We start from the raw sequence: 284929 nt of genomic DNA, 5'->3' as shown, positions 1-284929 counted from the left end.
GTGTAATACATTGTTGTTATACATATTTTAATCGATGTAATAAATTTCTGCCCAATGAATCCATTGTATCCTATGTAGCTTAATGAGGTAGATTATTGTCATGTGGTCTGGCAGTACGAAGTTCTAATCCAGTAAGATGTGAATTTTTTGGAGACTTAAATCGCATAGCTGGACATACACACAACACACAAATTTTGAGATTTATATAGATAATCCTCAAATCACAATGTAAATATGTTTGCTAATGCTCCTAATAAATTTAATCAGATTTGAAATTTTTAAAAATTTTCAAGTCTCATCAAATATATTAGTCATGCTTATTAATAAGTTTGAAGGTTTATACAACTCTTTTGTTCTATTGGTTTAGGACTAGGTGTGGGCCAGGATACGAGTGACGGCGAAGAAAAGAGTCTAAATGCTTCTGAAGTAGCTGAGATCCTAATCAATGGATTATGTTTTGGAGATGGAATACAGGCTTTTAAAAAAGCTTACGCAAAAGGACAACTCCAATCCTACTTTGGAGACTATTTCGAAATAGTAAAAATTCTTATGAACCAGTCCATGAATGATAAAGTTTCAAATGGGATAAACGAAACATTAGATATGCTTGTCAAGTGGTTTTTGGATGAGTACCTACCAGCAAAAAGTGATCCACAGAGTACAAAGGATACACTAACGAAGTTATTAACTCCTAAAACTTCATTGGGCGGTTTACTCACCTTACTAATGCTAAAAGAACACGCCGAGCTCTGTCTCAGCGCATTTATCATTGCCGCAGCAATGTACATCACACTTATACAAGAAATGTGCCTCATAGATCCAGACAACTGCAACCCAGCGGATTCCGAATATAGTCAGATCATATCATTAGAATGTGAGTCATTTGCACACCATATTAGGCAGTCTTACAATAGTATTATGGAAACTAGGATTAGGCATGTTACACCAGTGACTGAAGAACAAAGTAAAACAGAGCGACAAAAATTTAAAATAAATTGGAGCGATAATTTTATTGCCTATGAACGAGAGGAGATATCACGGCGCACTGGTACTGGCTGGACCAATGGAGATCCAAAGATGCTGAGAGAATACATGAGAAAAGATCGTGAAAAATATTTGCGGGCTCTTCCCAATGATGCGCAAGAGGATCTGTGTCATCCTTTCCTAGCAATCGGAGCATTTAAGCGATGTCAAAAGTATCCATTGCCGTGTAAAACCATGCTGCCTACAACGAGGATAACAATCCAGCAACAAGTACTAAGCTCTAGGTTGAGTTCTAACAGCAAAGCACGTTTACCTGAAGAAGGCTCAGAACTTTCTCAGCAGAAGTTGCAAAAGGACTTGAAATCTCTAGCCATTTCAAAACGTAAAACATCAAAGTTACGGACAGTTTTAAACAAAAATAATATTGCAATTGTGAGAAAAAAAACAGCTGTTAAACTTGAGTTGCCTGTACTAGGATCCAGCAAGGATTTCATAATGACACATCAAAAGGCTGCAAGAAAATCACAATCTAACTCTTCGCAACTATCTGACTCCACCGAGCCATCACAATCTCAAACCTCGTCACAAACAGAAGCGCTGCCAAGTGAATCCTCTCCAACTACAGGTTCAGCAACACAACCTACTCCTTTTGGTAAGCAGGCTACCTTGATAATTACAAACAGCGCATTCGAAAAAGCAGAAGCAGAAAAGGCAGCTTTAGAAGAGATTGAGGGAAAACGGCAAGAGACTTCAGCTGATGACATAAGCAAATATGAAAATAATGAGATTTTAGCCATTGCCAGCCGGTTATTGAGTCGAGCCCTTATTGCTATGCGAGAAAAAGAAGCGGCCAAGCAGTTGTCAAATACTGCCGAAGTTGAAGATACAGATTTTCACTGTGACTCCTCTACGATTCTGTCCGAGCCAGTGGACAATTTAGAATCTGATCTAGAAACTGATATAGAGCCTCATCTAGACCCTCATTTAGAGCCTCATCTAGAGCCTCATCTAGAGCCTCATCTAGAGCCTCAGCTAGAGCCTCATCTAGAGCCTCATTTAGAGCCTGATCGAGAATATATTCCTTGTACCCATCCTCAAGCTGATGTACAACTAGATCTGACACTCGAGCCAGAAAATGAGCCAACATTGGATCAGGTACTCAGCCTCGAACTTGATTCACATCTCAACCTGAAGCCTGATCAAAAACCTTATTTAGAATCGAATGAAGCATTCACCACAGAAGCTTATCCGGAATGTGATATAGATATCAGTTTAAAATTGGATTCAAAATCTTATCTGGAACCTAATGAAGAATTTGGTATAGAATTTGATCTAAAGTTAGATTCAAATTCAGATCTAAAACCAGATCCAGAACTAGGAAAAGAATCTGATCTAAACTTGGGTTCAAAAACTGATGTAGAAGGCGATTCAGAGTCCAATCCAAAGCCTACTCCAGAATCTAATCCAAAGCCTGATTCAGAGTCCAATCCAAAGCTTGCACTAGAATCTAATCCAAAGCCTGCTCTAGAATCTAATCTAAAGCCTGATCCAGAGTCTAATCTAAAGCCGGATCCAGAATCAGACTTGGAACCTGGTTTAGAATGTGATTCAGAATTTAGCTATCAACCTGCACTCAAGGATGAGCTCGAGTCAAAGTCAACAGATACAAAGCTGGAAAGCACTCAATCAAAAGAAGCCTATTCAAACACTAGTAGCAAAAAGCGCAGACGACGGAAAAGAAAGCGTTGAAAAAATTTTACCACAAAATTTTAGTGAACTGAAAAGATTTTATATCAAATGTTAGTTGAAGTTAAACTTTTAAATTTAATGCCCTATTGATGTATTACCTGCTTATATTTTATTATATAACCTGCCTCTCATCTTAAAATACACTATTCCTTAATAGCTGAATGTATATAAATGTTACAATGACAGCTCATTATTTGCCAGAAACTCTGCATACATGTATTAACTAAATGTAATTATACATGTGCTCAACTTTACATCACAAAGTTTCTATTGCTTAGACAACATTGAAATGTTGTTGGAAATTTCATGAAATTCTGATAGCATGTTGAAGTGGCCGCATGCACAATTTTCACCTTGCACAAAACTTTTAACCAAAACTGATACATTGCTCTATAAGAACCTCATACATGCGGCTGGTTGTGCTGTGAAGCAATCATTGATAAATATGTAAAAATAATTATGGCAGAGCAAAAAAATCTACTCGAAGCCTAAAAATGACTCACAAATTTTTTGCAGATTTATCACAAATTTTCGGCATTTCTCTATCATTTGCGATTGTTTTTTGTTTGAGGTGATCTGATTACCAGGATGTTTCAAGAACAAAATCACAATTATTGATTGAAAGTGCAAATATGACGTCTATAATTGCAGAGACCAAAAGACTAAAGGAGCGTAATGCTACAACTCGAACACAATAGCCTATATCAACTTTGACAATGATAGTCTCTAGTGACGTCATTTCGCACGAATTATGCTTCTGCCGTTTTCATCACAATCAAGTTTTATCGGTTCTAATCTTGAAACATAGTGACAATCAAATCACCTCAAACATCAAAAATAATCTCAAATGATAAAAAACATAAATACTTTCTGATAAAATCTTTTAAAGTTTTGTGTGAGTTCATCTTTAAAATTCCAAAGAACAGGTTTAATTTAGGGTTTACTGAACCAAATTTGAAGCATCCTTAATTTAGTTTAAAATCTGCCTTTCTTTAGATCCGAAATTTTGCTGTTTTTGATTGTGTGCAAATGTACAAGCCATTCCCATTCCACCACTCAATTTCTTTTTCTCCAAATTCACTAAAGTATTTGCTAGCCTTTTGAGGTATTCAATTATAGTTAGATTAGCATTAGGAAAATGTGGTCAAAGTCTGACCTCAGTTTTCAAACTTAATTCATTAAGATTTTGAAAGGATTGTTTTCCCATGACAAAAATATGCATCATTTTTATTTGCTGTAAACCTAAAAAAACTGGTATGTATAACTTTTTATTGGAATTGGTAATCAAAATGATGTTTTCGTTACATGTCAAAAATAAAATAAATGAAAAAACAGAACTCAGGAATTATTGTTGAGCAAACATGTTTTGAAAGTCGGTAATCTATTAGTAATGTTGAAGAACTCAGAACTGAAGGTTGTGGTAACAGGAGGTTAATATAAAATCTCAAAATTCACAAAAGATTTCAAAATCTTTGCTTGTAAAAGATCGGAGACATCTGAAGACAAGAAAGACTGTATTCTTCAGTAGTTGTTATACCTCAACCATATTACTGTATATGTATAGATATATGTATGTATATCTATACATATATATTTGTTAAAGTTTGTGTATCTGTCCGTCCGTGTCTGTGTATGTCCAGCTATGGAATTTAAAATTCCGCATTATTATGGATTTGAACTAACGGAGATTTCAACCACATGTATTGAATCTACCCACTCTACCACTGAGCTATACAAGGCGTATTGATCACTATCATATACGGTATAGCGTATGCACATGCTAAATGACGTATTATTTGAAACTATGAATTCTATTAACTCTATGAAACACAATGCTTTTTCGTGTTTTCTTGAACTTCTTTTTTCGATTTTTCGTAAGGTTCAATTGCTATATCCGCGGTCAAGGCCAATTCTTTTCACGCGGACAATTGTATTATCTCCATAGGAAGAACCTCGACATTCCATTTTTGTTGCGTCACACAAAGACAGTACGATATCTCATTTTTACATTTGTACCAGTATTGAGAGGTACCAGTATCGTCATATTCAAAGTTTTGTTAGATAGCTTCTCGCGGAACAGTAACCTTTTTCTATACACACACACACTTTTATGCAAAAATTTTTATTATTAATTCAACATATTCAGATATTTTTATTTTGTTTTCTCATTTCGTATTAAATGTATCAGACTCACTAGCTCAAGCAAAAATAACAATACGCTTGTATACTTAGACTTATTTGTTATGGCCTTTCTAGGTTCAATGAGTGCGTGTTTACTAGACATGTACTGGTAGCTGTTTCTGTTAGCAGGGGGCTGAATAAACTCTTTTCTCTCAGAGCTTTATGGCTTCCCGGCTTGCCACCACTTTTGGTGAATTGTGTTTGCTGCATCTTTTCTTCTAGATGAGTCGATCATCGACAAGCTGTTTGCTGAGGGCCTTTGGTTATCTTGGGCTTCTTTTAGTTTTCTCTTGTCTTGGCTCCTTTCTCTGCACCTTCCCTCTGCGCTTGCCTCGCTGTCTGACTGTTGCCAGTTTCTCCTTAGCTGGCTCTTTAGATCCCCTTTTTCATTGGTTTTGACCTTCTGTTATAATTGACCTTGAGACATTGTCAAATGTGACCCCGGCCGTCAGAATGTACAATCGTGCGGTAATTGCATTGTTCGCAATAGCACTCTAAGCGTGCTTTACGCTATTAGATGACTCACCGTGACTATTTTAGTAAACAGTGGTTTATAGTGCATTCAACCCTGCTCTTTCACGTGGTCTTGTTTATTTTTGTGTCTGACCAATCATAAAGCCAGAATTGCCATTTAACTATACCCATATCGGTGGTTGCTATGGAATTTTTCATAACCCAAGATCATAAATATAGGCTCTAACTGCGGGTGCACACGTTTATGTGGCTATTTCCGGTTTTAATGCTTCAGGCTAGAACAAAATAAAACCATCGCAAAAATTACGGCTAGTTGATGCTAGATGAGTATTTCTACTTAGAATCTGAGTCAGCTGCCTCAGATCATAGCGAAAGCGATGATGAAGATTGTGATAATAGGGCAACCTTAGAAATACAGCTGCTTACGCAATATGTGGCTGCTAAAGATAATGCGAATGAATTAAATCAAATTACAGAGAATAACGATCAGCCTATCACTGCTGATAGCATTCCCATTCTAGCTGTTGACATCAAACTACTAAGTGGGTGCAAATGTAGAGAATTATGCGCTAGTTTTATGTCATCTAAACAATTAAGCCTCATTAGAACTGTGTATCAAGGATTACCGAAGGAAACATTGGATACGGTTGTGTTGGGACAAATTGCCACTAGCATAACAAAGAAACCCCTCTAATGCGCTACAATAAATCTCTGCAGCGTACTTGTGCTACACTGCGTGAGTGTTAAACTACATAAAAAGAGCTCTAGATTAAATGGTCACTTGATGAGTTGGGTTGATATTTCCGCATCCTGATGCCCTCTGTTGTCACTTTTCGTTGACCTTACCACGACCTTCTGTAAAGGTGGACAATTCTGAATACACTTCCAACTCTTTGCTAAGTTGTTGGACTGTCATTATATGCAGTCACAGCACTATAGCTTGATGAGATGTGCCCAGTTTGATGCATACCTTTTTAACGAATATATCAAGGAAGGTGAGTTTTTAGCCACATATATTGTTAACCTTTTCTATGACCTTTGGGAGGTCAACCGTCAATCGAATTGAAATAAAAATGCAACAATCATGTTTTTCAGGGTTTTATTGTAGAGAATGCCAGGTTTCATCAATATGGGTTGAGATTAAGTGGTTGGTTGCTATGGCATTTTGATTTGTAAACAAATACCATGATTTACAGTTCATGAATTAGCAACTTTGTCCTGCTTAAACTCAAAACAACAGTTTTAGTTCATCACGAGACTTTCTCTAGTAAATCTTGCATAACCTGGGCATAAATAACCCAATTTAAAAAATTTAAAATGCATTAAAATCCTCAGACTTTGCTGATTTTAAATCTTTACATAACTCAAAAATGTGGTTTTAGCACGATTGTACATTCTGACTGCCTGGGTCACAAATGTCATTGGTCGGTTGTGTTTTACTTGCGGTTTTTGCATCATAATATCTATGTCACAATCACTGCGGGTAAGCTAACATTCCTTACTGATGCTGGAATCCCATGACGAAAAGCGAGAAATATTATAACTCTGGTAACAAATTGTACAAAACTGGCCATAACTTAAAAACTATTAGTAGTTTTTAAGTTATGGCCAGTATTAATAGCATTGTGAAATTAATTTTGCAGTAATCCTTATCCTAAGACGTTATAGCTAGCTAACTTATATAAAGCAAGAAAAATCTTATCATTGTATGCCATTCTTTTCACAGCCAATTCGTCAATCTTTTCACCTAAAATACAACATCTGATTTCATGAACAGTTATGCTGTATTTTTCTACTGCTATACAGTACAACATTGTCTAGAATAAAATGATGTTAAGAGCTATATTTAAATATACTAAATAAAGTGTTGCAAATATTTGTCTCGCTAATGACTGGTTGCTGATATATGGTGTATGCTGACTGTTACAACTCGTCAACAAATCGTGAATCTGGCTGGCTCCTGCAATACTGGTGATGTACCTCTGCGTGTGTCTGACACTCTGTAGACACTCTGTAGACACTCTGTAGACACTCTGTAGACACTCTGTAGACACTCTGTAGACACTCTGTAGACACTCTGTAGACACTCTGTAGACACTCTGTAGACACTCTGTAGACACTCTGTAGACACTCTGTAGACACTCTGTAGACACTCTGTAGACACTCTGTAGAGTTGTTGGCTTTCATCTGTTAGTATTTGCTTTAGCCAGTAAATATTTTTCATATGAAGGGGTGTTGATCAATAATAATCATTATGTAGTTGGAATTTTATACTGTTTTCTATTCATACGTTCTTCATTTCAGTGGTCAAACAACTCCCAATCCAACTGATATCCCATATACTCACATCGCATCAGCTGTGATGGTTGGACAACTTCCATGCTTGATATTTCAAGCAGCATAGCAATTGCCCTAGGTTTTCATGTTTGCTTGTTAAAGATGTGGTTGCGTCAAAAATGTCGATTTAATGAAATTTAGACCATTAAAAGGCTAAAACATCAGCTACGATTTGATGTCATTTTTGTCTTTGTAGACTAACCCTGTCTAGAGATACACGCATTTGAATGAGGCCATCTTTTCAAAAGCTCAGATTCCCGCGGGTGCTTCATTCATGACATAACGAGTGGTACATCTGAAAAAAGTCCATGAGCGATAAATACAAGATCACTTCATTAGCCAATCATCAGCACGAAATTTTTATATAGGTCGTAATAAATGTTATCACTAGTAAAACGTGTTGTTTGTGATTTCAAAGTTAGGGATTTTACTCTATTATTAAATCGCATCGGCATCGATATTTAATAAATTAATTAACATCGTTACTTTAATGAATTTCTCGATCGACACGCTTTATTGACAAACAGCAGAATTGTGAAAATGCTTCCAGTGACTGCGAAGGTGACTCTGAGTTTTATGAGCATCAGGTGGTTAAAATTTGGAACTGACAGCTTATAGTTAGAGCTGACAGGCGTCAGCAGCGTTATGCTACAGAGGAAAGTAGGAGAATGGAAGTAAATTTATCTTTTACTTTGAGTCTCCTATAGATATACTGTTGTGTTTACATTTAGATTATCTTTCCCTGTTTGAGGCTATAATGTAATTTCCTGTGCACGCGTGCGAGATACTGATGCACAGTGAGTTATTGACGGCTTTTTTTAATCCATAGCATCTAGCAATACAATGGCTTAGATTGATGAATATACTAAAGGTAATATTTTTGGTACTCATGAATACATTTACTAATTAATAAAATTATAAATTTTTGCTGTCACCAATCATTTTATAATTTTTTATCGTTTCACCTAGCTATATTTGCTTCAAACTTTCTTTGGCAGTTTTAGCTAGTAAATTATATTTATTATTAGACTTTTAATAAAAGCTTTATGCCGAAATGAAAATTTTTTTGCTTGTAAAAATTATATAATAAAATTATATTGTTGAAAATGATGCAAAACATGATTTGCAGAACATTGAATACATCATAGCCCGTTGACATCTGTGCTGAAATCTTGTCTGATAAATGGATTTATGAAGTGTAATCAGAGCTGTATCGACAGGTACTCTTGCATAGCTCGACCCTTCGTTTAGTACTTGAATCAACTAATCAAATGTGATCAGTGAATTTTTTCTACAAATTGATATCAATAATGACTCGATAACGTCGAGTATACAATGCCCATGACTTTTAGGGATGCAGTTGGTTTTACCACATATTCTTTTCAAAGATACAGCTTGCTTATTTTACTTAGTAACTAGTTTCCGGTGTGGTAGCGACGGAACTGTGCCAATACAAAGACCTTATTCTACATAGTTTGATTGACATAATTACCGTAGACCGGCAGCATTGGTAGTCGGTACTAAGATGTTTACACAGCATTTAGAGGAAGCTAATATGACCAAGTTTTAATTTCTCTTATTTAAAGCGTTTGAGACATTGATAATAATGTATCTGTAGCTGGTTTAAAAATTTTATTTTAGCCAACATGAGCAAATACAAGATAAAATATATGCCAATAGAGCCGCATAGGACTAGACTTTTATCGCAATAGCCGATGTGAATGCGAGAGATAGGGACAGGTTATATCACGCATTACATCATTTTTGGCAAGTCTGGGCATGTTTTTTTTGCCTGAGTGTCTGTACCGTGATCAACTTTTTTCGATTTTAATCTTCAAATATCTTGACAATTAGATCGCTTAACACAACAATCAACATATCAACTGATAGACCAAAAAATACTTTCTTTTAAAATCAACTCAAATTTGACGCAACCACATCTTTAATGTATGCAGTGCTTGCTGCAATGTTTTGCAGCAGTTGTGGTATTACATGATCCCACAAATTATTATTTCTTTTGACATATCGGTTATCTATCGGTTCAAACCCTGACAGTTGCTTTATTATTTTTAAATTTATTTGACCTGCACAAAACATTCTTCTCCTGGTATGAAGTTTAAAAGTTACAGTTATTTGACAAAGTTTGAAAACCTTAACAATTGTTTTTATTTTCCTCTTCATTTACTTCAATTACACAAAACAATTTTTTCATGATATGTAGTTTGAAAGTTAGAATGGCAAATGTTGTTATATGTTCAATACAAATACATGTAAATGTTGTTATATGTTAAATACAAATAAATTTTTTGTCCAAAGACTTTCATTACCTGAGCAATGCTGAGTAGTACAGCTAGTATATATATACATATATACTGTATATACATATACATACAAATATATATATCAACCGGAACCAATCTGGAAAAAAGATAAATAACCTTTACCTATTCCAGCACTCTGGATGATTAGGGATTCAGAGATTACTCCTACAAGTGATTTTGCCTACAGAAGATCACGCTTACAAGAGAGTTTTCCTACAAGAGATTGTGCCTACAGGAAATTACGTTTACAAGCCAAGAGACTATGCCGACTATCTAGGATATTACGCCTACTTTAATTCTGTATGCACGAAATAATGAATAGCATAATGAATGTATGTTTTGCACGTGTGTTGATGTATTGTATATATAAATACATTAATTTATATCAAGTCCTTTTATCACACACATATCAAATCCTTGCAAATATATAAATTTAGTTTGAGTAGATTATTGGAAACCATAGTGATTCAACAGATTTGCAGCAAAGCATAAACTGTTTTTGAAGTTCAAACCCCAATTTTATCGAATCATAATGTAAAAAACAGGTGTATGTATTTTTAAAGTTGTTAGTCTTGTACATACAGACACATGTTAATAATTTAGTATTTATATGTACTAACCGAATGCCCGGCATTTCACGGGTATTAAAAATCAGCTTATAATCTGTGACACGTAATGGAGTTGCCTGCCACTTGCCATTAGCCTGGCACAATGCCAATGGCTAATTTGAGTATGCTACTATCTATGTTGCTAAACTTACTAATAAGAGCTGTGGGAGCAAGCTTTAGTGTTATGCGTATCTTAACCAACATAACGACTCATAAGGTCTAATGAATAGCGTAGCTTAATTGGTAAGATAATCGCCTGGGAAATGGGAGGTTGGAGATCAAACCCAGCACAAAGCGAATATTTCATTCCTAAATTGGAATGACTATAGCTGGACAAACAGGCGGACATTGAGATATATATAGATTAAGATTATGATCAGCCTATCACAAAAAGTGATAAATTGTTGGTCAATATATCATGGCATAACTTTGGCATAACCACCTGATATTTTTCAAGTAGTTCTATGGGAGTGTCGAAAATCTAGGTGCCGAGGGAACTGATGTGCCAGTATGATGGCAAAGCTGCCTTACACAGAGCTTTGCACATGCGTGCACATGAAACAAAACTGAAACAAGAGTAGCAGAGGATGCCGATGGTGAGGACAATGACTAAGAACACAACATATTGAACAAATCGTTAGGCTATGCAATATTTGGAAATATCCCAGCTCCTTTTGTAAGACTGTTGATATTAGTTGCTAATAATACTACTAATAATACTACTAATAATACTACTAATAATACTACTAATAACACTGCTAATAATGCTGCTAATAATACTACTAATAATACTACTAATAATACTACTAATAATACTGCTAATAATACTACTAATAATACTACTAATAATACTACTAATAATACTACTAATAATACTACTAATAATACTACTAATAATACTACTAATATTACTACTAATAATACTACTAATAATACTACTAATAATACTACTAATAACACTACTAATAATACTACTAATAGTACTACTAATAACACTACTAATAACACTACTAATAATACTGCTAATAATACTACTAATAATACTACTAATAATACTACTAATAATACTACTAATATTACTACTAATATTACTACTAATAATACTACTAATAATACTACTAATAATACTACTAATAATACTACTAATAATACTACTAATATTACTACTAATAATACTACTAATAATACTACTAATAATACTACTAATAATACTACTAATAATACTACTAATAGTACTACTAATAACACTACTAATAACACTACTAATAATACTGCTAATAATACTACTAATAATACTACTAATAATACTACTAATAATACTACTAATAATACTACTAATATTACTACTAATAATACTACTAATAATACTACTAATAATACTACTAATAATACTACTAATAATACTACTAATAATACTGCTAATAGTGCTGCTAATAATAATGCTAATAATAATGCTAATAATAATGCTAATTGTAATCACTATGTTCACTAATTATTTTGTCTAATTACATACAAATGTACATATACGTATATACATGTATATAGTTTACATGTGCATGTAACAATCATAGGATATGGAATGTTCGAAAATAGATAGAAGATGAATTTTGATTTCACCACTGACATCTTAAATCACTGCAAAATAATTATGATAAAAAGTTGCAAACCTGATGCTTCTATGGAAGGAATCTTATTCACAGGGGAGAAAAATCCTAAAACATCATTTTTATTAAATTTCTTGTAGAAGTGGGAGTGGCAGCTGCGGCAACTTTTCAGTTTTGAATTCTCCATATCCAAATTAGTCTAAATCACGGCAGAAATTGCCACTGAAAAGGGGTGCCACGGAATATCATTTCTAGAGCTCTTTTGCCTGCTCGGCCCACAGGCTATAATTCTTTCCATGGACAATCCATCATGTCTAGTATCTTTTCACTCAACATACTAAAGTCTCCTACTTGTTGCTTGAAAAAACTTGAAAGCATCAGATTTTGAGTTGCGGTGTTATTGATAAATCATGGACCTATAGGGAGGATGCAATAAGGTTGATAAATCATGGACCTATAGGGAGGATGCAATAAGGTTGATAAATCATGGACCTATAGGGAGGATGCAATAAGGTTGATAAATCATGGACTTATAGGGAGGATGCAATAAGGTTGTTAGTAAATTTCCTTTAGCAGTTAAGTGTGATAGAGTGAGTCCCAGGCGGTCACCCATCCAAGTACTAACCAGGCTCGACGTTGCTTAGCTTCAGAGATTGGACGAGACCTGGCATTTTCAACGTGATAGATGTGAGTGTCAAAGATGGTGGTATTTACATAAATGCGTTAAATCCATATCTGTTAAAGAATACCACAAAGCTACAGAAAGAGGACAGCTTGATTTTCAGTGTGAAAAGTGTTTTAACCTATTTCAGGTAAAAAAGAAGATGTTATCTACTAGAATACATGTGAGTTTGCAGTGTATGTTTTAATTGTAAATACCAATAATTAGAAGCTGTGATATCTATCAAACTGGTTGTTTGTGGAAAGGTTCGCCTGTTAATTCTGTTACAATTACTATAAATGTTTGAAATCAATAATGTTGTTTAGGTGATAAAAGCACACACTTCTAGGTGCATAGTTATATTTCTATTTCATTAATGACAATTAATCAAAATAGAAAAAACTCCATTTACCATGCGAAACATGATGCTCATCATAAAATATTGGCCAGCAAAATCAGTTTAGCTGAGAATATGAATTACAGATTTTATTATGTGTCAATCAACTTTTGTTTTTTTATCAATATCACTAATTAGTTTATATTTAAATGACATGTATGTACATAATAATAATTATAAAGTTCAAATATACAATGAGGTTTAAATGTCTACTTATCTTCGTTTTAAACTACTGTCAGACTCATGGTTTTGCATTCCTCAGGCTGTGCTACCATAACACAAGCTCCAGGAACTTGTTGAGCTCATTCTTTCAAGGCAATTTAGTGTAATTTTCAAATCTATGTAATTGTCATATATATATATGTACATATATATATATATATATATATATATATATATATATATATATATATTTATATATATATATTTATATATATATATATATATATATATATATATATATATATATATATATATATATATATATATATATATATATATATATAGTTGGATACTTGAGTGCCTCAGTATGTACAATGTTCACCCTGCTCTTGTGGCATTCATCAAGATGTCAATGACCAAATGGAAGACGGAACTGGAGGCTAATGGCAAAAAGCTGGCGAGTGTACAAATTAAGCGAGGCATCTATCAAGGTGACTCCTTATCACCGCTGCTCGTCTGCATATGCCTAAACCCTCTAAGCAATATGCTGGAGGAGACTCAATATGGGTACCAGTTTAAGAGTGGCACCAAGATAAACCACCTCTTCTACATGGATGACATCAAGCTGTACGCTAACAAAGAAAGGGACATTGATTCGCTCATACACCTCACTCAGGTATACAGCAAGGACATCGGAATGACCTTCGGTATTGAGAAATGTGGAAGGCTAATTCTTAAGAAAGGCCATTCTATGCTCACAGATGGCCTAAGAATGCCAAATGGTACCATCAAAGATATAGAGGAAGGGTACAAGTACTTGGGGATTATGCAAAGCAACATCAACCACGAAGCCGAGGTACGTCACAAAGCCATTTCCGAATACAAGAAACGCCTTCGGCAGGTCTTACGGAGCCAGCTCAATGCCAAGAACCAAATCATGGCAATAAATACCTACGCACTGCCAGTAATAAGATATCCAGCAGGCATAATAAGGTGGACTGAGGAAGCCATCAAAGAAACAGATATAGCAACTCGTAAACTGCTGACCATGCATGGAGCACTCCACCCAAAATCTGATACTATTAGATTGTATCTTGATAGGAAAGATGGCGGTAGGGGACTCAAAAGTGTACAGCAGACAGTGAAAGAGGAGGAGCGAAGCATCAAAGCATATGCAGCCTCCATGGCCATCTCAGATAAGTTGCTAGCTGAATTTCAATCGGCTGCTCTCACAACGGACCTATGCCCTGATGATGAGGAAATTGACTGGCATACGAAACCTCTTCATGGTGCTTACCACCAACAAATATCTAAAGTTGGCGATCTTCACCAGACATATATGTGGCTGAACAAAGGAAACCTAACGACCAATACAGAGTCGCTAATCATGGCAGCCCAGGAGCAAGTGCTCCCAACAAGGCAACTCCAAACGAAAATCTATCACACTAGAGACGATCCTAGATGCAGACTGTGCAAAGATGCACCTGAGACCATCCAACACATCATCAGTGGATGCAGACAGCTAGCAGGGAACGCATACACTGAGCGGCATAATCATGTCGCAGGTATTGTGTATAGAAGTCTATGTGATGAGTATGGCCTTAATAAACCACAACACTGGTGGGAAGCTCCTGGTAAGGTCAATGAAAATGACCGCGCTAAGATCCTCTGGGACTTCTACATCCAAACTGACAAGCATGTCCTAGCAAACCAACCAGATATAGTGGTGGTAGACAAGGAGAACAAGAGGGCTACTATAATAGATATAGCAGTACCCAATGACTACAATATAGCCAGCAAAGAAAAAGAAAAGGTAGAAAAATATCTCCCTCTTGGAGAAGAAATTGAAAAATGCTGGAATGTAAGAACAACCGTAATCCCAGTAGTGATTGGGGCACTGGGCGCAATAACACCGGCGCATAAAATGTGGCTTGCCCAAATACCAACAACAATCAACTCAGGTGAGTTGCAGAAAAGTGCGCTATTGGGAACAGCTAAGATCTTGAGACGAGTGCTCAAACTCCCAGGTCTCTGGTAGGAGACCCGAGTTAGAGCAGAATTTACCACCCATACGGGGTATCCGGGGTGAGGAAACAATTTTTTTTTTTTTTATATATATATATATATATATATATATATGTATATATATATATATCTGGTGCCAGCACATTGACTTTCTTAAAGTCTGTGAGACAACCTGGTTGTTTCATGGCAGGAAGTCAACTCTCATTGGTAATGGGATTTGTGTCCCTTGCCTAAGCTCTGAGCTGCACTGATGAGGCTTCAATAGCCGAAACAGTACTGTCTGTAGCATGAGTATATATATATATATATATATATATTTATATATACAGCATTACATATGCTACGACTGCATTAACGTTGCTATGGCTAGTGGATATCAGTTCTTGGCTCCTAAGCCATTGGCAGAAGTAGATTTGCCAGCAGAATGGGAGGCTTACAAAAAAGACTTTACACATTTTTTGGCAGCTATTGACAAGGATAAAGCTGATGAAAAAGTCAAGATAGCACTGTTATTGCGAACTATTGGTGAAAGAGGCAAAGACATCTACAAAACATTCACGTATGCAACAGGCAAAAGTAAGAACGTATTTGCTGATGTACTGGAAAATTCTGACAGCTTTTGCAAGCCAAGGCGTAGTCTGTTTAACTCAAGAGACCATTTTCTCAACTGCAAGCAAAATCATGCTACTATAGATGAATATCTGATTGAGTTGAGGAAAAGAGCACGCCATTGTGAGTTTGGTGAGCGGACCGAAATGTTAATATTACACACTCTGGTATACTAAGCTTAGACGATGCTAACATTGTTGCGAAAATTAGGCAGATGGAGAAAGTTGAATTGGACAATGTTGTAGAAATGTTTAGGCGTTTGGAAGAAGCAGTTAAATGTGAAAATAGTAATGAAAGTGTCTCAATAGATGCAGTTAGTGAGTACAGTGCGTACGCACGGTAGAACAGTGCGTACCGTTGAGTCGGTCAATCTAGAAAACAACAGTCAAGTAAATGCTCTAGGTGTGGAAGCCAAACCAAACATCCACTTGATGTGTGTCCATCAAAATGGCAGATCTGTAGCAACTGCCACAAGTTCAATCATTTTGAGAAATGTTGCTTTTCACCAAAGTCTATTGCTCGTAGCCAATGTGACTCTTTGTTTGTTGAGTGTGTGAATAGTTCTCAACCTAACCCAGCAGACTGGACTACGGACATTGAGATCAATAATACAACAGTTTCAATGCTGCTAGATACAGGAGCAGAGTGCAATACACTTCCGGTACAAATAGTAAGCCAGATGAACCTGCCAGTGCAACTTTGCAGCACTACTTTATATTCCTACTCTGGTGATCAACTTGTGCCATTAGGACAGGTTACAGCTAACAATCATCTTAAGGATTACTCAGATGTATTTGATGGACTAGGCTGTATTGAGGCTGAGAATTCTATAAAAATAAATACTATCTACACTCCTGTTGTACACGCTCCAAGAGTGATACCTGAACCAGTTCAAGATAAAGTTATAGAAGAGCTTAGACAAATCGAATCACAGGGTATCATTGTCAAAGTAACTGAGCCAACTGACTGGGTCAATAGCTTAGTGCTGGTCAAGAAACCTGATGGTAGCATTAGGATTTGTATTGACCCAACAAACGTAAACAAAGCTGTAAAGCCGCACATTACCCATTGCCTACCATAGATTCCATTACTGCTAGGATGCCTGATGCTAAAATTTTTAGCGTATTAGCTGCTTATAAAGGGTTTTGGCAATTGAAACTAGACAAGCCTAGTAGCTTGTTGACCACTTTTAACGGCTCATTGGGTAGATTTGCATTTACAAGGTTACCTTTTGGTCCTTTTGGTCCTGAACTGTTTCAGGCTGCGATGGAGAGGCTACTCGAAAGTCTGGATGGTGCGGCAGTGATCATGAATAACATACTGATATATGCCGAGACTCTTGAAGAAAACATTAAGAGACTTAAAGGTTGACTTGCAACAAAATTCACATTACAGTTATTTTGGTATCTAAGGATTTGCTATGTCTTACTCTGTTGTGTTGTAAGTTCAAAATATGTAGAAATGTGATTACAAGCGCCTAAAAGCTAAAAAATGAACAGTTAATCGCGGCCATCACAAGACCGCCGTAGATTAGAATCTCTTTCCAAAATGGCTAAAATGGGAGGTAGTTGTCCAATATGGCTTCTGTTTACACTTTCACGCAACCTCATTCCTCGAAATATTTTCACAAATATATTTTGCGCATTCAATAAAACCATGTCTATTGTTCTTACACGGCTGTTTCATCGTCATTGTAATGCTGTCACTTTCAGCACTGATATCTTATAACCTACCGTAAAAATTCATTTAATTATTTAACCTTAGCTCGAAGGAGTACATATCATTGTCTGATAAACATGACGAGCCTGTTGGTCACCTGTGATAATTGAAAAATGCTGCAGAAATTATTCGCGAAGTATGGGCCACATGATCAGATTACGACTAGACGATTAGACCAAGCTGAAACAAAACTGTAGTAGTGAGCATCTATATTTGATACAGGGGTCTTCAGTAAAACTTGAAGTGTTTGTCATAAACTAGTGCTACGAGAAGTTTTATATTGAGCCTTTTATTGGCCTTTGAATTCACGTGATAACATCACATGTCAAAACAATAACCAAATGTAATGACTACGTAAAAGAAATAAACTGATTCCGATCTACATCAGTTTCATGATGGCGGTGATTAACTGTTTGCTTTTGAGCTTTTAAGAGCTTTTAATCACATTTCCACATATTTTGCACCTACAACACATCAGAGTAAGACATAGTGAATCTTTTGATACCAAATAACTGTAATGTGAATTTTGTTGCAAGTCAACCTTTAAGTTGGTGCTAGAACGATGCAGACAACATGGGTTGGAGCTAAACAAACAGAAGTCCCAGATTGCTGTATCTCAAGTGAAGTATACTGAACGTATTATTTCAGCTAACAGAGTAAAACCCGATTCGTGCAATGTTTCTGTCATACACAATCTGGAACCTCCAACAGACAAGAAAGAAGTGCAGAGAATAATAGGTATGGTTAACTATCTCACAAAGTTTGTGCCAAATCTTTGCGAGCATTTAGGTGAGCGGCGAATGATGACTGAGAAAGTCTCTGGCTTTATTTGGACACAACAGCAGGATAAGAACTTCAGAAAAATCAAGGATGCAATTTCCTCAACGCCTTTTTTGAAGTACTACGATGTCACAATTCCTGTTCTCATTACAGTTGACTTTAAAAAGTCAACTATTGGGGCAGCAATCCTTCAAGACGGAAGACCAGTGGCATATGCCTCCAAAGCTCTTAAAAGCACAGAAAAAGGTTGGTTTCAGATAGAGAAAGAATTGTGAGCTGCTGTGTTTAGAGCAGAAAACTTTCCCAGATACATTTATGGAGAACACTTTACTGTTGAAACTTACCACAAGCCTCTTAGCAACATTTTAGGCAAACCGATTGACAAGATATCTCCCAGGTTACTCAACCTAATTTGGAGATTGATGCCATATGACGCTACTCTAACATACAAGTGGGGTGAAAAACTAAATACTGCCGATACACTGAGCAGAGCTACATACAGAAAGAGTGAGCAGTTATTAGGTGAGGAAATTTTAAGTCTGAACTGCCTTCCTGTTCTACACTCTACAGAAAAACAGCAAGCTGAGCTTAGAAAAGCTACCTCTAGCGATAGTCAACTTTAAAAACTATGCAGGGTGATTAGTGTTGGTTGGCCTGATAGTAGAAAAGAACTGGATGAGGAAATAGAAAATAGTTCCCATGAAATAGTTTCTAATTTTATTTTGCTTGTGGCTGCTTGCGTAGCGATATTATTCATACTAGTACGTTTGACAGTTCCATGCACTGTAAGAGATTGTCATGAGTAATCGGTATGTGTATAATTATCGGAGAAGCACTAGAGTGGTGGAGTAGTGTAATGGTTAGTGAGCTGGTCAGTAAAACCAAAGTTCTTGGTTCAATTCTTGTGTGAGGTAGTTTTTTATTAAAGTTGTTACTGTGACTTAGGATGGACAGACAAACACTGCTCCTATTATAGCAAAATATCTTGAATAGTGCTACAAACCATATTAAAAGTTCATGTGATGGTTTGTGTGTACCAATATTTTCAAGATTCAAAATGAGTTTCGGCTGAAAAAATTTCTGATCCATTTGAATCGTTTGCTGAAACCTGACAGACTCTCAAGTGTCAGCTAGAGGACTTACAGCAAATTTGCTGATTATCATATCTAGTTGTCTTTCATATTTCTAAATTGGCTAGCTCGGGTTAGTTATAGAACAACTCGTACTCTGGCAGTCCAGTGTACCATGTGAGATCATCAAGTATGCTGATGAGCACAGAGAACAACTATCTGCACCGTTATTCAGAATTGGTGGGAGAAGGTTGATTGGTGAGCGCGTTAGAGTGTTGGTCTACCAAACTGAATTTTAAGAGATCGAATTTCATATAGTGCAGTCTTTTTTAACCTCCTACGATGGCTTTGGACAAACGGATGAACACAGCTATTATAGCAAAGATTGAAGATTTTTTTCATGTGAAACTTGTAATATCTATTAATTGCTTAAACAGTTCTTCTTCGTCACAAAGGACAAATTTTTATAAAATATCAAAACAAGAATAAGCTCATTGTCTAAAGCTTTGTTAATATTAGCAACACAATTTATCCAATTTATGTAAACTTGCCACCTTGCCGATTAGGCTCACTAACAACAGACACGCATTATAGCTTATGCTTGCCTGCAAGTCAGTTCGTAATTTTATCGGAAATGTTAACAATTCATTTTGTGTAAATATTAATCTACATTACATAAAAGAAACATTGAATTGAAGAAGTTGAGCTTTTGAAATATTTTCAATGAATTATTCATTTAGCACTTTATAGCCTGAACTCGTGATAATTTGGGGAAATGTGTTTCCACCTGATCTCACGCCCGAGTAAACTCAGATTTGTAGATTTATTCATTTTTTATACTTTCAGTTAACATAGGATTACGAGATTTCTGTTGCTAAGTTTAGTATATATCAACAGTATGATTCCAAATTTTCAAATTTATTGGATGGTTAGTTCTCGGAATAACGCTCAAATGCCAAAGACACTTCGAACCGACAGAGAAATAAAAACGGGCTAAGATCAGAACACTAGTTTTATAATGTTTACCAATTAAAATTTTTAGTAATGAAGGTAAAAATAGGCGAAAATAAAATGCTTTTTTTTCCTCAGCAACAAGAGCTTTACACTAAGACCATTTGTTTTTTATTCATAAAAAATATACACATTCTATCAGGTTCGGTGTATGCCAGCTATTATGTTTCTTCAGTTACGTCTACAACATCACTTCTTTGAAAGAGTGAAAATGAATCCGTTTAATATGTTTGATTTTTGTTTTGTTTTCTTCATTGAGTTTTACAAGCTTATAAAGCATCTAAATGATATTCAGTTGAAAAGGACTTGTGCTAGTCTAAGTGCTTTCATAGTCGACCGAAAATTGTAAATACAGTCTAGGATCAGGGAGTTTACTTATTTATACAAGGTTAGGCTTCAAATTGTTAAACAAAAGTAATGCAACAGAACGTAAAAAAATGATCAGCTCTAAAGATATGACCTTGAGGGATTTGGTGTGATTAAAATGCAACAGATCAGACTTGCATTAAGCCAAGCAAGGCCTGAGATTTTTTAACTTTAAGCCATATATAGCTGAATGTGGGAGTTTAAAAAGGCTGGTTCTCCGGAACCCGATAAGGTTTTAAAAACTAAGTATTTTTACCAACCTGGTGAAAGGCATGAAGCATACATGCGTGAAGTTTGGATAAAAATGTGGAAACGTTTGTGTTTACGTGGGCTAATGTACAGATACACGCCCGCATACAGCAACAATGTTGGCGTTATTAATAAAGATCAGAGGCCCAAAAGAATAGGTACTATAATTAATTTAATAATTCTGCTGCTAATATTTATGGAAATCATAAAAATCTACATACCGGATGATTCAATCACATGCTATGTTTGTAAAAAAAATTAAAATTGTGTTAGCTAATGTCACAAAGTAAAGTTAATTTAATAAAACAATGATTTTGGCACACAATTGCTGTTTCTATCGTGACAACAGCCACCACTGTATACCTAGCTTGTACATAGAAACAGCTGTTAATGTGGTGCATCAAACTGTTTTTAACTTGACATAAAACAATAAAATACTATTTAATAATGTTAACCTGTTTAGACTTTTATACAACAATTAGAAATTCAATATTTAAGATTGATTTTAATATATTTTGTATTTTTTCGAGACAGAAAAGACAATGTAAGTTTACTTTTTGCTATGCAGAAGTTAAATTTTAAAGTTGGGAACAGCATTTAAACCAAGTTTTTAGTTACAAGTAAAATAGATCCTGAGTTGATTTACTGTTTGCAATTGGCTGGAGCTGTCAAGCTTGTATGGAAGATGAACTTACACGAAACTTTTAGTAGGTTTTTTCAGAAAGTATCGGCATTTCTTTATCAGTTGCAATTGTTGTTTATGTTTTAGATGATCTGACTGCCAGGATGTTTCAAGATTAAAATCGACAAAACTTGATTGCGGTTAAAATGCTCTGAGGAAGTATGAATGCAAAATGACATCACGAGTTGTTATCATTGCTATAGTTGATATCAGGTATTGCATTCAATTTGCAGCATTACCGTATCTCTATTCTGTCACTCTCTTTGCAACTATTATGGGCGTCATATCTGCCACTTTCGTTTTAATTTTTTAAACTGCACTAACTTTGTATTGCTCCAGGTTAAACCTATATATTCACAATAAACTAATGATTTGTTTTAGTCCTTTTGCAGTTAGATAGTATTTTACTGACCCTCCAAACCAGAAAAAAGTATTATGCAGACACCATTCTGTTGTCAAATAAAAAATTTATCTTTTATTTTTAAATTTGCACGTGCATTTTATTAAAAGGTCAGATCATAGGTTGATTATTATTTTATTCTGTTCACTGATTTGATTTTTGCATAAAAATTTTTAGAATAAATTATATGTTTATAAAATCCACATACAAATACATATGTTAACGGTATAAGCAATTATAGTAGGTGTGCTACTCTAGGAGTTGTCATCTCTGTGGATAAATGAACATGAAAGATAATCAAGCTCGCTATTTGCAGTTGGCTGAAGATATAAGCCCCTTTTTCAATTGCTTCAATGCTACATTGTTCACTTACATGTGAGCAAGGAGTTGTCATGCTATTGCGGTAAGTGCAGATAATTATACTATCACTACAATGTCATCATTTTTCATTTACTCAACAGGATTGACAGACCAGCTCCAACAGCTCTTTGCAAATTTGGGTCGTTGACTATGACTGGGGCTCACAACAAACCAGTGCAAGCGCTTTCTAGCATCTTTCTGCTCAGGTAAGAGTTGAAGCATTTTTCTTTTTTGTAACATGTTGAGGTTTCTACTCTAAACCGTTTACTGAAAAGTATATATGTAAAAGCAAGCGTGAGATACTAATAAATGTAGATGAAACCTTCAAGACGGTTACTGAGGAAGAGTACTAATGTCTAATACTATAATTGCAAATAAGTCAACTCTGGGAAGCTTAACCTCGGGGATATCTGTTACATGTTGAATACGTTAATATTCTGCAGTTACACAAGTTACTGGCAGTTCTATTCAACACATGTAACAAAACAAGATAGATATAGGAGAATATTGCTAGCTAATAAAATTCATATACAGAATGCATCATGTCCGAACTTTACAATCAGCGTTAATATACTGTATACAAAAAATATATAAGATATATATGATAAGAAAGACATGTGAACTCTATTATCTCATAAATTAGACCAAAAACTCAATACTCGAGTTTATAGTCATGATCATGGATATGGTCATGAAGCATGACCATGACTAATTTAGCTCAGAAGGATGGGTGTCCAACCAAACCTATTAGTCTTTTACCAAAATCGTATGTTGCTCTTTTTGTCTGACGCTGCTACAAGGTGTCAAAAACTGATGAAAAAAAATTAGAATGCTTTTATAAATGGTGTTTTAAAGTTATCTTACCTGATAGGATCTAAATTTCCTTAATGCTGAGGAGCTAAATGTGTTCTTAGATATTTGCTGTCTAAAATACTCGAATTATATCTCCAGTCTGCCTGACCATTCATTACATTCCTGCTTCCCAAAAAACCACTAGACTTCATACCAGACACCAACAACTTGTCAATTTACATTATAGAACAACGTTGTGTGAAAAGAGCTTAATAAAGTTCTACAGAAACATTATTAAGTGAGTTAAACACATTTTGAAAGTTGATAACCTAATAGTATTGTAGAAAAGTCAGGATGGTGAATTGTAGTTTGTAGTAACAGAAAGTTCATAAACTAAAACATACGATGGTGGATGTAGTCTGTTGGTGTCACAGAATAAAAAACAAGGTTTGTCATGTCTGAAAGGATAAATATAAATATTCGGGGCATAGTTTAAACACAGGATTTGGAAATCTGTAGCACAACTGCAAAAAAAACAAGTTTTGAATAAGGCAAGGTTTTCAAAGATTTCGTGATCTGGTGGATAGAAGTGTGGTAAGCTGGAATACGTGATTGGTAGTACACAAGTCTTAGTATAGATTTATTTAGTGTGGTTGTTTATTGTTTTTTGGTAATGTCAAAGAGGTTTACTTAACCTGCAGCATTATGCAATGCAGTGAACCGAAAGATAACAATACTGGTGTTTGCAAAATGTCAATACGAGGAGTGTGAGAATGATTAATAGCTATCATGGCTTGACAATAATATATCAAACATGTTAAAGTTTACCTCCTTTGAGTTCAGAGGTCGGTTGTTGATTTTAAACTTTTACATTACTTAAAAGGTTGCTTTTGTCAAATTTCCTTGCGCTACATAGCTCGAGAATAAAGACAACCAGCCTTTTTGTCTCCTACATCAATAAAAAAGCAAGCCACAGCAATATTGAAAGATTTACCCAAACCAGTCTATCCAACCTCGTCACTTTCATTATCATAATTTATGCTAACAACTGTTTGCTTCTAAAGTCTTGTAAATGAAATATTCGTGTATCCCCACATCATGGAGCGTTTTACTCTATATATCCCAGTAAACCAACACTTCTGTCATAGAATGTCATTAAAGCTAATTATTTTTAGTGTGTTGATGGATCATTTTAAAAAGCTGAAGTTTAATCTCATAATTACATAAGTAGCTGCAACTAGTTATCATATATCAAAATCATTTAGAGTCAGAAGTTTGAAACGCAAAGGCAGGTTTGTTCAAGGAAGTTAACACAGTTCATTTTTTTGACAAATGACAGGCCGCTGACGGTTTAAAACTATTTCTTAAACTTATCATATGAGATGATTTTTAAACTTTGAAAATTTGTAAACATAAGGTAGATAAGCAGTATTTAAACTAAAGTTAAGCATCAAGGTTTAAAAGTTATCTCTTTCACATTTCAAAATTTATTTAAATCGAGATTCCTCCACCTGCTAACAGTGTGTAAACAGGCATTAAAGCTTTAGAGCAATAGTTAATTAAGCAATTAATAGGGTTAGGCTTAATCGCATTAGGCATTTAATTAGGCATTAAAGCAATTAGGCAATTAATGTCAATTAATTGGGCAATTTAGGCAATTGGCTTTGGCAATTGGCAATTGGCAATTGCCTAAATTAATGCCAATTAATTTAGGCAATTAATTAGAGCTCAAGAGGCTCTAATTAATTGCCTAAATTAATTAGAGCATAAATAGGCATGTTTAGGCATTAAAGCCAAATGCCTAAACATGCAATTAGGTATTAGTGCAAAAGAGTTGATGAGTTGGTCTTGCCCTTAAAGTAATCTTATTTCAATTTAGCCCGTGATTGTATACATTTATTCTTGCAGTAATTACTACTATGTATATCATGGATAACAAATAAAATAAAACAGTGAAACAATAAGCTGTAAATAAGTTATAAGTAATAAGCCGATCTTGGTGCGCTAAGCTCTCCAATATAATTAATTCTATTACTATTTATAGTCAAATAAATTAAAAGACCTTTCAGCAATCTCATTTTTGTATTTAAAGTTCAGCCTGCTAACGGTGAGTCAAGAGATGAGCATTTTGCATGTCACGATTAGTATTGATTTAGGGCAGCATCAGTTTAAGATTTTATAAAATGATAAACAATTATAACTTGCAATGAAATAAAAAAAAGATATTTGACTGAGTTTATAAGGTATTTGATATCAACTTAAAACTCATTTAAGTTTTAAACTGGATTCAAATTTGAATTTTAAATTGGCACTATCAATAACATGATATATGCTAGTTTAATTGAATGCTACTAAATATATTTTACAACTGTATCATACAGTGGTATATTTATACATAACATAGCCAGAAGGTTTATAATCAGATACACTTTGTATGCTATTATGTAACAAGGTTTTCATACTGAGCCAAAACTTTTGAAAGCCACAAACCAAATGATAGCAAATGCTGTTGAGAGTCCAAAGCATTCGCATATTAATTTTAGAGAAGTTGTTGAGCTAGTATAAAGTATAAGCTAGATCTAATGGCTTATTGATTTTATTAAATTTTTGTTATGTTGCCAGTTTTATCTCCAAAAAATGATGATAGTATATTTAATGGAGTATACCGTGAAACCTCTATTTGAACACCACCTCTATTTGACCGCCAACCTGAGAGAAGGGTTGAAAAAATAGAGCGCCACTCTCTAATTGAACACCACTTCTATTTGGCCACCACTTTGACAATCTTTGATCTTTACAAACTCATAATACCAACTGATCAATAAAAAAGTGTCCACAAAATCTTATTAATAAGGAATCGTTTATACCAATAACAGTTAATTCTTTCGTTGTCCAACTCTAGAGCTTTTCTTTTTTTTCATTAAAATTTTGAAAGCATCATCATAGAAATAATTAATAACTGTTTCAGGTTAATAGTAGTTCCTTGTTTAACCAGGTCTTGATACATGTACTTCAAAGTACATGCATATAAAAACGGTTTACAGTTATGGTGGTAAATGAACGACAAGTTTCAAGGTCAAGGTGGTATTTAGCGAGCTAAACTTTACTTATTGTGTTTGTGCTAAGTGCCACGTGTAGATGTATATTGCTCTGCCAAAATTGTTTAGACTCTAATATTGCTTAGTTTAGCAGTGTAGAAAAAGAGACATTGTGGAAGATATTGGACAACCACAAAAAGTTCGTTCTATCGAAAGCAACAGTCAGAACACAGCTATTCGAGCAGACGATGCAAATATTTTTTCATTTTATAAACGTTAACATTAATTTTGTTTCTGCAGGTAATATAGGTATGGCTCGTTTATGTCAGTTGTTTATGAATATACGTATATGTTTTTAAGATTTGATTAATTATCATAATATAACTTATAAATTCGCCGATTTATAGCGTATTATTTAATTAATAATATCTTTGGGTTATCTTAATACGGTTTACAATAAATCAACGCTCATCACTCCTCTTCTATTGCACATAAAAAGCCGGTTCTGGCAGTAAACTGTAGCAAACATATTACTAAGTGCAATGAGCTCTTATTCAACATTGCTAAATATAAATACCAAATAAAAATATGTCTTCAAACTTTGAATGAAATAAAAATTGAAAGCTTCAACAAATTGCAAAGCAGGACACAGGCTATAATATTGTCGCAGGTTAATTGCAAGCAATAGATATCAACTGATAGGCATATTTAGCGGTTTCTAGATGCATGTTTATTAGGTGATCTTTGACAAATTGAAGTTATATTAGCAGATTTATTGCATCCAAAAGGTTTAATATCGCTCTTCTGACAAAAAGAGGGCAAAATATAGGTGACATAAGCGTCACCCGATAAAGGGCGTAATTTATCTTCCCAAAATTCTGACACGCCTTTTAAAAACTACAACGCTAGCCTCTATTGGAGTGCCATCTCTAATTGACTAAGGAGAAACCCTTGAAAAATAGAGTGCCATGGCATTCAATTAGAGGTTTTACGGTAATTACTCATGACATTCTATATCATTTCTATTGAGAGGATTAAAAACATTTTTCAAATGTTAACCCACACTCTTGATTGTCACAAAAGCTTCAAAGCTTCAATAGCCGTTTTCAATCTTCTCTTTTCAATCTTTTCATTTAACCTTTTGTTATCTTGTTTGGCAATGTGCAAGGGATACAGTGAAATGTGGAAAACTGGAGCTATGGTTTTTATATATATACATGTATTATGTGTACATATATATTATATATACATATATCATATATATATTATATACATAATATATATAATATATATGCTTTATTGGCAATTATTTTATTTCAAAAATATGTTTTTTAAATTATGCTATACAAAAATCATAAAACAAAAAGAAATGCTAGACAAAAACAAAAATATATGCATATATATTAATAGCATATAGGCTATATATATGCTTTATTGACAATAATTTTATTTCAACCAAACGCTTTCAAAATTATGTCATACAAGAATCATAAAACAACAAGAAATGTTATTGTTTTATTAACTTATTCTAACTGAAATCACTAATTTAATCTAACACTTAACACAGCGATCATAGAAAACTAGATCTGGTCTTGCTACGGCTACTATTGTTTATGGTTGTAGACAACTAACTAGTGGTCTACAGTCAGCCACTTTAGTCTCAACTAGTCTACAGTCAGCCCCTTTAGTCTCAACTAGTCTACAGTCAGCCACTTTCACTTAAGATCTAATAGGGTTTAGTTTTAGATAGAGTCAAAAACTAGACATATACCTGCCACATGATACTCCATGATGTATAGGACTGATATACTTGTTAAATTACTTGTTATATTACTCACAGATTGCTCTAGTTTAAAAACTTTGTAATAATCTAAATTTTAGTCTGGAACATACAAGAATTTGAGTAGATGCATAATAAATGCAGAATAAATAAAATGAAATTATTTGGACTGCCTCATTTCTTATCTGTGTCATGCAAAATCATTTACTCCTTTTTCAGTTCTACTCGTGTTGTTCTAGGTTAAGATGAAGGACAGAAATCAAACAAAGAGAAAGAGGAGGTGTATACAAATCCATTTTCAGCTTCCAAAATCGCCGAAACTATGCTGGGAAGACTATGTCTGGGAGAAGGAATTTACATTTTTGAAAGAGCCTTTGGAGTGGAGAATGTCCAATCCCCAACTATTTTGGCCGCTATCTCCCGACTGTCGAAGCTTTTGTAAATCAATCTATGGTTCTTTGTTGTGTGGAGGTAGTGAATGAAGCATTTAGTGAACTTTCTGGGTGATTTTTGAAGACGTAGATTCCAGCAAAATTTGAGAAAGATGTCACCATGTAAGGGCTACATGATTTGTTGGCCACGAGAGCTATGACAGATCTTTACTGTTGTCTTATCTTATTAAGAAATAAAACCCCTGAGCTCTGCTTGGGTGCGTTCATTATCGCTGCAACTATGTACTCAATTTTCATACAAGAGCTTATTTTCGCCGACCCTGCAGTTTCAAATATACAAAATTCACAGTATGTTACTAATATAAAAGGTGAGTGTGAGCAGTTTCGAATTCATATTAATAAGTGCTATCAACGAATTCTCAGTGCAAGGACCGGCTTCATAACAGATGTGAAGAAAGTCATTTATGATAGAGAAGAAACAATGCCTGATGGCAGAGTATCTTTGGAGAGTGTGACTGCATCATTTCAAGATAAGTTTAGTGATTATGCAGAAAGAGAGACTACATATCTATATAAAGGAGCCTGGACCAATGGCAACCCTAAAAGTATCTTAGACATCGTTAAACGAAGGAGGCAAACGCATATTCGTAAATTTGCCCCTGAAATAAGACGAAATTTTTGCCGTCCGCACATGGCTTTAGGAGCCTTTAAGCTGATATCAAACTGTTCAATCCCACCAACAATGGAAACAAAACTTTTAGTAATACCTTCGGAGACACCAAACAAGTTAAAAGAAATAAAGGAAACAGCTCAAAGCAGTAAGGAGACGGTACGAGGTTGCCCTTAGCTCTAATGCGAACGACAGACTAGGTTTAACTAAAGAGGTGATAGAGGAAGTTTTGAGACAGCACGAAGAGTTGTTACTTAGCTTGGAGGCAATGCAGGCATCGAAGATGACAAAGAGCAAAGAAAGATTATCAAGAAGAAATACAAGAAGAAGATCATTATCAGACAGCAAAGTTCCAGCTTCCGACTGTGAAGCAAATGAACAAACCGTCACAATTTCTTCTCCAGCTCTCAGACTACAAAGTATCTTACTATCTCAACTAATCTACTTCTTACCTCTTTTACAAAAGATCACCAACCAAGTTCGAGACTATTGCCGAATCAGAACATAATGAAGATACAAACAGTTCTATCGAAAGTGAAGACGCAGCCGGTGATGTGCCGCAAAATGAGCAACGAAAGAAAAAAAAATCTTCAAGAAAAAATGTACAGCGTGATCCCAGAGCTTGGGTGAAGGAAGTTGTGAACGCTACCAGAGAGAAACTAGAAGATAAGAAAGCACAAAGAGAGCAACAATCCCAAGATGTTAAGACACCCGAAACTAAACTTTAACAAGAAACAGACGGAGTGGTGAACTTCTGTTCCACACCATTGAGTAAGATGGATCTCAAGCTACTCGCTGGTTGTTTGTGCCTTGCTAAAGTTTATAAACTAAATTTAGCTAAGACCCCACATTCAATGAACTTGAAGTTTAGTTGACATGAAGATCCATTTTTAAGTACTTCCAATATGGTGATTGCTTCTATTTTTAAACTCGCTGATTTTAGCCCTAGTTATTGATGTGAATTGTTTAAACGGAACACCTGCTAGCAGTATACTGCATACAGCTTTTTGGCTCCAACTATCATTTATGCGTAGCATTTAAAATAATGATCTATATTCTTCATAATGTAAATTTTTGCTTTTAAAATGCTTTGTTTTTTCTTGAATACAATGAAATTTTATCAGAAACTCCGCATTGTGTGCATATCACCTTCATCAAACTGCAAAATGCCATATAATGCTGAAATGAATAACAGTGCTTTTTGGTGTCAATGTGCTTGCTGCAGTAACATAATTATAACAAAAAGTAATGCGATAAGTGTTAAATATTAACAAAATTTTACTAATTGCTTCTTTGTCCATAAAATAGCAAGCGTTGATAAAAACCAAAATTTTATGAAAACGGTATACATAGGTGCTCACGCTATAGCTAAACAAAATATTTGTTAGATAGTTATTTGCTAACAGCGATTTAGATGTGTAAATGTATTTTTTTGTACATGAGCATTTACCGTAACATTCAAACCGGCAAGTTGTCTGATTCAATTTGGTGTCAAATAGCTCTAAATTAAGGCCGTTAGTTTGAAAAAATGTTATACAATTTCCACACAACGGCTATCACACTAGCCTGTGTAGTCATGTTCGACTGTCACAGCAATTTAGATAATCTACAATTATATTATATTGCTTTATTGGCAATAATTTCATTTCAAAGATAAATGTTTTTCCAAATTTTGCGATACAAAAACCATAAAATTAAATAAATTATTTTTTGATAAAAATTAAAGATGGCATATTTTTCTAATATGTTATAAGACGCTCACCTGGTTATGTCATATCTTAACTTGGCTTACTAGTCTATTTTAAAGATTGTTTATGACATGCCAAACACAAATGACCAGATATGCTAGAATCAACCTCACAAGGCTTGTGAAGTTGCCTTCACCCAGGATAGGGTAAAGACAACTTCACAAGCATGTAGTTTGTTGTTTACAAACTGGTATTCAGTTGAAATAAGTGGAACCATACAAAGTTGAAGCTCTGATTGGTGGTTGACTAAAGCAACATTATAATTAAAGCATATCGGTCAAAATGTAACTATTATTACTGCATTTCTAACACACTTGCTGGGTTTTTGTTTGAAAGCCTTTTCATCTTGAAAACTGACGACTCTCAATTTATCTAAAACTCAGCTGCAATGCTTTTGAAGCTCATCTGCTACTAATCTGACATTCGTGTGTCACTCATTTCTCCCTCATCTGTCAGTCACTAGACATTCATCTGTCACTCATCTGTCACTAATCTCTCATTCGTCTAACATCAATTTTTTTCTAAACTGACATCCACCTAATCAACTGATACCCATCGGTCACGTATAAAATGTATCCACTCAGCAAGCGCATGATACTTGGCTGCAATTTATTTAAAATTGATTGCCAACCCACCTGACGCCTGTTCACAACTCTTCTAACATGTATGTAGCTCAGGCAGCTTCAATAGCGGCTTGTTTTGTTCAGAAACAAACTGGAAACTCACTAGCAAGCAGGCTAATACACTCACACAAGTAGTCGTGAAGATTGAGGTAGAACAGAAAGACATTGACCTTAGTAAGAATTTCTCCTTGTTAGTGATGAAAGTTTGGATTATACGGTATAATCTAACTACTTTAAGGAGCCTATGTGAACTTGGGTATCTACACAAAAGAAATACTTCTGTCACAGATTCTAAGCTTAGCTGTGTACGTCTAGTACATGTGGATGTAGATATAGTTTTATGAATATTCACCTTTGCTTTTGTTTCTAATAATTGTCTTGTATGTTGCTAGCAGTTTTGTGTTGTTTATGAACATATAACACAGTTTGCTGTGACTACTGCATGGTTTATTTAATTATGCTTTATATAAGACTACATAACATTTCTCATTGATTTGGAATGCACATGTCTATTCAGAAATTTTCTAAAATTTTTGATTTTGTCTATAAGCAGACAGTGTTCTGCCGTAAAATCAATCCTATTTCAGAAGTTATCTAATCAACTTACTTGATATTTTGCTCAGACACTGCATATAAATCAATTGAGTTATATTTCGACAATAGATCAATATTGCTTATAATATCAGCCTGGTGAAATTCTGTTTGCTAAAAAGGTTGACATGTTGGTGACATGACTTACATAGATAGCTAGATGAATAAATAAATAGGTAGACAGATAAATATTAACTTTATTTAAACTCATCAATCCCGTTTAAAGCAAATTAGACCACAAAAGAAACAGAACAGAAAATAGTAAAGTGATTTATGAGTATTGAAAGAAGAAGATATTTTTGCATAAATCTGTTCTATAATATTAAGAGACAAGGTGCTGGTGCTTGGTATAAGATAAAGCGGCCTTTTTAAGCTTTAAAATTTACTGTTAATGTTTACACCTACCGTTCTTGAAGTAAGATTTGAAACTGCTAATTTCTCCCACAGCCAACTGATGTTAGTTAAAACTGAAACCTACCTCAAACCTGTTAATTCTTGTATTGCCTCTAGTATGTCTTTCTTTCAATTTGTTAAGTAATACAAAACTTCTAAAGTATTTCAAAAATAAAGTGGCACTTCATATTTAAGCTTTCTAGTTAACTTTGACAGCCTTATTTTTCAAAATGCAGCATTGAACCAGAAGAGCAAATGTAGGTACCATTGAACCAGTAGAGAGAATGGAGGTGATGTTTGTCACTCGTGTATCTACCTGAGTTATAGTCTGAACGTCATTACAATTTGTATATATCAAGTAGATACAAAAATACAATATATATAAATTTTATGTCAAAAACAAGATTTGTTTATATATAATTTGTATATAAATGTATTTGTAATACCTATAGTTATAGCGTATTTTGCCTATTTGTCAGATACATCCACTAAGTATATCTTTTGTGGTTATCTTAAAGAATTGTTGTATCTTGTCACTGAATAATCTGAAAAATTAAGAGATGATAATTCTTGAATTTTAAACATAATTGCGGAAAGCTGTTGAATTTATCCCATGATTTGACTAAAGCGTAAGTACATAATTACCCTGAAAGCTCACCTGGTTGGCGAGGCTTTCAAAGGGTTAGCGTCTGAAGGAGTGAGCTGGTATCACATTTATGACAAACAATGGCTGGTAAGTTGTTCTACGTATATCTAACCATGAGATATTATCGCCCTAAACTGAAATTTATATTGAGACAGCTTGATTTTCTCTGATGTAGTACTCAAATATGTATTGCTAAACATATTTTTGTAACTAATCTTAGGTGATGGATGAGTTACTTCAAAGCTGACAATTAGTGTTGATCAATATTATATATACTGCATTTTTTGAAATAACAACAATTTAAACAATAGCCAAATTTGTTCAAGTTTTGATTTGAGTATTTTTCAAATTAATTCAAATATATAAAAACTAGTCACAATAAGTCAATGAACTATACCTTAAAGGGTTCCTTTCCTTGTTTTGAGCGTAAAATTCAGTTATTGCTCGGCTTGCGCCAGACACTCAAGTGTATGTCAAGTCTGTCAAACCTGTTTATCTTCCTTATCGGTATTGGTAGTTGAGAAGTTGCAATGATTGACTGGTTGATAAATAAAGAGTTGGCACAAACAAAATTACTCAAATCTGTTGTGTTCAAAAAACTTCAATGTATGACCAAAACAAAATTATGGAATGTAAAGCTTAAGCTCACTATATTAGTAGAAAATACATTTAGACTTTTAAAATAATATAATTTTTTCTGATAGCATGTGTATTGAGTTTAATTAGATTTGGAGTTAGATGTATTTTGACTCCTTTAATCAATTGTGGTAGAAACTTCAGTGAATTTTTGTCATTGGATTTTTCTTTAATATTCAACTAGTTGTATGCCGGCATTACAAGAGTAAAAAGACAGTTTATAACCGATGGCAAGTAATATAGTTGCCATTGGCTAATTTGAGTAATCTATTATATTCCTAAACTTAGTAATAAGAGCCGTGAGAGCAAGCCTTAGCGATGTTGTGTGTAATACATTGTTGTTATACATATTTTAATCGATGTAATAAATTTCTGCCCAATGAATCCATTGTTTCCTGTGTAGCTTAATGAGGTAGATTATTGTCATGTGGTCTGGCAGTACGAAGTTCTAATCCAGTAAGATGTGAATTTTTTGGAGACTTAAATCGCATAGCTGGACATACACACAACACACAAATTTTGAGATTTATATAGATAATCCTCAAATCACAATGTAAATATGTTTGCTAATGCTCCTAATAAATTTAATCAGATTTGAAATTTTTAAAAATTTTCAAGTCTCATCAAATATATTAGTCATGCTTATTAATAAGTTTGAAGGTTTATACAACTCTTTTGTTCTATTGGTTTAGGACTAGATGTGGGCCAGGATATGAGTGACGGCGAAGAAAAGAGTCTAAATGCTTCTGAAGTAGCTGAGATCCTAATCAATGGATTATGTTTTGGAGATGGAATACAGGCTTTTAAAAAAGCTTACGCAAAAGGACAACTCCAATCCTACTTTGGAGACTATTTCGAAATAGTAAAAATTCTTATGAACCAGTCCATGAATGATAAAGTTTCAAATGGGATAAACGAAACATTAGATCTGCTTGTCAAGTGGTTTTTGGATGAGTACCTACCAGCAAAAAGTGATCCACAGAGTACAAAGGCTACACTAACGAAGTTATTAACTCCTAAAACTTCATTGGGCGGTTTACTCACCTTACTAATGCTAAAAGAACACGCCGAGCTCTGTCTCAGTGCATTTATCATTGCTGCAGCAATGTACATCACACTTATACAAGAAATGTGCCTCATAGATCCAGACAACTGCAACCCAGCGGATTCCGAATATAGTCAGATCATATCATTAGAATGTGAGTCATTTGCACACCATATTAGGCAGTCTTACAATAGTATTATGGAAACTAGGATTAGGCATGTTACACCAGTGACTGAAGAACAAAGTAAAACAGAGCGACAAAAATTTAAAATAAATTGGAGCGATAATTTTATTGCCTATGAACGAGAGGAGATATCACGGCGCACTGGTACTGACTGGACCAATGGAGATCCAAAGATGCTGAGAGAATACATGAGAAAAGATCGTGAAAAATATTTGCGTGCTCTTCCCAATGATGCGCAAGAGGATCTGTGTCATCCTTTTCTAGCAATCGGAGCGTTTAAGCGATGTCAAAAGTATCCATTGCCGTGTAAAACCATGCTGCCTACAACGAGGATAACAATCCAGCAACAAGTACTAAGCTCTAGGTTGAGTTCTAACAGCAAAGCACGTTTACCTGAAGAAGGCTCAGAACTTCCTCAGCAGAAGTTGCAAAAGGACTTGAAATCTCTAGCCATTTCAAAACGTAAAACATCAAAGTTACGGACAGTCTTGAACAAAAATAATATTGCAATTGTGAGAAAAAAAACCGCTGTTAAACTTGAGTTGCCTGTTCTAGGATCCAGCAAGGATTTCATAATGACACATCAAAAGGCTGCAAGAAAATCACAATCTAACTCTTCGCAACTATCTGACTCCACCGAGCCATCACAATCTCAAACCTCGTCACAAACAGAAGCGCTGCCAAGTGAATCCTCTCCAACTACAGGTTCAGCAACACAACCTACTCCTTTTGGTAAGCAGGCTACCTTGATAATTACAAACAGCGCATTCGAAAAAGCAGAAGCAGAAAAGGCAGCTTTAGAAGAGATTGAGGGAAAACGGCAAGAGACTTCAGCTGATGACATAAGCAAATATGAAAATAATGAGATTTTAGCCATTGCCAGCCGGTTATTGAGTCGAGCCCTTATTGCTATGCGAGAAAAAGAAGCGGCCAAGCAGTTGTCAAATACTGCCGAAGTTGAAGATACAGATTTTCACTGTGACTCCTCTACGATTCTGTCCGAGCCAGTGGACAATTTGGAATCTGATCTAGAAACTGATATAGAGCCTCATCTAGACCCTCATTTAGAGCCTCATCTAGAGCCTCATCTAGAGCCTCATCTAGAGCCTCAGCTAGAGCCTCATCTAGAGCCTCATTTAGAGCCTGATCGAGAATATATTCCTTGTATCCATCCTCAAGCTGATGTACAACTAGATCTGACACTCGAGCCAGAAAATGAGCCAACATTGGATCAGGTACTCAGCCTCGAACTTGATTCACATCTCAACCTGAAGCCTGATCAAAAACCTTATTTAGAATCGAATGAAGCATTCACCACAGAAGCTTATCCGGAATGTGATATAGATATCAGTTTAAAATTGGATTCAAAATCTTATCTGGAACCTAATGAAGAATTTGGTATAGAATTTGATCTAAAGTTAGATTCAAATTCAGATCTAAAACCAGATCCAGAACTAGGAAAAAAATCTGATCTAAACTTGGGTTCAAAAACTGATGTAGAAGGCGATTCAGAGTCCAATCCAAAGCCTACTCCAGAATCTAATCCAAAGCCTGATTCAGAGTCCAATCCAAAGCTTGCACTAGAATCTAATCCAAAGCCTGCTCTAGAATCTAATCTAAAGCCTGATCCAGAGTCTAATCTAAAGCCGGATCCAGAATCAGACTTGGAACCTGGTCTAGAATGTGATTCAGATTTTAGCTATCAACCTGCACTCAAGGATGAGCTCGAGTCAAAGTCAACAGATACAAAGCTGGAAAGCACTAAATCAAAAGAAGCCTATTCAAACACTAGTAGCAAAAAGCGCAGACGACGGAGAAGAAAGCGTTGAAAAAATTTTACCACAAAATTTTAGTGAACTGAAAAGATTTTATATCAAATGTTAGTTGAAGTTAAACTTTTAAATTTAATGCCCTATTGATGTATTACCTGCTTATATTTTATTATATAACCTGCCTCTCATCTTAAAATACACTATTCCTTAATAGCTGAATGTATATAAATGTTACATTGACAGCTCATTATTTGCCAGAAACTATGCATACATGTATTAACTAAATGTAATTATACATGTGCTCAACTTTACATCACAAAGTTTCTATTGCTTAGACAACATTGAAATGTTGTTGGAAATTTCATGAAATTCTGATAGCATGTTGAAGTGGCCGCATGCACAATTTTCACCTTGCACAAAACTTTTAACCAAAACTGATACATTGCTCTATAAGAACCTCATACATGCGGCTGGTTGTGCTGTGAAGCAATCATTAATAAATATGTAAAAATAATTATGGCAGAGCAAAAAAATCTACTCGAAGCCTAAAAATGACTCACAAATTTTTTGCAGATTTATCACAAATTTTCGGCATTTCTTTATCATTTGCGATTGTTTTTTGTTTGAGGTGATCTGATTACCAGGATGTTTCAAGAACAAAATCACAATTATTGATTGAAAGTGCAAATATGACGTCTATAATTGCAGAGACCAAAAGACTAAAGGAGCGTAATGCTACAACTCGAACACAATAGCCTATATCAACTTTGACAATGATAGTCTCTAGTGACGTCATTTCGCACGAATTATGCTTCTGCCGTTTTCATCACAATTAAGTTTTATCGGTTCTAATCTTGAAACATAGTGACAATCAAATCACCTCAAACATCAAAAATAATCTCAAATGATAAAAAACATAAATACTTTCTGATAAAATCTTTTAAAGTTTTGTGTGAGTTCATCTTTAAAATTCCAAAGAACATGTTTAATTTAGGGTTTACTGAACCAAATTTGAAGCATCCTTAATTTAGTTTAAAATCTGCCTTTCTTTAGATCCGAAATTTTGCTGTTTTTGATTGTGTGCAAATGTACAAGCCATTCCCATTCCACCACTCAATTTCTTTTTCTCCAAATTCACTAAAGTATTTGCTAGCCTTTTGAGGTATTCAATTATAGTTAGATTAGCATTAGGAAAATGTGGTCAAAGTCTGACCTCAGTTTTCAAACTTAATTCATTAAGATTTTGAAAGGATTGTTTTCCCATGACAAAAATATGCATCATTTTTATTTGCTGTAAACCTAAAAAAACTGGTATGTATAACTTTTTATTGGAATTGGTAATCAAAATGATGTTTTCGTTACATGTCAAAAATAAAATAAATGAAAAAACAGAACTCAGGAATTATTGTTGAGCAAACATGTTTTGAAAGTCGGTAATCTATTAGTAATGTTGAAGAACTCAGAACTGAAGGTTGTGGTAACAGGAGGTTAATATAAAATCTCAAAATTCACAAAAGATTTCAAAATCTTTGCTTGTAAAAGATCGGAGACATCTGAAGACAAGAAAGACTGTATTCTTCAGTAGTTGTTATACCTCAACCATATTAATGTATATGTATAGATATATGTATGTATATCTATACATATATATTTGTTAAAGTTTGTGTATCTGTCCGTCCGTGTCTGTGTATGTCCAGCTATGGAATTTAAAATTCCGCATTATTATGGATTTGAACTAACGGAGATTTCAACCACATGTATTGAATCTACCCGCTCTACCACTGATCTATACAAGGCGTATTGATCACCATCATATACGGTATAGCGTATGCACATGCTAAATGATGTATTATTTGAAACTATGAATTCTATTAACACTATGAAACACAATGCTTTTTCGTGTTTTCTTGAACTTCTTTTTTCGATTTTTCGTAAGTTTAATTGCTATATCCGCGGTCAAGGCCAATTCTTTTCACGCGGACAATTGTATTATCTCCATAGGAAGAACCTCGACATTCCATTTTTGTTGCGTCACACAAAGACAGTACGATATCTCATTTTTACATTTGTACCAGTATTGAGAGGTACCAGTATCATCATATTCAAAGTTTTGATAGATAGCTTCTCGTGGAACAGTAACCTTTTTCTATACACACACACTTTTATGCAAGAATTTTTATTATTAATTCAACATATTTAGATATTTTTATTTTGTTTTCTCATTTCGTATTAAATGTATCATTACCGAATCATCTTTTATTGCAATTGTAGCAACACAGACTTAGTTTAGCTATTACTTGCTAATTATTTCACATCTACATTTATTTATATTTAAACCTTTTTTGTAGTTAAAACATAGGAGAAATGTTTTGTTATAATAACTATTTGATATTTAAATAATAATATATTTGACTATTTAGTTTTGTAATGATAATAATATTATTATGAAATGTATTGTTTTTGTGTGGCTTTTCGAGGGAAATACTACAACGGTTCTATGGTTCTATGTGTAATGGTTAGCTTGTGAGTCTTGAGTTCAATTTCTCCCAAGACAAATTTCGACCATAGACAAAGTGGCACTTCTGCCCCACAAAAATCAAATAGTCACTATAAAGCGAAATTCAGCCAATGGCACTATTAGAATTGTCCTTGAAATTGTTTTGACAGTATTGCACTGTTGCCAATAATGAGCCCAAGTATCACTGCTCACAACAAGTAGTGTTAGGATTGCAGGTCTGCAACTGTGTGCAGGTAATTATCTTATATTTGACAATAACACACCAGTGGTTTGTTTCCAGGTGTCGGTGAGCTCTATTTCTTTCAAAAGGTCAAAATAATGATTATTCTATCAAGACTCACTAGCCCAAGCAAAAATAACAATACGCTTGTATACTTAGACTTATTTGTTATGGCCTTTCTAGGTTCAATGAGTGCGTGTCTACTAGACATGTACTGGTAGCTGTTTCTGTTAGCAGGGGGCTGAATAAACTCTTTTCTCTCAGAGCTTTATGGCTTCCCGGCTTGCCACCACTTTGGGTGCATTGTGTTTGCTGCATCTTTTCTTCTAGATGAGTCGATCATCGACAAGCTGTTTGCTGAGGGCCTTTGGTTATCTTGGGCTTCTTTTAGTCTTCTCTTGTCTTGGCTCCTTTCTCTGCACCTTCCCTCTGCGCTTGCCTCGCTGTCTGGCTGTTGCCAGTTTCTCCTTAGCTGGCTCTTTAGATCCCCTTTTTCATTGGTTTTGACCTTCTGTTATAATTGACCTTGAGACATTGTCAAATGTCATTGGTCGGTTGTGTTTTACTTGCGGTTTTTGCATCATAATATCTATGTCACAATCACTGCGGGTAAGCTAACATTCCTTACTGATGCTGGAATCCCATGACGAAAAGCGAGAAATATTATAACTCTGGTAACAAATTGTACAAAACTGGCCATAACTTAAAAACTATTAGTAGTAGCATTGTGAAATTAATTTTGCAGTAATCCTTCTCCTAAGACGTTACTAGCTAGCTAACTTATATAAAGCAAGAAAAATCTTATCATTGTATGCCATTCTTTTCACAGCCAATTCGTCAATCTTTTCACCTAAAATACAACATCTGATTTCATGAACAGTTATGCTGTATTTTTCTACTGCTATACAGTACAACATTGTCTAGAATAAAATGATGTTAAGAGCTATATTTAAATATACTAAATAAAGTGTTGCAAATATTTGTCTCGCTAATGACTGGTTGCTGATATATGGTGTATGCTGGCTGTTACAACTCGTCAACAAATCGTGAATCTGGCTGGCTCCTGCAATACTGGTGATGTACCTCTGCGTGTGTCTGACACTCTGTAGACACTCTGTAGACACTCTGTAGACACTCTGTAGACACTCTGTAGACACTCTGTAGACACTCTGTAGACACTCTGTAGACACTCTGTAGACACTCTGTAGACACTCTGTAGACACTCTGTAGACACTCTGTAGACACTCTGTAGACACTCTGTAGACACTCTGTAGACACTCTGTAGACACTCTGTAGACACTCTGTAGACACTCTGTAGACACTCTGTAGACACTCTGTAGACACTCTGTAGACACTCTGTAGACACTCTGTAGACACTCTGTAGACACTCTGTAGACACTCTGTAGAGTTGTTGGCTTTCATCTGTTAGTATTTGCTTTAGCCAGTAAATATTTTTCATATGAAGGGGTGTTGATCAATAATAATCATTATGTAGTTGGAATTTTATACTGTTTTCTATTCATACGTTCTTCATTTCAGTGGTCAAACAACTCCCAATCCAACTGATATCCCATATACTCACATCGCATCAGCTGTGATGGTTGGACAACTCCCATGCTTAATATTTCCAGCAGCATAGCAATTGCTCTAGGTTTTCATGTTTGCTTGTTAAAGATGTGGTTGCGTCAAAAATGTCAATTTAATGAAATTAAGACCATTGAAAGGCTAAAACATCAGCTACGATTTGATGTCATTTTTGTCTTTGTAGACTAACCCTGTCTAGAGATACACGCATTTGAATGAGGCCATCTTTTCAAAAGCTCAGATTCCCGCGGGTGCTTCATTCATGACATAACGAGTGGTACATCTGAAAAAAGTCCATGAGCGATAAATACAAGATCACTTCATTAGCCAATCATCAGCACGAAATTTTTATATAGGTCGTAATAAATGTTATCACTAGTAAAACGTGTTGTTTGTGATTTCAAAGTTAGGGATTTTACTCTATTATTAAATCGCATCGGCATCGATATTTAATAAATTAATTAACATCGTTACTTTAATGAATTTCTCGATCGACACGCTTTATTGACAAACAGCAGAATTGTGAAAATGCTTCCAGTGACTGCGAAGGTGACTCTGAGTTTTATGAGCATCAGGTGGTTAAAATTTGGAACTGACAGCTTATAGTTAGAGCTGACAGGCGTCAGCAGCGTTATGCTACAGAGGAAAGTAGGAGAATGGAAGTAAATTTATCTTTTACTTTGAGTCTCCTATAGATATACTGTTGTGTTTACATTTAGATTATCTTTCCCTGTTTGAGGCTATAATGTAATTTCCTGTGCACGCGTGCGAGATACTGATGCACAGTGAGTTATTGACGGCTTTTTTTAATCCATAGCATCTAGCAATACAATGGTTTAGATTGATGAATATACTAAAGGTAATATTTTTGGTACTCATGAATACATTTACTAATTAATAAAATTATAAATTTTTGCTGTCACCAATCATTTTATAATTTTTTATCGTTTCACCTAGCTATATTTGCTTCAAACTTTCTTTGGCAGTTTTAGCTAGTAAATTATATTTATTATTAGACTTTTAATAAAAGCTTTATGCCGAAATGAAAATTTTTTTGCTTGTAAAAATTATATAATAAAATTATATTGTTGAAAATGATGCAAAACATGATTTGCAGAACATTGAATACATCATAGCCCGTTGACATCTGTGCTGAAATCTTGTCTGATAAATGGATTTATGAAGTGTAATCAGAGCTGTATCGACAGGTACTCTTGCATAGCTCGACCCTTCGTTTAGTACTTGAATCAACTAATCAAATGTGATCAGTGAATTTTTTCTACAAATTGATATCAATAATGACTCGATAACGTCGAGTATACAATGCCCATGACTTTTAGGGATGCAGTTGGTTTTACCACATATTCTTTTCAAAGATACAGCTTGCTTATTTTACTTAGTAACTAGTTTCCGGTGTGGTAGCGACGGAACTGTGCCAATACAAAGACCTTATTCTACATAGTTTGATTGACATAATTACCGTAGACCGGCAGCATTGGTAGTCGGTACTAAGATGTTTACACAGCATTTAGAGGAAGCTAATATGACCAAGTTTTAATTTCTCTTATTTAAAGCGTTTGAGACATTGATAATAATGTATCTGTAGCTGGTTTAAAAATTTTATTTTAGCCAACATGAGCAAATACAAGATAAAATATATGCCAATAGAGCCGCATAGGACTAGACTTTTATCGCAATAGCCGATGTGAATGCGAGAGATAGGGACAGGTTATATCACGCATTACATCATTTTTGGCAAGTCTGGGCATGTTTTTTTTGCCTGAGTGTCTGTACCGTGATCAACTTTTTTCGATTTTAATCTTCAAATATCTTGACAATTAGATCGCTTAACACAACAATCAACATATCAACTGATAGACCAAAAAATACTTTCTTTTAAAATCAACTCAAATTTGACGCAACCACATCTTTAATGTATGCAGTGCTTGCTGCAATGTTTTGCAGCAGTTGTGGTATTACATGATCCCACAAATTATTATTTCTTTTGACATATCGGTTATCTATCGGTTCAAACCCTGACAGTTGTTTTATTATTTTTAAATTTATTTGACCTGCACAAAACATTCTTCTCATGGTATGAAGTTTAAAAGTTACAGTTATTTGACAAAGTTTGAAAACCTTAACAATTGTTTTTATTTTCCTCTTCATTTACTTCAATTACACAAAACAATTTTTTCATGATATGTAGTTTGAAAGTTAGAATGGCAAATGTTGTTATATGTTCAATACAAATACATGTAAATGTTGTTATATGTTAAATACAAATAAATTTTTTGTCCAAAGACTTTCATTACCTGAGCAATGCTGAGTAGTACAGCTAGTATATATATACATATATACTGTATATACATATACATACAAATATATATATCAACCGGAACCAATCTGGAAAAAAGATAAATAACCTTTACCTATTCCAGCACTCTGGATGATTAGGGATTCAGAGATTACTCCTACAAGTGATTTTGCCTACAGAAGATCACGCCTACAAGAGAGTTTTCCTACAAAAGATTGTGCCTACAGGAAATTACGTTTACAAGCCAAGAGACTATGCCGACTATCTAGGATATTACGCCTACTTTAATTCTGTATGCACGAAATAATGAATAGCATAATGAATGTATGTTTTGCACGTGTGTTGATGTATTGTATATATAAATACATTAATTTATATCAAGTCCTTTTATCACACACATATCAAATCCTTGCAAATATATAAATTTAGTTTGAGTAGATTATTGGAAACCATAGTGATTCAACAGATTTGCAGCAAAGCATAAACTGTTTTTGAAGTTCAAACCCCAATTTTATCGAATCATAATGTAAAAAACAGGTGTATGTATTTTTAAAGTTGTTAGTCTTGTACATACAGACACATGTTAATAATTTAGTATTTATATGTACTAACCGAATGCCCGGCATTTCACGGGTATTAAAAATCAGCTTATAATCTGTGACACGTAATGGAGTTGCCTGCCACTTGCCATTAGCCTGGCACAATGCCAATGGCTAATTTGAGTATGCTACTATCTATGTTGCTAAACTTACTAATAATAGCCATGAGAGCAAGTTTAGTGTTATGCGTATCTTAACCAACATAACGACTCATAAGGTCTAATGAATAGCGTAGCTTAATTGGTAAGATAATCGCCTGGGAAATGGGAGGTTGGAGATCAAACCCAGCACAAAGCGAATATTTCATTCCTAAATTGGAATGACTATAGCTGGACAGACAGGCGGACATTGAGATATATATAGATTAAGATTATGATCAGCCTATCACAAAAAGTGATAAATTGTTGGTCAATATATCATGGCATAACTTTGGCATAACCACCTGATATTTTTCAAGTAGTTCTATGGGAGTGTCGAAAATCTAGGTGCCGAGGGAACTGATGTGCCAGTATGATGGCAAAGCTGCCTTACACAGAGCTTTGCACATGCGTGCACATGAAACAAAACTGAAACAAGAGTAGCAGAGGATGCCGATGGTGAGGACAATGACTAAGAACACAACATATTGAACAAATCGTTAGGCTATGCAATATTTGGAAATATCCCAGCTCCTTTTGTAAGACTGTTGATATTAGTTGCTAATAATACTACTAATAATACTACTAATAATACTACTAATAATACTACTAATAACACTGCTAATAATGCTGCTAATAATACTACTAATAATACTACTAATAATACTACTAATAATACTGCTAATAATACTACTAATAATACTACTAATAATACTACTAATAATACTACTAATAATACTACTAATAATACTACTAATAATACTACTAATATTACTACTAATAATACTACTAATAATACTACTAATAATACTACTAATAACACTACTAATAATACTACTAATAGTACTACTAATAACACTACTAATAACACTACTAATAATACTGCTAATAATACTACTAATAATACTACTAATAATACTACTAATAATACTACTAATATTACTACTAATATTACTACTAATAATACTACTAATAATACTACTAATAATACTACTAATAATACTACTAATAATACTACTAATATTACTACTAATATTACTACTAATAATACTACTAATAATACTACTAATAATACTACTAATAATACTACTAATAATACTACTAATATTACTACTAATAATACTACTAATAATACTACTAATAATACTACTAATAATACTACTAATAATACTACTAATAGTACTACTAATAACACTACTAATAACACTACTAATAATACTGCTAATAATACTACTAATAATACTACTAATAATACTACTAATAATACTACTAATAATACTACTAATATTACTACTAATAATACTACTAATAATACTACTAATAATACTACTAATAATACTACTAATAATACTACTAATAATACTGCTAATAGTGCTGCTAATAATAATGCTAATAATAATGCTAATAATAATGCTAATAGTAATCACTATGTTCACTAATTATTTTGTCTAATTACATACAAATGTACATATACGTATATACATGTATATAGTTTACATGTGCATGTAACAATCATAGGATATGGAATGTTCGAAAATAGATAGAAGATGAATTTTGATTTCACCACTGACATCTTAAATCACTGCAAAATAATTATGATAAAAAGTTGCAAACCTGATGCTTCTATGGAAGGAATCTTATTCACAGGGGAGAAAAATCCTAAAACATCATTTTTATTAAATTTCTTGTAGAAGTGGGAGTGGCAGCTGCGGCAACTTTTCAGTTTTGAATTCTCCATATCCAAATTAGTCTAAATCACGGCAGAAATTGCCACTGAAAAGGGGTGCCACGGAATATCATTTCTAGAGCTCTTTTGCCTGCTCGGCCCACAGGCTATAATTCTTTCCATGGACAATCCATCATGTCTAGTATCTTTTCACTCAACATACTAAAGTCTCCTACTTGTTGCTTGAAAAAACTTGAAAGCATCAGATTTTGAGTTGCGGTGTTATTGATAAATCATGGACCTATAGGGAGGATGCAATAAGGTTGATAAATCATGGACCTATAGGGAGGATGCAATAAGGTTGATAAATCATGGACCTATAGGGAGGATGCAATAAGGTTGATAAATCATGGACTTATAGGGAGGATGCAATAAGGTTGTTAGTAAATTTCCTTTAGCAGTTAAGTGTGATAGAGTGAGTCCCAGGCGGTCACCCATCCAAGTACTAACCAGGCTCGACGTTGCTTAGCTTCAGAGATTGGACGAGACCTGGCGTTTTCAATGTGATAGATGTGAGTGCCAAAGATGGTGGTATTTACATAAATGCGTTAAATCCGTATCTGTTAAAGAATACCACAAAGCTACAGAAAGAGGACAGCTTGATTTTCAGTGTGAAAAGTGCCTTAACCTATTTTAGGTAAGAAAGAAGATGTTATCTACTAGAATACATGTGAGTTTGCAGTGTATGTTTTAATTGTAAATACCAATAATTAGAAGCTGTGATATCTATCAAACTGGTTGTTGGTGGAAAGGTTCGCCTGTTAATTCTGTTACAATTACTATAAATGTTTGAAATCAATAATGTTGTTTAGGTGATAAGAGCGCACACTTCTAGGTGCATAGTTTTATTTCTATTTCATTAATGACAATTAATCAAAATAGAAAAAACTTCATTTACCATTCGAAACATGATGCTCATCATAAAATATTAGCCAGCCAAATCAGTTTAGCTGAGAATATGAATTACAGATTTTATTATGTGTCAATCAACTTTTGTTTTTTATCAATATCACTAATTAGTTTATATTTAAATGACATGTATGTACATAATAATAATTATAAAGTTCAAATATACAATGAGGTTTAAATGTCTACTTATCTTTGTTTTAAGCTACTGTCAGCTTCATGGTTTCGCATTCCTCAGGCTGTACTACCATAACACAAGCTCCAGGAACTTGTTGAGCCCATTCTTTCAAGGCAATTTAGTGTAATTTTCAGATCTATGTAATTTTCATATATATATATATATACATATATATATATATATATATATATATATATATATTTATATATTTATATATATATATTTATATATATAAAATTGAAAAAAAAAGTTGTTTCCTCACCCCGGATACCCCGTATGGGTGGTAAATTCTGCTCTAACTCGGGTCTCCTACCAGAGACCTGGGAGTTTGAGCACTCGCCTCAAGATCTTAGCTGTTCCCAATAGCGCACTTTTCTGCACCTCACCTGAGTTGATTGTTGTTGGTATTTGGGCAAGCCACATTTTATGCACCGGTGTTATTGCGCCCAGTGCCTCAATGACTACTGGGATTACAGTTGTTCTTACATTCCAGCATTTTCCAATTTCTTCTCCAAGAGGGAGATATTTCTCTACCTTTTCTTTTTCTTTGCTGGCTATATTGTAGTCATTGGGTACTGCTATATCTGTTATAGTAGCCCTCTTGTTCTCCTTGTCTACCACCACTATATCTGGTTGGTTTGCTAGGACAAGCTTGTCAGTTTGGATGTAGAAGTCCCAGAGGATCTTAGCGCGGTCATTTTCATTCACCTTACCAGGAGCTTCCCACCAGTGTTGTGGTTTATTAAGGCCATACTCATCACATAGACTTCTATACACAATACCTGCGACATGATTATGCCGCTCCGTGTATGCGTTTCTTGCTAGCAGCTTGCATCCACTGATGATGTGTTGGATGGTCTCAGGGGCATCTTTGCACAGTCTGCATCTAGGATCGTCTCTAGTGTGATAGATTTTCGTTTGGAGTTGCCTTGTTGAGAGCACTTGCTCCTGGGCTGCCATGATTAGCGACTCTGTATTGGCCGTTAGGTTTCCTTTGTTCAGCCACATATATGTCTGGTGAAGATCGCCAACCTTAGATATTTGTTGGTGGTAAGCACCATGAAGAGGTTTCGTGTGTCTGTCAATTTTCTCATCATCAGAGCGTAGGTCCGTTGTAAGAGCAGCCGATTGAAATTCAGCTAGCAACTTATCTGCGATGGCCATGGAGGCTGCATATGCTTTGATGCTTTGCTCCTTCTCTTTCACTGCCTGCTGTATACTTTTGAGTCCCCTACCGCCATCTTTCCTATCAAGATACAATCTAGTAGTATCAGATTTTGGGTGGAGTGCTCCATGCATGGTCAGCAGTTTACGAGTTGCTATATCTGTTTCCTTGATGGCTTCCTCAGTCCAATTTATTATGCCTGCTGGATATCTTATTACTGGCAGTGCGTAGGTATTTATTGCCATGACTTGGTTCTTGGCATTGAGCTGGCTCCGTAAGACCTGCCGAAGGCGTTTCTTGTATTCGGTAATGGCTTTGTGACGTACCTCGGCTTCGTGGTTGATGTTGTTTTGCATAATCCCCAAGTACTTGTACCCTTCTTCTATATCTTTGATGGTACCATTTGGCATTCTTAGGCCATCTGTGAGCATAGAATGGCCTTTCTTAAGAATTAGCCTTCCACATTGCTCAATACCGAAGGTCATTCCGATGTCCTTGCTGTATACCTGAGTGAGGTGTATTAGCGAATCAATGTCCCTTTCTTTGTTAGCGTACAGCTTGATGTCATCCATGTAGAAGAGGTGGTTTATTTTGGTGCCACTCTTAAACTGGTACCCATATTGAGTCTCCTCCAGCATATTGCTTAGAGGGTTTAGGCATATGCAGAAAAGCAGCGGTGATAAGGAGTCACCTTGATAGATTCCTCGCTTAATTTTTACACTCGCCAGCTTTTTGCCATTAGCCTCCAGTTCCGTCTTCCATTTGGTCATTGACATCTTGATGAATGCCACAAGAGCAGGGTGAACATTGTACATACTGAGGCACTCAAGTATCCAACTATGGGGAATTGAGTCATAGGCCTTTTTGTAGTCAATCCAAGCCATGGCAAGATTGGTTTGCCTTCTCCTGCTGTCTTGACAGACCGTCCGATCCACCAGTAGCTGATGTTTAGCTCCTCGGGTGTTGCGCCCAATTCCTTTCTGAGCACTGGTCATATAGTGACTCATGTGCTCTTCCAGTTGGTCTGCAACTATTCCTGAGAGCAGTTTCCAAGTGGTGGGCAAGCACGTTATTGGTCGATAGTTTTTGGGAATCGGCCCCTGCTTTGGATCTTTTATCAGAAGTACAGTTCGTCCTTTGGTCAGCCATTCTGGATGGTCACCTTGTTCTATTAGGCATTTTATCTGCTTAGCCATTCTAGTGTGAAGTGATGTCAATTTCTTTAACCAGAAGGCTTGAATCATGTCATGGCCAGGTGCTGCCCAGTTCTTCATACGCTGCACTCTGCACTTGATGTCCTCTTTGCTGATGGTGAGTCCTTGCTGAGCCACAGTGTGTTGATGGTTCTCTTTAAGCCTCTTCAGCCAGTTTGCAGTGGTGTTATGAGTAGTCTCTTTCTCCCAGATGTCCTTCCAGAACTTTGAAGTGCTAGATCGGGAAGGCTCAGACATTGGCCTCTGCAGTTCACCTTTGAACTGGGAATACACTCTAGATGGATTATTGATGAACAGTTTGTTCATTCTCTTGTCATCCCGCTCTTTGGTGTACCGCTTCAGTCGTGCCGAGAGTGCTACTAGCTGCTGTTTGGCAGATTCTAGAGCTTCTATTGTGGCTTCCCTTTTTGGACGCTCCAAACTGTGATTAGATCTCTCACTGAGCCTACTAACTTTCTTGCGCAAGTCCTTGATCTTATTTTGTAGCCTCAGCTGCCAGGATGGAATGGCTTGAAGCCTTGTTGGCATTGGCTTAATATCCATCTCCTCCAAGATGACGGTTGCTGTACTGTAGATTAAGGCATTAGTCTCACTGATTGATCCAGTTGAGATCGACTCCAGTGCCATGTTAATGTCTTCTAACAGCTTCTTAGGTATGGCCTTGCTAACTCTTCGTAGTGGTACCCTGCTTCCATAATCATTAGCAGCTGACATCTTGTTGATGATATTTTTCGCAAGCTCTCTCACCCTTGGGTCAAGGTCCAAGTGCATGTCTTCTTCAACCCGTGAGTCAACACATGATCGTGTATGCGTGACAGTGTGTGTTGATATGCACTCCTTGTTGGTTGAGGTTACTTGGGTGAACTGTTCCCTAATTTCATCTACCTCAAGTTCCGATATGAGGTGCCGCTTGATTATGTTGCTCCTCTGAGCTACAAGTTGCTTAGCGGTTAGTGGCAATTCAGGGCGCATGTTTATCCACAGTTGCCGCATCCTTCCCATATAGCCCCACTTTTGAGGTTTACTCATAAAGTAACACTGCATGAGGTCCGTGTTATCAGTCCGAGTCCATTTCATCCGTGTTGAACCAGTAGCCCATTTTTCACTGCCTTGTCCTGGTTCAGCTACAGGCAGCGCGGACCTTGTTTGACCGGGCAACGCCCGAGCCGGCATGGGTTTGGTTATTGCACTCATCATAGAGGTTGTAGACGTTATACAAGCAAGGGCCTTGTCCAAGGACCACCAGAAAAGTGCAGTTGTTGGGGTTTGAACCGAGGACCTAATGATCACGGTCCCGATACCTTACCAACTGCGCTATCTGTCCTGTATATATATATATATATATATATATATATATGTTGGGATGTAAGAACAACTGTAATCCTGGTAGTCATTGAGGCACTGGGCGCAATAACCAACAAATACCAACAGCAATCAACTCAGGTGAGTTGCAGAAAAGTGCGCTATTGGGAACAGCTAAGATCTTGAGGCGAGTGCTCAAACTCCCAGGTCTCTGGTAGAAGACCCGAGTTAGAACAGAAATTACCACCCATACAGGTTAACCGGGGTGAAGAAACAAATTTTATATATATATATGATGTATATATGGAACATATGCTACGACTGCATTAACGTTGCTATGGCTAGTGGATATCAGTTCTTGGCTCCTAAGCCATTGGCAGAAGTAGATTTGCCAGCAGAATGGGAGGCTTGCAAAAAAGACTTTACACATTTTTTGGCAGCTATTGACAAGGATAAAGCTGATGACAAAGTCAAGATAGCACTGTTATTGCGGACTATTGGTGAGAGAGGCAAAGACATCTACAAAACACTCACGTATGCAACTGGCAAAAGTAAGAACGTATTTGTTGATGTACTGGAGAATTTTGACAGCTTTTGCAAGCCAAGGCGTAGTCTGTTTAACTCAAGAGACCATTTTCTCAACTGCAAGTAAAATCATGCTACTATAGATGAATATCTGACTGAGTTGAGGAAAAGAGCACGCCATTGTGAGTTTGGTGAGCTGACAGAAACGTTGATATTACACACTCTGGTATACTAAGCTTAGACGATGCTAACATCGTTGCGAAAATTAGGTAGATGGAGAAAGTTGAATTGGACAATGTTGTAGAAATGTTTAGGCGTTTGGAAGAAGCAGTTAAATGTGAAAATAGTAACGAAAGTGTCTCAATAGATGCAGTTAGTGCGTACCGTGCGTACCCGCGGTAGAACAGTGCGTACCGTTGAGTCGGTCAATCTAGAAAACACCAGTCAAGTAAATGCTCTAGGTGTGGAAGCCAAACCAAACATCCACTTGATGTGTGTCCAGCAAAAGGGCAGATCTGTAGCGACTGCCACAAGTTCAATCATTTTGAGAAATTTTGCTTTTCACCAAAGTCTATTGCTCGTAGCCAATGTGACTCTTTGTTTGTTGAGTGTGTGAATAGTTCTCAACCTAACCCAGCAGACTGGACTACGGACATTGAAATCAATAACACAGCAGTTTCAATGCTGCTAGATACAGGAGCAGAGTGCAATACACTTCCGGTACAAATAGTAAGCCAGATGAACCTGCCTGTGCAACTTTGCAGCACCACTTTATATTCCTACTCTGGTGATCAACTTGTGCCATCAGGACAGGTTACAGCTACCGCTAGAATAAATGACAAAAGCTTACTTCTGAAGTTTATGGTTGTGCCAGAAGGTAGAAGAGCTGTTTTAGGTGGTGAAACATGTGTTAATTTAGGACTGTTGGCTAAACTCAACCAGATATGCTCTACTACAAGTAAAACGGACAGTAACAATCATCTTAAGGATTACTCAGATGTATTTGATGGACTAGGCTGTATTGAGGCTAAGCATTCTATAAAAATAAATACTATCTACACTCCTGTTGTACACGCTCCAAGAGTGATACCCGAACCAGTTCAAGATAAAGTTATAGAAGAGCTTAGACAAATCGAATCACAGGGTATCATTGTCAAAGTAACTGAGCCAACTGACTGGGTCAATAGCTTAGTGCTGGTCAAGAAACCTGATGGTAGCATTAGGATTTGTATTGACCCAACAAACGTAAACAAAGCTGTAAAGTGGCACATTACCCGTTGCCTACCATAGATTCCATTACTGCTAGGATGCCTGATGCTAAAATTTTTAGCGTATTAGCTGCTTATAAAGGGTTTTGGCAATTGAAACTAGATAAGCCTAGTAGCTTGTTGAAAACTTTTAACGGCCCATTGGGTAGATTTGCATTTACAAGGTTACCTTTTGGTCCTTTTGGTCTTGAACTGTTTCATGCTGCGATGGAGAGGCTACTCGAAAGTCTGGATAGTGCGGCAGTGATCATGAATGACATACTGATATATGCCGAGACTCTTGAAAAACACATTAAGAGACTTAAAGGTTGACTTGCAACAAAATTCACATTACAGTTATTTTGGTATCTAAAGATTTTCTATGTCTTACTCTGCTGTGTTGTAGGTGCAAAATATGTAGAAATGTGATTACAAGCCCCTAAAAGCTAAAAGACGAACAGTTAATCGCGGCCATCACAAGACCGCCATAGATCAGAATCTCTTTCCAAAATGGCTCAAATGGGAGGTAGTTGTACAATATGGCTTCTGTTTACACTTTCACGCAACCTCATTCCTCGAAATATTTTCACAAATATATTTTGCGCATTCAATAAAACCATGTCTATTGTTCGTACACAGCTGTTTCATCGCCATTGTAATGCTGTCACTTTCAGCACTGATATCTTATAACCTACCGTAAAAATTCATTTAATTATTTAACCTTAGCTCGAAGGAGTACATATCATTGTCTGATAAACATGACGAGCCTGTTGGTCACCTGTGATAATTGAAAAATGCTGCAGAAATTATTCGCGAAGTATGGGCCACATGATCAGATTACGACCAGACGATTAGACCAAGCTGAAACAAAACTGTAGTAGTGAGCATCTATATTTGATACAGGGGTCTTCGGTAAAACCTGAAGTGTTTGTCATAAACTAGTGCTACGAGAAGTTTTATATTGAGTCTTTTATTGGCCTTTGAATTCACGTGATAACATCACATGTCAAAACAATAACCAAATGTAATGACTACGTAAAAGAAATAAACTGATTCCGATCTACGTCAGTTTCATGATGGCGGCGATTAACTGTTCGCTTTTGAGCTTTTAAGAGCTTGTAATCACATTTCCACATATTTTGCACCTACAACACATCAGAGTAAGACATAGCGAATCTTTTGGTACCAAATAACTGTAATGTGAATTTTGTTGCAAGTCAACCTTTAAGTTGGTGCTAGAACGATGCAGACAACATGGGTTGGAGCTAAACAAACAGAAGTCCCAGATTGCTGTATCTCAAGTGAAGTATATTGGACGTAATATTTCAGCTAACAGAGTAAAACCCGATTCGTGCAATGTTTCTGTCAGACACAATCTGGAACCTCCAACAGACAAGAAAGAAGTGCAGAGAATAATAGGTATGGTTAACTATCTCACAAAGTTTGTGCCAAATCTTTGCGAGCATTTAGGTGAGCTGCGAATGATGACTGAGAAAGTCTCTGGCTTTATTTGGACACAACAGCAGGATAAGAACTTCAGAAAAATCAAGGATGCAGTTTCCTCAACGCCTGTTTTGAAGTACTACGATGTCACAATTCCTGTTCTCATTACAGTTGACTCTAAAAAGTCAACTATTGGGGCAGCAATCCTTCAAGACGGAAGACCAGTGGCATATGCCTCCAAAGCTCTTAAAAGCACAGAAAAAGGTTGGTTTCAGATAGAGAAAAAATTGTGAGCTGCTGTGTTTAGAGCAGAAAACTTTCACAGATACATTTATGGAGAACACTTTACCGTTGAAACTTACCACAAGCCTCTTAGCAACATCTTAGGCAAACCGATTGACAAGATACCTCCCAGGTTACTCAACCTAATTTGGAGATTGATGCCATATGACGCTACTCTAACATACAAGTGGGGTGAAAAACTAAATATTGCCGATACACTGAGCAGAGCTACATACAGAAAGAGTGAGCAGTTATTAGGTGAGGAAATTTTAAGTCTGACCTGCCTTCTTGTTCTACACTCTACAGAAAAACAGCAAGCTGAGCTTAGAAAAGCTACCTTTAGCGATAGTCAACTTTGAAAACTATGCAGGGTGATTAGTGCTGGTTGGCCTGATAGTAGAAAAGAACTGGATGAGGAAATAGGAAATAGTTCCCATGAAATAGTTTCTAATTTTATTTTGCTTGTGGCTGCTTGCATAGCGATATTATTCATACTAGTACGTTTGACAGTTCCATGCACTGTGAGAGATTGTCATGAGTAATCGGCATGTGTATAATTATCGGAGAAGCACTGGTGGTGGAGTAGTGTAATGGTTAGTGAGCTGGTCAGTAAAACCAAAGTTCTTGGTTCAATTCTTGTGTGAGGTAGTTTTTTATTAAAGTTGTTACTGTGACTTAGGATGGACAGACAAACACTGCTCCTATTATAGTAAAATATCTTGAATAGTGCTACAAACTATATTAAAAGTTCATGTGATGGTTTGTGTGTACCAATATTTTAATGATTCAAAATGAGTTTAGGCTGAAAAAATTTCTGATCCATTTGAATCGTTTGCTGAAACCTGACAGACTCTCAAGTGTCAGCTAGAGGACTTACAGCAAATTTGCTGATTATCATATCTAGTTTTCTTTCATATTTCTAAATTGGCTAGCTCGGGTCAGTTATAGAACAACTCGTACTCTGGCAGTCCAGTGTACCATGTGAGATCATCAAGTGTGCTGAACGAGCACAGAGGACAGCTATCTGCACAGTTATTCAGAATTGGTGGGAGAAGGTTGATTGGTGATTGCGTTGGAGTGTTGGTCTACCAAGCTAAATTTTAAGAGATCAAATTTCATATAGTGCAGTCTTTTTTAACCTCCTACGATGGCTTTAGACAAACGGATGAACACGGCTATTATAGCAAAGATTGAAGATTTTTTTCATGTAAAACTTGTAATATCTATTAATTGCTTAAACAGTTCTTCTTCGTCACAAAGGACAAATTTTATAAAATATCAAAACAAGAATAAGCTCATTGTCTAAAGCTTTGTTAATATTAGCAACACAATTTATCCAATCTATGTAAACTTGCCACCTTGCCGATTAGGCTCACTAACAACAAACACGCATTATAGCTTATGCTTGCCTGCAAATCAGTTCGTAATTTTATCGGAAATGTTAACAATTCATTTTGTGTAAATATTAATCTACATTAGATAAAAAAACATTGAATTGAAGAAGTTGAGCTTTTGAAATATTTTCAATAAATTATTCACTTAGCACTTTATAGCCTGAACTCGTGATAATTTGGGGAAATGTGTTTCCACCTGATCTCACACCCGAGTAAACTCAGATTTGTAGATTTATTCATTTTTTATACTTTCAGTTAACATAGGATTACGAGATTTTTGTTGCTAAGTTTGGTATATATTAGCAGTATGATTCCAAATTTTCAAATTTATTGGATGATTAGTTCTCGGAATAACGCTCAAATGCCAAAGACACTTCGAACCAACAGAGAAATGAAAACGGGCTAAGATCAGAACACTAGCTTTCTAATGTTTACCAATAAAAATTTTTAGTAATGAAGATAAAAATAGGCAAAAATAAAATGCTTTTTTTCCTCAGCAACAAGAGCTTTACACTAAAACCATTTGTTTTTTATTCATAAAAAATATACACATTCTATCAGGTTCGGTGTATGCCAGCTATTATGTTTCTTCAGTTACGTCTACAACATCACTTCTTTGAAAGAGTGAAAATGAATCCGTTTAATATATTTGATTTTTGTTTTGTTTTCTTCATTGAGTTTTACAAGCTTATAAAGCATCTAAATGATATTTAGTTGAAAAGGACTTGTGCTAGTCTAAGTGCTTTCATAGTCAATCGAAAATTGTAAATACAGTCTAGGATCAGGGAGTTTACTTATTTATACAAGGTTAGGCTTCAAATTGTTAAACAAAAGTAATGCAACAGAACGTAAAGAAATGATCAGCTCTAAAGATATGACTTTGAGGGATTTGGTGTGATTAAAATGCAATAGATCAGACTTGCATTAAGCCAAGCAAGGCCTGAGATTTTTTCACTTTAAGCCATATATAGCTGAATGCGAGAGTTTAAAAAGCTGGCCCTCTGGAACCTGATAAGGTTTTGAAAACTAAGTATTTTTACCAACCTGATGAAAGGCACGGAGCATACATGTGTGAAATTTGGATAAAAATGTGGAAACGCTTGTGTTTACGTGGGCTAATGTACAGATACACGCCCGCATACAGCAACAATGTTAGCGTTATTAATAAAGATCAGAGGCCCAAAAGAATAGGTACCATAATTAGTTTAATAATTCTGCTGCTAATATTTATGGAAATCATAAAAATCTACATACTGGATGATTCAATCACATGCTATGTTTGTAAAAAAAAATTTAAAATTGTGTTAGCTAATGTCACAAAGTAAAGTTAATTTAATAAAACAATGATTTGGGCACACGATTGCTGTTTCTACCGGTACAACGGCCACCACTGTATACCTAGCTTGTACATAGAAACAGCTGTTAATGTGGTGCATCAAACTGTTTTTAACTTGACATAAAACAATAAAATACTATTTAATAATGTTAACCCGTTTAGACTTTTTTACAACAATTAGAAATTCAATATTTAAGATTGATTTTAATATATTTTGTATTTTTTCGAGACAAAAAAGACAATGTAAGTTTACTTTTTGCTATGCAGAAGTTAATTTTTAAAGTTGGAAACAGCATTTAAACCAAGTTTTTAGTTACAAGTAAAACAGATCTTGAGTTGATTTACTGTTTGGAGTTGGCTGGAGCTGTCAAGCTTGTATGGAAGATGAGCTTGCACAAAACTTTTAGTAGGTTTTTCAGAAAGTATCGGCATTTTTTTATTAGTTGCAATTGTTGTTTATGTTTGAGATGATCTGACTGCCAGGATGTTTCAAGATTAAAATCGACAAAACTTGATTGCGGGTAAAATGCTCGGAAGAAGTATGAGTGCAAAATGACATCATGGGTTGTTATCATTGCTATAGTTGATATCAGTTAGTGCATTCGATTTGCAGCATCACGTGTCTCTATTCTGTCACTCTCTTTGCAACTATTATGGGCGTCATATCTGCCACTTTCGTTTTAATTTTTTAAACTGCACTAACTTTGTATTGCTTCAGGTTAAACCTATATATTCACAATAAACTAATGATTTGTTTTAGTCCTTTTTCAGTTAGATAGTATTTTACTGACCCTCCAAAAAAGAAAAAAGTATTATGCAGACACCATTCTGTTATGTCAAATAAAAAATTTATCTTTTATTTTTAAATTTGCACGTGCATTTTATTAAAAGGTCAGATCATAGGTTGATTATTATTTTATTCTGTTCACTGATTTGATTTTTGCATAAAAATGTTTAGAATATATGTTTATAAAATCCACATACAAATACATACACTGTATGTTAACGGTATAAGCAATTATAGTAGGTGTGCTACTCTAGGAGTTGTCATCTCTGTGGATAAATGAACATGGGAGATAATCAAGCTCACTATTTGCAGTTGGCTGAAGATATAAGCCCCCTTTTCAATTGCTTCCATATTTTTCCGAAAGCAACCAACGTCAACTGCATGCTACATTGTTCACTTACACGTGAGCAAGGAGTTGTCATGCTATTGCGGCAAGTGCAGATAATTATACTATCACTACAATGTCATCATTTTCCATTTACTCAACAGGATTGACAGACCAGCTCCAACAACTCTTTGCAAATTTGGGTTGTTGACTATGACTGGGGCTCACAACAAACCAGTGCAAGCGCTTTCTAGCATCTTTCTGCTCAGGTAAGAGTTGAAGCATTTTTCTTTTTTTTTTTGTAACATTTTGAGGTTTCTACTCTAAACCGTTTACTGAAAAGTATATATGTAAAAGCAAGCGTGAGATACTAATAAATGTAGATGAAACCTTCAAGACGGTTACAGAGGAAGATTACTAATGTCTGATACTATAATTGCAAATAAGTCAACTCTGGGAAGCTTAACCTCGGGGATATCTGTTACATGTTGAATACGTTAATATTCTGCAGTTACACAAGTTACTGGCAGTTCTATTCAACACATGTAACAAAACAAAATAGATATGGGAGAATATTACTAGCTACTAAAAATCATATACAGAATGCATCATGTCCGAACTTTACAATCAGCGTTAATATACTGTATACAAAAAATATATAAGATATATATGATAAAAAGACATGTGAACTCTATTATCTCATAAATTAGACCAAAAACTCAATACTCGAGTTTATAGTCATGATCATGGATATGGTCATGAAGCATGACCATGACTAATTTAGCTCAGAAGGATGGGTGTCCAACCAAACCTATCACTCTTTTACCAAAATCGTATGTTGCTCTTTTTGTCTGACGCTGCTACAAGGTGTCAAAAACTGATGAAACAAAATTAGAATGCTTTTATAAATTGTGTTTTAAAGTTATCTTACCTGATAGGATCTAAATTTCCTTAATGCTGAGGAGCTAAATGTGTTCTTAGATATTTGCTGTCTAAAATACTCGAATTATATCTCCAGTCTGCCTGACCATTCATTACATTCCTGCTTCCCAATAAACCACAAGACTTCATACCAGACACCAACAACTTGTCAATTTACATTATAGAACAACGTTGTGTAAAAAGAGCTTAATAAAGTTCCACACAAACGTTATTAAGTGAGTTAAACACATTTTGAAAGTTGATAACCTAATAGTATTGTGGAAAAGTCAGGATGGTGAATTGTAGTTTGTAGTAACAGAAAGTTCATAAACTAAAACATACGATGGTGGATGTAGTCTGTTAGTGTCACAGAATAAAAAACAAGGTTTGTCATGCCTGAAAGGATAAATATAAATATTCGGGGCATAGTTTAAACACAGGATTTGGAAATCTGTAGCACAACTGCAAAAAAAACAAGTTTTGAATAAGGCAAGGTTTTCAAAGATTTCGTGATCTGGTGGATAGAAGTGTGGTAAGCTGGAATACGTGATTGATAGTACACAAGTCTTAGTATAGATTTATTTAGTGTGGTTGTTTATTGTTTTTTGGTAATGTCAAAGAGGTTTACTTAACCTGCAGCATTATGCAATGCAGTGAACCGAAAGACAACAATACTGGTGTTTGCAAAATGTCAATGCGAGGAGTGTGAGAATGATTAATAGCTATCATGGCTTGACAATGATATATCAAACATGTTAAAGTTTACCTCCTTTGAGTTCAGAGGTCGGTTGTTGATTTTAAACTTTTACATTACTTAGAAGGTTGCTTTTGTCAAATTTCCTTGCGCTACATAGCTCGAGAATAAAGACAGCCAGCCTTTTTTGTCTCCTACATCAATAAAAAAGCAAGCCACAGCAATATTGAAAGATTTACACAAACCAGTCTATCCAACCTCGTCACTTTCATTATCATAATTTATGCTAACAACTGTTTGCTTCTAAAGTCTTGTAAACGAAATATTCGTGTATCCCCACATCATGGAGCGTTTTACTCTATATATCCCAATAAACCAACACTTCTGTCATAGAATGTCATTAAAGCTAATTATTTTTAGTGTATTGATGGATCATTTTAAAAAGCTGAAGTTTAATCTCATAATTACATAAAGTAGCTGCAACCAGTTATCACATATCAAAATCATTTAGAGTCAGAAGTTTAAAACGCAAAGGCAGGTTTGTTCAAGGAAGTTAACACAGTTCATTTCTTTTGACAAATGACAGGCTGCTGACGGTTTAAAACTATTTCTTAAACTTATCATATGAGATGATTTTTAAACTTTAAAAATTTGTAAACATAAGGTAGATAAGCAGTCTTTAAACTAAAGTTAAGCATCAAGGTTTAAAAGTTATCTCTTTCACATTTCAAAATTTATTTAAATCGAGATTCCTCCACCTGCTAACAGTGTGTAAACAGGCATTCAAGCTTTAGATCAAAAGTTAATTAAGCAATTAATAGGGTTAGGCTTAATTGCATTAGGCATTAAAGCAATTAGGCAATTAATGTCAATTAATTGGGCAATTTAGGCAATTGGCTTTGGCAATTGGCAATTGGCAATTGCCTAAATTAATGTCAATTAATTTAGGCAATTAATTAGAGCTTAAGAGGCTCTAATTGCCTAAATTAATTAGAGCATAAATAGGCATGTTTAGGCATTAAAGCCAAATCCCTAAACATGCAATTAGGTATTAATGCAAAAGAGTTGATGAGTTGGTCTTGCCCTTAAAGTAATCTTATTTCAACTTAGCCTGTGATTGTATACATTTATTCTTGCAGTAAATACTACTATATATATCATGGATAACAAATAAAATAAAACAGTAAAACAATAAGCTGTAAATAAGTTATTAGTAATAAGCCGATCTTGGTGCGCTAAAAGCTCTCCAATATAATTAATTCTATTACTATTTATAGTCAAATAAATTAAAAGACCTTTCAGCAATCTCATTTTTGTATTTAAAGTTCAGCCTGCTAACGGTGAGTCAAGAGATGAGCATTTTGCAGGTCACAATTAGTATTGATTTAGGGCAGCATCAGTTTTAAGATTTTATAAAATGATAAACAATTATAACTTGCAATAAAATAAAAAAAATATATTTGACTGAGTTTATAAGGTATTTGATATCAACTTGAAACTCATTTAAGTTTTAAACTGGATTCAAATTTGAATTTTAAATTGGCACTATCAATAACATGACATATGCTAGTTTAATTGAATGCTACTAAATATATTTTACAACTGTATCATACAGTGGTATATTTATACATAACATAGCCAGAAGGTTTATAATCAGATAAACTTGGTATGCTATTATGTAACAAGGTTTTCATACTGAGCCAAAACTTTTGAAAGCCACAAACCAAATGATAGCAAATGTTGTTGAGAGTCCAAAGCATTCGCATATTAATTTCAGAGAAGTTGTTGAGCTAGTATAAAGTATAAGCTAGATCTAATGGCTTATTGATTTTATTAAATTTTTATTATGTTGCCAGTTTTATCTCCAAAAAATGATGATAGTATATTTAATGGAGTATACCGTGAAACCTCTATTTGAACACCACCTCTATTTGACCGCCACCCTGAGAGAAGGGTTGAAAAAATAGAGCGCCACTCTCTAATTGAACGCCACTTCTATTTGGCCGCCACTTTGACAATCTTTGATCTTTACAAACTCATAATACCAACTGATCAATAAAAAAGTGTCCACAAAATCTTATTAATAAGGAATCGTTTATACCAATAACAATTAATTCTTTCATTGTCCAACTCTAGAGCTTTTCTTTTTTTTCATTAAAATTTTGAAAGCATCACCATAGAAATAATTAATAACTGTTTCAGGTTAATAGTAGTTCCTTGTTTAACCAGGTCTTGATACATGTACTTCAAAGTACATGCATATAAAAACGGTTTACAGTTATGGTGGTAAATGAACGACTAGTTTCAAGGTCAAGGTTGTATTTAGCGAGCTAAACTTTACTTATTGTGTTTGTGCTAAGTGCCACGTGTAGATGTATATTGCTCTGCCAAAATTGTTTGGACTCTAATATTGCCTAGTTTAGCAGTGTAGAAGTGTTCGTTCTATCGAAAGCAACAGCCAGAACACAGCTATTCGAGCAGACGATGCAAATATTTTTTCATTTTAAAAACGTTAACATTAATATTGTTTCTGCAGGTAATATAGGTATGGCTCGTTTATGTCAGTTGTTTATGAATATACGTATATGTTTTTAAGATTTGATTGATTATCATAATATAACTTATAAATTTGCCGACTTATAGCGTATTATTTAATTAATAATATCTTTGGGTTATCTTAATACGGTTTACAATAAATCAACGCTCATCACTCCTCTTCTATTGCACATAAAAAGCCGGTTCTGGCAGTAAACTGTAGCAAACATATTACTAAGTGCAATGAGCTTTTATTCAACATTGCTAAATATAAATACCAAATAAAAATATGTCTTCAAACTTTGAATGAAATAAAAGTTGAAAGCTTCAACAAATTGCAAAGCAGGACACAGGCTATAATATCGTCGCAGGTTAATTGCAAGCAATAGATATCAACTGGTAAAGATATTTTTCAGCTTCCCAATGCATATTTATATAAAGATCTTTGACAAGTTAGAGGTGAGTTAGCAGATATATACCATCCAAAAGGGTTAATGTCGCTTTTCTGACAAAAAAGAGGGCAAAATATAAGTGACATAATCGTCACCAGATAAAGGGCGAAATTTATCTTCCCAAAATTCTGACGCGCCATTTGAAAACTACAACGCTAGCCTCTATTGGAGTGCCATCTCTAATTGACCGCCACTAAAGAGAAACCCTTGAAAAATAGAGTGCCATGGCATTCAATTAGAGGTTTTACGGTAATTACTCATGACAATCTATATCATTTCTATTGAAAGGATTGAAAATATTTTTCAAATGTTAACCCACACTCTTGATTGTCACAAAAGCTTCAAAGCTTCAATAGCCGTTTTCAATCTTCTCTTTTCAATCTTTTCATTTAACCTTTTGTTATCTTGTTTGGCAATGTGCAAGGAATACAGTGAAATGTGAAAAACTGGAGCTATGGTTTTTATATATATACATGTATTATGTATATATATATATTATATATACATATATCATATATATATATTATATACATAATATATATAATATATATGCTTTATTGGCAATTATTTTATTTCAAAAATATGTTTTTTAAATTATGCTACACAAAAATCATAAAACAAAAAGAAATGCTAGACAAAAACAAAAATATATGCATATATATTACTAGCATATAAGCTATATATATGCTTTATTGACAATAATTTTATTTCAACCAAATGCTTTCCAAATTATGTCATACAAGAATCATAAAACAACAAGAAATGTTATTGTTTTATTAACTTATTCTAACTGAAATCACTAATTTAATCTAACACTTAACACAGCGATCATAGAAAACTAGATCTGGTCTTGCTACGGCTACTATTGTTTATGGTTGTAGACAACTAACTAGTGGTCTACAGTCAGCCACTTTAGTCTCAACTAGTCTACAGTCAGCCCCTTTAGTCTCAACTAGTCTACAGTCAGCCACTTTCACTTAAGATCTAATAGTGTATAGTTTTAGATAGAGTCAAAAACTAGACATATACCTGCCACATGATACTCCATGATGTATAGGACTGATATACTTATTAAATTACTTGTATTATATTACTCACAGATTGCTCTAGTTTAAAAACTTTGTAATAATCTAAATTTTAGTCTGGAACATACAAGAATTTGAGTAGATGCATAATAAAAGCAGAATAAATAAAATGAAATTATTTGGACTGCCTCATTTCTTTATCTGTGTCATGCAAAATCATTTACTCCGTTTTCAGCTCTATTCGTGTTGTTCTAAGTTTAGATGAAGGACAGAAATCAAACAAAGAGAAGGTATATGTAAATCCTCTTTCAGCTTCCAAAATCGCCGAAACTATGCTGGGAAGACTTTGTCTGGGAGAAGGAATTTACATTTTTGAAAGAGCCTTTGGAGTGGAGAAGGTCCAATCCCCAACTATTTTGGCCGCTATCTCCCGACTGTCGAAGCTGTTTTAAATCAATCTATAGTTCTTTGTTGTGTGGAGGTAGTGAATGAAGCATTTAGTAAACTTTCTGAGTGATTTTTGAAGACGTAGATTCCAGCAAAATTTGAGAAAGATGTCACTAAAATAAGGCTACATGATTTGCTGGCCTCGAGAGCTATGACAGATCTTTACTGTTGTCTTATCTTATTAAGAAATAAAACCCCTGAGCTCTGCTTGGGTGCGTTCATTATCGCTGCAACTATGTACTCAATTTTCATACAAGAGTTTATTTTCGCCGACCCTGCAGTTTCAAATATACAAAATTCACAGTATGTTAATAATATAAAAGTTGAGTGTGAGCAGTTTCGAACTCATATTAATAAGTGTTATCAACAAATTCTCAGTGCAAGGACCGGCTTCGTAACAGATGTGAAGAAAGTCATTTATGATAGAGAAGAAACAATGCCTGATGGCAGAGTATCTTTGGAGAGTGTGACTGCATCATTTCAAGATAAGTTTAGTGATTATGCAGAAAGAGAGACTACATATCTATATAAAGGAACCTGGACCAATGGCGACCCTGAAAGTATCTTAGACATCGTTAAACGAAGGAGGCAAACGCATAATCGTAAATTCGCCCCTGAAATAAGACGAAATTTTTGCCGTCCGCACATGGCTTTAGGAGCCTTTAAGCTGATATCAGACTGTTCAATCCTACCAACAATGGAAACAAAACTTTTAGTAATACTTTCGGAGACACCAGACAAGTTGAAAGAACTAAAGGAAAAGCTCAAAGCAGTAAGGAGACGGTACGAGGTTGCCCTTAGCTCTAATGCGAACGACAGACTAGGTTTAACTAAAGAGGTGATAGAGGAAGTTTTGAGCCAGCACGAAGAGTTGTTACTTAGCTTGGAGGCAATGCAGGCAGCGGAGATGACAAAGAGCAAAGAAAGATTATCAAGAAGAAATACAAGAAGAAGATCATTATCAGACAGCAAAGTGCCAGCCTCCGACTGTGAAGCAAATGAACAAACCGTCACAATTTCTTCTCCAGCTCTCAGACTACAAAGTATCTTACTATCTCAACTAATCTACTTCTTACCTCTTTTACAAAAGATCACCAACCAAGTTCGAGACTATTGCCGAATCAGAACATAATGAAGATACAAACAGTTCTATCGAAAGTGAAGACGCAGCCGGTGATATGCCGCAAATGAGCAACGAAAGAAAAAAAAATCTTCAAGAAAAAATGTACAGCGTGATCCCAGAGCTTGGGTGAAGGAAGTTGTGAACGCTACCAGAGAGAAACTAGAAGATGAGAAAGCACAAAGAGAGCAACAATCCCAAGATGTTAAGACACCCGAAACTAAACTTTAACAAGAAACAGACGGAGTGGTGAACTTCTGTTCCACACCATTGAGTAAGATGGATCTCAAGCTACTCGCTGGTTGTTTGTGCCTTGCTAAAGTTTATCAACTAAATTTAGCTAAGACCCCACATTCAATGAACTTGAAGTTTAGTTGACATGAAGATCCATTTTTAAGTACTTCCAATATGGTGATTGCTTCTATTTTAAACTCGCTGATTTTAGCCCTAGTTATTGATGTGAATTGTTTAAACGGAACACCTGCTAGCAGTATACTGCATACAGCTTTTTGGCTCCAACTATCATTTATGCGTAGCATTTACAATAATTATTTATATTCTTTATAATGTAAATTTTCACTTTTAAAATGCTTTGTTTTTTCTTGAATACAATGAAATTTTATCAGAAACTCCGCATTGAGTGCATATCACCTTCATCAAACTGCAAAATGCCATATAATGCTGAAATGAATAACAGTGCTTTTTGGTGTCAATGTGCTTGCTGCAGTAACATATTTATAACAAAAAGTAATGCGATAAGTGTAAAATATTAACAAAATTTTACTAATTGCTTCTTTGTCCATAAAATAGCAAGCGTTGATAAAAACCAAAATTTTATGAAAATGGTATACATAGGTGCTCACGCTATAGCTAAACAAAATATTTGTTAGATAGTTATTTGCTAACAGCGATTTAGATGTGTAAATGTGTTTTTTTTGTACATGAGCATTTACCGTAACATTCAAACCGGCAAGTTGTCTGATTCAATTTGGTGTCAAATAGCTCTAAATTAAGGCCGTTAGTTTGAAAAAATGTTTTACAATTTCCACACAACGGCTATCACACTAGCCTGTGTAGTCATGTTCGACTGTCACAGCAATTTAGATAATCTACAATTATATTATACTGCTTTATTGGCAATAATTTCATTTCAAAGATAAATGTTTTTCCAAATTTTGCGATACAAAAACTATAAAATTAAATAAACTATTTTTTGATAAAAATTAAAGATGGCATATCTTTCTAATATGTTATAAGACGCTTACCTTGTTATGTCATATCTTAACTTGGCTTACTAGTCTATTTTAAAGATTGTTTATGACATGCCAAACACAAATGACCAGATATGCTAGAATCAACCTCACAAGGCTTGTGAAGTTGCCTTCACCCAGGATAGGGTAAAGACAACTTCACAAGCATTTAGTTTGTTGTTTACAAACTGGTATTCAGTTGAAATAAGTGGAACCATACAAAGTTGAAGCTCTGATTGGTGGTTGGCTAAAGCAACACTATAACTAAAGCATATCGGTTAAAATGTAACTATTATTACTGCATTTCTAACACACTTGCTGGGTTTTTGTTTGAAAGCCTTTTCGTCTTGAAAACTGTCGACTCTCAATTTATCTAAAACTCAGCTGCAATGCTTTTGAAGCTCATCAGCTGCTAATCTGACATTCGTGTGTCACTCATTTCTCCCTCATCTGTCAGTCACTAGACATTCGTCTGTCACTCATCTGTCACTAATCTCTCATTCGTCTAGCATCAATTTTTGTCTAAACTGACATCCACCTAATTAACAGATACCCATCGGTCACGTATAAAATGTATCCACTCAGCAAGCGCATGATACTTGGCTGCAATTTTTTTAAAATTGATTGCCAACCCACCTGACGCCTGTTCACAACTCTTCTAACATGTATGTAGCTCAGGCAGCTTCACTAGCGGCTTGTTTGGTTCAGAAACAAACTGGAAACTCACTAGCAAGCAGGCTAATACACTCACACAAGTAGTCGTGAAGATTGAGGTAGAACAGAAAGACATTGACCTTAGTAAGAATTTCTCCTTGTTAGTGATGAAATTTTGGATTATACAGTATAATCTAACAACTTTAAGGAGCCTATGTGAACTTGGGTATCTACACAAAAGAAATATTTCTGTCACAGATTCTAAGCTTAGCTGTGTACGTCTAGTACATGTGGATGTAGATATAGTTTTATGAATATTCACCTTTGCTTTTGTTTCTAATTATTGTCTTGTATGTTGCTAGCAGTTTTGTGTTGTTTATGAACATATAACACAGTTTGCTGTGACTACTGCATGGTTTATTTGATTATGCTTTATATAAGACTACATAACATTTCTCATTGATATGGAATGCACATGTCTATTCAAAAATTTTTTTAAATTTTTGATTTTGTCTATAAGCAGACAGTGTTCTGTCGTAAAATCAATCCTATTTCAAAAGTTATCTAATCAACTTACTTGATATTTTGCTCAGACACTGCATATAAATCAATTGAGTTATATTTCAACAATAGATCAATATTGTTTATAATATCAGCCTGGTGAAATTCTGTTTGCTAAAAAGGTTGACATGCTGGTGACATGACTTACATAGATAGCTAGATAGATAAATAAATAGGTAGACAGATAAATATTAACTTTATTTAAACTCATCAATCCCGTTTAAAGCAAATTAGACCACAAAAGAAACAGAACAGAAAATAGTAAAGTGATTTATGAGTATTGAAAGAAGAAGATATTTTTGCATAAATCTGTTCTATAATATTAACAGACAAGGTGCTGGTGCTTGGTATAAGGTAAAGCGGTTTCTTTAAGCTTTAAAATTTACTGTTAATGTTTACACCTACCGTTCTTGAAGTAAGATTTGAAACTGCTAATTTCTCCCACAGCCAACTGATGTTAGTTAAAACTGAAACCTACCTCAAACCTGTTAATTCTTGTATTGCCTCTAGTATGTCTTTCAATTTGTTAAGTAATACAAAATTTCTAAAGTATTTCAAAAATAAAGTGGCACTTCATATTTAAGCTTTCTAGTTAACTTTGACAGCCTTATTTTTCAAAATGCAGCATTGAACCAGAAGAGCAAATGTAGGTACCATTGAACCAGTAGAGAGAATGGAGGTGATGTTTGTCACTCGTGTATCTACCTGATCTATAGTCTGAGCGTCATTACAATTTGTATATATCAAGTAGATACAAAAATCCAATATATATAAATTTTATGTCAAAAATAAGATTTTTTTATATATAAATTTGTATATAAATGTATTTGTAATACCTATAGTTATAGCATATTTTGCCTACTTGTCAGATACATCCACTAAGTATATCTTTTGTGGTTATCTTAAAGAATTGTTGTATCTTGTCACTGAATAATCTAAAAAATCAAGAGATGATAATTCTTGAATTTTAAACATAATTGCGGATGGCTGTTGAATTTATCCCATGATTTGACTAAAGTGTAAGCACATAATTACCCTGAAAGCTTACCTGGTTGGCGAGGCTTTCAAAGGGTTAGCGTCTGAAGGAGTGAGCTGGTATCACATTTATGACAAACAATGGCTGGTAAGTTGTTCTTTGTATATCTAACCATGAGATATTATCGCCCTAAACTGGGATTTATATTGAGACAGCCTGATTTTCTCTGATGTACGTAGTACTCAAATATTGCTAAACATATTTGTGTAACTAATCTTAGGTGATGGATGAGTTACTTCAAAGCTGACAATTAGTGTTGATCCCTATCATATATACTGCATTTTTTGAAATAACAACAATTTAAACAATAGCCAAATTTGTTCAAGTTTTGATTTGAGTATTTTTCAAATTAATTCAAATATATCAAAACTAGTCACAATAAGTGTACGTCAAGTCTGTCAAGCCTGTTTATCTTATTTATTAGTTGAGATAGTTGAGAGGTTGCAATGATTGGCTGGTTGATAAATAAAGAGTTGGCACAAACAAAATTACTCAAATCTGTTGTGTTCAAAAAACTTCAATGTATGACCAAAACAAAATTATGGAATGTAAAGCTTAAGCTCATTATATTAGTAGAAAATACATTTAGACTTTTAAAATAATATAATTTTTTTCTGATAGCATGTGTATTGAGTTTAGTTAGATTTGGAGTTAGATGTATTTTGACTCCTTTAATCAATTGTGGTAGAAACTTCAGTGAATTCTTGTCATTGGTTTTTTCTTTATTATTCAACTAGCTGTATGCTGGCATTACAAGAGTAAAAAGACAGTTTATAACCAATGGCAAGTAATATAGTTGTCATTGGCTAATTTGAGTAATCTGTTATATTCCTAAACTTAGTAATAAGAGCCGTGAGAGCAAGCCTTAGTGATGTTGTGTGTAATACATTGTTGTTATACATATTTTAATCGATGTAATAAATATCTGCCCAACGAATCCATTGTATCCAGTGTAGCTTAATGAGGTAGATTATTGTCATGTGATCTGGCAGTATGAAGTTCTAATCCAGTAAGATGTGAATTTTTTGGACACTTAAATCGCATAGCTGGACATACACACAACACACAGATTTTGAGATTTATATAGATAATCCTCAAATCACAATGTAAATATGTTTGATCAGTGTAGCGTGAGAAAAAATGCTCCTAATAAATTTAATCAGATTTGAAATTTTTAAAAATTTTCAAGTCTCATCAAATATATTAGTCATGCTTATTAATAAGTTTGAAGGTTTATACAACTCTTTTGTTTTATTGGTTTAGGACTAGATGTGGGCCAGGATACGAGTGACGGCGAAGAAAAGAGTCTAAATGCTTCTGATGTAGCTGAGATCCTAATCAATGGATTATGTTTTGGAGATGGAATACAGGCTTTTAAAAAAGCTTACGCAAAAGGACAACTCCAATCCTACTTTGGAGACTATTTCGAAATAGTAAAAATTCTTATGAACCAGTCCATGAGTGATAGAGTTTCAAATGGGATAAACGAAACATTAGATATGCTTGTCAAGTGGTTTTTGGATGAGTACCTACCAGCAAAAAGTGATCCACAGAGTACAAAGGCTACACTAACGAAGTTATTAACTCCTAAAACTTCATTGGGCGGTTTACTCACCTTACTAATGCTAAAAGAACACGCCGAGCTCTGTCTCAGTGCATTTATCATTGCTGCAGCAATATACATCACACTTTTGCAAGAGATGTGCCTCATAGATCCAGACAACTGCAACCCAGCGGATTCCGAATATAGTCAGATCATATCATTAGAATGTGAGTCATTTGCACACCATATTAGGCAGTCTTACAATAGTATTATGAAAACTAGGATTAGCCATGTTACACCAGTGACTGAAGAACAAGGTGAAACAGAGCGACATAAAATAAAAATAACTTGGAGCGATCAGTTTATTGCCTACGAACGCGAGGAGATATCACGGCGCACTGGTACTGACTGGACAAATGGAGATCCAAAAATGCTGAGAGAATACATGAGAAAAGATCGTGAAAAATATTTGCGTGCTTTTCCCAATGATGTGCAAGAGGATCTGTGCCATCCTTTTCTAGCAATCGGAGCGTTTAAGCGATGTCAAAAGTATCCATTGCCGTGTAAAGCCATGCTGCCTACAACGAGGATACCAAAACAGCAACAAGTACTAAGCTCTAGGTTGAGTTCTAACAGCAAAGCACGTTTACCTGAAGAAGGCTCAGAACTTCCTCAGCAGAAGTTGCAAAAGGACTTGAAATCTCTAGCCATTTCAAAACGTAAAACATCAAAGTTACGGACAGTCTTGAACAAAAATAATATTGCAATTGTGAGAAAAAAAACAGCTGTTAAACTTGAGTTGCCTGTTTTAGGATCCAGCAAGGATTTCATAATGACACATCAAAAGGCTGCAAGAAAATCACAATCTAACTCTTCGCAACTATCTGACTCCACCGAGCCATCACAATCTCAAACCTTGTCACAAACAGAAGTGCTGCCAAGTGAATCCTCTCCAACTATAGAACCAGCAACACAGCCTGCTCCTTCTGGTAAGCAGCCTACCTTGATAATTACAAACAGCGCATTCAAAAAAGCAGAAGCAGAAAAGGCAGCTTTAGAGGAGAGTGAGGGAAAACAGCAAGAGACGTCAGCTGATGACATAAGCAAATATGGAAATAATGAGATTTTAGCCATTGCCAGCCGGTTATTGAGTCAAGCCCTTATTGTTATGCGAGAAAAAGAAGCGGCCAAGCAGTTGTCAAATACTGCAGAAGTTGAAGATACAGATTTTCACTCTGACTCCTCTACCATTCCGTCGGAGCCGGTGGACAATTTAGATTCTGATCTAGAAACTGATATAGAGTCTGGTCTAGAGCCTCATCTAGAGCCTCATCTAGAGCCTCATCTAGAGCCTCATCTGGAGCCTCATTTGGAGCCTCATTTGGAGCCTCATTTGGAGCCTCATCTGGAGCCTCATCTGGAGCCTCATTTAGAGCCTCATTTAGAGCCTCATTTAGAGCCTCATTTAGAGCCTCATTTAGAGCCTCATTTAGAGCCTCATTTAGAGCCTCATTTAGAGCCTCATTTAGAGCCTCATTTAGAGCCTGATCGAGAATATATTTCTTGTACCCATCCTCAAGCTGATGTACAACTAGATCTGGCACTCGAGCCAAAAAATGAGCCAACATTGGATCAGGTACTCAGCCTCGAACTTGATTCACATCTCAACCTGAAGCCTGATCAAAAACCTTATTTAGAATCTAATGAAGCATTCAACACAAAAGCTTATCCGGAATGTGATATAGATATCAGTTCAAAATTAAATTCAAAATCTTATCTGGAACCTAATGAAGAATTTGGTATAGAATTTGATTTAAAGTTAGATTCAAATTCAGATCTAGAACCAGATCCAGAACTAGGGAAAGAATCTGATCTAAACTTGGGTTCAAAAACTGATGTAGAAGGTGATTCAGAGTCCAATCCAAAGCCTACTCCAGAATCTAATCCAAAGCCTGATTCAGAGTCCAATTCAAAGCTTGCACTAGAATCTAATCCAAAGCCTGCTCTAGAATCTAATCTAAAGCCTGATCCAGAGTCTAATCTAAAGCCAGATCCAGAATCAGACTTGGAACCTGGTCTAGAATGTGATTCAGAATTTAGCTATCAACCTGCACTCAAGGATGAGCTCGAGTCAAAGTCAACAGATACAAAGCTGGAAAGCACTCAACCAAAAGAAGCCAATTCAAACACTAGTAGCAAAAAGCGCAGACGACGGAGAAAAAGGCGTTGAAAAAATTTTACCACAAAATTTTAGTGAGCTGAAAAGATTTTATATCAAATGTTAGTTGAAGTTAAACTTTTAAATTTAATGCCCTATTGATGTATTACCTGCTTATCTTTTATTATATATCCTGCCTCTCATCTTAAAATACACTATTCCTTAATAGCTTCATGTATATACATGTTACATTGACAGCTCATTGTTTGCCAGAAACTCTGCATACATGTATTAACTACATGTAGTTATACATGTGCTCAACTTTACATCACAAAGTTTCTATTGCTTAGACAACATTAAAATGTTGTTGGAAATTTCGTGAAATTCTGATAACATGTTGAAGTGGCCGCATGCACAATTTTCACCTTGCACAAAACTTTTAACCAAAACTGATGCATTGCTCAATAAGAACCTCTTACGTGTGGCTGGTTGTGCTGTGAAGCAATCATTGATAAATATTTAAAAATATGGCAGAGCAAAAAAATCTACTCGAAGCTTAAAAATGACTCACAAATCTTTTGCAGATTTTATCACAAATTATCGGTATTTCTTTATCATTTGCAATTGTTTTTTGTTTGAGGTGATCTGATTACCAGGATGTTTTAAGAACAAAATCACAATTATTAATTGAAAGTGCAAATATGGCGTCTATAATTGCGGAGACCAGAAGACTAGAGGCGCGTAATGCTACAACTCGAGCACAATAGCCTATATCAACTTTGACAATGATAGTCTTTAGTGACGTCATTTCGCACGATTTATTCTTCTGCCATTTTCATCACAATCAAGTTTTATCGATTTCAATCTTGAAACATAGTGGCAATCAAATCACCTCAAACATCGAAAATAATCTCAAATGATAAAAAACATAAATACTTTCTGATAAAACCTTTTAAAGTTTTGTGTGAGTTCATCTTTAAAATGTCAAATAACAGGCTTAATTTCTGGTGTACTGAATTTGGTTTAAATTCTGCTTTTCTTCAGATCCGAAATATTGCTGTTCCTAATATTGTGTAAATGTACAGGCCATACCCATTACACAACTCTCAATTTCTTTTCTCCATATTCACTCAAGTATTTGCTAGCCTTAAGTGTGATAGAGTGAGTCCCAGGCGGTCACCCATCCAAGTACTAACCAGGCTCGACGTTGCTTAGCTTCAGAGATCAGACGAGACCTGGCGTTTTCAACATGATAGTCAAAGATGGTGGTATTTACATAAATGCGTTAAATCCATATCTGTTAAAGAATACCACAAAGCTACAGAAAGAGGACAGCTTGATTTTCAGTGTGAAAAGTGCTTTAACCTATTTCAGGTAAGAAAGAAGATGTTATCTACTAGAATACATGTGAGTTTGCAGTGTATGTTTTAATTGTAAATACCAATAATTAGAAGCTGTGATATCTATCAAACTGGTTGTTTGTGGAAAGGTTCGCGTGTTAATTCTGTTACAATTACTATAAATGTTTGAAATCAATAATGTTGTTTAGGTGATAACAGTGCGCACTTCTAGGTGCATAGTTTTATTTCTATTTCATTAATTACAATTAATCAAAATAGAAAAAACTCCATTTACCATTCGAATCATGATGCTCATCATAAAATATTGGCCAGCAAAATCAGTTTAGCTGAGCATATGAATTACAGATTTTATTATGTGTAATCAACTTTTGTTTTTTTATCAATATCACTAATTAGTTTATATTTAAATGACATGTATGTACATAATAATAATTATAAAGTTCAAATATACAATGAGGTTTAAATGTCTACTTATCTTTGTTTTAAACTTCTGTCAGCTTCATGGTTTTGCATTCCTCAGGCTGTACTACCATAACCCTAGCCTGTCTCGACAAGCTGTTGTTTTTGTGTAGTTGTCCCCCGTCGAGCGGCGAGCAACAACAGCTTGTCACAAGACGTACTGCACCTGATGCATCAGCTGCACTTATAAGGAGTTGTTCTCTTCCGTCTACGCGGCTTGGCTGCGATGTTATTCCGGTCGCTCCATTGGTAATCATAACGGATTTCACGCAAAAATTTATGTAGAAAAATTTAATTTAATTAAGATAAAAACGTTTAACTGGCGAACCCTCTCTGCAGTAAACTTTATTAGAATTTGAGAACTTAGGCAATAACAGCGACTAAACATGTCGTTATTTGTGCACTCAGTCAGTTTTATTTCTATTTTTGGGACGAGTATAACTGGAGTGGCTCAGAACCTGGTCACTTGACGGGGGAATTTTCTGTTTTTGTCACGTCTTGCACATGCCCAGTTGCATTTAATCATGTATCATGATTAATATTAGACACTGGCCACAATGCTATATTCTATCACAGCAATATTGCAATAACCCACTACTAATAACCCAATACTGTTAAGAAATATAAGATATTATGCAAAAATGTGCATAAATAGTTGCAGAATCTTGCATAAGATTATTGTACACAGAGAGGTATTTGGAAAATGTATAGAAAAATAGAGAAATGTATAAAAAAATATAAATTTCGAAAAAATTGGTAAGATTTGGCATGAGATATTAAATATTAGACAAAAACAGAAAATTCCCCGTCACGTGACCAGGTTCTGAGCCACTCCAGTTATACTCGTCCCTATTTTTGTATCAGTCAGTTTTATTTGTCCTTATGGATTTTATTTAGAGTTTATTTTATTCTTAAGTTCTACTAAAGTTTATCACAGAAACTGATTTTTGGTTAAACGTTGTAATCTTGTTTTTTTTCTACATAAATTTTTGCGTGAAATCCATTATGATTACCAATGGAGCGACCGACATAACATCGCGGCCAAGCCGCGTAGACGGAAGAGAACAACTCCCTATAAGTGCAGCTGATGCATCAGGTGCAGTACGTCTTGTGACAAGCTGTTGTTGCTCGCCGCTCGACGGGGGTACAACTACGCAAAACAACAGCTTGTCAAGACAGGCTACCATAACACAAGCTCCAGGAACTTGTTGAGCCCATTCGTTCAAGGCAATTTAGTATAATTTTCAGATCTATGTAATTGTCATATATACATACATGTATGTATACATGTATATATATACATGTATATATATATATATATATATATATATATATATATATATATATATATATATATATATATATATATATATATATGGAACATATGCTACGACTGCATTAACGTTGCTATGGCTAGTGGATATCAGTTCTTGGCTCCTAAGCCATTGGCAGAAGTAGATTTGCCAGCAGAATGGGAGGCTTACAAAAAAGACTTTACACATTTGTTGGCAGCTATTGACAAGGATAAAGCTGATGACAAAGTCAAGATAGCACTGTTATTGCGGACTATTGGTGAGAGACGCAAAGACATCTACAAAACATTCACGTATGCAACTGGCAAAAGTAAAAACGTGTTTGCTGATGTACTGGAGAATTTTGACAGCTTTTGCAAGCCAAGGCGTAGTCTGTTTAACTCAAGAGACCATTTTCTCAACTGCAAGCAAAATCATGCTACTATAGATGAATATCTGACTGAGTTGAGGAAAAGAGCACTCCATTGTGAGTTTGGTGAGCGGACCGAAACGTTGATATTACACACTCTGGTATACTAAGCTTAGACGATGCTAACATCATTGCGAAAATTAGGCAGATGGGGAAAGTTGAATTGGACAATGTTGTAGAAATGTTTAGGCGTTTGGAAGAAGCAGTTAAATGTGAAAATAGTAATGAAAGTGTCTCAATAGATGCAGTTAGTGCGTACCGTGTGTACGCACGGTAGAACAGTGCGTACCGTTGAGTCGGTCAATCTAGAAAACACCAGTCAAGTAAATGCTCTAGGTGTGGAAGCCAAACCAAACATCCACTTGATGTGTGTCCAGCAAAAGGACAGATCTGTAGCAACTGATACAAGTTCAATCATTTTGAGAAATGCTGCTTTTCACCAAAGTCTATTGCTTGTAGCCAATGTGACTCTTTGTTTGTTGAGTGTGTGAATAGCTCTCAACCTAACCCAGCAGACTGGACTACGGATATTGAGATCAATAACACAACAGTTTCAATGCTGCTAGATACAGGAGCAGAGTGCAATACACTTCCGGTACAAATAGTAAGCCATATGAACCTGCCAGTGCAACTTTGCAGCACCACTTTATATTCCTACTCTGGTGATCACCTTGTGCCATCAGGACAGGTTACAGCTACCGCTAGAATAAATGACAAAAGCTTACTTCTGAAGTTTATGGTTGTGCCAGAAGGTAGAAGAACTGTTTTAGGTGGTGAAACATGTGTTAATCTAGGACTGTTGGCTAAACTCAACCAAATATGCTCTACTACAAGTAAAACGGACAGTAACAATCATCTTGAGGATTACTCAGATGTATTTGATGGACTAGGCTGTATTGAGGCTGAGTATTCTATAAAAATAAATACTATCTACACTCCTGTTGTACACGCTCCAAGAGTGATACCCGAACCAGTTCAAGATAAAGTTATAGAAGAGCTTAGACAAATCGAATCACAGGGTATCATTGTCAAAGTAACTGAGCCAACTGACTGGGTCAATAGCTTAGTGCTGGTCAAGAAACTTGATGGTAGCATTAGGATTTGTATTGACCCAACAAATGTAAACAAAGCTGTAAAGCCGCACATTACCCGTTGCCTACCATAGATTCCATTACTGCTAGGATGCCTGATGCTAAAATTTTTAGCGTATTAGCTGCTTATAAAGGGTTTTGGCAATTGAAACTAGACAAGCCTAGTAGCTTGTTGAAAACTTTTAACTGCCCATTGGGTAGATTTGCATTTACAAAGTTACCTTTTGGTCCTTTTGGTCCTGAACTGTTTCATGCTGCGATGGAGAGGCTACTCGAAAGTCTGGATAGTGCGGCAGTGATCATGAATGACATACTGATATATGCCGAGACTCTTGAAAAACACATTAAGAGACTTAAAGGTTGACTTGCAACAAAATTCACATTACAGTTATTTTGGTATCTAAAGATTTTCTATGTCTTACTCTGCTGTGTTGTAGGTGCAAAATATGTAGAAATGTGATTACAAGCCCCTAAAAGCTAAAAAACGAACAGTTAATCGCGGCCATCACAAGACCGCCATAGATTAGAATCTCTTTCCAAAATGGCTCAAATGGGAGGTAGTTGTACAATATGGCTTCTGTTTACACTTTCACGCAACCTCAGTCCTCGAAATATTTTCACAAATATATTTTGCGCATTCAATAAAACCATGTCTATTGTTCTTACACAGCTGTTTCATCGCCATTGTAATGCTGTCACTTTCAGCACTGATATCTTATAACCTACCGTAAAAATTCATTTAATTATTTAACCTTAGCTCGAAGGAGTACATATCATTGTCTGATAAACATGACGAGCCTGTTGGTCACCTGTGATAATTGAAAAATGCTGCAGAAATTATTCGCGAAGTATGGGCCACATGATCAGATTACGACTAGACGATTAGACCAAGCTGAAACAAAACTGTAGTAGTGAGCATCTATATTTGATACAGGGGTCTTCAGTAAAACCTGAAGTGTTTGTCATAAACTAGTGCTACGAGAAGTTTTATATTGAGCCTTTTATTGGCCTTTGAATTCACGTGATAACATCACATGTCAAAACAATAACCAAATGTAATGACTACGTAAAAGAAATAAACTGATTCCGATCTACGTCAGTTTCATGATGGCGGCGATTAACTGTTCGCTTTTGAGCTTTTAAGAGCTTGTAATCACATTTCCACATATTTTGCACCTACAACACATCAGAGTAAGACATAGTGAATCTTTTGGTACCAAATAACTGTAATGTGAATTTTGTTGCAAGTCAACCTTTAAGTTGGTGCCAGAACCATGCAGACAACATGGGTTGGAGCTAAACAAACAGAAGTCCCAGATTGCTGTATCTCAAGTGAAGTATATTGGACGTAATATTTCAGCTAACAGAGTAAAACCCGATTCGTGCAATGTTTCTGTCATACATAATCTGGAACCTCCAACAGACAAGAAAGAAGTGCAGAGAATAATAGGTATGGTTAACTATCTCACAAAGTTTGTGCCAAATCTTTGCGAGCATTTAGGTGAGCTGCGAATGATGACTGAGAAAGTCTCTGGCTTTATTTGGACTCAACAGCAGGATAAGAACTTCAGAAAAATCAAGGATGCAATTTCCTCAACGCCTGTTTTGAAGTACTACGATGTCACAATTCCTGTTCTCATTACAGTTGACTCTAAAAAGTCAACTATTGGGGCAGCAATCCTTCAAGACGGAAGACCAGTGGCATATGCCTCCAAAGCTCTTAAAAGCACAGAAAAAGGTTGGTTTCAGATAGAGAAAAAATTGTGAGCTGCTGTGTTTAGAGCAGAAAACTTTCACAGATACATTTATGGAGAACACTTTACCGTTGAAACTTACCACAAGCCTCTTAGCAACATCTTAGGCAAACCGATTGACAAGATACCTCCCAGGTTACTCAACCTAATTTGGAGATTGATGCCATATGACGCTACTCTAACATACAAGCGGGGTGAAAAACTAAATACTGCCGATACACTGAGCAGAGCTACATACAGAAAGAGTGAGCAGTTATTAGGTGAGGAAATTTTAAGTCTGACCTGCCTTCTTGTTCTACACTCTACAGAAAAACAGCAAGCTGAGCTTAGAAAAGCTACCTTTAGCGATAGTCAACTTTGAAAACTATGCAGGGTGATTAGTGCTGGTTGGCCTGATAGTAGAAAAGAACTGGATGAGGAAATAGGAAATAGTTCCCATGAAATAGTTTCTAATTTTATTTTGCTTGTGGCTGCTTGCGTAGCGATATTATTCATACTAGTACGTTTGACAGTTTCATGCACTGTGAGAGATTGTCATGAGTAATCGGTATGTGTATAATTATCGGAGAAGCACTAGTGGTGGAGTAGTGTAATGGTTAGTGAGCTGGTCAGTAAAACCAAAGTTCTTGGTTCAATTCTTGTGTGAGGTAGTTTTTTATTAAAGTTGTTACTGTGACTTAGGATGGACAGACAAACACTGCTCCTATTATAGTAAAATATCTTGAATAGTGCTACAAACTATATTAAAAGTTTATGTGATGGTTTGTGTGTACCAATATTTTCATGATTCAAAATGAGTTTAGGCTGAAAAAATTTCTGATCTATTTGAATCGTTTGCTGAAACCTGACAGACTCTCAAGTGTCAGCTAGAGGACTTACAGCAAATTTGCTGATTATCATATCTAGTTGTCTTTCATATTTCTAAATTGGCTAGCTCGGGTCAGTTATAGAACAACTCGTACTCTGGCAGTCCAGTGTACCATGTGAGATCATCAAGTGTGCTGAACGAGCACAGAGGACAGCTATCTGCACAGTTATTCAGAATTGGTGGGAGAAGGTTGATTGGTGAATGCATTAGAGTGTTGGTCTACCAAGCTAAATTTTAAGAGATCAAATTTCATATAGTGCAGTCTTTTTTAACCTCCTACGATGGCTTTAGACAAACGGATGAACACGGCTATTATAGCAAAGATTGAAGATTTTTTTCATGTAAAACTTGTAATATCTATTAATTGCTTAAACAGTTCTTCTTCGTCACAAAGGACAAATTTTATAAAATATCAAAACAAGAATAAGCTCATTGTCTAAAGCTTTGTTAATATTAGCAACACAATTTATCCAATCTATGTAAACTTGCCACCTTGCCGATTAGGCTCACTAACAACAGACACGCATTATAGCTTATGCTTGCCTGCAAATCAGTTCGTAATTTTATCGGAAATGTTAACAATTCATTTTGTGTACATGTTAATCTACATTACATAAAAGAAACATTGAATTGAAGAAGTTGAGCTTTTGAAATATTTTCAATGAATTATTCGTTTAGCACTTTATAGCCTGAACTCGTGATAATTTGGGGAAATGTGTTTCCACCTGATCTCACGCCCGAGTAAACTCAGATTTGTAGATTTATTCATTTTTTATACTTTCAGTTAACATAAGATTACGAGATTTTTGTTGCTAAATTTGGTATATATTAACAGTATGATTCCAAATTTTCAAATTTATTGGATGATTAGTTTTCGGAATAACGCTCAAATGCCAAAGACACTTCGAACCGACAGAGAAATGAAAACTGGCTAAGATCAGAACACTAGCTTTTTAATGTTTACCAATAAAAATTTTTAGTAATGAAGATAAAAATAGGCAAAAATAAAATGCTTTTTTTCCTCAGCAACAAGAGCTTTACACTAAAACCATTTGTTTTTTATTCATAAAAAATATACACATTCTATCAGGTTCGGTGTATGCCAGCTATTATGTTTCTTCAGTTACGTCTACAACATCACTTCTTTGAAAGAGTGAAAATGAATCCGTTTAATATATTTGATTTTTGTTTTGTTTTCTTCATTGAGTTTTACAAGCTTATAAAGCATCTAAATGATATTTAGTTGAAAAGGACTTGTGCTAGTCTAAGTGCTTTCATAGTCAATCGAAAATTGTAAATACAGTCTAGGATCAGGGAGTTTACTTATTTATACAAGGTTAGGCTTCAAATTGTTAAACAAAAGTAATGCAACAGAACGTAAAGAAATGATCAGCTCTAAAGATATGACTTTGAGGGATTTGGTGTGATTAAAATGCAATAGATCAGACTTGCATTAAGCCAAGCAAGGCCTGAGATTTTTTCACTTTAAGCGATATATAGCTGAATGTGGGAGTTTAAAAAGGCTGGTTCTCCGGAACCCGATAAGGTTTTAAAAACTAAGTATTTTTACCAACCTGGTGAAAGGCACCAAGCATACATGTGTGAAGTTTGGATAAAAATGTGGAAACGCTTGTGTTTACGTGGGCTAATGTACAGATACACGCCCGCATACAGCAACAATGTTGGCGTTATTAATAAAGATCAGAGGCCCAAAAAAATAGGTACTATAATTAATTTAATAATTCTGCTGCTAATATTTATGAAAATCATAAAAATCTACATACTGGATGATTCAATCACATGCTATGTTTGTAAAAAAAAATTAAAATTGTGTTAGCTAATGCCACAAATTGAAGTTAATTTAATAAAACAATGATTTGGGCACACGATTGCTATTTTTACCGTGACAACAGCCATCACTGTATACCTAGCTTGTACATAGAAACAGCTGTTAATGCGGTGCATCAAACTGTTTTTAACTTGACATAAAACAATAAAATACTATTTAATAATGTTAACCCGTTTAGACTTTTTTACAACAATTAGAAATTCAATATTTAAGATTGATTTTAATACATTTTGTATTTTTTCGAGACAGAAAAGACAATGTAAGTTTACTTCTTGCTATGCAGAAGTTAATTTTTAAAGTTGGAAACAGCATTTAAACCAAGTTTTTAGTTACAAGTAAAACAGATCTTGAGTTGATTTACTGTTTGCAATTGGCTGGAGCTGTCAAGCTTGTATGGAAGATAAACAGATCTTGAGTTGATTTACTGTTTGCAATTGGCTGGAGCTGTCAAGCTTGTATGGAAGATGAGCTTGCACAAAACTTTTAGTAGGTTTTTCAGAAAGTATCGGCATTTTTTTATTAGTTGCAATTGTTGTTTATGTTTGAGATGATCTGACTGCCAGGATGTTTCAAGATTAAAATCAACAAAACTTGATTGCGGGTAAAATGCTCGGAAGAAGTATGAGTGCAAAATGACATCACGAGTTGTTATCATTGCTATAGTTGATATCAGGTATTGCATTCAACTTGCAGCATCACGTGTCTCTATTCTGTCACTCTCTTTGCAACTATTATGGGCGTCATATCTGCCACTTTCGTTTTAATTTTTTAAACTGCACTAACTTTGTACTGCTCCAGGTTAAACCTATATATTCACAATAAACTAATGATTTGTTTTAGTCCTTTTGCAGTTAGATAGTATTTTACTGACCCTCCAAAAAAGAAAAAAGTATTATGCAGACACCATTCTGTTATGTCAAATAAAAAATTTATCTTTTATTTTAAATTTGCACGTGCATTTTATTAAAAGGTCAGATCATAGGTTGATTATTATTTTATTCTGTTCACTAATTTGATTTTTGCATAAAAATGTTTAGAATATATGTTTATAAAATCCACATACAAATACATACACTGTATGTTAACGGTATAAGCAATTATAGTAGGTGTGCTACTCTAGGAGTTGTCATCTCTGTGGATAAATGAACATGGGAGATAATCAAGCTCACTATTTGCAGTTGGCTGAAGATATAAGCCCCCTTTTCAATTGCTTCCATATTTTTCCGAAAGCAACCAACGTCAACTGCATGCTACATTGTTCACTTACACGTGAGCAAGGAGTTGTCATGCTATTGCGGCAAGTGCAGATAATTATACTATCACTACAATGTCATCATTTTCCATTTACTCAACAGGATTGACAGACCAGCTCCAACAACTCTTTGCAAATTTGGGTTGTTGACTATGACTGGGGCTCACAACAAACCAGTGCAAGCGCTTTCTAGCATCTTTCTGCTCAGGTAAGAGTTGAAGCATTTTTCTTTTTTTGTAACATGTTGAGGTTTCTACTCTAAACCGTTTACTAAAAAGTATGTATGTAAAAGCAAGCGTGAGATACTAATAAATGTAGATGAAACCTTCAAGACGGTTACAGAGGAAGAGTACTAATGTCTGATGCTATAATTGCAAATAAGTCAACTCTGGGAAGCTTAACCTCGGGGATATATGTTACATGTTGAATACGTTAATCTTCTGCAGTTACACAAGTTACTGGCAGTTCTATTCAACACATGTAACAAAACAAGATAGATATAGGAGAATATTGCTAGCTACAAAAATTCATATACAGAATGCATCATGTCCGAACTTTACAATCAGCGTTAATATACAGTATACAAAAAATATATAAGATATATATGTTATATAAGATATATATGATAAGAAAGCCATGTGAACTCTATTATCTCATAAATTAGACCAAAAACTCAATACTCGAGTTTATAGTCATGATCATGGATATGGTCATGAAGCATGACCATGACTAATTTAGCTCAGAAGGATGGGTGTCCAACCAAACCTATCACTCTTTTACCAAAATCGTATGTTGCTCTTTTTGTCTGACGCTGCTACAAGGTGTCAAAAACTGATGAAACAAAATTAGAATGCTTTTATAAATTGTGTTTTAAAGTTATCTTACCTGATAGAATCTAAATTTCCTTAATGCTGAGGAGCTAAATGTGTTCTTAGATATTTGCTGTCTAAAATACTCGAATTATATCTCCAGTCTGCCTGACCATTCATTACATTCCTGCTTCCCAAAAAACCACTAGACTTCATACCAGACACAACAACTTACCAATTTATATTATAGAACCGAGTTATACAAAAAGAGATATTTTAAAATTAAAAAATTAAAAATTAAAATGCTTTTAAAAACTATCCTACCAGAAGTTTGAAACGCAAAGGCAGGTTTGTTCAAGGAAGTTAACACAGTTCATTTCTTTTGACAAATGACAGGCTGCTGACGGTTTAAAACTATTTCTTAAACTTATCATATGAGATGATTTTTAAACTTTAAAAATTTGTAAACATAAGGTAGATAAGCAGTCTTTAAACTAAAGTTAAGCATCAAGGTTTAAAAGTTATCTCTTTCACATTTCAAAATTTATTTAAATCGAGATTCCTCCACCTGCTAACAGTGTGTAAACAGGCATTCAAGCTTTAGAGCAAAAGTTAATAAAGCAATTAATAGGGTTAGGCTTAATTGCATTAGGCATTAAAGCAATTAGGCAATTAATGTCAATTAATTGGGCAATTTAGGCAATTGGCTTTGGCAATTGGCAATTGGCAACTGCCTAAATTAATGCCAATTAATTTAGGCAATTAATTAGAGCTTAAGAGGCTCTAATTGCCTAAATTAATTAGAGCATAAATAGGCATGTTTAGGCATTAAAGCCAAATGCCTAAACATGCAATTAGGTATTAGTGCAAAAGAGTTGATGAGTTGGTCTTGCCCTTAAAGTAATCTTATTTCAACTTAGCCTGTGATTGTATACATTTATTCTTGCAGTAATTACTGCTATATTTATCATGGATAACAAATAAAATAAAACAGTAAAACAATAAGCTGTAAATAAGTTATAAGTAATAAGCCGATCTTGGTGCGCTAAGCTCTCCAATATAATTAATTCTATTACTATTTATAGTCAAATAAATTAAAAGACCTTTCAGCAATCTCATTTTTGTATTTAAAGTTCAGCCTGCTAACGGTGAGTCAAGAGATGAGCATTTTGCATGTCTCGATTAGTATTGATTTAGGGCAGCATCAGTTTTAAGATTTTATAAAATGATAAACAATTATAAATTGCAATGAAATAAAAACAAGATATTTGACTGAGTTTATAAGGTATTTGATATCAACTTGAAACTCATTTAAGTTTTAAACTGGATTCAAATTTGAATTTTAAATTGGCACTATCAATAACATGACATATGCTAGTTTAATTGAATGCTACTAAATATATTTTACAACTGTATCATACAGTGGTATATTTATACATAACATAGCCAGAAGGTTTATAATCAGATACACTTTGTATGCTATTATGTAACAAGGTTTTCATACTGAGCCAAAACTTTTGAAAGCCACAAACCAAATGATAGCAAATGCTGTTGAGAGTCCAAAGCATTCGCATATTAATTTTAGAGAAGTTGTTGAGCTAGTATAAAGTATAAGCTAGATCTAATGGCTTATTGATTTTATTAAATTTTTGTTATGTTGCCAGTTTTATCTCCAAAAAATGATGATAGTATATTTAATGGAGTATACCGTGAAACCTCTATTTGAACACCACCTCTATTTGACCGCCACCCTGAGAGAAGGGTTGAAAAAATAGAGCGCCACTCTCTAATTGAACGCCACCTCTATTTGGCCACCACTTTGACAATCTTTGATCTTTACAAACTCATAATACCAACTGATCAATAAAAAAGTGTCCACAAAATCTTATTAATAAGGAATCGTTTATACCAATAACAATTAATTCTTTCGTTGTCCAACTCTAGAGCTTTTCTTTTTTTTCATTAAAATTTTGAAAGCATCACCATAGAAATAATTAATAACTGTTTCAGGTTAATAGTAGTTCCTTGTTTAACCAGGTCTTGATACATGTACTTCAAAGTAGATGCATATAAAAACGGTTTACAGTTATGGTGGTAAATGAACGACTAGTTTCAAGGTCAAGGTTGTATTTAGCGAGCTAAACTTTACTTATTGTGTTTGTGCTAAGTGCCACGTGTAGATGTATATTGCTCTGCCAAAATTGTTTGGACTCTAATATTGCCTAGTTTAGCAGTGTAGAAGTGTTCATTCTATCGAAAGCAACAGCCAGAACACAGCTATTCGAGCAGACGATGCAAATATTTTTTCATTTTAAAAACGTTAACATTAATATTGTTTCTGCAGGTAATATAGGTATGGCTCGTTTATGTCAGTTGTTTATGAATATACGTATATGTTTTTAAGATTTGATTGATTATCATAATATAACTTATAAATTTGCCGACTTATAGCGTATTATTTAATTAATAATATCTTTGGGTTATCTTAATACGGTTTACAATAAATCAACGCTCATCACTCCTCTTCTATTGCACATAAAAAGCCGGTTCTGGCAGTAAACTGTAGCAAACATATTACTAAGTGCAATGAGCTCTTATTCAACATTGCTAAATATAAATACCAAATAAAAATATGTCTTCAAACTTTGAATGAAATAAAAATTGAAAGCTTCAACAAATTGCAAAGCAGGACACAGGCTATAATATCGTCGCAGGTTAATTGCAAGCAATAGATATCAACTGGTAAAGATATTTTTCAGCTTCCCAATGCATATTTATATAAAGATCTTTGACAAGTTAGAGGTGAGTTAGCAGATATATACCATCCAAAAGGGTTAATGTCGCTTTTCTGACAAAAAAGAGGGCAAAATATAGGTGACATAATCGTCACCCGATAAAGGGCGAAATTTATCTTCCCAAAATTCTGACGCGCCATTTGAAAACTACAACGCTAGCCTCTATTGGAGTGCCATCTCTAATTGACCGCCACTAAAGAGAAACCCTTGAAAAATAGAGTGCCATGGCATTCAATTAGAGGTTTTACGGTAATTACTCATGACAATCTATATCATTTCTATTGAAAGGATTGAAAATATTTTTCAAATGTTAACCCACACTCTTGATTGTCACAAAAGCTTCAAAGCTTCAATAGCCGTTTTCAATCTTCTCTTTTCAATCTTTTCATTTAACCTTTTGTTATCTTGTTTGGCAATGTGCAAGGGATACAGTGAAATGTGAAAAACTGGAGCTATGGTTTTTATATATATACATGTATTATGTATACATATATATTATATATACATATATCATATATACATATATCATATATATATATTATATATATAATATATATGCTTTATTGGCAATTATTTTATTTCAAAAATATGTTTTTTAAATTATGCTATACAAAAATCATAAAACAAAAAGAAATGCTAGACAAAAACAAAAATATATGCATATATATTACTAGCATATAGGCTATATATATGCTTTATTGACAATAATTTTATTTCAACCAAATGCTTTCCAAATTATGTCATACAAGAATCATGAAACAACAAGAAATGTTATTGTTTTATTAACTTATTCTAACTGAAATCACTAATTTAATCTAACACTTATTAATATTAATATACTCACTATAATAATATTACTCACAGATTGCTCTAGTTTAAAAACTTTGTAATAATCTAAATTTTAGTCTGGAACATACAAGAATTTGAGTAGATGCATAATAAATGCAGAATAAATAAAATGAAATTATTTGGACTGCCTCATTTCTTTATCTGTGTCATGCAAAATCATTCACTCCGTTTTCAGCTCTATTCGTGTTGTTCTAGGTTTAGATGAAGGACAGAAATCAAACAAAGAGAAAGAGGAGGTATATACAAATCCATTTTCAGCTTCCAAAATCGCCGAAACTATGCTGGGAAGACTTTGTCTGGGAGAAGGAATTTACATTTTTGAAAGATCCTTTGGAGTGGAGAAGGTCCAATCCCCAACTATTTTGGCCGCTATCTCCCGACTGTCGAAGCTGTTTTAAATCAATCTATAGTTCTTTGTTGTGTGGAGGTAGTGAATGAAGCATTTAGTGAACTTTCTGGGTGATTTTTGAAGGCGTAGATTCCAGCAAAATTTGAGAAAGATGTCACCAAAATAAGGCTGCATGATTTGCTGGCCACGAGAGCTATGACAGATCTTTACTGTTGCCTTATCTTATTAAGAAATAAAACCCCTGAGCTCTGCTTGGGTGCGTTCATTATCGCTGCAACTATGTACTCAATTTTCATACAAGAGCTTATTTTCGCCGACCCTGCAGTTTCAAATATACAAAATTCGCAGTATGTTAATAATATAAAAGTTGAGTGTAAGCAGTTTCGAATTCATATTAATAAGTGTTATCAACGAACTCTCAGTGCAAGGACCGGTTTCGTAACAGATGTGAAGGAAATCATTGTTGATGGAGAAGAAACAATGCCTGATGGCAGAGTATCTTTGGAGAGTGTGACTGCATCATTTCAAGATAAGTTTAGTGATTATGCAGAAAGAGAGACTACATATCTATATAAAGGAACCTGGACCAATGGTGACCCTAAAAGTATCTTATACATCGTTAAACGAAGGAGGCAAACGCATATTCGTAAATTTGCCCCTGAAATAAACGAAATTTTTGCCGTCCGCACATGGCTTTAGGAGCCTTTAAGCTGGTAGCGGATCGTCCAATCCCACCAACAATGGAAACAAAACTTTTAGTAATACCTTCTGAGACACCAGACAAGTTGAAAGAAATAAAGGAAAAGCTCAAAGCAGTAAGGAGACGGTACGAGGTTGCTCTTAACTCTAATGCAAACGACAGACTAGATTTAACTAAAGAGGTGATAGAGGAAGTTTTGAGACAGCACGAAGAGTTGTTACTTAGCTTGGAGGCAATGTAGGCAGCGGAGATGACAAAGAGCAAAGAAAGATTATCAAGAAGAAATACAAGAAGAAGATCATTATCAGACAGCAAAGTGCCAGTCTCCGACTGTGAAGCAAATGAACAAACCGTCACAATTTCTTCTCCAGCTCTCAGACTACAAAGTATCTTACTATCTCAACTAATCTACTTCTTACCTCTTTTACAAAAGATCACCAACCAAGTTCGAGACTATTGCCGAATCAGAACATAATGAAGATACAAACAGTTCTATCGAAAGTGAAGACGCAGCCGGTGATATGCCGCAAAATGAGCAACGAAAGAAAAACAAATCTTCAAGAAAAAATGTACAGCGTGATCCCAGAGCTTGGGTGAAGGAAGTTGTGAACGCTACCAGAGAGAAACTAGAAGATGAGAAAGCACAAAGAGAGCAACAATCCCAAGATGTTAAGATACCCGAAACTAAACTTTAACAAGAAACAGACGGAGTGGTGAACTTCTGTTCCACACCATTGAGTAAGATGGATCTCAAGCTACTCGCTGGTTGTTTGTGCTTTGCTAAAGTTTATCAACTAAATTTAGCTAAGACCCCACATTCAATGTACTTGAAGTTTAGTTGACATGAAGATCCATTTTTAAGTACTTCCAATATGGTGATTGCTTCTATTTTAAACTCGCTGATTTTAGCCCTAGTTATTGATGTGAATTGTTTAAACGGAACACCTGCTAGCAGTACACTGCATACAGCTTTTTGGCTCCAACTATCATTTATGCGTAGCATTTACAATAATTATCTATATTCTTTATAATGTAAATTTTCGCTTTTAAAATGCTTTGTTTTTTCTTGAATACAATGAAATTTTATCAGAAACTCTGCATTGTGTGCATATTACCTTCATCAAACTGCAAAATGCCATATAATGCTGAAATGAATAACAGTGCTTTTTGGTGTCAATGTGCTTGCTGCAGTAACATAATTATAACAAAAAGTAATGCGATAAGTGTAAAATATTAACAAAATTTTACAAATTGCTTCTTTGTCCATAAAATAGCAAGCGTTGATAAAAACCAAAATTTTATGAAAACGGTATACATAGGTGCTCACGCTATAGCTAAACAAAATATTTGTTAGATAGTTATTTGCTAACATCGATTTAGATGTGTAAATGTGTTTTTTTTTGTACATGAGCATTTACCGTAACATTCAAACCGGCAAGTTGTCTGATTCAATTTGGTGTCAAATAGCTCTAAATTAAGGCCGTTAGTTTAAAAAAATGTTTTACAATTTCCACACAACGGCTATCGCACTAGCCTGTGTAGTCATGTTCGACTGTCACAGCAATTTAGATAATCTACAATTATATTATACTGCTTTATTGGCAATAATTTCATTTCAAAGATAAATGTTTTTCCAAATTATGCGATACAAGAACCATAAAATTAAATAAATTATTTTTTGATAAAAATTAAAGATGGCATATTTTTCTAATATGTTATAAGACGCTCACCTGGTTATGTCATATCTTAACTTGGCTTACTAGTCTATTTTAAAGATTGTTTATGACATGCCAAACACAAATGACCAGATATGCTAGAATCAACCTCACAAGGCTTGTGAAGTTGCCTTCACCCAGGATAGGGTAAAGACAACTTCACAAGCATTTAGTTTGTTGTTTACAAACTGGTATTCAGTTGAAATAAGTGGACCATACAAAGTTGAAGCTCTGATTGGTGGTTGACTAAAGCAACATTATAACTAAAGCATATCGGTCAAAATGTAATTATTATTACTGCATTTCTAACACACTTGCTGGGTTTTTGTTTGAAAGCCTTTTCGTCTTGAAAACTGTCGGCTCTCAATTTATCTAAAACTCAGCTGCAATGCTTTTGAAGCTCACCTGCTACTAATCTGACATTCGTGTGTCACTCATTTCTCCCTCATCTGTCAGTCACTAGACATTCGTCTGTCACTCATCTGTCACTAATCTCTCATTCGTCTAGCATCAATTTTTTTCTAAACTGACATCCACCTAATCAACAGATACCCATCGGTCACGTATAAAATGTATCCACTCAGCAAGCGCATGATACTTGGCTGCAATTTATTTAAAATTGATTGCCAACCCACCTGACGCCTGTTCACAACTCTTCTAACATGTATGTAGCTCAGGCAGCTTCACTAGCGGCTTGTTTGGTTCAGAAACAAACTGGAAACTCACTAGCAAGCAGGCTAATACACTCACACAAGTAGTCGTGAAGATTGAGGTAGAACAGAAAGACATTGATCTTAGTAAGAATTTCTCCTTGTTAATGATGAAAGTTTGGATTATACAGTATAATCTAACAACTTTAAGGAGCCTATGTGAACTTGGGTATCTACACAAAAGAAATGTTTCTGACACAGATTCTAAGCTTAGCTGTGTACGTCTAGTACATGTGGATGTAGATATAGTTTTATGAATATTCACCTTTGCTTTTGTTTCTAATAATTGTCTTGTATGTTGCTAGCAGTTTTGTGTTGTTTATGAACATATAACACAGTTTGCTGTGACTACTGCATGGTTTATTTGATTATGCTTTATATAAGACTACATAACATTTCTCATTGATATGGAATGCACATGTCTATTCAGAAATTTTTTTTAATTTTTGATTTTGTCTATAAGCAGACAGTGTTCTGTCGTAAAATCAATCCTATTTCAGAAGTTATCTAATCAACTTACTTGATATTTTGCTCAGACACTGCATATAAATCAATTGAGTTATATTTCGACAATAGATCAATATTGCTTATAATATCAGCCTGGTGAAATTCTGTTTGCTAAAAAGGTTGACATGCTGGTGACATGACTTACATAGATAGCTAGATGAATAAATAAATAGGTAGACAGATAAATATTAACTTTATTTAAACTCATCAATCCCGTTTAAAGCAAATTAGACCACAAAAGAAACAGAACAGAAAATAGTAAAGTGGTTTATGAGTATTGAAAGAAGAAGATATTTTTGCATAAATCTGTTCTATAATATTAACAGACAAGGTGCTGGTGCTTGGTATAAGGTAAAGCGGTTTCTTTAAGCTTTAAAATTTACTGTTAATGTTTACACCTACCGTTCTTGAAGTAAGATTTGAAACTGCTAATTTCTTCTACAGCCAACTGATGTTAGTTAAAACTGAAACCTACCTCAAACCTGTTAATTCTTGTATTGCCTCTAGTATGTCTTTCAATTTGTTAAGTAATACAAAATTTCTAAAGTATTTCAAAAATAAAGTGGCACTTCATATTTAAGCTTTCTAGTTAACTTTGACAGTATTATTTTTCAAAATGCAGCATTGAACCAGAAGAGCAAATGTAGGTACCATTGAACCAGTAGAGAGAATGAAGGTGATGTTTGTCACTCGTGTATCTACCTGAGTTATAGTCTGAACGTCATTACAATTTGTATATATCAAGTAGATACAAAAATACAATATATATAAATTTTATGTCAAAAATAAGAATTGTTTATATATAATTTTGTATATAATAGTATTTGTAATACCTATAGTTATAGCGTATTTTGCCTACTTGTCAGATACATCCACTAAGTATATCTTTTGTGGTTATCTTAAAGAATTGTTGTATCTTGTCACTGAATAATCTAAAAAATCAAGAGATGATAATTCTTGAATTTTAAACATAATTGCGGATGGCTGTTGAATTTATCCCATGATTTGACTAAAGTGTAAGTACATAATTACCCTGAAAGCTTACCTGGTTGGCGAGGCTTTCAAAGGGTTAGCGTCTGAAGGAGTGAGCTGGTATCACATTTATGACAAACAATGGCTGGTAAGTTGTTCTTTGTATATCTAACCATGAGATATTATCGCCCTAAACTGGGATTTATATTGAGACAGCCTGATTTTCTCTGATGTACGTAGTACTCAAATATTGCTAAACATATTTGTATAACTAATCTTAGGTGATGGATGAGTTACTTCAAAGCTGACAATTAGTGTTGATCCCTATCATATATACTGCATTTTTTGAAATAACAACAATTTAAACAATAGCCAAATTTGTTCAAGTTTTGATTTGAGTATTTTTCCAATTAATTCAAATATATCAAAACTAGTCAGAATAAGTGTACGTCAAGTCTGTCAAGCCTGTTTATCTTCTTTATTAGTTGAGGTAGTTGAGAGGTTGCAATGATTGGCTGGTTGATAAATAAAGAGTTGGCACAAACAAAATTACTCAAATCTGTTGTGTTCAAAAAACTTCAATGTATGACCAAAACAAAATTATGGAATGTAAAGCTTAAGCTCATGATATTAGTAGAAAGTACATCTAGACTTTTAAAATAATATAATTTTTTTCTGATAGCATGTGTATTGAGTTTAGTTAGATTTGGAGTTAGATGTATTTTGACTCCTTTAATCAATTGTGGTAGAAACTTCAGTGAATTCTTGTCATTGGTTTTTTCTTTATTATTCAACTAGTTGTATGCCGGCATTACAAGAGTAAAAAGACAGTTTATAACCGATGGCAAGTAATATAGTTGTCATTGGCTAATTTGAGTAATCTGTTATATTCCTAAACTTAGTAATAAGAGCCGTGAGAGCAAGCCTTAGTGATGTTGTGTGTAATACATTGTTGTTATACATATTTTAATCGATGTGATAAATATCTGCCCAACGAATCCATTGTATCTAGTGTAGCTTAATGAGGTAGATTATTGTCATGTGATCTGGCATACGAAGTTCTAATCCAGTAAGATGTGAATTTTTTGGACACTTAAATCGCATAGCTGGACATACACACAACACACAGATTTTGAGATTTATATAGATAATCCTCAAATCACAATGTAAATATGTTTGATCAGTGTAGCGTGAGAAAAAATGCTCCTAATAAATTTAATCAGATTTGAAATTTTTAAAAATTTTCAAGTCTCATCAAATATATTAGTCATGCTTATTAATAAGTTTGAAGGTTTATACAACTCTTTTGTTCTATTGGTTTAGGACTAGATGTGGGCCAGGATACGAGTGACGGCAAAGAAAAGAGTCTAAATGCTTCTGATGTAGCTGAGATCCTAATCAATGGATTATGTTTTGGAGATGGAATACAGGCTTTTAAAAAAGCTTACGCAAAAGGACAACTCCAATCCTACTTTGGAGACTATTTCGAAATAGTAAAAATTCTTATGAACCAGTCCATGAGTGATAGAGTTTCAAATGGGATAAACGAAACATTAGATATGCTTGTCAAGTGGTTTTTGGATGAGTACCTACCAGCAAAAAGTGATCCACAGAGTACAAAGGCTACACTAACGAAGTTATTAACTCCTAAAACTTCATTGGGCGGTTTACTCACCTTACTAATGCTAAAAGAACACGCCGAGCTCTGTCTCAGTGCATTTATCATTGCTGCAGCAATGTACATCACACTTTTGCAAGAAATGTGCCTCATAGATCCAGACAACTGCAACCCAGCGGATTCCAAATATAGTCAGATCATATCATTAGAATGTGAGTCATTTGCACACCATATTAGACAGTCTTACAATAGTATTATGAAAACTAGGATTAGCCATGTTACACCAGTGACTGAAGAACAAGGTGAAACAGAGCGACATAAAATTAAAATAACTTGGAGCGATCAGTTTATTGCCTATGAACGCGAAGAGATATCACGGCGCACTGGTACTGACTGGACAAATGGAGATCCAAAAATGCTGAGAGAATACATGAGAAAAGATCGTGAAAAATATTTGCGTGCTTTTTCCAATGATGTGCAAGAGGATCTGTGCCATCCTTTTCTAGCAATCGGAGCGTTTAAGCGATGTCAAAAGTATCCATTGCCGTGTAAAGCCATGCTGCCTACAACGAGGATACCAAAACAGCAACAAGTACTAAGCTCAAGGTTGAGTTCTAACAGCAAAGCACGTTTACCTGAAGAAGGCTCAGAACTTCCTCAGCAGAAGTTGCAAAAGGACTTGAAATCTCTAGCCATTTCAAAACATAAAACATCAAAGTTACGGACAGTCTTGAACAAAAATAATATTGCAATTGTGAGAAAAAAAACAGCTGTTAAACTTGAGTTGCCTGTTCTAGGATCCAGCAAGGATTTCATAATGACACATCAAAAGGCTGCAAGAAAATCACAATCTAACTCTTCGCAACTATCTGACTCTACCGAGCCATCACAATCTCAAACCTTGTCACAAACAGAAGTGCTGCCAAGTGAATCCTCTCCAACTACAGAACCAGCAACACAGCCTGCTTCTTCTGGTAAGCAGCCTACCTTGATAATTACAAACAGCGCATTCAAAAAAGCAGAAGCAGAAAAGGCAGCTTTAGAAGAGAGTGAGGGAAAACAGCAAGAGACGTCAGCTGATGACATAAGCAAATATGGAAATAATGAGATTTTAGCCATTGCCAGCCGGTTATTGAGTCAAGCCCTTATTGTTATGCGAGAAAAAGAAGCGGTCAAGCAGTTGTCAAATACTGCAGAAGTTGAAGATACAGATTTTCACTCTGACTCCTCTACCATTCCGTCGGAGCCGGTGGACAATTTAGAATCTGATCTAAAAACTGATATAGAGTCTGGTCTAGAGCCTCATCTAGAGCCTCATCTAGAGCCTCATCTAGAGCCTCATCTAGAGCCTCATCTAGAGCCTCATCTAGAGCCTCATCTGGAGCCTCATTTGGAGCCTCATTTAGAGCCTCATTTGGAGCCTCATTTAGAGCCTCATTTGGAGCCTCATCTGGAGCCTCATCTGGAGCCTCATCTGGAGCCTCATCTAGAGCCTCATCTAGAGCCTCATCTAGAGCCTCATCTAGAGCCTCATTTAGAGCCTCATTTAGAGCCTCATTTAGAGCCTCATTTAGAGCCTCATTTAGAGCCTCATTTACAGCCTCATTTAGAGCCTCATCTAGACCCTCATTTAGAGCCTGATCGAGAATATATTTCTTGTACCCATCCTCAAGCTGATGTACAAGTAGATCTGACACTTGAGCCAGAAAATGAGCCAACATTGGATCAGGTACTCAGCCTCGAACTTGATTCACATCTCAACCTGAAGCCTGATCAAAAACCTTATTTAGAATCTAATGAAGCATTCAACACAAAAGCTTATCCGGAATGTGATATAGATATCAGTTTAAAATTAGATTCAAAATCTTATCTGGAACCTAATGAAGAATTTGGTATAGAATTTGATTTAAAGTTAGATTCAAATTCAGATCTAGAACAAGATCCAGAACTAGGAAAAGAATCTGATCTAAACTTGGGTTCAAAAACTGATGTAGAAGGCGATTCAGAGTCCAATCCAAAGCCTACTCCAGAATCTAATCCAAAGCCTGATTCAGAGTCCAATTCAAAGCTTGCACTAGAATCTAATCCAAAGCCTGCTCTAGAATCTAATCTAAAGCCTGATCCAGAGTCTAATCTAAAGCCAGATCCAGAATCAGACTTGGAACCTGGTCTAGAATGTGATTCAGAATTTAGCTATCAACCTGCACTCAAGGATGAGCTCGAGTCAAAGTCAACAGATACAAAGCTGGAAAGCACTCAACCAAAAGAAGCCAATTCAAACACTAGTAGCAAAAAGCGCAGACGACGGAGAAAAAGGCGTTGAAAAAATTTTACCACAAAATTTTAGTGAACTGAAAAGATTTTATATCAAATGTTAGTTGAGGTGAAACTTTTAAATTTAATGCCCTATTTATGTATTACCTGCTTATCTTTTATTATATATCCTGCCTCTCATCTTAAAATACACTATTCCTTAATAGCTTCATGTATATAAATGTTACATTGACAGCTCATTATTTGCCAGAAACTCTGCATACATGTATTAACTACATGTAGTTATACATGTGCTCAACTTTACATCACAAAGTTTCTATTGCTTAGACAACATTAAAATGTTGTTGGAAATTTCGTGAAATTCTGATAACATGTTGAAGTGGCCGCATGCACAATTTTCACCTTTCACAAAACTTTTAACCAAAACTGATACATTGCTCTATAAGAACCTCTTACGTGTGACTGGTTGTGCTGTGAAGCAATCATTGATAAATATGTAAAAATATGGCAGAGCAAAAAAATCTACTCGAAGCCTAAAAATGACTCACAAATTTTTTGCAGATTTTATCACAAATTATCGGTATTTCTCTATCATTTGCGATTGTTTTTTGTTTGAGGTGATCTGATTACCAGGATGTTTTAAGAACAAAATCACAATTATTAATTGAAAGTGCAAATATGGCGTCTATAATTGCGGAGACCAAAAGACTAGAGGCGCGTAATGCTACAACTCGAGCACAATAGCCTATATCAACTTTGACAATGATAGTCTCTAGTGACGTCATTTCGCACGATTTATTCTTCTGCCATTTTCATCACAATCAAGTTTTATCGATTTCAATCTTGAAACATAGTGGCAATCAAATCACCTCAAACATCGAAAATAATCTCAAATGATAAAAAACATAAATACTTTCTAATAAAACCTTTTAAAGTTTTGTGTGAGTTCATCTTTAAAATGTCAAATAACAGGCTTAATTCCTGGTGTACTGAATTTGGTTTAAATTCTGCTTTTCTTCAGATCCGAAATATTGCTGTTCTTAATATTGTGTAAATGTACAGGCCATACCCATTACACAACTCTCAATTTCTTTTCTCCATATTCACTCAAGTATTTGCTAGCCTTAAGTGTGATAGAGTGAGTCCCAGGCGGTCACCCATCCAAGTACTAACCAGGCTCGACGTTGCTTAGCTTCAGAGATCAGACGAGACCTGGCGTTTTCAACGTGATAGTCAAAGATGGTGGTATTTACATAAATGCGTTAAATCCATATCTGTTAAAGAATACCACAAAGCTACAGAAAGAGGACAGCTTGATTTTCAGTGTGAAAAGTGATTCAATCTATTTCAGGTAAGAAAGAAGATGTTATCTACTAGAATACATGTGAGTTTGCAGTGTATGTTTTAATTGTAAATACCAATAATTAGAAGCTGTGATATCTATCAAACTGGTTGTTTGTGGAAAGGTTCGCCTGTTAATTCTGTTACAATTACTATAAATGTTTGAAATCAATAATGTTGTTTAGGTGATAACAGCGCACACTTCTAGGTGCATAGTTTTATTTCTATTTCATTAATTACAATTAATCAAAATAGAAAAAACTCCATTTACCATTCGAAACATGATGCTCATCATAAAATATTGGCCAGCAAAATCAGTTTAGCTGAGCATATGAATTACAGATTTTATTATGTGTAATCAACTTTTGTTTTTTTATCAATATCACTAATTAGTTTATATTTAAATGACATGTATGTACATAATAATAATTATAAAGTTCAAATATACAATGAGGTTTAAATGTCTACTTATCTTTGTTTTAAACTTCTGTCAGCTTCATGGTTTTGCATTCTTCAGGCTGTACTACCATAACCCTAGCCTGTCTCGACAAGCTGTTGTTTTTGCGTAGTTGTCCCCCGTCGAGCGGCGAGCAACAACAGCTTGTCACAAGACGTACTGCACCTGATGCATCAGCTGCACTTATAGGGAGTTGTTCTCTTCCGTCTACGCGGCTTGGCCGCGATGTTATTCCGGTCGCTCCATTGGTAATCATAACGGATTTCACGCAAAAATTTATGTAGAAAAATTAAGATAAGAACGTTTAACTGGCGAACCCTCTCTGCAGTAAACTATATTAGAATTTGAGAACTTAGGCAACAACAGCGACTAAACATGTCGTTATTTGTGCACTCAGTCAGTTTTATTTCTATTTTTGGGACGAGTATAACTGGAGTGGCTCAGAACCTGGTCACTTGACGGGGGAATTTTCTGTTTTTGTCACATGTCTTGCACATGCCCAGTTGCATTTAATCGTGTATCATGATTAATATTAGACACTGGCTACAATGCTATATTCTATCACAGCAATATTGCAATAACCCACTACTAATAACCCAATACCGTTAAGAAATATAAGATAAGATATTATGCAAAAATGTGCATAAATAGTTGCAGAATCTTGCATAAGATTATTGTACACAGAGAGGTATTTGGAAAATGTATATAAACATAGAGAAATGTATAAAAAAATATAAATCTCGAAAAAAATGGTAAGATTTGGCATGAGATATTAAATATTAGACAAAAACAGAAAATTCCCCGTCACGTGACCAGGTTCTGAGCCACTCCAGTTATACTCGTCCCTATTTTTGTATCAGTCAGTTTTATTTGTCCTTATGGATTTTATTTTGAGTTTATTTTATTCTTAAGTTCTACTAAAGTTCATCACAGAAACTGATTTTTGGTTAAACGTTGTAATCTTGTTTTTTTTCTACATAAATTTTTGCGTGAAATCCGTCATGATTACCAATGGAGCGACCGACATAACATCGCGGCCAAGCCGCGTAGACGGAAGAGAACAACTCCCTATAAGTGCAGCTGATGCATCAGGTGCAGTACGTCTTGTGACAAGCTGTTGTTGCTCGCCGCTCGACGGGGGTACAACTACGCAAAACAACAGCTTGTCAAGACAGGCTACCATAACACAAGCTCCAGGAACTTGTTGAGCCCATTCGTTCAAGGCAATTTAGTGTAATTTTCAGATCTATGTAATTGTCATATATACATACATGTATGTATACATGTATATATATATATATATATATATATATATATATATATATATATATATATATATATATATATATATATATATATATATATATATATGGAACATATGCTACGACTGCATTAACGTTGCTATGGCTAGTGGATATCAGTTCTTGGCTCCTAAGCCATTGGCAGAAGTAGATTTGCCAGCAGAATGGGAGGCTTGCAAAAAAGACTTTACACATTTGTTGGCAGCTATTGACAAGGATAAAGCTGATGACAAAGTCAAGATAGCACTGTTATTGCGGACTATTGGTGAGAGACGCAAAGACATCTACAAAACATTCACGTATGCAACTGGCAAAAGTAAAAACGTATTTGCTGATGTACTGGAGAATTTTGACAGCTTTTGCAAGCCAAGGCGTAGTCTGTTTAACTCAAGAGACCATTTTCTCAACTGCAAGCAAAATCATGCTACTATAGATGAATATCTGACTGAGTTGAAGAAAAGAGCACGCCATTGTGAGTTTGGTGAGCGGACCGAAACGTTGATATTACACACTCTGGTATACTAAGCTTAGACGATGCTAACATCGTTGCGAAAATTAGGCAGATGGAGAAAGTTGAATTGGACAATGTTGTAGAAATGTTTAGGCGTTTGGAAGAAGCAGTTAAATGTGAAAATAGTAATGAAAGTGTCTCAATAGATGCAGTTAGTGCGTACCGTGCGTACGCACGGTAGAACAGTGCGTACCGTTGAGTCGGTCAATCTAGAAAACACCAGTCAAGTAAATGCTCTAGGTGTGGAAGCCAAACCAAACATCCACTTGATGTGTGTCCAGCAAAAGGACAGATCTGTAGCAACTGATACAAGTTCAATCATTTTGAGAAATGCTGCTTTTCACCAAAGTCTATTGCTTGTAGCCAATGTGACTCTTTGTTTGTTGAGTGTGTGAATAGTTCTCAACCTAACCCAACAGACTGGACTACGGACATTGAGATCAATAACACAACAGTTTCAATGCTGCTAGATACAGGAGCAGAGGGCAATACACTTCCGGTACAAATAGTAAGCCAGATGAACCTACCAGTGCAACTTTGCAGCACCACTTTATATTCCTACTCTGGTGATCACCTTGTGCCATCAGGACAGGTTACAGCTACCGCTAGAATAAATGACAAAAGCTTACTTCTGAAGTTTATGGTTGTGCCAGAAGGTAGAAGAGCTGTTTTAGGTGGTGAAACATGTGTTAATCTAGGACTGTTGGCTAAACTCAACCAAATATACTCTACTACAAGTAAAACGGACAGTAACAATCATCTTAAGGATTACTCAGATGTATTTGATGGACTAGGCTGTATTGAGGCTGAGTATTCTATAAAAATAAATACTATCTACACTCCTGTTGTACACGCTCCAAGAGTGATACCCGAACCAGTTCAAGATAAAGTTATAGAAGAGCTTAGACAAATCGAATCACAGAGTATCATTGTCAAAGTAACTGAGCCAACTGACTGGGTCAATAGCTTAGTGCTGGTCAAGAAACCTGATGGTAGCATTAGGATTTGTATTGACCCAACAATCGTAAACAAAGCTGTAAAGCCGCACATTACCCATTGCCTACCATAGATTCCATTACTGCTAGGATGCCTGATGCTAAAATTTTTAGCGTATTAGCTGCTTATAAAGAGTTTTGGCAATTGAAACTAGACAAGCCTAGTAGCTTTTTGACAACTTTTAACGGCCCATTGGGTAGATTTGCATTCACAAGGTTACCTTTTGGTCCTGAACTGTTTCAGGCTGCGATAGAGAGGCTACTCGAAAGTCTGGATGGTGCGGCAGTGATCATGAATAGCATACTGATATATGCCGAGACTCTTGAAGAACACATTAAGAGACTTAAAGGTTGACTCGCAACAAAATTCACATTACAGTTATTTTGGTATCTAAAGATTTGCTATGTCTTACTCTGCCGTTTTGTAGGTTCAAAATATGTAGAAATGTGATTACAAGCCCCTAAAAACTCAAAAACGAACAGTTAATCGCGGCCATCACAAGACCGCTGTAGATTAGAATCTCTTTCCAAAATGGCTCAAATGGGAGGTAGTTGTACAATATGGCTTCTGTTTACACTTTCACGCAACCTCATTCCTCGAAATATTTTCACAAATATATTTTGCACATTCAATAAAACCATGTCTATTGTTCTTATACGGCTGTTTCATCGTCATTGTAATGCTGTCACTTTCAGCACTGATATCTTATAACCTACCGTAAAAATTCATTTAATTATTTAACCTTAGCTCGAAGGAGTACATATCATTGTCTGATAAACATGACGAGCCTGTTGGTCACCTGTGATAATTGAAAAATGCTGCAGAAATTATTCGCGAAGTATGGGCCACATGATCAGATTACGACTAGACGATTAGACCAAGCTGAAACAAAACTGTAGTAGTGAGCATCTATATTTGATACAGGGGTCTTCGGTAAAACCTGAAGTGTTTGTCATAAACTAGTGCTACGAGAAGTTTTATATTGAGCCTTTTATTGGCCTTTGAATTCACGTGATAACATCACATGTCAAAACAATAACCAAATGTAATGACTACGTAAAAGAAATAAACTGATTCCGATCTACGTCAGTTTCATGATGGCGGCGATTAACTGTTCGCTTTTGAGCTTTTAAGAGCTTGTAATCACATTTCCACATATTTTGCACCTACAACACATCAGAGTAAGACATAGTGAATCTTTTGGTACCAAATAACTGTAATGTGAATTTTGTTGCAAGTCAACCTTTAAGTTGGTGCTAGAACGATGCAGACAACATGGGTTGGAGCTAAACAAACAGAAGTCCCAGATTGCTGTATCTCAAGTGAAGTATATTGGACGTAATATTTCAGCTAACAGAGTAAAACCCGATTCGTGCAATGTTTCTGTCATACACAATCTGGAACCTCCAACAGACAAGAAAGAAGTGCAGAGAATAATAGGTATGGTTAACTATCTCACAAAGTTTGTGCCAAATCTTTGCGAGCATTTAGGTGAGCTGCGAATGATGACTGAGAAAGTCTCTGGCTTTATTTGGACTCAACAGCAGGATAAGAACTTCAGAAAAATCAAGGATGCAATTTCCTCAACGCCTGTTTTGAAGTACTACGATGTCACAATTCCTGTTCTCATTACAGCTGACTCTAAAAAGTCAACTATTGGGGCAGCAATCCTTCAAGACGGAAGACCAGTGGCATATGCCTCCAAAGCTCTTAAAAGCACAGAAAAAGATTGGTTTCAGATAGAGAAAGAAATGTGAGCTGCTGTGTTTAGAGCAGAAAACTTTCACAGATACATTTATGGAGAAAACTTTACTGTTGAAACTTACCACAATCCTCTTAGCAACATCTTAGGCAAACCGATTGACAAGATACCTCCCAGGTTACTCAACCTAATTTGGAGATTGATGCCATATGACGCTACTCTAAAAGTAACATACAAGTGGGGTGAAAAACTATATATTGCCGATACACTGAGCAGAGCTACATACAGAAAGAGTGAGCAGTTATTAGGTGAGGAAATTTTAAGTCTGAACTGCCTTCCTGTTCTACACTCTACAGAAAAACAGCAAGCTGAGCTTAGAAAAGCTACCTCTAGCGATAGTCAACTTTAAAAACTACACAGGGTGATTAGTGCTGGTTGGCCTGATAGTAGAAAAGAACTGGATGAGGATGTGAGACCATATTGGTGTGTACAACATTCTCTTACAGAATATGATGGTTTGGTATTCAAAGATCAACACATTGTTGTACCTAGAACTCTGAGGAAACACATGTTGCAAGTGATACACCAGCCTTACCTTGGTCAGACATTGTGCATCAAGAAAGCCAAGGATTTTGTGCACTTGTCAGAGATGTCAGCAGAAATTATAGATACTGTACAATCCTGTGATAAATGTAGTCAGTATCAGCGAAATAAAAAAAGAGACACTACAGCCTGTGGAAACACCAGAATTGCCGTGGGAGACTGTAGGAATAGACTTACTTCAACACAAAAATCAACATTTTCTCATAGTTGAGGACTATTACAGTGGATTTATTGAGTACTGGAAGCTGAACAATACAACTAGTTCGACTGTAACAGCTCGTGTCAAGTCAATCTTTGCTAGACAAGGGATATCTCTCAAAGTGGTTAGTGACAATGGGCCTCAGTTATCTAGCGGCATGTTTAAAGACTTCTTGTCTGCATGGCAATTTGAACCTCGTACCTAAAGTCCCCAGTATGCTCAATCAAATGGGCTAGCAGAATGTGCAGTAGGAATCCTCAACGGTCTGCTAGCCAAGTCAAATGACCCTTATCTGGCACTGATTCATTATCGAAACACGTCTAGAAGAGAGGGAATACCATCACCAGCAATGAGACTGCTTGGTAGAAGAACAAGAACACTTCTGCCTTCCCCAGAGGTAGCAAGGAAAACAAGTCAACATTAACCAGGCACATATGTTGGTCTCCAAGCAGCAAAGAGCTTAAAGGTCTTAAAGGTGCTCGAGACCTCACACCTTTAAGACCTGGAGACCATGTAAGGATACAAAACACTGCTAGCAATTTGTGGCTACTAGCAATGGTTCTAAAGAGAACTGGGTGAAGTTATGTGGTGAAAGATGTGGACACAGATGCTAGATATTGAAGAAACCGTAGACAGATTAGAAAGGACTTTGATATCAGAACACATATATCTATGGATATTCCCAATGAACTAGAAGAGTCTCAGCCAAGCACAGCACACGTAAATGGTGGAGATATCGGACATAACAGTGACACTGTACCCGCTTGTTCAAATCCAAACACTGCTGCCACACCAGCTCAACCAGCCAGGTTAGAACCTGTCCATCGCGGTTTGATGGTTATGTTATGTATTAATTTAGGGTACACCAGTGATTGACTTTTCATGTTGTGAAATCTGATGTTAAATGTAGTGCTTCATCTAGAATGTGTTTTTGTTCTTTTGTAGAAAGAGAGATGTGTTGAAGTTGTCTACACTATGTACTCTGGTTTTAGTTAGCTAACGTTTGTAATACCTATACTTTCGGTTTCCGGTTTTGGCATGCGGCCAATCGGCTTTCAATCTAAATAAAAGTTTACTCAACGATAGCGCTCATATACATATCTGCCAACTATCATGCATTGGGCGTGAGACTCATGCAATCACTCCTAAGAAAAAATGAAAATGCGTGAGAAATGCGCGAGATTTTTGCCCCAATTTCCACAATTTTATATATACTACCATTGATACATCAATTGCTCCAAAACCAAATCTCACGCATTGCCCCACTCTTGGGTTGGCATGTCTGCTCATATATTGTTTGTTAAATACATACCCCACAACATTGTTCAAGACAGACATGGCCATTGGCGTAAGATATATTTTATTACTTAGCTTTTACTACTTATTGTTACTTTGCTTTATTTTAGAATTTTGCTATCTTTGTATTAGGTTTTGGTTCATGAGAATAAAGAATATTTTTATTGCTACATTCACATCTCAGAACTAGCATAGTTAGACTTGCACTAAAGATCTGAGTCAAGTCCTATAAATTGAACTCTCAACTCTTGACAACTATAACAAAACAAGGCGGCTTGCCTTTGAGACTAATCATAAAAGCATAGTCTGGATAGAACGGGACATCGTAGTTACTAATCAATGATGTTAGTGCGGTGTTGGTGCTTAGGTGTCGATGTTAGTGCGAGTGTGTGAATTCCTTAAATACCACACATAACAGTAGCATACCTTAATTTTACAATTTCATAATTGTAAGTGGCATTGATTAAAATTTCATTATTTTGAAGAAAATACGCTACAGAAGCAAAAACATTTAATTAGCAGACTTGTAAAAGCAAACTTATAAAAGCAAACTTATAAAAGCAAAGTTATAAAAGCAAAGTTATAAAAGCAAAGTTATATTTCAATTAGAGTTTCAAAGACAAACACAGAAATGCCCCACTGACTATTACTCATGCTATCAGCATAAAAGCAAAACACCAGTCAATACAATTTGAAGCCTCTATGACTTTTTCTACTGAATCATTGTAACGCTAATGCACCTCAGTTGCTTAATTTAGAAAGTCATTTTTATTGTCTTAGGACAACTGTGTAAAATTGTATATGGAACAAACTCCGAGTAAATTGATGATGAGAATTTGAACAAGCATTTCCTTTACTGTGGGACAAACACAAATGTGCTACTTTATTGTCAACATTAATTATTGTGACATTTAATTGTTTTGCTGAGAACATTTCTCTCAAGTTGCTGGGTTTTTATACATGTACTTGTAGAATGCTTGGTGTTGCACGGGAATTAAAACTCAGCTTATAAACAGTGACAGGTAATGTAGTTGCTTGCCACTTGCCATTAGACTGGCACATTGCCAATAACTAATTTGAATAAGCTAGTTGGTAAACTTATTAGTAAACTTACTAATAAGAGCGGTAGGATATGTGTATTTCCACCCACATAGCCACATATATCGACCAAACATCAATCTCGAGTAGCCTAATTGGTAAAATATTTGCCTGAGGAGCTGCACGTTCTGAGATCAAGTCCAGCATAAAACGGATATTTCATTCTTAAATTTTAATAGCTATAGATGGACAAACCGAAACACACACAAACTTTGAGATATATATATATATACATGTATATAGATATATACATTTTATACAGATGCATAACCATTGACTGTACCTCAGCATTATATGAAAACAAACAGCATAAAGTTACAGCCAAACGTATAAGTGACCAGCTTATAAAAATGGGTGATAACCAATTCATTTTAAAATGCATTGGTTTGGTTAGTGATTAGACCATTCATTTGAATTCTTAGTTATGACAGTTGAAATGTTTTTTTGCCATAATTTTTAAAGGGATAGACCGTCAGCACTTCTCAAATTTTCTCATCCTTATCATTTATTTTGAAGCTGTACTGCACAACATTATCGACTTTGTAATTCAACTCTCCATGCACAAAGTGAATGTCTGCTCTTTTGCATTTTGTCAACAAAAAAAACAATAATGATTTACTTGGTACACAAGAGAATGATCGTAATTGAACAGTGTTGCGAACACGTAGAGGTATGTCGCCAAGTCATCTTAGTACTCACATACATGTATTATATGTATGATTGCTAGAGTGCTCTTTCTTCATCGTTAAAGGAATGAATCCTTTAACGATCCTTCATAGTTAAAGGATAGTTAATCTATCTTCCAGATAGATTAAATTCGTATCGTGTATTTGGGCAGATGCGCCTTCAAAAGTATGCGCTAACAGAGTTGTCAAACCTACTTAGATTCTTTAATATATTACTTGCAAACATTTCACTGGAAAACTCGTGATTGTTAAAACAATACTTTTGATTTGTTGTGAGTGTATATCATAATTTTTTACATTGTATTGTTAAAGATATATCAATGAATAAAGTGAAACGCGAGGCAAGCCAATTCTTATAGACTGAGCAGTTTTGCCTTGAACACCATATACAGAGAAAGCTATAACAATTATGCATAATATAGAATATGCACTGCTGCAATACTTAAGACAACGGCAGCTTTTACAGCGCTGCAAATTGACAAGCACCAAAGCATAAATACTAAAATCGAAAGCTGATAACTCCAATTAGGAATAGTTAAAATGACTCGGTTTGTTTTAAGCATTGGCATAAAATACCAGAATGACAAAATATTGTAAATAACTTCCAAAATTTACAATCATATATGTGAATGGAATTGCCCTATTGCGCACATGCCATGATTACTGGCCAGTAGTTACAAGCTTGATGCAATTGTGACTGTAGCAACCACTTACACTACAGTAGCAGTCACTACTTGTGGCAATAGTAGTTAAGCACAACATAATAAAATATTTTGAATTCGCAAATGAATAAGAATAAAAGTAAAAAAAACCTTTTTGTCATGAATAAAAATAGTCAGCTAACAAAAGCAAAATCCTGCAGCTGATTTGATCAAGCATTGCAAGTAAACTGACACAATCAGAAATACTCCAGGTTTTATACTGAAGAAGGTTTAGGGTTCCACAGATTGTCCAAGCTAAGCGAGTAGTCTTTGGTCTCACTCATCAGCACTACAACAGAGGATAGAAATGCTAAGCCTTTCAATCATCGACAATTTCATTTGAAGATGGTTTGAACTAGTGCTGGGCATGGGTACGAAAACTCGTTGGACTCGCGGGTTTACCTTCTCTCGAGTATCAGGTAATAGAAATTGCGAGTATTTCGATCTTGCGGGTTCGGGTTTTGGTACACGGATGCGTCGAATAGAGTGGATAAAAACTCGGTCTATTGCGCCCTGCTCTCTAAACACTGTTTAATAACCTGTTAACCCTTCGAACACTGGCCTTATTTGTCATTGCGTGTTAGCAACCCTGGGCAATCTGTCCAACGATCTGAAGTTTTTAAACTTTTATTATATATATCTGAACGTGCTCATGATACAATGATATTAAGTAAAACACTAGTATAAAAGTCAGGCAGCCCACAGCAAATGTCATCAAACAGAAAAAGCAGTACTTTATCATTATTCCGGCTAAAACTATAAAAGTTTGTATAATTTTAAACAACTCGTAAAAACATTTACATTAGCATCATATCCATTGAGCACATGTTCATCATTATTTATGACTCAAAATATACTGGAAAATTATAATTAGTTTTATAAAGTTTTTTATTTGCATCACAATCATTCATGGCCTACCAACAAATGAGTCGTGTCAATTTTTTCGCGATATCGTTCAAATAAAGTTTGTTATTAAAACGAAGGAAGTAGGTAAAGATATTTGAAAACTTATAAATGGGAGTAAAATTTCTGGTCTAATATCTTGTGCAAAAATTAATTTGATTGATTTACACTGTTACTTAGAAACGGCTTTTGTAACCAAAGCCATGTGAATGCCGGAATTCTGGCCAATAGAGATTTTGACACACCCTACGCCATGCCTGAAAACTGACAGTTGGGGTTCAAACTTCCAAGGGTAAAGGCTGCGAGCACGAATATCGATTGTTAGAAAATAGTAAAAAACAATAAATAAATTGGGAATAGAATTATAATTGCATTGTAAATTTGAAAATATGTCTGATGTTTGGAAATTTTAGACATAAAACCATATCAACAAACCCGATACCCGAAAAACCCGTTGGCCAAAAAGTACTCGTGCCAAGCACTGGTTTGAACTACATTCAACAGATAAGTCGTATCTATAAGTGTAGAAAATCATATGATGCTACATTGTAACGCAATATTTATAAGGGTTCCATCAGCTACAAACATCTACTTGGTTTTTAATTTGTCAAACAAAATTTAAAGAAAAACTTGAGGATTTTTTAATGAAGAAAGTGTGAGTCAACGGCACTGAGCAAAACTCAGTCATACATTCCGATTACTATCAGTTAATGCGCTTAGAACACTAAAGCCTTACAACAAATTGTTAGCCATCATTTAAAGGTTGACTTGCAATAAAATTCACATTACAGCTATTTGGTACCAAAAGGTTCACCATGTCTTACTATGTTGTGTTGTAGGTGCAAAATATGTGGAAATGTGATTACAAGCTCTTCAAAGCTAAAAAAGAAACAGTTAATCGCAGCCATCACAGAAACGCCATAGTTTGGAATCTCTAAATCTCTCTAACCTCTAAAGGGTTACTAACATCAAATTTAAAACTTTTTTATTAGCAAGTACAGATATTAATTTATCATTTGAGATTTTGTTTGCTGTTTTAGGTGATCTGACTGCCTGGATGTTTTAAAATTAAAATTGGCAGCGCTAAGAAAATTGGCAGCGCTCAGAAGACAAGACGTCTCAAAAATGAATTAAGTGGCCGTGTCTCCTGTTTGTCACTCTCATAATGACATCGGCTATTGTGCTCAAGCTGCAATGTTACGCGTCTCTGTTGATATATATTTTATTTTGTATTTGCTAATTATAGTCAGTATAAACTTCAAATATAGCTTCACATACATTTCTATAGATGTTTCTAATAATTTTAAAGATTTGTTGGTTATACATTATCTCTTTTTTCCTCTAAATGCGGTGTAAACAGGTAAATACCCGATGCCGATGAGAATGTATATTTATCAATAATAAACAATAATTATGCATGACTACTGACATCATTTTTGAAAAAGTGTTGGTGCGGCTTTTTCGTCTGAGCGTTTTAACCGCGAACTAATTTTACAAAATTTAATCTTGAAACATTACGGCTGTCAGATCACTTGAAACCTTGAAACAATAAAAACATTTCAAATGATAGAAAAATATCAATACTTTCTGATACTCTTTTGACATTTGAGGTAAGTTAGCATGTTAAAAAATGGAAAGTTTGAAAAGTTAATTAAGATAGGCAAACCATAGAGATAACTAAGACAATAGAGTTGACTAACATTATAGTCAACTATCACTAAGTACACATACAAAACAACAGAATTAACTAACCTCTCAGTGGAACCATTGAGGTCTTGGTAGGATGACCTGGATTGCTTATATAGGCAATAGTGCTGGACCATGAATATTATATCAAAAATAATGGACAGAGCTCCCAACCAAAACTTTACCGGATTCAGGAAAATGGAGGCCCAGTCATCTGCAACAAAAGCACGGGATGAATATACATACATATGAAAGAGTGTTTCTAGCTAAAGCTATGTTGAGTTACCATAACTACACAGCTATATGGCATAGAAACAATATAAAACCTAATCCTAAATTGCCAGATAAATGGGTCATAGCCACAATCCCCGCTCATCTAGCAACGTTGTGCCTACAGCTCCATAGATTTAAACATTTCTATGAAGGGGATGAGTGATACAAGTTGTGTGCATTATACTTTTTTCTTCATGTCCACTGATAAGGTTTAGACGAATGGTTTGTGATTTTCTGAAATATGATTATGTAGTAGTAGGAAAGTAGAGTGAGTAGCGTTGTTCATTACCTTCTGTGAAAAAGAGCTGAAGTATGCTATCTATGTGATTAATTTGATGGCTGCAGGCCATGCAAGTACATAGGAGATGTAGGTACAGCCAAGCTCACATATACATGTAATTTTCAGTGGTGGAGAGGATGATCTACTTTAAAGATTGCAGCGCTTGACCAGACACATAAGTTGTAGAGAAACATAATTTAAAAGCTCCCGCTTGTCAGACGCCTGCAAGTGGTGCAAAGAGGAAACCAGAAGCATTCTCGCTCAAATAAAAAAATTTCTCACAATACTTTGCAAGCTGTTCGCATGAGTCCGAGATTATTTTTGGCATGACACTTCAACATTGTGGGATAGTTTAGTTTCGCTAGAATTCTGTGCGTTGTCAAGCAGTATTTTGACGCTTTGTGAACACAGCAACAGTCTATCATACAAGACTTGGAGCATCGCTTTAGCATCTCTTATATATGTTGGGAAGTGTATGTGAGCTAGACTTTACTAGTAGACCATAATATTACAAGTGGTTGCTTGTAAACAGCACTATTATGAGCACTATTATACATTGTTGAGTTAACAATGAGAGCACTAATTTCAGGGTGACATAACTCTATGAATATTCTACTGTCTAAGGCTCATAAAGTACTGACTATTGTTATGCTTGGAAATCAATGTCAATCACTAAAACCGCTGCAAAGTACAGTCAAGCCTCCAACATCCATTCTCCTCAACACACCCATTTTCTAAGACAGGCGTAACATTTGAGTACCGTACTTTTTAAACTATCAGCCGCTACTTTTTTCTGATGTTTTGAGCCATGCGGCTTATAAAAGGATGCGGCTATTTTGTGGTTTTTTTCTATCACCGCTAGGGCGCATACCGAAATCTCCGGTTAGTGCGCCTTCAGCGACGAAAGAAAAGACAAAACAGTGCCTAACGGTACTGCTCCCGTTAGGCACTGGGTTAAAAAGCGTCAGTTAATACAGAAAAGTGTCTAACGGTACTGTTCCGTTTTAATCAGCAAAGTTGCTGCCGTGTTAAAAAGCACCATCCTGAGTTCTGCTGCCTATACAAAGGTGCGGCCTATGTATTGTTTTATTATCGTTTTTTTAAATAAAGCAGATGCGGCTTATATAGGGGTGCGGTTAATAGCCCGAAAAGTACGGCAAATATTTTTTCTGACATACCAAGTCATTTCCTACGTTTGACTTCCGAATTTTCTGAAAATAAATCCCAACTGACAGTAACTCTGAAACCCTTGTAGTCATTTCTCGGTCTGCCATCAAGTTAGCATACCAATTCCGACATACAATGTAGAACTTGGACAACTATTTGACACAACCTCCCAAGAAATATTTATCGCTCGACATCTAAAGCTTCTCGAAACATTGCAGTTTTGTAAATCGGTACATTGGTCAGAAAGTCTTCCCACTGTTTGGCTCTATGACGTTCGAATCATTTTGTGAATCATATTAAACAAGTATAAAAACCATGTAGAAAATAAAAATAAAATCTACAAACAATAAAAATACCTTAATTTTAATTAAATTTAGTGTGAGTAACAATTAGTCATGCTAAATACTTATATCACTCACTCTATCTCCAAACCTATACATTACTGAGCCTACTTTTTTGTTTACCTGTCTCTATAGTAAAGTAACAATAAAAACCTATTTTTACTGGTTATCATTTTATTAATTTAATTTTTAACATGCAATTTTGAGTTTTGCATTTAGATTTTTACATAGGTTTATATGATATATTCATTTTAATGCAATATGTGATTGCTTAAAATGCTTATCAATGTTTCTTAGAATCCAAAATTAATCAATTCAAACAAAAAGTATTCCTAAAGTAACAGCATATTCAACATACAGCGGTTTGGAAATTTAAAGCAAAACTGAGTAATCATAAACCGAAATCAAGCATTATTTTTTATACCCGATCAGCTAACAAGACAACCAAATGTCTCAGAACACTACATAGTAATATCTTGGACAGAAAGATGTTTGAAATATAAATACCTATTGTATACAACAAGTGACTTCTCAGTAAAGGCATATTTCATCACTAACCAACATATTGTCGCTTCAAGCATACATTAGTTGACTTCTACGAAGCCCGAAGTACATGAAAATTACCTAGTCGTGAATCAAACCTGCTTAAAGAAGTGCGTTCTACAAGTTTACATGCATCAATTGAAGAGGCACTGAATGACTTACTAAAGTTGTAGGCAAGAACAAACATCTGCAAGATGCTGCAAGAACCGCCAGTAAAATCTAACAACACATTGCCGATACTCCAGCCCACCGTGCTCTTCCGCTTGAAGTTCATCCACGCCTGTAAAAAGGTCAGATAAGCATTGATGGCACAGACTAAAAATTAATATATATTTCTCAAAGCTTGGGTGTCTGTGTGTGTTGCTGTGCCTGTCCAGCTACAGGTATACAAATCTTGGATTAAAATTCCACATTCTGATACATTTGAACTCTTGGAGATTTAACCGCAAGTTTTAAATCCACCACTGAGCTATACAAGGCATATTGATTAATGACATTATCATATACCGTATAACGTATGCATACGCTAAACGACATATTATTTGAGCATTGCGGCCACACGTTATGATGCTCCTGCTATAAAATTCTTTTTGGCCTAACTCTAGAAAACACGACGCTTTCTCGATATTTTTTCGTTAGGGCGAATTTTTTCTGCCGCATGATATCAACAATATATTTTCTCAAAATTAAAATTTGGTGATTTGTGTACTGATTATATCCGATATTTAATAGATATGCATTGCTCGCCATGGCGAGTTCAGCGTTATCCGTTATGGTAAATACAGATTCGCAAACGGATAAATGATAAAATTTTAGTTCAAAGTTTGAAGTTTACTAAAATACATGCTAAAACTTCCTTCGAGTATGTTTTTAGTAAGCTAAATTCATTTAACTTAGATTCAGGGTTTATGTTATTGGTCTGTCTCGAAGGTAAGAACTCTCTACGTAGTACATTGTAATTTTATATTATCGTGCAGATCATAACCACAAAATGCACTAAAGTCATTGTAGGCACCTACAGTATAGTTGCTAAGGTTAACATATTGTTTTGTTACTATTTTTTAACGATGATTTTGATAATCTTTACCAGGAGGTGATTGCATTAAATAATTACAATGGGTTTCCATACCACTCTATGTATGCCTATAGCATACGATATTTTCGCACGCAAACACTGGCGTGCAAAAATTGGCATGCAAATTTTTGCACGCCAACGCTGAAACAAACTAAAATCATGTAGTTGTATACCAAATAATTTTTCATTGCAATCGTAGCAAAACAGACTATATTTAGCCATTACTTGCTAATGATTTCACATTTACATTTAAACACCTTTAAATTTTTATGTTTTTTCCTAATTTATTTCAATGAAACACTTATTTCAAGTCATGAAATTTAAAAGTTACAGTTGTTTGAAGAAGTTTAAAAACCTTTATAGTTGTTCAATTTTTTTCTTCATTTATTTTAACTGCAATAAAATGCGGTTCTCATGATATGAAGTTTAAAAGTTAGAATGGTTAATGTTGTATATGTTAAATAAAAATAAATTTTCTGTCCAAAGACTTTTTTATTACCTGTGCAACGCCAGGCATTCATCTAGTTATAAGTATACAAGTAAAATTACTAAAGGGGAGCGATTACTATTTACAAATAAAAATATTAAAACTACAGTCACACTGACAATACTGTCTACTGGTACCGAAAGACTAACCATTTTCTACTATAAGATGAAAATCAACAATTTCCTACTAATTTATGACAAAAAATGACACTACTACAGTATGTTGGATTGTCTTTGCAATAGGAATTAGTGATGCTAATCTACACCACCTGTCTAACCTATACAAGGAATGCCTAAGCTCAGAAGGATTCACCAACTTCTGCTAAATTGCCACCTAGCGGTAAAGGGAAACTATAATAGCAACTCAGCAAGAGCTTACCTGAGGAATGTACTTGATGACAGTTATGCCGAGTTTAACATACGATAAAGCGTAGACCAGACTTAACCAGTTGAAGCCAGTTACTGTTGGCACCACAGCTACTATGATGAATATGAGCGCAGCAAGGGCGCACAGGCTAAGGATGGCTTTAGTCACATGGGACACTCTCTGGCCTCCTCTCTACAATTAATAATAATGAACAACATAGAATATTTTAATCACCACGAGCCTTTTTCTGATTAGAAGAAGACTTATGGAGATGGTAAACATTCAACACAAACACTGATTATCTTTTACCAGCTTTAAGATGATCTTATACAAAATGTTAGTAGATTTTATCAAAAAGTATCGGAATTTTTCTAGCATTTGCGATTGTTTTTAATGCTTGAGATAAACGACTGCCAGGATGTTTCAAGATTGAAATCGATAAAACATGATTGTGGTTAAAACACTTGGAAGGAAAATACATGCGAAATGACGTCATTAGTTGTTATCGTTGCGATAATCGACATCGACTATTGCATTCAAGTTGAAGCGTTATTTGAAGCTCTATTCTGTCGTTCTCTTTACAATTATAGGCATCGTAATAACATTTTCGCTTGACCTGAGCGTTTTAATTACGATCGAGTTTTATTGATTTTAATCTTGAAACATCTTGGCAATTAGATCACCTCAAACAAAATCGTAATTGATCAAAAAAAATAATGATACCTTTTGTTAAAATCTACTAAAATTTTGTGCTAGCTCATCTTTAAAAGGTAACGTCAAATTTGCCATTTATTTAAACCAGATAAATGATAAGATAAATGATAATAGGCTATACAAGGTTTACGCCTTGTTACATAAATACAGAAGAAAACAACGTGAAATTTGCGCAAACACTTTATTATTGAGTAGAAAGAGCATGCATAAAGCTGGTTCTGTAGATAGTCATAGTGAGTGAAGATACGCTGAGGAGAGAACCGAGATCCTTCTTTCATAATCTTACAACTTCACTAGACCGCTTCAGAAACTGTACCATTATAAATAATTTTTATTGATGTATCGTTAGTGTATTGATTATATATTGATTATGTATTATGGGCCATCAAAGATTTGTAATGGCAATAGCTTTTGTACAGCTGTTTACACTGCTATACCCTTGAGCCATGAGGTTTTGGCAGGGTCTTCCGAAAATCCAGCCAAAACTTCATAGCCTTCACCTGGCTGAAGCATGGCAAGATCGGTCAATCTATTGTATTAATGCAATGAGTCATTTAGTAGGTCAGCGTGTGTAGCCACAGCCTATACCTACACTACATATGGTAGATGGGCTTTTAGTATGATACATTTTATTGACTCTCGCTGATAATGGAACTTTGGGAGACCAGTTTGAATAGACATTTGCTATCAATATAAGCTAATGAAGCTAAGCATCTAGATCTGTATCAAATATAGTTTTTAACCTCATGCATAAAAAATAACAGACAAAAGAATAAAAAAATAATTTTTTTATTTTTTTTATAAAAATGAAAAAATGACCCTAAAAAACAGGTGAAAAGATGAGTGCGCTATATTTGCAGTTAAGTTGAAAAAAAAGTTTAACAACTCAAAGGAAATTTTCACACGTAAGTCTACAAAAAACTAATCATCTGTCATCGTTCAACAACAAACTATTGTGCTGTCAGACAGCAACAACATGTCTTAAGATCAAGTTTCAGCCAAAAGTTAAACTCCTGCATTGAAAACTAAATACAGACGTGGCACTACCAATGATTAGAAATCTATTTGTTTACTTTTGTTGTAGTAAGACTCAACACACAGAGTATATAGAATAACTGCCAAGTGCTCTTATTAGAAATGAATGGAATATTATTCCAAAGAAATAGCTCACTCACACATTCTACTGACAAATTTAGTAAAATGTATTCACATTTTCATCACTGCAGCTATTTGCTAGTAAAGAATGTTAACTTGCACTTATCTAAAATAATCAATTTGTGAGTTTGAAACCAAATAAAAAATTTACCAGTAGGTTTAACATAACTAGTAAGTAATTTGTACTCTCCAGTGTTGCAAAATATAAGAACTATTATATGAACTATATATGTGAACAAATACGAACTATAAAAAATATTTCAAAAAATATTGCAACTGGCTTCTACATACACAAATATGGAGTCTCACACCTGTTTAATACATGTACATGAGTCTGCACACACTTACCTCATACATAAACACTTGCACGATGGTAGCAATGGTCACACAAAGAGCGTGGATAGCAAATATCACGTCATTGACTTCCACAGGCAAAATATCATATGGATGTGCCTCTCGAAACTCTTTCTGCAAGAAGAGACCATGAACTTGTACAATTTCTAGATTCACAATACAATCAATAATTTCAACGTCTCATTCACTAAGAGTAACACTAGTCCCGGACGATTGGTCCAAATATACAATTGGCCAGATTAAATTTGTGCCAATTTTTTTTATTCCGACTTCCACTGTTTTTATTATCCCCAAGGCCTTTTCAGCATTCACCTGTATGTAAAACTGTGCTGTACGAAAGAAAAAGCTTGCTGCAGATTGAATCCATTATTAGATGAGGATTTAACGGTCAACTCAAGAGAAAAGATGTTGAACTTGAAGAGAGAATCTTGACCGTTTCAGCACAAAGAACAATAAAAATATTATACAGTTTCTCCAAGTGCTGGGCATGAACTAATATGTTGATCTCGCAGTATATATATAATATTGCTTATCATGGTGGATATGCAATATAATATGATATAAATATATAATATGGTGGATGCTACAGTAAATAAAACTTTGTTTTAAGCTTTTGTATTCCTATTCCTGTAAGAACACAAGCTTTAAACCAATAATTATTAGATCAATGGTATACTGAACCAATTGATTTTAGGTCGATCGTACCAAATCAGCCCCAATCGCGGCAAAACTACTGTAATTCTCCTACAATTATGAGAGCTATAAAATTGGAGTTTAAACAACCCCCATGTAATCAAACGTATAACCCTTACAGATAAGGTACCCAAAAGTACCCTCCATTTAGCTTCAACTCAGACTAGAACCATATCAAGAACAGTAATTGGGTAAATTTGAAAGGGTATACAGTGGAAACTCGGTTCTTGAACATAATCCGTTCCAGAAGATTGTTCGACAACCGAGTTGTCCGAGATCCGAAACAATTATTCCCATTACAATTAATGTATGTAAATTTTAATCCGTTTCAAACCGAGATAACAACTTCGGTAAAGTATTTTTTTAACATTTTACACCATAAACTGTACTGTATACTACAAATAAAAATGGGTAGATATTGATTGTGTTCATTTTTAATAAAATATTTTCTATCTATGATGATAAAAACGAAAAACAAAAAGTAAACATTCCGAATGTTTTGCTCATAAAACATCGAAAACATTCAACATTAAGATACAATGTCAAAAATTGCAGAAATTGATAACGGAACAGCGACAAATACAACAAATCAAATACATCAAAAATCGTGTAAAAAAGAAAATATCAACAGCAATGGCACGTTTACATCACATCTTTGAAGGAGAATCCTCCTCCAAAACAATTTAGGGTAACTCGACTGGAGGAGTTGTCTCTAGCAAATAAATCTCTTCGGTAGAGGGACGTCGTCCTAGATAGTTCCTACCTTGCCTTCCTAGTAAAGAATTTGTGAAGCGTAACTTGCTTCTCCCTTTGTTAAAGGTTGACTTGCAACAAAATTCACATTACAGTTATTTGGTTTCAAAAGATTTGCCATGTCTTACTCTGTTGTGTTGTAGGTGCCAAATATGTGGAAATGTGGTTACAAGCTCTTAAAAGCTCAAAAACGAAAAGCCGCCGTAGATTGGAATCTCTTGATTTCGATGACGTATCCACGGAGTTTGGTTATTGTCTTGTCACGTGATGTTCTCGCGTGAATTGAAAGGCCAATAAAAAGCTCAATATAAAACTTATTGTAGCAATAGTTTATGACAAACACTTCGGGTTTTACCTAAGACCCCGTATCAAATATAGATGCTCGCTACTTTACAGTTTCAGCTTGGCCATTCCGTCCGACAATTCAAGGTACGTGTACATGTCTGAGTAGCGATCATAAAAAATGTCAAATTCTGAAGAGTTAAGACCCTGGCGTTTCGAGCCTGACGCTCTATCTGAAGAAGATCCTCAACAGAATCAAACCTTCCAGCAAGTAAGCACCCCCACTAGCCAACTCTTATGTGCCAAGCTAGCTAGTAGTACCTAATAGTTTTAGCTAGAGAGTGATAGAACGAATATTATTAAATAGATATATGATTTTAATGATGATAATTATCGCTTCATATTGCGAAATAATTACAGATTTTTTTCGAATGACAACATTAACAATTTTAATATTTAAATCTAGTGCTGCACTGATATACTGTTGGATAACAGCGGCCTGATGTATTAGCTATGGTTGCATAGACCTATCTGTTCATTTCTTTAGGAGCTAATACCACCGGCTACAGAGTGGTGTGTCTGCAAGCGCTGTCAAGACATGCCATCTCTTCCTGAATGTTTGTGCTGCCATGATGCTGAGTTTGCGCATCGTCTCCATGACCGCAGGGAGCATGAATGCCTGTGTATGCATTCTGGTGTGGACGAACTTGTGACGCCTGCACCCCCTTGAGTTGGGGTGGAATAATTATCTGCGATATCATAGTGAGTTGGATTTTCATTTAATGCCAACAACACCAAAGCTATGCTAATGTGTCAAGCATTATCTACAATTCTTGTGTTACACATTTAATGCATCGGTTGAACACACATATTCTGAACTCGTGGAACACAAGGAGAACTGTTATATTTGGCTTGTACATTTACTACAGTAGAGAGTGTATTAGTTTTATGATTTTATTATATAAAGATCGAGATTATTTTGATGATCAGCAATTATTGTTTTTCAATAATTGTTTTGGTAGATAATCTATTCCCATTTGGAGAGCCATCGCCAAATGCTCGGAAAAGGTTGTGTGCATACCGCAATCTTGTGTTTTGGCTTATGCCGCAACTTCGTCGCAGTGAGCGACGAACTCTACCTGCCTGCTTGGTGTCTAAGATTCGGTCTAAGATTTGATCTAGAATTTTCAATCAAAGTCATTGAGTCTCTACATCGTCATAGCAGAAGCCCTTGAACACATAGTCTGCGAACTCTTCTTCATCATCCGTTGGTGGGAAAAGAGCCCAAATCTTAGACATCAAGCAGGCAGGTAGAGGCCGTCGCTCACCGCAACGAATTTGCGGCATAAGCCAAAACACAAGCTTGCGATATGCACACAACCTTTGTAACAACATCCGTTATAATGGACCTCACTCTCAGACCTTGGGAAATTAGATCGGACTAACATCGCTTGAAGCCTTCCAGCTCCATGGCGTTAGAGCTGGTGGTCTTTGTTGACTGCAAAGTAAAGAAAGTTACGACCAACAATCACTTTCACATTATTTGAATGAATTATTTAGCTAGATCAGCAACTTCATGTTTATGTATTGATTACTAAAAAATTTGGGTTTTTGTCAGGCTGTGAAGTAGAAACTGTCAAAGTTTCACCTTGACAAGATGGCTGCTGACTATTAAACCGCAGCTCTGATCCATCATAGTGTAGGCCCCGTATAGTACGCAATGCCCGAGACTATCGCACCTACCGTCACCTGCCAAATCAAGCTCCCAATCGATTGCTGCCATCAATCCCTCGTTATGCAGGGTGTACTGCTCAGCAATACACTGTAAAATATTGTAAAACTTCATTATACAAGATTAATTTGCATCATTATCATTAGTCTAAGAATGTAGAATCCTCTTCCCCCTTTTTGTGTTATATTATGATGAAGAATCAGAATTTCAAATTATAATATATTTCGCTTGACGGATGACATATTTTCATTTCAAGAAAAAAAATTGTTTCTAAATGTCGTTATTCAATTAGTGTGCCTAGCTTTTACTCACATTTTTCAAGTTTATGGGTAAATATTAACACTCACACCATGTAAGTATTCTCTTTGTTGGCAGAGGCAAACGCTGTGGCTTGGTATCGCGACGTTCTGAAGCGACAGAAAACGGAGGTTCTGCGTAAGGCATCCGCCAGAAAAGAGTGATGCAGCTGCCAGCAGGGGGTTGACGACATGAGCTCTGTTCACCCTGGCAATTGTTTCCCAAGTGTACGATTGGTGACATGAGGCACATGTAACCTTGAACTCTACCCATCCGCCTTCTCGCACCATCGTGAATGAGCAGGGGAGGGCACAGGCGTGGCAGTGAAATAGTCGCTGGAGTGCTGTCACACTTACTATTATTTTCTCCACTTTGAAGGAGGATTCCGGTCTGAAATCACAACACAATAGTTGACTTGCAATAATATTTGTACAACATCATTTCTTGTTATTATATCATATTTTCTTGATCAGAAAAAGAATAAATATATAGCCATGCAATCATGACACAGATTTTACAAAACCTTATCAGAATCCATGATATTGTAAACATAAAAATGTGAGTAATAACTCTATGGATATTCTTTATATTTTGTCAAGTTTGGTTAAGTTCAGCTCTATCTTACATGTAATTGGAGAGCGTTTGACGCTGGCCAACATAGCGCTCAAACTCTTCCCAGTCTTCAGTGGTTGGCACAAACTCTTCATCATCTAATACTAATAATAATCATCTAATAATATTAATCTGCTATTAACGATGATACCAGAAAATGACAATAACTATTTTATATGACATATCTATAAGTGAGTGGTGTTAAGGAATTTGGCGAAATTAATCGTGAAACTTATAACATTATTTTATCAATTATAGATTAATATATTACGTTTTAAAGATAGATATGCAGTATGAGTTAGTTTTGTTATTATAATAAGAATAATACACATAATTAAAAAAATAAAATACTAATAATATCATATTACAATTAAATGACATTAATATTGTAATATTAAATATAGATTAATACAGTAGTATTAGGAGAATACTAGAAAATAACCCGAGTTACTACTACTAATACAAGTAGTTCATAAAATAAATTACTCACGTGCTTTGGTGACATGTGGAGTATGCAAACAGGTTAGAAAACATGTCGTCTTTGAAATGGCGAAAACAAAAGTAAGAGTAAGCAGGCGAATAAATAGTTTGTCACATCCAGCTTCACCCAGTGGCTCCACGCCCGGTGAAGGTCTGGGCTTTTCTCTGTTCTTGGCCAAGAAAAAAAGTGCTTCTCAGCTTGGCAGCTGCACAAACATGATGTGGCGCGTTAGACACTATGACGAATTGAAATTGACAAGTTTAATACGAGAAAGCGTGTCCGCTATTTGCAATAGATCAAACTTGAACTGAAACTAACGTTATCTGATCATGTGACTTACAATTCTCGCCATATGGCGCGAACAATTTCTACAGCATTTTTCGACCATCATAGCGGACCAAAAGGCTCATCATGTTTATCAGAGGATGATATACAATCGTTCAAGCTAAGCTTAAAAAATTAAACATATTTTTATGCTAGGTTTTGAGATATCAGTGCTCAAAGTTGCAGCATTACGATGCCGATAAAACAGACGCGTAAGAACAATAGACATGGTTTTCATAACGAGCGTGAAGTATATTTGTGAAAACATTTTGACGAATAAGGATGCATGAAAGTGTAAACATAAACTATCTCGCACACATACGTCACATTTTAGCCGTTTTGGAAAACGAATCCAAACTACGGCGGTCTCGTGTGGCTGCGATTTTTTGCTCGTTTTTGAGCTTTTAAGAGCTTTTAATCACATTCCCACATATTTGGCACCTACAACACAACAGAGTAAGACATGGCGAACCTTTTGATACCAAATAACTGCAATGTGAATTTTATTGCAAGTCAACCTTTAAGGAATGTTTCCATGCTGTTTCCTTTAGCTATACCGAACGTTTAATGCTAATGCGCATGCTCTGGTTTGGTCGAGAACCAAATTTATATCTGAGATGAACAAATCTCCATTTTTTTGTCGAAAACCGAATTGATCGAAAACCGAAATCTCACTGATTTTTATAATATTGGTTGTTTGCAAGTTTAGATAACTACAGCAAAATATGACATTGAATTGCCTGCGCTTGTTCCAGTTACAATGACAACGTAGCCAATTCTGAACTAAATGCTTTATAGCTAGTAATCAAACCCTACTATAACCTAGTCAAGTTCAACAACCTAAACAATGAAGGTACATTAGATCAACTGGCTTTGGACTGATCGTCATTACACCAATTGTACAAAATCAGAGGAACACAGAGCAGCATTGATTCTAGTAAGCATAGCTGACACAAACAAGGGTATATAAATATACTAGTCATCAGCAGATATTCATTAAAACTACTGACAGTAGCTTAAAGATGTGATTGCGTCAAATTTTAATTGATTTTAACAAGTGTTGATTTTTTTATCAGTTGATATGTTGTTTGTTGTTTTAGGCGATCTCATTGTCAACATATTTGAAAATTAAAATCGACAAAAATTGATCAAGGTGAAACGCTCAGAGAAAAAAGATGTGCCCAGACTGTCCAAAATGATGTATATAGTGAATCAGTCCGTCTCTATCTTTTGTATTCACATCGGCTACTGCGATAAAAGTGTTCTACGCGGCTCAATTGGCATAAAATTTTTCATCTCCAACGCCTTAAATAAGAAAAATTAAAAACTTGTCATATTAGTTTCCTCTAAATGCTGTGTAAACATTTGAGTACTGGCTACGATTTTGCCAGTCTACGGTAATTAGGTCATTGAGTTAACTTATTTCATCAGGGCTTTTGTATCAGCAAAGTTCTCAGTTGCTACCCACACCAGAAACTACTTACTAGATAAAATCAGCAAGGCGTATCTTTGAAAAGAATATGTTCAAATATACGGCGAAATCAACTGCATTCCTAAAAGTCCTGTATTATAGTCAACATTATCTAGTCATTATTAGTATCAATTTGTAGAAAAAAATTTACTGGCCACATTTGATTAGTTTATTCAAGTACAAAACAAATGGTTTTATGAGTTGACCGAAATAAGGAATGCAAAACGTCAATTTTTTTTAAATCAATTAACTCACCGATTCTGTCGGTCATAATAAAATAGAATAAAACCATTCTTGCATCTGGTTTGCAGTTTGTGGACCCACTCGTTTTTACTTGGTAGTGTGGAGCATAAAATCTTTTGAGCTTTTAATATTTGGTCAGTTGGAATTGAGTCGAGCTATGCAAAAGTACCTGTCAATACAGCTTTGATTACACTTCATAAATCCATCGATCAGAGAAGATTTCAGCACAGATGGAAACAGGGCTATGATGTACTTGATATGTTTTGCAAACCATGTTTTGCATTATATTCAACCACATTATTTTATTATTCAATTTTTACAAACCAAAAAATTTTCGTCTCGGAATGAAGTTTTTATTAAAACCATCCATCCAAGTCGTAGCCACTCACCTAGTTTTAGCTCATATACTAGGACAAATTAATCTACTGCAGCAAACTCAAACAAAACATATCATGGTTTAAGCAGCACATATTCGTGTCTCTTTTCCCCATTTAGGGCAGTTTTCATACTGGCGCAACTGCTCCGCGGGTGGCACCACATAAACATCATGTAATCAATAAAACAGAAGTCATAAATGTGTCATTTATAGATTTCGTTCTAGCGCCTATCTACTGAGCGCTTTCAATTTGGGAGTTAGATAGATTGCGAGTGTAATTGTCAAAATGAATAAACATTTAACAAAAGCATAAGTACGCCAAGCCAACGATTCGAAGGTTTGGTTCTGGAAGTTGAAGATGTGCATTGATCCATCGATTTTCTTCACTTTCTACAAGTAGGAAGTGAACATTTAAAATCTAATCATAAATCTAATTTACTAGGTAAAACTGCCAAAAAAAGTTTGAAGCAAATATAGTTAGGTAAAATGATAAAAAAAGTTATGAAAAGATGATTGGTGATAGCAGAAAGTTATGATTTTATTAATTAGTAAATGTATTCATGAGTACTAAAATTATTACCTTTAGTATATTAAACACTTGTTCATCAATCTAAGCCATTATATTGCTAGTTGCTATAGATTAATTAAAAAGCCGTTATCTCAACAATCAACATCATTTACTTTGTAGCAAGAATTCACTGTTCACCCGTATTATACACACGTGCACAGGAAGTTACATTATTGTTTCAAACAGGGAAATATAATCTCCATGTAAACAACAGTATATATATATAGGAGACCAAAAATTAAAGATAAATTTACCTCCATTCTACTATCTTCCTCTGCAGCATAACGCTGATGACACCTGTCAGCTCTAACCATAAGCTGTCTGCCCCTATTTTTAAACACCTGATGCTCAGAAAACTATTGAGTCACCTTAGCTGAAACTGGAAGCATTGTTACAATTCTGTTGTTCGTCAATAAAACGTGTAGATGCAGTAATTCAGTAAGTTAATATGTCAACTAATTCAGTAAATTAAATAACGATGTCGATGCACGGAACTAGTAATTGAATAAAACCTCTAACTTCGAGATTACAGACAACACGTTTTACTAGCGATAACACCTATTATGACCTATATAAAAATTTCATGCTGATGATGGGCTAAAAATAGATTTTATATTTATTGCTCATGGACTCTTTTCACAAGTACCACTATACACACCACGAATAAAGCACCCGGTCGAATCTGAGCGTTTAAAAAAATGATCTCATTCAAACGCTTATCTCTGGACAGGGTTAGTCTACAAAGACAAAGATGGCATCAAATTGTAGCTGATGTTTTAGCCTTTCATTGGTTTTAATTTTATTTGATCGACTTTTTTGACGCAATCAACCTTAAAGTGCTATAAAATTACTGGCAGTTCAAGTTAAGAGTGGAGCGAGTAATTACTACAAAAAGCTATGGAGATGTATTAATAGCCGAGTTAGGCTCTCGAGCTACATACAATCACAGCAGATAAGTGCTTCACCTAGATAACTGTAAGTTCTCTGACCTTGATCTCAGGAATCCAGAAAAGTCCGATATTGTAAATTGTGTAGCAGAGGAACCCAGCAAAGTTTAAACTCAAGTAATCAAAGTTGAGTCCGACAACGCTGTAATACAAGTGCACCATTGGCTGAACACAACACTAAATAATACCATAAGCTATGAGGTGTGGAGAACAAATGTACCACATCAGCCACATGAGCTTGACATCAGAGAATGAAAGTCTTCTTATAGCTGCTGAACCGAAAATGTGTAGAGTTGATCACATCGGTATTGTTGTCAAGGTTTAATAGAAATAGTGAGCCGTGATAACCGTCAACATGGTCACCAGCAGATGTACAATAGGAACCAGATAAATTTAAAATTGTACAAACCTTGTTAGACAGCTGGAGCCAAACACTACTAACAGTTAATGCGATGCCTGAACACAACCACTGGATCTGCCTTAGTAATCCCAATTATTTTTTAAGAATCAATCCCAAAAAAATAATTGGGATAGAACACATTTTGAGACAACTGGGTGCAAGAACCCATCTTCAAAAAATGGCAGACTCACATTGTAATGGTTCAGACTACTCTAAGAGTAACCATAGAAACGCACCTTTTCCGCCGCCAATTGAGGTAGACTTGAGGATAGAAGCTGATAGACCAGGCAGCAAAATAAATCCAGCCAATAACGTCGCTAAATACATTCAGAGGAGCGCTGTGAAACACCTGGAAACGAATGAACGCGTCTTTGATGCTGCAATAAAAATGAGTAACCCTGTTGCAGATTTTGTATCCTGTACAGTTAGACATGGTACAATACTAAGTTATAAATATGTTGTATCCTGTACAGTTAGACATGGTACAATACTAAGTTATAAATATGTTGTATCATGTACAGTTAGACATGGTACAATAATAAGTTATAAATATGTTGTATCATGTACAGTTAGACATGGTACAATACCAAGTAATAAATATGTTGTATCCTGTACAGTTAGACATGGTACAATACTAAGTAATAAATATGTTGTATCATGTACAGTTAGACATGGTACAATACTAAGTAATAAATATGTTGTATCCTGTACAGTTAGACATGGTACAATACTAAGTTATAAATATGTTGTATCCTGTACAGTTAGACATGGTACAATACTAAGTTATAAATATGTTGTATCCTGTACAGTTAGACATGGTACAATACTAAGTTATAAATATGTTGTATCCTGTACAGTTAGACATGGTACAATACTAAGTTATAAATATGTTGTATCATGCACAATTAGACATGGTACAATACTAAGTTATAAATATGTTGTATCATGTACTGTTAGACATGGTGCAATACTAAGTTGTAAATATGTTGTATCCTGTACAGTTAGACATGGTACAATAATAAGTTATAAATATGTTGTATCCTGTACAGTTAGACATGGAACAATACTAAGTAATAAATATGTTGTATCCTGTACAGTTAGACATGGTACAATACTAAGTTATAAATATGTTGTATCCTGTACAGTTAGACATGGTACAATACTAAGTAATAAATATGTTGTATCCTGTACAGTTAGACATGGTACAATACTAAGTTATAAATATGTTGTATCATGTACAGTTAGACATGGTACAATACTAAGTTATAAATATGTTGTATCCTGTACAGTTAGACATGGTACAATACTAAGTTATAAATATGTTGTATCCTGTACAGTTAGACATGGTACAATACTAAGTTATAAATATGTTGTATCATGTACAGTTAGATATGGTACAATACTAAGTTATAAATATGTTGTATCATGTACTGTTAGACATGGTGCAATACTAAGTTGTAAATATGTTGTATCCTGTACAGTTAGACATGGTACAATAATAAGTTATAAATATGTTGTATCCTGTACAGTTAGACATGGTACAATACTAAGTAATAAATATGTTGTATCCTGTACAGTTAGACATGGTACAATACTAAGTTATAAATATGTTGTATCCTGTACAGTTAGACATGGTACAATACTAAGTTATAAATATGTTGTATCATGTACAATTAGACATGGTACAATACTAAGTTATAAATATGTTGTATCATGTACTGTTAGACATGGTGCAATACTAAGTTGTAAATATGTTGTATCCTGTACAGTTAGACATGGTACAATAATAAGTTATAAATATGTTGTATCCTGTACAGTTAGACATGGAACAATACCAAGTAATAAATATGTTGTATCCTGTACAGTTAGACATGGTACAATACTAAGTTATAAATATGTTGTATCCTGTACAGTTAGACATGGTACAATACTAAGTAATAAATATGTTGTATCCTGTACAGTTAGACATGGTACAATACTAAGTTATAAATATGTTGTATCATGTACAGTTAGACATGGTACAATACTAAGTTATAAATATGTTGTATCCTGTACAGTTAGACATGGTACAATACTAAGTTATAAATATGTTGTATCCTGTACAGTTAGACATGGTACAATACTAAGTTATAAATATGTTGTATCATGTACAGTTAGATATGGTACAATACTAAGTTATAAATATGTTGTATCATGTACTGTTAGACATGGTGCAATACTAAGTTGTAAATATGTTGTATCCTGTACAGTTAGACATGGTACAATAATAAGTTATAAATATGTTGTATCCTGTACAGTTAGACATGGTACAATACTAAGTAATAAATATGTTGTATCCTGTACAGTTAGACATGGTACAATACTAAGTTATAAATATGTTGTATCCTGTACAGTTAGACATGGTACAATACTAAGTAATAAATATGTTGTATCCTGTACAGTTAGACATGGTACAATACTAAGTTATAAATATGTTGTATCATGTACAGTTAGACATGGTACAATACTAAGTTATAAATATGTTGTATCATGTACAGTTAGACATGGTACAATACTAAGTAATAAATATGTTGTATCATGTACAGTTAGACATGGTACAATACTAAGTAATAAATATGTTGTATCCTGTACAGTTAGACATGGTACAATACTAAGTTATAAATATGTTGTATCCTGTACAGTTAGACATGGTACAATACTAAGTTATAAATATGTTGTATCCTGTACAGTTAGACATGGTACAATACTAAGTTATAAATATGTTGTATCATGTACAGTTAGACATGGTACAATACTAAGTTATAAATATGTTGTATCATGTACTGTTAGACATGGTGCAATACTAAGTTATAAATATGTTGTATCCTGTACAGTTAGACATGGTACAATAATAAGTTATAAATATGTTGTATCCTGTACAGTTAGACATGGTACAATACTAAGTAATAAATATGTTGTATCCTGTACAGTTAGACATGGTACAATACTAAGTTATAAATATTTTGTATCCTGTACAGTTAGACATGGTACAATACTAAGTAATAAATATGTTGTATCATGTACAGTTAGACATGGTACAATACTAAGTAATAAATATGTTGTATCCTGTACAGTTAGACATGGTACAATACTAAGTTATAAATATGTTGCATCCTGTACAGTTAGACATGGTACAATACTAAGTTATAAATATGTTGTATCCTGTACAGTTAGACATGGTACAATACTAAGTTATAAATATGTTGTATCATGAACAGTTAGACATGGTACAATACTAAGTTATAAATATGTTGTATCATGTACTGTTAGACATGGTGCAATACTAAGTTATAAATATGTTGTATCCTGTACAGTTAGACATGGTACAATAATAAGTTATAAATATGTTGTATCCTGTACAGTTAGACATGGTACAATACTAAGTAATAAATATGTTGTATCCTGTACAGTTAGACATGGTACAATACTAAGTTATAAATATGTTGTATCCTGTACAGTTAGACATGGTACAATACTAAGTAATAAATATGTTGTATCCTGTACAGTTAGACATGGTACAATATTAAGTTATAAATATGTTGTATCATGTACAGTTAGACATGGTACAATACTAAGTTATAAATATGTTGTATCATGTACAGTTAGACATGGTACAATACTAAGTTATAAATATGTTGTATCATGTACAGTTAGACATGGTACAATACTAAGTTATAAATATTTTGTATCATGTACAGTTAGACATGGTACAATACTAAGTTATAAATATGTTGTATCATGTACAGTTAGACATGGTACAATACTAAGTTATAAATATGTTGTATCATGTACAGTTAGACATGGTACAATACTAAGTTATAAATGTGTTGTATCATGTACAGTTAGACATGGTACAATACTAAGTTATAAATATGTTGTATCATGTACAGTTAGACATGGTACAATACTAAGTAATAAATATGTTGTATCCTGTACAGTTAGACATGGTACAATACTAAGTTATAAATATGTTGTATCATGTACAGTTAGACATGGTACAATACTAAGTAATAAATATGTTGTATCCTGTACAGTTAGAGATGGTACAATACTAAGTTATAAATATGTTGTATCATGTACAGTTAGACATGGTACAATACTAAGTAATAAATATGTTGTATCCTGTACAGTTAGACATGGTACAATACTAAGTTATAAATATGTTGTATCCTGTACAGTTAGACATGGTACAATACTAAGTTATAAATATTTTTGGTACTGAATGTGAATAGATGTTGAGAGAAAGGCTTGATCAACAGCCACCAGAATAATGGTCCTACTACAAGAGAAAGTTGAATAGTAATTACCTGTAATTAGAAGTGATGATTTCACCATTCTCTTCTAGATCTGAAAGAATGATGACAGCATGACCTGGCTCCATACCAGTTGTCACAAGACTCCAATGCGTACTGTCGTTGCCAGCCGAATATGTCATATTGGAGAGAGTGTAGGTGAGGACATTCGTATCATTATCATCAAACTTTAGAATTAGGTCTACGTCTGGACTAACATAGCCGCTGTAACCAAACAGAAATTGCAATTTAATGCATGACTTAAAGTGCCACGACTGAAGGAGTGAAGGTTTCAAAGAATGTATGATACAATCGATACAACCAGAATTAACAACGAATTTTCACATGAGTTGAACGAATAAACAATGAAATAAGCAAGGTACAGAAAAAATAGAGTAGCAACGAAGTAATTATAATGAATTAGAACTCTGGCAGTCCAGTGTGCCATAAGATATCACCTGGTGTGCCAACAAAGCACAGAAAATAAGTACATGTACACGCGCAACCACTCAGAAATATTGCAATATGCTTGATTGATGCATGTGTTCGCATATCGGTCTATCATGCTAAAAGTTGCGAATTCAAATTCTGTACAAAGCAATAATTTTTTCAAGCTCCAACCGTGGCTTCGGAGAGACGGACACAGCAGTTATTATAGTAGAGATTATCTAATCATGTTTAGCAGCATATTCAGCACATATTTTCCCATGATTGCTATTTTAACTAATCAACAACGACAAGCTGGTAGTTAAAGAATAATGCCAAAACCGCCTTCAGTAATAATTTAGCATGGCAAACGCGTCTAGGTTTCGGCTTTAGTTGTCACTGGCTCTCTAAACTAGTGTTAACCACTTCCCTTTCGTTGTCTCCGAACCTCCTCTTAACAAAGCAAACCTCCTCAAACAAAGCTTCCTATACAGCTGCTACCAATTAATTATGTAATTTTCCCTACACTAAGCCTAGTATAAATACTGACAACCACAATATCTGATCAGCAGTATGATAATATGATACAAATAGTTTTATGGATAATAAATAAACAATGGAACAAATGGATTTCACTTCTTACTCTATCATTTGGTAAGACAACTTACTGTAATGGAATCAAATAGACTTATCTAAACACTGTATCCAGGATATGGAATGCGCAGTAAACAAAGAGCATTTACAATTTACTGTGACTAATGAGGAGGTGGATGACTCCTAATTCAGCGTGAATTATGCTGGATAGTAAGTACATGTATAGGTAGACTTCACCTAACAACGGGCTTGCTTAGCACTGACTCAGCACTACGACATGTTAAAAATGGTCAAAAATATACATAAAATGGCTAAACAAAAATAAAAAAGAAAATACATTTATTTAAACCATTAATGTAACCATGAATGTATCCATGAATGTAACCATGAATGTATAAATATTACACGTGTTTGCTAGGCATGACATTGTTTTTATATACATATGGTAATAGGTATTAGGCTAATATCAGCCATAGTTGAAGCATTATAAGAAAAAAGACATTTGATACACACAAACGCTTAATGAAAAGAAAAATGACAAGCAAGTAAACGAGGAATATAGTAAAAATATGTAATGTATACCACAATGCCGTCAACAGTAACCTAATATTTGTTTACACGCTCATGAGCATGCCACAAATTAATGAAAATGAGTAAGTTAAAATTTAATATATTTGTTAAAAGTTTACACTTATTAAAACAACCAATAAAAAGTGAAGTAGGAGAAAAAATGACGATGTACAGTGTAAATAGCCTACGTGTATGAAAAAGAAGCTGTAAGGGTGCGAGGTTCATCGAGAAATGGAATCGCTTAAAGATGTGATTGCGTCAAAAAGGTCGATCAGATGAAATTAAGACTAATAAAAGGCTAAAGCATCAGCTACAACTTGATGCCGTTTTTGTCTTTGTCAACAAACCCTGTCTAGAGATATAAGCATATGAATGAGGTCATCTTTTAAAATGCTCAGATTCGAGCGGGTGCTTCGTTCGTGAAGTATGTAATGATACATCTGAAAAGAGTCTACGAGATATAAATATAAGATCTTTTCTTTAGCCAATAGTCAGCAGAAAATTTTTATATAGGTCATAATAATTGTTGTCGCTAGTAAAACGCGTTGTCTGTGATCTCAAAGTTGGGGATTTTACTCAATTACTAGATCACACATAAACATCAATGTTTACTGCTTCAATTGACATCGTTTATTTACTGAATTACTGGATTGGCACGTTTTATTGATGAACAACAGAATTATAACAAAGCTTCCTGCTCCTGCGAAGGTGACTCATAGTTTTGTGAGCATCAGGTTTTGGGGCAGACAGCGTATGGTTCGAGCTGACAGGCGTCAGCAACGTTATGCTGCAGAGGAAGATAAGAGAATAGAAGTAAATTTATCTTCAACTTTTAGTCTCTTATATACAATGTATATATATATATATATATATAAAAATTGTTTCCTCACCCCGGATACCCCGTATGGGTGGTAAATTCTGCTCTAACTCGGGTCTCCTACCAGAGACCTGGGAGTTTGAGCACTCGCCTCAAGATCTTAGCTGTTCCCAATAGCGCACTTTTCTGCAACTCACCTGAGTTGATTGTTGTTGGTATTTGGGCAAGCCACATTTTATGCGCCGGTGTTATTGCGCCCAGTGCCTCAATGACTACTGGGATTACAGTTGTTCTTACATTCCAGCATTTTTCAATTTCTTCTCCAAGAGGGAGATATTTCTCTACCTTTTCTTTTTCTTTGCTGGCTATATTGCAGTCATTGGGAACTGCTATATCTATTATAGTAGCCCTCTTGTTCTCCTTGTCTACCACCACAATATCTGGTTGGTTTGCTAGGACATGCTTGTCAGTTTGGATGTAGAAGTCCCAGAGGATCTTAGCGCGATCATTTTCATTCACCTTACCAGGAGCTTCCCACCAGTGTTGTGGTTTATTAAGGCCATACTCATCACATAGACTTCTATACACAATACCTGCGACATGATTATGCCGCTCAGTGTATGCGTTTCCTGCTAGCTGCCTGCATCCACTGATGATGTGTTGGATGGTCTCTTGTGCATCTTTGCACAGTCTGCATCTAGGATCGTCTCTAGTGTGATAGATTTTCGTTTGGAGTTGCCTTGTTGGGAGCACTTGCTCCTGGGCTGCCATGATTAGCGACTCTGTATTGGCCATTAAGTTTCCTTTGTTCAGCCACATATATGTCTGGTGAAGATCGCCAACCTTAGATATTTGTTGGTGGTAAGCACCATGAAGAGGTTTCGTGTGCCAGTCAATTTCCTCATCATCAGGGCGTAGGTCCGTTGTAAGAGCAGCCGATTGAAATTCAGCTAGCAACTTATCTGAAATGGCCATGGAGGCTGCATATGCTTTGATGCTTTGCTCCTCCACTTTCACTGTCTGCTGTACACTTTTGAGTCCCCTACCGCCATCTTTCCTATCAAGATACAATCTAGTAGTATCAGATTTTGGGTGGAGTGCTCCATGCATGGTCAGCAGTTTACGAGTTGCTATATCTGTTTCTTTGATGGCTTCCTCAGTCCACTTTATTATGCCTGCTGGATATCTTATTACTGGCAGTGCGTAGGTATTTATTGCTGTGATTTGGTTCTTGGCATTGAGCTGGCTCCGTAAGACCTGCCAAAGGCGTTTCTTGTATTCGGTAATGGCTTTGTGACGTACCTCGGCTTCGTGGTTGATGTTGCTTTGCATAATCCCTAAGTACTTGTACCCTTCTTCTATATCTTTGATGGTACCATTTGGCATTCTTAGGCCATCTGTGAGCATAGAGTGGCCTTTCTTAAGAATTAGCCTTCCACATTTCTCAATACCGAAGGTCATTCCGATGTCCTTGCTGTATACCTGAGTGAGGTGTATTAGCGAATCAATGTCCCTTTCTTTGTTAGCGTACAGCTTGATGTCATCCATGTAGAAGAGGTGGTTTATCTTGGTGCCACTCTTAAACTGGTACCCATATTGAGTTTCCTCCAGCATATTGCTTAGAGGGTTTAGGCATATGCAGAAGAGCAGCGGTGATAAGGAGTCACCTTGATAGATGCCTCGCTTAATTTGCACACTCGCCAGCTTTTTGCCATTAGCCTCCAGTTCCGTCTTCCATTTGGTCATTGACATCTTAATGAATGCCACAAGAGCAGGGTGAACATTGTACATACTGAGGCACTCAAGTATCCAACTATGGGGAATTGAGTCATAGGCCTTTTTGTAGTCAATCCAAGCCATGGCAAGATTGGTTTGCCTTCTTCTGCTCTCTTGACAGACCGTCCGATCCACCAGTAACTGATGTTTAGCTCCTCGGGTGTTGCGCCCAATTCCTTTCTGAGCACTGGTCATATAGTGACTCATGTGCTCTTCCAGTTGGTCTGCAACTATTCCTGAGAGCAGTTTCCAAGTGGTGGGCAAGCACGTTATTGGTCGATAGTTTTTGGGAATCGGCCCCTGCTTTGGATCTTTTATCAGAAGTACAGTTCGTCCTTTGGTCAGCCATTCTGGATGGTCACCTTGTTCTATTAGGTATTCCATCTGCTTAGCCATTCTAGTGTGAAGTGATGTCAATTTCTTTAACCAGAAGGCTTGAATCATGTCATGGCCAGGTGCTGCCCAGTTCTTCATACGCTGCACTCTGCACTTGATGTCCTCTTTGCTGATGGTGAGTCCTTGCTGAGCCACAGTGTGTTGATGGTTCTCTTTAAGCCTCTTCAACTAATTTGCAGTGGTGTTATGAGTAGTCTCTTTCTCCCAGATGTCCTTCCAGAACTTTGAAGTGCTAGATCGGGGAGGCTCAGACATTGGCCTCTGCAGTTCACCTTTGAACTGGGAATATACTCTAGATGGGTTATTGATGAACAGTTTGTTCATTCTCTTGTTATCCCGCTCTTTGGTGTACCGCTTCAGTCGTGCCGAGAGTGCTACTAGCTGCTGTTTGGCAGATTCTAGAGCTTCTATTGTGGCTTCCCTTTTTGGACGCTTCCAACTGTGGTTAGATCTCTCACTGAGCCTACTAACTTTCTTGCGCAAGTCCTTGATCTTATTTTGTAGCCTCAGCGGCCAAGATGGAATGGCTTGAAGCCTTGTTGGCATATATATATATATATATATATATATATACATGTATATACTGTTGTGTTTACACTGAGATTATATTTCCCTGTTTGAGACTATAATGTAAATTCCTGTGCACACGTGCGTGATACAGCTCAGCAAGATTTTGTAGCACAGTGAGTTCTTGCTACAAAATGAATGATTTTGATTGTTAAATTGACGAACGCGTCTTAATTAATCTATAGCATCTAGCAATATATTGGCTTAGATTAATGAACCAGCGCTAAATATACTAAAAGGTATGTTGTACAATACATGGTACAATACTAAGTTATAAATATGTTGTACCCTGTACAGTTAGACATGGTACAATACTAAGTTATAAATATGTTGTATCCTGTACAGTTAGACATGGTACAATACTAAGTTATAAATATGTTGTATCATGTACAGTTAGACATGGTACAATACTAAGTTATAAATATGTTGTATCATGTACAGTTAGACATGGTACAATACTAAGTGATATGTTGTATCCTGTACAGTTAGACATGGTACAATACTAAGTTATAAATATGTTGTATCATGTACAGTTAGACATGGTACAATACTAAGTTATAAATATGTTGTATCCTGTACAGTTAGACATGGTACAATATGAAGTTATAAATATGTTGTATCCTGTACAGTTAGACATGGTACAATACTAAGTTATAAATATGTTGTATCCTGTACAGTTAGACATGGTACAATACTAAGTAATAAATATTTTTGGTACTGAATGTGAATAGATGTTGAGAGAAAGGTTTGATCAACAGCCACTAGAATAATGGTCTTACTCCAGAATAATGAATTTAAGTACTCATGAATACATTTACTAATTAAAAAAATTATAACTTTTTGCTATCACCAATCATCGTTTCATAACTTTTTTATCGTTTCACCTAGCTATAATATTTGCTTCAAATTTTTTGGCAGTTTTAGCTAGTAAATTAGATTCATGATTAGAATTTATGTTCACTTCTCAATTGTAGAAAGTGAGGAAAATCGATTGATCAATGCTCATCTTTAGCTCTCAGAAACAAAGCTTCGAATTGTTAGCTTGGCGTACTTATGTTTTTGTTAAAGATTTATTAATTTTTAAAATTACACTCGCAACCTATCTAACTCCAAATTTGAAAGCTTTCAGTACCAATGCATTAGAATGGCATATCTATGAATGACATACACTTCTAACATTTGTTTTATTGATTACAGAATGTTTATTTGCTGCCACCAGCCGAGCAGCTGTCCGTCTGGAAACTGCCATAAATAAGAAAATGAGACACGAATATGTGCTGCACAAACCATGATACGTTTTGTTTGAGTTTGCTGCGGTAGATTAATTTGTCTTATTATATGAGCTAAAACTATGTGAGTGGCCACGACTTGGATGAATGTTTCAAATAAAAAATTTATGCTGAGATGAAAATTTTTTTGCTTGTAAAAATTATATAAAATAATATTATTGAATACATCATAGTCCCACTGCCACCTGGGCTGAAAGCTTGTCTGATAGATGGATTTATGAAGCCTAATCAGAGTTGTATTGACACATACTTTTGCATAACTCGACTCAATTTCAATGGACTAAATAATAAAAGCTCAAAAAATTTTATGCTCCACACCACCGAGTGAAAACAGGTGAGTTCACGCGGCAAACTGCCAACCAGGTGCAAAAATGGCTTTATTAACTCTTTGCCAGAATCGGTGGGTTGATTGATTTCAATGAAATTCACATCTTGCGTTCACTATTTCGGTCAACTCAAAAAACCATTTGTCTAGTACTTGAATCAACTAATCAAATGTGACCAATAAATCTTTTTCTACAAATTGATACTAATAATGACTAAATAACGTTGACTATAAATGACTTTTTTAGTGATGCAGTTGGTTTCGCTATATATTTGAACATATTATTTTCAAAGATGCAGTTTGCTTATTTTATTTAGTAACTAGCTTCCTGTGTGGGTAGCAACTGAGAACTTAGCTGATACAAAGGCCGCAATGAAATAAGTTTACTCAATGACCTAATTAGTGTAGATCGGCAGAATCGTAGTCGCTATTCCAATGTTTACACAGCATTTAGAGGAAACTAATATGACAAATTTTTAATTTCCCTTATTTGAGGTGTTTAAGACATTTATAATAATGTATCTGTAACTAGTTTTAAAATTTTATTTTAGCAATCATGAGCAAATACAAAATAAAATATATGCCAGTAGAGCCGCGTAGGACTAGACGTTTATCGCAATAGCCGATGTGAATATGAGAGATAGAGACAGATCGTTTCACTGTATACATCATTTTGGGCATGTCTGGGCACATCTTTTTTGTTTGAGCATTTTTACCGTGATCAATTTTTGTCGATTTTAATCTTCAAATATCTTGACAATGAGATCGCTTAAAACAACAAACAACTGATAGAAAAACACCAATACTTTCTGTTAAAATCAACTAAAATTTGCCGCAATCACATCTTTAATGATGATGAAATCGCTTGCCGATGGGTCTTTAAAACATAACCCCCCCCCCAATAAGATAGCACTACCTATAGTACTTTTACAATTACTAGCTTATAAATAAGTTATATATATATATATATAAATATACAAATAAGTTGAACTTACATAAAATTCTTATAGACTTTATCATAAAGTGTTGCTATTTTTCTGTCATTCGCCATTAATTTTTATGTTTGAGGTGATCTGAATGTGAGGATGTTTCAAGATTAAAACCAATAAAACTTGATCAATCGAAAGTGTGATTATGAGATCTATACTTACAAAGAGACAGACAAAATAAAGACGCCTACCACTTGAACAGAACACAATAGCTGATATCAACAATAGCAATGATAACAACTGGTGAAGCCATTTCACACATATTTTTCTTCCGAGGCTTTTAATCGGGATGTAGTTCTATCGATTTTAATCTAGAAACAATGGCAATCAGATCACATGAAAATCAAAAACAGTCGCCAATGGTAAAAAACATCAACTCTTTCTGATAATATCTACAACAAATTTGTGTAAGCTAATCTTTAAGCATCTAGTCAACGCGAGTGAAACACAATCCAGTTCAAAACTGGTGAAGAGTATTAGAAGAATACAGAACTCTCATACTTACTTGGCTTGAAGGACAAATGTTGACTTAGCATGAACTTCTAGACTTGCATCTTGAAGCAGAGCATCACTAGATGTGCTTTCAAAATGAAACTCTATCTTCGATGCTGCAATGCATCGAAGATGAACATATAAAAATGAACATATAAAATTAAAACAAATAATTAACAAGCGCCCAGTAAAAGGGTTGCGTAATTTATAGATATCGCATTAAGCAAGCATCTCGGCAAGCCCTGCAAATCATATATTTCTGGTATAAAATTTCATTAACAAATATCTAAATGCAATTAAACTGCAGGCATGATTGCATAACTTAACAATAGCTACTAGGAGCGCTCAATATTAGAAATGGTGCAATGAACAAGCAAATTATAACCCACTTACCAGTGCAGAGACTTAGTAGCAACAGACAAGAAGTCAACTGTAGTATCCTTGAGTACATTGTGAATAGTCATTTAATCCTGCTGCTCTATTCAACCTGAAAATATATAACAGACTAACCAAATTCCCAGGGTGCACGAGTAATAGAATAATTACCAAATGAATTTGAGTAACTTACCTAGAAAGCTATATCTTTACTAAAATCTTTACAAAAACAATACCTGTGTTTTGGGCTAGCTTAACAATCGTTACGAGTAATGGTCAATAGTGCTAGTTATTAACCGAAAGCAAGGGCTTCAATCGCAAGTATCTCAACCAATGTAATTACTATTTGCTCAATGAATACATTGTATTCCATGTAGCTTAAAGTTCGCCGCCTCTAGATCTGGAAGTCCCGAGACTAAATTGAGTGACATGTGAATTTTCCGTGGCAAGATTTTAATTGTTATAACTGGACACAGGGTTTAACAAAAAGCCAAACATTGATATTTATATATTTAGATTTGTTATATCGGTTGAACCAAACCCTTCAGCCAGGCTGCCAACTGTTGGACAAAAAATTAGTCAAGGAATAAAGAATGAGAAAGTGACCTGCCATCATCTCACTCTTTGCTTACTAAACAGCTTAATGGTAATGTCAGTTTACAGCTTGTCATTCTCCCTCGACAGTTGCACAAGTTACATAGATATAGATTAGCAACAGCATGCTGCTAAATTCAAGAAATGTAAAAAAAGGAGGTAGTCTGGGTGTTTTAGCGATGCCTTGCCACGTTCATCAATGGTGAGCAGCCATAGAATTTTATGGTACTATTGCCTGTGTAGTTTACAGCTAGATTGGCTTCCTGCTACCAACCTACACATTGAGACTTGAGAGATAATCGAAATTTTATTTTTATTATTTTTTGATTAGAAGTCACCGAAGTTAAACTTCATTATCTTTGATTTTAAATTTAAGTTTGACTTGAAGGTCCACTTTATGCAAGCTGTCATAAAATTGTAGTAGAAAGCACACAGATTGGCTCATTGATCACATTCTGATGACTAGGAAGAAGACTACATGTATTTGGATTGTTCTCCAAGAAACCAGAACAGATCACCAGTGCATTGAACCTGTGAGCTAAGACATTCCAACCTGACATTCTTAGATAGTGAGAACTTAGAATATCCATTAGTTCTTTTCTGGTAAATTATTACTCTAGGCCATATGTCCTAAATACTATTATTTATAGTATTTAGAACATGTGGCTACTAGAAAAGACAAACATATGTGGCAGAGGCATGCCATATTCCAAGTAGTAAAATTCCAATCTATATTAATAAATCGCACTTTGTCATAGTGTGTCTGATAGTCTGCGTAACTGCTGTGTGTTTCCACATTTTTTGGCCAATTTCATCTAAACTTCACACACACATATGCTTCGTGCTTTTCGCCAGGTTGTTGAAATATGATTTAGTTTTAAAACTCTGTACAGTTTTGTAGGCACAGTCTCCCAGCTAAACTTTTGTCATTAAATGTCAACCATTTTAAGATTTACATTTGTGCTCAAAGCCTATCAAAAGACGGCTACACTCAAGTAAAACCCTTAGACAAATAAGCAATGGCCAACCCTTTTGCATAGCACTATAAGAAAAGCGCTATTTTGTTACAAAAGATCTAAAGTTTTGCAATACCTTTTATTAAACATTTTTACATATATGTTGCATAGGCTACAAGAAATAAAACAAACTGAAAAATAAGGCGCGCATCTGAATCTAGGTAATACAATGTAAAAGATAAAAAACGTTCCTGAGCTTGTTCCAACCATGTTTATGGAGAGATTTTGGCTTGACCTTACAAAATGGTGACAAAGTTTTGCTAGTAGTAAAATACCAATATCAAGTGTGACATGGACCTTGGTGGCAAGTTCGAGTTTAAATGAAATTGCAAGGAATGAGCCTGATGCAAAAAGGACCACAGTGGGAAGAGAAGAAACCGCATTGTCAGTGTCCAATTGTCAGTGTCAAAATTTCGCCCCCGCCTCGGGTGCAATGAGACCCCCTCGTGATGTGAAAGCTAATGCCACGCGTGATTGTTCATAGTGAACCAGCTCGCATCAGAATTCACCAATTGATAAACTACCAGCTGGCAAGGATGATTCCTTGCGTCAGAAAATCGTAGTAGAAAATTTGGTTAGCAAATTCAGTAGATTTGATAATCGCCATTTGTGTTGCTACTATCAGCATGAGATAACAATAATTAATTCGCAGCTTCACAGCAATCACTATTATTTTGTAAATGATCTCATTCTAGGCATCATCGGTCTTTCTAACCATAACTAGCTGTCGTATAGTTCCATTTGTGTACTCTGTGAGTACACAAATGGAACGGTACACAACTTACGAAATTGTTTTTCTCTAAAACTCTACATGGCAACAAGTTTTATTCTTGTTAGGAAATAATAAAAATAATTAGCTTATATTCGATATACCAGCAATATAGTGTGTTTTACGTTGAAAAGCTTCAGAAGTTATTTCACCGATCCTAGGGAATAATATATCGCATTGCAACGGACCTCGTGAATCGCTCGACCTTGGAACCTTGAGAAAACGGCTCTCAACTTTACGTGCATGACACAACTCCAAAATAATAGGCCAAACTGAACAAATACACTAATACGGAATTACCGTATTCGGAAATTCGTTTGCTACATAGTACACTAGTAGATTACATAACTCACAAGTGAAGGTATTTCAACATACTAGATGCAACAGATCAATGATATAAAACTCCCCATATCGTTTTATACAGTAAATAATGACGAAATATATTGAGTTTCTATTATTGTTCCAATGTACAGCTCTCGTGTAAGACCAATGGCAATTTTTGAAAAAGAATATTTAACACTTCAAGTGAGGGAGTTAAAAGTAAGGTAAGGAATGCAGAGAGACCTTTTTGATGTCTTTAACAATCCTCATTTGCTTGCAATAACCAATTGATGACCGCACAAATTATAAATTTAGGGGAAACTGCCAAAACAGTTTATTAAATTTTACAGCCAAGTAGTAAATAAGGGATGAGAATAAATGAAGCATGAAACCGATTGAGCTCCGTGCCAGTTTTCAAATCGCTCTCTTTAAAGCAATCAAGTTATACATGCATATTCCATTTTAGACGTGACTAATGTCTATTTTTGCTTACTAATAGTTCTTTGAATCCCTAAATCCATTAAAAGCTTCTAACGTACAGTACGTACATGTAAAACTGGAATGACACTTAACATGACCATGCCTGAAGTAGTATTCATGCAACTCTATCATTCTAAATGTGACTAAATCAGCTAAAACTTAACAATTCTACGCAGAGCTGTTACAGCATGTAAAATCCTGGCCAAGCTGATAGCAAACCAAAATTAACAAAAACCACAAACAGCTAATCTATGGTGAATAACACATCAATGAATAAATATTTTATTATCTATAATATGTTTAAAAATACGCCACAAAAGCATAACTCCTCGAAAAGTGTTGAGAGAACATCAACAAACACAAAATGTCATGACAGCGTCTAAGAACCCTATACGGTATTCTATCGGTATTCTATGAGGGTGACTGCAGAGTTGTTCCATGAACAGAACACAAGAATAAGAAAATGAGTGATCTAGGTCGACAGGATCAATGCCTTGTTCAACAAAAGAGTGACCTATGTACCATAGATGCAAATGACTGATAGTTGAAGGTACATGTAGCTCTCGTGAGATACTCCACACGCTTATAACAGTTCAATGCACTCATTCAGTATAATAGAATCCACCCATTCATATGTATCTATAGGAATGTATCACGGAGAGGATCCAGTGCTATCATTGTCCTTAGTGGTGGGTGTAGAGTCCCCACCCGCAACTGCTTCTGATGTTGTCAGAGGCTCATTAGCTCCTGCAACAACCAGCTCTGGCTCGGCTCCCTCTTGTTCGTCATCTTCCAATCCAGGCCAACTCGCCTCATCACCCGTCTTGCTAAGTCTCTCATTTAATGCTTTAATAGCCAGTTGTCTGTAAAGGGACAGGTTTGTGTTCAACAGGAAGTAATATGAAACTGCATGAAATAAACTGAAAACCTGATCGGTATTTTTGTAATAGTTGTCATCATTAAATAGTTACGCTTGAGTGAAGCAAACATAGGTATATCGAATAGCAACTATTGTATCAAGCTGTAGCTTCTAATATTCCATCTTTGATACATAGCTAGGAAACCTTTACAAAAATCACACGGCTAATTATGGACAAGCCCAGTAATATAAAATATGACTTTTCATTTGATAAAATTATAAAATCATATGATAAATTCTCTAATGCTGTATTTGCATCAGTCGAGAGAAAAACTATATCACTGGAAAACATTTTATAGCTGGAGCGAGAACAAAGCATTATTTACAATTGTTTGACTTCAAAAAGATCTTTATGCATCCAGTTCATCGCAACCGTGTTTGGACAACTGTCTCATGCAAAACAAAGATAACGATTTATGAAATAACTTAGCTCCTATTTGTGCTCTGTTAAACTTCTAGATTTTAAATCGTTCAGTGTGATGTTTTTCACAGTGTTTCCATGGTGCGCAGGTTTGAGCCTTAGAGCCACTCCGCAAGAGATACGCATCATGGAAACGGCAAAAACGTTCAAACTTCAGTCGTATTTATTTCGAGTTTACCAGTTCCAAATGCACTAATGTTGGAATACTGCTAAGCATGACATGACTTCGTTGCTAATTATTGACCTGTGGGGTCAATAATTAGCAATGCAGTCCAGTCTTCACCAAACAGAATGCATTGCTGTTAAATACATAAAATGAAATGCTGAATGTCTATATGGCGAATGTCCGTTGAGACCTTTAACATGCACGGCAGGTCAACTTGCAAACAACTCCAAATGTGAATAATGCTATCATAGAAATATAGTGATATAATCACATGATTTAATTGTAAAATATAGGGTATACCCTCTAGTCGATACAATAACATGTGCTTGTGATTAATAGTGTAGCGTGGTATATCCTATTAAATAACATTAAATTCTTCATTATCTTCTGTCAAGACAATCATTTGGAAAATTTTTGCAGACAAACTGTTTTGCATTCCTATCTACTAACATTCTCTGATTATTGGTGGTGGAACTCTTGTACCAAATAGCTCTTGAATCGCGATGAATGCAGAATCAAAATGTATTCCTCGTGAACATTTTTCTATAGATTAGTATAATACTATTGAAGTTTTACTACCAGTATGGTGGACAAGACAATAGTTCCATAGTTCCTATAGTTCTACCCTAGTATAACCTAGCTATATCATCTCTGACCTCGTACTTATTTTAACCTTTATGCAGTCTGAACTAGTTTGTCCAGCAAATAATTTAAAAAAATGTTCACTTAAAAATTTGTATCATGTAAAATATTAAACATACATGTGTCATACCATTTATAAATACATTCGATTTAGCACTCTTAGCAGATACATGGTTAAAACCCTGATTTTAGATTAGCATTTGATGTGAATAGGTTTCATCAAAGCTTAGAGAAATGTTTTGATTCTTTGTTGAACATATTGTTACTTAGTTAAATTTGTCTTTCTTCCTTATATAAAAATCTCAATGTTTATCCGTCCGTGCTTCTGTTTGTGCTTTTGTCTGTCCAGCTGTAGCATTGAAGTTTTAAGAATGAGAAATACGCTGCAAACTGGATTTGAACTCACACCTTTCAGTTCTATGGAAAACTATTTAACGAATGCACTATAATACTGTCCACCTTGCTACACAATAGAATAAATTTGGCACATACTTGGAATAAATGCCAATCTTTCATGGCTTCACGTTAAACACTGCAGTTAGCTTTATGTGTAAAGCCAAACCAGAAGAAAAATCCGTAAAGCCTTACCAGAGAAAAAAGCATGCTTCATAAGTGAAGAAAAGTGCAGTTCTACTAAAGTTTACCGCAGAGACTGGACTCTGGTTAAACATTTCTATCTTATTTTTTCTACATAAATTTTTTGGCTAAACCAGTTATGATTACCAATGGACCGACCGACATAACATCGCAGCCAAGCGCATAGACGGAAGAGAACAACTCCCTTTCATTGCAGCTGATGCATCAGGCGCAGTGCGTATTGTGACAAGCTGTTGTTTCGCTCGCTCCGCTCACCGAGGGACAACTCCGCAAAAATAACAGTTTGTCAAGACAGGCTAACACAGACATCAAACAGTTAATAAGTGGGAAAAAGTGGTTGACCTTCACCTACTCAGATGCAAAAACGTGTGGCTTTAACCAATTCAAACCAATATCTGGGTCTGAAAACATGCATGGTGTTGTTACTAAAACCTGTTAACATTGAAACTATTACTTTTTCAAATTGAAAATCTATAAAATTCTGAACCGTCATATCTACCAGTCTGAATCTACCAGTCTTAATCCATATCAATCTCTTTTAGCATTTCATCTCACTACTATTAATACACCTACAGTAAAACCTCTATTTACAACTTTGGCAAACAAATTGTTTAAAGCATGATATGCAATTTGAGTAAATATTCAACTCTACATTTGAGGTAATTTCGAAAACAAAACATTGAAGTTTTCCAAAGAATAGAAGCTTTTTAAATAAATATGGAAATGTTGAAAGTAAAAACTACCAACTTAAAAAAACAAAGATTATGAAATAGCATAAAGAATATGGAATTAAAAGTTTATGCATAGTTGCATAAACGTAATGCATTCATTTTATTGGTAGAACAATCATAATCTATAATAATAATCTATATAAATCTCAGGGTTTGTGTTTTGTACACCCTGTGTCCAGTTATAGCAATTAAAATCTAGCAATAAAAAATCTACCTTGGAGAGGACTTGATCTCAGATCCTGCAGCCGTCACGCTTATCCATTAGCTAATCGCATTTAACTAAGCGTAGTGATCAATAATGGTATCTATTCTGTATCACAGAAGATTTTATCTCAGAACCTCCCAATCACAAGGTGGCAAATCAACACATTAAGCTACACAGGATGTAACGGATTCATTGGGTAGGTTATTATTTGCGTTAAAATACGCATAACGACTCCGCATTACGCGCAACATCACTAAAGCTTGCTCTCACAGCTTTTATTAATAAGTTCAGCTATATATATATATATAAGCTAGCTGTACCATCCGGCGTTGCCCGGCTAATAAAAAGGTTTTTGGACAGAAATTTGATTTGTATTTAACATATAACAACGTTTCCCATTCTTACTTTCAAACTGCATATCATGAGAGAAGTGTTTTGTGTAGTTGAAATAAATTAAGAGAAAAATAAAAACAACTGTAAAGGTTTTAAAACTTTGTCAAACTACTGTACCTTTCAAGCTATTAGCCTGGCATATTGCCAATGGAAAATTCCACTAAGCTAGGTAATAAGGCTAGGCTTTCAATGACCGTAAGCCATGACTTTGCGTCTGCATTGTTGTCCAGCTCCACTGTTCTAATAATAGCTATAGCCGGAAAACCAACAGATATACGACGACACACAGACATACTTTGAGAAATATATATATAGATATGTAAGTTTAGCATCGTAACCTGTTGTACCATTTTTTCACCCTGTGATATAGAACCTGCTGATTTTTCGCCCTCGCCATATGAAATATTTTTATCATACGAAATCAACAAAAATTTCCCTCGAAATTCAAATTTAGCAGTCAGTGTGCTGATACATTAGAATAAAAAATATGCCGATATATGCTATTTGCCGAAATCCCTCTAACGACAAATGAAAGAGATACCATGCTTGATCTCGCTCAGTTCGGCGTTATTCATTATTAGTTATTGTGAAAACAAAACCAGTAACATAGGTGATAAAATTTTAGCGGACGAAAAAGTTGAAGTTCAGCAAAATAGTTAAAAATACATACTAAAACTTAGCATTAAGCATGTGTCTAGAAAGCTAAATTCATTTAAGTTAAATTCAAAACTTATTTTATAGGCCGGTCTCGAAAGAAAGAACTTTCTATGGTACGTATTGCACATACTACATTGTAATGTTACATTTTATTGCAGATCTTAACCAATAAATACATTAAGGTTACTGCAAGTAACTATAGTTACTAAGGTTAACATATTATTTTGTTACTAACTTTTAATATGTACAGTACGTGTAACAAATTCTGATAAATTTTACTAGGTGTTTGCATTAAATCTTTACTATGGGTTTCTATACTCCTCTAATCGTATGAGGGTCCACCCATAGAGTTATCTCCCCCTAGAGTGATAACTGTGCATTCAACAACACGAGCGTTTCCGGTGCCAACAAGGAGCGTTTAGGCCACGCCCCTTTTTTGTGCTAGTCAATCGTAGTGATCGACAGAACAATAACGTCAGCCATGAAAATGATCATGAATTTCCAGTTAAGACAGTAATTATTGCTCATATTAAAGAAATGATGATTAGGCCCTATAGTTTATTACTCTAATATATACTTATTATTTAAAGCAATTCAATTCCTACATGCATTGCAAAGGCACTGAATAGATGGTGTTAAGTAAGTGAGTTAATGCAATCAGTTACTCCAATGATATACAGCCCCACACATGAGGGGCTGTATATCATTGGTTATTCATAGTCTCATAGATAAGATAGATAGCCATACTGGGGTTGTATTACATTGGTGTGATGGGAAGCTAATCGACTGCCATCAACTGAAAGTATTGACATTGTATGGTGATAGAGTGATTCATTGTCACCTCAGTTCACAAACAGCCCTTGCATGTAATATTAGATTTCAATACATATCAATCAAATACATAGACTAGCTTGAAGCAAATATGTCCACTAGTTAGTGGACATCTTTGCTTGATGTAAGCAAGCAAAAAGTTTGAAAGTTAGAGTGGCAAATGTTGTTATATGTTAGATAAAAATAAATTATACTTAATTATACTAAATTAAAATTATTTAAAAATAAAATAGACTTTTTATTACTTTATTTATTAAATAAAGTAATAAAAAAGTAGTTGTGAATTACTTCATTTATTAAATAAAGTAATAAAAATTAGCTATGATTACAATAATTTTTTATTTTACATGTAATCATAGCTAAACAGATTATATTTAGCATTACTTGCTAATTATTTTACATTTAAACACATTTGTAGTTTCATTTTTCTTCTTAATTCATTTTAACAAAAAACTTTTCTCATGATATGAAGTTTAAATGTGGTAGTTGTTTGAAAAAGCTTGAAAACATTTACCGTTGTTTTTATTTTCTCTCTTCTCTTCATTTATTTCAATTACACAAAACACTTTTCATAATATGTAGTTTGAAAGTTAAAGTGGTAAATGTTGTTATATGTTAAATAAAAATAAATTATACTTAATTCTACTAACTATAATTATATAAAAATAAAATAGACTTTTTTATTACCTTATTTATTAAATAGTTTTTCATTGTACTCATAGCTAAACAGGTTATATTTAGCCATTACTTGCTAATTATTTTACATTTAAACACATTTACAGTTTTTTTTTTCCTAATTTATTTCAACAAAACACTTCTTTCATGATATGAAATTTAAAAGTTGTAGTTTGAAAAAGCTTGCAAACCTTTAGAGTTGTTTTCTTTTTCCTCTTAATTCATTTAAACTGCTTAAAAATATTTTCTCATGATATGAAGTTTAAAAGTTAGAATAGTAAATGTTATATAAAAATAAATTTTCTGTCCAAATACTTTTTTATTACTCGGGCAACACCGGGTAGTACAGCTCATAGTTGATGGCAGTTGATTAGCTTCCCATCACACCAATGTAATACAACCCCAGTATGACTATATATGTTATCTATGAGTAACTGCTTGCATTACCTTCACTTTCACTCACTATCTATTCAGTGCCTTGGCAAGTCATGTAGGTATCAGGGATTGCGTGTATGTCGCAATTTCCATTTTCATAATTCATTTCCATATTAATTCCATTTCCATAATTCATTTCCATATTATTTCCATTTCCATATTATTTCCATTTCCATAATTCATTTCCATATTAATTCCATTTCCATAATTCATTTCCATATTAATTCCATTTCCATAATTCATTTCCATATTATTTCCATTTCCATAATTAATTTCCATATTAATTCCATTTCTCTACTTCATTTCCATAGTATTTCCATTTCCATATTATTTTCATTTCCATAAAAGTTCCATAATTCATTTCCATATTAATTCCATTTCCATAATTCATTTCCATGTTATTTCCATTTCCATAGCATTTCCATAATTCATTTCCATATTATTTCCATTTTCATACCATTTCCATACTTGTAAAATAAAATGTCCATATCCATTTCCCTAAAATTATGGAAATATTTATGTTTATGGAAATGAAAAAGTAAACATTTCCATAATATGTTTAGCAATCCCTGGTAGGTATTGAATTGCTTTAAATAATAAGCATATATTAGAGTAATAAACTATAATCATCTTTTCTTTAATATGAGCATTAATTACTATCTCAACTGGAAATTCATGATCCTTGTTTAACCCTTCCCATGGCTGATGTTATTATCTAGTCAATCACTACGACTGACTAGCACAAAAAAGAGGCGTGGCCTAAACGCTCCTTGTTGGCACCGGAAACACTCGGGTAGTTATCACTCTAGGGGGAGATAACTCTATGGGTCCACCTTACCAGCCTACTCAAATTAGCCAATGGCAACTACATTACCTGCCACTCTTTGTAAGCTGTTTTTAATGACCATGCAATGACGGGTATTAGGCTCGTCTAGAAAATTTGTAAAAAATCATCCAACATTTTTAGACAATGGAATCAGTTAATAACCTTCAGGGTATACTTATAGGAGTACTTGATTCAAAATATGTCAATTTTAACAGATGAAACAGGCATGGAGCAATTCAAGCTTGTACGTAGAAATTCCTACCAACCCCTAAAGACGACGTGTGAAGACCTGTTCATAAGCAAATCATATTAGCAGCTATATGCTGTCACAGTTGACATAACATTCCGCCACTACTATGCGAAGTACCCACTTGGGTTAAGAAACTAGACCGCAAAGCAATGAATACCAGCAAAACAACCAAATTATGTAAGCATTTCCAAATGGCTCCAAAGGATTAGAAATAATCTTGCAACTGTAATTAATGAATGCCCCTACATCTATCTCACAAATTAATGCTGTGTTCATTGTGAGAAAGTGTGCCAAACGCTCAACAACACTATGCCAAAGCAGATTCAATGATACTTGTAGTTCATGCGTAGTATTTTGGTCAGCAATAAAACCACAAAGCAAAAATTCTGCAATGCTTTGGCAGTTCATGTGGATTATTTTAATTAAAAATAAGTCGATAATGCAAAGATTCTGCAATAATCTGATAGTTGGTTTGGATTTAAATAGTTTAAAATGAATGACAGTAAACAGTCTTAATTCGTACCTTCTTCGCTCAGCGTCAGCGGGGTCAGTGCCAGGCAAGGTAACAGTGATGGTCGTAGGTGAACTCACATCATATTTCCTCTGTGGCTTCTTACACACGCCAACTCGAATCAATAGGCTGAAGATTGTGTTAGAAATTATAGCCACAAAGATGTCTAGAGGTGATGGGAAGAAGCTACAAAGATAATAGTGATGATATTTGTTTTAGCAGTGTTATTGCATTTCTATCTTACCAAACAAACCTAGATAACATTATTAAAAAGGCATAGAAAAGTTAAGAGTAGCTAGGGCTGCAAAAAATGCTAATAAACATTGATGAAGCTGAAAATTATGCTAAGTTGGAATACCAGAAGACATTCACAAGAGAGATTTTGTACTGATGACTGTTTCTATTACTGAAAAAGTTTTGCTAACATCTCGCCTATGTATTGAAGTTGACAACGGGCATTACGTAAATTGTCTACAGATAATACATAAAATTAGGATGGTATTGCTAGAATTTCAACAAAATATTTCAAAACAGTTACAAAAAGATGCTGCCTAATCATACGAAGTCCATAAAAGTTGTAGGCCTGAATAATACAAATGTTGTGCATTTATTTCATAGAACAGGCATACTACATACCTGGAGAATGTAAAATCTTCTGCCATATCTCCTCTATTACCATTGCTATGTTTCTGATAGAATCGTAAATATATCCAGCTAGCAAGCACACCAAAGCCAAAATGGATTGAGTAGGGTCCATTTAGTACTCCACAAAGCGACAATACAATAGCTGTGACAAGGCACAACAATGGAATGTGCCTGTTTCGAACTTTACCAAATGGCAAACGTAAAAGAACTTCATCAGGCATTAATTGCTTAACAACCACAGAAAACCCACCGATGTAGGCACCTAATCCATGTATGCGAGTCTCAAACAAGTAGTTTGTGTTACCAGTAACATAGTAGAATACCATGTACGTCAGTGCAGTACAAACTGCAGAGCAACAGCAAACAATAAGAAAAAATATTCCTATCTGCAATGGTCCCCAAAGAGGCTCTAGTAGTTTTCCTGACAGTATGACGACACATATATCAATCAGAACCATTACCATGTGGACTTGCAAAAAATTGTGAGTGATCAGTGTCCATATCCAAAAGTTAGGAGGTAATACATATCCTGGCACCACACTAAGATGATCCAAAGCAGAACTGCTAAACGTTAAAAAGTATGAAATCACCAAAAGTAGAACGGTCCCTTTTACAACGTGGCTACTGACAATCACTGATAAGAAGGCACTTGATGATGATTGTAAGAAGTTGGTTACGTTAGTGCTCTTTGCACTAGCATTGGGTAAACTCTGCTCTGGTGGAGATGACATTTTAGCAGCAAATAGCAAAAATACATTTACATCCCTGAGTCACGACGTATAATAGTAAGTTTGTCGAACGGTTCGTGCGCTAATTGTTTTCGGTTTAGTAAGATTTTAGTTAAACGCTATTACTAGTGTTACTATACCGTCACAGACTTATACTGGTCATAACATTAAACGTGTTATAGAAGTAAGATTGCAAAGTTACACAATCGGAAACACCCTAGAACTTTGCTTTATTCGAGCATAGTTTGTAGATACTGAAGTTACGACAAAGACACGGAGGTCGGCTCAACAAGTTATTGTTATCTGTGTTGCACGAGTCACTTCTAAGGCATTCATCTCAAAACTGTTTTTATTGTTGTTAAAAAGCTCGCAACTACTACTTTTTGTCCTCATAGGGCGAACTCCGTTTCCGGAGATCTTAGCCAGTCTTAATATGGCTAATAGTAATATAACATTATTCATGTTATTGAGCGCCTTTGTTTACTGCAGCAAAGGACAGCGTCCAAATATAGTATTAATTTTAGCTGATGACTTGGTAAGTGGTTATAGCATTCACCATATAGCCTTACCTATTTAAACATTTCTGCATTATATGTTTGTTTTCATAACTAGAAATCTGTTGTAATAGATATGTGTGGCTATTTTCACAGAGCTTATACTTGGCCACTTTTTGTTTAAACAATACTTATATTAATCCTCAAGCTTGATTTTTACATATTTCATGCTTTCAATTTTATCATTACGGTATATTAGTTAGACTGCTCGTTAATTTTTTTATTTTGTATACTTCGATTTACTTTACTTGCTTTGGTACTTTGTGGAAAAAATATTGTAAAATCTGATTACTGCTTACCACAATAAACATTTTTCATATATTTGTAAGTGTCTTTGGCCCACTATATTAGCTGGAGTGACATCTACAGAGTTTTGTAGTTTTTGGTGATTGAAGCCATAATTGATTAAAACGTTGATGCGCTTTGAAATAGAATTGCAAAAATAGTTGTTTCTCCAAAAGCGAACATCTGCAGTTTTGAAGTTCAATTTTGATTTGCTAGATTATTATTGTTGAATTTTCTCACGGAGACTGCACTTGGCGAGTGGGTAAAAGAGTGTGGGAACACATTATCTTGCATTTAAATAAAAGCTGTTCCAAATAAGAACTTTGCTTTGATGTGTTAATGTTTTTTCATTGTTTCTGATAGACTGCTCACCGGTTTATAAAGTCCAGAAATTCCTTCTCAAAATAATCAATGTTCGTTCTATATTACTTTACCAAAAACTGTTGTAGTTTGTTACATATTTGTTGTAAAAATAAAAAATACACATTATCACCTTTGATCATACTTTCGAGTTGTAATTTAATTTGCACAATTTAGTGGATGAGATCTGAATGACATAATTATCTTAGTCGCCATTTGTCAACTGATTTTCATTCTCATAGACAGACAAAAATTTGTTAGAACTGGCAGTTTGATTTATTGTGACGCCTAACCAAAATTTTGAGTGGTAATAATTTGGTTGCTATTAGTTAATTTTACTGATTAGTGTTCTAATCACCTACCTTTTGACAAGGAAATCGACTCATCTGGGAATCTTTCGTTCACTATTTTTATTTGATGTTGTATCTCCCACCATGAACCATTTTGCCCAGTTTTTTTATGAGTTAAGTGCTACGACAATCAAGCAAAAATAGTCAGATTGGATGTTTCACCATCATACAGAATTTTATTAAAGCGTAAAATAGGTTGTGATGCCATTTTATGCCTGGTCTTGTACAAGAAACTGTCATAACTGTCTCATGTGAAATAGGCCCTCTTAAATATGCATGAGTGCTATTTAATATGTATATATGTAGGGCTGGAATGATGTGAGCTTTCATGGTTCCACACAAATACCTACACCTAATATCGACCAACTGGTGCGGGATGGAATATTCCTTAACAACTATTACGTGTCTCCGATATGCACACCCACAAGGGGAGCCCTGATGACTGGTCGACACCCTATGTCTTTAGGTTAGTAGCCTTTGCGAAATAATTTGAAATGTGATCATCTGTCTTTCACCCTTAAGCAATTACAATGACGATAAAACAGACGCATAAGAACAATAGACATAGTTTTATTGAATGTGTAAAGTATATTTGTGAAAATATTTCGATGAGTAAGGTTGCAAGAAAGTGTAAACAGAAACCATCTCTCACAACTGCATCACATTTGAGCCGTTTTGGAAAGGAAATCCAAACTACGGTGGTCTCGTGTGGCTGTGATTAACTGTTTGTTCTTGAGCTTTTAAGAGCTTGTAATCACCTTTCCACATATTTTGCACCTACAACACAACAGAGTAAGACATGGTGAATCTTTTCATATCAAATAACGGTAATGTGAATTTTGTTGCAAGTCAACCTTTAAGCAATTAAATAAATTACAGGAAAGGTGCATTATTTGATGTGAATTTGTATTGTAGGTTTACAAAGAAGTGTAATTCTTGGCAGCTGTCCTTGGGGCCTCGGTTTGAATGAAACTATCATGCCTCAGTATTTAAAACAGCTCGGATATGCGACTCATGCTGTTGGGAAGGTGATTACATTCATGTTAATTGTAGCATTACTTTTAGTTATGTATTATTCACAGCTATAACTACCTATGTAATGTATTGCATTCCCGGGTTACGATATCCCTGTTTTACATTTTTTTTTGTCTTCTAATGTTGAACACAATGTTTGTTCATATGCTTGTTATGGCATTTCCTTTGGCCATTCGACCAAAAATGTTTCTCCAAATTCAAATTTGGCTGCAGGTGTACTGAATACGTCATAATAACAGAAATGGTGATATGCTATCCACCGAAATCTTCCCCACAAAGCCTTAATGAGATACGATGCTGGGGTCCAGGGTAGTGGGATTGGAAATAATTTCTTTGTTTTGTGATTTGTCAGTAGGTCATTCCGCTTTGTTTAAAAATGCTTTTGAATCGGAAGATAACCATTATTAAAATTAAATACCTGCTTTGTAAAACTGTTAATTTAGCTTTAAATGTATTGCTGGACTTATAATTATTGATAAAGTGCATTTTTGCATGGTAGAATCTAGCAGACTATATATACATTGTATTGCTAATTGGCTGGAGTGAAACCACCTTTCCAAACCGGAAATATTTCACCTTCAAGCTGACGATTTCTTCAAGAGTGTACATCTAAAAGTAACTTTTTTACATTATAAATTTTGCAGCACCTATTGAGGTACTTTATTTTATAATTTGTTTATTCAGGGTGAACTATTAAACCAAGATTGTATTGTTGTTGTTATTGCTTTTATAATCGCTAAACTATTAAGTTGTGGAGACAGCGGTACGTGTTGAAAAGAGTTTTTACTCGCTGTTCTATTCTTATAAGTTGAAGCAGTATTTCTACTTCAGTGGTTTTGCTGAACGTTCAATTTTATATTAAATATTTACATAATTTAATATTCAGCTACACAATGGGAAAATGGAGTATTTGTCAATTTTTCTTTTAGCAATGCTTCATCATAAAGTCCTTACACTTGAGAGCACCTGTGTGCTATGTTCAGATGCCTGACAGCGCCTGTGTATTATGTTCAGATGTTTGAGAGCACCTGTGTACTATGTTCAGATGTTTGAGAGCACCTGTGTATTATGTTCAGATGCTTGAGAGCACCTGTGTATTATGTTCAGATGCTTGAGAGCACCTGTGTACTATGTTCAGATGTTTGAGAGCACCTGTGTACTATGTTCAGATGCTTGAGAGCGCCTGTGTATTATGTTCAGATGCTTGAGAGCACCTGTGTACTATGTTCAGATGCTTGAGAGCACCTGTGTATTATGTTCAGATGCTTGAGAGCACCTGCGTACTATGTTCAGATGTTTGAGGGCACCTGTGTACAGTGTTCAGATGCTTGAGAGCGCCTGTGTATTATGTTCAAATGCTAATGACTGTTTACATTGTCTTGTTCAATATAGCTTACTAGTTGCATATATACAGTTGCATAATATAGTTATATAGCTTGCAAAGTTTTAATGTTTTACTTATTTCTCAATATGACTCATTTTAAAATTAGAGTTGTGCACACGTACAATGTGTGAAACCGTTGTTAATTAATATACGACTTTTCGTTGTTTTCCATTACGCAAGAGAGTCCTATGTGCTCTATAAAGTATGAAAAAACTTGACCTACATGTACTATTGGCTAGCTGTTACACCAATATCCTACATATTTTATTCAACCAAGTATTTCTATGCTTGTGAGAATTTCAGACAAATAAAAACTTCCATCACGTACGTAAGAATATATCCTGATTTCAAATTTTGATGAAGATATAACTATAATATAAATAAAGACTCAGAATTTACTCTAGCAAATTTTCTTCAGCTCAATTAGATAAGCACGATAACAGTGTCTGACTTGGGAGCATTGACTGTAGAATCAATAGCTAGGATGAATCACTTTTTATTATGTATTAGACTGAACTGATCATTTGCTCTTTAGTGGCATCTTGGATTCTTCATGAAAGAGTTGACTCCCTTATACCGTGGCTTTGATTCTTTCTATGGTTACTACCTCGGTGCAGAAGATTATGTTGACCATACAGGTATGCGTATGGACCTACCTGCGGCTTACATGTCAAATGTTTTTTTGCTCTCTGTTCTTCAAATGCAGTCAAACTTTTACATACAAAGATAATTTGATCTCAAAGTTGCTTTACATGTTGGAGCAAACATTACTCTGAGAGTACACAATATTTTATTCCACAACCTTAAAAAACTTGTGATAACTCATTACATTGATCCTGAATTTTTCACAGTTAATCAGAACTCTTGCCACCCCCTTTGTAAAATGTGAAAATCTTTGGAAAAGTAGGCTCTGGGCTCTGCCTCAAGCCCATCCTAGACATAGATGTTTTACATTTTAACAATTTTTTCGTTTTTGTGAATCACAGTATGCTTCAGGTCTTAATTGGAGGACACAGATGTAGTTTTTCAAATTTTCTCTACATCTTTCTTAATGTTCCACAGTATCGGTTTTTGGCATTTTACAGCGGCGTGCGTACTTTCTTGACCGTGTCTAACAATTTCCCTTTTTCACTGATAGTAAGCATCCTCTTTTGCTTTGGTTCACCAGATGCTTGATTACATGCATATCATTCTGACAGTTGAATTCATGATTCAACATAGAGCTGCATCGATGTATCTATGGAAATGCAAATGCACGCCTAAAATAGCAGGAATATCAATTTTACAGTGCTCAAGAAGCAGTTCTCTAGCAGCCTTTAACCTCCATAGCAATGCCAGCCATCTTCTTGGTTCTCTCACTCACTTTTTACATCCTGTCATCCAGCCATCTGACTCCTTGGCTTCCTTTGGCCACTTTTAAGATACCGTAAAACCTCTATTTGAACGCCATGACGCTCTATTTTTTAACCTTTCTTCTATAGTGGCGTACGATTAGAGGTTAAAATAGAGGTTTTACAATATATTATCTTTGATTACATCAGCCCCTCATTAAGGTATCTCAAATATATAGACTATGATCTGGTTAAAATGACATGATGCATAGAACATTCATATTTTTTTTGCTAGCGTGGGCGACAGCGGGCTACTGGGGATTTGATTACAGAGATGGACTGGCTGTTGATCACTCAGCTAATGGCTCATACTCCACTGAACTGTTTGCTACCAGAGCTGAAAAGATCATAGCTAATCACAACACCAGCCAGGTTTGTCCTACACATTGAAATCCAGCTCGACATGCTATCTGTGTATACAAATGCCATGCTGTGTCATATGTGCTTCATATTATTCTATTTAGCATCATAACGGTTTATTAAACTGCCCAAGGTGCTTTTGCCTAACTATACTGAGAACATTTGTCCTCTAGATAAGCAATTTAATTTTTAGTTTAATCAACCAATCGGTGTGCTGCATTTTATGCCAAGACTGTTTCAGCAGCCAGACAGCCTACTATTGTGTCTAGGTGCATCCTGAAACTCTCTCTGCACAGGACTCAGCTTGAACATTTACATTGCTTTTCTCAGTAAATTGTCTTCGCGAGCTGCATTTGGTATGAATTGATATGATGATGTAGATGTCATCTTTGGTTTAACATAAATCCTATCATAGTTTGGTATCCAAAACAGGAGGAGAGCTAATCTTCACTTAGTTTTTTAATCTATTATGGCTGTGTATGTCATGGATTAAAATATCTACAAGAACTGACGGATCTTATACTGACACTCATATTGTTGTCATGACCTCTAGCACAAGACCTCTTATCAATAATGACACTCTCACAATCACAGGCAAAACATACCGATGAATTATTTTATCAATAATTGCAACAAATAAGCCAAACAAATCATATAAACTAGCCTTTTTGCCAAAATGTGTGTTTGATTGAGTTGCTATTTGTAGGCATGGTCCATGCCTTAAAGCCAGGTAGAGCACGGTAAGCACATGTGTATTAGAGGTTTTACTGGCGTAGACATGAAATAGCTGCCACCCGACAGATATTTGCTTGCCCATTTCCAACTAGGATTTGTAATGTTTTGAGAACATTCAAAATCTACACATAAGTGAACAGGACATCTGCATTTCACTGATGCCTCAAGACATGATGCAATGGCATTTCAATGTTGTTGTCTGAAAAGCATTGCCCACTATTCGAAGCTCTCACACTTTTAGTACCTTTTATATATCTAGCCCAAGTGGATGCTACATAGTACCAATTTGGTGTCTTTGTTGTTTGTGTTTATAATTGCAGCACACCATAACTGCTACCATATACTTCATCATCTTCTGTCAGGGCAATAATGGTCAGAAAACTTGCATGTAGCCTTAACTGTTTTGCATTCCTATCTACCAGCATTGTAAGTGGTGTCGGAATAGCTGTACTCAATAGTCCTTAGATGGAGATGAATGCACTCAAAGTTTACTCCTGATGAAGATTCTTCTATAGATTAGTATAGTATTATTGAAGTTTTACTACCAGTATGATGAACAAGACAATAGTTCTTTAATTCTTATAGTTCTATTTCCCCTTAACCTTGTTATATCATCACTGAACTTGTACCTATTTTAACCTTTATGTATTCTGAACTAGTTTCTCTTGCAAATAATTTAAACAAAATTTCACTTGCGAACTTTTATTGTTTGAAACATATTAAACATGTGTCATACTGTTTGGAAATACATTTTATTTAGCGCTGTGTTATTAGCAGGTACATGCTTAAGATCTTGATTTGGTATGAATTGTGGGTAAATTTGGTGCACAGCTCCAACTGTACCCACATAGTACAACCCGGCCTTGTAAGTTGTAATCACCTCAAAATACAAGGTGTTTTATATGTGACAAAATTTGAGCGTGATAATGTTCAACAATGTTCTCCTTCACATAGTTTGGTTCTGTTTCATACCTTGCTTTTTAGTTTTACATCAGAGTCTTAAAAAACTGGTGCAAGAAGTAGTTGTAACAAAAATACAATGCTTTTTGTTGAATTAAAACACCAAATAATAGAACGGTATGATCAAATCTCCTAAGGTCCTCCTTAGCTAACGCCAAGGAGAAGAAAGTGGGGTTCTACAATGTTAGACTTCTGCTTCATATTTGCCGAGTCAGCGCTTGTTTTTAAAAGATAAAACAATCACAGTGTCTAATATAGTCTTAAAATGTTTATGTTTTACATTGCGGTGATTAAGTTCTTTTTGTATTTATTGTGACTTGTTGACCTTTCAGCCTCTGTTCCTATTCTTACCTACACAAGCAGTGCATTCGGGTGACCCTGTGGATTCGGGGCACAATCCACTTGAAGCCCCCAAGAAATACACAGATAGATTTCCTCACATCACTGATCCAAATAGAAAACTGTTTGCTGGTTAGTTACTTTGCTGGTGGCTGTGGGGTCGTGGTTGGGGTGCTTATAACTCTCATTCCAGCTGACACCTAAGATAATAGTCTACAATTATAAGTGTCTGTAACACCTCTCAAGTAAAGCAACTAATATTTCTTATGAAACTGTAGTCTAAGGTTTTAAACACTTTGCTCAAGGATTATTGCACACTAAGTCACGCAAGAGATTCTCCTTGACCCTTACCCTGTACTCCATTTTCTGCGCGATGTTCTCTTAGAGTATGTAATATATGCCATGATTTGTTTCAGGAATGGTTGCTGCTCTCGATGATGCAATTGGTAATGTAACAGCAGCACTGAAAGCTCGAGGAATGATGGAGAATACAGTGATCATATTTAGCACTGACAATGGTGGTCCTGCTGCAGGCTTTGATATGAATCACGCCAACAACTGGCCACTCCGGTGGGTGTGATATCCTTAAAATTTATGCTTTGTATTTCAATTCTTAAAAATCGCTGAGAGGTTAATGATAAGGCATTAGATGGAAAACCCAGATGTTTGTAAGGCCCATGTCTGTCACTACTGCATTATCTAACAGTTATTTACTTAATGTTTAAAAACATTAGAAATGTCTGTCTGTACATTTGTAATATTCAACACATTGTTGCCTTAATATGTAACTCGCTAGTGATAAAGACAGTCATATTTTTTTAGGAATTTTTGTATGTTCTGCTTCTACTTTAGAAATTTTATGGCTGAAAAATTAGTCTAACAAAATCAGTTAACACACATCTTCACAAGAGATTACCCAGATCACCCGATAATTCTTGTTGGCTGATCTCGGATTTTAATGCGATGTCACCCAAATATTTCTTTTTTCAGTGGTGTCAAAGCTACGTATTGGGAGGGTGGCATGAGGGCTACAGGCTTCATATGGTCTCCCCTTCTGCAGAAGTCTGGACGAGTCAGCAACCAGCTCATCCATGTTTCTGATTGGTTGCCCACTATCATGCATATTGCGGGTACGAATTAAATATCATACATGCCTGGGTACTTGATGGTGTCGTATTTAATTTTATACCTTGCAGACTGTTCTTCTCTCTATGTGCAATGCAGAGTGCTTTCTTGTTCAATTCATATGCTTTTTTGTATGAATTACTAGTTCAGAACTCATATAAAATATAGTTATTTTTCATCGTTATATAGTATTAATTATAAATATATTACTTTTTGTGTATTGCTTGGATACCATAATGCATGAATGAGCACCTGTGCTGTGGAATGTAGTTTTCCTATTTTGAACAATCTGTATTATGGGTAAGATGAATATAGATGGTTCAAAGAGCCGTAGAATGACAGATTTTAAGATGAGACCAAGACTAGCTAGTCCTTTTTCAGGTGGTAGCCCTGAATTCAACAAGACTGAGCTCTATGGTATGAACATGTGGGATGTGCTTAGCCTGGACCTCCCCTCACCACGACACGAGATTGTACACAATTATGACAAGACCTCTGGGGCTCTCAGACAAGGCGACTATAAGCTCATTGTAAGCTCACAATCTTATTATATGTGGGCTGAGTTACGTTAAGCCTCGTCTGTAAAAGAAATCCTACTCTTACATATGTATATATTTTATTGGCAGTAGGAATCATCAACAAAATGATGTTTTTCCGTTACATGCCAATACAAAAAGAAAAGACAGAAATAAAGAATTATTGAGTAAATTAAACAAGTGTTTTGAAAGTTGGTAGTTTAATAGTATTGCGGAGGAGTCGGGATAGTGAATATAAGGTATAGTAACAGAAAGTTCATAGAATGAAACATACGATGGTGGGTGTAGCATCTTTTAGGAGAGAGTAAAATTCGCGGAATGAGCTGCATAATTCTCCTTGCTGCTCAAATATTTCAAATTTTAGTAACCACTTGGTTGAACAACAGTCTATGATTTTTCATATTGATTTTGGGTTAGCGATTGCGATTAGTACATTAAAAACCACATCACAATCAGAGATGTATCTATTTATTGAATCCATTTGGCTGTCAATATCCTTGTAAATACAATACAATCATATACAATACATGCATATGATTGTATTTTGCAGTTGATTGGAAAAGAGAAATCATTTACAAAGCAGTGGCCTGACTGGTATAAACCAGAGAGTGCGAATGTTTCTGCTCTAAATCTGACCATCAAGTGTGGAGTGCAGGACCTCAGTCTTCCTGATTGCACAGAGGCTACTTCACCGTGTTTGTATAATATAGCTCAAGACCCCTGTGAATTTAATAACATCGCTTCAAAACATCCAACCATAGTTGGGAGCATGGTTGGAAGGCTCATGGAGATAGCCCGCAAGTAAGTCATTTTGGCTTATCATTTATAGAACTTGCAGTGTTCGTTATTATGCTATGAGTATGCATAGTTATTCAAACAGGATAATTGTTAATACATGCATGTCTTTGCAGTTTTTTAATTCATTTTCTAGGTGGCATTTATGACATTGCTGTTTTAGAAAGGCCACTGACAATTGTTTGCGGAAAGCCCGATTTGGTTACTTTCAAAAATGAACTTATACAAAATCGGAGTAGATTTGATCAGAAAGTGTTGGCATTTTGTATCATTTGTGATTGTTGTTGGTGTTTGAGGTTATTTTGACTGCCAGGATGTTTCAAGATTAAAATCGACGAAACTTGATTGCAGCGCGGTTAAAACCACGATCAGTTTTTTCCGATTTTTACGATCAGAAGTTTTGTCCGATTTTAATCTTGAAACATATTGGCAGTGAGATCGCCTCAAACATCAAAAGCTAAATGATAAATCAAAAATCAAAATGATAAAAAATGCCGATACTTTCTGATGAAACCTACTAACATATTATGTAAATTCATCATTAATTAAGTTACAATCTAGCCACCCAAAAAAATCAGGTTTAGTATTCATTCAAATTAGGTTTTGCTGATGTCACCAACTGTCATTTTAGGTGCATCGGCCAGGTGAGTGATATTTGTGTAAACAAAATATTTGAGGCTAAATAGTTAATTGCACAATTTTAGGTCGCAGGCCCCTCGAAACTGTCCAGTCGACAAATGGTCTGCCCCAACTTACCATGGTGATGTATGGGTTCCTTGGATCAAATTGCCAAATCTCCCACCAGGTGTCAATGACTATAGGGCCTGTGATCCAGTTGAAGCGGATTTGGTCGATGATATGTTGCTAAGAGGATGAAATTGTTTTTGTATCCGTGTAGGGATCCTGAATCTTAGAGATCTGATTTTAACTCCACATATGTTATACGATGCCCCTGTTGGCATAACAAAAGTTTTCGAATGTGATAATGTGATCACCTCTATTTAGACAGCCATAATGCATACGCAATGTATTCTGCATTTATTGTTTTTACTTTACTTAATTTACCAACCAACATGTTCTTTTTATGATATGCTCACTAAGTTGTCTCAGATTCTTTAAGCGTACACTTCATATACACTTGTGCATAATACAGTGCTATAGCGGAACTTTACACTATGTTAGATATTTTTAAGCATGTTTGTACTTGTCTTTTATTTTGTTGGTAACATCAATTTGTAATAAATAAAAAAATGGTCTCCCATAATTGCCGTATTCTGTTTGCATCTAAGTATTCATTTTGAACATTTGCATTTTCAATCTGGTCTATCAAATGGTTGTTTTGCGCATTGCAGTATTATATAAGAATCGCAAATTGTTTTGCCTTTGATCTAGTTTGCGTTGATAACCTATTGAGTTTAGATAATGTTTTCCAGTGTTGAAGCAAATCTTTGTGAGAAGGCTAAAGGAGGTTGTCTGATCCTTGAACCTCTGTTCGCAGAGATCGCGACTCCATACTTGCTGCAGGTTTAAAGGAAAAACACCATTTTATCAAGTCTTGGTAATTGGAAATGTCCAGGGAGGCACAACTGTTCTGCTGGTGCAAAATGGCAATTCAGCCCTTTGAAGACAACGAGCCAACATGGTGCAATCTAGAAAATTGCCAACCTAGTCACTTAATGAAGATGATGCTTGCTGGTGCACTGTGAATGTTGGTGCAATGCAGACGGTTGCTAGCTAATTAATGCTTGTACAAAGATCCAGAGAAGGCTGTAGTTTGTATGGTGTACAAGAATGAATAAATGTATAACTATACATACAAAAGTATTTATACCCTAGAGGGTGGGCCTTTGCGACATCCAGAAGGTAAAGTGGATTTGTCAACTATCTTAACTGGCTACTTGTATAAAAGTTACAATGATTCGTAGTTAGTACAAAACAAACCTCACTCTCAACACTCAATTATATAATCGCTAGTCCTATTATCCACACTCAATATTACACACACAAAGGAGATAAATAAGGAGGCTGTATTGTTTATACCAGTTCACATCGGTGTCAAATGTGAAAACAAAATGTTTAAATAAGATGACCCTGCCACAACATTGAGATAGTAGACAATATTTTGATTGATGTTCTAAAATTGGTGTGTTTTCTCGTTGCAATAAAACATATGGATGTATTAAATGCGAGTGACCAACTACAATACAGTTTATGAGCTTCGATGCTAAACTGTATGCTCGGAGTTGCTTCATCACCCGCTTTCCAATGAGCTCTTAAGTGATTATTTAAATTTAGAACTAAGCTACGGTATTTTTCAAGATTGACCTTCGTATAGTAGGGTCTGACCACCGTCTCCGACAATGACGTCTACGCTCATTAACAGATTTTCATTTCCGGTGAAAATCCCATGAAGATAAAATGAGTAACAATGCTGAATTAAAAGCGTTTTTAAACGAGTTTGTTCATGGCTACTTGAGTAAACCAGACGAAGAGAAGTTACCTCCATTTAGATTAGTAGAGGATAAAATACACTATGAAGAAATTAAAGGGCACTGCTGCGGCTGGGCTGCAGATTATCTATTTGCTCAGTGAGTTATTGTTTCTGCAATTGTGCAGCTCATCTGTTATTATAAAATTGATTTTCTCATCAGTACTTAGCAGTATTTTTTTAAGTATTAGATTGAATGATGTGATTGCATGTTTGTTGGCTGCAAGTTTATAGTTTGCCTCTCGTATCCCTTTAAACACTAATTGTTGTCGTTTGGAAAGTTCTATATTTAAAAATCAATGAAGCACCATTTCATTCGTATATGTTTTAGCATTTGTAGATCATCTACCTTTATTATTATAGCAATATATATGATGCTAAGAAAACGACAAAACTTAAAAGTACCTAAATATCATAAACCAACTAAGGTAGCATACAGACCTGCCAACCCAAGAGTGGGGCAATGCGTGAGATTTGGTTTTGGGGCATTTGATGTATCAATGATAGTATATATAAAATTGGGGAAATTGGGGCAAAAATCTCACGCATTTCTCACGCATTTTCATTTTTTCTTTGGGGCGATTGCGTGAGTCTCACGCCCAATGCGTGAGAGTTGGCAGGTATGGTAGCATAGTGTTAAAATAATTGAATTGGTTGGTTATAATTAAACCAAGTTAATAGGTTAAAAATGAAAACTTGTAGCCTAATAGCTAGTTTGTATCTAAAATATCTCTCATGTTTGTTTAGGTCTGCTTAATTTAAAACTGAAATGCTAATAATACAGTCTACAAGGAGTTAAAGCTATAACTGAGGCTAAAAGCATAGTGAGAACATAAATAACAAATGTTTTCGCAAAATTCATTTCTTAAGGTTGCTTCTGGTCATGTTTATTTGATTTTTCAATTATTTAAAAAGCTGTCATTATGCTATTGGTTATGGCTCATTGGAACACAATAGGCTGAATGCTATGAATTGGTTCATTTTAGTGAAGCCTAGTCATTTTTCATTGCTATATTTGTTTATTCATTGAGGTCCAAATACTATTGAGGTACTTTCTTAGCACTATTGAATTGTCTTGTGTATTGGAGCAGGCAGTTGCTTTGAGAAAAAAATCCTCTTCCGGATAGTCTGGTACACTGTCAAATATTTTCAACTAACCCAATGGCACTAGATCTAACATCTTACTGATACTCAAGCGAGAAAACCTTTTCAGTTAGTTTCAACAATTTGAGTTTCAATATATCTTGAGGCATCTATAAATTGTCATATAGATGTAATATTGAACAATATGGAATTATTTTATATATACTTTAAGTCAAACATCAATGAACATGTCTCATTGCATTGCCTTTAATGCCAACATTGTATAAAAAATGAATGAAACACTTCCGTGATAAAGCCAAGAATATATATCAAAGTGTCATGCCAACTGGAAATTAAGTGCTAAATATAGATACACGTAATAAAGCTCACAGATATCGTTGGTTCATTTTATACCTACCTACAAGTCAACTTGAGATACTGTAAAACCTCTAATTGGGCGCCACTTTTATTTGAATACCACTATAGGAAAAGGGTTGAAAAAATATAGCGCTATAGCGTTCAAATAGAGGTTTTACTCTAAATGCCCTTTTGGTTGTTGTCAACTCACTAAAAGTTTACTAGTTGATGTGACTTGCTAGAAACCTTGTAATTTAGTTCAATAATTAAAATCATGTAGTGATTGCGTTATGAAACACATACCTATATTTTACTGTTCTTTGCACTACAGCAAGCTTTAATTTAAATATCACTATGCATGCAAACTCATGTAAAGAGTTGTAAGCTTTCTTGCCTCTTCCAACGTACTGTCATGTTAGTGCCTTTTGTTAATTTTTGCCTGTATGCAGATTAGGTTCTAATATACATACACTGATGACCAAGGTAGTTGGGACACCTACTGAAATAACTTTACATTTTTGCTCATATTAAAATAACCTGGCTGTTATAACAGCTAGATGACTAAAACTATGTATTCTAATTCCTTATACTGTCAGGAGTATGATGAAACCAATTATATCAATATTACAATTAGCTAGTTTTTATTATGAATTTTTTTACCGGGCAACATCTTCAAGTACAATATCTAGCAAGAGTTCGATTATGGTCAATCTATGAAACAGTGTCCGCTAGATGCTACCAAATTATACAAAGAGTTGTTCAAAATTATGTTAATATGATATCTGTATAAAAAAGTGGGTTTCTATACAACGCATTGATTGATTTGATTGCACAATATTCGAAATAATCTATATTCTGATAAACAATATTTAATGAATTAATAATACATTGATTAATACTAGTTTGTAAAAGCGGCTGTGACCTAGGCAGTCTAGAGTGTATGACCTGCGAACAACAGGTTGGAGTTTAATTCTCAGAGATAACCCCGTGGTGAGAGGAACGGCAACTGACCTAAACTTGCTCTATCAAATCAACTCATATGGAATAGTCTGCAGTCTGACAGGCAATTGTCGAAGTTTTATTTTGGGAGACAAATGAACACTTTTATATTCCGATTTGTTTACATGCAATATCCATGTTAGATAAACTTTACAATGGTACTTTGTTTGAATGTTGATTAAGTTAGTATGCTAGCTTGGGTAGTAGAGTCATGACCTCCTGAGCCTAAAGTGAATATATATGTAATGTTGGAATGAATGCCGTGACGCTATGTCAGAAAATGTGTACTTGTATCTGTGTTGTATAAATTTTTGTTTTTATCAACTGTTGTTTTAGTCTAAATCTAGTTGTAGCTGTATCCGGAGAGTCCATTTTGTTTGTTGTAGCAAATGCCCTGCTCTTCTGTCAAATCTGGTGTGTTGTAAAGTTGTTGAGCAGGTTGGTGCTACGGATTTGTCAGAAATGTTGAATAGTAGCAGCTCTGATGAAGGAGATGGTAAGTTTGAGAGGAAAGTTTCTGCATACTTCTGGTGTAACTGAATCTTCCCTTTGGTTACTTTTGCTAAAATTGCTGTATTCAATTCTCGGTATCTTGTACCTTATGAGAAGTTGATTCATCAGAGATTCAGAAGGAGCGTCTATGGAATAGAGGCTCATAAATATTCAATGCGCAAGCTGTCATCAGAGATAGTCTCATAAATGCTTCTAATTTGTAACCTAACCTGTCAGCATGCTCTTCCTCTTTTGTCAATCACCTATCGTTGTTTTACATGTATTATGGACTACTAACAGTGCCGGGCAAACTAGTGGGAACACACAATCAGTAATGCGTGGTTTTTCAGCTTTGTACTTGAATAGCTTTCCAGTTTTTAAAGATGGATTTCCATAACTATATGTATTCTGATTCCTTGTATTATTAATAATTTAATGAGTTTAATGTTATTATTTTTAGTCAAGGCACACCATTTACGGGGCCATATCTACATGTATCACCAATTGTCGCATTTTTAGTAAAAAAAAAAACTTTTTTAATCAATACTCCCTAGTATTATTTTTTCGAGGTTTAAATTGTAAATTATATTATGGTGGCCCTAAAAATGGTTAGGGTCAAGAAATTAGTTTTAGCATTTGGTGGGTTAATCCTCCAGCGAGTGACTTTTGGGTTTAAAATTTGAGTTATAATGAAAATTACTCACTAAATGGAGAGGAGATTCAAATTTTTCGTTGAAACTAAATTAGATGGATTCCTTGGTGTCTAAGCATCTATTAATTTATAAATATCCATTGCATCTGGATGAGAGACAACATATGTGTTGAGGTAACAAACTTGGTCTGAATTAGCCTATTGAACAATTGCGTCCCAACTATTCTGTTTGTTACCTTAGATTTTAGAATGAGCAAATCTATAACACTTCACCCTAACTTAAAGCTGTTTTAGTGTCATATGGTTTGGGATGGGCTTTAATTGTTCAAATCTGGTACAACTTTGATAGCCCTGTTTTTATAGGCATTAATTTCGTGTTATTTCTAAAAAAAAATAAAACATTAAAATACAAAGTGCCGGAAAACCTCTAAGCCATCATTTCTGAAAATAATTAGTGTCTCAACAGCCGGGCATCAGAGGTCAAATGTGTGTTTGAAATCAATGCATTTCTCCCGCGCAATGTTTATACAAAGGGGTTAATACAAGGAATGCATATTTCTATTCTACAGTCTATGATGCCAATAAGTTATGCCAGCTAACATTTCGGCTTGTCGAAGAGATAATCACATGTTGGACAGATGAGCTTCCTTCTCATGTCATCGACTGCTGCTCGAGCTTCAAGCACCAAATATCCTGCTTTGCAATAAAAAATACTCGGCGGAAAATGGAGGATAGGCATAATACATTTCCACTTTTAAAGCTTTTCACAGACAATGAAGTGAGTAAATTACATGCGCATATCATATCCTAGAAACTGTAGTTGTTTCTCCAACCATATCTGTTGTTTGCGTATTATGCTTATCTATAACTGCCTAATGCCTAATCTACTCGCTGTAAGTATACAGTGGGATCTCTACTTATGAAGAATTTCGTATGAAATTTTCAAGGTACAAAATGTCTTTTAGTTCAAATTTTGTTTCAACTTGTGACAAATGTTTCTAGATAGGAAAGGATAAAAGGCCTTTTATATTTTGTACAATTTGTTTTGTTTCATCCTTTTGGCCCATTTGCTTAGCGTTGCTACTATATACAACCTATATGCATCTCAAGCAATTTGGTTTGCTAGCGAAAGTCAGCAAACAAGTGTTTTGTTTTTGTTCATTGTATAATTTGGACTTATCTTATCATACAAAGTGGGACCTTTGTTTCTAGCAATTCAAATTTTTTACTTTCTGTGTGATGACTGTTTTTCAGTTCATAATGAATCTTTCTACTTACATTCTTCCATACATTTATTCTGGGCAAAACAAAAATAAGACGACAATATAACACTCACCTTTTCTGACCTCTGTTCTATTACTTCTCTTAGCCTCGTCTAGATGGCCTACACCAAAGGTGAACAAATATATTTTACTGTATTTTTTGTTATTTCTCTAATCTTTCTATGTGTACTTTTTTATATAAATTTATTATGTTGCAGTATGATTCTAACATGTATTTGTTACAGGTGTTAACCATTACGTGTATTTAGAATTTATACAAATGCCATATCGGAGTTTTATGGGGGGGGGGTAGGAACAAATTAGGGCATTTTTGTGGTAACCTTGGTTTCTACTTCTGAAACGGATTATGAACTGAATTAATTTCACAAGTAGAGGTTCCACTGTATACACTACTGCAACTTTGAATTTTAATCAACACTTTCCTTTTTCATTTCTGGCTGTATGCAAGGGGGAGATAAGGCTTCATAATATCACCCTGTTCCACCTATTCTAGTTTCCTCATAGGCATTCAAGGAGACCTCCCTATACACAGTATTTGATGGTCATGGAGGGCCAGATGCTTCGAGCTATGCAGCTGCACATTTCCCTTTCTATTTGCTTAATCAATCAACTGAGGACTGGGCAGCAACCCTTTCCGCTGCCTTTGCACAAATCGATGTAAACTTCAGCGTTCGAGCAGCCAAAGAGGTTTGAACAGCATGTTATTTGCTAACCTTGCTTATGCATTGTCAGGGCTCTTCTCTAGCTGTTTATGTGTTTTCTGTGTCATGTGGTGTAACACTCGCGCCTATGGCTCATCAGAGTAAGGATTTATGTAAATATTTAGGTTGACAAACTTGACTCAATTCTACTTCTTGAGCTTTCATTGTATATTTAAAGGCTGACTTGCAACAAAGTTCACATGACAGTTATTTGGTTTCAAAAGATTCACCGTGTCTTACACTGCTGTGTTGTAGGTGCAAAATATGTGGAAATGTTATTACAAGCTCTTGAAAGCTCAAAAATGAACAGATAATCGCCGCCGTCAGAAACTGCCGTAGATTAGAATATCTTTCTAAAATGGGTCAAATGGGATGTAGCTGAATGAGATGGCTTCTGTTTACACTTTCATGCAACCTAATTCGTCGAAATATTTTCACAAATATACTTCACGCATTCAATAAAACCATGTCTATTGTCCTTATGCATCTATTTCATCATCATTGTAATGCTGTCACTTTCAGCACTAGTATCTTATAACCTACTGTGAAAATTCGTTTAATTTTTTAATTTCAGCTCGAAGGAGTACTTATCATTCTCTGATAAACATGACAAGCCTGTTAGTCACCTGTGATAATCGAAAATGCTGCAGAAATTATTCGCACTGTTTGGCAGGAAGTACGTGTTACATGATCAGACTGCGACTAGATGATTAGACCAAGTCGAAACAAAACTGTAAAGTAGCGAGCACCTATATTTGATACGGGCTTTTTGGTAAAACCCGAAGTGTTTGTCATAAACTAGTGCTACGAGAAGTTTTATATTGATCCTTTTATTGGCCTTTCAATTCACGTGAGAACATCACGTGTCAAAACAATAACCAAACGGATTGATTACGTTAGAGAAATAAACTGATTCCAATCTACGGCAGTTTCGTGATGGCGGCGATTAACTGTTCGTTTTTGAGCTTATAAGAGCTTGTAATTGCATTTCCACATATTTTGCATGTACAACACAGCAGAGTAAGACATGGTGAATCTTTTGATACCAAATAACTGTAATGTGAACTTTGTTGCAAGTCAATCTTTAAGATTAAATTCTCAAAATAGTTTGTGAAATAATATAATTGAAAACAATGTCGCATATAGCTTTTCTCATGTTTGTACCTCCTTCCTTTCTCTCAATCCTCTTAGATTTGTCTTTTTAAAAGTCTGAGCCTCCCAATTTGTCAACTACTCACTTGGTTTGTCGGGCAGAAAAGACATTTAGATTGAGCTGGAGCGACTAGGAAAATACTCCAGTAACTCATATCCTTATATAACCCTTCTATAAATTACCACAAGACCTTTATTTGAATGCTATGGCGCTCTATTTTTCAAGACTTCCTTTAGAGTGGCGGTTAAATAGAGGTGGCGTTCAAATAGAGGCTGACATTGTATTGTTCAAATAGCTTGTCAGAATTTTGGAGGAAGATAAATTTAACCCCTTTACGTGGGAAACGAATATCGCCTATATTTTGCACTCTCCTTTGGGCGCAGCGACATTAACCCTTTTGGATGGTATATATCTGCTAACTCACCTCTAACTTGTCAAAGATCTTTATATAAATATGCATTGGGAAGCTGAAAAATATCTTTACCAGTTGATATCTATTGCTTTCAATTAACTTATGATGATATTATAGTCTGTGCCCTGCTTTGCAAGTTGCTGGAGCTTTTAATTTTTTATTTCATACCAAATTGAAAGCCATTTTTTCATTTTATAACGGTATTTAGCATGTTGCATAAAATCTTATTGCACTCGTTGATATGTTTGCTACAGTTTGCGGTAAAACTGGCTTTTGTATGTGCAATAGAAGAGGAGTTATGAGTGCCATTGGAAGCCGAGTTAAAATAACTGTAAAAATGCTATGAAATAATATGCTATAAATCTTCAGATTTGTAAGTTATATAATAGTAGTAATCTATCAAATGCTACAAATACATATTTAAGAAGAAGTGGCATATAAACGAATCATACTTATAATACATGCAGAAATAAAAGTTAACATTTTTGAAACATAAATATTTGCATCGTTTGCTTGGCCAGTCGCGTTTTAATTAATGCTTTCAATGCATCGAACATCTTCTGGCTGTACAATACCTTCCATAATGTGTTATGGCCTCGACTCTTCTTCTGTACTGCTGAACTTGTCGATATTATTAGCTTAGCAAAACTTTCACGCGCTGTGAAAGTGTTGCATTTCGCACAAATAATGATAAATTTTTAGCTGCACGTGCGGTAAGCGCATCTTTTAGCCTAAAACTCGTCCTTCATATACCATCATAAATAAAGACCATTTTTCACATACGTTGAAGTATCAAGAAGGCGTTATACAAGAAAATACTATTAGCCTGATACAGTTATTAATCATTTCTGCGGCGTTGCTTTCAGAGTTTTAAAGAACAAACCGTAAGCTTTGAAGTTGGAAAACAGACTTTGCTATGAACAAAAACAACGAAAGGATTAATTGTTATTGATGTAACCGAGTCATTATCAGTACAGTTTTATGGACACCTTTCTACCGATAATTTTCGATTACGGGTTTGTAAAAGTCAAGAAATGTCAAAGTGGCGATCAAATGGAGGTGGCGGTCTATTTTTCAACCTTTTTTCTATTGCGTTGGTCAAATAGAGGTGGCGTTCAATTAAATGTGGTGTTCAAATACAGGTGGCATTCAAATAAAGGTGGCATTCAATTAGAGGCTTTATGGTGTTCCTTTCCTTATAGATTAGAGTCTGTAAGGTTACATTATTAGACCGGTTATTATACTGATCTGGTGTCTGTAGCAAAGATACAGTCTGCATTGATGTGCATTTCTTTTTGTATATATTGTGCTATCGGCCCTGTACTTCCTGTTATGTATGCTGTCTGTGTTGTCCATGTATTCTTCATTCTGTTTATACCATTAGAACTTTTGGTGCCTAATCCCTGGTATAGATGTTGTTGTCCTTGTTCACGCTTGCTCCTTTTTATTTACCCTAGGACACTTAACATGTATTTGCCTCATCTAACTTTCGCGTTTTCGCGGAGTCATCCTTTCGCGAAAATTTCATGTGCGAAACTAAACTATCATAATGAACGAGCGAAAACGCGACATTAAATAGCTTTGTTCATTGATAGTCCAAGAAACAAATAGCAGCAAGCGATCAAATTGCATTATCGATCTCGCCCACACCATTCTACCTGCGGTTCACAATTCCAAACTAGTCCCAAATTTAATTTTTTTTATCGGTGAACTGAATCTGAGGAGTCTAATTATGTTTGTTCCACTGCATTTATTTTCATATCACTATATTTTCGCACTCATCAGAGCTGCGAAATTAAGTTGCAGCGAAATTTTACTCTGTATACTAGTCACAAAACTAAATACTAGCAAAATATAAGTGTTCTAGGGTAAGTGACTGCCACTATACACGGTTGCTTCCTTCTATTGGTCTACCATGTTGGCGCTATGAAGCTAATGGGATGTGCTAGTGTTCTGTGTTGTTTCAATTTTAAAATTTATTTGATTTTGTCTTTTTAATTTTGAACCCAAATAAGTTGACAAAAAAGATATTATAAATACTAGAAATTCCCCTCTCATACAGCCCACGACCAAAGTGATAATGGAAAAAGAAAGGTTACTGCTGGTTGAGAAATGCAATATTAGCAGTCAAATGGCACTGCAGTGCAATAGGAGAACTGCAATGGTAGCTGCAATGTACTGGGTGTTATTATGTACAACAAACAGCAATAATGAAAGGAAAAGGTTATATGTTTATATCTCTCCCCTGCAATAGCAGATGTGCAATATTAGAAGCAAAATGGCAAACTGCTGTGTAATATACACAGTTTGAAAGTTGGTTGTGTTGAATGTAGAATGGTTTTGACAGTGATCTGTAACAAAAAGCAAACATTAGCATTCACATGTGTCTGGAAGTTTTTTTCAAATTGGAGCAAAATGAAGAAATGGGTCATGATCACAGAAACCATGGTTAAGTGGGGTGTGTTAGATTTAGAGTTATCTACACTAGCAGAAGGAGAAAATTCTCAGTTGTTTGGCGAAAAAAAAATTTGATTCCAGATTAATTACAGCAGATTTTATGATCAGTAAACTCAATGTATGTTTACAATTAGTGCGAAAACATAGTTCTGAGAAAACTGGTGTTAAAGTTTGAGAAACGAAAACCAACGAAATGTAAACAATTTTGTTTACATTTCAAAAGGTCATAGAAACCAATATCAAGAAGTGACATTTATTTAGATTTCTGAAGTTATATCAGAAATCCAAATAAATATCACAACCCATTTCTAGATTTTAGTTGGTTGTCATAGAAATAGCTGTATATCTATAAGAAAATGTAGGCCTATTACTTAATTTGGCAGATATTAAAAACAGCTTGGCAGTACCGCGATATTGGGCACAGCCGTAATATCATCAACAGAATCTTTAGAAAAATAATAACAGTAACTTATTGCACACCATCGGTCACTATATACTTCGATCTTATAAATTCGAATGATTATTCTTATAATTAAATCTTATAAAATCGAATAATAAAATCAGTAAAAAAGAAAAGATAACATTTCACTACTTCTACGTTAATTACAGAAACCTTCGGCAATTGGACAATGCTATAGACTGGTGAAATGTGCGCGGTTTTCTCGTGAAATGTGCACTAATAGTTCTACTATCTGTCGCACGGCTTTATTGGCGTTTTGTTTGCCAGTTTTAATTTTGATTAAAAAAGGCTTGTCAGGTTTTCATGGCGATTTTAGGCCAAATTAACGTCTAGTTATGTATTATTCAATCCAATTTAAATAGGTTTATATGTGTTTAGTACCATTATTATACTTAAATGACTCTACACAAAAATGGTTAAATTTTTTGATGGGATTTCGGTACAAGGGTTTGGTTACGGCCATTGACGGATAGTTTTTCGGGAGTTGTGTGCACATATGCATTTATCACAAAGCTCCCAAACACTAGCTTCGCTCGTGTTTGGTCGTTGGAAAATAGAACTGAGTAAAATATTTTAATATCACAACTATGTGTTGAATATGAAAGAAGCTAAAGGGCTTCTAAGAGATCCAGAAAGGATTCGTGAACTTGATATTATAAAAATCATTTTACTAATCAACTTTTTACACATTTTAATACTTCATTAATTTGCAATTATACAATTTTTCATGTGTTTTGCATATAAATATCTTAATGGAGGAGACTCAGAGCTTCATTTTGATATTTAATAAGTGCAACTTCAAAGAATTGGCTTGCAACTATGACACCATATTTATTGAAACTAGTCAAAGTTCTTTGACGATCATTTATTTTTTACAACATTGTATATATGAATAATTTGAATAAGTTACATTGCCTATGTGGTCATGTGAAAGGTTTTACACGCCAAAATATAGGTCACATATATAGGTCACATGGCGAGTCAGGAAGTGGCGAGTCCTCAGTTCAAACTCAAACAAATTTTAATTACTAGCCAACTTACTGATTCTTCAAAGTTGTACGGCTGTTCATTCCTTATGGTTCAATATAGAGTACATACCATAATATGTGACTATCAAGTATACATACTGATAAGAATGTGAGTGCTCCTCAATAAATAACTTTACTGTACACCATGTTATGAGACAGTTACATCGTTAACGATTATAGCTGATCAGGTTACGGTTTTTGTTTTTTTAGTAAAAATGGTGCGTTATTTTGCGTTTTCGGTTAACCTTGTGCTAGGAAATAGCTCAAACGTTAAATTATTTGCTAGACATACTTTTTGCAAAGTTATTTTGAAAAGGCACCAATTTGCATATATTTATCATGGCGCAAATGCCCAGCCAAGTAAAGAAAATTTAAATTTAGCAAAAGGATTTAGCTTGACAATTTGTAATTAACACTTTCAGATTTATCATATCAAACCACCTTTGTATTTATTGAGGACATCATAAGGAATAGTTTTACAAAATACATTTCCTAAAATTTGCTCGTGTTTAGTTGTTTTTTCAATGTTTTAACAAACTGACTATGATACTGACCATGGCTCAACGAGAGAAAATCGTATAGATTTTATTAATTATCTTGTCTGAGAGAATGTAGTCCAATTCCATTAAGTTTTTTGTCATTTGAATTTGTTATGTTTTGGATAAAATGGTTAGCAGTTGACTTAAAAAGAGTTGGTAGAGATAAAATAACAGAAATTAATCCCATTTCTAGATCTTCTGCATTAATTTACGTGATTTTTGTCAATCTAAATATGGAATCAGTGCATCCCTGCTTCTAACACCGTTGCAATTGCTCATCTTATCTACAGAAGTTGCACAGTGGAACTACCGGGGTCGCTGTACTCATAGAACCTAACCACTTGGCTGTGGCTTGGCTCGGTGACTCTCAAGCTTTGCTTGTCAAGTCGGGGCGTGCTACTGAAATAATGAATCCTCACAAACCAGAATGTGAAGAAGAGAGAGCTCGTATTGAAGCTTTAGGAGGATCTGTTGTGTTCTTTGGTACTTGGAGGGTGAATGGAAACTTGGCTGTATCAAGAGCCATTGGTACTATGTTATGTTTGTTATGCTATGCTTGTTGTCGTGTTTTTAGCACTTAGCATTGTATCTAAGGCTATTGTTTGGCTTCGAGTTCTATAGGTATATTTTCCAATTTACAGACGCTATTAAACCATATTCATGTGAAACAACCTGCTACTACTGCTGCGAATTCTTTTTATGAATTATCACCAAATTTTAGGCTACATATTTGGAATATTGGTCTTCTTGTAACTCGCTGAAATGTAACTTGCAACTTGAACAACATGTAAGGTTTCAGCCAGTCATGTGAAGACTTGCTAAATCTTGCGTGCCATTGTTGATAACACTTATCGACTCTCATTGTTTATATATATATGTACAAATGAAACAGCGTTGTAGCTGCTGCGAGAAATTTTAGTCTTATAAACCATCTAGTTGTAATATTTTAATATCAGAGTTTAGAGTTCTTTTTTTTAACGTAATTACTTTAAAATGATATATATTTAGTTTTCTACTAATTTATATATATATATATATATAATATTGAAATTTATCATAAGTAGAACTAAAATCACAGTGTTCTACATAGAACGGAGCAGTATAAGTTAGTAGAGAATTAGATAGTGTACTTATCTTGGTCAGCTACTCTCAGTTTTGTGCTTGCGCAGTCATCAGGCTATAGATCTCAATTGAAACAAAATGGTGGCCTTTTAAATATTGGCGTATGTATATATTTTTTTTTATTGGATTGAGCAGAGTTTTTGATCATTTTTATAGAAAAAAAATTATTTACATATAATGCTACAAAAAATAAATAAAAAGAAAGGTCATTTGATGTCATAAATGCAAAAATTAAAATTTTTAAGTTCGTGAAGTTACTAAGCTTAAATATACATAATACATCTTATCTCTTTTGACAAAATATTAAATGGGTCAATTTGATATTATTAGTAAGCGCTGTAAGTCACATGGTCATTCCAGCATCAACATTTTTTTCTCAAGGTGACATAGATTACAAGCCATACATCAGCAGCGATGCTGACTCTAGAAATCTACCATTGGATGGATCAGAGGAGTACATAATAGTTGCATGTGATGGCTTGTGGGACACAGTGACATTTGATGAGGCTGTTCAGTTGGTCTATAATCATATTCAGTCAGGAAAAGCACACAAGGGTAAGTATTTTCATTGGTTGGATAGTTTCCTAACGAAGTTTATGATGGGTGAAGGCCACTGTCCCTAGGTATGCGTACATATGAAGGTGCGTGCAAAAACATTTGATTTGTCCTTGTCTTCTCTTGTCATTAATTATATGATGGAGTAGGTGCTATAATCCTTGTGAGCTGCCAAGTGACCTGGAACATGACCAATCAAGCACCATTGCACAATTATTTCTATACTTTACTTTTTCATGGCCATGTGTGACAATATTCTGTCTAGTTCACTCATAATAGTACAAATGATGGTGTTCACGGTTGTCTTGTTTTTATTTTTTCTCTTTTTACTTTCTCATGATCCTTTTGATCACATGACCATCTTCCTATACATTCATAGCTAATTTCTCACCCTGAACCCAACCGTTCTGTGATTCAGTTAAAGCTAGCGTGAGAATTAAAAATATTTTATTGAAGAGGTCAATGTATGACCTCTTCAATAGCATCTATTTACATTTTTTATCATCTCTTTCATCCATTCTGTCATACCTTCCCAATTGTTATCTTTAGTACTCTTTCCACCTCATCGTTGTCTTTGCGCTTGTAATTGTGCATGACTCATGTTTTGAACAGATGTGGCTGAGGTCTTAGTGCGAGCGGCAAGGGAAGAGGGAAGCAGTGATAATATTACTGTTACAGTTGTGTTCCTCAAGAGTGACCTCTCCGTTCCTGTGCCCACAGAACATCCGCCATGCGACACCCCAGAATTGAGGTATTCCTTCTCTTCATTGTTACATGAGCATCGAGTAGCTTATAGGTTATTAATCTGTGTTTCATTTAACTTGAGACGGCTTGGTGAGTCGTTATCAGAGGTTCCACAAACAGCTATAAATTTCCATTTGTCCCATGACCAAACACGAGCGAAACGATTGTTGGAGAGCTTTATGATAAATGCATATGTGCACAAAACGCACGAAAATTATTCATCAACACCGTCGCAAACCCTTGTACTGAATTCTTATCAACAAATTTTTTATTTTGTAAAATGATGTTAGCAAAACTTAAGTTTTTATTGTATTACTTGGTCGAATCGCAAGTTCTTATTGGTTATTTGGTCAAATCGCAAGTTCTTATTGGTTATTTGGTCAAATCGCAAGTTCTTATTGGTTATTTGGTCAAATTGCAAGTTCTTATTGTATTACTTGGTCGAATCGCAAGTTCTTATTGGTTATTTGGTCGAATCGCAAGTTCTTATTGGTTATTTGGTCTAATCGCAAGTTCTTATTGGTTATTTGGTCAAATCGCAAGTTCTTATTGGTTATTTGGTGCAATATTTCTTTTAGTAGTGATTCATCTGAAGAGGATGAAAGTGAAACTATAGATGACCATGAAAGTGAAATCATAGATGACCAAAGCAAATCAAATTCAACCAAAGATTAAACCATCATATTATGGCATTACAATAGGCTATTATTTACGAAGTTGTAGATTTATGACCGCTGCTGAGAGAATTACCTCTCATCTCTCTCTTGCCTTCCCACCCTGTGAATTGTTAGATTTTGTTACTCTTCTGATTGGGTTATCTCCCAATACTTCCACTTCCTGTTGCGTGCTCATCACTACCTTATACGCTGTGATATGCCGAGTTTTATACTTTCTTTCATAACGATTGCTTATCTTCTTTATTTTTCTAGGCTCTACTTGTCAATAATATGTGCAAGTCTTTTTAGGAGCTAATATAATTTTATAGTTATAAGTGACCCTTCTCCTGATTCCATTGTATACTTATAATTAGCTTTTATAGTAAAGATTTTAAATTTGAAAATGTTTTATACTTTTGATAAGTATGATGGCTGTTTTCAGTCTCAATTACCACTTGTAGTACATGCTATTTTTTAAATAAAACATGTGTCCTTGCTCTCAAAATGTGGCAGTTGTGGATATCTTTTAAATAATGGTAACATCTTCCCAATGCGTTGTTGTAGCATTTGCTACACTGTAAGTGGTGAAATTTATAAACAATCTATTTTGGCATAGATGACGTTTAGACCACCTATTGTTAAACTGAAACAGTCATGTTTTGATACAAAATACTCGGGAATTTTGATGGGATATTGTGAAAAAATGTGGGCAGCATTCTTCTCTTCATTGGAAGAGGCCAAAAGCTTTATAAGAAAAGAGGAGCTATGAACAAACGTTCAATGGTCAACGTACAAAACAGAGAAGAGGTTCTCGGAGCCTAACATTTAGTGGTATATAGGTCAATGTTGGGGCAAGACTTCTTGATTGGGGTTGGCAATTGACTCTGGATGTGTAGTCAATCTTTGGAGTAAATCCTGTTCTATACTGTAGAGAAACCGAGAAAAAAATCATTTCTGTATAAGTCTTGCTTGGCAGTTACTCCTCGAATCATTTACCTGTCTAAATAATTTTACTGACATCTCATTGGTCTGCATCTATGCTGAAATAGATTGTTTATAAATTTCACCACTGTTTTCTGTGATATTCTGTCCATCATAAAAACAATGTCAGCATCTTTATTCTAACTGTACAGCAGCCACTTGCAGATTATTTATATATGAAATATAGTAAAAAATTCATATCTGATACTCGAAACAAATTTCATTTAACTCAGCGATACCTTCCAACCTAGCCTGAGAACCAACTCGATCACTCAGTCTGCAGTCTTAATTAGCCCATTACTTGATCTGATTCCATGATATGACAATAGCTACGGATCTCAGCTAGGTTCAACGTGTTCCTGGATATTCATTCACCATAAGTTGTAAGCTAAGCCATTTGCTTGTTCGCTAGATGCAAAAGCAAGCCGAGGTGTAAGAAAATATTTTCTAAAAGCTGCATGCTGGAGTAAAAATATTGTTTAGATCCATAGATGTGTTTCCAGAAGAATCCATCACAGACCATTCACCGTCTGCAATAGAATTCAAGCATCTGTGCTTTTCGGGGAAGTGTCAGAAAATGTGCAACATTGCCAGCCACTCGCATTGTTGTAGTTCATTTTCTTACCCTTGCGACTCAAGCGTGGCTGATAGCTTAGATTTGTTGCTATATTAGAAACGTTTGCTGCAATCATTTTCGGTCCTTGGTGTCTTGCCTGGCGATTGGTTTATATAATCAAGTTTGTTGGGCCTGTTACTGACATCACAGGGTATTGCAGGCTACAAGTAAATTGATATAAAAAATCTGTTTTTTAACTGTTCTTGACAAGATAGATTGCAATTTTAGTTTTGATTCTATCCAACAAACATCACAAAACATTAATTAGTAAAATCTTCTATTTTCATCAGCACTGAAATATTAAAACAATCTAATTTTTATGTTATTGGCTACAAACACTTATGTGCAGTGTTGTGGAAGCAAAAATAAAGATGCCTAATTTGCAACATTTGCCTGCAGCATAGGTTATCAAACAGTCAAAAGAAGACAAATCCAAATTTAGTTTGAAATAAATAAAAATGTGAACGTGATTACTGTTATAAAGTTTGGGAAATTCTTTTGTTTTACTTTGTTGAACACCTGATAAAACTTGCTTGTTATTAAAATTGGATGAACTACCCAGGTAGCTCAGCCACAATGTCTGCATCTGAAATTCTGATAATCAAAACTTCTTATATAACTAACTTTTGCGAAGGTAAGTAAAACTAACATATAAAAATGTTTTTTAAATGTATTTCATAACAAACCTTTACTGGATGCTCCGACATTCCATGGTGAGCGCAACGCTTTAGGTAAATCTGTCCAACGCTTGTGTCATTAGCTGAGCTGCGTGATTTCTTTATTGGGATTTCAGGAAGAACCATCTGAACATTGTTTAGCTTCTGTACTCTCCTCTTATATCTACACCAGAAGTCATTGAAATGTTATATGTTTCTGCTGTTTTCATCCAATTCCACTAGCAAAACAAATGTAAAAGCGAATTGATTATTACTTTTTTATAGCACTGAAAGTAAGACTGCTGCAGAAAATACTGTTTTGCTCTACACAATTTTAAAAATAAGAATTTGCCTCTGCTTTTTGTATATTTCAAAAGTATATTTAACTTATTGAACAAACTAGAAACTAAATCCACTAAATTACTAAATAAATTACTAAATTCTATTCATGAGAAAAATAAAGCCAGTATAATAATAAAAGGTAACCAGTAAAAGATACAATGATTCTCTCACCGGGTGCAATACACGATGCCCATTGAAAAGCAAAGCCCAGCTAGGAGGAGAAGAATGGCCGGCAATATTATCTCCCAAGTTGCGGCTGTAAAATACAAACAATAACCCTGCAACAAAGTTAAACTCACCATTGTACTTGATGCTATTTGAAATTTAATACAGTTATCAAATGACAGAAAACTACTTTTGCAAAATCTCACATTCTTCATGAGCACAACTACTACAAATAATACATATTAAATATTACACTTAAAACGGTGTTTAAAACGTTAACATAGCAAGCAAGATAAAGTCAAACTTGTACAAAGAAACTATGGTAACAATTTTAAAATTTCAACTTTCATCTACGCTCCTACTTAGCTCTCATATACTTAGCTGTTGGTAATAAATGGTACATCAAGAAGATATATCTACGATGATGCCTCTGTGTATGCTCATGTACATGTATGCATATTATTCATTATAACGTGATATATGTATACGTACAGCTTTTTAGCATTCAATTCAAAACAAAATATATGTAGGCTATACCACATTGTAAAAAATACTCCCTGCTAGCTGCCATTTTGAATTCTCACGAGTTCGCTTAGTAACATTTCAATAACAAACTTTGTAATTTAGAACACGCTAATTGGTTTTAAAACTTTGTGATACCGAAAACTTTTTGATACGAAAAAAAAATTTGAAACCGAAAACTTTGTGATATTCAGTTTACTTTTTAAATTTACCAACTAAATCATTTCTGTTTTTTTGTATTCAGTTTTCTGTAAATGTTAGTTTTATCGCTTTAAAAAAATAATGCTCCATATTTCGTGATTCACAACTTTTATTTCTTGAGCTCACACATTTGGACTAACGAGCTGCAGTGTTTCTTTGCTATTGATAATTTTCAACTTTTAGTTATTCATCTTTATACAACTCTTTACACATACACTGCAAATAATATATTTATTCTTTTGTCATAACAACATTTTGTTACATTTTTAACTGATGGTGAGTAAGTGAAAGCCAACATGAATTAAAATCAAAACATATAAACCAATAAATATAAATTTTTGAATAAAATTTTTTAACTAACTTTAGGGTTGACTTAAAACACTCTTTTGTTTTTTAAAACTTTCTGTATTTGTGTTGTCATTTTTTCATCAATTTGTTACGGTGAACATTTGTTCGCTGTTCGCCTTTTTATTTGTGTAAAACTCATCGAATAAACTTGAGACACACAGCAAATACTTTTGCTTTTCTCTCTGTAATCACCATTTTATCACCTTTCATTTAAGTGGTAATATTTATAGAGTTGCTATAATACAAACTAACCTTATAAAATAAGCATTGTGACTGCGTTAAATTTGTTTAGTAAGTTATTAGTAAATTTAGTAGAGTATTAACACTATACTTACCATTTTGTGATCAATTAGATTTTTGCTTTTTTACTACCACTTCGTGCCACTCAGACCAGACAATATACATATCATATAATTCCTCAGATGATTTTCTATCTTTTGAAAACAATTATTTAAAACAAAAGCTATTCCAGCAGTCTCTGAGAGCGTGTTAAACTGGAGTTTTTTTTGTAGTCAATCTCTCAGGCCAATTTCTTAGTAAAAATAGTTTTATTATTAGAAGTTTTAATCTCATTAGAAAGATTTGATTCTCAGGTTTCTAATGATGTGCACAATGCATGATTTAAATAGATTATACAGTAAGTAAAGTGACTCAAAGTTAGTCCAACTTTTGCTAAATAGACCAGGCAACAAAGGCAGGGGTGTTAATACTTTTGGCCATGAATTTAAGTAGCTGAGTGCATAGATACATCACATGAAGTAGTTTGATAAATAGACATAGATGACAAGAGAGAGAATAAGTTTAAGGCAAGACCAACCCAGGCAATGATGTATATTTCAGTTAGTTATATTATATAGTAAAAAGTAATACCTGACCGATCTGTGTTTATGATCAGCATTGTTGATGCAGCGGTCACACTCCCAGCATGGGAGATAACCCAAAAAGCATATGAGGCAGAGTTCCTCTCTAGAGCAATTCTCACAATCGTATTGCATGGATCTGTTTTCACTTCAGATATTTCTACAAAAGTTGAATGATTTACAATACAACAGTTAAAAAATCATTTCATAGTTAATTTTATAGGTAAAGTCTTTATGTGTGCAAATAAAACATAATTTTCAAGAAAAAGTGTTAAATAAAATGCTAATACACCTTGGCTGTAATTTTGGAATATTGATAGTGTTATAAAACCTCTAAGTGTTGAGTTAAAAAGACAAACAAGTGCCCAAATATCAGCAAATATAATATAATATGTAGTATAATATATAACATATATATGTAGCCTATACATATGTATATTCAATTATTCATATATATTTATATATATTTTATTAACTCCCAAACTTTAGCATTGACTATTAGAAAGACCTTATCTCTAGTATATCTCATAGTAACAGTGTTAACATTGCTGTCAGTTTTAAACTCAAAAGATATAAATAGAAATGATTGATAACATGAATTACATTAGCGAATGCAAAGACACTTCCCATAATTACCTGCATATTTGTTCATCTTTCTCATGCAATCATCTTTTGAACTGTCATATCTACAGGCTTTTACAGTATACCATTCTGCCTTTCGGTTTGCTAAATAGCATGCATCATTTATAGTAATTATGGCTTCCAGTCCTTGAAGGTTTACGGTTGGCGTAGCTGGCAGTAGTTCTAAAATTACAAAAAGCTTTCAGTTTTGAATTTCATAAGGCAGGTCATACATTGATGATCAGACATCATTGGACAAGGGAAGTATCTGGTGAAGTAATAAGAAAGGTAGCATAGCTCCAGTAAATCGGTTGAACAACTCTGACAAGCATAGAGTTGGTAAAACTAGATCTGACAAGACCAAACATGTCACCAACCTCAGAAAAGAGTCCAATTTAAACTGAAGGCATACGCTCTGCTTAAAAATAAATGACTAAAAATATACCGAATCTCTGAAAAAATATTCTCACTTATCAATCAATGGTTTGGAACGTTTGAAAGATTTTGTTAACAGCTCAAAATTCATTGCTGGTACTTCATGTTATATTAGCAATAATCATATTAATAATGATAATAATAATAATAACAGCAATAATATTAACCACAAAGACAGATGATGACCAACATGCCTGTTTCAAACTTTAAAAATTATTTCTCCCAAATAGTGCACTTGTCCAATCAGTTTCAAACAAAACATATATTATTTGCTTATTGTCAAATTTTAACTGACATGTGCCTAGATAACTACAGTCAATTAAATTCTACATAAATTTGGTGTTTTTCATCTAATAGTCAGTGAAGTGTAAACATAAATTTCAACATTGGCAGCGAGTAACACACATAAACAAGCAACAAGGTGCCTATAGAAACCAGGTGAAACTTATCACATACCTTTCCCCATTTGACTGATGCAGGATGTCCAAATGATCCCAGAAGATTTCTGATTGGCTGAGCTTGCACTCAATCCAAACTTGTAATATGATTTCTTATCAATTTGTTCCTTCCATCCATCAATTTTTATCTCTGTTTTATTGCCAACATTGCTCCAAAAGATTTCCTGCCATAAAAGTGCATGTTAGACTTTGATGGCGCGATTTGATGGCACTTGATATGCATGATGTATGTAAAAAGAATGTATATTTAAAAATAAAATTTAAAAAGGTTTGTACGGTGTGAGAATTTGTGTTATCCTTCATGTTATAGTAATCAAAACAGTTCTTATAATTTAAAATGTGACTCACAATAATGGGCAGTTTAAACACACACACACGCACACGCACACGCACACACACACACACACACTAGGCAACTAGGCTTTTACAACTATAATTGTAAAATAAGAAATTCAAGACAAGTCTATGGGTTTCGAACGTGTGACCCTCAGTTAGTAAGCCAACACTTTACCACTTTTGCTATTCAGCCACATTCTCCTATTAAATGATAATATTTAGTACCCAAAGAGCAATTTTTCTTGACGTTAACAAATTTTCCGTTATGTCAGGCACAAATGGCCAATTGCGCCTGACATAATGACTTAGTCTAATACAATAACATTATATTTATACAGAAAACAAAAATTCTAAAACTGTCAATTGTGTCTGACATTGCTTGAAGTTGACTTACTTTTGTACATTAAATAGGTAAGCCATGGTGAGTTTGGTCTTGTAACTTTTCCCTTAAGTGAGAATTAGGTACTAGGTTAGGCACAATTGGACATTTGTGCCTGACATAGTGAAAAATTTGCTAACGCCACGAAACATCATTCTTATTATAGTAAACACTATTTTTCAACTTTAGAATGCTGCCGAGTAGCAATGGTGGTAGAGTGTTGACCTACCAAACTAAAGGTCAGGAGTTTGAGACCCGTAGACTTACATGGCAATGGCAGAACTTTCGTTTTCCGTATAAATGTGCCACGATCTATCTTATTAGAAATTCAAGCATTTGTCTTCACATGTATTAAGGATAACTGTCCTCAATGAATAGATTCATAGATTTTTGTTGTAAGACAATGTGTATTGATAATTAAAGGAACCCTGAGCATCACCAGTCTTAATGCTATTTCTTTAGAAAAGCCAAGAATTCCATTATTCCAAAAACTTACCGTATCTAGACAGTTTCTATCTCTATTTATCTCACACCAGAACACTGTGATGTTATATTGCGGAGGTACGTTGGGCCAGGTGACCAGTAGCAAGTCAGTCGTCTCGTAGTATGCTGCCAGTATATGACAAGCTAGGAGCTCTACTTCTGTAATATTAAATGGTGTTCTGCATAGCAAGAAACTCATTCACTAGCCTAGCATTTTTGAAAATAAAATGTCGAAAAACGTTGTATAAAAGTTTGGCAACCTCACCTTATATTTTAAAGTGTCAAGTTTTATGCCATTGCGATTGTGTGCCAAAAAAATACAAAGATTAATGATTACAATCTATATAGATCTCAGTGTTTGTCTTTTGTTGGATCGTCTGTCCAGTTATAGTGTTTAAAATCTAACAACGAAAAATCTGCTTCCCAGAGGATTTGATCTTGGAACCTTTACATCTGATGACCAGCAATATAAACCCCTACACTACGATTGATCAACTAACTGCTGCAATGAATAATTGTTATGATATTCATTACATTGGTTAAAATACTCACACTTAAAGTGCTTGGGGTTGTTAACTGACACAGTTGATAGTTACGCGTAAGGTAACAACTATTAAGCTGGCTTAAAACACCGCTATTGTTTTAGCAAAAATGTAGACTAGTAGCTTACGAGTTAAGTTACTCAAATTCATTGAGTAATTATTTTATTACCCGCGCAATGCCGGGCGTTTGGCTCGTAAGACAATATATTGAATAGTGAAGCTACATCTGTGAAATGATTATTAATTTTCATGTAACATATTTGTTTGTTACAGTATAAATTTTGTTTTTATCTTTATATTGCTGCAAAAAATGATCAGGAAGTTATTTAATGTTGAATCTTAACCTTGTATATACAAGCATGTCTTCTGATATCAAACCTATCAACAAACAATTTAGAGAGCTCAATTCTTTTTGAACTGAATAGCATATTAAAACTCCAAGCTTGCAAAACTCAATGAACAACAGGAATCAAATAGCGTAAATTTTTTACACATTTTTCTAAAAATGTGATGTTTTAGAGATAACCAGAGAAACATAATGATTGAAGTAAACCTCATCTGAAAATGCTAACAGGTTTGCGTTAATTTACTAAATTTTATTATAACTCACGAGAATAATTTATGAATTAAAAACAATGGTTTCACCTAGTAATGTCAAAGTTTTAAAAATTTTTCAAATCTTGAGGTACAGAGTGACATACAACATCCTGCCTACCCCTACATTTTTCAACAGTTCCACTTGCTTAACGCTTGAAGCCTAGTTTTATAAACCTAGTCCTCTACTGTATTAGCAACTTTCCATCAACTGTGAAAGCTCACAGAAGGACACAACTCCTTTTTAACTAAATATTATTTTGAAGCTTGTAGAATTCATTGAAAAAAACAGAAATCTTGTAGTTGCAGTTGCAGCACACCGAGTCTGAAAAAGTGTGTATATTTGTTATGAATAGAAAAACAAATAGATTTAGTATAAAACTCTTGTTGCTGAGGAGAAGAAGCTTTCTAGCTTTTGTCTATTTTTAATCCTTCATTACCAGGAGTTTCAATCAGTGCTTCATGAGAAACTAATGCTGTCAGCACCATTTTGGATTTTTCGGACAGCTAGAAATGCCTTTGGTATTTTAGTAATATCTCCAAAATTAATATTTCAATCAACTTGAAACCTCAGAATTAAACTCGAAATGTATCAGGTACATGTACAAAAGCAACTAAAATTTGGTGATTTCATATAAAAGGAAATGCAAAAAAAAACAAAGCAAAAGTACACATCTGAGTTTACCAGGGGGAGGGATCTGGTGGAAAAACAGTTTCCCATGTTTCAATACCAACACAGACTTCGATGTGTTAAGGCTTCCCATGTTTCAATACCAATTTGGATAAATCCTAACCTTCATTTTTTGCAGGAATGTAGTATTTGGCAGATTGCTGACCAAAGCCAACAGAATTCATTGGAGCCAGCATCAACTCAGAGTACTCACTACCAACACAAATTTCAGCAAAAGTCTTTTCTCCATCTACAGAGACCTGAAAATAATAAGTAGATATCAAAATATGACAATTGTCTACCTTAAAATAATAGGGACTTTAGAGTATGATATTTTGGATCATCTATGTATAAAATCTCAATGTTTGTCTGTCATTTGTGTGTCTGGTTGTAGCGATAAAGTTTTATAAGTGACAAATTACTTCACAATGAATTTGAACTTGGAACTTTTTGGTCTGCAGGCAGTCAATCCACTAGGCCAAGCGGCTACAGTGTTGGATGATGGAATAATTTTCTACATGTTCATTACACCTAAAACATTTTCATGGCTTCACGCTTAACTCTTCAGCTAGTGTTAAGTGTTAAGCGTGAAGCCATACCAGAAGAAAAATATGTGCCCATACATAAAGAAAAATGCTTACTGACGTGGTCAACAACGCTATTGTAATCAGTATAGGGCTGTAGCAAACACCACAGCCAGTACAGTATGAATTACAGAGAAATAAACAAACACCTTCATTTAAGAGTTAGAATGGTAAATGTCGTATATGTTGATTAAAAATAAATTTTTTGTTGAAGAACCTTTTTTATCGCTCGTGTAAAGCCGGGTATTCAGCTAGTGATTTTATAATCTAAGCAAATTGAGAGATAGAGTTCTGAACTTTGTAAAACCTCAACATCATTTTCTAGCAGCCAGCTTGAAGACAGATTCTGATTAACTAAAGACATGTTGACCCCATGAAGCTTCTTAACATTTATGATATTGGAATGTCAAGAATATGAATGATTATGAAAAAGACCAGTGTTATTGCTAAATATTGACAAGGATGTAGGGCTGACTTATGAGAGCAAGTGACTAAGTGACCTAAATGTTTGCAAGAATTATTAATATTGTATTAATAATATTAATAATTCTTGCAAGAAGAATTGCTTTAATCTTTTTTTCATTATTAGCTGAATGTTGGTAATAAAATAATTGTCTAAAACATTTGGGTAACTTACGTCTTAAGCTAACAGTTTTAACTTTTACTAAAAAAATAGCGGTGTTTTAAGCCAGCTTGATAATCGTTACGTTATGCGTAATGATCAACTGTGCTAGTTAATAACCCCAAGCACTTCAAGTCTGAATCATTTCAGTATTTTAACCAATGGAATTAATGTAATCACAAGAATTTATTCCTGTGGTCAGCTGAATGGTTGTAGTGTTGTGGTTTAGATTGCTGGTCTTCAGACCTAGAGATACTGAGATCAACTTCTCTGTGAAGCAGATTTTTAATCGCTAGATTTTAATCGGTACAACTAAACACAAGGATGACTAAGAAAACAAAAGATTTATATAAAATGGCCTTAGTTCGTCTGCCTATTAGATCTTTTGCCAGAAAATACAGGGAACAAAGGTCGGCGAAAGTGATCGGAGATGTTTCAAGTTACCCATTTAGCTCATTTGGTTGGAGCGTCAGTTTAAGTTGAAATTTTTGGGTTTGAGTTAGGTTGAGCTGAAATTTGTGGGTTTGAGTTGGGTTGAGTTAAAGTTTTTGGATTTCAGATCTAAATTGGCTAACATTTTATTCATTTAATTAATTGCTTGTCCAGAATTTAGTGATTGTGTGACATTTAGTCCACAAAACAGCTGTATCACAAAAAATTATATGACTTTCATACTACACTTATCTTTCAACATTGATTAAAATTCACCTTTTGTCAACAATGCTGTTACATTTATATATTACTAGCTATGCCTCTCGGCGTTGCCCGGGTATTAAAAATCAGCTTATAAACAATAAGAAATGATGAGATTTGCTGACCACTTGCTAGCAGGCAACTCTCCAGCAAGAGGCAGGCCATTGCCAAGTGGCCTGGACATTGCCAATGGAAAATTCCACTAACCTAGTTAGTAAGCTTCAAATGCCAGTAGGCAATGGCATTGCGTCAGCATTGTTGCCCAGTTATGCTATTCTAATACTAGCCATAGCCGAAACGCAGACAGATATACGACATACAGACATACAGACATATTTTAAAAATATATATATTTCTATATTATTTATATATTCGATATCTAGGCATTATTTTAATGCTAAAACTTAAATGTTGTGCCCCTGGTAATTTCATTACACATTTTCAAATGCATAGTTTGATAAACAAACAATATCAGCTGTCATCACTGAAGACATTAGCGCATTATTTGTTTACAGTCGTACATAAACTAGTGACATGGCTTTTCTGATAATTAATTCAAGATTCTTACCTGAGCCAAGTTATTCAGTGTCTGATTATAAGAAGGCTGCCTGATTTGTTCAAAAACCTGGCTGGAAGTCAACCCTAGTGACCTTAAATTGTAGATAGAATATGAAATTATCTTTCCGTTTGCCTTTCCTGGAACTTCTGGAACTTTCTGTCAATGAAACACATGATACAACTGATATAACACGTTATCTCTAGCAGTGGTTAGTTTCTTACCTCTTTAACATCTATGTATCAATTCATCAGGAATCTAGGAAACACACTGTAAACTAACAATAACCAACCTACCTTCCAGTAAAGTGTGGCCAATCGCTCGGAATGACACCTAATTGATCTTTTTATGATAGCAAAGCCATATGGACTATTTTCAGGAGCCGCTTGAGGTTCTACAATGTAGAATTCTCTGTGCTTTATCATCACACCTGAAAATCTCTCATGGCCACTGCCAGGGTACTAACAATTATAAAAACACTAGCCGAATGTCAGGCATTGCACGAGTAATAGAATAATTACCTAATGAACTTGAGTAACTTACCTAGAAAGCTAGATCTTTACTAAAATCTTTACTAAAAACTTGACTAAAACAATACTCGTGTTTTTTGAGCCAGCTTAACAATTGTTACAAATACCAGTTAATAGAACTAGTTATTAACCCTAAACAAGCACTTCACGCGTGAGTATCTCAACCAATGAAATGACTATTTTCCCAATGAGTCTGTTGTTTTCCACATAGCTCAATGGTAAAGTTCACCGCCTCTACATCTGGAGGTCCTGAGATCAAATCCAGTGCTGTGCGAACCTGCCTTGCTAGATTTGAATTGCTATAACTGGACAAAATGTTAAACAAAAAGACAAACATTGAGATATAAATATATGTGTACAATTAACAGGAGCCGCTTGACTAAATGAACTGCCTTTTTCATCATTTTATCGTTTTACAAACTATTTTGTAAAAAAAACATAATATGGGCTTCTTAGTAAAGTGTATAATAACATGCATTGCAATAATCTTGTATTTGTATCAAAACTGTTGCAGGTTAGAATTTTAAAATGTCAATTTGATTTGGCATACCATAATTTACAATGTATACATCAAGTTTTTAAACCTGAAATGATCTTTCAAAATTTAGGTGTTCACTTATAGGCAGGATTAAAATGCAAACCTTTATAACTGAGGGCTGTACCTCAGTTGTTTAGAGTGCTGTACCTCTTGTAAACAAGAGGTACAGCACTCTAAACAGCCACCTGTCTATCAAACCTCCAGCACGGGGTCACAAACATTTATCATTAAACATTGTATTTGATAAACATGTTTGGGTTATAAACACAAAAATTAAAATAAAATAATTGAATATTAGCGCAAAGTCAATATTCAATTAAGGTCACAATCCATTTAGTATCTAACAGCTGACAACACATATGCTTACATATATATTTATAATATAATGACAATATATTTATCTATAATATGCTTATATAATATAAATATATGTATAAACATATAAGCATGAAAAGGAAAGTCTCTTAATAGATTGACAATAAAACCATCATATATAAAGAAATAAAACATATAAAGCCAATAAAACATCATTACTAAGCTTTAACCCTGCAGTACTCAGACTGAAGATCATTACTAAGCTTTAACCCTGCAGTACTCAGACTGAACATCATTACTAAGCTTTAACCCTGCAGTACTCAGACTGAAGATCATTACTAAGCTTTAACCCTGCAGTACTCAGACTGAACATCATTACTAAGCTTTAACCCTGCAGTACTCAGACTGAAGATCATTACTAAGCTTTAACCCTGCAGTACTCAGACTGAAGATCATTACTAAGCTTTAACCCTGCAGTACTCAGACTGAAGATCATTACTAAGCTTTAACCCTGCAGTACTCAGACTGAAGATCATTACTAAGCTTTAACCCTGCAGTACTCAGACTGAAGATCATTACTAAGCTTTAACCCTGCAATACTCAGACTGAAGATCATTACTAAGCTTTAACCCTGCAGTACTCAGACTAAAGATCATTACTAAGCTTTAACCCTGCAGTACTCAGACTGAAGATCATTACTAAGCTTTAACCCTGCAGTACTCAGACTGAAGATCATTACTAAGCTTTAACCCTGCAGTACTCAGACTGAAGATCATTACTAAGCTTTAACCCCGCAGTACTCAGACTGAAGATCATTACTAAGCTTTAACCCTGCAGTACTCAGACTGAAGATTAAGTAGGGTACTCAATTTTTCCCTTCCTTTTACACCAACTTGTGTGATATTTTAGATCATGAAAACAAAAATTGCATTTTGATATTATTACTCTAGATTTTTTATTATGTGAAATGTTGACATGTTACAGTAGCGTAATGTAACGTAACACATAATGTTTCCAGTAACGTAATGTAACATGACACATAATGTTTTCAGTAATGTAATGTAACATAACACATAATGTTTCCAGTAACATAATGCAACGTAACACATAATGTTTTCAGTAATGTAATGTAACGTAACACATAATGTTTCCAGTAACGTAATGCAACGTAACACATAATGTTTCCAGTAACATAATGTAACATAACACTAATGTTTCCAGCTTGATAGTTCTGGTGTGCTTGACTAACTAAAATGGCCGCAGGTCACATGACTAATTGTAAACCAATCAACTTTAGAATTAATGTGTAGCTAAAAGATTACTCTTTCTGAACTAAATGAAAGTTTTTCCACATTTTATTTATGATAGGGTAACTCTACGAAACTGTCGTTACGTATGTCACATCGAGTATTGTTGGGTTAAATTCTTTCAAAATTGAATTTTAACGCTGTTCATCATGAGATACAAAAGGTTATTTCATGTATTTAAATCACTCATAGAAGCTTCGCCATCATCTAGAAAGCCTTCGCTACCAGCAATCACATTTTTTTCTATCCAACGAATTGGAAGCTCCATATTTGTTTTAATAATTTTATGACAGTTTCTATGCAAACACCATCTCAAGATTTTACTACAAAATTGCTCAACAATTCTAGCCTTAAGGCAGGCATATTGTCACCTTTTGTAAAGGATTTTTCTTGTTATGTCATCTATTTATGCTATTCTGATTGAATATTGTCATCGTGTCATCATAGATTTATTTAGACAAACATCGTGAAGCTGAACAACAGATGTTAATCTTTGTGGGATAACAGCAGTTACAGTATTGTTTCACTGCAGGCGTGCTATGAAGTATTTTGTTAAATCAGAACAGAACATATCACCTTTATACTTATTCCATACCTTACTTATTGATATCATAAATCAATCCCACCTTCATTCAACCGGCCATTTTTGATTGGAACTTCTCAAATTCAGTTTGTTTTTGTACAGTCAAACCTCTAAAGTTCAGTTAGCTTGCTAAGTACAGTCAAACCTCTAAACTTCAGTTAGCTTGCTAAGTACAGTCAAACCTTTAAAGTTCAAGTACTTTGTTAAGTATAGTCAAACCTCTAAATGCATTTGCTTCCCGGTTCAAGTGTGCATAGACAAAAACACCTAGAGGATACTTCATTTTTGGCACAGTTTTTCTTTTGAATATAACCATTGGCTTTAGTTTCGTAACAACTTGACACAATTTTAACCTTGGCCTTTTCATCACTTGTACTTTTAACCAAAATGCCCATTTTGCGTTTTGTGTCAATAGATTTATTGCTAAGCGTATAAAAAGTGAGTAGTTTTGTTTATAGGCCTAATCTGACATGGTGGGTGGTCTTATCATTGACTCAGTCTATTTGTGGAAGTTTGTAATTTTTTATTCAAAGTTTGCTGAGAGCTTTTGTGTAATTTTAGTTTTTCTTTGAACACAAAATTTGTTCTTTTTATAAACGGAGAACACCAGTTTGCAGTTGCAGTGGATTGTTTACTTGTATTTAGGTGTGCTTTGGCCAACTTTATTGCTTAAGTTCATATGTTATTTCTGCTAACTGCAATACCCATTTCCATAGTTTTGAATAATCCAGATTTTTAAGTAATTTTTTAATTCAATACTGTGACAGTTACCTACTTTCTCTTTTTCTTTCTTCTTATGCATTTTATACAGAGTAGCTTTACTTTCCTTTCAATCATGCGCCAGCCTTTTGTTAAGTCTGTACTTCCTTGCTTCACTGTTATATGAAAAGACCGCGCATTCAGCGTGCATGAGCTTTTAGCTAGTTTCATATTTCATTCTCAGTACTGGTGGAACCATAGGATTAAAATAATCCAGACACAGGTACGCCACTGGTAGCCACTGATACGCCACTGGTAGCCCACCACTTAATTTGGGCCATAATATATGGCAGGTATAAGTCTAAGTCAGAATTTTGAGCTAAAAATCTTAAGGACAACATGTACATGCATGCCAGACCTACTTGAATGCTGTTATTTATGGCTGGTCTTGAATACTCGTTAGTTGCTAGCTATACTAGGAGCTATACTAGGAACTTACTATGGCACAATCAAGCATTTAAATGAACATTCATTGTGAAAGTATAAATCAGAAATAAAGCAGTAGTGAGGGTTCAACCTACGCTGTTCTTTTGTCTGTATATAAGTTATGCTAGGTGGACTCCAGACATCTTCATTAGCAGTGCTACATATTTGGGACATAACTTCAATTGAATAAAGAGTGAATGGCAGGAGGTCTGGAATCTGAAGCCACGCATCAGCGCTTCTGTCTTGAAATATGTACGTTTTTGGCACCTAAAATAGAAGTTTGTGAATGTCTCTATTTACAAAACTTCTGTTAAAGAGAAGAGAAATATTTGTAGCTTATCAAACTATGTTAGTGTTTGAAAAAGCATCATCAATTATTATTAATTCACAAATGCAAGCAGATGTGATAAGCAAACTACTTAATTATATAGCTAGTAAATGCAGCACGATGGTTTTTCATAGATGAGAAATTGTACTCAGCTGGCCAACACCGTATACAACATAATGCAGTACTAGTACTTAATAAGTATAACTTATTTATTGAGCATGTGTATACAATATGATACAATGGTACTGCTTGGTTAAGTATTACTTATTTATAGAACATGTGTATACAATATGATACTGTACTACTACTTGGTTAAGTATAACTTATTTATAGAGCATGTGTATACAATATGATACAATGGTACTGCTTGGTTAAGTATTACTTATTTATAGAACATGTGTATACAATATAATACTATACTACTACTTGGTTAAGTAATACTTATTTATAGAACACATGTATACAATATGATACAATACTACTTGGCCAAGTATTACTTATTTATAAAGTATACATAATTTATATTTTGTCAAATACTTACCGTCCAGTTGGCCTCAGTAGCACTCAGTGACTCGCTGTTAACGGTGACTTTGTACCTAATCCCATTGTCCGCTATACTACCTTCATTAGGTCCTGGACTATCATAAAGTTGTAGAATTCTTGTTATCATTCTACCAGACAGCTGAACATGAACAGCTTCATTGGTGTGATTCAGAATTTGAAGTTGTGAAAGTTGGACTACAATACAGAAGCCGAGCACCAATAACTTACCATGGAGTAATTAGTATTTTTGGCTACATGTTGGCGCATAACCTTAAGCGATGGTATAAAAATAGTAAATTGCACTCTAAATACATATTTGGCTCATTGCAGCAAATTTACCTTTTGAGGTCAGTTTTTAAAAGTTCAATCGTTTTGCTGGGCGCAACCAAACCTCTAAAGGTCAGTTATTTTGGTGAGTACGGTTGATGTGCCAAAGTTCAGCTATCTTGTTAGGTACAGTCAAACCTCTAAAGTTTAATTATTTTCGTAAGTCCGGTTGATGTGCCAAAGTTCAGTCATCTTGCTAGGTACAGTCAAACCTTTTAAGTTACCGTAAGTTATCTTGGTAAGTACAGTAAGACTCTTACCTTTAGTTAAATTGCTAAGTATACAGTCAAAACTCTGAAGTTCAGTTATCCTGCTTAGTTTAGTTAAACTTTTAAACGCATTTGCTTCAGCATTCAAGTTCTCTTAATAGAATGTAAAAATTAAGCAAGAAACTGATTCTACAGCCAAACTAGTTTCTAGCATATGGCGAATGAAACTTTTTGAAACTTGGAACTTTTGTCAGTTAAAGCAAAAAAGGTGAATGTTTAGCCTGCTCATAATCATAGCGCTTCTCTTACCTATCTCATAGTTGAGAGTCATTTCAACATAGGAGGAAAAGTTGACGAATGGGTTTGATCCAATGATAGTCAGCTTGTAAGGTACATCAGTAAATAACCAGTTTCTGATGGTACACTGAAGCCTACCACCAGGATCACCAGGCAACGGAAGAAGCCACTTCACCTCATTGCAACTAACATTCTCGCATGCTTTAGCGTCACACGTTCGTGGTAACCTGAAAATATGAATGCTTTTACACTCTATAGTTTTGATACTGTGCTCATAGACATAGACACTTGCATATTTATCAAATCTTCATGTTTCTTAGTATTTAATTACATCCTCCTACATGTCAGCCTGTATATTTGCAAGAAGAGCTAAGACAAAGTGTACCATCATGAATAAACCAATTTTACTGTTACTCATTTGTATTGCTGACATAAAAAGCTCAAACTTGAAGCTTTTAAGGCTTTTAACTTTAACAAACATTGACCTAAAATTATGACTTTTATAAAGTGCTCATAGACGCTTACAAATTTTTCAAAATCAAAGGCTTCCTACTGCTTAACCACACTTCTCATGTGTCGGCCAGTTTATTTGCTTGTGAGTAAACCTTCTGATCCAAACCAATTGTACCAGCATTACAAACTAGACAGTTATGAGTCGTCTGTATTATTAGCCTAAAAAAACCTTGTTGCCTAACTGCCTTACATAAACATGTGAGGCAGCCACATATGCGGATGCTATATGCTGTTTGTCTGTCATTTGTGTGTCCAGTTATATCGATAAAAAGCTGGCAGTTTCACACTGGTATTGAGTTTTGAAAAACCAGTTCTGCAAATGCATAAGCTACATGTAACTGCTACACTACATTTTCCAAGCCGTACTATAGAATATTTGTGCACATACCTATGCAGTGATTGCAAAAATACTGTTTATTATGCTTATGACGCTTAGACCATGACGTGTAACATCATGAAGCATAATGTTGAGCAGATTTCATTATCGCTCATATTCAGGCTCTTCTTATCGTTATCATTATTGCACATTCAGGCTCTTATTATAGCAAGGCTTAAGACTAGCTTAAGTTACTCTAAATTATTAGGTAATTATTTTATATCCCACGCAATGCCCGGGCATTCATCTAGTGTATATATAAAGTATATTATGCGTGTAGCAGCCAAACATAATACCACTTAACACAGCAGCGTATAATGTATATATATAATGTATATACGAAGCACATACATGTATGTCACTTTCAGCCACAGGAATTCTAAAGAAAATATTTAAATGATTTCTGATGTAGCCAAATGGGTTCCGAGATCAAATCTTCGACAATATAGATTTTCATTGCTCGATTTTAATAGCTAACTGGACAGACAAACAACAATTTATATATATAGACAATAGATATTATATATAATATAGAAAATAGATATCTAAAATATATAAATCATGATTGCATTATTGTGATATCTATGCTGCAATTATTATGATTTGTATGTTAGAATGTTTTAGTAAACTTTAGAAACAATTTAATTTTTTATGCAGTAGTGAACGTACATAGTGGTGAATGTAACACTCCAGTCAACGAGGTCTTTATAGTTGGCATTGGTCAGTAATGTGCAGGTGATGTCAGTAAATTCAACTGATACACACCAATGACTGAGGACTCTTGGTGGGTTGTCTATAAGAAAGAGAGGAAGGAAGTTAGAAATATATTAGGTTTTTATATTCATTTGATGGATTATAACCAAATATGCATAAATTTATCTGCACAGCAACACATATTTTCTACAGTAAATAGTGTGTCTTTTTTTATGCAATTTAAGTAGTGATATTTGATTAAAAAATTTCTGTAAGAAAGAGCATTAGTAGATTAATAATGCATTTACTTTTGGTAAATCTAATTTATATCTGCACAAATAACAAAAAAAAAGCAAACCTTTAGGTTTACAAAATCATTTACCTTGACACAGGCAGCAGTTTTGGGTTCACTTATGCTATCAACTGTATCGGCAGCTTTGACAGTTATATTGTTGAACAAAAAATAAATCCTCATGCGCTATATCAATTTAGAGACAAATGGAATTAGAAGGTAGGTCATAGTCTAACACTGGTTTGGAAAGCGCTCGAGGAAAACTTTGTCTCTGCAAATTAATCCTTTTTGTGGAACAGCTAAAGAAACACGTGTTGTGCCCATGACAACAACCTCAGCTCACCTGTTCACAAGTAGTACTTAGCCTTTCAGCCAGAACATCTCACTGTTCCACGTGACCGTGTTCGCTTTTGCGAATTAAATCACCAGAATCAGCTTGAATGCATTTTTAATAAGTCTTGTCTCTTTCATATATATGCATATATATATAGATCTATATATATACATGTATATAAAAAAATTGTTTCCTCACCCCGGATACCCCGTATAGGTGGCAATTTCTGCTCTAACTCGGGTCTCCTACCAGAGACCTGGGAGCTTAAGCACTCGCCTCAAGATCTTAGCTGTTCCCAATAGCGCACTTTTCTGCAACTCACCTGAGTTGATTGCTGTTGGTATTTGGGCAAGCCACATTTTATGCGCCAGTGTTATTGCGCCCAGTGCCCCAATGACTACTGGGATTACAGTTGTTCTTACATCCCAGCATTTTTCAATCTCTTCTCCAAGAGGGAGATATTTCTCTACCTTTTCTTTTTCTTTGCTGGCTATATTGTAGTCATTGGGTACTGTTATATCTATTATAGTAGCCCTCTTGTTCTCCTTGTCCACCACCACTATATCTGGTTGGTTTGCTAGGACATGCTTGTCAGTTCAGATGTAGAAGCCAGTGGATCTTAGCGCGGTCATTTTCATTCACCTTACCAGGAGCTTCCCACCAGTGTTGTGGTTTATTAAGGCCATATTCATCACATAGACTTCTATACACAACACCTGCAACATGATTATGCCGCTCAGTGTATGCGTTTCCTGCTAGCTGCTTGCATCCACTGATGGTCTCAGGTGCATCTTTGCACAGCCTGCATCTAGGATCGTCTCTAGTGTGATAGATTTTTGTTTGGAGTTGCCTTGTTGGGAGCACTTGCTCCTGGGCTGCCATGATTAGCGGACTCTGTATTGGCCATTAGTTTTTCTTTGTTCAGCCACATATATGTCTGGTGAAGATCACCAACCTCAGATACTTGTTGGTAGTAAGCACCATGAAGAGGTTTCGTGTGCCAGTCAATTTCTTCTTCATCAGGGCGTAGGTCCATTGTAAGAGCAGCCGATTGGAATTCAGCTAGCAACTTATCTGAAGTGGCCATGGAGGCTGCATATGCTTTGACGCTTCGCTCCTCCTCTTTTACTGTCCGCTGTACACTTTTGAGTCCCCTACCGCCATCTTTCCTATCGAAATACAATCTAGTAGTATCCGATTATGGGTGGAGTGCTCCATGCATGGTCAGCAGTTTACGAGTTGCTATATCTGTTTCCTTGATGGCTTCCTCAGTCCACTTTATTATGCCTGCTGGATATCTTATTACTGGCAGTACATATGTATTTATTGCCATGACTTGGTTCTTGGCATTGAGCTGGCTCCGTAGGACCTGCCGAAGGCGTTTCTTGTATTTGGTAATGGCTTTGTGATGTACCTCGGCTTCGTGGTTGATGTTGCTTTGCATAATCCCCAAGTACTTGTACCCTTCTATATCTTTGATGACACGATTTGGCATTCTTAGGCCATCTGTGAGCATAGATTGGTCTTTCTTAAGAATTAGCCTTCCACATTTCTCAATACCGAAGCTCATTCCGATGTCCTTGCTGTATATCTGAGTGAGGTGTATTAGCGAATCAGTGTCCCTTTCTTTGTTAGCGTACAGCTTGATGTCATCCATGTAGAAGAGGTGGTTTATCTTGGTGCCACTCTTAAACTGGTACCCATATTGAGTCTCCTCCAGCATATTGCTTAGAGGGTTTAGGCATATGCAGAAAAGCAGCGGTGATAAGGAGTCACCTTGATAGATTCCTCGCTTAATTTTTACACTCGCCAGCTTTTTGCCATTAGCCTCCAGTTCCGTCTTCCATTTGGTCAATGACATCTTGATGAATGCCATAAGAGCAGGGTGAACATTGTACATATTGAGGCACTCAAGTATCCAACTATGGGAAATTGAGTCATAGGCCTTTTTTTAGTCAAGCCAAGCCATGGCAAGATTAGTATGCCTTCTCCTGCTGTCTTGACAGACCGTCCAATCCACCAGTAACTGATGTTTGGCTCCTCGGGTGTTGCGCCCAATCCCTTTCTGAGCACTGGTCATATGTGACTACAAAGTGACTACAATGTGACTCATGTGCTCTTCCAGTTTGTCTGCAACTATTCCTGAGTGCAGTTTCCAGGTGGTGGGCAAGCCCGTTATTGGTCGATAGTTTTTGGGAATCGGCTCCTGCTTTGGATCTTTTATCAGAAGTACAGTTCGTCCTTTGGTCAGCCATTCTGAATAGTCACCTTGTTCTATTAGGCATTCCATCTGCTTAGCCATTCTAGTATGAAGTGATGTCAATTTCTTCAACCAGAAGGCTTGAATCATGTCATGACCAGGTGCTGCCCAGTTTTTCATACGCTGCACTCTGCACTTGATGTCCACTTCGCTGATGGTGAGTCCTTGCTGAGCCACAGTGTGTTGATGGCTCTCTTTAAGCCTCTTCAGCCAATTTGCAGTAGTGTTATGAGTAGTCTCTTTCTCCCAGATGTCCTTCCAGAACTTTGAAGTGCTGGGTCGGGGAGGATCTGACATTGGCCTCTGCAGTTCACCTTTGAACTGGGAATACACTCTAGATGGATTATTGATGAACAGTTTGTTCATTCTCTTGTTATCCCACTCTTTGGTGTACCGCTTCAGTCGTGCTGAGAGTGCTACTAGCTCCTGTTTGGCAGATTTTAGAGCTTCTATTGTGGCTTTCCTTTTTGGACGCTCCAAACTGTGGTTAGATCTCTCACTGAGCCTACTAACTTTCTTGCGCAAGTTCTTGATCTTATTTTGTAGCCTCAGTCAGGATGGAATGGCTTGAAGCCTTGTTGGCAGTGGCTTAATACCTATCTCCTCCAAGATGACGGTTGCTGTACTGTAAATTAGGGCATTAGTCTCACTGATCGAGCCAGTTGAGATCGACTCCAGTGCCAAGTTAATGTCTTCTAACAACCTCTTAGGTATGGCCTTGCTAACTCTTCGTAGTGGTACCCTGCTTCCATAATCATTAGCAGCTGGCAGCTTGTTGATGATATTTTCTGCAAGCTCTTTCACCCTTGGGTCAAGGTCAAAGTGCATATCTTCTTCCACCCGTGAATCAACACAAGATTGTGTATGTGTGACAGTGTGTGTTGATATGCACTCCTTGTTGATCGAGGTTACCTGAGTGAACTGTTCCCTAATTTCTTCTACCTCAAGATCCGGTATGAGGTGCCGCTTGAATATGTTACTCCTCTGAGCTACAAGTTGCTTAGCGGTTAGTTTATCCACAGTTGACGCATCCTTTCCATGTAGCCCCACTTTTGAGGTTCACTCATAAAGTAGCACTGCACGTGGTCTGTGTTATCAGTTCGAGTCCATTTCATTCGTTTTGAACCAGTAGCCCATTTTTCACTGCCTTGTCCTGGTTCAGCTACAGGCAGCGCGGACCTTGTTTGACCGGACGACGTCCGAGCCGGCATGGCTTTGGTTATTGCACTCATCATAGAGGCTGTAGACGTTGTACAAGCAAGGTTCTTGTCTAAGGACCACCAGAAAAGTGCAGTGGTTGGGGTTTGAACTGAGGACCTAATGATCACTGTCCCAATACCTTACCAACTGCGCTATCTGTCCTGATTATATATATATATATAAAAAATTGTTTCCTCACCCCGGATACCCGGTATGGGTGGTAAATTCTGCTCTAACTCGGGTCTCCTACCAGAGACCTGGGAGTTTGAGCGCTCGCCTCAAGATCTTAGCTGTTCCCAATAGCGCACTTTTCTGCAACTCACCTGAGTTGATTGCTGTTGGTATTTGGGCAAGCCACATTTTATGCGCCGGTGTTATTGCGCCCAGTGCCCCAATGACTACTGGGATTACAGTAGTTCTTACATTCCAGCATTTTTCAATTTCTTCTCCAAGAAGGAGATATTTCTCTCCCTTTTCATTTTCTTTGCTGGCTATATTGTAGTCATTGGGTACTGTTATATCTATTATAGTAGCCCTCTTGTTCTCCTTGTTCACTACCACTATATCTGGTTGGTTGGCTAGGACATGCTTGTCAGTTTGGATGTAGAAGTCCCAGAGGATCTAGTATAAAATATATATATATATATAGTATATACATACTATATTATAGTATATGTATTATTTATAATATATAGACATTTGTATATATATCCGTTAATATATACATACATTTATATAGATCTATATATATATATATATACATGTGTATATATACACATGTATATATATATATACACATATATATATAAATATATATAAAAAAATTGTTTCCTCACCCCGGATACCCCGTATGGGTGGTAAATTCTGCTCTAACTCGGGTCTCCTACCAGAGACCTGGGAGTTTGAGCACTCGTCTCAAGATCTTAGCTGTTCCCAATAGCGCACTTTTCTGCAACTCACCTGAGTTGATTGTTGTTGGTATTTGGGCAAGCCACATTTTATGCGCCGGTGTTATTGCGCCCAGTGCCCCAATCACTACTGGGATTACGGTTGTTCTTACATTCCAGCATTTTTCAATTTCTTCTCCAAGAGGGAGATATTTCTCTACCTTTTCTTTTTCTTTGCTGGCTATATTGTAGTCATTGGGTACTGCTATATCTATTATAGTAGCCCTCTTGTTCTCCTTGTCTACCACCACTATATCTGGTTGGTTTGCTAGGACATGCTTGTCAGTTTGGATGTAGAAGTCCCAGAGGATCTTAGCGCGGTCATTTTCATTGACCTTACCAGGAGCTTCCCACCAGTGTTGTGGTTTATTAAGGCCATACTCATCACATAGACTTCTATACACAATACCTGCGACATGATTATGCCGCTCAGTGTATGCGTTCCCTGCTAGCTGTCTGCATCCACTGATGATGTGTTGGATGGTCTCAGGTGCATCTTTGCACAGTCTGCATCTAGGATCGTCTCTAGTGTGATAGATTTTCGTTTGGAGTTGCCTTGTTGGGAGCACTTGCTCCTGGGCTGCCATGATTAGCGACTCTGTATTGGCCGTTAGGTTTCCTTTGTTCAGCCACATATATGTCTGGTGAAGATCGCCAACCTTAGATATTTGTTGGTGGTAAGCACCATGAAGAGGTTTCGTATGCCAGTCAATTTCCTCATCATCAGGGCATAGGTCCGTCGTGAGAGCAGCCGATTGAAATTCAGCTAGCAAATTATCTGAGATGGCCATGGAGGCTGCATATGCTTTGATGCTTCGCTCCTCCTCTTTCACTGTCTGCTGTACACTTTTGAGTCCCCTACCGCCATCTTTCCTATCAAGATACAATCTAATAGTATCAGATTTTGGGTGGAGTGCTCCATGCATGGTCAGCAGTTTACGAGTTGCTATATCTGTTTCTTTGATGGCTTCCTCAGTCCACTTTATTATGCCTGCTGGATATCTTATTACTGGCAGTGCGTAGGTATTTATTGCCATGATTTGGTTCTTGGCATTGAGCTGGCTCCGTAAGACCTGCCGAAGGCGTTTCTTGTATTCGGAAATGGCTTTGTGACGTACCTCGGCTTCGTGGTTGATGTTGCTTTGCATAATCCCCAAGTACTTGTACCCTTCTTCTATATCTTTGATGGTACCATTTGGCATTCTTAGGCCATCTGTGAGCATAGAATGGCCTTTCTTAAGAATTAGCCTTCCACATTTCTCAATACCGAAGGTCATTCCGATGTCCTTGCTGTATACCTGAGTGAGGTGTATGAGCGAATCAATGTCCCTTTCTTTGTTAGCGTACAGCTTGATGTCATCCATGTAGAAGAGGTGGTTTATCTTGGTGCCACTCTTAAACTGGTACCCATATTGAGTCTCCTCCAGCATATTGCTTAGAGGGTTTAGGCATATGCAGAAGAGCAGCGGTGATAAGGAGTCACCTTGATAGATGCCTCGCTTAATTTGTACACTCGCCAGCTTTTTGCCATTAGCCTCCAGTTCCGTCTTCCATTTGGTCATTGACATCTTGATGAATGCCACAAGAGCAGGGTGAACATTGTACATACTGAGGCACTCAAGTATCCAACTATGGGGAATTGAGTCATAGGCCTTTCTGTAGTCAATCCAAGCCATGGCAAGATTGGTTTGCCTTCTCTTGCTGTCTTGACAGACCGTCCGATCCACCAGTAACTGATGTTTAGCTCCTCGGGTGTTGCGCCCAATTCCTTTCTGAGCACTGGTCATATAGTGACTCATGTGCTCTTCCAGTTTGTCTGCAACTATTCCTGAGAGCAGTTTCCAAGTGGTGGGCAAGCACGTTATTGGTCGATAGTTTTTGGGAATCGGCCCCTGCTTTGGATCTTTTATCAGAAGCACAGTTCGTCCTTTGGTCAGCCATTCTGGATGGTCACCTTGTTCTATTAGGTATTCCATCTGCTTAGCCATTCTAGTGTGAAGTGATGTCAATTTCTTTAACCAGAAGGCTTGAATCATGTCATGGCCAGGTGCTGCCCAGTTTTTCATACGCTGCACTCTGCACTTAATGTCGTCTTTGCTGATGGTGAGTCCTTGCTGAGCCACAGTGTGTTGTTGGTATATATATATATATATATATATATATATATATATATATATATATATATATATATATATATATATATATATATATATATATATATATATGGATATATATACAAATGTCTATATATTATAAATAATACATATACTATAATATAATATAGTATGTATATACTATATATATTTTATTACTTTATGGGCAATAATTTCATTTCAAATAGAAATGTTTCTTTTTAATTTTTGTTATACAACAATAATAAAACTAAAAATGAAAAAAGGGCAACAGTTACCCACTAAAATCAAATAAGTAGTTTCAAATTAAAAAATTTTTTAACCCTTAGCCTTCATTTTTGCATTTAATCAGCATTCATTTATGTTTATCATCACTTTCAAAGCAATCCTAAGCGAATTATTGCAAAAAATCACTAGCCTAAAGTTCAGCATTGCCCGAAGTTTCCTTTATGTTCAATCAGACAGCAAGCGCATGCATTAAGTTTTCAAGGCAGATTGCTACACTGCTATGAAGGTGCTTGCTAATAATCTATAAAGATGTTCATTGAGAGCAATTGTTCTTAATGTATGCAAAGGCACATTCTTGAGTTTTTAGCCAGATAGGTGTTGAAGAGGCTGAATCTCAAAAAACACGTGACGTTTTAAAATCGAGTATTTTTTGCAACCTGGCAGAAGGTAAGGTGACAAAGTGGGTTTTATTAATAGAGATGTGATTGGCTATTTAAATTAAATGGCTGTGAGCAGGTTTTAAGGAGAACAGTTCTTATTTACTGTGTAAACCGATCACAAGTCTTAAAAAATATCTTTAACAATAAATATTTAGTTTAGCATATTACCTTACTAAATATTGAAGTAAAAAACTATAATTAAACAATGTAAAAAAACATGTAAACAAAGCTTTAATTTAAAATACCTCAAACATCTACCATTGTATCAAATATATACAATGGTATATATTTGATATATTTGGCCTGCACACCAGATATGATGTCATCACTAAGTTAAACTTCTAGTGGTTTTAAAATCCTTCCCTCTTTCTGTTCCCCTGCTCTCTCTCTTCCCTTAATCCTCTTTCCCCCCCCCCTACTTCTCTCCCACTCTTTCTCCCTCTCTCCCTTTCTCTCTCTCTCTCCCTTTCTCTCCCTCTCTCCCTCCCTCTCTCTCTCCCTCTCTCTCCCTCTCTCTTCCCCTCTCTTTCCCTCTCTCTCCCTCTTTTCCCTTTCCAATGTTTTCCCCCTCCCTTGTCCTCCCCCTCTCTCTGTCTCTTTCCCTTCCCAATTTCTCTCTACCTCTCTCTCCGTCTCCATAAGTTTTACCAACTTATCGCATTGAGATAGATAAACATCTTTTGCTTAAGATGAAATAGCCCATTACAATACCAGAGTGTTACTCTCACCACTCTAACAACTATTTGACAACCAGTTACAGTTTTAAGTGATTTGATCTTAGCCTGCCTCAAATCTCTATCAATAAATTTAAGCCACCTAGTTCCACAAACAGGCCAAAGTATAATATTGAAGCTCAGGTTGAAAATAACAATAGTTTAATCAGAATGACTGTTTCGTGCGAATGTTGAAACTCGTCTCTATAAAATGAGAATATAGTAGGAAAGACATACAAAGATTTATTAACCTTTGGCCATTATCATGTTTCAATTTAGTATGCTTTATAATACAGCAATGCACATAGAGACGAACAGATCTACAGACAGACAGACAGTCTAATACAGGTGTTATTGAGTACTGACAACTATATTAGATGCTTGTAAACTTTTATGCAGCCAGATTAACCCTCTCGCTATCAGATTAAAGCCTCGCTGCAGTAGCAGAAAGTGTGGTGAATAATGATTAAGTTTTATCTGAACTACTTCTGCATTTTTTTAAAAACAATGTTTAAAGGCTATCATACCTGGCGCTATGACTGTCAAATTCTTTGAATCGCCATTACAAATGTACGATCCAGAATCATTTTGTTGAGCGCTAGAAATGGCTAAAACTACCTGCTCAGGCGTGTCAATGTAGGAAATCCTGAAAAAGAAGGTATAATGTTACATTATGCGTCAGTTTTCTATTTATTATATAGTATATATGTAGTAGATATTTATTATGTAGTAGATATTAACCAGACGAGAATAACTTGTCAAGCTATCATTTAAGGCATGCTGAACAGCCATGAACTACAATGTTAATCTCTTATGGAAATATATATTTTATTATATGAAATTAATAATATGATTGCCAATAAAACTTCTATATAATATATATAATGTATACAACATATATACAAAATGTATATAACATATATATAACATATATATACATTTATATATATTATTATATATATTAGATTTTGTACATATAGTATATGTGATATATATTATATATGCAGCATATACATGTATAATACATATTTGTTATATGAAACTTTAATTTTATATAAAGAAACATTTTACTATATGAAATTAATAAAATGATAGCCAATAAAGTATATTTATAATATATATAACATATATATTATATATAACATATGTATACATTTATATGTATTATATATATTGTACTAGCTGTACTACCCGGTGTTGTCAGGTAATAAAAAAGTTTTTGCACAGAAAATTGATTTGTATTTAACATATATAACAACATTCGCAATTCTAATTTTCAAATTACATATAGTAAGAAAAGTGTTTTGTGTAGTTGAAATAATTTAAGAGAAAATAAAAACAACTGTAAAGGTTTTCAAACTTTGTCAAACAACTGTAACTTTAAAATGTCAGATCATGGGAAAATGTTTTGTGCAGGTCAAATAAATTACAAAAAATAAAACAACTATAAAAGGGTTTAGGCATAAATGGGAAATAATTAGCAAGTAATAGCTAAAATAAGTCAGTTTTGTTACGATTACAATAAAGGATGATTCGGTAATGATACCATTAATATGAACTGAGAAAACAAAATAAAAATCCTGAATATGTTGAATTAATAATAACAATTCTTGCATAGAAGTATGTGTTTAAAAAAGGTTACTGTTCCACCAGAAGCTATCAGTCAAAACTTTGAACACGACGATACTGGTATAGCTCTTGATACTGGTACAAATGTAAAAATGAGATATCGTACTGTCTCTGTCTGACCGAAAGGAGAGAGAATATCGAGACTCTTCCCACGGAGATAATATAACTGTCCGCGTGAGAAGAATTGGCTTCGACTCCAGATATAGTAATTGAACCTTACGAAAAATATTTCTTAACGGAGGAATCGTAACGTGTGGGCGCAATGCTAAAATAATTAGCGTGCGCATACTTATATACGGTAAATGATAACATCTTATATCATTGCGTCTTGTATGGCTCATTGGTAGAGCATTTGGATTTTAAACTTGCGGTAGCAAGTGAGTTCGAATCTATAAGAAAGCAGAATATCATTTCTAAGATTTTAACAGCTACAGCTGGACACGCATACACATATATACGTACATACACACAAACTTTGTAATATATATATAATATATATCACATATGTATTAGATATGCTTTATTAGCTATAATTTTATTATTTTGTATACTAAAATATATATTTCCATAAAAGACTAATACTGCAGTTCACAGCAGTTGAGCATGCCTGCTCAGCATTATTCAGTAATAATATGTATTACATATATATATAATACATATTATAAATATATAAAAGTACATACCTGCCAGGTTCGGCTAAAACCGAATGTTGTGGCTGATAAATTTTCCGTCTTACAGAAATGCTCATTCTACCGTGAGAGTGTTTGTTGCAGGTTATGTTTAGAGCATCTCCAGTTTTTGCAATATAGCCATTATAGCGACCATAGGAAGAGGATAAAGATCCAGTCCGAATAATGAAATTAGTTGTCATGGCTATATCGCTGTACATTGGCGTAGTTTCGCCAAGCGGTAGACTGCCAACTGTAACTCAAAATGAATGTATATATATATATATATATATATATATATATATATATATATATATATATATACATATATATATATGTATATATATAGTACACTATAGAATATTAAGGGTACTTAGAACTTTTTATATGTAAATCTCAATCTACAAAATTTGCTAAAATATTGAGAATTTCCAAAATATTTTGAGCGGTTACTAGTGATTGGTATATTGTGAATATTCATGTAATAAGTGATGCGCTTTGTATCCCGGATGGTGCATGGGTGAACATAAATAAACTTTGAGTGGAAACTACCAATCATGTCACAAATAAAATTTTTGCATTCTATTTTTAGAACCGATCACCTGATCAACTACCAAAGAGCTAGCTATCAGAGACTGCTCTAGCTTACTCGAAAAGTAGCTTTCACAGTTTGGAGGAAGTTGCTGAGAATTTCTCGAACATCTTAAAAGCTAATCTGGCTGAAATCGCTGCTAGAATCACAGAGCTATTAGTATTACAGCTGCACATCTTAAGCATCTTAAGGTGTGCAGCTGTAATACTAATCGCTCTGTGATTTTAGCAGTAGAGCAATCTGTATGTCGCGTGTAAAGCATATGAAGGTGTTTTAAAATTGCCGCTTATTTTCAACATTGCTGCAGTTTCCACATATTTATAACCACACTATTGGCTGGTTTATCTCCTGACTTTTTAGGTCACTTCAGGATTCAAGCTATGCAGCAGGATGCTGTGTAGGCTTTCAAATGCAGGGATAAAGGCATAAACTATAGCAAGCAGCAACATACCAAGAATAATAACAGCCAGTCGTCCTACAGCGAGGAAGGTGACAGTCCAGTAGAAAACAAATCAAGTAACAAATATGTAAGACACAGGGGAGAAAGATAACATATACTTTTAGATAAACAAATATTTATCAAATTTAATTTTAGACTTTATTGTCATTGCTGACCCATTTGCTTCCCTCCTTTAATATAAGTTGTTAGTGGTTTAAACAATGCTTCATTTATAAAAAAGTTTGTGTGCAAGATAATAGTCGTCAAAAACACCGAGCTAGTTTTTTAATGTATTTGAATTTTTTTATTATGGCTGCTTCCATTGCTTCAACATTTTTCTGGTTGATCAGACATATTTTCAACCATTATTAATTCATTGCATTTATTAATTTTAATTTTAAAGTTAATGAAATGTTTTATAAACTACAGCATCAAGCTAAAGAAGTAAAGTAGTTCTGAAAAATTTATGCTAATCTATATATAATATATATCTTATATATTTATATAAATATAATTTATTTATATAATAAATAAGATATATATTATATATATATTAGCATAAATTTTAATTAGCATAAATATAATTTATTTATATAATAAATAATATATTTATATATATTTTTTATATATATTTTTTTCAATGTTTGTATGTCTGTGTTTCTGTTTCTGTGTTTGTCCAGCTATAGCTATCAAAGTTCAGGTATCAGAATTTTGCATTTTGCTGGACTTGAACCCACGGAGATTGCAACCATTAGTACATTATAATAAAATAACTTTTATACACTCATATTGCTCTGTCAAAATGTTTTATTAAGGCCTAAGTTTTGCAACATAAGATGACAATGAAAAAAAGGCAAAGTATTTTGCTTTTGACCTTATTACAAAGTTAAGAATGGTTATAGCTTAAGAGTCTAAACCAGCTGACCTGCAAACAACAGGTTGGGATTCCATTCCCAAAAAAGTTCACTGGTTGTGACATGAATGACATCCAAACTTAACTTGCTCTCTGCAACTGGTCATGTCTTCAGTCATCAAAGTTTCCTTGCAACTAGACTCAAACACGTTCAGTCAAAATCGCTGAGCTATTGGTTGTATAACAATGCTCTTTACGACTTGCACAGCCTCTGCTTGCAGTAAGGTAAGCAGAGGTTGAACTCGATCATGAATGGATTGCCAACACACCACCAAATCATCTAACCATACACAAAAACTTAGCTGCCTTCCTAGTGTAACAGTATTCTGCTTTTAATAAATATACGTTTATATTTTTTATATGCATAAATTAGTGTTTTCACAAAACTGCTAATTTAGTACCACAACAATATTAATGTCAAGGCTTTCTACATCATAACTTATTGCGTCAAAAGGTGTTTGATGTTTTTGTGAAAATGTGATCCTAAAATCGATGAGCAAAAAAGCAACAGGAGCTACACAAGGATTTTGACTCTTTCTTACAAGTGACTCACCCAAAGGATTCACGAAGTTGACAGTTGGTAATTCTCCCTTCATGGCCAGACTGATGGGCAGCAGAAACCAAACAGATGTCAGAAGATGGTGCACCATGCTTAGTGCCAGAAAGTTGATCAGCGTACAGGAAAAACCTTGAGAGTTGTGACTATCTGGCCGACAATATTATAAAATGAACTACCTTTCCGAAAATGTATGGTTTGTCATTGCTCGGGGATGTGTTCATACTGCCAATCTAAACAGAGCAGCAAAAACTTGTTGACATGAACTGAAGCATAGGCTGGTTGCTGCCACACTGAAAAGGTAATTAGTGGTCTAATTGACATCATTTTTTATATGCCTAGCCTTAGACAGTAAGTATTTTTATATGGCAGTTATTCTAACCAGCTCTTTCTTAGAAATGTTTCGTAATCTTACTAGGAATTTGAAGTGTTTGTTTAGATCACTTTTCTCCGAATCAGTGCCACCCAGCAAAATAACTTACCTTGTGTAAGGAACGCTAAAGGATGTATATGTAGATATATCTATTTATATCCCTTTTCTTGATACAGACATTGTTTGTGCAGTCTCTGTGAATAAAAACTGTAAAATATTTTAGATGTATTTGTGCCCAGATGAAATGATGACTATAAAAAGGAACCTAGAAAAGATGAAGTTTTTATCACAAGAAGTTTGATTAGAACTTGAATACATACTTAGCAAAAGCACAGTTTTGAGAGTCTGTGATAAACTACAGCCATGTCTACACAAAACATCGGTGGTTCAGTGGTTAGTGCGCTGGCACGCGATCAGTAGGTCAGTGGTTCAAATCACAGAAAGACCATTGGTGGTATTAAGAAGGGCACCCAGCCACAATTGCTCCTGTACCAAATCTCATGAGCGAATGGTCGCAATGTATTCTGTAACAAAATATACCATTTGCAATGGCAAACCCTAAATGAAGAAGCTGGAAGAAAAAAACTACAGCCCTGCCCACTTTGGACAGAGCTAGTCTTGTGAACACGTCTTGTGAACACGTCTTGTGAACACGTCTTGTGAACACGTCTTGTGAACACGTCTTGTGAACACGTCTTGTGAACACGTTTTGTGAACACGTTTTGTGAACACGTCTTGTGAACACGTCTTGTGAACACGTTTTGTGAACACATCTTGTGAACACGTCTTGTGAACACGTCTTGTGAACACGTCTTGTGAACACGTCTTGTGAACACGTCTTGTGAACACGTCTTGTGAGCAAGTCTGGTGAACATGTCTTGTGAACACGTCTTGAGAACACGTCTTGAGAACGCGTCTTGTGAACACGTCATGTGAACACGTCTAGTGTCCTAGCGCTTTTAGCTCATCAACCTATTGATTGCTCAGACTACAACCAAACCTCTGTACGTGAAATTACTTTGTTGAGATCTGCTTCATCTACTGAAATTGTTGCTTGTTGAAGCAAATACACATAGTGGCTTGAACATACACAAAACGCTTTAATTCCACAATACAAAAGCGTCTACAACAGCTTTTTAATAAATACTTTGAAAACAAATGCCTTATATAAAACTATGTAGAAAATCAACTCTAAACAATTAAGTTCTATGCCAAAAAACTCAATTAGGAATGTACCATTCTATAAAATTGAGATTAAGTTGTCATGCCTTATACACATGAATGTGTGAAGTGTGTGGTCAAGTGTATGTAATAGGTATCTAGAAGTATAAATGGTAATATAATGCATGGCATAACTTAATCTAACTTAAACCAGATTGAGTTAAAACAAATGCATTCTATATATTTGTATAACTTTTATATTCTATATATAGTCCCACAACCAAACACGAGCGAAGCGATTGTTTGCGAGCTTTATGATAAATGCATATGTGCACACAACTTCCTAAAGATTATCCGTCAACGGCCATTACCAAACCCTTGTACCGAAATCCCATCAAAAAATGTAGCCATTTTTGTGTAGAGTCGTTTAAGTATAATAATGATACAAAACACATATAAACATATTTAAATATGTTACCAAGTTTTGAAAAGTTGATGCAATATCCTAAAACTAACCCATCTGATTGGATTATACATAAATAGACAGATTAATTTAGCCTAAAATCGCAATAAAAACTTGACCAGCCTTTTTTACTCAAAATTAAGACCGACCAACGAAACGAGTAGAACCATTAAGTCGTGTGCAAGTCACGAGAAAATTGTGCACATTTCACCAGTCTATGGCATTGTCCAATTGCCGAAGGTTTCTGTAATTAACGTAGAAGTACTGAAAAGTAATCATTTCTTTTTTGCCGATTCTACCAGACTCTGACATTTTAGACACTTATAATGAGTACTTTGGTACTCCAACTGATGTCCAAAGCAGTGAAAGTAAAGGAAATGATGATGATATTTTTCTAATGATTCTTACAAGATTATTACAATATTTAATTGTAAAAATAATTATTCAATTCTATAAGATTATTATGAGATTTAATTATAAAAATAATCATTCGAATCTACAGGATCAAAGTATATAGTGACCGATGGTGTGCAATAAGTTACTGTTATTATTTTTCTAAAGATTTTGTTGATGATACTGCGGCTGTGCCCAATATCGCGGTACTGCCAAATCGTTTTTAATATCTGCAAAATTAAGTAATAGGCCTACATTTTCTTATAGATATACATCTATTTCTATGACAACCAGCTGAAATCTGTTTAGATTTTTAAGTTCAGCATAATTTTTTAGATAGAAATACAGAAATCTAGATAAATATCACAACTTCTTGTTATTGGTTGCTATGACCAATGATATACAGCTCCCAGCTTGTGTATATTACACGGCAGCTTGCCATTTTACTTCTAATATTGCATTTCTCCTATTGCAGGGGAGAGATTTAATATAAACATAGAATCTTTTCCTTTCATTATTGCTGTTTGTTGTACATAATAACACCCACACCCAGTACATTACAGCTACCATTGCAGCTCTCCTATTGCACCGCAGTGCCATTTGACTGCTAATATTGCATTTCTCAACCGGCAGTACCCTTTCTTTTTCCATTATCACTTTGGCGGTGGGCTGTATGACAGTGTAGTTTCTAGTTTTTATGTATTTTATGTTTTATGTACTGCTTTCATAAGCTTCTTTCCTATTACTTATACAGCTTACGCAAATGCTATCTTTTGAAAAGCTTTGAAGACAAAATATTAGAAAGTGCTTCGAGTGGTAAGTTAAGTATTTGCTCAAATTTCATATTGGGTGTTTAGGTATTTCACTGTGCGTGTAGATGAGTTGCTTCTGCCCTGTGTTACTCACTAGTAATAACTAATTCATCTGTATTGCAAACAGTCAAAAGAAGTTTTAACAACATCCTTGCAGTACCTGCTCAAATATTCTGTCCTTTTTGTCATTTGACAGTAGCAAAACAATAATATTAAGAATATAATGCAACGTAATGCTAAACAATACAATGTAATATGTTGTATTGTAATGCAAAGTAATGCGATTCATTGCTTTGTAATGTAATGCAATTCAATGAAATGCAATTTAGTGTGATCTAATACGATATAATGCTTAGTAAGGTGATGTAGTTTGTTGTATTGCAATGCATTGCTATGTAATGCTAAGTAATGCTAATTAGTGCAATGTGATGCAATGCAATTTAATGTGATGTCATGCACTGTAACATATAATGCAATAATGTGCAACAATAATTTCGATTGAGAAATATACCTCTAATAATGCAAATGCATGGCAGCACAAGAAACTACTTTTAAAGTCAGCTGGTATTGCCCCAAAAAGTTCAATTGTTGGCAATCTGGAGTTGTCTTCTCACAACCACACTCGAAGTCTCAACACTTATGACTTCAAGGATTTTACATCCTAAGTTGTTTCAAGAGCTTAGCTGCTGTGCATTGCGCTTCACCCTTTCACCCTTCCCAAACAGACGCATTCCAACAGTATAGCGCGTGTTGGAATGCTGAATTTATTATTGGCATAGGGCCTATTACAAGCAATATTTTTATGCTAGTGATCTATCTGAAGATGAAAATGAAACCATAAATGATCAAAGCGAATCAAATTCACCCAAAGATTAAACCATTACACGTTTCCATTAGATTAGGCTATTATTTACTAAGTGCTAGTTTTATAAGTGCTGACAGAATTACCTCTGGTTTTTCTACCATGTCAGCATCTCTTTTCTGAGCAGCATTTAAATGCATGTATACACAATCTCATAGTTCCAGCTACTTTGTAAAGATGGGCTGCCATCAGCCCAGTTTCACTCCTTTGTTTTTATTTTTCACATATTTCTGGGCTCTCTCCTTTTCAATAATCAATACGATTATTAAGAGTTGACATCATTTTTAGTGAGTATCACTGCTTATTCTGATTTTATTAGCTTGAAATTAGCTTTTGTAGAGTTACTAGCTGTGCTACCCAGTGTTGCATGGGTATTAAAAGTCAGCTTATAAACAATGAGAGGTAAGAGAGTTGCCTGCCACTTGCTATTAGCCTGGCACATTTCCAATGAACAATTTGAGTATGCTTACTAATAAGAGCTATCGTTTTTCGGGACATTATGCCATCACTTTGCACCGTGATAAAAAGTGGTAGCGTATTTGCTTTCATATAGTGACATATATCGCTTAATGAATCCATCAATCTCGCGTGGTTAAATTGGTTAGGCATCAGACTGGTGAACAGCAGGATCCGAGATCAAATCTTCTGCAGTACCGATTCTTTATTCCAATATTTTAATAGCTATAGCTGGAGCTAGACACATACACACACACAATTTTTGAGAAATTTATATATAGATTAAAGCTCACAGACAGATATAAGAACATGTGTATCTTGGCTCTCAGATGATCTGGAAGGATTTCAATAAGGCTGGCTTTTTATTAGCAAAAGTCCAGCTGTAGTCACCTTATATTTTGCTAGTACCCTGCAGTCTCGAGCGCCATAGGACATCATCTAGTGTGCCGAAAAAGCACAGAGAATAAGAATGGGCAAAACTATTCCAATGTGCTGGAAGGAAACAATTAGCTTAGGTGGAAAAGCATAAAGCTGGTAAGCCTAAGGTCATGAGTTGAAATCCTGCACAATGCAGTTTTTTCCAACCATCAACACGCTTCGAAAAAAAAACCGACAGACAGACAAATGCCGCTCTTATTATTGTGAAGATTTGTATTGTAGCTTTAAAAAATAAAAAGCTCATGAGATAAGAGTGTTGCTAATATCTTTATGCTATATTTTAGTAGACACCTATATATGAAGTAAGCAAAAAATTCATGTATGATTCACAACAGAAATTCTATTCAACTCGATGATAGCTCTTTTTTTAAACCCAAAGCTTTTTGTAAGTGCCTTCCGACATAGCCCGAGTCTCCACTCGAAAGCTCAGTTTGACTTTCGGCATTCTCAGCAGGCGCATTACTTGGCTCTAATGCTAATTCCGTAATTTGACAATAGCTACTGATCTCTGGAGGATGTTCATTCTCATTGTAGGTCAGCGCTTCTTTTGGCCCACTGCTATTTGGGGGGCTGCTCGTTTCTGACTCGTCATCTATTTCTGATAATGACTCATCTCTCGATTCACCAGATGTACAAGAATGCTGACAGTTCGGAACATATCTCTCTGATAGCTGAGGGCCTGAGTGAAGGTACTTGTTTATATCGATAGGCGTGTTGCTACACTCATCTGCTGCAGACCAACCGCTGTCTAAATATGGCAGCGGAGCCTCTGTGCAATGTAGATAGTCATCAGGAAGCTTGCAGCACTCAGACCCACTAGAGTTGTTGTAAGGCATTTTGATATCTTTATAACTCAGCAGTGGCTGGTAGCCCAGACTCGGTAATATATTGGAAGTATCGCGCGTCACATCATTATCTTCAGGTTGCGATGTCATACCTAATAGATGGTTCTTATATTCTATGCAGCTAGTTTCAGGGCTTTCATCACAGGACACCAGAGGCTGCAAGTAAACTAAACTGAAAGAGAAAACTGTTAACATCATACAGATGTAGGTATTTCATGAGAATGTTCACTAATTAAAAGACATTTAAAATTAATATAAGTGCATATATTATACTATAATATATTATTATATTATTTTATTATTAGTTATTTATTATAATATTAAAATTGTCAATTTAATTGAGAATGAAAACATTTTAACTTTTGTTGTAAGAGATTTTCACATCCATTACAAGTTTAATAGATTTTTGGCATTCCCTTCAGGTCAAGTTCAGTAGGAAACAATATAATGTGTTTTTTGGAGTTATCTACTCATACACCCTTTATTCCGTGTATGCCATACCACAATAATTGTATTTTTGCAAAAGTGATATCCTATACTAAACAGGTTTTTAGCAAAACAGCTAGAATAACCTTGCACAAGGCCTATAAATAATAAATATATTTAGTTTGTGTAATGACTTAATGGCAAAAAATAACTTTGTGCTGCTTACGGGATGAGGCTTGCCAATACTATGACTGTCACATGACCACAACGAGATGTCAAACACAGCAAAGATCTCTATCCATATATATTGTGATGGATTTGCTAAACTCAACTACTTCTAATAGCCTTATCCATCAAGCTGTTCTGGGATTAGCATAGTAATATGTAGCCTGGGCATGGCTCTCGTGGGGGATTGGGAAAGAGAGCCTGGGAGACATAGTGAAAAAAAGGTAATATAACTTCTGCAAAACGAGTGACATATGTTACATATGATGCTCAGACTGATACTAATGGAAGCGTGTCGTTAGATTCGGATCTCACGTTGTATTAGATGTGGCGCGTTTAAAAGCCTAGTGTCACGGTCACGTGACTTGATCTAGTAAAAAGCCCTATATTTTTGATAAGCTGTGTGGTTACGTAACACCCCATTTGATAATAAAACGATAAGAACCATAGGTTACTATTCTCTTGCGTTTTCACGTTAGCAGTTTCATTTCCCATACTGGTAAAAAATGGAGCGGTTCAAAAATTACTATCAAAGCTAGGCATAGTCACACTGAGACCAGAACAGTTTCAAGCTTTACAACATACTATCGCAGGTTTTGACCAATTTATAGTTCTTCCTACTGGCTTCGGAAAGAGTATTTGCTTTCAGATGGCACCGTTTTGCAGTGGTAGGTCCGAGTTGTTCATAATAACTGTCGCAATCATAATACTCGCGAGTAAAATAAAGCTGAGATTACTTTTTACTAGATAAACTTTTCTTTACTAGCAGCATGCAATTCATTTTTGTTGTTCTATTGCTATTCATTTGCTATGTTTGTATTGTTATTGTGAATTTTTTTATTCAATTGATTTAATTTTTTATTATAATTAAATCAAAACATAATGAATTGAACATATGAAATAATATAACTCTCGTGATTGATTTATTATGCAACCAACATTTCATACTTACTAACCAGCGTTTGTTTGCTGCCAATTCAGATTAAAAATAATACATAATACTCGCGTAGATCATAAATAAGACCGTCACATAATACTCCTTCGGAAATAACGATTGTGATATTAGCGACTTCAGAAGTTGACTTTTAGAGTTGTCTTCCCCGCGTGTTGCTATGTGTCCTAGGCTCCCTCTCCCAATCCCAATCCCACGAGAGCCTTGCCCAGGCTAAGTAATATGCAAGCCAGCTTTCATGGAAAGCCAATGGACTATCACAGAACACTGTATATAAGGATATGTAAAGCATTGTAGACCAGGATGGGTAAAAATAAGTAACGAAGGAAGGTAGGCTAATGAGACAGAGGAACAAAGAGTACAGAGCACCAGATACTGTCTACAAGCGACGAGACTACATATGGACATTTGTGGATTACTATATATGGACATTTGTGAATTATTTGAACAGTAATTCATCTCTGTGCAGCTTTAGCTTGCATAATAAAGAGCCATACTCATCATTCGCCAGTCATCTTGCTTGCAACGATTACAGTTGTGCATGAGAGCTAATACTCATTCAGTATAAGACAACTTGTAACCAGAAACCACTTAGTAGTGATTGCGAGTGCCGTAATTCGCTATATTAGCGAGAGGCAAGCGCAAAAATTTACTACAATATGAATCTCAATGTTTGCCTGTCTTTAGTTCATTTGTCAAGTTATAGTGATAAAGTTTTAGCAACGAAAAATCGCCTTCATAGTGGATTTGAACTCGCTACGTTCAAATTGCAAAACCCCTAACAAGCGCGTAACTACAAGGCTAAACCATTCTTATAATTCCTATCACTCTTACCATATACGGTACATTCTTTTCACAATTGCACATGCAAAATATGCAGTTTTTATTATTAATAAATATTACCTTCTATGTTTGTTATTTAAATTTTTTTTAAAGCCAATTCTCTTTTAACATTACCTATTTTGTAATGTGCCATTTTAATTTAAAAAAGGGCCATTACACCCATATTTCTGGTTTCGGTGAATCTGTAAAAGCTAAATGCTTTTCAAGTAGTTCCATTACCATCTATATAAAAGACATGTCAAGTGTTAGCAATTTTATTTGATGATTATTGCATTGCAATATGAAACTATTAATAATAAAATTGTTTTAAACTTAAAATTAGCCACCATCTTGAACTTTAGTAACAGCCTGATGATTGGCAAAACAGGTCATGAAACTGACAGTAGCTGCAAAGATAAGTACCACTAATTTTGATAACTAGTATATATATACTAGCTGAATGCCCGGTGTTGCATGGGTAATAGAATAATTACCCATGCAATGTCAGGGTATAGGTTTCATAATACCTAATGAATTTGAATAATTTACCTAAAAAGCTAGATAGATCTTGACTAAAACAATACCTGCATTTTGGGTCAGCTTAACAATCATTACACATAACGGTTAACAGTGTTAGTTACTAACCCCAAGCAAGCGTTTTTAAGCGTGAGCATTTTAACCAATGTAATGACTATTTATCTAATGCATCCATTGTAGACCGTGTAACTTAATGCTTAAGTTTGCTGCCTCTAGATTTGGAGGTCCCGAGCTCAAATCCAGTGCAGCGGGGATTTTTCATTGCTAGACTTTAATTGTTATGACTGGACACAGGTTTTAACAAAAAGACAAACAATGAGATTTATATATACGTAAGTTTTACAAACAAAAATTGCTCAAATAAATAAACTGTTAATTATCTAGCCTACACTTTCATGCACTCTACTACCAAATAATTCGGCGTGTTATTAACAGAAAATGTAAGTTTTCATCAGCACCATTTGCTATGTCCACTAAACCTTGTCAAGCAGGACATAGCCTACTTGTGAAGTAGGACATTGCTGCTTACATTTCTTACCTTATATAGAAAAAATAGTGTTTTCTCATGAGTGATTCAGTTCGAGTGAATCTATAGGTCTGTAAATAGGTTTACAGCACAACAAATCAATAAATAGTTAACTTTTAATTGTCAATGTTAAACCATTTATTTGAAGGAGTAATTGTTGCTTTTTTATGATTCTTATATGGTGTAACTAGCAAAACGTTTCTGTTTGAAATGAAATTATTACCAATAAAGCAATAAAAATACTAAATGTAAACACAGCATTTGTTTTTGTAGATCTTAATGGTTATACTGTGTAAATTCTGCATCCGTTCTCACAGATGTTCATTTCTGTAAATATTTATTGTCCATAGTTCTTGCTAAGCACATATGACTACCTCACTTCAACACTCTGTACCAATACTCCCTAAGAAGACTCCAAGCATATAACTCACATCCTCACCAATAATTAATAGAAGCAATCTAACCAAATACCTACTTTTGTAATAGCATTAACTTATGGTGTCATGTTCTAAAGGGTTTGATAAAAACTCGTATAAAATTCATCAAGGGAATTTGATGAGTCACTCAGCAGCCTACCTTATATCATAATCTTTAGTTACTGATGTCTATTAGTGCGGTTAACGTTTACAAAAGCAAATGAAGCAAAAGTATATAAAGAATTCTTTTCGCAAGGTCATGACCTGAGTTACCTTGAGTGGCCGTCCAGGCATTGCGTACTGAGCATAAGCGAATGGGTTAGTCTCTGCTTCTTCCTCACCACTAGTTGAAGAGCTATCTGTCTCTATCAGAATTTTAGGAGGCAGGACGAGCTGTACATGCCTCAACTTCTGCACCTTCTTTCTTTGTCTATATCAAAGACATCTGAGTATTTAAAGTAATTTTCATTTTTGTTGTACAAAGCTGTGCTGCAAAATGAAAAACAATAATTAACAAATGAAAAATAATCTTAATAAATTTAATTGACTAAACAGATCAAGGTAACATATTAAAATGAATAACACAAAGCCAGCAAAGTAATATTTTACACAATCATTACATGTACATCTATATATAAATCTTAGGGTTGGTCTGTCATCTGTCTGTCCAGACGTAGCAATAAACCTTTAGAAAGGAAAACTCCATTTCTCTGAGGATTTGAACTCACTACATTCAGATCACAAGTCGACTAATCAACACGCGTAACCACTAGACTACATCATTCTTAGCATTCTCAACTCTTTATCTATCTTTATCATGATTGCACAAACTAAACATGTGACTTTTATTATTAATTGAAATTACCTTTTGCGTTGGTTTTTCTTTAAGAAATTGTTTAAAGATTTTTTTACCATTATTCCTTACCTATTTCTTTAATTTGTAATTTTCAAATGTTCTGTTTTAATTTCAAATGTGCCTTTACATTCCTACTTCCGGTTTTTCCTAAGGTTTGATTGCTAAATCTGTAAAGGCTAAATACTTTTATGTAGACAATTGTATTATCTTTAGTATGAATTGTCTCTACATTATCTCTCTATTCGGTCAGACAACGTATCAAACAATGATAGGCCAGCATCTCACGTTTACGTTTATATCAGTATCTAAAAGTACCAGCAAAGTTGTATTCAAAATTTTGATGGATAGTTTCTGCTGGAACAATAACCTTTTTTATCTACACCTCTATGCAATCGTTATTATCACTAATTCAATATATTCATGATTTTTATTTTGTTTTCTCAGTTCGTATTAATTGTATCATTACCCAATCATTTTTTTATGTAATCATAGCAAAACAGACTTAACTTAGCCATTACTTGCTTATTATTTCACATTCACACCAGGGTTGGCATTTTGGGTGGGAAAAACGCTTTTTTAGGACAGCGGCAAAATCCGCAAATAAGTGGGCAAAAGTAGTAATCAGTGCAATAAAGTAAAAAAAAAGAATTATATTTAGAACTAGCGGAATGCCCAGCGTTGTACGGGCATTTAAAACCAGCTTATAATGTAGTTGCCTTCTACTTGCCATTAGCCTGGTACATTGCCAATAGATATTTTAAGTAAGCTAGTTATCTACGACTCTTACTAATACATAGAATAACGTTGCGCCGTACCGGAGAGCGGTAGCGTATTTTCACCCACATAGTGACATATATCACCCAAAGAATCCATCAATCTTGTGTAGCTCAATTAGTAACACATGTGCGTGGCGAAAGGGGTGTCCTGGAATCAAATCTTCTGCGATATGGATTCATCATTGCAATAACTTTATAGCTATAGCCGGACACACCAAAGAACATATACGCACACACACACACACACGCACGCACGCACGCACGCACGCACGCACGCACACACACACACACAAACTTTGAGCCCAGGGCTGATACTCTGAAAGAAACACCCACCTGGTTAGGCCCAGACTAGGATATTGTACTCCCCAATCACCTGGTTGGTCAATTTGTAATACACCCCCTAAACATTGGGAGTTCCCTAAGGGGGCTCAAGTTCCATGCCCCGCTAAACATCTAATATGATTCAGAAGCTATAAAATTAGTTTTCACAGGCCCTTTCACTGGCTTGGCTGTGAAACCCCCCCCCCTCCCCCTAAACTAGCAATTCACTGACAGTGCCCCATGGTCTGAAAGCCACCCCTAAAACGTGATTTTGGGCAGAGCCTAATGGGCCTTTTGGGGGGAGTATCAGGCCTGGGACTTTGAGGTTTATATATATAGATTAGTTAAATATTTTTGGTGACTGCCAACAATTTGGTTCATGCATACAGTTTATTGCTACTAGGAATGAGCCGTTGTTGGAAAATACTTGTCGGGGTACAATTTTGAGTAATATTCTAAGTAGATCATTAAGTTAGATAGATTGAACCATAGTCTGTGAGTTCTTCTTGAGCTGAGACTTTATTAGTGAGTGAACATACTTATGCTACATTCTGCTCATTACATTTAGCTATTTCCAAGACAATGTAATAATTGTCTTGGGTCAGTTAGAAATGCTGATATGTTTTACACAATAGGCCAGTTTCATTTCTGAGGAAATGAAATATCACTTATTCAAGGCCAGTTAAAATTAAAAATTCAGACACAGACAACTTCATAGTTCTATGATATAGATTGGTGAGAAAGAGACTATAGAATATTATCTGTATAATCATCAAACAATTATCATTTTCTTACATTATTTTTTTCATCTGAGTTAGTTCAATATTAGAAGTTGTGTGTTTCACTAGTTATATGTAATTAAAAAATTAATGTTTCCCCGTGAATGTCTATTGCGCATTATATATATTACAATATATGCATATTTTTACTAAAAATAAAGTTATAAAATTATTTTATATATCAATAAATTATTAATATATTCAATTAGGCAAACGATAGCTTGTTTCTTTTTGGAAAACTGAAATATTTATACTTTATCTCACTTTTTCACACTTAACACCTTTTTTTCAGTATGGTAAATACCGGCAAATACCAGTAAATACCGGTGGTATTTACTGCACCGGGAATAATTTTCCAACCCTGGTTTAAGCACCTTTACAGTTATATTATTTTTTCTCTTAATTTATTTGAACTTCACAGAACACTTTTCTCATGGTATGAAGTTTAAAAGTTAGAATGGTACTGTTGTTATATGTTAAATAACAATAAAGTTTCTGTGCAAAGACCTTTTTAATACTCGAGCAATGCCGGGCGTTCAGTTAGTCATGTACTATAAGCAAATAAGGTACTGTCATTTTATGACAGTCTGATAAGTTCAAGGTTTAAATGTCCTCATCATAATTAGGTAAAACTCTATCAACACTTTATACAATTTGTGTGTTCGCATTTTGTGCATTTAAAAATAATTATATTTGATTTATTAAACATTAAACATAAACTAACTACAAAAATTGGCTCATTTATTACACATATAATTTAATTTATAAAATAATTTATCATGGTACAAAGAATAAAAACCCATATTACCAGTTTTATTAGGCTTTTATTTTAAGGAAAATTTGTGATGAGCCGTGAAGTTCTTACCTTTTACAATAGACGACACTCAATGTGATGCAAACTACCATAAGGAGGGACAATAAAACTGCCAGCGCTATCTCCCAAGTCAGTGCTGTAAGACAAAATCAGTAGTATCATAAACATGGGCAACTCATAAACTATCATAAACTGCCAGCAACTGACTCATAGTAACTGCAAGCAACTCAAGCAAGCTGTTGCAGTCAACCGACCACGTCTGATTGATTTTTAATTTTTGATTACATTTAATCATTTATTTATATATCTTGATGACCACTCCCATTCACATGTGCTAGCTTATGCAACATAATCATCTTCTGTTACAATAATAAAATACAGTACCACACAATGATGTAATGACATATAATACAATATAATGTTATTTATTATTTTGACTAAGATAATATATAGTAAAAGGTAATACCTTTGCGATCGGTACTTTTGATCAGCACTTTTGATGCAGTTGTAAAATCTTTGGCGTGGGAGATAACCCAAAAAGCATACAGGGCAGAGTTCTTCTTCAGAGCAATGCTCACGACTAAATTGCATGGATCTGTTTTTACTTGATATATTTCTACAAAAGTAGAGTGATTTACGATATAAATACAATTCATAGCTAAAATCTTTATGCATGTTGATAATACATGATTTTTTTTAAGAATAGATCAGAGAAAAATGCTGAATAAATTTTTTAACTTTAAACTTTCGGCTGCCGAAGTAGTTCTCTACACGCTAGAGTCAATCGATAACACACAAATTTTTAAGACATGGAGAGTTTTAGCAGTTCAAAAATTGCCTTTCGTCAGAGCATGTTCACGTAGCAGGAGCATATTGCCACATGGATAGATGCATAAACCTTTGGGTGTAACTTTAAGAGCTTTGGATAAACCCTGCTGTCTGTTAAAATTCTACGTTGAGTTTTAAAACTTTGCACAGTCTTTAACATAAGCTTCACTATAACAAAGCTGTGGCCATCCATCTCTCCGTCTGCCCAAAGCCACAGTTGGGCGTTGAAAAAAAGAAAGCATCACACGGGAATAGAACTCAGACATTCAATTTAGCAGCCAAGCATGCTACCATGCGCACCACTCAATCATCCATGCTGTGCTTTGGAATAGTTGTGAACATACTTCTTACACATGACGTTCTCTCACAGCGCACTAGACTTAGTTGTTACTGAACTGCCAGGGCACTCTAGTCTTTACTATAATGATAGCTGAGCCTGTTCGTACCACCAACTGTCTGAAACCACTGTTGAAAGGGTGAAAAAACAATTGCATTTTATGGGATTCGATCCCACACCATTTATGTTCACCACCTAACATACTACCTCCTGTGCTACTACATTTCACAGGGAATTTCACATTTCTACTGGGAATTTACAATTACTTTTCATATACTTATTCTCTTTACTTTATTAGCAGACCTGAAGATCTCTCACGATGAGAATGATGCTGCCAGGGTACCAGTACATATTGTAACATGAATTGTAACAATTTTAGTGAGTAAAGACATTATTTAAAACAGCATTGACAAAATTTTCAAGACTCATCTTTAGTAGAAAAGGTAAGACTGTTGCTAGTTTTAGAATAAAAAATATAATCAAAAGTGACGAACAGCATGAATAGCAAAAGGTTAGTACACACATATTATCAGTTTTCCTATGATTACCTGCATTTTCATCATCATCGCTAACACAATCTTCCCTCAGATGATCGTATCTGCATGATTTTACGGTATACCATTCTGCCATTCGGCTTTCTAAATAGCACTCTTGATTTATGGTAATTATGGCTTCCAGTCCTTGAAGGTTCACTGTTAGCGTTGCCGGCAGCAGTTCTAAAATGACAGAAACCCTTATTACACATTGTATTCTAATAGTCAGCATACTCAGTGATGACTAGACATCGCCTTAGCTAAGGTGAATTCCGGCAGAATGAGTTGTTCTACCGCAAGACTTTATTGGTGGGACAATTTCTGGTGCAGGACCTTTTGGCACATGATACAAGTTCAAAATTTATTAACCTTCCATTGTGGCTAACAAATTTTAAGTGAAGATGGAAGAGAAAAATTTGTACATAATTGTTACATGTATGTATTTGACAGAGTAGTTCACAAGATTATTCAATCAAATTTTAGGAAAGTGAACAAAAAACAAGAAATGTGGCTTACGGGCGATTATGCTCATTTTCTTTATGCAATTTGAAGACAATTTAAATACGTATTAAAAATATGCATTAAAACTACGTATTAATATGCAATTTAATGTGTATTAAAAGTACGCATGGTATTTTTGATACAGTACATATTAAATCATATACATATTTAATGTGTACAGTATTAAAAATCCTGATTTTAATGCATATTTAATATGTACAATACGTATATAAAATGTTGATGGTTTTACTAGGGAGTGTTTGCATTAGATAATTACTTAAAGTTTCTATACCTTCTCCATACGAGATTTTTGCTTTACGATGCCAACACCGGATTAAATTAATTTTGTATGGCAAAAGCCTACAGTATAACATTTATTATTATCACTAGGATATCATCATTATTATTGAGTAATTGTTTCAGCTGAAACAAACATACAGACGTTAGCAGACACGCTAACATCTGTAAAGGCTGATTAGTCAGATCGACTGATCTGACTGATGAAGCCTTCTGACTGATCAGGCTTCACCCTAAAGGGTGAAGCCTGATCAGTCAAAAGCATATAAACCGAGAGCAAACACAGAGAAAAAACAGAAGCATCTTTCACTTTCTCTGTGTTTATTTGACCGTAATTAATACATGTATATCTGCAAATATAGTCAATGCTCCTATAACTCCTGTAATGTAAATTTTATATAACATAAATAATTTATGTAAATTTTTTGCTTTGTACTACGTAAAGAATTTTATATAACATAAAGTGCCAAGTCGGTGCAAATTCTCAATCTGATTTGCATAACGAGAATCTTGGAGTTAGCCCTCGAAATATTAATTTCTTTTGCGGAGAGGAGAAAGAAGAAATGACATATGTATAGGGTATTATTCTGTTATACAATCTAGTACATTGGCAATCTAGTTCGGCATCAGAAATCGTCAAGTATGTTGACAATGCACAGAAAATAAGTAGCCACGGAATGATTCTGAAGTACTTCAAGGTGATCTATTAGTGCAGGTGTTAGAGTGTCGATACACCAAGCTGAATTTGGTCTCATTGAAAGCGATTTTTATCCGAACCTCAAACTCTGGTGATAGGTAGATGGATGGTCAGACAGATACCGCTCTTAATACATATAGTAAAGCTACATTTTTTTTAAGTTTACTCTAGATAACAAATATTTTGTAATATTTTTCTTTTGCAGAATACATAATGCTGACTGAAAAATAAAAAGAACTGACATAAATTGATGTTGAAGATGTGCTCTCTCCTTAACTTATTGTAAAACTACCGTAATCATGAACCATAAATGGAATAAAATTAATAAGAAATATTAAAAGCGTTGTTGATACAGACCATTAATACTAAAGTTAGTGAACAGTCTTTAAAATCAAAAAGTTTAGTTTTTTCTCTTTGGAAAGGCCAAAAGAGTGAGTTTGGGAAGATCTTACAACAGATTTGGCAATTTACATGTATGTTACTGTATATATAACGTAAAATCCCTATATAACGCACATGTTTTCTAAACGGATTATTTATGTTGTAGGAGAGTCTACTGTGTAAACTTATTAACTTCAATTGCAGGTTATCATGAAAGTTGGTGTGGTGCAGTAAAGGAGTCGGTCAACTTCATTTACGCTAGTAAGTAAAGATGCGGGCCAAGATAAGGTGTACCTAAACTAAAAACTGCTTAGTCATTGCTTGCATTACTACCGAGAGAGGCAATCTTATTGCTTCACTTGAAGGGGATATGGAGTACCTGAATTGCTATGCGGTGAGTGGTATTTTATCAACTAGCTAGTTAGTAATGGTATTAACTAACTAGCTAGTTAGTAGTGGTATTAACTAACTAGCTAGTTAATTTTTATATTTTTTATTATGCTTATTCCCTACAGTATTCGATCAGTTGGTTGCATTACTATGGCTTATATAATAAGACCAACATTATCCTTTAAGCTACATCTGTTTGTAAATTGTAAGATAAACATTAGTAGCAAGTCAGTACATTTCCAATAAAAATAAGCTTATTTCTTATCAGGGCTTATGGCATACTGTATTTGCCTCAGCATGAGTAGTCAGGCTCAATCAAAAGCAAACTGATAGGGCTCAACTTTTCATGACACTAGTCGTCGGATTGGTCGCCGAACTACATGAAGTTGTCGGACTTCATGGAGTTGTCAGACTCCGTGGAGTTGTCAGACTACTTGGAGTTGTCAGACTTCATGGAGTTGTCAGACTGCATGGAGTTGTCAGACTGCATGGAGTGTCTGACTACATGGAGTTGTCAGACTACGTGGAGTTGTCAGACTACATGGAGTTGTCAGACTACATAGAGTCGTCGGACTACATTAAGTTGTCAGACTACGTAGAGTTGTCTGACTACATAAAATTGTCAGACTTCATGGAGTTGTCGGAATTCATGTCAACCAGACCCGGGCTGAGAATTGACCTTTTTACTAATATACAGTGCTTCTATTGTTCATATTACTATGTTGTATTCATTGTTCAGTATTGGAGGATACTTATCTGCCCATAGATATAAGAAACTGTATTATTATTATTATTATTATGATTTATTATATCTTTGTATCTGCCTAATAATTGTAAGGATGTGTAAATTGCTATCCTTTTCTACGCATTATTGAATTCGGGTTATCATTCAATTTTTATCATGCAGCCATGCAGAAATCATTATTTTGCTTGCCTGTCTGTCATTTTGATTCGGGTACAATTAAATGACTAATAAAACCATCAGTGTGCATCCAACTATCTAGAATGCTTAAACTAGTACAATACCTTTTTCTATTTGGTTGATGCAGGAAGCCCAAATAATCCCAGAAGAACGTTGATTGTCTAAACTTGTACTCAATCCATACTTGAACTGTGATTTCTTATCAATCTGTTCTTTCCATCCTTCAAATCTGATCTCTGTTTCATTGCCAACATTGCTCCAATAAATTTCCTGTCATAAAAATGTGAGTTAAAACCATAAAAGCAACTGTATTGTATGACATTGACCACAAAATTAAATTATTATTAGTATTAACCACAAAATAAAATTTACAAAGGTTTTCTGATGCTAGGATTTGTGCTACCCTTCATACTATAGCAATAAGAACACATCTTATGATTCAATGTTCAACTCACAAAAATGAGCCGTTTAAACAGCAGAAAGAAAGAGCAAAATTAGATTATTTAAAATAATATAGAAGCGTTTGATTGCTGGACACAAAACAGCTTTGAACTTAACTTCATTCTAAAATGTAAATTCGCATCAAGGGAAAAGCGGCAACAGACAGATCTTTGGTCACTTTTCTGGCCTTATACATTTGGTTTCATAAAACAACACTAAAGACAATACCTGATCTAGACAGTTGTCATCCATGTCTATCTCGCACCAGAAAACTGTGATGTTAAATTTTGGTGGCACATTGGGCCAGGCCACCAGCAGCAAATCACTTGTCTCGTAGTATAATGCTGATATGTCGCATGCAGGGAATTCTACTTCTGCAATGTTAAAAAATGTTGTATATTACGGATTTAGTCATCATCTATATATATATTTCTCAAAGTATGTCCGTGTGTCGTATGTCTGTCTGCATTCCGGCTATAGCTATTATTAGAATAGCCTAACTGGGCAACAATACTGATGCTAAGTCTTTGCCTACTGGCATTTGAAGCTTACTAACTAGGTTAGTGGAATTTTCCTTTGGTAATGTGCCAGACCACTTGGCAATGGCCTGCCACTTGCTGGAGAGTTGCCTGCCAGCAAGTGGTGAGCAAATCTCATCACTTCTCATTATTTATAAACTGATGTTTAATACCCGGGCAACGCCGGAAAGCCCAGCTAGTTGGTCATAAAATAATAGATTGTTAAAATATGGTAAGACTAGCTGCATGCTTGGCCTTGTATGAGTAATAAATTGATTACCTAATAAATTTGAAAAACTTACCTCGTAAGCTAGTAGCCTAAATCTTTACTAAAACAACAGTGTGATGTTTTAAGCCAGCTTAATAATTGTTACGTTACGCGTAACGATAAACTGTGCTAGTTATAAACCCCAAGCGCTTCAAATGTGAGTATTTTAACCAATTTAATTAGTGTAATCACAATCATCTCTTGCTGACGGCAGTGGAATGTTTGTAGTGTAGTGGTTTAGATCGCCTGTTTGAAAACCTGGGGGTACTGAGATCAAATCATATTTTTCATTGCTAGACTAATCCTTATAACTGGACATAGAGATGACAGATAAAAAGACAAACACTGTGATTTATATATAAGAGATTTAAAGATTTAGCAATTCATAGCAAAATATCCAATAATTAAAATTTTCTTGTACGTTTAGGTGTAAACCAGTACTGCGATTGCATTTAAAAATGAATTTGCAACAAAACTTTAGTAAATTTTATCAAAAAGTATCAGTATTTTTGTATTATTTGAGATGGCTTTTAATATTGAAGTGATCTGATTGCCAAGATGTTTCAAGATTAAAATCAATCAATCTTGATCGCCATTAAAACGATCAGATCAAGCGAAAGCGCGATTATGACGTCTATAGTTGCAAATAGATCAATGGAATAGAGAAAAGTAATGCTGCAACATGAACGCAATAGCAGATATTAACTATTGCAACGATAACAGCTAGTGGCATCATTTCACACATATTTTATTTCTGAGCATTTTAACCGAGATTAATTTTTGTTGGTTTTAACCTTGAAACATCCTGACAGTCAGATCGACTCGAACATCAAAAGCAATCGCAATAGGTAGAAGAATATAAATATATATTCTGATAAATATATATTCTGATATATATTCTGATAAATATATACTCTGATATATATATATTCTGATATATATACATTCTGATATATATATATATTCTGATAAATATATATTCTGATATATATATATTCTGATATATATACATTCTGATATATATACATTCTGATAAAACCTACAAAAGATTTGTGCAAGTCATCTCTAAGCAGCAAAATGCTTCCTATCAGACCAAATACTTCTCGAATATAATGACTTTAATACAAATTACATCAAAATATTATACAAGCGATCAATGGAAAATTGCATTTGTTTCTAAACTAATTTATTTGCTAATCCTTACCTTCATTTTTTGCCGGAATGTAGTATTTGGCAGATTGTTGTCCAAAGCCAACAGAATTCATTGGAACCAGCATCAACTCAGAGTACTCACTACCAACACAAATTTCAGCAAAAGTCTTTTCTCCATCTACCGAGACCTGAAAATAATGAGTAGATATCAAAACATGAAAATCATCATCTCCGGGATAATAATGGTTTTTAAGGTTTTGTTACTTAACATTTTTGAATAAGCTTTTACAAGTTAAACAACATGCATGAAGGCAGGATTGTAGAGCGATATGGCATCTAAAATTTACTTGCTAAAACCACTTAGGAACAAATTCACTAAACTGAAGGCATGTTGACACTGTGTTGATTCTTAATATTTTTAGTTGTAGAATGCTAAACAGATGTGCGAGTGTTAATGATAAACTATAAAAACGTAGTAGCATTGACAAGAACATAAAAATGACTCGTTAGAGAAACAGAATTTCTCTTGAGAGCCAGTAACAAATGACTCGCATATTCGCAAAAAAAATTATATTCGTCTATTATCATAAATGTATTATTCAATTTATTAGAGCTCAGGCTACATTTATACCTTTAAATTTATAAAGAATAAGTACAACAATGCAAAAAAAGGAACAACTCTCTTGCTTCTTTAGTTTTTTGTAAGTGAACACACAAATCATATAGCCTTTCACAACAAGGGGCAGTTGACAAAACTGTATGTTTTCTACAAGAAACAAAATCAAAATACTTGTAGTTCAAAAAAGTAATGATTTTTGTACCCTTCTTAAAATGCGCAGATGTAGGTAAGGTGTAGTGAAGGTCATGAGGTAATGAAGGTCACCTCATGACCTGTCGGTGCAGGGTTACATATTAAGAAAGAGCAAGCAAGGTGTTCCAGTATAAAGAGAGAACAAAGCTCTCTCTCACTTGTAATTCTTTTTAATTGAACACTCAAGTTGTGTATTTTTTATATTAGGGCACAATTGACAAAACTCTATTTTGGTGGTTGAAAGTCAAAATATATAGAGGTCCTTGTAGTTTGAAAAGAAAATTGTTGGAACCCTATTTTAAGTGGGCTGATGTACTTGAGGTGAGCTGTTGGTGCAGGTGAAATTGTGGTGCAGGTTAGATGCTTGCGCAGGATTAGACGTCAATAAAGAGAAGATCAGGTGTTCTTATATATTAATTAACTTATAGAAAGATAAAGGAAGGAAAGAATAAAAAAAAGAGGTGGTGTTAGATAAATAGCGGGCAAGAAGTAATGAGGCATAAAGTTCGAGTTTGGAAGTTGGCGATTTTGGAGTTTGGCGATAGATCATCAGAGATTTGATGATGAGATGAGTTTGGCTATTGAGAGCGCAATATATAGAAAAATCTATGAAGATCTACGTAGTAATAGATTATCTATTATATGTAATAAAGTCAAATTAAAAGTACAGTTGTTGAGGCAATTGGTCAAAGTGAAAAAAGCTTTAAAAGATGCAGATGCAGGGTTTGATTTAGTTTGATTTAATGGCAAAGCATTGAAAAATTTACCGACATTTCATGGTGTAAAGGAAAATATTTGTGTAAAAATGGCAATAATTGTTTCTGCTTGTTAGGCAGTTGATAAATGCAATTCCAAAACTTTTAGGTATTGTTTAAAATTTAAGTAAATACGTTGACATCGCCAATGACGGGGATAACAGAAGAGTTAGCGTAATTGTTGAGGGTAATAGTTAAGACATTAGTTAAGACACAGAAAAGTCAGCAGAGAGTTGTTGACAAACACAAGTTTAACAAGGAATATATTAATATAGACCATGTGAGCTTGTGAAATGACAATTAGCTTAGATAGACTCATTAGAGCACAAAATAATAGAGCTGCATCTGAAAGGGCAATTAATACAGGATAGACAACATGACAAAGAAAAGAAGTAATGAATAATATTACAAAAGGGAAAACAATAGTAAATATGATTTTGACAGTCAACGTTCTACAAAAATGAGTTCAAGACACAGTAAAATAAGCTGTGGATATTGTAATAACAAAAAATGTTTCTAGATATGGAACAAGGAATAAAAAGTAAAAATGGTGGAGCAAAAGACTGCTACAGTTGTAAACATAGCGACTATCACATGAAGGTTTGCACTGCTATTACCGGGCCTTTTGCAAAAAAGCAAAGTCATATATACTAAGACTGCATAGATAAGTATCAAACTGTGAGACGCAGAGAGGCATGGTAGTAACGCATGACGCATACAATGAGAACTGTGAATGCAGCAGCGGAAGACAAGGAGGTACATGTAGTTGTAACCGTATTTATGGGTGATACAATAAATGAGAAGGCAGTAGGGAGAATTTCAGTAAAGTATAAGGCACCAGTATTAATAATTAGCAATGTATACACAGTATGGATGAATGATAAGTAGCAAAGAAGGTCTTAGTGATCAAAGATGCAGTTTCTATGAGAAGCGAGAGAAAATAGTGGAAAAATGCACGGTAGCTCCAGGAATAGTGGAGATGCCTTTTTAAGTACCGATACTGTAATTGTCGTACGGATAGCGGAACATACAGATGTGTTAAGTTTCCAGGTCTAGAAAAATATATAGTATTGGTCTTTATTATAAAAAGTCAGTCGTTGGTGTTGTACTAGACAAAAAACCTGTGCAGTGTTTGAAAGTTAAAATAAAAACCTTGAATTTATCCTGTGGGACTACAACTGGAGTTTGATTAGTAACCAAATAACAACACTTGAGAGATCAGACATAAACTCAGAGCACTCTTAGACAATATTTGAAGGTGCTGATGGTAGAGAGTTGAGAGTAGTTAGCAAAGTCACAGTTCAATTTGAAAAAATGAAGATTTACAAAAACTAAGGTGGGGCTAAACTTGTGGGGCAGTTGGAGACTGCCCCACAAGTTGTGCTGAGCTGAAGAGACTGAGATTTTTGGCTATTGTCAACACATCATGTAAATGCAATCTTGAGCCTGTTAAGGAGTTTAAGGAAGTTTGTGATGACCTAAACATTGTGCCAAGATTATTTAAGATTGGGGTAACAAAAGGTTTTTAACCAATTAGGTTTTCTACATTAAGACCAATTACAGCTAGATTAAATTGTCATGTTTTAAATGCCGTCAAATCGCACAATATAGCGAATTAATCTGACAAAAACATTATTGATGACAGAGAGAGTATAAGTTCCAGAAAGTTAGCAGAATAATTTATTAAATGATGAGTAGAGACGATGAATTCACAGATAGGGATGGTAGCAGGCGACAAATAGACAGCAGTGAAAAAAGTGGTCATCAAGGACTGACAGAAAAAGAGAGAGAGAAGTAAAAGTAAGACCAAAAACGTATGTGATACAGTGAAAAAGATCAGTCATAGTGCATAGTGTGTAAAATCAGATGTGATCATATAGTGCCAAGTACAATCGATGATAAACCGATCACAAAATATTATTTTTCTGCTGTTGTTGCCAAACCAGTCATGCACAAACAGTTTTTTACAAGACCCATGAAGAGGTTAGGAGCTGTCGCACTGCTAGTGAAGATAGTTATGCTGAAGCTATTGAACAAAAGGAAGTAGTCTGTACTTTTAAAGAAAAAAGTCAGTTCTCTTTTACCGAAGGTTTTTGGTGGCATGCTAGACAGAAATGAAAACATAAGAAAGAAAATAAATGCTAAAAGTTCAAACAGGAAACGGCTAAGATACATAGGGGTTGAGCATAAATATACTAGCTAGAGAATGCTGATGCATTTAGGGCAGTTGTTGAGTACTCGGAGCAGGTGAGGAAAATGGTAAGGAGTGTACTTCTATTTTCTCAAAAAGGAGCTAGTATGAGTAGCTCTGTTCTTACATCAACACCCAGATATGTAGCAAAATGCCTTGTGCGGCCAACTATGACTCAAAAAATGTTATTTTGCAAAAACAGTCGCGATCAAAAAGCCATGATTGGAGTAACCCTCTGACTTTTATCTAGACAGTAGTAGCAGCAGTAGTGGTGATATTAAAACCAGTGACAGCTTTTACCATTGTAGTAGCAGCACTAGCGGTGATATTAAAACCTGTGACAGCTGTTACCATGGTAGTAGCAGCAGTAGTGGTGATATTAAAACCTGTGACAGCTTTTACCATGGTAGTAGCAAGAAGGAGAGTGCGCCAGTCAGTGATTTGCCGCCAAGTTTGGATTTCAAAACGATGTGCTGAATAAGCTGCCCACATAAACGAAGCAAACAGGAAGTGATGTAAGATCGCCCAGACAGATGAGCAAGATGCATGAAAAATGACAAGTGTTTTGATAGTTTATTGTGAAGTTACTATATCTAAGTGATAGGTCTAAATGACAGATAGAACTGGTGCTGTCTAAAAAGGGGCATGGTGTACAAATGAAATTGATAAAGCTCACACTAGACTAATGTCTGAGATAAAGGTTGCAGAGAGTTATGGCTTTATTGAGACATTATGGAGATCAGTGCACATTGAGTATAAAGGGGACGATAAAGAAAGAAAGGCTTTGTTCTGCTGGTTTCTGGAAGTGAACACACAGCAAACAGGCTGTATATCATTCTATAAAAGCCATCACACAAGACACTTACATGTATTTATGGCACTCTTTGTCGCTGAAATTAATTTCACAACCACACACTCAATAAATTCTTTTTACAGATCAAACAAAAATGGAGGAGTTTTTAAAATGATAAGTCAATCGGTTCAATGTGAAAAGTTTGTGGGCTGTCAACTAGTCTGTGAGTTTGTTTCAAAATTTATGATCCAAAATAACAAACCACAGCAACCCTAACAGCAGCTGATCTAAAGCCTTTGAAATGGTTTAATCTTATTTAAAGCGACTAAAGGTTGTAAAATGCAGCAACACGAATCAGAAATAAACTTTAATTTTTTAACTAGGTGTACTTCATCGGACGGTTACAAATAAAATTAGTTACAATTAGGACCATTGTTATTTACAGCCGTATATAAACTAATTGTGTGAATTCTCTCTTATGTTCAGTTCAAGATACTTACCTGGGCCAACTTGTTCACATTTTGATTGTAAGATGGCTGCCTGATCTGTTCAAGCACCTGGCTGGAAGTCAACCCCAAGGACCTTAAATTGTAGATAGAATATGAAATTATCTTTCCGTTTGCCTTTCCTGGAACTTCTGGAACTTTCTGTCAATGAAACACATAGTACAACTATTATGACACGTTATTTCTAGCAGTGGTTGGTTCCTTACCTCTTTAGCAACATCTATGTATCAATTCATCAGGAATCTAGGAGACACACGGAAAACTAACAAAAACCAACTTACCTTCCAGTAAAGTGTGGCCAATCGCTCAGAATGACACCTAGTTGATCTTGCAGTGATAGCAAAGCCATATGGACTATTTTTAGGAGCTACTTCAGGTTCTGTAATATAGAAACAAGAAATAGTAATTATTATAATACAGTAGACGCTGATATAACGTAGACCTTCGGTAACGTAAATTTCAAATTAGCTAAAAAATTTATGCGAAGGTTTTGCTTCATACTAAATGAAAAAATCCATATAACGTAAAGTGTCAAATTGGTGCAAATTCTCAAATTTGATATGAATAATGATAATCTGGTAGTTAATCTTAAACTTTTGCTTTCATCTTCTTGCCGCACTTGTGAGACAAAACAATATACGCAGAGCGTAATCTTTATATATACACTTAAATACAAGTTCCGTGACATTCTAGTTTGTGGTGATAAACCGCCAAATGTGTCTACAAAACAGAGAGAACAAGTAGGCTCATATGTAGCTGCGCAATTGCTCAAAAATACTTAAAAGCAATTGATAGGTGCACATATTACAGCATCGGTTTACCAATATGAGTGTCAGGAGTTGGAGTATTGTAGAAAGATATCTTGTATTTTAACATTGAATGTCTAGAGACAAATAGATGAGAATGACTGGTACACACCACTGCTATTATAGCAAAAATATATTTTTGTTTAATCTTCTTGTATAGGCGTCTAAAATATTTGTTATTAGTTTTCCTTTGTAGAATAGACTCGTGTTGTCTAAAAAAATAAGCATGTCGTTGTAAATGAACGTCGAAGACGTGCGCTCCCCATCAACTTGTTGTAAAATTACCGCAATTATGGTCTATAAAACCAGTGAGATTGATCATAAAAAGAAAAAAGTTGTCAATGCAAACCAATAATACTGCAGTTACGGTACAGCCAACACATTAAAAAGTTAAGTCTAGTTTTTCTATTTGCATGGCCAAAAGAGTTGATTCAGAAAGATCTAGAAACCGATTAAGCAATTCACATGTATTTCACCATTCGGATTACATAAAATCCCTACAACGTAAACTTTCCTTGAACGGATTGTTTACGTTGTAGGAGCATCGCCTATAATATAAAATAACGTATAAATCTGGAGCTGTTTGACTGTCTGAATTGACTTTTTATTTTTATTTTAGTTGTATTAGTTTTATTGGCAAATAAAACATAAATTGTCATAACATTGTATTTTTATTAAAACTTTTAGAAGTGAAAACCTTAAATTGCTAAATTGGATCTGATTTGATTTGAACTCACCATGTGCCACTAAGAAAAAATTTGGCTTCTCCTATAAAAATATAAATCACAGATAAAGCAGTAGTGAGGGTTCAACTTACGCTGTTCTTTTGTCTGTATATAAGTTATGCTAGGTGGACTCCAGACATCTTTATTGGCAGTGCTACATATTTGGGACATAACTTCAATTGAATAGAGAGTGAATGGCAGAAGATCTGGAACCTGAAGCCATGTATCAATGCTTCTGTCTTGAAATATGTACGTTCTTGGTACCTAAAATGGAAATTTGTGAATAGCTCAATTTACAAGACTTCTGTTAAATTGAAGAGAGATAGTCCTAGTTTATCAAACTATACTAGTGTTTGAAAAAAAGGTTAATTGTTATTAATTCACAACATGCAAGTAAATGTGATCTGCAAATTACTTAACTATGTAGCTAGTAAATGCAGCATGATGGTTTTCCATAGATGAGAAATTGTTCTCCGCTGGCCAAATCTGTATACAACATAATGCAATACTAGTACTTGGTTAAGTATGACTTACATTGTATTTGTAAAGTATACATAATTTATATTTTGTCAAACACTTACCGTCCAGTTGGCCTCAGTAGCACTAAGTGACTCGCTGTTAACGGTAACTCTGTACCTAATTCCATTGTCTGCTATACTACCTTCATCAGGTCCTGGACTATCATAAAGTTCTAGGATCCTTGTGATTTCGATTTTAGACAGCTCCACCTGTACAGCTTCATTGGTGTGATTTATAATTTCAAATTGTGGAAGTTGGACTACAATACCAAAGCTCGGCATCAATAACTCATCATAGAGGTATTTAGTGTATACATGCTGTAGCATTAGCTTAAACAATGGTATAAACATAGTGAATTCCACTTTCAATACATCTATGGTTCGTTGCATTAAATTTATCATTGAGAATAGTTTGTAAAAGTTCAGTTATTTTGCTAAGAACAGTCAAACGTCTAAAGTTCAGTTATTTTTCTTTGTACATTCAAATTTCTAAAATTTAATTAGTTTAGTACAGTCAAGGCTCTGAAGTTCAGTTATCATGATCAGTACAGCCAAGTCTCTAATAATCAATTCATTTTCTATGTACAGCAAAACCTCTAAAATTCAGTTACCTTGCTCAGTACAGTCAAACCTCTAAAATTCAGTTACCTCGCTCAGTACAGTCAAACCTCTAAAGTTCAGTTATCTTGGTCAGTACAGTCAAACCTTTAAAGTTCAGTTATCTTGGTCAGTACAGTCAAGCCTCTAAAGTTCAGTTAACTTGTTTTGTACAATCAAACCTTCAAAAGAATTTTTTCAACAATCAAGCTTTCCTACACTTGATGTTAAAGTCAAAAAACATTTGATTCTACACCCAAAGTAGTTTCTAGCATATTGCAGTTGAGAGTTCTTGAAAATTAGAACTCAAGTGAAGCGAAAAGGTGAATGTTTAGCCTGCTCATAATCATAGCGCTTCTCTTACCTATGTCATAGTTGAGAGTCATTTCAACATTCGAGGAAAATTTGACGAATGGGTTTGATCCAATGATAGTCAGCTTGTAAGTTACATCAGTAAATAACCAGTTTCTGATGGTACACCGAAGCCTACCACCAGGATCACCAGGCAACGGTAGAAGCCACTTCACCTCAGTGCAACTAACATTCTCGCATGCTTTAGAGTCACACGTTCGTGGTAACCTGAAAATATGAATGCTTTTACTTTCTATTATTTTTATACTTTGCCCATAGACACTTGCATATTTATCAATCTATTAAATCCTTCGTTTTTTAGTATTCAATCACACCCACTACTTGCCAGCCTGTATATTTGAGAGTAGGAACTAGGGCTAAGACAGGATGTGCCAACATAAAAAACTATGTTGTTTACTACTGATCAGTATTTTTAGTCAGAAAAGCTGACTCGCTATAAGGAATTATGCTATGCACTTTAACATATTTTACATGTCGAAAATGGTTCCCATAGAGGCACCATCAGCAGGCTTGTAAAACTATTATGATGAAATGAAAACCTAGCAATAGCTAAACGCTGCTCATCAGCCGCGGCAAAAAACCTCAAGAACACTGAACAGGTGCAAGTTGGAATGAGATTGGTGCGTAAATATTACAGCCAATATGGGAACTGAAAAAACTGGGATTATCTGCCTGTGGTAAGACAAGTCTTACTGCTTTCACTCTTTGCTTGCTATTGAAGCTGGTAAAACAGGATATCATGTTACAGGAAACACGCTTAATAACTTTCGGCTTTGGTTGGCCCCAACCATTTTGTAAATGACCTTGACTTTCTGTACCAGCTTAGACATGCAATTGGCAGCAATACAGCTTCACGAGAAAGCAAACCGCTGAATCTCATCACGCAATGTTTTGTAGTATGAGATTGCTGCTGGGGTCATGCCGCCAATGTTGGAACCATGCTTTAGCTACATAGTTGATGTCATTTTTATTTTTTTATGGTCTGTTTGAGTACTAGACATTATGTAATATGACTTTTACATTCTATGAAACCTATGTGATCACCAATTCCTAAATACAGCTGCTCCAGACCATATATATAGTGTATATATATGCTGTATATATATCTTGTATATATAGATATATATATATAAATTGTGTATAGGTACATATACACAATATACATATATATATATATATATAAATATATATATATATGTATATATATATACATATACACATATAGGTGTATATACTTTATATGTGTATATATATATTGTGTCTATATATATAAACCTTAGTGTGTGTCGTATATTTGTTCGTCGTTTGTGTTTTCAGTTATAGCGACAAAGTTTTAAGAACAAAAAATCCAGCTCGCACTGCATTTGAACTTAGAAGCTCCAGATCTCCAAACAGTCGAGCTAATCCTAGGCTGGCTAAGCCAAGCGGCTACACTGCTCCACAAAAGAATAATTGTGGTCATACTCATTACATCGGTTAAAATACTCATGCTTGAAGCGCTTGGGAAAATACTATCGGTTAGTACAAGCAGCTTCAAATCATGATTGCAGGAGAGATCATTACGCGTAACGTAATCATTATTAAGCTGCCTTCAGACACTACTACTGCGTGCGGGTACATACCTTGGGGAGTTCTTACTTTTGAAACAAACATATAACATAAACTTTGAATCTAACTTGAATAAATTTAGCTTACTAAACACATAGTAATACTGATTTGATAGAATTTACAAGATGGTGTCAACAAAACAAATTAACTATTAACATTAAAAAGACAAATTACATTATTTTAAAGAACCATCAGAACAATTTTAAATTAAAAAAAATTCTTTCTTTTTAAATGGTGATACAATTAAGAAAACAGACAGTGTTAAAATTCTCGGAATAACTATTGACAACAATTTAAACTGGAAATTACATATAGAAAGCTTTTTAAAACAATTACGTCTACTTAGTGGCCTATGGTACCGATTATCTTTTCATTTACCACAAAATATTCTAACTTTACTTTATAACTCATTGATCAATTCAAAAATTTCATATTGTATTGAAGTCTGGAGAAATGCTCCATTAATTTATCTTGAAAAATTATTTATTTATTAAAAAAGAGTAGTTCGGATTATTAACAAGAAACCTTTTTATTTCTCGGCTCGGGATCTATTTAAAACATGCAACATTTTGAATGTCAGTCATTTGTTTAAATTTCGGACTTTGCTTAGAGCTCATATATCTTTTTACTCATCATATTCTCATCTCTCACAGCACTATTTCACTCGAAATTCTATATTCAACTTACCTCTACCTAAATCATCTTCCGCTGCTAGTCACAAAAGAACAATTTATCAAGAAGCTGTTTTATGGAACACTCTACCTATTTCTATTTGCAGTATACAAAACACGTTAGGTTTTAAGAGGACCTTAAGGGCATGTCTATTGGGCTAATTTTTTTTAACTATAATGCTTAATTAATTTTTGCCTGTAATCTGCCACCTAGGTCCGCGCTAAATATTAGCTTTTGCTATCGTGCACCTGGCCTCATCATCATCTTCTCTGGATGTTTGTTGCCTAGTTTTCATTTCAATTGTATATATTAATTTATTATTGATGAAATAAAGCAAACAAACATATTTGAAGCAAAGTTTTAGTAAGTATTTTACTAAACTTCAAATTTGTCATGGGCTAAAATGTTATCACTTATCTGTTTTAGAATTCGTGTTTACTATAACTTATAACGAATAACACTGAGCTGAAATAGTGAGCATCGTATATCTCTTTCAGGCGTTGTAGGAGAGATTTTGGCGAATAGCATATCGGAATTTTGTCTTAATCAGTATATTGACTGCCAAATTTTAATTTTGAGAAAAACTATTGTTACTAGAAATTCCCCTGTCATACAGCCCACGACCAATTCTCCTTTTTTCCAAGTGATATTGGAAAAAAGAAAGGGTACTGATGGTTGAGAAATGCAATATTAGCAGTCAAATGGCACTGCAGTGCAATAGGATAACTGCAATGGTAGCTGTAATGTACTGGGTGTGGGTGTTATTATAGGTATACAACAAACAGCAATAATGAAAGGAAAAGATTATATGTTTATATCTCTCCCTCTGCAATAGGAGAAATGCAATATTGGCCAAGATTAGAAGAAAAATGCACTGATATTATTAGAATAACCAATATTATTAATATAGTATAAATAGAAAATCAATACACAATTTTGTTTACATTTCAAAACGTCATAGCTAACAATATCAAGAAGTTGTGATACATATATAGGTTTTTAGAAAATCTATTTAACAAAACTATTTAGAAAAAATAATAACAGTAACATATTGCCCATCATCGATGTTGTTAGTGTGACTATAACACTTCAATAGTCATCCAAACTTATAATTAAATATTGTAATAATCTCATAAGAATCGTTAAAAAAAATATCATCGTCATTTCTTTTACTTTCACTGCTTTGGACATCAGTTAGAATACCAAAGTACTCAAAAGTTTCCAAAATGTCAGTTACTTTGAAATCAGCAAAAAAGAAACGATTTCAGTACTTCTACGTTAATTACAGAAACCTTCGGCAATTCGCCAATGCTATAGACTGGTGAAATGTGCACGTTATTCTTTCGTGAAATGCGCACGACTTAATGGTTCTATTCTCTGTCGCTAGGCGGTTCGTTTGCCGGTCTTAATTTTGACAAAAGCAAGGCTTGGCAAGTTTTAATAACGATTTTCGGCCATATTAATCTGTCTATTTCTGTATGATCTGATCAGATGGGTAAGGTTTAGGAATATGTCGACAATTTTCAAAGACTTGGTAACATATTTAAATATGTTTTTATGTGTTTTGTACTGTTATTATACTTAAACGACTCTACACAAAAATGGTTAAATTTGTTGATGAGATTTCGGTACAAGGGTTTGCGACGTTGTTGATGAATAATTTTCGTGAGTTGTGTGCACACGCATTTATCATAAAACTCTCAAACATTTGCTCCGCTTGTTTGGTCGTGGGAATATTTTATGGCGGAAAACAAGTTTGCCATATTATGGCAAGGACAAAAACACATTGTGTTTCATAAAGAAAGGCAAAAAATTTTATAGCATGAGCATTTTAACTCGTGGGCGCACTGTATTAATTATTAATTTAGTGTGTGCAATCGCGAAAAGGGTATTATAGAGTAAGTGGTAAGAGTGACAGAAATGGTAAGAATGGGGTAGCCTTGTGGTTAGGAACGCCTGACTACAAACATGTGGTTGCAATCCTTGTGAGTTCAAATGCAGCACCAAGGGAATTTTTTATCCCTAGATATTAATAGCTATAGCTTGACTGAGGAATAAGGACAAACTTTGAGATTTATACATATACTGGCTGAATACCCAGCTTTGTCCCTGTAATTAAAAAGTCTTTGGACATAAAATTTATTTTTATTCAACATATACAAGATTTACTATTCTAACATTCAAACTTCAAATAATGAGAAAAGTGTTTTGTGCAGTTTAAATAAGTTAAGAGAAGAAGAAAACAACTGTAAAGGTGTTTAAATGTGAAATAATTAGCAAGTACTGGCTAGATGGTCTATTTTGCTACAACGATTGCAACAAAAATTGATTCAACACTGATACAAATATTATGAACAGAGAAAACGAAATAAAAATCATGAATATGTTGAATTAGTAATAACAAGAATGACTACGTAGAAACGTGTGTATAAAAAGGTTATGTTTGTAATTGAAGCTATCCATCCAACTTTTGAACACAATGAAACTAGTACCTCTCAATACTGATACAAACGTAAAAATGAAAATAGAACTGTTTTTGTCAAATGCTTTGTCTGACCGAACGAAGAAAGAATGTAGATGCAATTCCTAATCGAAATAATGCAACAGTACAGGTGTAGAAGCTTTAAATTTAATAGTTGGAATTTGAAGCTAGTAATAGAACATTTGAAATTGAAACGTCGCATTTGAAATTTACAAATTAAAAAAGCAAGCAATGAATTTTGAAATAGCTTTTAAAAAATTTTAAAAGCAAAATAAATGCAAAAGGTGATATTAATTAATAATAAAATGTGCATCTACATTTAGCGATAAAGATACCATAAATGAAGTAGCTAAGAATGATAAGAATGGCTGAGCCTTGTGGTTCGCTGCGCGCATCTGCACAATTTCGGTTGCAATCTTCGTGAGTTCAAATCCAGTACAAAGCGCACTTTTCGTAATTAAAACTTCATTGCTATAACTGGACAGGTGAAAAACTTTGAGATTTATATAGCCTAGTCGAATGACCGACGTTGCACCGGTATTATAAAACAGTGGCAGGTAATGTAGTGGCCTACCACTTGCTATTAGCCTAGCACATTGCTAATGGCTAATTTGAGCAAGCTAGTAAATTTACTAATAAGAGCAAGCAGGAAATGATGTTGCGCCATAATGGAGAGCGGTATGCGTATTTTTACTTCCATAGTGAAATATTTCGCCCAATAAATCCATCAATCTTACTTGGCCTAATTGGTAAGATATTTGCCTGGTGAATGGGAAATTTCAAAATCAAATTTAGCATAAAATGAATATGCCATTCCAATATGTTAATAGTATCGCTGGCCAAATCGAAGTACACACAAACTTTGAGATTTATATATAAATATAAATAAGACATATAAATCGTGATTGCAATATCGTGCTACAGATGCTGCCATTATCACAATTTATATATTGCAACCAATTTTTAGTAAACTTTAGGAACAATTTGTTGTTTATGCAGCAGTGAACGTACTTAGTGGTGAATGTAACACTCCAGTCAACAAGGTCTCTATAGTTGGCATTGGTCAGCAATGTGCAGGTGATGTCATTAAATGCGACCGATACACACCAATGACTGAGGACTCTTGGTGGGTTGTCTATAAGAAAGAGAAGGATGAAGTTAGAAATAATTTAGGTTTTTATATTCATTTGATTGATTATAAACAAATATGATAGATAGATTTATACTCGCAACAAATATTCCCTACTATAAATAGTGTACACGAATCACCAAATTTTAGTTCGAGATAAATTATTGTCAATATCGTGGGGCCGAATAAATTAGCCCTAACCAAAAAAGACGAATAAGTCAATTTTGGCCCTTATACATAGTTTTCCCAGAGTCAGAGAATTCTATTGATATATTATTTTACTACGTTGGGATGCGAAACTAATGTTATAAAATGAAAATAAGACATTCAGTCAAAATTAGAATTTGGAATTAGGCGTCCCAACTATTTTGGCCATCACTGTATGCCCTTTTTGATGCAATTTTAGTAGTGACATTTGATTGAAAAATTTACGAAAATAGCAAACCAACAGGGTTTGTATGCTACACAGCTACAACAGACTTTTTATATTTATTCTTGTACGCAACTAAATAAAGCATTCACAAGGATAATAATAATAATAATAATAATGCGCATAGACAATCTCAAACTGTGGATTGTTTGCTTTGTTTTAATTTATTAAATACTATTCTCTCTCTTTTTTTAGAGCTCATAGCACTGGATGTTATGATGAAGGTCCCATCTTTCTTTTTAGCTGTTTTATAATTATAACCATACCACTGCAACTACAATGGGATGGGAAAGTAAGAAATTGCTAAAAAAAATTCAACTTTGAATATAGGTTTATAACCAATGACAGTTAGTGTGGTGGTTATCAGGCCCTTAACAGCTGTTAAAAAAGACAGCAAAACACAAACAACAAAAAGAGGTGAAAAGTAGCTGTAACAACAAAACTTACCTTCTGTTGCTGTAAATGATAATATATAGTGTCATATGATGCTTTACAACATCTTAAAAAAAAATTAATACTACTATATCACAACTAAAAAGTGTATTCCATTCTGTTTCTTACTTGTTGGGATAGTCAGGTTTATTGTTTGTTTGACAAGCTAAGTACATTGACCACATTTCTATTAGCAGGCAGTTGGGACGCTACCAACACTACCCGACTTTGGAGACAATCAGGAAGAGTAGGACTAGTCTTGCGAGTGAGCAGGTTGCAGGAGGTTACTCTCACTATTTGTTTGCAAATGCAGCCAACTCCCGCTTAAGCAAAAGTTGTTGAACAGACAGAGGTTTGATTCAGGTCAGAATGAGGCACTAAAACGTTTAGTGGAAGTTGTTTCCCCATAACTAATATTTTCTGTTTTTGCGGACCCTTTAGAATGAACCAACAACATCGTTCAAGGCATTGTACAAAGCTGCTATACAACCAACGCCCAATATAGGATTTTTTGTAAAAAATGTAGGATATTCAAAACAACAAGAGCGATAACTCATCCTTGGATATCTGTTTACATCGTAACAGAATACATGACCTATCAGATTTACAGGGAAAAACAGCAAATCAACGAAAGATAAATGTCATTTTTAGGTTGATACTGCAGCAACTATCTCAGGTAAAAACTTAAAATTTGTATTGCAGCATTGCTATAGATTTACTACTAATAGCAAGACTTAACGTAATTTTTAATTCGATAACTTACTTAAAGCTTATAGTATTAACAAATAATATACCAACTTTTACATTGTCAATAATCCTGATAGTACTATAAGTACAGTAGACGTTTCTATAACGTATACCTCTTATAACGTAAATTCCAGATAACGAAAAGATTTATGTGAAGTTTTATCTTCTTACTATGTAAAAAATTCCATATAACGTAAAGTTTCAAGCCGGGCGAGCTTTCAAATTCAATTTGTCTGGTAACTTATCTTGTCACAGTTTCGAGAGATAGAGCGATGTGCTTAGAGAATTATATCTATTATATATACAAATTCCATGACATTTTAGTTCGTTGTAATAGAACGTCAGATGTGTCAACTAAACAGATAATAGGTAGCTGTGTAATTGCTCATAAATGCTTGAAGGCGATTGATTGGTGCAGGTGTTACAGCGACGATCTACCATTCTAAATGTCACGAGTTGGAGTATTGTTGAAAATTGTTTTTTATCCTAACCTTGTCTTTTGGATGCAGATAGACAGCAAATAGGTAGCACCACTCTTTTGTACTAAAAAAATTTTTTTGGATTGTTTTATTGTAGATGTATAAAATATTAGTTGTTAGTTTCACTTTGCAAAATAGACCTTGATGTTTAGAAAAAAATAAGCAAATCATTGTAAATGAACATCAAAAATGTGCGGTCCCCAATCAACTTATTGTAAAATTATTGCAATCATTTTCTATAAAACCAGTGAAATTGATCAGAAAAAGATAAAAAGTAGTCGATACAAACTAGCAATATAGCAGTTAAGGTCCGGCCACACGTAACGAATTATTCGTTCAATCTGACCGAATTCACGAATTTCACAGAATTCACAGATTTATTCGGCGGAATATCACAGAATCGTCTGAGCTGTGCATGCACACCGAATTTGTCAACAAAAGGGTTTTAATTGGCTTACCAATTTTTTTAGCGAGCACGATTCTAGTAGCTTTGACAAGTGTTATAGTCCAAGACATGTACGACGACACACAATAAAAGTATCACCGCGATATGACTTTATACATACGATGTAACTGCCTATATGCGCTATTGTTGGTTCTCTCTCATTGGTTCACCATGGCAGAAACTTCTCATCGTGAATCCAGTATTTTCTTTTAGAAGTTTTAGAAGCTGTAAGTTGTTTCTTTTTCAATAATAATAATTTCTTTTTATGCAGCAAAAGCTCCGTCGAAAAAACAGTCGCTATCTCTAGCGCATATTTAGGCAGTTGCATCGTATGTATAAAGTCATATCGCGGTAATGATTTTATTGTGTGTCGTCGTGCATGTCTTGGACTATACCACTTGTCAAAGCTACTAGAATCGTGCTCGCTAAAAAAATTGGTAAGCCAATTAAAAGCGTTTCGTTGACGAATTCGGTGCGCATGCACAGCTCAGATGATTCTGTGATATTCTGCCAAATAAATCTGTGAATTCTGTGAAATTCGTGAATTCGGTCAGATTGAACGAATAATTCGTTAAGTGTGGCCGGACCTTTATGGTACCGCCAACAGATTAAAAAGTTATGCCTAGTTTTTCCATTGTGTGATCAAAAGGGTGAGTTTGGAAAGATCTTGGAACAAATTAGACAATTTACATGTATTTTATTGTTCGTATAATGCAAAATCCCTATAATATAAATGTTTCTAGAATGTATTATATATGTTGTAGGAGTGCCTACTGTATGAACACAGCTTGTAGGGTAAAGAAATGTATTTAAAGGTGGGTTGCACCAGAAACCCACCCGTAAACTTGTCATGACTAGTTCAGGGTTTTATTAGTTAACTTATCAAAATGGCTCAGATCTCAGTCTACTGACTCTCTCTTCTCCCTCTGCCTGCTCAAACACATAGTTGGGCAGAGGAGAGTTTTAAATTTTAACGAGTTGCGCTTGTTTCAGACAGGGAGCTTCCTAGTTTAAAAAAGGTTATCTACCAAATAATGGTATGTATCAGCCAATTTGAAGCATGAAAATTTTATGGCAAGTATTTATCTCAGAGAACATTTATATGAATGTGTTGATATTAATTAAAGTTTGAAGCTCAAAATGTAATGCAAACGCAATGGAAAAAACCCTGCTGCTTATGGGTGCTTTATGTAAGTATTGGAGTCATCTTCTTTTAAAAACAAAAGGTCGCTGCTGAAGGTGAATTTTTGGGGAAGCTGTTTTCAATTTAATAATTGAACGTAGGTTTTATAATACGGCTACACACATAAATACAGGATATTTAGTACTGCAAACAAGCCAAAGTATAACGTTGAGGCACAGGTTGACAACATCCTATAGTCTAATCAGAAAGACTGTTTTGTATGAATGTTGTGAACAGTTTCTATAAAAGGAAAATATCTATAGATTTATTAACCTTTGGTCCCTATTATTTTTTAATTTATTATGTTTTATAATACAACTATGCACATAGAGACAGATCTACAGACAGACAGTCTAATACTGCAAATATAAACCACTGACAACTATGTTAGATGCTTGTAGACCTCTATAATGTAACCAGAGTAAAGCCCTCCTGCAGTAGCAGAAAAAGTGGTGAAAACCGACTAGTAGAGTCTGAACTGTAATGTTTGAGCTTGCTGTCAAGACGATATTAAAAGGCTGTCATACCTGGAGCTATGACTGTCAGATTCTTTGAGTCCCCATTACAGAAGTATCTCCCAGAATCTTTTGGTTGTGCATTCGAAATAGCTAAAACTATTAGCTGGTCTGTTTGAGTTAAATTAACCCTGTAAAAAAAGTAAACTTGTCAGATTTAATGGGTTTTCCCCACAAAGATATACTTTACTATAAACAAGAAAGGAAAACTTCTTACACCAGTTTGAAAATAGTATGAAGTTATGATGAAAGTGCAAACCTGCCAGCCTCATGTGATACCAGACGTTGTTGGGAATCAACTTGATTTGTTATGAAGAGGTTGGCGCTCCTGCTATAGCCTTTGTCGCAGGAGATGTTTAGAGCGTCTCCGACTTTAACAATATAGCCTGAGTAGCGATCGTAGGTAGAATATTTATGTCCAGTGAGTACAAAGAAATTAGCTGTCATCACTAAGTCACTGTACAAAGGAGTTGTGCTCACCAGTGGGCTTCCAACTGTAATGCAAAATGACTGACAATGCCTTTCAGTTGTATGCTAAACGAATTACCTACTACATACTCACACAAAAATCTATTTTAATATTTAAATCGCTGTGTAAAATAATAAAATAAATCTTAATTCATTACAAGAAAAGAGAAGATATAACAACTTTCTTTTATTTCATTGGCTCATTCTTTCTATAGAGATTTCAACACAATTTAGATGAATAGGTAGGTTTTCTATGGCAGAAAATATAAATTCAGCCTATTTGCACTTTTTAGCAGAAAACTTAGCTCTTGATAAAATGACAGCCTAGCAACAAATTTTAAATAAATAAAAAAATTTTCAAAAAGAAAGTTTCATGGCATGTGTTCATGGTTCCTTAATAAGTAAAAAGTTAATAGCGAAAACAGGCTTCTCAAAACTTTTTAAAAGCAAATATGGCTGTAGCATCTTAAGGTGTGCAGCTGTAATACTAATAGCTCTGTGATTTTAGCCGTAGAGCAATCTTTTTGCCGCATATAAAGCATATGATGGTGTTTTTAAATTGCGCTTATTTTCAACATTGCTGCAGCATTTCCACATGTCTATAACCATACTATTGGCTGATTTATCTCCAGTCTTTTTGGATTACTTCAGGCTTCAAGCTATGCAGCAGGATGCTGTGTAGGCTTTCAAATGCAGGGATAAAGGCATAAAATATAGCAAGCAGCAACATACCAAGAATAATAACAGCCAGTCGTCCTACAGCGAGGAAGGTGACAGTCCAGTAGAAAACAAGTCAAGTAACAAATATGTAAGACACAGGGAGAAAGATGAGGTATACTCTTAGATGAATTTTGGAGCTTAATTTTGAGCTTATTTATTGCGATTGCTGTTTTTGAAAAAAATTGTTTTTGGTTTGAATGAGATAAAAAAAATTGGTGATGTAATAGAGTTGCAATCAAGCAACCATTACTCAAGTCTTTCTGATATTTGTGAATAGATATATTGTAATTTCGGTATCTTACTGTAATCAGCTTTTGACTTTTAGGTATTAAGTGTGTATATTTATATATATAGGAGTATTCAACCTTAATAATGTATAAGCATTCATTCTTAATTCCTTATTCATAATTAACATTTTTTGAACTAACCTCATTGAGCTGTTCTTATTGTTTGGTGCTGATCTTCAGAAGCATCTTAGAGTTTGACCATACTGTTATACAACAATTCAAATATTGGCATATTGATCGCATGTCTGCGAAAAAGGGTATGTTGATAAGTTGACTTGCTGATAAACAGCATTGAGTCAGCTTATTAAAGAGCTACCTGATGACCTATTTCAGAAGCTCTATCTGGAGTCTATGGAAAACCTTTTTGTATGTAAAACAATGGAAAAGGAAATATTACAATACTAAGTGAGTATTGTCAGGTGTTGCACAGATAATATAAAAACTTGCACGAAAAATTAATTTTTATTTTATCTTTACAACTTTGCATATTATGCATTAATTTTACTAATTAGTTTAGCTAGATAATTACAATTTTAACCATAACTCTCTTCATTCAACTTTTCATGGATTAATTAGACAGGATCCTAGCGGAGTGCCTGGCATTGCACGAATAATAAGAGAAGCTTTTGCAGTAAAACTTTGTTTTTAATGAACGTATACCACATTTACTAATCTAACTTTTAAATAAGGGTGTTTGTTTATTTCTGTGTGCGCCATAAGTTTAATTATGTTTATGTTATAAATACATATACAGTCAAACATGGATAACTCGCCCACGGATAGCTCGAACACATGGTTAACTCGAACGGTTTCTTTGGTCCGTTCCCACGTAATGATAAATTGCTATAGATAACTCGACCTCAACTCTGTTAACTCGAACAGTTTTTTGCCTAACAGCTACCGAGACGGTTGTTATCGCTTTAGAAAATCACTTTATTCCAAATCATAAAGGTAAACCTCGACTTTTCGTAAATCATAGGCGTCGTTATTACCACCATTGGCAAAATATTTTTGTCAACGACTTTTCTAAAGGTTTGGTGAGTTTTAATTTTTACCAAACATCCGCTTAGCGATCGCTTTTCGGAAGCATGGACAAGTGAGGTGACCTTTGCATAAACTTCAAGAAAAATCGGCAAAATTGATCTCGGTTAAAACGCTCAAAAGAAAAAGATGTCTTTTCTTCTGAGCATTTCAACAACGATCAAGTTTTGCCAACTTTAATCTGAAAAACGTCCTGGCAATAACATCACCTCAAACAATTAAACAATCTCAAGTGATAGAAAAATCTCCTATACTTTTTGATAAAAAAGTTTTAAACTTTACATTAGAAGTATTTAATTTGAAACCAGCCATTTATGCTTTTGATTTCCATTATAGTTTGTATATGTGCATGTATCTCCTAATAAATAAATAAATACATGGACTTGTGACAGTGCTCTGATAACTTGAACGCTCTGATAACTTGAAAACTTTCGCTTGGTCCCGTGAAGTTCGAGTTATCCATGTTTGACTGTAGTTATAGCATTTTAGGTAAGCCTGAGCACATATTTTTTTTCTAGAACACTGGCAGTCTTGTGCACCATTAAAGATGGTAGGTGTAATAAGAATATCTAAAATTATTCTATAGCATGGCTAGATGGCTGCCTGGTGTAGTGGTTAGTGTGTCTGTTTGTAAAACTGATGTTTTTGAGTTCAGTTCCAGTGAAAAGTGTTTTTTTTGTTTTTAATGCTAGCAGAAGCCGCAAATGTGTGTATTGCATCACTATAACTGTACCGCGACACCCCAACAAAAAACACTCAAATTTTGATATATATAGATTTGCATCATAAATTTGAAATATGATATAAAAGTAAATAAAATGAAATATGAATGAAATAAAGGGAATTATGCAATTCACTCTTGTCACTCACCCTGGGCTATAGTAATGGTTATGAGAGGCTGTACATCTATTCACCCTGAAATTTTGTCAGTATTATCAGTCTACCATCCCCAGTATGAACTCACCGATCTTGCACCACGACCTCAAGTAGCCATTAGACACTTGGAGTAATAGGACATAAAATATACTGTAAAACCTTTATTTGAATGCCATGGCACTCTATTTTTCAACTTTTCCCTTAGAGTGGCGCTTTATTAAAGGTATCATTCAAATAAAAAGAGATGTTGTATTTTGCGAAGAGATTGTTGGAATTTTGGGAAAATAAATTTAACACTTTTACGAGCAAAAGTGAATGTCGCCTAAATTTTGTAAACTCCTTCGAGCGAGTGACAGTAACCTTTTTCATGCAATAAATTTGCTATAACTTACCTCCAACTTGTTGTAGAACTCCAAATGAATATGCATTAGGAAGCTGAGCAATATCTCTGCCAGTTGATATTTATTGCTTGCAATTCACTTACAATGAAATTATAGCCTGCGTTGCAATTTGTTGGAGCTTTCAAGTTTTTTATTTCATTTTAAGTTTGAAAGCATGTTTTTATTTTATAATTATATTTAACAAGGTTACATAAAGACTCATTGTACTCATCAACATGTTTGCTACAGTTTGCAGCCAAAACCGGTTTTTTATCTGCAATAGAAAAGGGGTTACGAGAGTTCATTCGTTGTAAGCCGAGTTCAGATTATCATGCACAATCATGCTATCAAATAATATGCTATCAATTTTCAAATTTATAAGTTATATATATCAAGTGGTAAAAATATATATTCAAGAACAAGTAACATAAATAACCATAATTATAATACATGCAGAAACAAAACTAACATTTTGAAAAAAATTAAAATTTTTAAAACAAAAATATTAAAATCGATTGCTCGGCGAGTAGCGTTCTGATTGCGTTTTTGTTTGAAACCATTTCATGTTCTTCTGGCTGTTCAATACCTTCCACAGCATCTTCTGACCTCAACCCACCTTCTGCACAGCTGAGCTAGTCAATATTACCGACCAAACAAATTTTTAACAGAACAAAACTTTTACGCGATACAATTTTGAATAGACACTTCTAGCACAAATAAAGATAAACCACGTGTAATCAAAATAGCCTCAAAGTGTTAGCCTCAAAGTACGTAGTAGCACTGACTCCGTCGTTAATGCAAAAACTTTCTTCACATGCATCAAAATATCAAGACTGCATTAAAAAAGGACCTACTATTAGCCTTATATAGTTAATAATTATTTCTATGGTGTTGCAGTCAAAACTTTTAACAAAAAAACCTAAAGACTTGAAGTTAGAAAATGGACTTTGACACGAACAAAAAAACCTAAAGACTTGAAGTTAGAAAATGGACTTTGCCACGAACAAAAAAACCAACGAATTGTTACTGATGCAATCTAGTCATTACTAGTCATTACTAGTCATTACTAGTCATTACTAGTCATTACTAGTCATTACTAGTCATTACTAGTCATTACTAGTATGGTTTTGTGGACACTTTTCTACTGATCATCTGCGATTATGGATTCGTGAAGATTAAGGGTGTCAAATAGTGACGGTCAAGCAGAAATAGCGTTGAAATAGAAATGGCGTTCAATTAAAGAGTAGCGCCCTATTTTTCAACCCTTCTCTCATAGTTACCCTCCAGTAGCAGTGGCATTTAAATAAAGGTGGCCTTCAAATACAGGTTTTATGGTAATTGTCATGTACATGTAGAAAAGAACTTGCTGCCTACCTGCCCGATCAGCCCCTTGCTGCTAGAGGTTTGGTCAGGCCTTATTCTACACTGCAACTATAGTATCAGTGCTAAAGACTTTATGGAGCATCATTAAAGGCTGGTTCACACTATATCGCCGTATCTCGGAGTCAATGCCACAATACTTTGGTGATTGTGGATGATAACGATGTTCACACTATCACAAACCCATTCCTGTTTGCATCAGCAAATACTCTGTGATGTAGTGTTCTCCGTTTTCTTTTTAATTTTTAGCGAAGAAAACTCTTTTTTTTTCGTGTTCTTGAAGCAAATACTAATCCCACAACAACTATCATAAATTGAAATAAATAAATCACGCTATCTGCAACAGTGAATTACTACCACCAAAATGGTTCGAATTGCACAGGCTGTCGTCAATGCTTGGCAAAATATTGGAAAAGTTGGACAGTGGCAAACTTTTCCAACATATCCGCATTGCTTTGTCGATACTATCAGCCCCGGTTCACATACTCGACGATGAACGCTGAAAAAAAAACAACGACATAGAAAAGTATAGTGTGAATCAGCCTTTATCCAAGTTGAATAGCAAAAAATTACCCCTTGAAGTTTATGTTGTACCTTCCGAACATGTTTATGAATTCTGAATGAATTTAATTGCACTTTGTAAGAAAAATAATAGCAATTGTAAACTTTTTTAACCTTTGTGAAACATTTATGAAAGGGAGCTGTTTATAAAAGTGCTTTTTTGATTACAGAATGTGTTTAAGATTGTCTAGAAGCTCTCCAAACACAACTGTATCGTGATTGTAGCGAGTGTAACGATACTGTATCTAAACAGTTTGCGACGAGCGTTAATATTGTCTACTGGCAATAATAGATGCAACAAACATGATTTGAACGCATAATACCGGATCCGTGTCTGGCCTCAATGAAAATAGTTGCAGCCGGAACTGAGAGGTTGACATCGCAGTCAAGGTCATTGATTATTAGCATGAGAACGTTGTTTTTTTCTTTCAGACTATGCCAACAGTAACCATAAGTGTTTTCCTTTACAAATCGTGTCAACAGAATAGTCTGTATTGTCCTTCTCAACTTAAGGCACTTATGATTTCAGACCTTTTTGCTTCTTAGCCCGAGTTCCAGGCTTAACGAAATTGGTTCATTAGTTTTTTAAGGTCATTTAACAAAGAATGCTAGCATATTAAGTTTTATGGCAACGCTATTTGGTAAAACTTATATTAACACTGGTATTTTGTTTTGATTTGACCAAATACCATTAAAACAGTGCTCTAATGGTTCTATCTTCATGAATATTAGCTGTCAACTCATATCATTAATGTATTACCAAAAGTACAGAAAGTTACCAACTGGTTTCAACTGAATTTTGGTCTAATTTAAATCAAATACCGAGTTTTAGCAACTTTTATATGTCACCGAAATGAGTGAAAAGATTTGCGATAATTTTGCAAAAGATTTACAAAATATTGACCAGAAGCAGCTGTAACATATAACTATATTTAAATCGATTGGTTTTTGACTAAAATTTTTAAACTTTCAAAAACTTTTAAAATTTTGTCAAAATTTCCACTTTTGTATTCATGAAAACAGAATTATTATTGGTAGGCTTTCAAAAATGGTTTTTGAGAACACCTAATTTGTTGCACCTGCAAGTTTTCCAACTTTTAGTTTTGTGTGAGGGAGAAACTTAGTGCTAGCACAATCCATAAGATGAGCCACGCAAGCTGATTGGTGTAATCTATAAGCACCACTCAAAACCCCATGTGAGATGTATTAAAACTGTGGAATGGATAAATACGACACAAATTTTTAGCATTTGTGTAAACTGCTTTGACCACGCTCTGCAAGTACCAAAAATTTTGCCAAAATGGAAAACTGATCACCATATTTTCAATTACGGACAGTTAGCTTATGACAGTGCTCACTAAATATGACTAGTGATATTCTTATTTTTGCTAAGACATTTTTATGAACAACTCTATTTAAAGCTATTAACAAGCATATCATAATGCATTATAACCAAGGATGTAAATAATCGCCAGGATAAGCAAGTTTGTCTAATATTCACTCATTAACTAGATTGCATCAGTAACATTGGTAATTCGTATGTCCATGTTTTTCAAAAAAATGGCCCCCTCTTTTTTTCTAGCCTAAAACTTGCCTCATGAATTTTCTTTTGTCTCTAAATTTGATGTTTTGCTCTGCTAACATCCAGAAGTAATGAAGAAAAATGAAATACCGCCGCAATCTTGTTATAAATGAATATAATTTTAAAATGCTGCCATGTAGCCTAATCATTAAATGAACTTTTGAGGTGTTTTGAAACACTTATCTGTTTTATAGCTAAAATCAAAAGTCTGAAAGTTGAAGCGAAATCTTTCACAAAAATGATTGTTTAAGTCAATAGCAAAACAACTAGTTGACTTTTGGTAATAGTTAGCTCTTCTGGCAGCGCAACGGTTAATAATAATATAAAGAAAATAAACAGTAAAAAGGGTAATCTTTAGAGCAAACTCACCAAGAGAATTCAGAAAGGTGTCAGCAGGTGGATCTCCTTTTACAGACAGGATGAAAACTATTAGAAGCGAGGCAAAAGCTAATGGCTTCCATCCCATGCTTGCAGCAGATGAGTGAACTGCAAGAGAGTGGATTGTTATATCTAAACAAACAGCCTCCAAATACATGACTTGTGATTGCTCGAGATGTCCTCATTTTGCCAAAATAAACAGACAGGCGGCAACTTGTTTACATAAACTGACACACTAAAGCGGGTTACTGTCGGGTAACTGGCTGAAGGTCAAGCTTAGGGCGCTGACTGTGCTGACAGTGCACATAATTTAAGGTAGTTAAATATTTGTACCTCTGCCATTTTGTAAAAGTTCGTCGTATATAAGTCATTTGAAACGTATTTTAAAAATTGCGAAACCTGTTTATTTTAGTTAAACAATACCTGCCATTGGTCACAAACATTCAAGTGCAATTTTTTGTTTTAGAAGCTGTAGATGGATGTCTGATAGATTTAAACAATTATATAATAGCTATCATTTGTAAACCCATTTGTTAGAACACGGTCAGTGACACCTTGGCTACACTGTTGCTGTAAACTCAACTCCTATGGCTTTAGCAAGTATTATTTTTTATTAAATAGAAAACAAATTACTAATTTAAACCACTTGAAATCTATGTTTTAGTTTACTAACACATTTACAAGTTTCCTAAAAATATAATTTACTATTATGGATGTCAAATAGCCTCCTAATGATTGAGTTGAAAACCCGTTTCATCCTCTCAAGTATTTTGTGAAGATAACTCTAACGCCAAAGTATTTTCTTAATAACATCAAAGCTCAGAGCTGAAAATGCCCAAGTCAAATTTTTTTAGTTGAAAGTTCAAAGATAAACAAATTAAATTTTATGTTCAAGTTACGTATGTTGAAATCGATGAATCATCCTCAACATAGAAAAATTTTTACAAAGTAATGTATTCTTATATCTTCGCAATATGATTTTTCAAGATATATTCAAATACCCAAATATAACAACACTCGAATTAATTACTGTCAACTAAGTGTCTAATGTTTAAACTACAAAAACATTTTTTCAAGGTGTCTATCGACACGTTACATAAAACGCTGATCTGGTATTTTATTCGTGGTAGGAATCAACGGGTTATAGATTTTTTTCTGTTATTCCTGCTTTTTCATTCTGTCAATATTAGAGAACTCTTATTCCCAAAAGTTTTATTTGAATATAACTCAGAAATAACCTTTATTCAAGTTCAAATAACATACTAATAGCCTTTATTCATGTTCACCCAACATACTAATAGCCTTTATTCAGGTTCACCTAACATACTAATAGCCTTTATTCATGTTTACCTAACATACTAATAACCTTTATTCATGTTTACCTAACATACTAATAGCCTTTATTCATGTTTACCTAACATACTAATAGCCTTTATTCATGTTTACCTAACATACTAATAACCTTTATTCATGTTTACCTAACATACTAATAGCCTTTATTCATGTTTACCTAACATACTAATAACCTTTATTCATGTTTACCTAACATACTAATAGCCTTTATTCATGTTTACCTAACATACTAATAGCCTTTATTCATGTTTACCTAACATACTAATAACCTTTATTCATGTTTACCTAACATACTAATAGCCTTTATTCAGGTTCACCTAACATGCTAATAAAATATTACTATAAGAATCATTTTTTGCTACAAACATGTAACCGGGTTACATAGTTGAAATATTCAAGCTTTATCTGATATGAAATGTGTATATTGGTAATGAAACTAACTCCATTTTCAGAAATATCTAAAGACTACAGATCTGCTTACCTTGCTGGTCAATACAGGATTACTGAAACCTGTGCTTGAACCGGGTTTAGCAAAACGCGTGATGCGTGAAGAAACGGGTGACGTTGCGTGATGGCTAAAATCATGCCAGATCGTCATAAAATTGCTTCCAATGGCTTACCAGATGCATTTCAAGTCATATCTCAACAAATCAGTGATTTTCTTTCCAAGATTAAATTATTTCAAGCTGATACAGGCCGAAGTTTTTTTCAAGCATGTGTGACTATGACTCTTGACAATGTTAGAAAAAATTTTGTTTGAGAAAAATCTCAACAAACTAGAAAAATGTGTGAGGGTCAAAATTGGTCCAAAATGTATTAAAACTACCTAAAAACACTTTAAAACCTATTAGAAATTGTCAAGAGTCATATTCACATGTGCTTGAAACAAAAACTTCAACCTGTATTAGCTTGAAAATAATTTAAACTTGGAAAGAAAATCACTCGTTTGTTGAGATATTATTTAAAATGCATCTAGACCATTAAAATCTGGATATTACTTACAATCCATTGGGAGCAATTTTATGACGGTCTGGCATGATTTTAGCCATCACGCAGCATCACGCATTTTTTCACGCGCATCACGCGTTTTACTAAACCCGTGCTCTGACAAGATAATACTGGATAATACAGGATAATACAGTAATTATATCAGCTGGACTGTCTGCAATAGCAGATTTAAGAGTCGTGTCAACATAAAGCACTATTTATTACCATCTAACCGGTGATTTAATGACGTACGTTGCTATTCGAATAAACAAGACCTTGACACAGTAGCTCGCTACAAGATAAACCCTTGATCTATGCAAAAACAGACTGCATTATATTTTGTTAGTATTGAGGCCTGCCTACTTCCTGTGTGCCACCTCTAGACCAATAATACAATCATGATGTATATACAGTCGTTATCTTAAGATAACAACTCCATTTCCTGCATTTCCTATCATTAATAGGTGATACACTTCTCCCACCTAGGAGGAGAGCTATAACAGTTAGAGCTCTAGAATGTTCTAGCATTGTGTCAGCTATAAAGATGTGCTGAATTTAAGGAATTTTTGAGGAACTTTGTATTCTTTTAAGAAAAATAATTAAGCCACTTACAGTGGCAGCAGACAGACTTGTTTACATAACCCTAACGTAACCTTGAACACTCCAATGCGGTCAGCGACTTTTTTGTGTTTTTGTTAGATAGAGCAAAGTACAGTAGGTTTCAACTAGCTACAGCTACTAGCTACAACTTTATATCCTTTCTCCTGCAAATATTCTTTTCCATGCACCTTAAATAGGATTTAGAACTTAGTAACAATATTCTATTATATATAAACATTAAGTAATAAATGCTAGAGTCATTCACACCTTTAAGGAGAGCAGCTGTGACCTGGCGCTACAGAACACCAGACTTGCCATAAACAGATTGGGGTTCAATACCCACAGGCAACTTTAGGACCACTGATGGCCATGGTTGATGACTAAAACGACATCTAATTTTAAAATTGCTTTCCGCAACTGGTGATGTTTCCAATCATCGGGTGCCAGTGCCACTGTATTCAGACATGACCATGGAAGGTCATAAAGCTATTGTTTGTGCAACATGGGCTTTTAAAACATGCATAGCTTCTCCAGCCTCCGCATATGTCATACTCGTTCTGCGAGGGACTGCTCTATCTTCTTACCTTTAATTATTATTGCCGAATTATTTGAATTTGCCAATATTTAATACAACATTTAATACAATATTCAATACAATATTTAATACAACATTTAATACAATATTTAATACAACATTTAATACAATATTTAATACAACATTTAATACAATATTTAATACAATATTTAATACAACATTTAATACAATATTTGATACAATATTTAATACAATATTTAATACAACATTTGGTAAATAGTTGAACATGTACATCAAGTAATTTCTAACTTGTGGCATTCAAAGGTTTTAAAAATGTTTTTCAAAAGACTGCAAAGAGGCTGAAAGCAAAATCAATAGAAAAGGTAAAAAAGACTATAAAGGTAAAATAAATTAAGCCAAGTTGGTTTAAATTTCACTTAGTCTAAATTAGGGCAAATTAAACTATTTTTTATAGTCTATCACTTGTGCTACAAAGCCTGTGGTACGGCTAGCCTGTGGTACGGCTAGCCTGTGGTTCGGCTAGTCTGTGGTTTGGCTAGCCTGTGGTTAGGCTAGCCTGTGGTTCGGCTAGTTTGTGGTTTGGCTAGCCTGTGGTTCGGCTAGCCTGTGGTTCGGCTAGCCTGCCTCTAAGGTAAAGTAACAATAGAAACTTTGTTATCAGTCCTTCAGAAACTTTCATAAACGCAAATGTTTTTGTAAACATAAGTACATGTAAAGATATAACTTTATATTTTAAACTTGCAAAACGATAAATCATGTGTTAGATTATGCTCAACTCTGCTTTATGCTGTACAACTAAATCTGAATGAATTCATCTGACAGGATTGCAATTTTCTCATACATGCATATACAGAATAATTGACTTTCTGTGAATTGAAGACTGAGGCAGATTAGTTGTTTCATGACATGGAGTCAACTCTCATTAGCAATGGGATTTGTCTCCTTTGTCAGCTCTGAGCTGCACTGATGAGGCTTCAATAGCCGAAACAGCACTGTCTGTAGCATGAGTACTTGCTAGCATATTTTGGTTTGGTTGAGCACACTGTGAGAGGTGCGGCACTATTAGTCTTTGTGCAAAGCTCAACCAATTTGTGATTTGAACACTCTAGTGTAAGCACATTGACTTTCTAACAGCTTCTTAAGGTTCCTGTGAGGCAACTTAGTTGTTTCATGGCAGCAATGCATGAATCTTGACTATAATTTTCACTATGGTAACAGCCATGTCTGTCTGTCAGTCTATCTGTCTGCCTGTCAGTCCATCTGTCTGTCTGTCAGTCCATCTGTTTGCCTGTCCAAAGTCATGCTACGACTGTTACGAGAAAACGTTGCCTCTCACCAGAATCAAACTCATATATTCCATTTTGGGGACAGGCACAATACCAGCTGCACCACTCGACCACCTTCTAAACTGCAGAATAGTCGTATACATACTTATTACCCCTGATGCTCTCTCACAGCGCATTGGACTGCCAGACTACTAGCAGCCGACTAACAATAAAACTAAACTCCATACAAAACAGCTATATCTACATACGTGTATATACCTGTCAACATGATCTTAAATGCAGAGCTTGAAGCATAAATACAACACCACGGCAGCAAAAAAGAAACCTGCCACTACCAGGCTGCCACTACCAGGCTAAATAGTGCTGCTGATATGTGACTTAATATTGCAAGGGCTGCGTATTTCATCTCAGCTTTATTATTCAATATGTCAGTTTTTGTGTAGCATTTTTTGGTGCAACGCTCAAAATGGTTTTCTGCTGTGTTATGAATTCATGTTGATCAACACGTCTAAAAAAAACTACTTCAAATATGCCAATAGACTATTTTCAAACTGCAATTTTACACATTGACAAACCTCATTACTGCTGCAGTCAACAAGCTTTGAAATTAGTCCACACGGGTTTGCCATGCATAAGGAGATTATTTGCTGACACTCAAATGATTGTGGGTAGGCTGATGACATGACTAGGGTCACATGACTAGGGTCACATGACTAGGGTCACATGACTAGGGTCACATGACTAGGGTCACATGACTAGGGTCACATGACTAGGGTCACATGACTAGGGTCACATGACTAGGGTCACATGACTAGGGTCACATGACTAGGGTCACATGACTAGGGTCACATGAATAGGGTCACATGAATAGGGTCACATGACCAGAGACTAATTATACTTTAGCCTCTTGTAATCAATGCTTTTATGCTGTATGATTTGAAAACACTATTTCTTCCGAAGTCTCCAGTGGGACTTGAATTCCAGGCATTCTAGTTGTCAGTCTAATCAATTAGACTCCTATTCAGGAAGTGTAATCTCCCCTTGGCTTTAAGCTGATTATAAACGAACTAGCAAACTCCTTTATTTATTGATTTGTTTGAGAAGCAGATGTTCAAAAGGTTCAGATATCAACAAAGGAAATTATGGCCTAAAATAACTTCAACAGCTTTCAAAATAAGCTCAAGGATGAACCTAAGCGAAATGTTCATAGATTTTATTAGAAATTATTATTATTATTCTATCATTTGCAATTGTTTTTGACGTTTGATGTGATCTGACTGCCAGGATGCTTCAAGATTAAAATCAACAAAACTTCATCGCAATTAAAATGCTCAGAATAGACATCATGCGAGATTACGGCCCTAATCAGCTATTGCGTTCAAGTTGAACTGTTACGCGTCTTTATTACATGTATGTTGGTCTTTATTACATGTATGTTGGTCTCTATTACATGTATTTTGGTCTCTATTACATGTATGTTGGTCTCTATTACATGTATGTTGGTCTCTATTACATGTATGTCGGTCTCTATTACATGTATGTTGGTCTCTATTACATGTATGTTGGTCTCTATTACAAGTCTGTTGGTCTCTATTACATGTATGTTGGTCTCTATTACATGTATGTTGGTCTCTATTACATGTATGTTGGTCTCTATTACATGTATGTTGGTCTCTATTACATGTATGTCGGTCTCTATTACATGTATGTTGGTCTCTATTACATGTATGTTGGTCACTATTACATGTATGTTGGTCTCTATTACATGTATGTTGGTCTCTATTACATGTATGTTGGTCTCTATTACATGTATGTTGGTCACTATTACATGTATGTTGGTCTCTATTACATGTATGTTGGTCTCTATTACATGTATGTTGGTTTTCTTGCAACTACAGACACCATAATTGCACTTTCACTACATCTGAGCATTTTAACCGCAATCATGTTTTGCCATATTTAATCTTGAAACATCCTGGCAGTCAGATCGCTGCAAACATCAAAAACAATCACAAATGCTAAAAAACATCAATACTTTCTCATAAAATCTATTAAAATTTTGCGCAAGTTCATGGTCATTTGGCAGGAAGAAGAGAGCGTTTATCTACTGATTGAGCAGCAACTATTGTTGCTAATAAGAAAAAACTGCAAGCACAACTTGTAAGATATTTATGGTAACCTCAAATCACAAACTTCTGGAGATTTCCACCTACAGTATGCACCAGAACAAGAGAAACAAACTACAATCATGATTTGGTGCTTTTTGGGATGTCCTAGTTATATTATCTACGTACATGTAAAGGGTTAAGTGTGATGAAATGCTGAAATCATATTGTCGAGAAAGATATACAATAAATATTCGTTTTGCCCTATGCATCTCCATATAGGCAGCAAAAAACAGTAAATTTAATTTTCTTGCCATCGAGTGCGACAGCAACCATTCATAACAGTCTGTGTAGTAAGTTTGTTTTTGTGCCAATCATTAGTCTATTTTAGGCAAATTTTTTAAAAGTCTCTGGACAAAAGAACGAAGCGTAATAATTTATTGCCCGTACTATTAATATCCTTTGCTTAGTCAAGCAGGCAGTTTCCTAGACAACTGTAATAGTAATAACCGTAATAATAATAATAGTAATAACTTACACTTGCCATTGTCCGGCACTGCTGCTCATGTATAAGAATAGTAAATGATTTTAGTTTGTTTCATCAATTGACCACGCATGATTAAAATATATATGTCTGTATCAGAATATATATTGCAAAAGGCCCAGAATCTGTCGCAGCCATGCCAAATTTAATCTAAATTTTTAAGATTTTATACTTACCACATATGAACAGCAACTATATAATCACTATAAACACAACATTCTAAACTGTTTTTTTTCAATACTTTATGAAAAAGCAGATAAAAGCAAACAACTATTGGTTTTTTGTTTGCAGAATAAAGAATCTTAAATTGTTCGGTTGAAACAGTTGATGAGCAGACACAAATTTTTTTACCTAGTTCAATATTAAAGCACTTAAAAGTAAACTTTTTCTTATCTGATTGGTTAAAATACAGTAGATGCTACTATAACATAAATTCCACTTAACTTACTACTTACTTCCTATAATGTAAATTCCACTTAACTTACTACTTACTTCCTATAATGTAAATTCCACTTAACTTACTACTTACTTCCTATAATGTAAATTCCACTTAACTTACTACTTACTTCCTATAATGTAAATTCCACTTAACTTACTACTTACTTCCTATAATGTAAATTCCACTTAACTTACTACTTACTTCCTATAATGTAAATTCCACTTAACTTACTACTTACTTCCTATAATGTAAATTCCACTTAACTTACTACTTACTTCCTATAATGTAAATTCCACTTAACGTAAAGAACTTCTTTAAAGTTTTTGCTTTGTACTACCTCAATGACTAGTGACTAGTTTCTAGTCATTGAGGTAGTATAAAGTCACATAGTCACATTGTCACATAGTCACAAATATCACATAGTCACAAATGTCACAAATGTCACATAGTCACATTGTCACAGTCACATTGTCACTAGTGACTAGTCACTAGTGACAATGTGACTATGTGACAATGTGACTAGTCCCATTCACTAGTCGCTAGTGAATGTGACTATAGTGTCATTTATTTGGGGTGTCGGTGTTAAAGTGTCTGTATACCAATCTTAGTCACGAATTGAAGTACAGTCATACTTCGACTTACGAGCTTAATGCGTTTCGAGATTGAGCTCCTATGTCAATTTACTCGCATGTTGGTGCAATTTATTTATATATAGAACAATTAAATGTATATTGATTGGTTTCCATACTCTAAAAAAGCAAATACAACACTCAAAACAAGATATTGTAACAGAAAGAACATGTTGGTTATTGTCGTAACGTACTACATGCTTTCAAAAAGCAACAAATAAAAAATAATGCAAGGAAATGTGATTAATTAAAATGTAAAATTAAATACATACAATAGCAGTTAACGCTCGCATTTGCCAGGGAGGGAGATATAAGTTATCCTTCATTACAACAGTTGACTTTGATAAATTTGGATTTTATCAAAGTGTTAAAAGACAAACTTAGAAGCAAACCTAAAAGCAAACTTTCATTTTCAACTAAACGTAATTAAAATTTCTTCGACGTTCATAGTTTGAAGTTTCTCGCTGGTTAGCGAGACATTTTACCTTTTTTTCCGCTTTCACGACTAGCCGGCCGTTTTAAGATAAACCTATCTAAGGACGTTTGCCTTTGTCGCCCTTTCAACATGTTGCGATTAGGACGAACACAGGTGTCATCACAAATGGTTAATGCACTACCACTAGCCAACTTGTCCGAATGTCTATTAAACAGTTTGGATAGATAGCGCCGGCCTTTTCACATAGCATCATTTCAGTTACGCTGTCACCGGCCAATTGTTTGTCCAATGCCATCAGCAGTCGTGAAGATCGCTGCACCGTTTAGAAACTATGGTTAGTTCTTTTGCGAACTAAATGCCCTGAATATAATCCTTCTGTTTGATAATTATGAATGTATTTCTGTCATATTGCCGAGCTAGCTCAATCACGCATACACATTCCGCATATTTTTCAATATTTGTCCGTTTAATATCAATTGTAATCATTTGCTTTTTCTTTGTATTATCTTTCATTTTACTGGCAAACTTTCGGTCTACGCACAGTACCGTACGTTTAATTCACATAATTCTGCACAGAAAATCGTACACAAAAAAAAACACGGTACAACAGTATAACCTGAACAATTGAAAAATACAGAGTGATGCTGTTCTCATAAAACACCTTCGGCATACTTGGCAACTGACTCAAGTGCTCGTATCTCAAACATGGCTCGTATGTTAGTGCTAAAACTTGCTTGAAAGCTGGCTCGTATCTCAAGTTTCTCGTACGTTGGAGCACTCGTAAGTTGAAGTATTACTGTGTTGTCAAAAGCTATATGTTATCATAACCTTGAACTTTTTTGACATATGGATGAACAGACAGATATAGAGCTATCTTATTATAGTAAATTTATATGTGTATTTTTGTTTTGCTTTATTTTAGACATATACAACGTCTTTATTGTTTTCCTTTGGGCCTTGCTGTCTAGATTTAAAAAAACTAAATGTAAATTGGCATTAAAGGTGTGCATTCTCCTTAGCTTATTGCGCATTCTCCTTAGCTCATTGTAAAGTCTCTGTAATCATGGACAATGAACAGGATGACAGTAATAAGAAAAAGGAAAACAAGGAGAAAAAGGAGTTTGTCGATACAAACCAATAACACTTATATTTGTGGTACAGCTATTAAATTAAAAGTTTAGACCTAGTCTATTTTTAAGGGTCAAAGAGGTGAGTTTGGAAAAGTCTTAAAAAGGATTACTCAGTTTACAAGTATTTTACTGTTCGTATAACGTAAACCTTCCCGTAACAGATTGTTTACGTTGTAGGAGTGTCTACTGTACCCTGAATTAGTAAAATAAAATTTAACAAGAAATAGCAATGATTGCTGAGAGCTAAGTATGATTTTTCAACACATTTGAAACAAAATCTTATAGCCATTTCAATGCTAAATAAAAGCATAGTAATTCTAAATTTTATTTTTAAAATAGGTATAAAATATTTTAATCTGTTTTATAAAGTTCACAAACACAGTTTTGTAAGCACCATTGTCTTCAGTTTTTGCTCTTTGACAAAAGTTTCTCCATGACTTCATCAATGTACACAATAAAATTGCCCAATTACGAGGCAAAAAATAGGAGTAATCAGCTTTTATCTATCTTGCATCCAAATAATCTTTTTTAACAACAAATAACATAAATGCAAGCTACCATTTTTAACGTATGGCAGGACTGCTTAAGGGAAAACAACTCCATAGTAACATAGCAGTATTTCATTGTCAAAAGGCCAACAAGCCTTTTTGACAGTCTATACATTATTTCCTGATAAGACCAAAAATTCAGCACATATTTATTTACTCTCTCTCTCTTTGTGAATGCATTTTCTAAAATAAATAATTTAACTACAGTAAACTAATAAAATATTTTGTATGTTTGAGCTTGACGCATATAGATTTATAACATAATCATAATTTTGAATTATTTGAAAAGCATTAAAACAGAACTGGTGTCAGGTATGCATATATCTAGCCTACATCAGAATTAGTCTGTATGCTTATAATTAATTCATCAGGAAATGTAGCTAAGGTTTGCATTGTTTTTATTAATTACGTTCAGGCAAACTCACCAGTGTGACTGTATCTTTCTTATAATCTTCTCACGAACAAACGTCCGCAACTGACAAGACAAGTGACTGTTTAATTGATGAGTTGAGCACTGAAAAAGCAAAGATGTGCAAAAGAAATCTTGTCGGAAGGTAAATAGAAGAATTAATGTATAGAGTAGTTTAGTTTAGATTATAAATCAATCCAGTCAACTCCCTTAGGACCTGCATGAACTCTTTTCGTTCTGTAACATTCTAATAACAACTTGCAGCTCTTTCCGTACATATAACACACTGTGGCATGGCTGAGGGTAACTGCTATCTTATTTAAACTGACAAATGGACAAACAGACATTATAGATTGGAGTTTGAATAATACTTTTGTGTAACTTTGACCAAACACTGTAGACATGGCTAAAACATAAGCAAGCAGTTCTGAAAGCGTTTATAAGCTTGTAGGGATTTTGCATTATACAAACTGTAGAATATATGTAAATTGCCTAATTCGTTCCAAGATTTTCTCACACTTACTCCTTCGGCCCTTGAAAGAAAAAACTAAACTTAATTTTCTAATTCAACTACTGTAGAGCAACTGTCCTATTTTGGGTTTGCATTAAAAACCTTTCTCTTTTTTCTCTCTTTAGGGTTCATAATTACAGCAATTTCACAGAATTAGACAAAATGCACTAAAGTTATTGTAGGTAACTATAGTTACTAAGGTTAACATATTGTTTTGTTACTAATTTTGAATGATGATGACTTTGATGATTTTTACCAGAATGGGATTGCATTAGATAATTACTGTGGGTTTCTATACCACTCTATGTATGTCTATAGCCTACGATATTTTTGCATGCCAACACAGGCATGACAACACTGAAACAAACTAAAATCATATAATTGTATACCAAATAATTTTTCATTGTAATCCTAGCAAGACAGACTATATTTAGCCATTACTTGGTAATGATTTCACAATTACATTTAAACACCTTCACATTTCTATTTTTCCCCCTAATTTATTTCAACGAAACACTTCTTTAAAGTTATAAAATTTAAAAGTTACAGATGTTTAAAAAAGTTTGAAAACCTTTACAGTTGTTTTATTTTTCTCTCAATTCATTTGAACTGCACAAAAATACTTTTCTCACGATAGGAAGTTTAAAAATTAGAATAGTAAATGATGTACATGTTAAACAAAAATAAATTTTCTGTCTGAAGACTTTTTTATCACTCTGGCAACGCCGAGCAATCATCTAGTCTGCGCTATCATACGATCGCTGTCTGTATGTTCATTTATCCATCACCATAGTTACACTGTAGGGGTTAAAAAACAGGATAGCTTTCCACGAGACTCCAACTCGTAACATTCAGCTTGGTCGGCCGGCACTAAAACCTAGAGGTGTAACGAGACAGGTTTTTTAAGTTCGAGACGAGACTCGAGACACTGTCTTGTAAAAATTCGAGACTCGAGGCACAAGACAGTAAAATAATGAGCATTTGGTGATGATTTCACTACATCCTTATGCACATATTAGCGCACTTGATATAATTATGAAATTGATAAACCTCTTATTAAATTAAATTTTCTCCTTGTGCAAACGATTTAAATACAACATTTTAATAGCAGTATGCATGTATTTTTTGTAAACAAAAGTGACACAAACTGCTTTAAAATAACGAAGTTATATATTTCTAAGAATTTTGAGCTTGATTGATAATAATTATTATAAACATATTGCTTTGTACAGGTATATTTTTACCATCTATTGAGTAGGTCTTACTTTATTTCCTGCAACCTTATTTTCCTTCTTCCGCAGCCATGTTTTAACAGCCGTGCGCAGGCGCTTTAGTTCTATTTCCTGTCTCGAGTTTGGCAATAGTTAGGTCGAGACGAGATAGATACGGGACGAGACAGGTCGATACTCGAGATGTCTCGTGTCTCGTTCCACCTCTACTAAAACCTGCACCAGTTGACCGCCTTTAAGTATTTCTGAATAAATGTGCAGCTACTTACACTCTGAGCTTTATCGGCACACATGACGATCTCTCACGGCAAACTAGACTGCCAGAATACTAGTCCGACGACCAAACAAGAGTGAAGCGATTGATTGGGAGATTTATTATAAATGCACATGTGCACCCAACTCCCGAAAAATTATCCGTTAACGGCCGTCACCAAACCCTTGCAACGAAATCCTATCAACAAATTTAACTATTTTTCAGTAAAGTCGTTTAAGTATAATAATGATACAAAACACATATAAACCTATTTAAATATGTTACCAAGCCTTTGAAAGGTTACCGAAAATTCCTAAAACTAACCCATCTGATCGGATTATACACAAATAGACAGATTAATTTGGACGAAAATCGCCACAAAACGCTTGGTTTAATAAAAGTTAAGACCGGAAATTGAAACGCCGAGCGACAGAGAATAGGACGATAAAGTCTTGCGCATTTCACGAAAAATAAACGTGCACTTTTCACCAGTCTATAGCATTGTCGAATTGCCGAAGGTTTCGGCAATTAACATAGGAGTACAGAAATCGTTTCATTCTTGCCGATTTCAATTTTTTCATTTTCAACAATGACTACGTAGTACAGAATTTCTAAAAATCTAACGCAGTGTAAGTAAAGGGATATTCGATGATATTTTTTCTAGCGGTTCTAATGAGATTATTACAATAATTAATTATAAGTTTATATGACTACGGAACAATGACTACGTAGTACAGCTTTTCTAAAAATCTATATAAATATCACAACTTCGTGATATTGTTAGCTATGACATTTTGAAATGTAAACAAAATTGTGCATTGGTTTGCTATTATTACTATATTAATAATATTGGTTATTCTAATAATATCAGTGCATTTTACTTCTAATATTGGCCAAAATTGCATTTCTCTTTTTGCAGGAGGAGAGATATAAACATATAATATTTTCCTTTCATTATTGCTATTTGTTGTATATATAATAACACCCACACCCAGTACATTACAGCTACCATTGCAGTTATCCTATTTGACTGCTAATATTGCATTTCTCAACCATCAGTACCCTTTCTTTTCCCAATATCACTTTGGTCGTGGGCTGTATGACAGTGGAATTTCTAGTATATATAATAAAGATAACCGCATACGCCATTTTCTCTGAAAAGTGCACCAAGAGAGAAAATGATATTTTTAAGGCTAACTATGAAATTCCCATCATTCAACTCAAATTTGAGAACTTGTGCTCACTTGCTTTTTTACGCTGCATGAAATTTCTCACGCAATACAAAGCAATAGCTTACATAAATTCAGTACATGATATTGAATTTACGTTATAGGAGGTATGTATCAAAGAAACATCTACTGTACTTACATGGATAGTCAGGATTGTTTTTGCCGAAAACACTAAGCCATCTTAAACAAATCGAGAATGATGCGATAGAATTGAATTGTCCAATAGCATACATTTTTTTCAATAAACAATTTCACAGAATGCGTGGGCATTATGGCTGTCATACCTTCCTTATCAAAGTTTACATAAACATCATTTAGCCAAATCTCATATGCCCAAGTATTGAATTTAGGTATACAGTACAATTTACCCTACACTTTAATTGTTTATATGATAAGGATAGTTGTACAAGCGCAGTGGTGTCTATGCCTAGTCCTTGCTTTGAACTCACCTCAGCTTCTCACACACTATCATCTTATATTGGCAGGGTGGAAGGTCACTAGAGGAATTTGTTTATCGCAGTCACTGATGTTTTCATGTAACCAGACACTGCATTTAGATTGGCCAGATGGTAGATGCAGATGTTAAAACAGACAGCTGCACGGACAGTGTAATCAACATACTTTAGCCTTTATACATATTTATCTTTATATATACCACACTTTAGTTTTATACTTAGCTATGGTAGACCTAATTTCAATTTTTTTTCACAACTACACGTACATCAATATTATTTTGTGAAATGCCTTTCTAGTCAAATAGTACATTGCTTTTTAGACAGCACAAACTGCTGAGGGCTGGTAGACCATGAACTATAGGAAAATTGAGCTGTGGATCGTTAAAAAGTTCATATGCATTATTCATATAGCTTAGAGCATTTGGAAAGTTGAACATTTATTTTAGGTTTGCACATGACGTAAACACACAAAAGAGAGGTTGCCAATGTTGAAAATGGTTCTAGCAGACCAGAAACTTTTGACCAAGCTAAACTTTCCCATCTGCATCCTTTAGCAAATATCTACTATATGAGTGGTCGCACTCAACCTAGGCCATGTTCATTGCATTTTTGCCAAATTTGTATTTTGCGCCCACAAAATTAGAAATCCCAGTCTTTGAGTTTCAGTCTTTTGATCATAACACTAACTAAACGTAACATTAAACTATACATACTACAGAACTATACATAGCATTGAATATTACATAATATTAAATTACCCATAACATTAAATTATACATAATATTAAACACAAATACCTTAAAATTTATTTATGTAAAATTTAATTCAAGAAACGAGGCTGAAAAAGTACTATTAAAAGAGGTTTGTATTTTTAATTGATCATAAAAACATTTAAATAGGAGGCTTGATGATAAGTATTTTTTTTAATGTGGTGGTAGGGATTAAGATGCATGGCATAACTTGTTCTAACATTAGCTGACGTTTAAACTAACCCAAGTTATACTTTTTATTATTTTTTACATATTACTTTTCATCAGCTTCTTCCCTAACACTCACAAAACTTTAATAGTTTAAGATATCTCAAATGTTCTATCCCTAGAAATTAGTTCAACAGTGTGGAGTCAATATTTTCTCATATCTTATTTTGCATGTTAGTAACTTTACACATTAAAGCGATTGCAGACAGAGAGGCAAAGGTTAGCTGTACTCAAACGACATTCAGTTTGATTCAGACTTTAACGAGTTTATAATTTAGTGAATATTTGTGTCAGAAAAAACGAATAATAATGAAGTTAGCCAAAAATGCAATTAGAAATAAACAAATCTGAGAATAAGACCCGAACTCAAAAACGAGGCTGTGCTAGTTTATGTGCATGCAAAATGTCACGTTTGAGAAGAGAGATGGCATTGAAGAATCGTAGTCGGACTATTTCAAAGAGAGTGTGTGATAAAAAGCTTTTGATTTTGCAGAGTTTCCCATAAAAACAAATCAAATGACGAGCAGGAGCCACAGTTTTTCAGTACTAAACCTCAATTTTATAACCAATCAATGTCCAGCGACTGCAAAAGCATTCATTGTAAATAGCTTTAATAGTAATAGTAGTGGTTGGAGGGAGTGTCATAGTTAGTAGCAAGCAGCCCTTCAGTATTAGTTACTATAGCACAAAAGGGCAGCAGTCAACTTAGCAATAACTGTTATAGTAGCAACAGTTTAAGATCAACCTACATAAAATTTACGCAGATTTTATCAGAAAGTATCGCTATTTTCCTATCAGATGATATTGTTTTTAATGTTTTAAGCTGACTGCCAGGATGTTCTAAGATTAAAATCGACAAAACATTATCCAAATTAAAACGTTCAGATGAGAAATATGTGCCAAAATGATGCCACTAGTTGCGTGGCAGCCTGACTCATCATCGATATCGGCTATTGCGTTCAAGTTGCAGCGTTGCCCGTGTCTATTCCGTCGTTCTTTTTACCGAAGTGCAATTATAGACGTCGTAATCACACTTCGTTTGAATATGAGTGTTCTAAAAAAGGATCCTGTTCAAACTATTAGTTATCTGGACTGGGTAGATCTAAAGACACAAATTACATCAAATTGATGTTTGATGTCTTAACTTTATATTGACATTATTTTCATTAGCATCAATTCAATGGTGTAAGTTCACTTTTAGACCTGAAGCACAAGTATGGCAACATATTATAGAGTAAGTTTCAGCTATAGTACTACTGGCATCATAATAATAGTAACAGTAACAAAGGTACCAACATAACTGTTACTATAGTAGCAGCTAAGGCAGCAGTATTACTCAAAGAGGCAGCAGGTATGTTGTAGCTGCACTGGATAAAGCCATTGCTTCAATCACACTGTTTCCTTGTTCATAAGATTTGACCTTCAATGCATCAACAGTGCAAAACAATAACTAATTCCCTCTGGAGATAATCTTTCTCTAGCACATTTATGCTTTAAGAATAGGTACTACGGAAAGATTGTTTAACCCATAAAACTAGCAACTGCTGCTAGTGATATCTAGACAGTAATGTTCTTGCTACCCTTTATATCAGTTTTGTCTAATAAATGAAGTTACTGTGAGTTTAATTTAAAATCAAAACACAAAAATACTAATATTGAAATATTAAATATAGATACTCGATGAACTTCTGGTATTTATGAATCTCCGATGTTTAAAGTACTCTAACAGACGTTCTATATACTCAACCATCCACTTCGTAGCTGCGCCTCACAAACAGAAGCCTCTGAGCTGCTCCGACATAAAAACCTTGCTCTTCGTATATCTGGAACATTCTTACATCAGAATGATTTAATTTTCAAAGGCTATTGATATTCTCACGTTAATATTTTCCTGCACAGTCTGTTTAGCTTTAATTGGCATTGGTCAGTAAAATGAAGATGAGATCTGATCAGGAAATTTTTAAATATAATTGCGGCTACAACAAACAAACTGCAAAGGTTATCAAGTATTTAAAGTGAGCTCCAGCTGAACCAACCTACTCTGGTAAGATGTCTTACTGGAACTTGTCAAATTTATTTTTGTACAATCCTGGCAGCATCAGGTCTTTAAAGGCATGTGTTAGCAATCCCTTGAAGATTGATTATGATGTATTCTAACTTTCAAACTACATATAATGAGAGAAATGTTTTGTGTAGTTGAAATAAATTGAGAGAGAAAATAAAAACAACCGTAAAGGTTTTTAAACCTTGTCAAACAACTGTAGTTTTAAAACTTCATATCATCCAGGACAACTAAATTAAAAATAAATAAAACAACTGTAAAGGTTTTTAAACAACTGTAAGGTTAAAATTTCATAACTTGAAAGTAGTGTTTCGTTGAAATAAATTGGAAGGAAAAATGAAAAGATAAAGGTGTTTAAATGTGAAATCATTAGCAAGTAATGGCTAAATACAGTTTATTTCGCTACGATTACAATCAAAAATTATTTGGTATATATTTATATGATTTCAGTTTGTTTCAGTGTTGGCATGCGAAAATGTCATAGGCTATAGACGTACATAGAGTGGTATAGAAACCCATAGTCATTATCTAATGCAATCAACTCATGGTAAAAATCATCATCATTAAAAATAGTACCAAAATACTATGTTAACTTTAGTAACTATAGGTACCTACAATGACTTTAGGGCATTTTGTGGTTATGATCTGCAAGATAATATAACATTAGAGCGCACTACTTGGAGAGTTCTTACTTTCAACACAGATGTGTAACATAAACACTGAATCTCACTTAAATGAATTCAGTTTACTAAAAACATACATGAAAAAGTTTTAGTATGTATTTTAGTAAACTTCAAACTTCAAAATTTTATTATATTATTTTATTACAATCGTTTGTATTATAAAGGATTCCAGGTATACCGGATAACGGTCGCGGATAACTCCCCATGGCGAGTTCAGCGACATATATCTTTTAATAACGTACATTATATGATCACTACACAAATCCCTCAATTTTAAGTTTGAGATAAATTATTACAGTGGGGTGGAACAAGTTTGTCCTAACGAAAAAATGGCAAAAAAGTATCGTGTTGCATATACTTAGGTCCTAAAATATTTCTTAACAGGGAAATCGCAACTCGTGACCGAGATGCTAAAATAATTTGTGTGTTATAGCATACGTTATAGTGTGTATGAAAACATCAACCATCATGATGGCTGGTATGGCTCAGTGGTAGAGTGCTTGGAATTAAAACTTTCAGTCGCTATCTCCATGAGTTCAAGTCTCTAAGATTGCGGAGTTCTATTTCCAAGATTTGAATAGTTATAGCTGGACGCACTTACGCACCAACACTTAGAAATATATGATACTAGAAATTCCCCTGTTATACAGCCCACAACCAATGTAATAAAGGAAAAATAAAGGATACTGCTGGTTGAGAAATGCAATATTAGCAGTCAAATGGCACTGCAGTGCAATAGGAAAACTACAATGGTAGCTGTAATGTACTGGGTGTTATTATGTACAACAAACAGCAATAATGAAAGGAAAAGATTATATCTCTCCTCCGCAATAAAAGAAATGCAATATTAGAAATAAAATGCACTGATATTATTAGAATAACCAATATTATTAATATAGTAAAACAGTAATAATACAAAACCAATGCACAAATTTGTTTACATTTCAGAACATCATAGCTAATGATATCAAAAAGTTGTGATATTTATATACATTTTTTAAAAATCTATTTAACAAAACTATTTAGAAAAATAATAACAGTAACATATTGCCCAATATTGGTCACTATATACTTGATCTTGTAAATTCGAATGCTTATTCTTATAATTAAATTTTATAAAATCGAATAATTATTCTTATAATTAAATCTTATAAAATCGAATAATTATTCTTATAATTAAATATTGCAATAATTTCATAAAAATCGTTAGAAAAAATATCATCGTCATTTCCTTTACTTTACTGCTTTGGACATCAGTTGGAATACCAAAGTACTCATAAGTGTCAAAATGTCAGAGTCTGGTAGAATCGGCAAAAAAGAAACGATTACTTTTCAGTACTTCTACGTTAATTACAGAAACCTTTGGCAATTCGACAATGCTATAGACTGGTGAAATGTGCACGTTTTTTCGTGAAATGTGCATGACTTAATGGTTCTATTCTCTGTTGCTCGGCGTTTCGTTGGCCGGTCTTAATTTTGATAAAAATAAGGCTTGTCAAGTTTTAATAACGATTTTAGGCCAAAATAATCTGTCTATTTATTTATAATCCGATCAGATGGGTAAGGTTTAGGAAATTTTCTACAAATAATAAAGACTTGGTAACACATTTAAATAGGTTTATATGTGTTTTGTATCGTTATTATACTTAAACGATTCCATTAAAAAATGGTTAAATTTGTTGATGAGATTTCGGTACAAGGGTTTGCGACGGTGTTGATGAATAATTTTCGTGAGTTGTGTGCACATATGCATTTATCATAAATCTCCAAAGCAATCGCTTCGCTCGTGTTTGGTCATGGGATAAATAATATAAATATATAACATGATATAAAAGCTGTGCAGGTATCTCTAAAACATCGTAAATGTGCAAAGCATTATTAAACAGAAATAAGGCAAATGCCAAATTAGACAGCGTCAGGGAGTGGCTCCTATAGAACATCATCGTGTGTAGCAGGTTTCCTTACAAAACTACTCAAGGATGCTAATGACTAACTACCCAGTCAACCTAAGTGTTGGGAGCCTAAGGATATAACCCCAAACAACCTTAGACTTGGATCCATATAATGTTCCATTACAAAGCGGCTCTAAATTGTTCTAAGGGTGGATGAGTTGGCTCTAAGGCATATTATAAGAATTGTGAGAGTTAAAGGGCAGTCTTTGAACACGTTGATCAAATCTCAGATATCTTTGTTCAAAACTGATCATGTACAAGTGACAACACATGAGCGCAGATTGTCTTTACAAGTGGTCAGTAGTCTAGGTAATTCATCGTTAAAACATCGCTCATCATTTAGGAATATAGTATCTTTTGCTTTACACAGTGCGCCCTCAGGTTATGATGACCATGTTATAAGATTTTTTTGGCCTACCATGTAGAACTCGATGATTTTTTGCCCTCTCCATGTGAAATATTTTTTGTCATACAATATCAACAAAAAATTTTCTCGAATTTCGAATTTGGAAGACATTGCGCTGATTACGTCAGAATAACAAATATGGTGATATGTTATTCACCGAAATACCTCTAACAACGAATGAAAGAGATACCATGCTCGATCTTACTCAGTTCCTTGTTATTCGTTATTAGTTATTGTGAAGACGAAACTGAAAACAGGTGGGTGATAAAATTTTAGTCAATGAAAATGTTGAAGTTTAGTAAAATAGTTAAAAATACATACTAAAACTTAGCATCAAGTATTTTTTTAGTAAACTAAATTCATTTAAGTTAACTTCAACGTTTATGTTATATGTCTGCCTTAAAGGTAAGAACTTCCAGTGGTACGTACTGCGCATAGTACATTGCAACGTTACATTTTATTGCAGATCATATCCACTAAATACAGTAAAGTTACTGTTGGCAATGATAGTTACTATGGTTAACATATTATTTTGTTGATAATTTTCAATATGTACAGTACGTATATTAAAATTTTGATAATTTTTACCAGGAGGTGTTTGTATTAGATTATTACTATGGGTTTCTATACCCCTCTCTACAAAATTTTTGCCTTACGATGCCAACACTAGAACGAATTAAAATTGTATGGTGAGGGTCCACTGTATATGTACATTCTATTCTTTCTCCTTTATTTTGTATGTATATATATTATAAATTTACTGATCTCTGAGGAGTAGTAGGCCTACCTTTTTCAGACATTTGGGGTAGATATACCAGTATTGAACATGAAAATGAACACTGTATATAGATTATAATACTAGAATGCATATGACTAACGCCGGATGATACTGAGTAAAATATAGATAGAAGATGGCTGCATAACCTTAGACAATTTATGGTACATATGCAACGCATGCAGTTACGTTCACGACTGCATTGCCACTACACTGATGTAATTACAAGGAATTTGTGCTAAATAAAAACATTGGAGCAGTTTTAAAATCTGTCATTTCTGCGAGTTGGCGTTAAAGGAGGACTGATTCTGGTTAATATATGATTTGAATAACATTAAAATCAGATAATACTGTTTGTGCCTCATGTATTATTACTAGAGTATCTAGTATTGTCATTTATCAAAGCTCATCAGGAAACCAACCCAAATTAAGGATTCTAAGAATCCCTTTCCTTGTATGTGTCGCACTTACCTGGTGCAATGTCACAGCTACAGACTGATGTAGCGACACACGTCTACGTTCCTACAACACTGATCGATATGTCACACTGTTGTTGGTATTTTCTGGCGAGCTACTCAATACAGGAAGCTGTAAATGGCAAGGTAGCTAAACAGGCATGGAACAGCGTGTCTATTTAAACCCTCCATCAGGTATGATTGACAGGTGGCAGCAGGCACTAGTTATACTATAGTACTAACGATTTTGAGCGACAAATGCGAATGAGCATTACCCAGCGGCCTTGGTATTTGCTGCGACTCGCTTCATTTAACAGCAACAATGTTGTATAGGTGCTAGAGTCAACAGACGCCTTACTAAAGATCTACAGCAGTAAAGGGTCTCTATGCAGTACAACTACAACCTAGACAAGCCTGAAAGCTGAAGTTATCCTATTACAATAATCCAACTTAAAAAATAAAGCCGATTATTCATAACTAAGTTTTTACTGGGCTTGCTGTCGGCTAGCATGGGCCTTTGAGCCAGTTAAGATATGCTGCTCTCAAGCTGATTAGATTAAGAATAAAAACTATAGTGTTACGCAATTTTCCTGGAAATTATTCAGCGAATCGCAACCTGTGTGATGAAGTCACAGTAGACTGACCTCATAACACCTACTCCGCTGCTCCCTCGAGCATAATACGCTTATCTAAATCACTTTTAGATTGTCTCTTGTTGGGAGCCTAAGGATATAAACCCCAAACAACCTTACACTTGGATCCATAAAATGTTCCATTACAAAGCGGCTATAACCTGCTTTAAGGGTGGATGAGTTGTACTTGATGCTAACAGTGGCTAAGCATTTCTTCTGCCCACCTTGAGTTCAAATCTCCATCAACACCTACATGTATTTCCCATTTTCACCTATTTTTAGCTAAATTTAAGTTGTCAAAATGCCATCCATTTTCATTCTTTATATTTATTACTAGAGGTTAGTTAGTCTAACGTCACTTTTTCTTCCAAAGTTTAAGAAATGATTTCATTGGCTGCATATAGGCAAAACTGCCATGGCTCTTGCAGAATCTAATACCGGACCAAACAAACTTGGTGCAAAAGTTTGGAAATTTATGATATGATCTGGTAACAAATCTCATAGGCATTTTAAATATTTTTGAAAAGTGAGTGTTTATAATACTATGATGCAAATTTATAACACAAATTTCATACGACACAATTAAGATACGATATATAGAAAAGTCATCTAGTACAGATATAATACATATCTTATGACATAAGTTCCATATAATACAAGTATAATATAAATGAAAGTCAAAAATGATATGTCTAGTAACAGTATTTTACTAATCAAGCTAAAATAAGGAAGGATATTCACTATAAAATGGTGCATAAAGCATTTCAGTCTGAAGAGTAGCATTAGTTTTCTCACCAATGTATAAAATATATATATTCATATATACAGCCACAACATCAGGAAATTTTATCACGAGATAAATTATCAAAGGAAACTTAAAGGGCAGTTTTACATGTATATTATATGATCAACAGAGCTTCAAAAAGGCAACTATGACTGAATTTTTTTAACAAATACATAAAAAAATTCCAGAGCTGTTTGGCTATGCTTTTATATCAACCTAACTAAAAGCTGTCTCAAAAGGCGCTAAAATGCAGAAATTGAGGCCCTCACTCCTCCGCTATTATCAGGAGAAGACAAATCTGTATGGTCAGTTTCATAGCAACCATCATTATCTTTATCAGTGTCGCAAAACTTACTCGATTCTAAATCACTACCATCCTTCTCAGACATATTATCCAGTTGAACATATTCCAACTTGCTAGAGCCACTAGGTGGTTCTTTCTGCGAAGAAGAGCCATAAATTAGCCGAGAAAGATCTATTTCGCTGCATTCACTCAAGTCAGCATCCAGCAAGCAGCTGTCAAGATTAGGACCAGAGGTGCACTTTACATAATCATTAGGTAGCTGACGGTAAGATAAAAAGCTGCTGTCAGTAGAATGGCCACTTGTCAGCATCGAGGGTAGAACTGTTTGGTAACTTAAACTGCACGGTAACGCGCTTACGTCTGCAGCTTCATTTCCAAGCATTTTCTTCTCTGAGGCAGACACATTCTCCTCCAATAAAGTGTTACAATCGGTTGTCATATCCGGTTCCGTCTATAAATTAAACCTATTCTCTACTCATTTGTATAACTGAATGTTACGGATTGTACAGTAAGTCAGGTTGACATCTTGTCACGTTTAAACAAGTAATGAATAGGAACTTACACAAAATTCTAGTAGATTTCATCAAAAAGTTTTGGTATTTTTCTATCATTTGCGGTTGTTTTTGATGTTTGAGGTGATCTGATTGCCAAGCTGTTCTAAGATTAAAATCGACAAAACTCAATCGCGATTAAAAGATTCACATTACTCGAAAGCGCTATTATGATGTTTATAGCTGCAAAGAGACCAACAGAATAGGGATGCGAAACGCTGCGACCTGGACGCATCGACATGGACGCAATAACCGATGTCAACTATCGAAACCATAACACCTAGTGACTTCATTTTGTATGAAGTAATCTTTTTGTAAAGGAACCAATCGAGTTTCTCTAGTTGCATCTCGTGGAAACAAACCACTCAAGAGCAAGGCAATGAATGTACATGTATGTCATTCTTAGCAAATGTATGATATAGTTAAATATGTAATGAACACATAAGTAACTGCAAGGGCTGAGCTGAGACATCCAGGTGCTCTGGTTTTCATCTCTTCTTTGACTTCTTTAATACTCTTCGTCCTTGTTTGGTTCCGCCCCTTGGTAGCATGGTCGGCTCAGCAGCTGACCTTTTGGCCGTTCAGTATATTACCGGGGGCCGTATCATCTGCCGAGTTGAGGCTAAACCCGGTTGTGGGTCGGTCCGGTCGTGGTGTAAGTCGCCTGAAGGTTGGCGATCGTTCGCCACACTCTAAACATTTGATTCGCGATTAAGTTTTATTGATTTTAACCTTAAAACCTTCTGGTAGTCAGATCACCTCAAACATCAAAAACAATTGCAAATGATAGAAAAATACTGATACTTTTTAATAAAATATGTTACAACTTCGTGTAAGCTCATGTGTAACCAATACATGAAGAGCCTTGTGACAGTTCAGTGACAGTGATTAGAGCAGCACAATATGTTATGCTTCTACACGGAAACTTAACTTCAAGTGATGTCATGCGCTGTAAAGGATGATTGACCAATCAGGTTAATGCAAAGTACACAAATAAAAGCAGTCAAATAAGGTACACATGACCAATGACAGTAGTCTTACCAAGTGTAGATTAGCATACTGATCCATTCCATCTTTACAATTATTCATCCTGTTAGTTTCACACAACATCTTAGGTGGCCTGACTAGCTGTGGGTGTTTCAGTGATTTTGCCACCTTCTTCTGCCTACGAGTATGTTGCTGAAACTAACTTCCTGAACTAACTTCCCGTTCTCAAAGGTATAGACAACACTATAACTCATCTAGCTAAGATCGATAATCAAAGACTGAGTGCCAAAGTCCTTTTCTCAAGTTAGCAAATAGAAAGCCAGGAAAGCTAGCATAAGCTAAAGCATAAGCTAAATTGAAAAGGATCAGTTTAATCAACCAATAATAATCTTTTGATAATAAAACCATCAAATATATTTTAGAATACAAAATGTCATGAAACTTTTATAATTTGTACAAAAAATGCACAAAATTTTCACAAACTTCACAGATTCTACTAAACACTAGTCGACAATCTAACATACACATTAAATAAATGCTACTCTAATCCATGTGAATTATCAAACAGAGAGTTCTTTGAATTTAATAAAAAGCGTCTCAACATTTAATAATTAAATTGACCAATTAATTTAAAGTTAGACTAAATAACATTAGCGCTGTGATATAAAATAGTTCAGTCGCCACATACCGCTATTGTGTCAGAGAATGAGGTTCATGATAGATTACCACTTTTAACATATTTTTGACCCAGTAATCAGTAATCTGGTGCACTTTTAAGTTGATAAGCTGAGAGTAATTAGTCATTGAAAGGTGAGTATGAATACAAACATAATATTTTTATCATGCCATGATCGATCTGCCAAATCAGCCAATCAGATCTGTACTCTTAAAACTAGGAACATTTTTAAAAAAAAGGTGGTATTTGCCTGAATCGTGATAGAAAATCAATTAACTTGACTCAAGGAAAGCAGAACAAAAGAGTGCAGCTTGCTGTATGATTCAAAGGACTGTCCTCTGGTGAACATAGATAATCATGTAGTAGATGTTAGTATGGCGTCTATTAATCTCTAAGTCAATACCAAATCTACATAAGATACAGACCTGTAAAACCACATGATGAAGGTTGTAAGAGAAATAACAGCAGCGATGGTGACCAGACAGGCTACTGTTATGGCTATAATCTCAGTGACTACAAATAAAGACAGCTAATCTCTTAATCTGATCTTCTGCAGCTTGATTTTCATTTCATAAAGAAGCGTAAATAAAGCTATTTTTATGTGCGGAATAAATAAAATAACCTATGTTGGTTGTTGAAGCTCTAAATCAGGTTTTAAAGACTCTAAAAAGCTGAAGTTAAAATCACATCTAGTGTCAGTAAATCTATTCTTGTCCTTTCTCTGTTTAGGTCAGACTTTCAACATAATCTCTCATATGCTTATTAGTTGACCTGTATTACCTACCATTGCTTGCTGTCGTAACTACCTTCTGTTCAGACTCTACTTTAGTGGTTCCAGACTCTGAGACTACCCAGAAGGCATAGTGACTAGAATATGTGCTGAGCGTAATCCTCTGCGTCAGGTTACATCGATCAAACATGCTGCCTCTCACTAGACAGATAAGTTAAGCAGTTAGAATAATAAATACACA

General features: G+C 34.8%; 7 protein-coding genes across 16 annotated transcripts; 3 read left to right on the top strand and 4 right to left on the bottom strand.

Annotated features, from left to right (window-relative positions):
• The first annotated feature begins 99515 nt into the window (after positions 1-99515).
• LOC137394001 (uncharacterized) lies at positions 99516-104424 on the top strand. The gene is made up of 8 exons (XM_068080717.1): positions 99516-99910; positions 100288-100948; positions 101164-101269; positions 102271-102673; positions 103449-103548; positions 103791-103937; positions 104061-104233; positions 104370-104424. The coding sequence occupies exons 1-8, from the start codon at positions 99516-99518 to the stop codon at positions 104422-104424; spliced, it is 2040 nt and encodes a 679-aa protein (XP_067936818.1).
• Positions 104425-106790: 2366 nt separating this feature from the next.
• On the bottom strand, positions 106791-141238 carry LOC137393298 (uncharacterized). Its single transcript, XM_068079784.1, has 11 exons — positions 141159-141238; positions 138694-138787; positions 138314-138416; positions 130075-130284; positions 125965-126105; positions 125371-125470; positions 116544-116663; positions 114339-114518; positions 112561-112678; positions 109861-110008; positions 106791-107494 (listed from the first exon to the last, which is right to left on the bottom strand). The coding sequence occupies exons 2-11, from the start codon at positions 138749-138751 to the stop codon at positions 107482-107484; spliced, it is 1191 nt and encodes a 396-aa protein (XP_067935885.1). The 5' UTR covers positions 138752-138787; positions 141159-141238; the 3' UTR covers positions 106791-107481.
• Positions 141239-142121: 883 nt separating this feature from the next.
• Positions 142122-151629, bottom strand: LOC137393607 (transmembrane protein 115-like). Its single transcript, XM_068080238.1, has 3 exons — positions 150751-151629; positions 150127-150300; positions 142122-142718 (listed from the first exon to the last, which is right to left on the bottom strand). Exons 1-3 carry the CDS (start codon positions 151488-151490, stop codon positions 142508-142510), a joined length of 1125 nt encoding a protein of 374 aa, XP_067936339.1. The 5' UTR covers positions 151491-151629; the 3' UTR covers positions 142122-142507.
• Positions 151630-151887: 258 nt separating this feature from the next.
• LOC137392913 (arylsulfatase B-like) lies at positions 151888-162960 on the top strand. Its single transcript, XM_068079276.1, has 11 exons — positions 151888-152022; positions 153343-153502; positions 153952-154064; positions 155991-156093; positions 157082-157218; positions 159234-159372; positions 159657-159810; positions 160231-160370; positions 160747-160895; positions 161452-161702; positions 162401-162960. The coding sequence occupies exons 1-11, from the start codon at positions 151921-151923 to the stop codon at positions 162570-162572; spliced, it is 1620 nt and encodes a 539-aa protein (XP_067935377.1). The 5' UTR covers positions 151888-151920; the 3' UTR covers positions 162573-162960.
• A 1146-nt stretch (positions 162961-164106) lies between these two features.
• Positions 164107-179858, top strand: LOC137393271 (protein phosphatase 1E-like). 5 transcript variants are annotated; one of them, XM_068079748.1, is made up of 9 exons: positions 164107-164284; positions 167010-167119; positions 168337-168545; positions 169555-169737; position 173184; positions 176173-176328; positions 177304-177477; positions 178090-178228; positions 178800-179858. In XM_068079748.1, the coding sequence occupies exons 1-9, from the start codon at positions 164115-164117 to the stop codon at positions 178894-178896; spliced, it is 1239 nt and encodes a 412-aa protein (XP_067935849.1). In that variant the 5' UTR covers positions 164107-164114; the 3' UTR covers positions 178897-179858. The 5 variants fall into 5 exon arrangements, with proteins under 5 accessions (XP_067935849.1, XP_067935848.1, XP_067935847.1 ...); XM_068079747.1 differs by lacking the exon at position 173184 and having other exon boundaries at positions 176091-176328; positions 178803-179858; XM_068079746.1 differs by lacking the exon at position 173184 and having other exon boundaries at positions 176091-176328.
• Positions 179859-179992: 134 nt separating this feature from the next.
• On the bottom strand, positions 179993-211759 carry LOC137393270 (uncharacterized). 2 transcript variants are annotated; one of them, XM_068079743.1, is made up of 18 exons: positions 211626-211759; positions 210172-210195; positions 209144-209381; positions 207359-207477; positions 198262-198385; positions 196716-196930; positions 195869-196065; positions 195095-195266; positions 190838-190935; positions 190554-190700; positions 188211-188346; positions 186294-186439; positions 185081-185246; positions 184205-184372; positions 183579-183728; positions 181644-181728; positions 181161-181314; positions 179993-180635 (listed from the first exon to the last, which is right to left on the bottom strand). In XM_068079743.1, the coding sequence occupies exons 1-18, from the start codon at positions 211720-211722 to the stop codon at positions 180528-180530; spliced, it is 2544 nt and encodes an 847-aa protein (XP_067935844.1). In that variant the 5' UTR covers positions 211723-211759; the 3' UTR covers positions 179993-180527. The 2 variants fall into 2 exon arrangements, with proteins under 2 accessions (XP_067935844.1, XP_067935845.1); XM_068079744.1 differs by lacking the exon at positions 210172-210195 and having other exon boundaries at positions 211626-211711.
• Positions 211760-216448: 4689 nt separating this feature from the next.
• Positions 216449-280110, bottom strand: LOC137393268 (uncharacterized). 5 transcript variants are annotated; one of them, XM_068079738.1, is made up of 21 exons: positions 280041-280110; positions 269054-269142; positions 258007-258123; positions 251543-251566; positions 250602-250836; positions 250355-250473; positions 245994-246117; positions 241843-241857; positions 240213-240427; positions 239315-239511; positions 238826-238997; positions 237484-237581; positions 237197-237343; positions 232199-232334; positions 230437-230582; positions 229872-230037; positions 226595-226762; positions 225348-225497; positions 224933-225017; positions 221609-221765; positions 216449-217587 (listed from the first exon to the last, which is right to left on the bottom strand). In XM_068079738.1, the coding sequence occupies exons 3-21, from the start codon at positions 258101-258103 to the stop codon at positions 216931-216933; spliced, it is 3108 nt and encodes a 1035-aa protein (XP_067935839.1). In that variant the 5' UTR covers positions 258104-258123; positions 269054-269142; positions 280041-280110; the 3' UTR covers positions 216449-216930. The 5 variants fall into 5 exon arrangements, with proteins under 5 accessions (XP_067935839.1, XP_067935841.1, XP_067935840.1 ...); XM_068079740.1 differs by lacking the exon at positions 251543-251566; XM_068079739.1 differs by lacking the exon at positions 241843-241857 and having other exon boundaries at positions 280041-280109.
• Positions 280111-284929: the final 4819 nt, after the last annotated feature.

The sequence above is a fragment of the Watersipora subatra genome, chromosome 4 (assembly GCF_963576615.1).
Source record: "Watersipora subatra chromosome 4, tzWatSuba1.1, whole genome shotgun sequence".
Classification (NCBI taxonomy): Eukaryota; Metazoa; Bryozoa; class Gymnolaemata; order Cheilostomatida; family Watersiporidae; genus Watersipora; species Watersipora subatra.
This window is presented reverse-complemented; position numbering and strand designations above follow the sequence as displayed.

Excerpts from the sequence above, each read along its gene's own strand:
- LOC137393271 (XM_068079746.1), top strand. The coding sequence starts at position 164,115 with ATGAGTAACAATGCTGAATTAAAAGCGTTTTTAAACGAGTTTGTTCAT. Across the intron at positions 164,285-167,009 it reads GCAGATTATCTATTTGCTCA|CAAATGCCCTGCTCTTCTGT; the intron begins GTGAGTTATTGT and ends TGTTTGTTGTAG. Across the intron at positions 176,329-177,303 it reads GGCTGTATCAAGAGCCATTG|GTGACATAGATTACAAGCCA; the intron begins GTACTATGTTAT and ends TTTTTTCTCAAG.
- LOC137392913 (XM_068079276.1), top strand. The coding sequence starts at position 151,921 with ATGGCTAATAGTAATATAACATTATTCATGTTATTGAGCGCCTTTGTT. Across the intron at positions 152,023-153,342 it reads TAATTTTAGCTGATGACTTG|GGCTGGAATGATGTGAGCTT; the intron begins GTAAGTGGTTAT and ends GTATATATGTAG. Across the intron at positions 159,811-160,230 it reads GCCAACAACTGGCCACTCCG|TGGTGTCAAAGCTACGTATT; the intron begins GTGGGTGTGATA and ends TTCTTTTTTCAG.
- LOC137394001 (XM_068080717.1), top strand. The coding sequence starts at position 99,516 with ATGGCTAGTGGATATCAGTTCTTGGCTCCTAAGCCATTGGCAGAAGTA. Across the intron at positions 99,911-100,287 it reads TTTGGTGAGCGGACCGAAAC|CCAATGTGACTCTTTGTTTG; the intron begins GTTGATATTACA and ends TATTGCTTGTAG. Across the intron at positions 103,549-103,790 it reads AAGGGATATCTCTCAAAGTG|AAGAACAAGAACACTTCTGC; the intron begins GTTAGTGACAAT and ends ACTGCTTGGTAG.
- LOC137393298 (XM_068079784.1), bottom strand. The coding sequence starts at position 138,751 with ATGTACTCAAGGATACTACAGTTGACTTCTTGTCTGTTGCTACTAAGT. Across the intron at positions 130,285-138,313 it reads ACATTTGTCCTTCAAGCCAA|CGGCTATGTTAGTCCAGACG; the intron begins GTAAGTATGAGA and ends GTTTGGTTACAG. Across the intron at positions 116,664-125,370 it reads TCTGGATTCCTGAGATCAAG|AAAGAGTTTCGAGAGGCACA; the intron begins GTCAGAGAACTT and ends CTCTTCTTGCAG.
- LOC137393268 (XM_068079738.1), bottom strand. The coding sequence starts at position 258,103 with ATGGGATGGAAGCCATTAGCTTTTGCCTCGCTTCTAATAGTTTTCATC. Across the intron at positions 237,344-237,483 it reads TGGCCACACTTTACTGGAAG|AAAGTTCCAGAAGTTCCAGG; the intron begins GTAAGTTGGTTT and ends TTTCATTGACAG. Across the intron at positions 230,583-232,198 it reads CATTCCGGCAAAAAATGAAG|AAGTAGAATTCCCTGCATGC; the intron begins GTAAGGATTAGC and ends TTAACATTGCAG.
- LOC137393607 (XM_068080238.1), bottom strand. The coding sequence starts at position 151,490 with ATGTCATCTCCACCAGAGCAGAGTTTACCCAATGCTAGTGCAAAGAGC. Across the intron at positions 150,301-150,750 it reads GAAGATTTTACATTCTCCAG|CTTCTTCCCATCACCTCTAG; the intron begins GTATGTAGTATG and ends TTATCTTTGTAG. Across the intron at positions 142,719-150,126 it reads GCTGACGCTGAGCGAAGAAG|ACAACTGGCTATTAAAGCAT; the intron begins GTACGAATTAAG and ends GTCCCTTTACAG.
- LOC137393270 (XM_068079743.1), bottom strand. The coding sequence starts at position 211,722 with ATGGTGCACCATCTTCTGACATCTGTTTGGTTTCTGCTGCCCATCAGT. Across the intron at positions 196,931-198,261 it reads AGTGTTACATTCACCACTAT|GTTACCACGAACGTGTGACG; the intron begins GTACGTTCACTA and ends TCATATTTTCAG. Across the intron at positions 180,636-181,160 it reads TGTCGGAGCATCCAGTAAAG|CCTGCAATACCCTGTGATGT; the intron begins GTTTGTTATGAA and ends ATTTACTTGTAG.